The 288,358-nt window shown below is 38.9% G+C and overlaps 3 protein-coding genes across 13 annotated transcripts in view; 2 read left to right on the top strand and 1 right to left on the bottom strand.

Annotated features, from left to right (window-relative positions):
* FBXO36 (F-box protein 36) overlaps window positions 1-30,337 on the bottom strand; it is a 31,050-nt gene extending 713 nt beyond the window's left edge. Inside the window, exons 1-3 of the mRNA XM_076340957.1 lie at window positions 30,242-30,337; window positions 10,000-10,108; window positions 3,191-3,363 (exon numbers count right to left, since the gene is read on the bottom strand). Of these exons, the coding sequence (XP_076197072.1) occupies window positions 3,191-3,363; window positions 10,000-10,108; window positions 30,242-30,337 (378 nt within the window). The remainder of the gene's footprint in view (window positions 1-3,190; window positions 3,364-9,999; window positions 10,109-30,241) is intronic.
* Window positions 30,338-30,730: 393 nt separating this feature from the next.
* On the top strand, window positions 30,731-112,942 carry TRIP12 (thyroid hormone receptor interactor 12). Of its 11 annotated transcripts, none has more exons than XM_076340942.1 (43): window positions 30,850-30,912; window positions 38,573-38,671; window positions 58,030-58,176; window positions 66,937-67,062; window positions 68,035-68,834; window positions 76,751-76,856; window positions 78,158-78,294; window positions 79,261-79,344; window positions 80,719-80,823; window positions 81,804-81,952; window positions 82,288-82,323; window positions 82,411-82,506; window positions 82,922-83,014; window positions 83,150-83,311; window positions 84,976-85,044; window positions 85,151-85,316; window positions 86,040-86,157; window positions 86,299-86,455; window positions 86,760-86,913; window positions 87,451-87,679; window positions 88,424-88,542; window positions 89,289-89,496; window positions 90,290-90,390; window positions 90,517-90,691; window positions 91,098-91,239; window positions 92,220-92,411; window positions 93,072-93,223; window positions 95,060-95,232; window positions 95,683-95,756; window positions 95,863-96,062; window positions 96,879-97,006; window positions 97,306-97,457; window positions 97,920-98,062; window positions 99,406-99,562; window positions 100,755-100,853; window positions 101,391-101,505; window positions 102,210-102,364; window positions 102,893-103,057; window positions 104,301-104,465; window positions 108,085-108,198; window positions 110,033-110,127; window positions 110,335-110,438; window positions 111,565-112,942. In XM_076340942.1, the coding sequence occupies exons 3-43, from the start codon at window positions 58,079-58,081 to the stop codon at window positions 111,759-111,761; spliced, it is 6,210 nt and encodes a 2,069-aa protein (XP_076197057.1). In that variant the 5' UTR covers window positions 30,850-30,912; window positions 38,573-38,671; window positions 58,030-58,078; the 3' UTR covers window positions 111,762-112,942. The 11 variants fall into 11 exon arrangements, with proteins under 11 accessions (XP_076197058.1, XP_076197057.1, XP_076197056.1 ...); XM_076340941.1 differs by having other exon boundaries at window positions 38,573-38,711; XM_076340943.1 differs by lacking the exons at window positions 30,850-30,912; window positions 38,573-38,671 and adding an exon at window positions 30,731-30,829.
* Window positions 112,943-130,350: 17,408 nt separating this feature from the next.
* On the top strand, window positions 130,351-270,282 carry DNER (delta/notch like EGF repeat containing). Its single transcript, XM_076340939.1, has 13 exons — window positions 130,351-130,688; window positions 186,431-186,727; window positions 197,488-197,582; window positions 200,537-200,703; window positions 215,132-215,277; window positions 222,821-222,974; window positions 228,412-228,525; window positions 239,145-239,369; window positions 250,499-250,621; window positions 253,924-254,037; window positions 255,145-255,276; window positions 261,055-261,301; window positions 269,194-270,282. The coding sequence occupies exons 1-13, from the start codon at window positions 130,431-130,433 to the stop codon at window positions 269,303-269,305; spliced, it is 2,184 nt and encodes a 727-aa protein (XP_076197054.1). The 5' UTR covers window positions 130,351-130,430; the 3' UTR covers window positions 269,306-270,282.
* Window positions 270,283-288,358: the final 18,076 nt, after the last annotated feature.

The raw sequence follows: 288,358 nt of genomic DNA, 5'->3' as shown, positions 1-288,358 counted from the left end.
AAAGAACTTGTCGGGATGTAGCAGTCACATCACAAATACTAACCGGTTTTCAAGGTAAGTAAAAGCAGCAACTGCCTTTGGACCTACAACAGAAATGGAATGTTAGGGAGCTTTCAGAAGCGCTGTAGGGATTACGCCTGTTTCTCAGGAGATGCTTCCCTGTTTAAGAATGACTCCATAAACAGAATCAGGTGGAATTATTATATTTTAAACAGGAAGAAAAAAATACCTAATTTGTTAGATGACAGAACCGTCACAAAAAAAGAATTAGGAAGATGCTCTGTGTCATTGTATATTATCTGCCCGTTGTAAGTTTTACCAGAGCTTATTAACATTGATGCTTCACCCGAACGCTCCACTTTCCTAAATGTGTAATTGCAGGGACCTGAGCGGAGCTGTACTAGATCACTCCGGTGCAAGTGGCCGGTATGTCTGTCACAAGTAGTAACGGACACAGAAAAGCAAAAGCCCTTTGAATAACAGAATAACAGAATAACTGAATAACAGAATAACTTCTGTTCCATGCTGCTGGCGTAGCCGGACACCTTAAACCATTTAATTCACCGGCTACAGCAAAGCTGTAGCTCTCGCTCTTGCGTTGGGAACTTGGCTCCCTCTGGCGGGAGGAGCTTCCTTGGGCTCACAGAAAGCCGTATTTCTCTTTTTGCAGTTTAATTTTGCCCGTTTTGGCTAAATAACGACCTTGTACAAAATAAACGAATCCTACCCAGAGCGTGCTGGGGGGCATCACAATATCGAAGTTTGCTGAAAAAGTATTTGGAAAACTCATACAGTGCTCCAGCGGTGGTGTCCGCATTAGGACTTCTGTACATTGTTTCTTTTGAGATGGAGCTTCTTTTACAATACTTAAAAAGAGTACCTAGTGAAAATCTGAAATACTTTGAAACTCATATTGGAAGCATCGGAATACTCTAGAGAGCAGGACTTAGGCTGAGAACTACACAGTCAGAGAAACGCCGTGCTTTGGGTAACAAATGAAGATATCGGTATAGTTCAGCCTACGAGGATGCGTTGCACAGGATGGACGTGCGGAGCCTTTCACACTCCACTTTTCAGTCCTGAGTGCAGATACTGTTCTCTTTTTCCCTGTTTGAAAATCTGAATATGCTATTTTATAATTCCACAGAGAGCAGCATTCCAGCCTATGCATAAATTAGCCTGGAAATGAAAACTCATAGTATTGGGGCAAGTTTTTAATTCCTTAACAATACTGCTGAAATGAGAGTAAGAGAGCATGGCATTACTAGTTGTAATAGGTTATTTCATTGTGCCAAAATCTTACCTTTATTATTATGCAACTTAATTCTTTCTAGGATTTCCTTAAATTCCAGAATATCCAAGGCTTTGTGTTAAACTAATGAAAAGTTTACTGCCATCCACAGTACCTCATCCTACTCCACTCACACTCTGCAAATGACAGATGGATTCCAAAGGTACTAACAAATAATTTCCTGACCTCCCTTCTATCCATTCTCTTCCTCCCCTTTAGTTGTTTTTATTCTCTCATCCTCTACAGGTTGTTTCCCGGTCACAACATCAACTGTTTTATCTTCAAACTGAAATAAAGCCCAGAACTCAGCAAGCTTATCCACTTCCATATGCCCTTCATCTCTAAATTCACGACATGCTCTATTTTGCTATCTCGCCATTTTCTCCTGTGCTTTATACCGTCTCCTATTTCTTGTGCTCACTTGAACGCACTCTCTAAAGCATCTATAATGTCTTTGTAGCCGCACCATAGGAACAGCAGCACAGCCATGTCCTCTTGAACTGTTAGCAGTCTTCCACAGAACTTTTCTTGAAATCTTGGGCCACGTAGCCTCAAAATAATACAAATCCTGTGAGCAATCTCATCCTGATACAATTTGGACATGTACTCCGTACCAGAGACATGTCCTGTTCTCCAAACTAAAAGGTTGATCTGTCTCTGAAGTCTTTCAGAGAGTATCTAGCTGCCACATCAGACTCAAGATGACTAAACCTGTTTTTATCTTCCTCCTAGGGTCTCACCATTACTTACGTTTTCAGTAACCGTACAACCCATAACTTGACAGGCTTCATTCTAGGCTCCTACGGCACCCCTGGGGATAAGAATCAAGTTATTGTTCTCTTTAATATGCTTCTCTTCCTATTTTTCATAAGCTAAAACCCCTTTCACCCCCTACCTGAGTTACTGCAGCAGCCTTTTCTCAGGCTCTGACTGGGATAGAAAATGCAATTTTGAGGTATTCAGACCCACAAAAATAAGCTTCCTAGATCACAGCTCCAAACATACTCTCTTTCCAGCCCTCCAACTACCTGACCCTGCACAGACCAGGCAGTTGGAACAGACGACCTCTCAAAGGCCTTTCCAGCACAGCCTAAGTTACCCTATGACTGCTCTCGTTTTGCACCAACAGATTTGGCCCTCATTCTCCCGGGACTTCCAGGCTACCCTTCCCTGTTTGTTACCCCTCACTCAGCACTGAGAGGCTACCCTTAGCTCCGATCAGCCAACACTGGCAACTTCTGTTACTCACTCTTTAAAGTTTCAATTCAACATGTTCATACTATTTCCCATACTTTCCTGATAGTTGGAAAGAGCTTCCTAGCAAGCAAGCGTAATGTCATCTCTTTCTCCTCCTGTGTTTCTTACAGTTCCTTGCTGCGAGGTCTACAAAAATCTTGAAAAAAATCTCTTTCCTTGTGCTCCTGTTTTTTGTCAAAGACTTAAAATGTACGCTCTCTAGGAATGGCAATGATTTTTTGTTCGTGAATGAGTCTAGCGTAAGGGGATCCTGGTCCGCGGTTGAAGTTTCTAGACATTACAATAATACGAATCATAATGCAAAGCACAGGTTTTACATTTCAGATACTTAATCCTGCATAACGCCCAACCATGGGTTACAATGGAATTATCTGGATCATTGTGTTTATTATATGCAACAAAAGTTTGCAGGATAAGCACAGTCTAACAGCCTTTCTACGATCTAGTTTTTATTGCACCCATTCAGTTGTTTGTATACAGATGATTAATTTATCGTCTCAAACTTTAAGTAGAGCAGACAGATTGATGATTATATTAAATGAGAGATGAATCAAAACCAACATGCTGCACAGCAAAGCTAACAATTTTTAAATAATTTATAATTTATTTTTTAATTTTATTTATTTATTTATTTATTTTTACCATTTCAAATCTGCGTGAAACTTGAGAAAGCCTGGCAATGTCTTCAAGCTCCAGAAAGGAAATGATGTACAGGAGCAACGGGACAGGAAGCCGTTCCAGGAAGTCATAGTTACCTCGGCACAGATTGAGGACATGTTCCAGAACTTTGGCACCAAACACTAGAGCAATCTGAACTGTGATTAAAAAAAAAAAAAAAACACAAAAAAACCAAACCCAAGAGACGACAGATTTGTAAAGGCCTGAAATTTCTTCCCAATAATCCCACGTTATTCACATACATCTTAAAAAAAAGAAATCAGAAAAGTCAGCTCAATTTTTTTTATGTTTTCTAGAGAAAATAACATATAATATCTTATATTGAACATTAGTAATTTATAGTATTTCAATACATCTTAAGAGTTTCTAGTGACATCTAGGAAGCCTGAGCAGTAAAACAAGGCTTTAGTTAAAAACCTGTACATTGTCTAGTATACAGCAAACTCTTGTCTCAGCTGAGGAACAGTAAAACAGCAGCAAAGCTGAACTGAAACTTGTCCAGATCCATTTTGTCCACTTTCCCGCATATATATATTTATTTACATAAAGACTGTGCTGTTCACTCAGGAGGAGGTTAGTAAAACAACTGAAAAAAAGTACTTCGGTTGTATGCTTTGGGGAAAATAATGATGGCTCTGACATTAAGAGTCCCTGTAGCTCTGCTTCTTACCTTATGTAGGTACAGTTAAACCACTAAAATGAAATTGAAGACAGTTTTCTTCTACAGTGACATGACATTTTTTGACTCATTCACTTTGTGATCCAGTACAACGCCAAATTCTTTTTCTATAGATCTGCTACTTCGTGAGCTACTCCCCATCCTGCATTCATAGTTGATTATTTCTGCTTCAGTGTCCAACTTGGAACTTGGCCTTTTGAGTTTAACAGTGTTTCTTCAGATCTTTTATCTATTTTATCAAATTGCTTTAATAAAAATACTAGTTCATTATAAAACAGGATCCTGAATTCAATTTGCTATGCTTCTAATGAAAGATCAGTGGTAAATTTTGGAGCTGCATGTTGTTGCAGATCTGACGACATGAATGCAAGTCATCCAGGTTTGTAAAGGACTTTTTTTTTTTTCTTTTCATACGGGAACACAGGGATCAAAATTTAAATTTAAAGCAGAATTACTATTTTTTGTATTATGAAATTATTCTAATGCATCCAAAGTGGGTTTCGTTGTTGTTGTTTTGGGGATTTTTTGTTTTGTTTTTTTAAACCAACTAAAGTCTCTCTTCTCATGTATGTTAAAATCATAAAAAGAGAGAGAAACAGAATCATGGAAGTTGAAACTATACTGACCATAGGCAGTAAGTGCATGCAGTTTTGATGCAGCAGTTTTCCTTCCAAAATATTTTGTAAGATTAGTTACAAAACTCAAGCTTATGTGAATACATTTGAAAAAGCTTTCCAAATTACAAGATTTCACTGTTATGATGCTAAGATTTTTTTCTTCTCTTTCTGTTCCAAATATTCCTAAGGTAGTTATGTAGAAGGAAGCTGTCACCCCTTATGTTCCTTCGCGTCTTTGGGTAGATGGCCCAATACTGTTCAAGCTTTCTTTTCTGTTGCTGTATCATACTGCAAGCACAAACAGTTTGCTGTTGGATCTCATTTGCTTTTTTGCTTTCCAAGCATCTCAGTTCTATATCTCAGTTGGTAATTTTCCTCAAATTCCTTATGCAAGTACAAAAATGATCTACACAGTCAACTAAAAATTGTCTGGCTGATCTAGTTCAAGCTGAAATGTAAGAATGATCCAAGTCTTCACATACTAGGAATGACGATGATAATGTTTGTAGCGTGCATCTATTTCATGTTGAATGATTAAGCAGGCTACCACATGAATATTTGCTGCTCCTTGAGTTTTTCTTGAAAATTATTTATTTCTAGAAATAATAATGTGACCTGGTTTGGCTATTTTAAAATATAAATATAATATAAATATAAATATAATATAATATAATATAAAATATAAAATATAATAAAGCTGTATTTATCTTGCTTGATAAATGTTGCTGCAGCTAATGATGAACTAACTGTGAAAGTATATTGAACTTCAGGTTTTCTGTGAAATTTTCATCCTGTGAGTGCTGGATACTACTTGACGACTTCTACTATTTGTTCACTCATCCAAAAATGTAAATAGACCTCTCTTCTTTTGCCCTACACTATCATCAATTAATTTTCCATCTTTACAAAACCATAATGAAAATCTAGCCATATACAAAATCTTGCTCTTCCCTCTTGGCTCTATCAAGATTATGAAAAGAAACAAATGATACCTTACTTCACTGTCCGAAAAGAAAAGAAAGCATTTCAAAACACACACAGATGTTTACAGCTGTATGGTAGTTAATATAAATTTACTAGAATGTTAATGTTTATTATAATAATGTTTACTTCTTCAGTTTTCTATTGGATGCTTCAAATGCCTGTATGGGATACTGATAAAATGTCTCATTTGCAGGGGGACTATCCTTTCTATGCTGATTAGAAGTAATTTAAGCAACCCCCTTTTTTTTCTTAAACAAATTTTCTCTAAAAATCTCCAACCATGTGAAAACAGATAAAGTCTTAGGATTGAGAACTAGGAGATAACGACAGGAAATACTAATACTTAACAACAGATAAACATTTTGCTGGTAGGGGTGTACCAAATATTTAGCAGCAAACCATGGATCTGGTGAGGAGTCTTATTTGAACCCTCATTTGGCAACAAATTCAATAAGGATAACTAGAATATTATTCCAATATATATATTTGTGGAGAATTATGGAAAAAAAAAAATCTGTGAATACTTAGTAGAACAGCAGCAAAGCTCCTCTTAACAGGAGGTGAGAAGGAGGTGTAAGAACATCTGATTGTGTGGAACAGCAAGAGCTATGGACAGAAATATCAGTATAACAACAGAGCTTCTCACAAACATAGCAATTCGTATTTGTAATACTTCTATTTATGTTAGCATTTTTCTGAAAACAAAACACTTACTTCATATTAAAAGTTTACTAAAAACCAGAGGGAAAACCCCATGTATGATTTTAAAGATAATTTTAGAAGGAGGAAGAAATGACTAAACATCAGGAAAGAATGGCAACTGTGGCTTTCAATACTTCCTATGGGATAGGAAACCTCTGAACCACCACCACCAACACTTTTCAAGAAAAAGCAGGCAGATCTTATTTGTAACCTACTGAAAACACACAGGATAACAGCAGAAAACTGCATGTTAACAATAATTTAACTATTTGAATCATTGTACCCAAGTAATGTAAAACAGATGTTTTATTGCAACACTATATTAATATCAAATGCCACAGGAAAATCTTACAGTGTAAGCAATGAGGAAAAAAAACAAGCTAAAATCCTCACCAATATATATTCACATATCAAATCTACTTTTATGAGGTAAATAAAAAAAAATTAAATTTTGAACATAAAACCACTAAAACCTATCGCTAAAATTCAGCTATACATTCTATGTAATTCTTGGCAAAAAAGTTTAGAAGACTACTTCTTTGAAAGCTCAAGTTTATAAAAGTTGATACTCAATTTTGTCAAATTAAAATGTTGTGCAACTCTTTGCCTCAACTAATGGAACGATTATAAACACCTACTGCAAAAAAGCATAGCATATTTAAAGACTCCCTGCACACTAGCCAAATTCAACAGGCAGTCCATTTTCTATTGGTTCATGATACATTCACTCCCCTTCTAGTCAAAACAAGTAGTAAAGTAATAACTGGAATTAAAGATTTGTTTCGTTACGGACTGAGAGTGCTGATTGAAACCTTTTCCATGGTTTGTGCATATATCCGGTCACTTGAGCTCAGAATGTGCAGTCTTTCCATCAACGGAACACTAACAGCAGTCACGTACAGTCTCCCTACCCAACTGCTAAGGAAGTGTTATTATTTCCATCACATTCACTTGAAATTGGTCAGTTGCAAAAGTTATAATGGGGATCAGAAACACAAACCTAAACATAGAAATGCAGACCACGTAAACTCACCAGGGCTAAAAATCTCTTGATTGTGCTGTAGGAAGTGTTAGATTTTAATAAGCAAAGCATAGGAAACATGTGTTGGTCTTATTTCAGACCCTAAATGAAGATACACTCAAGTTTACTCTTGAAAACAGGTATATCCTCTTGAGGAAAGTTTTACCCTCTCCCCTACCACCTGAGATTCATACACGTCTTAGGAAAGCAGACCTCCTCTGCCTAGATGTAAATAAGATGATGTTTACCAAAGCTGTTGATAAGGAAAACAGGACTTTATTTGGAAATGCCATCTTTCAAGTTCATCATAAAGATAGAATAAATATGAAGTCACATCTGTAACTAAATTTTTTTATGTCTGTACATAATAGGAATACAAGAGCAGCTTCTTAAAAAAAAAAAAATCTCACTAATGCAAGGTGTTTGAGTGCTACCTAGTCTCTTGGGCTACAAAGCCTCAGATCTCAATCCAGTCTCTGCAGGTGCAGTTATGAAGTGCTCCATTTTCAGACCAGGTCATAGCTCAGACCTCAGCTATTCGCTGCAGGTGCTGGATTAATGTGTCTTTGGCTTAGTATTTTCAGGAGACTCTTTCCTCTGTGAGCCATGACCACCCGTATCTTGTGACATGACATCTCTTAAAACTAATCCATTACTGAGAACCAAGATTAAAGAAGTTGCAGAGCGATAACTACTTGGGAGACATAGTCCCATGGAACTTTTGGAAAAAGCATAATTATTTCAGATGTTCTCAGTGGTTAGTCTATCAGGAACAGGTTGAAAAACAGCTCTACAAATCTACATTTTGAGGTTTATTTAGTGGTGTCCCCACTGCCTTTCTTTTTCTGGCTGTATGCTCCTAAAGTCATAGTGCACTTTTATAACTTGTCTATGGGGCCGGATGGGATCCACCCAAGGGTACCGAGGGAGCTAGCAGAAGTGCTCAACAAGCCACCAGCAGTCCTGGCTAACCGGGGAGGTCCCAGTTGACTGGAGGTTAGCAAATGTGATGCCCATCTACAAGAAGGGCTGGAAGGAGGATCCAGGGAACTACAGGCCTGTCAGTTATGACCTTGATGCTGGGGAAGGTTATGGAACAGATCATCTTGAGTGACATCACGCGGCACATACAGGACACCCAGGTGATCAGGCCTAGTCAGCAGGGGTTTATGAAAGGCAGGTCCTGCTTGACTAACCTGATCGCCTTCTATGACAAGGTGACTCGCTTAGTGGGTGAGGGAAAGGCTGTGGATGTCGTCTACCTAGACTTTAGTAAAGCCTTTGACACCGTTTCCCACAGCATTCTGCTGGAGAAACTGGCTGCTCATGGCTTGGACAGGTGTACTCTTCACTGGGTAAAAGTGGAAGTTAAATCCAGTTGGGAGCCGGTCACGAGCGGTGTTCCCCAGGGCTCAGTATTGGGGCCAGTTCTGTTTAATATCTTTATCAATGATCTGGACGAGGGGATCGTGTGCACTCTCAGTAAGTTTGCAGACGACACCAAGTTGGGCGGGAGTGTTGATCTGCTCGAGGGTAGGAAGGCTCTGCAGAGGGACCTGGACAGGCTGGATCGATGGGCCCAGGCCAATTGTATGAGGTTCAACAAGGCCAAGTGCCAGGTCCTGCACATGGGTCACAACAACCCCATGCAACGCTACAAGCTTGGGGAAGAGTGGCTGGAAAGCTGCCCAGCAGAAAAGGACCTGGGGGTGTTGGACGACAGCCAGCTGAACATGAGCCGGCAGTGTGCCCAGGTGGCCAAGAAGGCCAATGGCATCCTGGCCCGTATCAGAACTAGTGTGGCCAGCAGGAGTAGGGAAGCGATCATCTCCCTGTACTCGGCACTGGTGAGGCCGCACCTCAAATACTGCGTTCAGTTTTGGGCCCCTCACTACAAGAAAGACACTGAGGTGCTGGAGCGTGTCCAGAGAAGGGCAACAAGGCTGGTGAAGGGTCTGGAGAACAAGTCTGATGAGGAGCGGCTGAGGGAACTGGGACTGTTTAGCCTGGAGAAGAGGAGGCTGAGGGGAGACCTCATCGCTCTCTACAACTCCCTGACAGGAGGTTGTAGTGAGGTGGGGGTCGGTCTCTTCTCCCAAGTAACAAGCGATAGGACGAGAGGAAATGGCCTCAGGTTGTGCCAGGGGAGGTTTAGATTGGATGTGAGGAAAAATTTCTTCACCAAAAGGGTTGTCAAGCACTGGGCCAGGCTGCCCAGGGAAGTGGTTGAGTCCCCATCCCTGGAGGTATTTAAAAGACGTGTAGATGTGGTGCTTAGGGACATGGTTTAGTGATGGACTTGGCAGTGCTAGGTTAAAGGTTGGACTTGATGATCTTAAAGGTCTTTTCCAACCTAAATGGTTCTATGATTCTAATCCCAAGTACCTGTTGCACTTGGTGTTACTTATGTTAAATCAGATTGGGAATCCAGGTGGCTCATGACATGGCCATAAAATCAAATGTGCTGGCACAGAACATAAGGACTGAGTTATTAGCAATAAAAATATTGCTTTCTGGCCTATTTTTGTTGCTAATACCTCTGTCATTGTCTTACAATGAAACTATCAATGTTGTTGGGTTTTATCCTATATTTACTGTCATGTCTTTTTGTTTTTCCAGTATTCATATATTAATTTATATTAATAAATTTATACAAAATAGCCTGTTAGTCAAAGCAATCACATCTTTCATGAAAGTTATTACAGATCAATATTGCTAGATTATTCCATTATATGCCACAGCAAATTTGTAATTATTATTGTCATCTTACTATGAAGAGATGAATCATCCAAAAAATCCTCCTGGGATTCTTTAATTTCTCCAGGTCTTGATTCACGAAATTCATTCCTAAGTGAGATTTTCCACCACCTGAAAATTACCTACAATTGTGGAAGAAGAAAAATAAAAAAGGAAGAAGAAATGACTATCAAGTACCATGAGATAAATACATTGCTAAGATTCAGGACTCTGGTTGTGTAAATATTACTGCATTCCCAAAACAAAGTTATCGTAAGATAACACGGTTACATTACCAGCAGCCATACAACATGCTTCAAAGGACAATAAACATCCCATAATGCACCTAGACAAGTGTGAAATGTTTTTACATACAAAGAAAATGTTCCCAACCCCTGCGTGCAAATTGTTCGTAGAAATTAAAACACGTTTAATGACATCTCAACTTGCAAAACTATAAACAGCCTTTTTTTGTTTTTCATTTAGTGGCAGAAACACAATTCATCAGGCATTAAATTATGTGGTTAAGTAGAAATACCCATTCAACTGCTCAGGCACTCAAAAGCGGCAGTATTAGAAGTTAAACTGTCATTTTAACATTTTGTTAAAATCAAAACTAGTAAGACAATTCAAAGCTCAGCACTTAGACTGTCTGAAAACTCTGGAAAAAGGGCTCCAGAAGTACACATTCAACTCACATTTTCAGAGTCAGAAAAAGAAAAGGAAGCCTGCATTACAAAGCATGCAACTGAGACAAAAGATGAATATGAATAGTAAATTATGTAGCTATGAAATGATGGAGAACAAGTAGCCCTGGCTATCAGTAATTTTCCCCGAGTTCTCTTAAAACATTACATATGTGCTTGAACAGTGTGTCAGCTTTTAATATTGACTTTTGTTTTGTTGCTGTCACAGCTGGGTCTACAGGAGAGGGAAGTCGTAATCATGTCTCTTCCTACACACAAGTTGTTAGCAAAGATCACACTCCAAGCCAAAAATAGGATTCAGTTGCTGTTGTAGGCAAGGGTAAAAAAAAATAATTTTGTAACCTTACTAATATTAATCTGTTTTATTTCCTTCCATTTCATTGAGAAAAGTGAGGATTTTACATTGTTATATGTACAGGTGGATTCCTGACACACTGAGTGATAAAACTCACAAATGAGAATATTAGTGAGGTGTACATTTATAAACACACACACGTATATAAAAAATACACTCCATAGAATCTTATTTTTTCCACTGGCATGTAGAAGAGGAATATTAAAAGCAAGCTTTGAGCTAACTGTCAATAAGCCACAGAAGACTACTCACATACACTGACTGAAGAACACGGAGTTAAATTTACTATTACAAATCTGAGATCTGACAACAGTGGTTTACATCTCTCAACATGAAATTTAACTTCAGATCTCTCCAGTATTTCAGTGTCAAAATGTAGATTTTAAAGTTGAGAAGAATTAAGTATTTGTAACTCCCAATGAGTTGCATTCACTGTCATCATTAATTTTCAAATTAAAGCTCAGATTCCAGACAATCTGCCAAGGCAGGCCCACACCAATCATTTCTGTATTTTTCAAGTCTTGCTTCTATCCTGTTGATCTCTCATATACAGTAACAGTAAATAAGTTTGAATAAAGACTTAACATCTACATTTGAATGTCAAATATAGCCAGCTAAAATTTATCATTTTGATGTTTATTGTGGCTGTATATCATTATGGGGGTATCGGAAATACTAAATCGTATTTCTGATAGCATACATACATAATAGCTTCAATTAACACTCAGACATATCCGCAGTACTCTGTAAAATAACCCTTATTATGTGAATAAAAGAAAAAACATCCTACTCAGTTGCATAAATTCATCCTATTTTACAATGACACAATCTTTATTCCTTTGCAGTGAAACAGTTGCCTCTTTGAAGGGAAAAAACCCCATTCATCCAATCTGCATTCTAGAATTTAATATATGAAAGATAAATTACACCACTGAAACATCTTATAATAGCAGAGTTAATATTTCTGTAATGTACATGCACAGTATAGACCACTGCGTCGCTAAAATAACACCACTTAATATACTAGTGGTAATATGAGGATTCAATGCAAAAGAGATTATAAACCACTTGTTGTTCTGTTTCAGTGATGATCTTACTACCTGGGAAGGCTTTAGAACTAGTATGTTTGTAGCCCAACACGGGGATAATAGGACAGTGAATGCTGTACTATACTGTACTTCCAAAAGCTCTTTTTATCTCTAGCAATGTAGGCAGAATCAGCATGTAAGGCTACTTCCATCCTTATTTGTGGAAAACATGAGGTGAGCATAAGGTCAGAACAAAACTGATATGCAAATGGAGAAAGAAAAGACATCTTTCTACACGTTCCTCAGCTTGCATACCCTTCAAAATGGTATGCAAGAATACAGTATATGAGAGGGAAAAAAATCATTGTTAAAGGAGAAAAGAAACCTGGTTAATATGCTTTCTCTCAGCCTTTTCATGTTACTGTTGGAAGTGACATTTCTTAAAAAAAAACAGCAAAACCCAACATTTCTTGGCACGGAAATGCCACGTGTAACTGAAAAAGAAAATAGCCACCTGCCCCCAAAACCACTTACCAAAAATTATTAACTATGACTGTTGCTTTTCAACTTTTGAACTTTAATACCTAACAACATTCTTCAGATTAATTTTCTGTATGACCTTATAGATTTAAGTACACACAAATTTAGAAGTCTAATTCTTAAAAAAGCAGAACTATGTTGTACAACAGATTACAATGTGTTGTGATCTGTTATAAAATACATTAATAAATACTTTTCAGTCTGGGATATACAGTAATTAAAGTAATTAAAAATTAAGTGTATACAGATAGCAGATGCTCACCTAAATTCTGCACTGGTGTAAGCAAGACGAACTTTTCACAGTAAGTATTCCATATATTTTTTTGTTTAGTATTTTGTGGGTATGAGTGTATTTATCTGTAATATAAGTTTATGTATACACAGGTGTACAAGAACACTAGAATGTGCATATGTGTGTATAGACTCTTGAATAAGATTTTATCTTTATACAATCCAACCAACCCTCAAACGGAACACTAAGTCAATACTCTACAAACGAAATACCTCTGTCCTATTTTTAAAGCAATTACAGTAGATGTTTTAACATAGTTATCAAAATTTACTTTCTTGTAGTATTGTTGTACAATTATAAATTCCAAAGCATTTTAATACTAACTGAAACATGCCAAAACTTAAAAAAAAAAATCACAGAAATGAATATTTCAATAATCTCTCCTCCTCTTAATCGTTATACTAGGAAGCACACTGCAACACTGCAATCTGCCAGAATGGGAAGATCAGGCCAACACGCAGAGGCACAGGAAAAGTAAAATATTCAGGTAATTATATTAAATGCCACTGTGTATTTTCTAAACATTATTCTTTGATTTACAGTGGAACAAACTGTCAATAGCACTATTCCATTTAAAAACTTCCTTATGTACAAATACCCAGGACAAACTACAGTTACCTTGGTAATTTGTTAGCACATGGTTATTTCAAAGGAAACTATTGCATAGATTTTGTAATACCTATACTTTTTGCATAGATTAAAAAGATGAAGAATGGAAAGTATTATAAGAGCATTGTGGTTACCATGGACACATTTCATTCTCGATGTTATTTGGAGGTGCAAGTGTTAAAGCAATTCACTACCACATTGCTTACTCCACTGGCATTTCTTCATGAAAAAAAGAGAGAAGAGGAAAGGACGAGCAGAATCAAATCTAAACAGCAGCAACCAGCCGAGGCTTCAGATAAAAAGTCATAGCAATTTTCTAAACAAATAAAACAACTAAAATATTTAAGTGAAAATTAGCAACAAATAAATTATTTAGGAAGTGTCTATTGTCAAAATTAATCTGGACTGTAGATTACCAGAAGCACAGTACTATTTACATTGTATGAAGAAAATAATAGTTGAAGTTTGTCATATGGTGAGCCATCTTTTAAGGATGCTGGGCTCAACCTTCCCTTAATTTAATCTATTTCAGAAGTTATAGAACCAGAGACAAGTCTCACATAACAGACTCATACTGTGTAATGAAAAACCTCTGGGGAAAGCTGAAGAAAGACGGTGTGAATTGTGAAGCCCTGTTATAAAGGCGCATATGAGAAACTGTTTCTTTCTCCAATATACATTTTTAGGACTTCAAACTTCTCCAGACTCAGCTTTCTGCTTTGCTTAAAACTAGTAACTCAAAATAGAATTTCTCACATTACAGGCTATTTGGAGATTAATTTTCCCTATTTTTCTCTTAAGTTGTTCTACTTCAAATAGTTAAACATTCATTGGAGGCGGAAGGTGACCCCAGAATCTAGAAAACAGTGCTTGCTGAGATTTAGGAGATCTAGATTCAAGTATTTCCTCTGTCCCAGGTGAATGGCCTAAATCCCCAGTCTTTCTTTTTGGCCTTGGATTTGTCACTGCAGTCCAAGCTCTCATTCCCCTGTGCAGTGAAGGAGCCATTGTGTCTTCTACTGAAAAAAGCAGTCACATTCTCAGTTAGTCTTAGTGACTTTACCTCTACTAAATCCCTTCTCCCAGACTGTTTTATCCCATATTCTATTACTTTTCCACAGATTTAAAAAAAAAAAAAAAAAAAAAAATCTCTGCTTTTGGCTGGGTTTTGTGGATTGGAGGATACTATAAAAATTTATGTTGCCTTACTATTTGATTTCAAAATTAGAATATTCAAATGCTTCTGTCCCTCATTTTATCTTGCAGAATATTTTTGCATTTTTGCTACTTTTTCAAATAAATCTATTTTTTTTAAAGCATTCCATTTTCATGCACCTCAGTACAGAAATCACCCATTTCACCCTCACATAAATCTTTACAAAATAAAAGTGGAATAAATATCAGCATTACTGAAACATCTTCAAGGAGATAACTATAAGATAGATTTTTCTAAAGCTATGATCTGTATACCTAAATATCTTTCAGTTAATTGATCGTTTGAAACCAGTATCAGCTAATCTGTTGCCTAAGAGTTTGTAAACCTAAGCGCAATTTCCAAGCCATGAAGTCAAATGCCTTCACTAGCTACATAATTTTTTTAAATTCTGAAATTAATTAGCACAGTGAAAACTACCAGCTTACCTGCTTCCTTCATCTTTCCAGTCCCTGTTAGTGTAGATGCAATTTTACTTATGAAAAAGCGCTCCTCCTGTCATAGCTTTTTCTACTCTTATGCTAACATAGCCACATCTAATTGAGAAGCTGATACTATAGGACTGTAAAGTTTTTCACGCAGTTGCAGCTACATCCACACTACAGCTTTGACTGCATAAATAATAACGGAAAATTTGAATAGGACAAGAGAAATCTTTAGGCTTAGACAGAGCTATGCTCATTTTACAAGTGAATGAAGCTTAGGCTTCTAGGTCACTTTAAAAAATGCAAAATAGGTACCTTAAAATTTTACTCACTTTTCACCAAGAAGAGGCAACCATGTATTAATATCTAAACTATGGAGCCAAGTAGCACCAACAATGCACAGGTATTTGCAAAAGAACTAAAATAAAACGTTAAATAACTTTATAAAGAGCTAGAGTGAGGCTATCCTTATGCACTGACACTGATGCAGCTAAAGCAAATGCTATTTTGATCCCTGTGGGATAAGCTGTTGAAGAATGGTAACACACATGGGCAACTGTTTCATGTAAGGCTACTAATGGCATATTGTGATTAACTTAAAAGCAAGAATGCAGATCTTGTGGAACTGAAGAATCTGTTAAGTCTCCTTTTTTCCTCCTGCCTCCAAAACCAGTTAGATTCTTGGCAACGAAAAGACATCCTTTGTTTAAATAAATATTCCCACTGTGCCTTCATACAGCATAACAAGCAACATACAGATATCTCACAAGATGTTGTGAAACAGTTAAAGAAATCGATAGTTACAGAGATAACATTTAACAAATATTACCAAATATTCATACCATAATCTTGGCGCAGTTACATAGCAACTTTTTTCCTAATAATTTCCTCACTGTCTCTACACAAAAGAAAATGGCAGTCACTCTCATGTTTAAGTTAGTTAATGATGGCTACACAAAAATCTTGCAAAAATTAAGCAGCTCTTTCATATCCATTGCTTGCAGTAAGGTTTTTTTTGTAGCAGGACCTAAGCCCTGCAATCAGAGAGGCATCTTTTGCCGGTTTTATGAAATCCCATCAGCATCTCAATCTGTGAACACTCTAGTTTCTCTTTTGTGGCCTATTACTTGATTTTTCAGAGCCTTGCTATCATGTTGTATGGAGCTTTTTGGCAAGTATGATCACCTGAGGACACTTACCTGAAAATCCAAACTTTTGCCCAACCATGCTTCTATAATATATATGGCTATAAGGTAAACGCTTAGCTGGCTATTTCAGTCCTTTGTAAATATAAGAATAGGGAGAAGAGCCAGCAAAGGATGGGTATGGATGGCCTACTGTACACCATCATTACCTCACAGTGTTTAGCTTGACCTAGAGTGTAAAAAGAAGAATTTGCAAGGAATTCACTGTCCATCAGGAAAAACAGTTATTTCCAGCTTCCTTATTCAATGTAAGAGCAAGATTCAAAAAACAAAACCCAACCAAAACTCTTAATATATGTTCTTAAGTCTGCCTTATTTGGGAGATTTTGGGTTGCTCTAATAAACATCAGAACTGAAAAGCAGCCATAATCACTCATTGCTATTGAAGATGGATATCTTCCATCTTTACCTTCCAAGCAACAACAGAAAAACAGCTTAATTTTGTAACTGGGCTTTAAGATCATAAACATGAATAGCTTAATAGAAGACAAAATGCTCCAAAATGAATACTGAAATATTTATCTAAAAACTTCAGATAAAGTGAAAAATACTGTTTGCACTAAACTATTAGCTCCACATCATACAACTTCACCAGTACTATCTTGAAAGTGATTAACGCTCATATCTGGTTAAATAATTTGTTCATTTACCAATGAAAAACAGAATAATAGAAGACTCCTTATAACACACTGTGGCTTTAGATCCATCTCCTTAACCTGATCATTCTGCTATTACAGAGTTTAAAAAATGAATTATGTTTTAGTGGACATACTGGTAAGTCTTGTAAGATGTTCAGAGAAAAAACAATACTGTATGAGACAGGTAGAAGGACACTATTAAGAAGAGTAAATCAATACAGTAATATTTCACTCTGCTTTTCCCAATGGATATTGCTGTGAAAATAGTTGTAACTGAAGGGGATACAGTTAAACAATAAGTTAAACAACCTAACCAGCAAGACCGCTCTCCCTTCTAATTACACTACATCAATAGAAAGACTTAATATGTTCACCAATTAAAGCAAGTCTCCAACTGTGCTAGGCTAGTGAGCAGGCAAGCTTTTATTGCTGCTATACAGTCACTTCTTAAATATTCTTTCACTTTCTGACTGGCTACTCAGGGACAATGTCCCACCTGTCTGCTGACTAATTAAGTACTGTTACTTGTATATATTTATGCCTCCTGCCATTTATAACAGGTTTCTATTAAAAAACAAAAAATCAGTATTCTAAAGTTTTAGATAGTGATCAATAAACACAAGTGTACATAAATATGGATGTTAATATTTGCATAAGAAAAGTAGTTCTTGTAAGTTAGCAGCAATTTAAAGAGAAGACTGATTGGATTAAATGACCATCTTCAGGGTTCAACATTATTTCTTCTTCTTGATATACTGAAATTCAAATGTAATAAAACTCTTCAGTTTATTGAAGTACATAGAATACATTTGAGTTAAAATTAGAACATTTATAATGCACTTAAAATTTAAGACCTACTTAAATTACTTTTAGAGTAAATCTCAAGGCAGTGAGGAATAGTCACATAATGCTGTTAAGGTACAACACACGTACAAACTGCAGACCTGCCTGTTTCTTTAGAAAGATCTAGAAAGTAATAATGCCTCTCTAGCCTTTATAGTTTGCACAACATTAACAAACCAACTGTGCTACTTCCATTGCAACTGTTTTCTTTAACAAACATCCAGTCGTCTTAATTACAAACTCTACAAACTATTTCATAACGATTACAATTTACAGCACATTTCCTACGGTCTTGGAGAAAGATGGATTCAGGAAGGGTTATGTGATTTGAAGTTTTTACTTCCCTCTCTCTGTATGATTACAGAATAAACCAGAGTTGATTGTTATGATTTCTTTGACTTTTTTCTTTTTTTTTTTAAATTAAATAAAGCTTTTATTTTTCTGCTTGATTTTGAACATTTGCAATTAAAGCTGTTACTTTGCTATGATTGGCCAAAGGAGATTATTTTGAGAGTTGATTTGGTTAATATGCAAGAATGTGAACAGTGTTCACGAGCAAATGCAGGCTAGCAGAATGAACTACAGTGGTTCCAAGGGGGGTGTGTGTGCGCGCGCGTGCATGCGCGTTGGGAATAATACTTGTGTACCTCAAAATTACTGGCAGGTTTTGACCTGCTCCATTGGATAAGAAGGTAAAACAGACTATCAACAGGTTGCGGTTCATGAAGCTTTCATTTATTTAGGGTTCCCAGAATTCTTTGAAGGAAAACTTTCTAGGAGTAAGAACAAAAAAATGAACATCTGGATGCAACAGTGCAAGAGTTCACCAAACTGAAATTAAACTAAACCCATACACTGATGCCATTCCACATTTCAGGCATGCACAATATGAAATCAAATAGGTACTAGCTGCTGCCTGTTATGTCTGTGAAATTGGATGCTTTTCGCTCTTCTGGCAAATTGTTACCTTTTTTCCAAATTTAGAGTAGGGCTTACAACACCCGTGCTTCATTTGACAATTGCTACAAAATTCTGTGTTTGCATTTGCTATAGTACAGGAAGTTATACAAATTACTATTTTGCCTACACTGATAGGATCACATCTGTACAGGATAGTAGTTGCCTTCTCATGTGCACTCATAAGAACAGAAAAAAAAAAATCAGGTGTCTCTGGCATTTATTAGACATAGTCCATTTTTCAATCTTTCTATGGGATGTCCAGTTCAGATATACCAAAGAGGTTCAAGTGCAAAACCTAATATGCTGTGCTAAAGAAACTGTTCTACAAGAAAAAAAAAGTTCTCTTAGACCATCAGGTTGAAATTTTGGACAATAGTGCGTACCTGAAAGTTTGTACAGATTCTTCTCAGGATCACAATAGTAATCATGCAAGCCCACATACTTCCCTCCCCTATGTCTGCTTTGGTTTTGGAGGAAAAAAAAATTACTATTAATAGCAAGAAAAGATAAAACAATTTAGTTAGCAAACAAAAATAAAACAGGGACTGCAGTAGACTACAACTGTAAAGACAATGGCATATGGAAAGAAGATGACTTCCTGGTGTCAATGCAAACTGTTTCGTGAGTTGCTATTAACAAATATTTCAAGTGCATGGAGAACAAGAGAAAAGAAATGTCACAATTCCAAAATTTCATATGTAGCAACTACGAAGCTGTTCATTTTTCCCCCACTTCACTCATACTCAGAAACATCAACCCACTTCAGCTAAGGGATTATCTCTGCGTGCGTGTGTGTGCATGACTACCAAAGGCTTCCACTTAAAGTATCTGAAAAACATATTAGTAAAACACAGAAGGAAGATGGAATAAAAAGGTTAGAAAAAAAAATTGTCTTTTCCTTTGGGGAATGCAGTAGTTACATTTGAGCAAGAAATCTGCTGCCTTGACATGGTCTCTTCCCTTCCTCTCAGTTACATACCTGGTTTATTCCTATATTAGTATCTTTCCTCATTAGTTTTCCCAGAGTTTGCAGGGGGGAAAAAAAAATACAAACAACAAGGCAAGAAAATAAGCAAAAAAAAAAAAGCTGAAGATCTTTATCACAGACGCTTATAGCACAGGTGCTTTGGAGGCTAACTTCTACCTTTATACAGACTTGTGCACACAGATCAGAGGAAACAATACAAGAGCAGAAGAGTGAGAGACAATGCAGAAGGGAGGGGGGTATGTGCTGAGGGGAAAGCGGCACTATCAGAGGGAATAAAAAATGACTCTTGAGGATCAGAGTCTTCAATTATGAGCATGATACTTGCCATTTATTAACATGATTAAACAGGCAGACCTAGATAAGACCGCCACAAAGAGATTATTCCACTATTTAACAGAACAAAGGATGCTAGCTAAGTGCAAGACATAACATTGCTTTCTAGATGGGTAAGACACTGACAGGTTTCATTTGAAACCATTTCTTTCAGTTTCATCCTCCTTACTTCAGTTTCAAGGTCTCCTTGTTACGATTTCAGGTCTAGTCTATGCTTTAAATGTCGTCTTTTTTTTTTTTTTTTCTTTCTTCACTGGAGGAAAAAACCAAACAACAGAACAGTCAGACTCCCTGCTATGTGTATAAAAGTCCCAAAGCACAGCAGTGTTACAATGGAAAGTCCTTTTCTAGGGAATCTGCATCTTCTTTAGCAGGGTATGTACATGTATCCCGCAATCCTTTTTATTACAGATGAAGTCTTAGTTCAATCATACCACTGCTCTCTTCTTGGATACTTCTCATCATCCTGATTTGTATATATCTGCAACCAGTCTAATCTAATACCTGCTGCAAACTGTTTTCCTATGTTCTTATGTGGTCAGCTCGCTTTCAGCCCTGACATCTCTTACTCTAAATTTTGAGAAACATCTATTGCGCCGGCCTCTAAAATCTCATCACACTTTTTAAGAACAGACTAATACTCTCAATGTGTTTTTCAAAGTTCCCTTGCTGTCTATTTACAGCTTTAATTCCACCTGATCAAATGACAGCAACACTAAAGAATCCATCACATTGTGCAGGCATTCTGATATACTTGATTCCTACCCGTGTCTCCAGTTTTCAGAAAAAGCTGTGGTGACAAGTATGCCCTTTTTCTCTATCAATTATCAACTCAGTACTACAGATAGCATGCTCTCTGAAAAGTTTTTTTTTTTCTTTCTGTTTCTTCAAACACTAGTTTTGTCCAGTCCAATTTTAATTACTTGTTTTACATTAAACTTAACATGTTACCTGTAGTTTTCAGTCTCATTGTAAACTGCATAGGAAGGATTCGGCTCTAGCACCAACTTAGTGAATGCTGAAATCTATCCTTTCATTATCAGCTGTCATGATAATTTGATATGCATGTATATTAGAAACGTACATTGCATTTTTTGTCACAAGAATCTGCTTGCTCTTTTGATGCTTTCCAACTACACAGCTTTTCTTGCCTGCACTCCCAATCTGTTCTCATTCCTTTCCACTCTATTGTTCACTATCATGCTATTATGTTATTTAGAACTCTAGCTTCAGACACTCTCCTAGGCTTCTGCTTCTACAATATAATTTTGCCTTTTTTGATGAATGATTTTGATCATTTTACTGTGCACTAGCATCCTTTCTTCTAGTTACTACACTTCTCCAGATAATTTGTCTAATTCAGGTTTCATCCAACAAATGACATTTACACTGGTTGCACCCAGTGCACAATTTTAATCTAATTTAGTGAAGTCCATCCAAAAGCTGCAGGCACTTTTACTTTGGTTTAATTTAGGCTTATTTCAGTTTAACACAAATTGATTTAGTTTATACCAAATCAAAATCAAGTAAATCTTTACAATAAGCAACCATACAGCAGTTTACACCAGCTTTAGCAAGTTTGTTGAAAAACAAATTTTAAATTACACTGGTGCATCTTTAGATAAGACCTTTCATAGCCTGGCACACCTTGAGATAAAAATCCTGATCTTTTTCTTGCTTTGCCTTCTACTCTTCTTTCCTTCTTCCTTCCCTTGAAGACATTACTGAGTGCATTTAATTGATTTTTGATAAAGGAACAAAGTATAAATCTATGGTACACCTAGTCAAGTAAATGTATCTGATGGTTCTTCGTGACGAATGCTGCTGTGTAAGTGGAAAATGAAATAAGGAAAATTGGTCTTGTTTAATAAAGGCAACAAAAAAGAAGAAATAATTATTTTCCTAACTTGAAGCAGGAAGAAGGGAAACAAGACAATAGACAGGAACACAAACTTACCTTTGGTAACACAAAAATAGAATTACTCCTGAGGTTTCCCAAGACAGAGAGCAACAGGGATAAAGGCTGTACTACCTAAAGTAAGGCAAGTGAAGAATATAACTCAATCTGTCTCTGGAAGCACAAGCATTGACAATAATGAACATGTAAACAACAGACACTCAGGTAGAGTAGGAAACATTTACTTAATTAAGCAGAAGACAGTGGTGATTGCTTACCTTGAGAAACTATTACACCCTCATGACCTGAAAATCATTCTTGGCAGGTAGAACTAGATTGAGCATGATACCTTTGAAGAAAGCCACAAATATTAAAGCCATGCATAAAACTTAAAATAAAATGGGAGCTTAAACATTGCAATTCAGTGTGATACTGCTGTCTGTATACTAAAGACTAGTTACAAGTGGACAAAAACCAGCCTAGACAAAAGAAAAAATTCATCTCTAGGCTACCAGTGATACAGAAAACCAGATTAATAGCAAATAATAGTAACAGAGAATTAACTAAAATTACTGTATTATCTTTAACATGCCTTAATTGAAATTGATATGACAATATTCCAATGCATCTTCAAATAAGAGCTCAACCACTATTGAAAAAGGAATTTTATAAGCCCACATGACAGTACTAAATTATCGTAGGCTCACAAACAACTGAGCTTCACAAGTAATAACTACTTAAGGAATCAGTATCAGTTATATCTCTAATGTCAAATTCATAAATGAATGTTTCACAGGGTTAAGCATTTAGTAATGTTCAGGGAAAAAAACCCAAAACAACAACCCAAAAACCAAGAGAATTGAGTCTTTTGGGAAGGAAAAAGCCACCACTTATATTGCTGTATGTGATGCCTTCTGCAGAGAAACCTTGATCCACCAATAAGGAAAGCCCTGAAATGCCAACATTGCTACTGCAACACATCACAAATTGCATTTCAGCTGTTAAAAGTCCAAGTTTTCCTATGTCAGTTGGATTTTTGTGCTGGATTACGTCTTCAATATTGCAGCATGACCAGAGAATTCCCAAGTCTTCCCCAAAACCTTATGGATAAGATCTAGCAACTCCATACATCCAGAGGTGGTGCATTATGGAAGAAGTGAGAGATACTATCAGACATCCAAACTATAGCACAACATCACAACATGGTTAAACCAACGTATTTTAGCTTTGGACAGAAATACCCAACAACAATATTCATGTTTTTTCAATACAGCATTATTTCCCCAGAGAAACTTGCCATTTTCCAAGCAGCTCTACTGTTTACTTAGATATCTGAATTAGAGACAGCAAAAAAGCAAAGGAGATTTCCCTATGTATTTTAGGCTTAACAAACATTCTCCTGATAATTATTGCTTAATACTGTGTGATACCATTACCATGAAAGTGTTCAGTTATTTCAGAAATACACTTTTTCAGCAAACCAGAGCATTTCCTGAGCTGGAACAAAATGGCTTCCTCCTCCTGAAGTCATCAAACTATGCTTGAAATTATTTTAATTTAAGAAAACAACAACAAAAAGTTGCTAGTTTTATGCAATTAAAGTCCTCTATGCAAATAGCTCATAACAAAACTATTGTCTTTTTAAACTCCCTTTAGAGCGCTCTTTTGGTTTGTTAAGAACTCAAATTCTCCGTTTGAAATGTCAAAGAAGAGACTTGAATAGAATTGGTCCAGCTAGGCAATCACTGCTATGGCATCCTTCAGGTTTCAAATGCAAATAAAATAGCATGACTTTGAAAAAGGTTCATCTCCCACAGATCTTTACTTAAAATCAGATTTATCTTGCAAAAAAATTGTTTCGTATAACATGAAATTAATTTCAGCTTAATTACTATAATAACATCTGTTATTTCCCCCCCCCCCCCAATCCATCTGGCTTAAGCACTTCAAACAGCATCTTCTGTCAATCAAATAGGTTATATATCAAGTGTCATCATTAAGACTTAAAAACAAGCCCAAGATACGAAGGCAACACTTAGTTAACTTTATAGTACCATTTTTCAAAATGGAGGAACTTGGATTTGCAGGTTTCAATAGAGCCTGAAGGTACTCACAACTGAAAAACAACCAGCCCACAACTAGTAAAAAAATCACTTACTACTGTCTCCTAAAATTGAAGTTTTATTGACAATGCAAGATTTAAGTGCTGTAGGTTCAGATTTTTTACTTACAACTAAAAAAAGCCAGAAAACAACTTTATTTTTAAAATGAAAACAATTAATTACAGGATCTTTTAAGAAAATATTGTAGTTCTTGGTACCCAAAATAATACGCTGTGCTCAGAATATATTGATTTAATCAGAAACTGATTGAAGATGTAGAAGTGAACACTGAACAATAGGAGCAATGATGGATAAAGAACAGTCATCAGAACTGTTTGCCTAGTTACTTACACTATTTGCTCATCTAAATGTCCTGTATATATTTGTTAGAGAATCTAGTTGCTGATCGCTGACCAAACATACAATTCTGCAGTTATATATTTGATAAAATTCAGTTATCCTGACTGTTATATGAGTAGATCATATATGGAATATTGCACAGAACGACATTAGTTTTGCATATATATGATGCCTGCCTTTTATGGGTAAGTAGCTAAACATTTCACTAACATGACAAAATCCTCTGATTAGTGCAGCATTCATTAAATGGTGACAGATGCTAGTATTAATTACACGTTGAGTGGATCATTTTCCCCATTACGTTTCTTTTGTTACCAGCCTCATCTTTCTGGTTATCAGCCTGTCCTATAAGCAGATTAAGCACCAGCCTTTTTTTTTGGGGGTGTGTGGGGGTGTGTCTATATTCCTTGTTTGACCAAAATGAGCGACCAACCTTTTCGACACTACCCCACCATATGGATTCCTTTCTTGTACTTTTCAAAACCTGTCCTTATCATCTGCTAGACAATTGATAAGAAATTTTATTTTGAAAGGTTATTTGTGTGGCTATCTCAAGTCATCTTATGTTTAATGTTGGAAGTCATACAATTTATTACTTGCTTCATACAAACACATATTGTCTATTGTTGTTTGTGACAAACCTTGCCAAATTATAACTGGCATATCAAATATTAATTTGGCATTTCAAGAGTGATTGAAAAACATGTACAGTGAAAGGTAGATGGAAAGGCATATGTTAAACAAGTTGTCATCCTTGATGTCAGTTTTGAGACAAAAAAGATTCCCATTCTATGTAATATTACATGCACTCACATGAAACAAAAACTATCCACTGTTCCCATGAATTCTAGCAGGATTCCTAGTACACATTTTATGGCCAAGCATGTTTTTCTATTTAGTATGTTTATCCTGACAAGTACACCAACTTCTCCTCCATAACAACTCAAAGCAATCCAGGGCGGGGGGGGGGAGAGAGAAAAGAAATTGAAAAGTACAAATGGCAAAGTCATTGATTTAGAAATAATTTCTGCCATAAACCAGAAGGTTATAAATTGAAAGTTTACAGAGGAGAAAGGCATTGGAATAATAACGATCAAAGGATGATCAAGAGTCACTAATGTGATTTTGGTAGAGAAAGTTAAATACAATCCTAAAATTTAAATCACATAGAATTTTCCAGAAGACACAAGGAAGTAACAATGCCTTTGCACATGGCACTCGTAAGACTTATTATTATTAAGAACAAAAGTTCTAATGGGAAGAAATGCAGCAAAAAGACAGTAAAGTGACCAGGAAGTAGAAAGTCTGTTTCACAAGCGGAGACTGAAAAAACAAAACAAACCCTATCAAGAGGGCATATTTATTAAATATATATAACATTTTATAGATATATACACATACACACACATGTATACACACATATATAACATTGTTACCTACACAAAAGGGCAGTATTCAAGCTAAAAGATAACCACACACAAAATAAGCTGTAAATTAGTCTGTATAACTGCATTTCTAACCATCAGAGAAGTGGTGATCTGGAGCAGTTGTTCTGTGTGAAGTAGCAAGGCAAAAAAAGCCTCACAACCTTTGAAACCCATCAAGTCCCATTTATGCTATGAAGATCTATTACGTGGCTGGATGAAACAGCAGGGACTAGGACTTGATGACCTGAAGTCATCTCTTTCAGTCTTGTATTTCTGCAGTGGGACTGGTAGATGCCCACACGGGAAATATGTGGGATATTTTCCCTGCATTTGTAAAGTTATGATTGCAGCCTTAAAATAGCTACTTGAAAAAAAATTCTTTTCACTGATGGTTCAAAAAATCTCTCCTTCTACACAATCCAACTGGTTGAACTGTATTCCATGAATACTCACTTATGTATCTGTACCTCTATACAGTCTACTTTTAGAAGAGCTATTTGCAATGAGTTACAAGGCTCTCCTCCTTATTCTTCCTCCTTGAAGTAGCTTATGCAGAAACTAGTTGGTAATCTTCCCTTCCTAACTTCTCAATGGAAGTGCATGCTCACTACTGGGTAGTCAATACCTTTGTTTATAAAGTCCTGATTAATGGCTCTAATTTTCAAATGTAATTGAAATTGAATTAGTATCTGGGATGGAAGCTGTCCCTTGCTGCAAAACGAAAGTTACCATCAGGGTCTCCTTGTCACATTTTGGACACAAATACATCCGCACAGACAAGTAGGTGTATTTCTAGCTATTTTTTTTTTTTTCAACTACTGTTGCATTTGATTGGTTAGAAGAGTTCAAAGTAGCCTCTACTTTTGTCTGCTTCCACTATCTTGTTTGCCTGCAGCAGGCCTTGCTTTCCTTTTTCCAGGTGTCCTAGTTTCTCTAGATTTGAGTTAAACACAAACAAGCATGCTGAAGTACACCTTGCTATTATTACAGTTGACAATATTGAAAGTAATAAATAAATGTTTTCAAATTTATTTTTGCAGTAATAAAATAATTCACATGCTTACAGCTGAGGATGTGTGCCCCTGTGGTATCACACCCTAGATACTCTTTTTGTCTGTCTGGTCCTCTTTATTTGACTATTGTCCTATACTTAGCTTCAGCAAACTTCTTGGTGTATGCTTAACTCTGCTCTCAGAGACGTCCTTTCTTTTAATTTACAGCAATTCCAGTTAATTTATTTTTAGTTATACAATATACAACAGTTTGGGCCTACTGTACTGATATTGAGGCAGTAGCAGACTTCAAAAATGCCTTCGGGAGAACATCCCTAACATATCAGGTTGCATGATGGAAGAAAGATGTCAATTCCCTAGAATGAGGGAGAAAGCTAAACAAAGGCACAGACATTTCACATGGCTTGTTTGAACACAAAGCCTGCTGCCGTGGACTTGCTTTTCCTCCCAGATATGGCCTCCTTGTCCGACTAAATTTTTTGCCCTACCACATTCTTAAGACCTTCTGTATTTGTACAGGATTTCTGGTTCTATGACAGTTTGACTCGATAGTCAGCTGATACCTGGAAATCCTGGCCATGACCACACACACTCTGGAGCTGTATAAGACGTGCTCAGTAAATTAATAACTTCATCCTGAAGGAGTTGAATTTACTGCTCATGTAAAGCCCAAGTAGACCATCCAAAGTACAGCAACACTCACAGAAATATGGGAGCCTTCATACAAATCCACCATGCAGCCACAAGCTCCATTTTTGTTTTTAAAGAAAAACAATGGACTGTTTTGAAACCACTGACTTCAAAGAATGGGACTATTCAAAGTAGCAAATTTCAGCATTCATGTAACTATGTGCAGGGTTGGAAGCTTAGACTGCAAGGTCTCTCAGGCAATGACTATTTATTAGGAGACTGCAAAATAGCATACTGGGAGTGTGAACTAACAACTAGGCCTCCTAGATGCTAACACAGTATGGCTAAATATATTTTACATGGTACGTAACCTGGCACATCAGTGATGCATATACCTTCAATTACTATTTTTCACACAGATCTCTTCTCAGGAGACTCCACAGCCTGCAGAAACTAGCTAGCATCCAGAAGTTTCATGTGTATAGCAGTTAAAACTGCAGAGATTACTTATGTGAAGTTAGTTGTTTTCAGCAACAGTGAATTCATATGTGATTGAATTAGGAAGTTTTGCTGGAATCAGATACGCCAGCTTCAGAGGATATAGTGATATATTCAAATACATATGTTCACTGCATCATACCATACTCAAATGATCTTACTGTCATAAAATCAAAATGAAGTTTTTCAAATAATCCAAACCAGTTCTTTTTCAATGACACTAACTTCCTGGTAATGCTTCTGTACAAAAAACATTTACAGAATAATTTTAACTTACTTCCATTGACAGTTACAAAGCTTTTGCACAGTTTACGTTAACTGACTTCGGTTTGTTTAAGAATATATTTGGGCAGCTGAAAACAAAACCAAAAATAGATATCTGAAGTGTTTGACAGGAAACCGATATGAGAACCAAAAAACTGAAGATAATAACAATAAGGAACATCTTATTTTTATTATCTGAGTGCAAAAATGAATGGTAAAAAACCCATAGCACTCGATTACATATTCTATGAACAAGCTCAGCACTGATACGATTCCCATGAGGTCAATGGCACAGGCCCATTACAAGACTTCAGCTACAGAAAAGCACGTGTTTCCCAGCTATTGTGCAGCATTGTAATTACTCTCAATTTTGGTGGAACTCAAAGCTCCCTAAGGTTGCCTTGTTAGTTCTGCCTTAAAAAAATTTTCTGAGGAGAACGAAACCAAAACCCCTTCTGAAACTGCTAAAGGCACTGGTGATTTAAAAAGAAAATCTTGGCACCAGAGAGACCAAAAGAAGGAGCATATAATATACAGAACACAGATCATTTGGAATTGCAGCTGAACTTCAGTCTGTCACCTCCCCCTCCCTCTAATTTCTCAATTACAAACCTGACAATTCCCTCATCCCTGGAGGAAAATATGTTCACAATTTTGGTTTACTTTGGGAAAACAAAACAAAAACTTCCTCCTAGTTTCAAAATATGCTGGTTTTTTGTTCCAGTGAGACATTTTAAAAACTTTCTCAGAAAAATTTTTGAAACTTCACAACTTCTAAATCAGTATGTCCAGCCTGGGACAAGCATCTATGTTCATCTCTTATACATACAAAGTCAACCCAGTCAAAAATAGGTCAAAATGAAACAAAAATTATAGAAGACTTGCATTTTTATTTCATAACCTTACAAACTCATAATCAGATTTGTGAAATCTCATTCATTTACTGTCAAATATTCCTCATCGATGATTATTATTAGATTGTTCTGAAAAATGCTCATCTAGAACATTTTGCAGCATTTTTCAGAAAAAGTTCAAAAAAGTATCTTCCAGGATATTTATCATTGCTTATTTCCCTGATTGGAAAACCAGTTACATACACAGCCATAAGGCAGGACACCTAAACATCTTCAGGTACCACATGGAAAATATACACAGTCTTCCCATTCCCAGATGGGCAGTTTAATTTTATTTTCCTGGAATGAGATGTTAGGCTATTGTTTCCCCCCACCTTAAGTCTAGTCACTGTGAGACTGCGGCTAAACTTGTCTTTCGTTAGTAGGAATACTGTGATGTTACTTAAGGATCTGTTATTTATTTACTTTAAATGTTAGTATCTCATTTATTTGTGAGGCATTGCTGAGAGTAGACTTAAGTTTGCTTTAAGGTTACAAAATCACCGATGTGTGTACTTTTTCTCAAGGCTACTAACTCGCCGTTTCGAAGGATCTTTTTTCCCCTCCCTTCCTCTGGTCCTCACCCAGAGCTCCTTCCCACAGGCTTGGGATACTCTAAGTAGAATGAATCTCCCACATGCAGAGGCTCCTCGTCCAGGCACACTTTCACCTGTGCTAGGAAATAACCCTTTTTGGTAGCAAACCCTTACCTGCTCCCCAGCTACTTGCCGACACCGCATCCCAAGGCTGCGGCAAGGCGTTCCCAGCCCTCAGGAGGCCAAACCAGCAGCACTTAACTGGTAGCGCCTCCCGGGTCGCTGCCTAGCGGCGTTAATAGGCGACCCCCGCCCTTCCCCTGCGAGCCCCTCCGTTCCTCACCAGCCCTTCCCTAAGGACGGGCCCTCACTAAAGCCGCTGCCGCCTCAGGAGCCGGGGGCAGGCCCCAGCTGCCTTCCTTGCCGGGCGGAGGAAGAAGCGGCGACCATGAGGTGAGGGGAAAAGACCTGCGGGGCGGGGCAGACGCCGCTCCCCGCCCGCGGGCAGCCCGGCACCCACCTCCCGCCGGGTGACGAGCAGCTGGCAGAAGTCCTTGCTGGGGGCCGGGGCCTGCCCGCGCGTCTCGAACACCTCTTCCCCCAGCAGCGACGCCATTTTGGGACGCTGGAAGGCGGTGTCTATGGCAACCAGGAAGAGGCGGACATCACGCGGGGTCACCGGGAGCCCAACCCCCTCTTAAAGGAGCAGGGCCGGTAGTAACGCCGTGGCCGGGCAGGGTCCTCGCCCCCGCCGCCGGCAGAGCCCCGCTCCCCCGCCGGCTCCACCCCCCTCCCGCGCCCCCCGCCCGCACCCGAGGGGAGACACTCGCGCGGACCCAGGGGTGACGACCCCGGCGGAGGGATACTGACCGCCGAACGCCGACCCCGCCGAACGGAGGGAGCGGGGCGCTCACACGGCCGCAGCGGGGGCTGCGAGGGGGGCGGCAGCCGGGGCAGGGGCCGCCCGTCCGCCCGGGGGCCGCGCAGGCCCCGGCGGAGCCCCGGCGCCGGGAGAAAGTAGTCCCCCAGCCTCCCCCTCGCGCCGCTGGAAGGGGATCGGCGGCGGAGGCGGCGGACGAGGCGCTGCTCGGTGCTGCGGCTTCAGCTGGTAATTGAAGGGAAGAGAGGCGGCTGCTGCCGGGAGGAGGGGAGGCACGGAGCGTCTGCGGAGGCCGCATCGGGACAAACTAGGTACCCGGGGCCCCTCCGCTCTTTCAGGGGGCGCCGGGGAGGCGGGCGCGGGGCGGCGTGGCGCCGAGCCCCTCGGCAGCCTCCGGGCCGGGCGGCCGGGCCTGTTGTGTCATCCCCGGCGTTAGCCGAGCTGCCCTTCCCGGTGGCCCGGGGCAGGGGGAGGGGAGCAGCGCCATCCCGGAGCATTGTTGCGGATGGGGGGGTCGCGGGGGGGGGGGGGGAGACGGGGACGACACGACGCCGCGCTGGTGAGTGTGTGTGTGTGGGGGGCCCGGAGGTGTGTAACGGGGCGAGGGGAGGGGGCCCTCGGTGAGGAGGGAAGGGGTGGAAACGGAGCCGACAAAATGGCCAGGCAGTCACCGGAGCCCGCTCTGGGGACATCCCCTCTCCCCCCGGCGCCGGGAGGGCTGCTGCCCGCCGCCTCGCCTCGCCCGGGCTGCCCGGCGTGTGGGGGGAGCGCGGCCTCCCCTCTCCGGGCCCTGTGTAGCTGCTGATACAAAAGGGCAGTGTCAGTGTTGACACTGCCGTACCGATTTGTATGCCCTTCCCCGTCTTCTCCCTCCCCCACTCCGGTTGGCCCCCTTTTCCCTCATGGCTTGCTCTTTCTTCTTTTCTTTTTTTTTTTTTTTTCTTTTTCTGAAGGTGCTATCGAATATCTTACAGGAAAAAATAGCAACTCCTCTTTCCTTCCCCCGTGCCCAGCTCGATAAAAATGCTAAATAATCGGCCGACGTCCATATTTCACAAGCTTTTGGGGGGGGGGAGGAAGAAGGTGGGAAGAGAATGGAGGCGCCTGTAGGGTCGGAGTTACAGTGCTGGCTGCCCACAAGAGGGGTTATTTTCGCAGTTAATGTTTTAGAGCTGATGTTTTTGTTGCTTTCAGTCAAGAAGCAAGTTGCCTGGTCCTCGCGTTTGCTTGCATAATGCGTCGTACTTGGAGGCTGATCAAACGCTGGGTTCTGCCTTTCCTGCCTGGCTCTTCCTCCTTCCCCTTCCCCGGCGGGCTGGGGGGGCTGGGGAGTGGGAGAAGTTTTGAGGTGCTGGTAGCACTGACGCCAACGGCCTCCTGGTTACTGCTCTGGTTATCTGGGGCTGGGAAACAAACCGATACCGGGGCTTTCGCCAGACCTGTAGGCCCGTCTTCCTGCTGTTCAACTTTTTTATTGTTCCCCCTTCCCCCCCCCCCCCCCGCCCCCTTCCTAGTGCACTGGCTTTCTCGACAGCCAGGGGTTTTCACAGAACGGGAGTCCGAAAGTCTAGACTGTGAACCGGAAAATAATAGGGGAAAGAATGGAAAGTTATGTCAAGGGCTTTGGGGGAAAAACATCGACGTATCGAACAAAGGTCCTGCCTGTATTGGAGAGAGAGGCCTGCATGTGAGGCCTGATTGTGTCGCATTTACACACGGGGAAGAAATGAGTGCTTGGTACTGGCCTAAATTTATTCTGTAAGTCTGGCATGCAACTTGGGAACATTTTTAGAGTGTGTGCAGTTTGTTTTGAGGGTGGTTTTACTCTGTGTAGCAATCCAATAATAATTTTAATTTGAAATATTTTTTCCAAAAGATTGTCTAGTGGTTTTTTTTTCTTTCTGCCTTGTTCAGCAGAAATAATATTGATCTGGAGGTTCTAACACCGTAACACAAAACTTTACTCAAACAAGATAACTTCCACAGTTTATGTATTGTATGTGTTACTAATATTGAGCTTCCTGGTGCTTTAAAGACTGTCAGAAAGAGGAGTTGAGTAGTTACCACCTGACAAATATGAAGTACATCCTTCATAGTGAGAAAGAAGAGGAATTCTAATGACTTAAAATTTAAATTAATTTTACAAACTTTTCTTAGGGGAACTGTCACTGTGGATATACTTTCTTTGTAAGACTTTAAAAGTTAGCAAGCATTGCTGTGATTACTTCTGTTTATCTCTGGTATATTCTCTTCTCTCCAGTTCTCTCTCTCTCTCTCTCCCCCCTCCCACCCCCAAGCCTAGACTTCTAATTGTACAGGGGTGTGTTTTTTGGTATTTGATTTCTGCTCAAACAGATTTGTGAGGTTTTTCATTATGCTGAAAGTTTTTAAATATATTTTATTTTTTATATATGTATAAAAATATGCATAGTGAACATGAAAGCAGTACTTGAAAAATAACTGTATACCTTTCTATTGTTTGGTAGCCTATTTAATAAATATAGGAAGGAAATATATTTATGAAAATATTAGTATTTAAGTTTTTGCAGCTAATATTTTAACAATTAATGTTATGTTTGAACTAAGATGTTTAAAAGCAGTGTTCTGGTGAGTAAATACTGTAAATAATACTTCTAGTTTTCAGAAACTTACGTGTTTTTAACTTGTAATAGTTTCTATATTTGTAAAATGTAGCTGATTGTGAATGGCTCTGTTTTGTACATACACTGTTTTTGATCTTAAAATGGAAGGGTATTTTCAGTTTTTATTGTTCGGTGTATCCTGTTGCTGTGGTAGAAATACAGGTAATCTGATTTTTTCTTTTTTTTTTTTTTTTCTCCCCCCCAACCCTAGGGTCTCTCTGAAAAAATGGGGAGTAGTAAGCTTGAACTGACAACTTTAAGTCTGAATGTTCTTCAGTCTCCAGATGGCTCCATAGGTAGGAGCCTAAAAAGGTCTTAGCTGTTAGTAGAAAAATTGTAGGTTGCCAACAGTGTGGCATTACTACTTATTAATATAGCAGATCTGCTTCAGTAGGAGTGCCGACCTGTTGAATAAGAGGCTTATGAAAATGGAGTCTTTTGATGTCGTGCAAAAGTTCTTCAGGCCAAAGTGACCATTAGGGAAACAACCTGTATCTTCCCAGTAAATGAATAATCAGAACTGTCATTCTCAATCAGGAATCATGCACAAGTTCATTTTTTATTTTCCTTTTTGTATTGCACTTTAACTGTTTGTCTTCAAACCCAGAATGCAAATATTATAGAAAAAAATTTTTAATTAAAACTTGTTCTTATAAAATCATTCCTAAATTTGAGGTCCAAAGCTATAGGCAACAAAGACACTGTAGTCCTTCTGCAGCAGTTTAGCGAAAACGTAATGCAGTTGACTTTAATGTCATGAATGAAGCCATGACGAATTTTTTTGTGGGTCTCTACATCACTGATAAGTATTTACTCAGTTATTTACTTTGAGACAATCCAGGAGGGTAACCTGACTAAATTCCTTCTGTTTTTATGCAATGAAGCTGAAGCATGAGTAGGAAGGTTATTGTTTGACTAACCTACATGTTTGTACTTAATTTGCAGCGTAAGTGAATCTCAGAACTATCTGTGTTAATCTTATGTTTATAGGCCATGCTATATTTTCTAACAAGCTAATTAGTAAGCATCATGTAGAACACTTCTGATCATGGGTCTGTCTTCTGTCACACTGAGACTAAATTATTGTGACAAAGTATAATCAAATCCCGAAGTTGTACGACATGGTGTACTGTCACATTGTCAAAAACTTAATCTGTATGTTTCTGGGATCTCCCGTTGCCCTGTTGGATGATCGTGTCCTGTTCATCACCTGTCAAATTAGTAGCACTCCCTGTAAAATACTTTGTGGACTCTATGACCTTCTTAATAGTGGAAACTTTTCACCAAGCTGTCATTGCCCCTTTCAGTACTGACTCTGAAGGTAGTAGTACATCTGAATTTTTTGGTAGGGTAACAGATTACCTTTGGGTCAGTGGGTTTATTTTTCTGAAGAAGTAATACTTACTTTGAATTTGCTCTTAATATTTTAATCTATATATAGTATCATAGCAGATTTATGGCAGTATATGAACCAACTTCTTGTTGAATGTTTTCATAGCTAAGTTTTGATTCGGGACATGAGGTTGGTAACTGCAAAAAAACCCGTCACATTAACTTTTTCTTTTTTCCTTCCTGATATTTTTTCAATTTACATGAAATAATGTGTTTCTCAAGGAGCAGAACTATTTTCAGACTTCTCGCTGGTGATCAAGTATGACAAAATGCTTGTATGTAGCTGCTTGTTTCAGGATGTCTTTTTTAACAAAATGATTGACTTTAAAACGTGAATTCAGCAATCTTCTGGAAATAGAAAATTTCTAGCTACACATGATATCAAGTGTACAGTCAGTGTGAAAGACAGCACTATGTCAACTAGCTTCTCCACTGCATGCTTTCAGATACCAGTGATGATTACTTTAGTGCGAAGGTTAGTTTTGAAGGGCAATTGTTCTCCTAATCCTGCCATGTGATAAAATTTTTCTCATCAAGTTGGTAGAATCTGACTGTGTAAATATGCAGTCATATTCTCCTTTAATTCTGTCTGGCAGCCAGGGTTCGAGCACACATAACCAATCTGTTTACTCTCACTGTCTATAATAAGGCTTGTCTTGCAATGTACTGAATGTTGCCAGTCTTACTTGACTCATGAACATGCTTGGTACAAATATGGCAAAAAATGGCCATGTATAAGAGCAATAGATAGTCAACTTTTGAAGTGAAGACTTGTATAGGAAAAACTGGAAAAGTTAGGTGTATATCAACAAAGTTAATCACAGTGATTTAATACTGGACTTCAATATTAAAGATGTGTGAGAAGTACTAGCAATGGTGTTCAAGCTATAGTTGCCTTCAGTTGCTCCAAAAAAGCCTCTCTTGCCATGATTCATAGCGTAAGCCAGTTTGGAAAGGACCTCTGGAGGTCACTTGGCTCTGTTCACCACTTGACTTTATCTACTCTTGAATAAATAGTTTTTCGTTGATCACTGTACTGATAAAATAGCTCCATCTTCTTGAGTGGTAAGAAAGGAAAAAAAAAAAACCAACAAACCTACAAAGGTACATATGGAGAGGAAACTGGAAGGATTCTATAATGTGTAGCAGTACAATGCTTGTCTCATGGAGCAGGGGGAAGTCACAGTTTCTCAGTGTCTTCTGAATGGATTGGTCTGCTTTGCAATGGTGTCCACAATAAAGTGTGCATGCTGAACTGCAAAGATTTGACCTTCTCAAAAGGTATGAAAGGGTCTGAGTCATCTCCTGGAATGTGAACCTTGAGTTGTAGGGAGCAATTTGGTATTTCAAAATGGAAGCTAAGGTCCCTGGTACTTCTTGAACAAGGCGGCTTTTTAAGATCTGAAAGGCAAAGTATATTTCATGTTTATTCTGCTTTCAGAGTAACTTGTTGCTGACAACCCTTGTTTTATTGCATAACATCCAAATAAGTAAACTTAGCATAAAGAAGGGAAACTATTTGTTGGACTTCTGTAAAGGTGGAAGTGAAAGAGTACAAATGTGTTCTTTATTTTCTGATGTACATGTGTTATTTGGGGACGAAGGTGTTAAACTTTCAGAAGGCTGTCTAGTCATGAGACGGGCATTAGACTCAATACCAGCAATGTGCATCTCCTTCAGATTTGTGGCTGACTGCTGTTGTGTGTTTAAAGCATGGTTAATATCGATTGTTATTAATGCAGAGCAGTAACTCTAATGAGGAATTTTTACTTTGATTTTTAGGGATAGTTCCTGAAGGTAGAACAATTAGGGAAAAATAGGCCTGGGACAAACCTTCGTAGGTCATCTAGTACATACTTATGCTCCAAGGTAACTAGGTCTAGTCTTACGCTATCTTTGCTTTTAGAAAGCATGCATGCTGTTTTGTTCTCCCTCATCTTTCTCCATGTCTAACTTCTGCCTTATTTGCCTTGCTATGAGCTTGTTATGGTTTGTCTTACCCACTCTGGGTGGGAGAAACGATCTTCTCTCTGTACTGTGGGCTTTTCTGTGTTTGAAGTCTGTTCTGTACCTCCTTTCTTAGTCCAAGACTGCTTAGATGTAAAAGTAGAAGTACAGGTAAATAAATGTGGAAATCAAAAATACACTTTTATGTAGTATTGTCTAAGTTGAAAACATGAATTTTTTAGGAGCAATATAAATGAGTTGGGGCAGCAAAAAAGGAAAGATGTAAACAATGTATAGTAACACTGGTGATGGTGGACTTCAACATCCCCCATGCCTGCCTCCCTCTCTCCCCCCAGTCCCCCCAGCCCAAAGAAAAGGAAAAAGAAAAAATGCACGCTCCCCCTCCCAAACAATCAAGGCACTTGCCTTAAATGTCCTTGATGCTGGTATAATGATTAGATGCTTACTTTAACTCCTGGAGTTAGTGAGGAGAAGCTGCCTTTACATCATATACCTTTGTGGAATATGAGTCTGTGGTAGATGTCTATTTTTTGACAAGATAATATTGTGAGATGTGGTTAACATCAGGGCTAGAAGATGGCATCTTATCCATGTTAATAATGTTCTGTGTCTTCTAATGTCAAACCCCTTATGTAATTAGCTTATTCGGTATAGAGAGTGTCCCTTCCTGGAAGGTGTGTGCAGTGTAACTGAACCTTCTGATCACAGGTGAGATGTGGCTATGCATTTAAAGAGAACTAATGAAGAAAGTAGCTGAAGGTGCATATTAATAGGCTGTATGCTGAATACCAACTTGGAACTCTTCCTTCCTTAGAGAGTAAATGTTCTCTTCCTCTTTATTTTGAGGGTATACTCTATTATAATCAAGCTACTGACTGGGAACTGTAACTTCTCTTTAAAACTTCACTTGTTTTGACTTTTGCAGTTGTTTCAGGTGTAATAGCTTGATGAACTCATCCATCGTAAAGGGATGAGGGGAAGGTGGGAAATAGCTGACTGGAACCAGAGCATGCAGACAGACATAGCCTGAGTGAATAGCACCTGAGAAGAAGCTGCATAGCTAGGTAGCTAGGCTTCAGATCTCTAAGTAACACCAGTAATCAAAATAAATGGATTCAAGAAATAGAAGGGGCAGGAATACCATTGGTGTACATAAAAATGCAACTTGATTTGAAGTTAACTAGAAAATTTCTGGAGAAAACACCATTTCCTCTGTATCTCATTTAAAGAAGGTGATGGAAGCTGCATAACTTAAGCCAGGATTCCAAGTGTTAAAAGCTGTGCTTTAAAGATCTGCTACAGTCTATTCCACAATGTTTTTCATGTTTATGTAATGACAGTGCATGCTGCCATATCTTACTCTGGTAGTATTCTGCCTGATTTATTTAGCAGATAGCTTTCTACAATAAAACACTGGTAATAAAATTGAAGACCTGCATTATACCATAAGATTATGCATTAAAGAAGTTAGTTTCATTCCCTTGCTCAGTTACAGTAAGCTTGGCAGAAGAACAAATATATTTCTTTGCCAAAAATAAGATACCAAATATGCTTTCTTCAGATTTCTTGTATGACAACTTTTAAGTTGATATAGTTCCGCTGCATACTCCTTATTTGTCATTTACTTACCTCAAGTATTTGTAGACTTGCAACTGAACGTAGCCATGTTTTATACTAGACTTGACAACAGGACTCCAGCTCAAAACTTTCATCAGCACTTTGTAACTCGAACTGGAAGAAGCATTGTTAGGAGAAATGCCACTGAGCACCTCAATCTGCAAATTTAAATACTCCATGGAGAAAGTGGAAACTGAGCTCTCTTCAGGTTAACTGTGAAGAGGAAAGATTAATTTTGTGGAATTTAGTATGCGAAGGAACGGTACCGCTTAAATGCCTTTCATTAATGTTTAAATACTCGAGCACTATGGTCACGGTAGTAAGGATGGGAATTTTTTTCTTTTTTTAATAGCTTAGGGGTTCTTGACATACTGCCGAAACCGAACTGGAGTTGGAACAGAATGGGCACTGAAGATTCTGACTTAACTGTGCTGTATGCAGATGAACTCAAGTAAGCTAGAACCTGAGAACTGTATATTTGGAAACTTGAGGTAAATACAAATGTAGTAATGGGTTACTTTTTAAGCGCACACTTAAAATAAATGCAGTTGCCTATGAGACTCCACTGAAGCGACAAGCAAAATAATCTCAATCTGTCACTTTCAAAATACAATGCAATGAACATACTTGTTGCTATACTTTATTGCTTCCAGAGGTTGTCTGGAGTAAAGTATATTCCCTGGGTGCGTCAGGCTTTTTCCTCTGTCACAGACTTAGCCAAAAGCTGTTAAAACTATTCTTGTAGTTTTAAATAAAGTAGATTGCTATTAGGTAACTTAATAGATAAACTTAATGTAGTTGTATCATGTATTTTTCAAAACTCTTTACTTCATGTATTTTGTTCAGATGAAGTCTGAGTTTCTGTCGGATTGAGATCTTACACTTGAATTCTAACTATGCTTCCTGCTGACATCATCTGTAGTGTCACCAGAACCACTTTGTCAACTGTTCTTAACAGTCTGACTGTTCTAAACCAGTGTTGCCTCTGTTTGTGGTATCTGTTTCATTGTTGCAGTTTCACAGCCACTTGAAATTACTGGAAACCCTGTTAGATCTCACCTGTACTATTAATGCGATTAATTTTAATCTTGTTTTAGTGGTGCTGGAGCATTTTAGAGACTTATTTGGAAGTAAGCCAAGTAGGTTGCTGTGCATCGCAAAATTGCTTAATGTGTTTTCATCTAAAAGCTGTTCACCTTCAACTAAGAAATGGTTTCTTCCTTACAGATTTTTAGATTTGCAGTGTTGTTTTCCTTCAACAAAATTATGTCAGGCTATGTGGAAAGTCAGCTCAGTAGGATGGCAAATCAAAACTAGATAGCAGGTGATATTGTTAATTGATCTAACAGAGTTAAATTAGTATTTTGACTTTCTCTGTTCTGTAACCCATTCTGAAATCTCAGTTGTCTTGAATGTTGTTAATAACTCAATTACAGAATCTCTGTTACACTTTCATAGTGTTCCTGTGTTTTTGTCTGCTAGTTCTACATGGAGCTCTTTCCAAAAAATCAAGTAGCTGGTTTGGTTTTCTGAAAGTATCAACTCTGGCATATTTCCCTCCCCCCCCACCTCACCCCCCCCCGCACACATACATTTGGGAGATATCAAATGTGAACATATGGGCACAGAGTGACACAGCAATAGAAGGATCAAGCTGGATAAACAACCTCTGCATAGAATAACCCTATCCAAAAGTGTGGTGTATGGTTTGTGGTTTTTTATTTTTAAATCCTAGAACTTGCTGCTTACTGCAGTAACTTGCTTTGTGGAGAGCAATCTTCTGCCTCCCCCCCCCTTCCCAGCAGAAGGTGTGGGGACAAGTTTTCTTTCCTTAGTCACAATAGAGTTTCAGTAGTAGGTACCATGGGACAGGACAAGAAAGCTTCACAAACTACAGGTAATACAGGTTGGCTTCCTTGCAGTGTCTTCTCTGACTTTTTACCTTCTGAGAAAGAATGGGTGCTATCATAACAAGAATGGTGTTCCAGTTACTCCCTTAGCAAAAAGATCAACATGGGGGTGCTAGCCTTTTCTAGGAACTGAGCCTTTAAGGACTTTTTGTACCTGAGCGTCTCAGTCCTGAGCAACATGAGCATCTCATCTCTTTGTTGGTTGGCCTAGTAGAGCAACAGAACTTGGTATTTGTCAGTTCTCTGTAAGGACAGTGAAGTACTACTATCTAGAAATAAGCCTAGTGAGAGACCTCATAATGTCAAAAGTGTAATCTGCTAATATTCTTGGTACATCACTTAAATCTCTAACTTGCAGCCATCTAAAAAGCAGCTAAGTGCATGCGTTGGTTTTGTTTTCATACTTGCTTTTTTAATTCTTCAGTCTCCTGGGAGATTCTTTCAGCATGTTGTTTCTTGAAATTTAAGATCATCTAATTTCCAGCCTGAAAGTTTCTCATAACTGTTTTGCCTGCTAACTGTATCAATGCTATCATCTCATTTTAAGTAATTTTCTTCTCTTGGTGTTTTACCCTTGGCACTTAACAGAAAACATTTATAACCTTCTTGTTGCCAGGCTAAATAATACAGGCTTTATTAGTCACCTCCTGTAAGAGCACTTTTCTGTTCTTTCAGTTGGAATTCATCTCTTGACCAAGGCCAACTGTGACGGGGTAGAGTATTCCAGATAAATACTTTTTTGTACAAAAGCACTGGAGAATTCTCAGTTACTCTGTAATGGTATATATATATACCTAAGCATTGGTTCTTCCTCCACCCCCACCCCCCGTTCCCCTCCAGTATCACTCTGTGAGTGATTGGAACACGTAGTCACTAATGCTTATATGTCCACTGACAAGGGCTTGGCTTATAGCAAAACTACTTGTTTTTAGTACTGAGGTATAGGATATCCATGCTGCTTGGTATTATTGTACTTCATAGCATTGTGTCTCAGTATAATTTACTGTTCCATATTTTTGATGCATACTTACTATTTTGGGGAAGAGAGGGAGAAGGGGAAAGGGAACTTGTAAGTTTTGATAGTTTTGGAAAAAATTGGAAAAAATCGGGAGTTTTGAGGGAACAGCTCTGACTTTAGATAACCATATCACCTGGGTATTTATGTTGAAATAAGCAAGGCTGTAACAATAATAAAGCTTTCATCTTATTTCATAGTTTCCTTCTATGGGTAATAGTCTGTTTATCATTACAAATACTTTCTGCTAAACTCATATGGTGATGTATTCTATTTGGATGCTACTTAGCAGCAATTGGTTGTTTAAATAGTCTTGGATTTAACAAAACAGAAATAAGATAATGAATGACCTCTCTTCTATAAGCCTGAAAATAGTAGTGAGTGTCCTGAGTTCTGCTGTCAAAAAAATTTTTCACTTCTGGAATCTACTGATGTCCTGTCACTACTGAATTAGGGTTTCAAAATTTAATTCCATCACAAGTTTAAGATTATTGCCTGCCTTCAAGTGTTACAAATATTTAAGCACCCATAGCTTACAGAAACTGTCATTTCCGACTGTTTTTCTCAACGTTGAGCCTCCGACTGCACATTCACGTAGCTGTGAATATTTTAAGTCCAGCTATGTCTAAAAGATGAAAGTACTTTAGACAAAAATACTCTTGCTGTAGTGTGTTTGCTGTAACACAGCTTTGAAACTGACAGGGGTGGAAAGCTGTAGTGTAATAGTCCTCATCAAGATCACTTGTACTCTTTTGCTACACTCTGGTTCAGTGAGAACGTCTATCTACATATGTTCATGGAGTCAACAAATACAATTTCATGGCCCTACTGACACAGTGAAGGAAGGTAGGCAGTCCTGTGAAAAGTATTTGAGAGAACCAGTCTTAAATCTTAGCTCCTCAAGAAAGGAGAGGGCCTATTCCTGGAAATACTGTCAACAATAATGGGATCTCTTTTTAAATAGTAAGGTTTTTTGTTTGTTTGTTAAAGCATCCTTAGTGTGTTTTTTGGATCACTTTTGATTGGAATACTTTAAATGCCTGACTTTTAGCCTAAAATATCTAGTTGCCACCTAAAGGCTAACAGGAGGAGAAAGAACAAAGTGCAAAAGTATGTGTAAGTGTTCAGTTCTTATACCACTGACTGTAGCTGTATTGTCATAAATGTGATAGCTATACCACGAAAGGTAGTTGCTCCCACAGGGATCTCTATGCTTAGTTCCCTTAAGGGAAGGTGTTCTAAAGATGTTAACCTGGCACGCTTAAGCTTTGAACAGCTGAGGCAAGGAATTCAAGGACCCAGAGTTTTGTGCCCATTGACTCATGAATGCTGCTCTGAGGTCACTGAGTGTGACAAGTAGAGAAGATGCAAACTACCGGATTTCATCTGATTCTCAGATAGCTTGTGTGAGACATAGCTGAGTTGGGGCTTGTAAGCCCCTATCTTTATGTGTATTATCTAACTTGTTAAAAAAGCCTACTTCAGAAGGGCTTGGTCTTTCTGTTGACAATATCAGAAGCAGAAGGTGACTAGTGGAAGTCCAGACCTGTGGCAGCTAGAAGCAGAAGCTCAACCTATAGTAGAATATAGTGATTTAAATGTCTAAGTTTAGTTAAGTCAAGGTGCATCCAAAATCAAGGTAGTTTCTTACTAGTTAATAGTATTCCAGGTTATGGCAACAAACTACAGTTGCACCTATACTTGGTGTGTGTTTGCTGTGTCATTAGGAAGGTTGGTGGCCCAGCTTTGAGGTGTGAAGAATTTTAAAATACATGTTTGTGACTGGCTATAATCTAAGCTGCTTTGTTCTTTATGCTTGCATAGACTGGAGTAGTATTTGTGGTGGGAGAATGGAGGAGAAGCTCATCTTATTTCAGGTTGCTTCAGCAGAATTTAAAAGCTTTTACTGGTGACAATTGGTGACAGTTCAGAATGTTAGGTTTTAAATTGTCTGTATAAACTTGTACAGATGCAATCATCTATATTTTTGACCATCTCCTGAAGTTTGATGTGCTGAATTCTAATATGAAAATGGCCTGCACAGGCATTAGAGTGAAACTAAGAATTGTACTCTATCCCTGTACCTTCTGAGGTATTTCTGTAAGAGAAGGGTCTTGAAATAATAACATACTCAAAGGTAGGAACTTTGGATAAATATATGTAGTAGTTGGAAACTACCTTCTACCAAGTACACAAGACTTTCACTTAGTATTTGGATTAGAAGAATTAACTTTCCTTTTCTAATTTATTTAGATGACCACACTCACTAGCATGTCTCCCAAGAAATCTAGTTGGGTTTTTAATTTCCATCAGTACTGTAGTACTCTTTGGAAGATACAGTGGAGTTCAGCTGAAAAACTGTGTAGTGCAGACTGCTAGCTCTAATGCCCTAAAGGCTGGCTTGTTTAGGTTTTCTCTCCTTAGTCTGTACTGTAACTTTAGTAGTAAGTTAAATCTTGTATGAAGAGTATAAGGAAGTGTAGTCACTGTTAAGCTTAGAGTTAATGGAGTTATGAAAAAAGGTTTGGCTCAGAATGTCTGTCATACTTGAATGTGTACAGAATGTTTATGCTGTCATTTTAATTAGAAAAGTATCCATTATAAAACACACACTGCTGTACCACATCTGAAATGTTTTTCTTGAAAATAAAAAAGCAGCCCTGAAACTTTCAGATTTTTATCATGCAGCTATTTAATGTAATAAATATTGTCATGTTAGTATATGCTAATGGCATATACTGATATTTGAAACTGCAACACCAGACTGCTGACTTGAAAATTCAATGTTAGAAGCTTTATACCCTCTGCTTTCTAATTAGTCAAAATAGACATTTGATAGGAAATAGTTGAAACTGTTTCTTAATAGATACTGCAAGTTTGGTGAGCAGTGTTTTCAAACTATTTAACTTTCAGTTCTGTGGAAGAAGTTCGTGCTGGACAGATCAGGCTGTTTTCAAATTGCAATACACAGTATCTATGTTCCAAAACTGTTCTGCCAGGGGAGCCTTTAAATACAAAGAAAACATACAAATAAAGTTTGAAAAGCATAGAAGACTGACCCAAAGTTAGTACAATTAATTCAGCATGTTTGGTAGCTAATGGGGGTTGGAGGTGCTAGGAAATAATTGATGGGAGAAAAGATTTATTTCAAAGACTTGAAGTGGGGAAGTAGAGATAGTAAAGATACTGTGATTACTAAAACGCTTCATTGCTCATTAATCATATGTGGGATGGGGAGGTGCATGTTCCTAGCTGAGTATCTTTGATTAGCAAAACAGATGTAGGATGAAGAGAGGCTGCAGCCTTTATGAAATACCTAATTTTTGCATTTGATGTGATAAGATACTGTGCAGAGGGGAGGGAAGGAAGAAACTGTGCTCACTTTTGGGCCTACAGGTATTTTCCCTCTTCCTTCACAAGCCTGTCTACTTCATATTCTTCTTTAATCTTTCCCTGAAGCCACTCCATTCCCTGTGTGTTTTTACTCAGGTGTCGTAAAGAGAGTTGTTCTATCTTGCATCGTGATGAAGCTGCTCTCTCCAGTTAAATATCCTTTTGTTTGTCTTGTCTCCCTTACTAGTGCATTCCTGAGTATTCTGATTGGGTCACAGAGCAAATTGCAAGAGCAAAGGCTTTTCAAATCAACTACTGTAATATCTAGTTCTTAAATAATAATTTTCGTCCTAAGATCAAGCTATAGAAAACCTATAGCTTTGCTTATTTTTTTATAAGTATCTCAGAGCTGTGGAGAAACTTTGTGTTCTTCTGATATGCATTCTGTATTACTGGCAGTCTGTGAATCCTTTCAGTACATCAGAGAGCAGTAGTTTAGCTGGGAGGTAACAAAAAGCATTGAACAGATTTAGGCAGCATCTGTTGGAACATCTCCTTGCCAGGAAGTAAGCAGCCTTTCTTCCAACTCTGAAGTGACTGACTATCAGCAAGGAATTCAGGCTTTGGCAGACCTGGCCATGCTATGACCCTGAGGAAAAAGACCTTATTAGTGTCAACTTGTTAATCTACTGAACTACTATAAAATATGGGCATGGTTACAGTTGTTGCTTGTGCAAGGAAAGGGTATGGGTAGCCTGGAAGAGAGGAGGTGTAAGAGTCATTGGTGAGGTAAAGCAGAAAAAAGGGCTGGTGGTACTTGCACATATGGGAAGGAAGAGAGGAATTTGTGGTAGACTTTTTCATCTGTATTAAAGTTTGTGATGGCAAGTTATTACCTAGCTTAAAATTAAGACTAAGTCAAATGCTTTTTAGCAGGATGCCAGAAAGAGCTCTAATATTTAGATTTGCTCAAGTTTGGCATCTTAACTCTCTCTGTTCAGGTTCTTGGGACACTCACTTGCCATTCCCATACTCTGCGATCCCCATGTACAATGCCTCATTCCCACAAACTCGTTTGTATTTGTCGAGTACTGAAAAGGTGCATACTCTGGCTTTTGACAACTTTTTCCATGACTGTAAAGGTTGGAACCTTCCTAAAATGCAGTTGTGGAAGCTAATATTGTATGTTCTTCTGTGTAGTTACCACGAAAGAATAGCTCTGAGCACTGTAAAGTCCTGAATCTATCAATGATAGGATCAGCTTAAAGACAGCTTAATCCTTAGTGTTTATCAGGTGTTTTTTTGGGTGTGACTTCCTTTTGTTCAGCTGTACACAGAACTTCTCTTCTGTTTCTTTATATAGATACTTGGTAGGTAGTTTGGTTCATGATTTCATACAAGGTAAATGTCTTTAATTGTGCCTATGTCAGTAATTTGGTATGTGTATTGGAGCTTGCTCTTCATTACGTCACTGCAAGGTATAATGTCAATGTATAAACTGTTTTTCTTTGGTCGAGAAGATGCGTCTGTGGCACATAATTCCAAGATGCCATTGGTTTGAGCACTACCCAGTTTAAAAAACATTAAATGTGTTTTAATCCCTTTGTTTGTTGTTGCAGTATCCTTGCGATAGCTAAAGATCCATATGCAGATCCAGCGCTGAGGAAGCCGGAAACTTAACCTGTTTTAATTGGATTTCTTCCTCAACAACTACAATTAAACCGTTTCCCAGATTGTATCATGTGGCGTAGGAATCTTGCTATACATGAGGCCTCTGACCTTTTTTGTGTAGCATTTCGGTAGAAGTCTTTGTTCAGGAGGATAGCATAACCTGCTTGAGACAGTCTAGGAAAGGAAGCCTCAATAGACATCAGCTTGAGTCAGTGCTAAATATCAGTGATTAGAAAAAGAAAAGGAAAACTCCTGAGACCCTCCTGATTTGACCAAAACTTTTCTAAATGATATTTTGAAGATGCAAAAACTTGAGACCCATTCTAGTTAGGTAGATAACAGGTGAGTACTCCCCCTCCCCTGGAAATATAGATTTATTTATTTTTTTTAATTTATTTATTAGCTTTAAAGTGTTTCTCTTTAAGATGTGCTAGTATGAGTGAACAGGCTTCTCAACTTTTGGCATTTCTGTATGTAAACTTGTTTCAAGCTGAATATTATCAAAATGAAGACCCAGTCTTCTCCCTCTTTACCTTGTTTTCAAGGTAGATCTACATAATGCCCTTAGACCTGTAATCTTGGGTTTATCTGTGGCACTTGTCTAATCTGCTTGTACATGTCAACTGTTTTTTGTGTTTCTTCTTCCAGCAGTAACTCCTGTAAGATCTACTCTCTGAATTTCTTCATTCTAGTGGCTAATTAAAGTTTTTTTGTTTCCACTCCCCCCCTAAGTTGTCTAGAAGATTGCAGAGATCATCTTATGTTAATTTAGACTTTGGGTGGCCAAACCATGTTTTACTAGCCACTGAGCTCACTAGGTCTCTGTAATTTAAGACAGCTTGGCAAAAGTTGATTAGGAACTTGGCAGGGCTCAGGCAACCTGCCGTGCTGCAGCCTGGGGCATGTATTGTCTAACAGGCTCTGCAGGTAGGACATGGGTATGTACCATATTGGTATTTGTCTTGTAGTGCTATTGCACTTGATTTTACTTAAGGGCTGTGTGTGCCAGATGCAGGTGAATGGCAGACTGTAAATAAGGCACCATCTGGTCTATGGGGTTAGAATAGAGAAGAGGCTTGGTGTTGTAGCAGTAAGTTCTGCATTCAAACTCATAACGTTGAAGTAAATGGAGCTATGCAGCTCAAAGACAGCTGGGCATTAAGCACTGGGCAGGGCAGCGTTGGAGTAAGTGATGATCTTGGGTGCTTCTTGGTTCACTTGCATGGCAATACTGAAATCAAGCTTCTAAACTGAAATTTGCACTAATTGCTCAAGTGACTTTTTTCTTCACTGATAATAAATGCCTCCTGCCCCAGCTTTGCCACACCTGCTTACTTGGTCTTAACTTGACCACCTACCTGCTAGGTTGTCTTCATTTCTGGCAGTGTCACTGATGTGTATGTACTTCATGAAGGATTCTGTGCTTTCGTTCATGTTGTCTCACAGAAGGTAAAAGCTCCTCATTCAAATTCATTCCCCTCTTCTGAAAAGAATGTTCTCCCTCAAGCTTGCCAGGCAGTGTGTTTTTTTTATAATGTTAGTGAAAGCTTAAGCCACCACACAGATAGTGAATTTTGGCTCCTACTAAACAAGGGTTTCTAGAGAAGCTGAAAATGAAGGACAGATGAGATTTTACTTCTATTGCTTGTGATGGCTTTTGTTAGGAGTGTGCTAGAAACAAAGAAGAATTCGCATCAATTCACTCTGGATACAAATAGGGTTTTGGTCAGAATCTGGCTGCTGGAAAACATGTTCTTTTCCCTTGGAGATATCAGTTGCTTTTGTTTACTTTAAAAAAGGAAAAAAAGTATTATTTCCATTGTTGCTAACAAGTTGGAACCACACTTGTATTAGCACCAGGTAGCAGAATTGCATACTGAGACTCTCATGGTGTAAACGTCTCTGTCTAGCAGCTTGTCAGTAACAGTAAGCTTAAGGTTCCTGTAGATGTGAAGTCAAGCTCTTGCTATAGGATCTGATTTGGCAGAGAAATTTTGCTCTGTGACACAAATGTACAGAAGAATAAACTTTAAACACACCCGTTCCTTGCTTTTCCCTTCTCTTTCCCATTGCTGTGCTAAAAGGGAAAAAGATCTGTCAACAAAGAGACAAAAACTGGTTCAGTATTCTGCAGCTAATGTTTGCTATGTTTATATGTGCCTGTTCTCCATGTGGTATAACAAATCTTCCATATTACTGAGATGACTTAAATATCTCTGGGCTGCTTCTGAAGCCGAGCTGTTGCTGGCTGACTTGCAGCTATCCAGATCAGACTATTCTTTTACTGAGTATAGATTGATTCAGAAGTTTCTGGGTTCTTACGCTTTTCATAATCTTTATATTTCTGAGCAGAAAAAAAATTAACTGCTGCAGAATTGACTGAATTATGCAACAGAACTTGATGTTTAGCTGGTTAAAAAAACCCAAACCAAAACAGAGCACTGAAGACCAAGAAACTACAGGTGTTATAAACATGAAAATATTTTCTTTAAGTGTTGAGTCCTGGCATTCTGCTGCTGAGAGAGCATTCCCTTCCTTCGTTAATGAATTAAAGTCAAACCATACACTGATGGACAACTTATATTGAACTAGTTTGGATGTGTTACAAATGGTGACATGGAAAGGTAACCAAACTTGGTTTATTTGGAGAAGAACAACTTAATTCTCTGAATTTTTTTACAAGGGCAGATTTTTTAGTTAAGTTGTGATCTACCCTTGTAAATAAATGTTCTAAGAGATTGTTTTTATAATAAACTCCATTGCTGATACTCTCAAAACCGAGACAAATAGTTGCTGTTGACAACACTTTTAATTTCCAAAGATACAGAATGCTAAACTACAGAGAAGCAAGAGAATAAAATGAAATGCTTTCTATTTTTCTTAACTTCTCTTTTGGATAAAGTTCTAAGATCCGAATGACACTTACGTACTTTTGTGAACGAAAATGCAGTCCAGAGAAGAGTGACACAACTTGTAATATTTCTGTCCTTGATCATAAGAGAGACAAAGCAGTGAGGTGGCAGAACTGAAGAGGGGTGCCCTCAAAACAGCGTTATATTTGTTCCATGCAACTCCTTTATTTTTTTCTCCTCAGACTGCAGCTTCTGGTCTTCCAGAGGAAAGGAGTATAGGAGATAAAGGCTTTTACAATCTTGACATGTGCTAGCCCCCTTAACCAACTAACAAGAATTTAGTTAAGCTTTAGTCCTGGTTTAATTTCTCAGTGGACTAAGATGGTGGTTCTTTCTTCAGTAATGAAACAAAGCTATGGATTCCTGTGTACCATGAGCTGGGGACACTAGTCGTACAAACCACACCTGAGACACCTGAGCTTACCTTTGTGTCCTGTACAACCATATACAGAATAGAACATGAGCAGTGGGTTTTTTTTTTCTTATTCCTTTAAGCTGTCCAGATGAACAGGAATGTTCTGCTGTCTAACTTCTGCAGGTGCATTTTTTTTTTTTAGCTAATTTGTGGCCCTCCCCACCATCTATAGGTTTCTCTTGGTTCTTGAGCTATTAAACTTCTTGAGCAGTCAGTTGTGCTGTTAACTGGTTATAAAGCCATCTGCTAGCAGTACCTGTGCTTCTCTATAATTTTGAGTAGTGCCCCATTTGCTATTTCAGTTTGACTTTCCACAGCCCAAAAGGGCTCACTAAGGTTCTGGCTGTGGTGTATAGGCCAATCCACTGTTTTCTTTCTAAACCAATGATGGGTGCCAGGTCTCAGTAGTCTTTATGGAACAAGATTTTAAGCTTTTTTCAGGTCACTGAAGGTATCTTCAGTTTGCTTTTCCGTACCAGGCCCAGCAAAAGGTCTCTGCAGTCTCAGACTTCAAATTCAACTGACCTGCTTGAAGCAGGGGAGGCTGTTCAGCTTCTGCAACTCAGAATGTCTTCCCATGGTCACAAAACTGTTCTTATTGACACTGGAGCATTGATAGGATGTATTTAGATTTTGTCTTAAACAATACTTGACCTCTGACTTCCCCAGACTATGTGTTCCCAAGCTATGGTATCTTTTACACAGATATCTTCCAGTCCTTTCACCAAACAGAGGTCGGTAGGTAAGGGTGCTACTTTGCTGGCTTGGGGTCACGGCATGTATAACCTGTTGGATCACACAGTCCTAACAACGTGGGCATTGCTGTAGTGAGCAGTGCTGTGCATCTTTTCAGAGGCATTTTGAGCATTCTTATCTCCTGTGGGAACTTGTAAATCTTCAGTCTGAGGCAATGAATGTTCTAACTGCCAATTAGCAGTATAGTTCCCCCTAATTCTGAACCATGAGATCAAAAACGAAGGTATTTTTAGCTCTTCTCCCTTCCTTTTCCATGCCAAGACTTTCTCTTCCCAATCTTTGTCTATAGGTCATTATAGACATACATGCATAGATGCAGTCTAGAGAATCTTAACCTGGTGGCTACATCCTTCCAAGTTCCTAGCCACTTGTTTTGCCGATTCTGTGAAGGTAGCCTTTTGCGTTGCCACTCTCTCAGCTAGAAGGCTAGGCAAGGTCTAAGCTCTTGAAAGACTGTGTAAGGGAAAGCTGACTTCTTCCTAATGTAGCAAGGCCCAAAGTTGGCTGGCTGTTGTAAAGTCAGTGGAATGGGGGGGTAACTCCTGCTCCTTTACTGATTTACTTTCCTCTTTTTTTTTTTTTTTGTGGAGTCTATTGCTTGAGTGTATTTATGGCCTACTGGTATTTGAGAAGTTTTCTGCAGTATCCATACCTCTTTTAATATATGGGGTATTTTTGAAATGGTTAAGAAATGCTCCCACTCTAATGATTACAAAGTAGCTGAATTAAAAAGAACTCCTCCATTGTAAATGAATCTAAGAAGAATATTGTGCTGGAGCTTTTTTTTTTGTCAGCGATTTGGAAAAACCTGTCTCTGGCTAACAGCTTATATATGGTGTAAAGTTACCCAGTGTAAAAATGGACATGTGAGCTAGTCCGAAGTCCATAATGTCTTCAGTGACTGGATTCCTTTGATATTTGTAGCTTACATGCCCATATTGCTTACTTCTTCATCTTAGTCCAGGTTACTGGATTGTGTTTTTGAGGAACTGAAGGGGAGTGAATGCTTTCTGAGCTACACTGGATTGCAGTGAGGAACAGGGCCAGAGTTGTTTCTTTTCTCAGAGAGGTTGTCCTTGGGAGTGATGGGGAATGTGTCCTTGCACACCTGTACATCTACATAGATCTGAGATCTCGGGTTACTTAAAAAGCCGTGCAATAGATGTCAGTTCATCAAATGCTTCTGCTGGAAAATACTATTTTCTGATAGTCTGTTAGTGTCTGCGTGTGTTTATATCTGGCATGATGTTTTGATATCTTATTTAATTTGGGATTTTTTCTTTCCCCTTTCTTCAGAGTGTATCTCATGATTTGCCTCTTGCCTTTCTGCTCTTGCTCAGAACTCGGAATATATTTTATCATCATGGTTGGAAATTGTCACTTCTCAGCAGAATGAGAGCGCTCTAACATAATCTAAGGTCTTACTTTCCACAGGAGGTTGGACCAGATGATCTCGAGAGGTTCTTTCCAGCCAAGGCTTTTTTAGTGAGTAGAACTTAACTCTTGTACTCCAGTTGAACCCTGCATCAAAAAGGCATCAGGTCTGAAGAGGAGTTTGCCTCTGTATGCTGTTAAACTCTTCTTGTCTTCCCATAAATATCTTCTTAATGTCTTCCAAGAGAACTGACAAAAGTGATGCAACTAATTAAGCTTGTAGAAATTCTGTGCTGGAAGAGGTGTAGAAATCTGTTTCCTCACCACCTAACATGCTCGTTTTAAGAAGAAACTTCCTTGATACCTACCTCACTGCTGGGAAGACAGACAAGTAATGTTACAGTAGTAGGAGGCTGTAGAGTCTTGTTTATCCTGAAGTTTTTTCTATATGTACTGAATTTGCTCTAGTTAGTGTATCTGTGCATGTATTTCTATGTGTGTAGTTTGTTTTTTTTCTTTGGCATTGGAGGGGGAGAATACAAAAAGAATACAGTCCAGCTTAATGTATGATTCAGTGCAATTTTGTGTGGTTTCTGCATCAAAAGAAGTTAACCTGATAAAAGTCTCCATGTGAATTTTACATCGTTAGATGCAGTGCAGCAGGTAAGCCTTAGTGTACTCTAGCATCTTTAAATCATGTAGACAGCTTATGGCTATTAATGGGGAGAAGGTAGAAATGGAAACAGATAAGAAAATAAGTGGTAACTTGCTCTTCCTATGTTGGAAGAAGAAAAGCTTGTCATTCCTTAAGGCTCAATGCTTTCATGCAGCTGAATAACCCAGGATTTGCATGAATGCAGCCGAAATCCGTCCAACTTACAGCACCTTACAGCTCATGGGACAATATCTTTTTCCCTTGTTTATGTATAGAAATTTGCTGTCAGGAAGAAGGAAGGGATGATGAGAATTTGGGAGATGTTGTGGAAAATTTTTCTAGAAAATCTTCAGTGTGTTGTTGTACCCACTCCCTAAATTATTCCATGAACTATTTCTCCAAGTAGAAGGGACAAGAGGCTGCTAAACTGAAAATACAAGCTTCTGTCTGCATGAAGCTTTGACATGAAATTTATGTTTGGAGGTGAGGACTGCAGTGGAAAAAGAACTGTGCAGAGTGGGTAACTACTGAATTTAGAGGGTATAGTAAGGAAGAGTATTGCGTCAAAATCAGCTGCACAAGACTCAGTTTAAAGCAACTAACTGGACTAAAAAGTCTTCTCAATAATGAATTTCTGAGTCAGCTGGTGAAGTAGTAGAAGTAATTGAATGAGTGTGTGCTTGCTTGCAAGGCAAGAAAATAGGTGTTGTGTGTTTGCAGGTAAATGAGGAGAGCCTTGTGAGCAGTGAGCAAAAATGAGGTGCAGCTATGAGATCAGTTTAAAATGAAGTAATGTAGGTCCAAAACAATTCAGCAGTTACTGAACCATATGCAGTAAGTTCTTCAGTTTAGTTGCAATTAAAGTGTTAACTCTTGAATGTGTTGTATGCTTGTATATTTAGAATGTTGCTTCTACCTTAACTGACTAGATTTGTCACAGACACAGCTGGTCAAGTAAATTAATGTTCTCTACGCTGAAGTGAAGGAATACAAATCTGAAGTCTTAGACTTAACATTTTCTGATAAGTACGCTGAACTCTGGGTTCTGGCTGGCAAGATGTGCAACTTACTGGAAGAAAATGTCCTGAACTTACAAGGCATATAAACATCCTCTCGTCTTTTCCTTCTTCCCCAGCTTTTGTCTAATACTGACTTCAGGGTAGTAAGTCTTTGCAAGTTTGAGAAGCTGGCTTGCTGCAGCAGCATTAAGTAAGGCACTGTTTTTTGGGCCAAGGTACAAAAGAGAAAGTATGCTGACCAGTGTACTTAACTTCAAGCAGATAACAGGCATTATAATGGAGTGTTACAGGCAGAGGTGCTAGCCATATCCTTAAATATTCGGGGAAATTGGAGTGCAAGAGCCTGAAAAATTCTTGTACTACCAAGACTCTTGCAAAGAACTTAAAAACCCCAAAAAAACAAACCAACAAAAAACCCCCAAATAAAAACAAACAAGTTCTAGAGCTCATCCAAGTAGATTAAGGAAGCCCTTTTCTTGTGAAAGCTTTCGATTCCACTTTTACAGAGGTTGTTGCCACTTTGCCTTATTTACGCTATCAGTGGCCCTAGAACCTGTTGGAGTGCTTCGGTTTACTCATTCTCTTTTCCTCTCTGTAGCCTACATCACAGTGCACAGTATCCTTCAGGGGGTGCTTTTTGGGTGTTAAGTAGAAGCCGATACAGGCTTGTAATGTAGTTGTCCGTTCCCTCTGTTTGCTTTAAGATATGGAAAAGTGTCAGTCACTTCCTGTTGGCTTTTCCATGAGAAGGAAGGCAAAGGCTTCACTGCAAGTTGACAGGTGGTTTGTGTATCTTGTGTTCCTGTGGAACCTCTCCAAGTAATGTGTTGGCTATGCATTAGCTATAATGTTTGTAATAGGTATGTTAGGTCTACAGAAATTAATTCTAGTTGCTTTCCTGTCCAGTAACAAAGGTGACTGTTAATGGTAATCAAATAGTGTTTACTAAAACTCAAGAATACTATGCAAGATAATAACAATTAGATGCCAGTGCATCTGGCAGATACGTTGTGGGTTTATTTGAAATGCTGTTTTTTAGTATTCATCCTCAACCTAAAGAGTCTGCTTATGAGGAGAGCATCTGCGGGCCAGTGCTTTGGCATCGTTACAGCTAGGAATATGGAGTTGTGAAACAGTAACCAAAATGACTTGTTTACAGAAGAGTTTATGCTAGAAGAGGACCTGAACTTAAAATTGTCAAATCCCAAAGCCTGTCAACTGAAGCACAGAGGTCTGATGTACAGTTGTAGCTTTTTCTTACTGTGGGTGTGGGGAGAACGCTTAATGCAGTTGAGGAAATAGTCTTAAAATGTGACAGGACTGCACTGGCGCATTCAGCTGATCTACTGGGTTGTGCATCTTCTTTGAATTTAGGTATCTAAAGAGGGGGAAGAATAAGCCAGGTGCTGGGAGCGAGGCTTACAGATGGAGGGATAAGTCTGAATGAGAACAGTTCAATTTTAGGAACCTCAGGGCTCTTTACTTGTCATTATGGCATGTGGAAGACGCAGTTGTGACCCACTAAAAAGATCTCTTCCCTACTGGACTAACTGGGCACATGGTATTGTGTGGCTTCAAATACTTGCGGTGAGACTTAATGTTTTGATGTTAAAGGTCAGAGCCGAATCATGAAGCAGCATTCTATTTAAAGGCAAACTGGGAGTCATATGGTAACACGCTACACAATAAGAAATGCAGTTAAGTTGAGAGGTTTCAATATAGAAGGTAACTCTGGACATCATCTTGACTTGACAGATGCCTTACAGGATAAAACAGCTGCCATTTCATTCTTCTACACAGCTGAAAATATCATGTGTATGACGACACACTGTGCTGCATAACTTCTAAGCACAGACTACTTAAAGTGGCTGGCTGAGCCAGACACATCAACATTAAACTAAAGTTTCCCTAGGCAGCACCAGGATTGCCCATGTGATGTTTTCTTCAGCTAACTCTTCTAGTGTTTTGTGGAGGAGCCCATGTACTGGCCCTAGGTGGGAAAGCATGTGGCTGACCTAGCAGAGCTCTAGAGTGAGCGCTGCACCTTGCAGAATGAAGCCTGCTGGAATGCACGTTCTTGACTATATAGTTGGTACAAGGTGATACAATAGATCTATGGCAACCATTTCATAGTATGATGGATAGTTTGACATTAGTACCCAATTTCAACCTCAGTTGACCTTTGTACAGGAGGGGACACTACTCCCTCCTTTCAGAAAATGCACAAAATGTGTCTCCTTGCTGATGCATGTGAAGAGATGTTTTTTTTCATTTGGTGTTTGAATACAAAGAAATAAAGAGAGAATGTACAACAGCATTTCATAGAATCATAGAATCATAGAATCATTGAGGTTGGAAAAGACCTCTAAGATCATCGAGTCCAACCGTCAACCCAACACCACCATGTCCACTAAACCATGTCCCTAAGTGCCTCATCTACTCGTCTTTTAAATACCTCCAGGGATGGGGACTCCACCACTTCCCTGGGCAGCCTGTTCCAATGTTTCACCACTCTTTCAGTAAATTTGACAGTGCCTGTGATCGACTTCAGCTAGACCCCCTAGGTAGTGCTGGAACCTTGGTCAGCTTTCAGCCTGGTTGATGCTAGGCTTGTTGTCTTGCATCTGCGGTGTACTCTGCAGAGAGTGCTACCACTTACGCTCTCCTCAACCTGACTAATCTGGCTGCACCAGCAAGCTGGCATAATTTCCAGCTATAGCAGTTTTTCTCCGTTCCATTGTAAGTCTTTTTGTGCTCCAAAGTGTAAATTGTAGACTGGAGGTGTCACGTATTACTTAAAAGCTTTAAACCTTTCTGTTAGTGGGAATATTTACTATGTTTAAGGAGTTAGGATAAGAGAAATAATCATGAAGAAGGAAAGCTCAGCTTCTGAAGAGTAGGGTTTACAGCTTTCTCCACTTCCCAGTCATCAAGACTTACAGCTATGAGGTTCATTGAACAACTGTGTTTTGTGGGATTGCGTATTTTGTACTCTACTTACATTCTTTCAAGTTCTGAAGCGTAAGGTAAAAAAACAAGGTAAAGACAATGATTTGCTAATTAATCGTACTTTCTGCTTTTGCTGTCTGCTGCTGTGTTGGACCTCTTAGTGGAAAGAACACAAAGAACTTTCAAAAGATGCTTTGACTCCTGTGATGTGGGGATTAGGATGGGGAGCAATTCTTCTGCCTAACTTGTATTCTTATTTGATTCCTGGAGCTTATTTAAAATATTTCTGGCATGCTAACCAGGGGCTTTTAGTACTAGGCTGTATCATTACAGTGTAACAAGACTGAATCTGAGCTAGCGGAATCCTGATCACTAATTTCTTGTGCTGTGCAGGTGTCTTGATCATATGCATGTTCCTTTTGGCATTGTACTAGGTATGTGACGTAATGGTTTGCATAATACCAATTTATGTGCCTGCTTTCTTATGGCCTGCAGTAAAACGGAATAATTTAGGATTTTTTTTCCTACTAATTTTTGTTCACCTCTGTAGGTTCTTCCACAGGAATAGACAAATTATAGTCAAGTATTATCTGGCTTTACTGACAATACCAGGTCTTGAGAGTTACTTTATTGGAGGCATTCAAACTTGAACTGAGCCTTGGTTATCTGCAGCTGAAATGTTTTAAACTTTTTCCTGGCAGACTTCTTGCTTACTGTGCTATGGATATAATAGATACTGAATCAGCATATAGACTATTGTGTTCTTAAACTTCGGCTATTTTTCTTCTTGTGGCTTTTTTCACCTGCAAATACCTTTTTTACCAGATTCTACACAATTAGAAACAGTAAAACTGGATTTGCTGGTTGTGGTCCTGTTGCTATGCTCTCGGTATAGAAATACCAATTTAGCACAGGATACAAAAGTTACCTCTCTTCACTGAGGAGCTAAGTGAGGCTTGACCTTGAAATACCTCTGAGGACTGCAACTGGGTGTTATGGTAGTCTTCCATAAATAACTACCAAAATAGTATCTGTAGACCTCTAGCAGTCACAAAGCAATTCCAAAAGTAGTAATACAAAGCCATTATATTGATTATTTTTTTTAAATAATTGTGTACACTCATTAATTCTTCTGTCTCAAATACCTTTTCCCGCTAATTAACCTCTCATGAGCAAGAACTTCTTGCTTGTATAGCTAGATCTCTTTTCCTGAATTACTATGTATCTTTCTTTATGCAAATGGCAGTTGCATAAATCTGACTAGAGAAAGAAGCTGTTTTAGAAGCGCAGTGGTTGAGTTACTTCTGTAATCTTGTGGATACTGCTGCTTATTGCCGAAACTGGCATTGTCATCTCCCACAATGAGAGTTAAAATACTTATATACTAGTGTTCTCTATCAAGCATTGAGTTTTACTAGTTAGCGTGTTTCCTTATGTTAACGTACAGGTTCTCCTAAATTGCGTTTGTCTTGTCGTCTTAAAATAATTATAGAAGCCTGCCAGAAAAGAAGCGTGTCATCATGGAATCATAGAATAGTTTGGGTTGGAAGGGAGCTTTAAAGGTCATCTAGTCCAATAGGTCATTTGTATGCTATATATACTGAAAACTGGTTGCTCTATTTTAAGGATCTAAATGCTCTTGAGAAGAATCTTGGTTCGTGTGCCTTTTAACTAAAAATTGTTTAAAGGTTTTTTTCTTAAGTTTTTGCTTAAACAATAGCATTTTACATTTGTCTCTTGAGGCATGGCTGTGAGTCTTCATGCCACGTGTCTTATGACTATATCTCTCTTGTCTTTCAGTGAATGATAGTGTCTAGAAAGGGTATGTCCCTTCAGGAGAGAGGTGCCAATGTCCAACCGGCCTAATAACAATCCAGGGGGGTCACTGCGACGTTCACAGAGGAACACTGCTGGGGCCCAGCCACAAGACGACGCAGTAGGAGGAAGGTATGTTATCTCTGAATGTGTTTTAATGTATAAAAGCAAAATTGATGTTGTTTAATTAGAGAATGAAGTTTTCCATCCTGCAATCCAAGTACTGAAACTTGCATAAAATCTTTGCCCCTGAAGTGCTATCTGTACTGTTATTGTATGGAATGAAAACATGGATAACTTGCTATCACGCATGTTCAGCTAGAATAGCAATAGTAGATCTATGGGGAAAAGTGTAACTGAGCTGTATTCCACAAATCACAGGTAGTAACAAATTCCTTCCCCCTCTTCCTTCCCCGATAACAAAAATACGTCGGGGGGACGGGACAGGGAAACTCCGGTGTGTGAAATCTGGGAAAATCTGTATCTCTGTTAGAGAAGACTGAATAACTGGCACTTCTCTGTTCCCTTGCACTGCATGTTAATCCTGTGCAGCTTTTGAATAATTCCAGAACAAAAGGTTTGCCATCCTTTAATATACTTGTACTAGTGAGCAAGTGGACCAGGTTGTATTTGTTCTGTAAGTGGTTGCCTCTACAATGCAGAACGAAGAAGATCCTTGAAACTTTTCTGTGGATGCTGACTGTATAATTATTGCCATGTCCTTTAAGGAATTAAGAGTCTTCATCTGAGTGAGTGAGATAAGTCTTCCTTTAATTTTGTTAAAATATTAGTCTAATGAAGAAAGGTTATAGTATCACGGTAGGCAGCATCTATCTGTACTCTAATTCCTCAGAGGTGTTACTGGTGCAGTTGTTTGAATATGTGTATCTTGGGCTTGGGTTTTTTTTGTATAAGAGTATTAAAATATTGCAGGTCAGTGGCACAAAATAAAAAGTTTTTTACTATGAAGGAATTGAGCTATAACGTATAATGATGAGGTGTCTTTCTTACTAGTATAAAGTCTAACTGAGAACAAGGTCACTATTGAGTGGATGAAGGAGGCTAGCTGTTCTTCTAAGGAACCTTGGGGGGAATAATTCAATCTGCAAAATGTGGCTTCGCTTTTTCTAAACCAGTCTCTACTGTACAAATGGAAAAGCAGATGATAAACACAAGGCTTCTGTCCTGGGCTTCTGTAGCATAAGGAGGGGGAAGTTGCTGCCTTATGTAGCTGATTATTTTGCAAGCTAGAATTGTTTTTGGAGAATACTCCTTCTTTAACTGAGGCATGGTGAACCCTTCATTCCATTCTGTCCATTCTGTGTGGATGTCTGTTGGATATTGCCATACCAACTCTTTCCTTTTTCACCGAACTTGACCTGGGTGAATAACCCTCTCCCTAGAATAAAGAACTAGAGGCAAGTTATTTGGGCATGGGGTGGGGGATTCTTCTTCAGATATCTACTCTTTATTCAGATTTTATAGCAGAATGCCAGGGAGAAGCTCTACAGTGAGTCAGACAAATTGAAGAATTTTAGGGGTAGCACTATTTTCTTATAAGAAAGTTACTCATCCGGTGTTTTGATGCATTGTGATCTGTTACTTGTGCTGTCACACAATGATTCAAGATACAACTTGTCTTAAATGACTGGACCTTTTACACCCCTCACCAAATCTGTGTCAGTCAAACTTCCATGAGCAGAGCGTATTGCACTCCTGAACTATGTTAGACCTTTATCAGAACCAAAGCTCTTTGCTTAAGCAAAGAGGATGGAAGCTTACAATACTCTTTGAAAATGCAGGCTCTTTAGAACAGGACCTCCCCTGCCTTTCCATCTCTGAACAAGCATTTTCGGCTGGCAAAGCACGTAAAAAGGCCTGGATAAAGCATGCTGGTTAATATAAACTTTATAATGAATTCAGTTTCTCTTACTGTCTTCTGTATCTCCTCTTTAGTAAGCTGTTGGGCAGAAATGGCTATTGTACAAGGAACAATGTAAGACAGATCTATCATGTCCTTGAAAAATCTGTAGATGAAGTGGAAAGAGACAGGCTCTTGGATAACAGTCACTTTTTCTCTGGTTGCCTGTCTTTAGACACAAACCTCAGGACTCATCCTTCCATGCATCTAGGATGCAGTGGGATGGTATGTTCTAGTTCTGCTGCTGAACAGTACATAGGAGGGTCTAGAGTTCACAGTTTGATGTACCTTCTTCATTATGCCTTGCTGTACTCTGGTGATACATGCTGCTTTGGCTGCTATATTTAAAACAAACAAACCCAACAACAAAAGCAAAAAACGTCTACAACCAAACACACCTGTTCTTACATTAGTTTTTTTTTTGGGGCACTCAAGACACTAACTTATTTCCAGTCTCTTTCTCGCATTTGTCGTCCGTAAAGTGAAACTCTTCAATTTCAGCTGTAAAATCATTTAAATGAAGTGAGCAAACTGTGGAAAGACCAGTTTCAATAATACGCTCATATTGTGAAAATAACTGTGAGCTTAGGATGCATCTATGTTAGTATTTTAGTTGGAGTTGGGAATGTTCTTTTGAAGCAAATCTGTCATCCTCACCTGCTGTGCTTTGGCTAACGTCATGGAATGGTCTTGGAGTACTTGAATTGGAATCTTTTTGGATGAAACTAAACTGGAAGCTGTGCTCTAGGAGAGCAGTTCATGCATCCTGGGCACTTGTGGCTGTAATCTAGTCTGCTTTGAAGTAGAAATCATTGAAATGCATAGATGGTGGACATTGGTCCTTAACGGCAAGTATCTTGCTTTACAACTTTTCTGTTGATCTGTGCTACTTGTTGATGTAGTTGTACAGATAGCATGAGATTTTATTCAGCCACTTTATTAGATCCATGTGTCTCTTAACAAAACAAAACCAATACACAAACACCACCACCCCTGCCCCCAAACCCCACACAAAACAAAACTACTATTGTAGAGGGGAATTAAGCAGTAATGTGAGTCTGTAGGGGGTTGTTGCTTCATGCCTAAAATTAGCCACAAAGTTTATAAGCAAACTTAAGGGCCACACCTTCTAAAGTGTTGGAGAAGGTTACTTCAGTTTGGTCATAATATGCAATCATAACGCTTCGAGCAAGGACAAGTTTCGATAGCGTCTGAACTTGTGTAATGGATTGCATTTCTGCTTTGTATAAATAGCTTTCTAAATGCTGGAAATGCAACAGCTTTTTTCTTAAAGCTTTCTTGTGGCTAAGGTGCACACATTTTCAAAATACAAATTAAGTGACAAAAACTTGGAGAGTTTGTGGAGTTTGTCACTCGTACTGTAATTTCAGACTTTGGTGTGAAGTCCGCTAATCTAATGTAAGCGAGCAGTCGTATAGCTGTTGGTAGAATAGCCAAATGGCTTTGTAATAGCCTTAACTTTGCCTCTGTCTCTTGTGCTCTGACTGGAGTGAACACTACGATAGACTTCAGTTGAGGAAGGTGTTAAAAAGGAGAGAGGCTGGAGAATGATATCACTTCCAAGCTGAAATGCTAATGTATGTCTTTCTATAGTCCTTGACCTTTTTACAGCTTAAAGGTCTTTTGTTAAAACTTTATCAATTCAACTTGCTGAGCAGCTACTTTTCACTTGCATGAAGACTTTGGAAATTCCAAACTCCTTTCTGGTCTAGTATGTAAAACATAAATGCAGAATCTTCCTCTTGTGACATCTAAGACTGGCAGATTTGGCTTAACCTGGAAGCAACAACGCAAACCCATTTTCCTCTAGATTGGGCTTATTTGATGTAACCTAATAACATCAATACTTGCAGTCAAAATGTAGCGGGGGAAGCCTGTGATGTGTCTTCTGCTGGAGTTTTACTAGCCATTTCACACTCAACACGGTTACTTGATATGAGCTTTGAGTGTTTGATTTTTACAGTTGCATTTGTTTAAAAAACAAAAACCAGACAATGACGCTAGGCTCACAGACTGTAGAAAGATTGCTGCAGCACAAATTGGAAGTAAACTTAGCATCCATGATGTGTGCTTTTCTCTAAAAGAAGCAAGGGGTGTGTGTTTGAAAACAGATGTACAAACTGGTGAACTGTTTTCCTCCCCATGTATGCACATAAGCAAACTGGCCTTGGTGAAGTTGGACTAATGTGATTCTTCACCTTCTGTTCTCAGTAGTGATGTTGAAATAACTCTGTGCTTTGGATGACTTCCTGCTCTTGTGGATATTATAGTTCTTACTGGCTTTACTACCAGATTGAAAAGTATTCAGTGTTACCCTCCTAATTTAGAATTACTGTTACGATGGCACCTTCCTAATTGTACAGCATGAACCCTTGTCTGAACTATATCTTCCAGCACTTTCCATTGAAGGATGACTCTTTGCAGGTTTGTAAGGAAGCGATAATGATACTAAAGCTTCCATTTGCAGCAGTAAACCAAAGAGGAGTGGGAAGCAGATGCATTAATGAGAGCATTCTTTTCATGCGGGCAGGAGGAGGGGGTGGAAGGTACTTACTGTCACTTTCTTAACTCTGTATCTACATTGTCACCATGTGTGTTGAAGAATTGTGCCCTTGTGGCTTAAGTTCCCAGTGGTGCCATAGTATTTACTCTGAATGGGAGCAATTTGGAAGTGATATTGTGAGGCACACAATAAGATCTTTTCTGAAAGTGGTGCAGTTGACTGTTCCTTTCAGTCGTGAGCAATGTTTCAGTATATTGGTATGGAGTAATGGAAGTGGTCCTATGTGCTAAACTATTTACTAGTGCTACAAAAATTTATTTTTTTAGTGGCATGAAATGACAGTGGTGTTTATCTTTTAATCTGCATATTGTCAGTCTTCTGAAATCTTTAGGAACAGCGGTATTTAAGTAGGATATCAACTTGACATAAATCACTGTTATGCTGTTGCAGTTGTATATGAAAGTATGATACTTTAACAGATTTTTATGTTTTTGGAATATACTATATACATGTTCTTGTGCATTTGGGATTGAAGGCTAAATGAGAAATAAGAGATCCTTGTGAGCTGCATAGAGGCCATTGGTATAAGCAGAATCTGGAAAACTCTTTGGGCTGACCTTTTTCAAATACTAAAGCAAGAAGAATGCTTTTGTCAGTTATACTACTTTTGTTCTGAACAGGATTTGGTTTTGGACCAGTCTTGATAATATGTTAACTGTTAACATCTTACCTGAGACTTGTGTAAAAACTAGATTTAATGTTTGAATCGGTGGGGAAGACAGGTGGAGTATTTCTGAGGAGAGGAAGTAGGGTTTTTTTTACACAGCTTATTTCATCTGTGCTATTGCTTTTTTTTATTTCACTTTTGACAGAAGTAAAAGGGTGTTTAGTTTTGTAGACTTCATATTTGGAAGCATTTAATACCTTACTCCCAGCTGCTGAGGAACATGACTTAGATGAAACACTTTGTTTATTAACTAACTTCAAAAGGTGTATGTTTTTTTTTTTTTAATATGCACAGAGTAACTTTTTGAGGACAGGTTCTAGTTGGTTCTTTATTATGGTTTTTCTAAGGAAAGCTAAGGGCTGGCAGTTTCCACGGGATTGTTTATATAAACACTGCAAACTAAATGGTGGGTCACTTGTCAACTTCTGTATGTGTGTTACTCTAAACTGAGTGTCTGCCTGTGCATTAAGATGTGTATCAGCAGACCGCTTTGCCCAGTTGAGTGAAGCCTTGGAGTGGGTTACGAAACTGTTGGGGGGGGGGACACACCCCAAAATAACACTTGAAGGTGCAGCAAGTGCTCAATCTTCCTGGACCTGCCCCTGCAAATGGAAATGGACGAACACAAGCTCATAAATACTTACTGTATCATTTTTCATCACTAATGAGGAACTTAGCCTCTCAAAATATTTGTTGCTAGAGTATTTGTTTAAATGAAGCTTCTGAATGAATGAAAAGTTAATGGAAAAGACCAAAGAGCTTGTAACTAGGTAAGTTAAGAGTTAAAAGCCTTGAATTATGGGCAAAAGTACAGGTAGCTTACAGCCTTTAACAAGAATCAATCTTCCAGCTGCCCATGTACCTTTCATAGCACTTAGTTCTCCAACCCTTACTCTTTTTGTTTCTAGTTCATCAGACTATTCTACCTACCTTTGTATGTAAGTTAACTTTTAACGAGACCTTAAGCAAGCTGTCACAACCTTACTATAAATTGGGACAATGGCACTTGTTAGTTGGTATATGGTTAAAGTTCTTTTAACTTAATCCTGCAGTGTCTCCAAATTGTCAGTCTGCCATCATATAAATCTTAGAGGAGTTAATATCATGCTCCTCTTAACTGACATGCTACTGCACGTACAGTTGCTATTGTCTAGTGTACCTTCTCTTTTCAACACATGCAAGGTGAATGATTAACTCAAAGAATGAGAAGTGAGAGTACAGTAGGTCTTTAAAAATAAAATTTTTAAAAAAATCCTCATCAGTTTTGCCTCCCCACTTGTTACGTTTCTAGTGTAACCTTTCTGCTCTGGCTATGAGTGTTAGTTCTACTGATAGTTTGATGGATAAAGAAAATAAAGCAAATGCAAATAGTCTGCATGATACAGTGTTCATGATCCCCAGGTTATGGTTGTAGCTTTATTGGTCTACATAATCTCATGCTAATGTCCAATTTATGTTTGTAAAACTTGTAAGAACCTGAAGGGTCTAAAGGTGGAAGGGGGGAAGCCTGGAACAAGTGGAAACTCTTCAGTGCATGATTTAATAAGTACTTGATGTTTTGATATATTGCTTTAGCCATATTTTAGTTGAAAAGATCTTCAATTATTTGTGTTCTGTGAATACTTAAAGCACTAAGTTGAATCCAGTTCTAATTAAAGCAAAACAAAAATCTTTAAGGGAGAATAACCTTTTAAAATATACTTCAGAGTAAGTGAACCCTGATCAGTTAGCTTACATAAAAAGAGATTCCTGCCAAGTGTAAATTATGTAATAACTTCTGTTACTCCCATAATAAAAACATTTCAAGGGCAAAATTAAATTTCACGCCTTAATCTTTTGTTGGGAAAAGGAAAATCCAAACACTCAGGATTAGGTGAAACATTCCCAAGTTTACCTTGATGGAGTTTGCTATTGTGAGCTAAAGATCTAACTGTTTTATTTCACTTGTTTTTGATAGTAAAAATGATTTATTCTAGTATCAGAAATAAAAACAAATCACTGGAGTATGGAGAAGATGCTGTTAATTTAATCTTTTCAGACTGTTATGCTCTTAGAAAGATGAGCCACAGAAAATGTTTTGAATTATGTGCTGTCTAGGTGCATTCATCTGTTTGAGTAACTGACTAAATGAAAATACTTTGGAAGAAAACAGAGGAAGGAAAGTTATCAAGGAAAACAGTCACATTACTGAAGTTTTACCATTTCGACTCTGTAAGCAAATTATCATGTGGTTATCACTTAGGTGATTAGACTTGGTACTTTTTTCCTATTAAGGTTTATGTTAAAGTTTGTGTTGAAATCCTTAAGAGGATGGTGAAACTTTCTGGTCAACAGCAGGTTTAGCTCTGCCTTTGCTACTAGATTTCTGGCATTTGGTTGGAAGAAGCTATTTGAAAGCTTGTGGAACTCTTCTACCTCTTCCACTTACTCTTTTGGCCTAAACTTTTTGATGTTTGGGGTCATGGGTTGGAGCAGGACACTTAAATCTGAAGTCTACATTTTTTTCCCCTTCCCCCATATGATTCAAAGATGTTTGCATAGCTCAACTCAAAGGACTAGATAGCCTAGGTTAATAGCATATAAGTATATAATCAGCAGTTCTTTAACTCTGAAACGTTGCTTCTTACAGCATTAATACTAGGCTAGTTTGAAGTTTTGTAAAGGTTAGCGGTGCTTGGGGTTTCTGTAAAGGTAGGATATGAGCAGTAGAGTTTTCCTGGTGACAGCCGAGTCAAAAGTGTGTTTTATCCAGGGAATTACAAGTGAGATGTCTCTTGCCTTAGCAATTATTTATACTATGCTGTTTTAAATGCTGATGAGCTGCTGATGAGCTGTCTTTTCTGAGTCTTGCAGATGGTAATTCTCATTGGTTTTCAAAATAGACATGGAATATGTGAAGATGTAACTTAAGTCTTAAATTTTATCTATGGTATAGTATGATCTTTGTCCTCCAGCCAGAGCTCATACAATAAACGATTTTTTGCATGCAGCTGAAAGCTGCTTGGAAGACCTCTTGTAGCTTATCTATGTGAAACTCATGCCTTTCTCTGACATCACAGGTTTCCTGTCTCATCTGACTACCTTCATTGGTAGCGTGCATTTCTTCATTCCTCTTACCTCAGCTATTACCAAACAGCTCTCAATCCTTTGAATTGGTGGATCTGCAGCCAGAAAATAACTGGCAGGGTTGAGCTTTCCTACCAAGTGGAACTGGTTGCATTCCCATTCCGAGCATTTGATTTTCTTAAACTGAAGAGCAAAGAGACAAACGTGTAAATGCTCGTAACTGGATGAAGTCTTAATGCATGGAATCTTGAGGTTGATGAGTATGTATCTATTTCTGAGAAGAGGTCTTTGACAGGTGTTCTAGTCTTGTGCCTTACTGTGCTAGCTTAATGCTGAAGTGAACAATTCGGTAGCCTTGCACACCAGAAAAATTTGAGTTTATCTGCACAGCTCAGGTGTAAGAAGATGTTTTATTCATTTAAAATGACTAAATAATTGTGTGCTTTACAAAACAGTTACACCGGTAGTGATTTGTAACTGCACCAGGTGATTCTTTTGAAATATTGCTTTAATGTTAGGGGTTGATATGGAAAGGTTTGAAGCTGTAAACTAATATTTGTAAATGGTCCAAAAAATAAATAATAATTCCACCTACAGGTTTGCATCTGTATCTTGGAATCCTGATAGCTTTCTGTTTTGACTTTCTGCTGACAGGTCACATTTAGGGCAGGCAAAACATAAGGCACATAGCCCTCCTGAGAGTAGAAAATCTATTTCAAAGACACCCAAAGTGCAGTCTAACACTACTTCTGAGCAGTCCAAGGGACACTTTTCTAAAAGGTAATTGCGCTTCATATTCATATGTTAATCAGTGCTATCTGCGCTTCATAACTGTGTATAATATATCTAGTTATACAGAGTTCTTGTAAAATGTATGACTAATAGATTCTAATTAATCTAGGTATTGAATTCAGTGGATATATTTCAGTGTTGCACATTGTGTTTTGTTTTTCTAATTCACCAACTAAGAGCATTCCATCAGTGATGGGGAGGACATGATTTCTGCATAACTAGTCCTGGAATACTTGCAAGGTCTTTCTCCCCTTTTCCCAGTTCATGTTGGGGGAAGATTGCCCAAGGAGTTCTGAGCAACGTCCAATATTTATTGAAACATGTAATAATCTAAAGTATGCCTGTGTTCAGGGTAATCATCTTGGTCATGCTTTGTCTGGTCTTCATACACTTCTGCTAGATACACTGGAATAGTTTTCTATGATGTAGAAGAGAATTTTCCCATTTTTGTGTGTGATTCATTACCTCAATTTCAAGATTGATGAGAAACTATCCTTTCATTAAGAGCCTGCCTTGAACTAGAATCCAGTTATGACTAGTTATGCATTACTGAACACTCCTTACTCTCTTTTGGAACTTACATTCTCAAACATTCAGATAATAGCTTCATGGCTTGAATTTTTTTCTTTTTAATCAGTTCGACATATCTATTAAAAAAAAAAAATCAGATAGTAAAATATATCCAAGTTACCTCATATCTTCCTCTTTTAAAAAAAGCACTGTACTGTGCTTTTATTTTGCAATTTATTTTAGTTTTCATGCTAGCAAAGACTTGCAATATGACTGTTCTCATACAAGCATGGTTTTTTTCTTGTTTCAATGTAAACTTAATAATCAACAATGTTTCTTACGTGCGGTTTTCTTTATTATTAGAGAATGCTGACACTTATCTTGCAAAACTGTTGCAACTGTGAGGTTTCTTGAATTCAACACTAACACTGTTCCTGCTTACTTCTACAGAGGCTGTAGTTCATCTGCTGTTTTAATACCGCAACAAGAAGATCCAGAGAGAGTCAATACTTCAGAAAAGCAAAAAACGGGGCAAGTGCCTAAGAAAGACAATTCTCGAGGAGTTAAACGCAGTGCTAGTCCAGATTACAGGAGGACCAATTCTCCTAGCTCTGCTAAAAAACCCAAAGCACTTCAACACACTGAAACTTCCTTGGAAACTAACAAGCCACATACTAAATCTAAGAGAAGACACTTAGACCAAGAACAGCCGAAGTCTACACAATTGCCATCAACAAGCAAGGCTCACACCAGAAAGGGTGGAGCTGCTGGTAGCTCCCGAAGTCAGAAGAGGAAAAGGACAGAGAATCTGTCTTGTATAAAGAGTGGTTCAGCAGTTGAATCAACTGGCGCTGAAGAAAAGTCAGCAAAACTCTCCAAGCTGGCTTCAAAATCGGTGACCTCAGCCAAAGCTGGGTGTAGCACCATCACTGATTCTTCTTCTTCAGCTTCCACATCCTCCTCCTCTTCTGCTGTTGCCTCTGCTTCTTCTACTGTTCCTCAGGGTGCCAGAGTGAAACAGGGAAAGGACCAGAATAAGGCTAGACGTTCCCGTTCTGCATCCAGCCCCAGTCCAAGAAGGAGTAGCAGGGACAAAGAACCGAGTAAAACAGGTGGCTCTTCAAAGTTTGACTGGGCTGCTCGATTCAGCCCAAAAGTCAGTCTCCCTAAAACAAAACTGTCTCTACCAGGCTCTTCCAAGTCGGAGACATCAAAACCTGGACCTTCAGGACTACAGGCTAAGCTAGCAAGTAAGTTGTTCTTTTGTGGAAGAATAAGCATATATGACTTTAAAATCAAGTCTCCTAAACAAATACTTTCATTGTTTTCAGGCTTCTTGGGATCTTCTTAGAGAAATTAATTTTTAGTGTGTTCTGCTGAGCTTTTAAGTAAAGCTGTGACTGAAGCTATTTATAGCTAAAGCAAATGATTTAAGTACAGTCAGTGTTCTGTAAGTTTAAGTTGCTTCTCTGTCTTGCAAATCAATTTTTAAAAATAAAATATATGCAAAATAGTTGGATGTTGTGATGGGGACATATATGTTATAAAACTCTCTTGACTATATTCCTCCTGTCAGACTTTTTCTTTTCTCATTTTCTTAAGTCTTCTGTCCCGAAGTGGGAATGATGAATGCTGGAAAACAAGTAGATAATATGTGGCTTGTTGTTTCAAGCCCACTTTCCTAATTTTTCCTTACTGTGAGAATCTCTGATGTTACTTTAAGAACAGTAGTCTTCTAAACCTAGTGTACCTAGTGCCTAGGACGTTAGTCACTTTATCTTTTCAATTTTTCCTACAAAATATGTCCTCTCTCCGGTGCGGAATTTGAATAGCAGGTACTGTTCTTGGACTTTGTCACTAAAAAATATAGGCTGTCTCCAAGCAGAGCACCTGCTTGCTAGTGTGCAGATATGCTTGTAGCTCCGTGCCTTGAACAAAATTTTTTTGAAATGCACTATGCTGCTTTTGTGTACTGTATGATTTACTTACAGTATGTATTCTCTAAAACTTGACTTAAGAAGTTGGATTCCTAAGCTTGCTTACTGTTTTTCGTTTACCTAGACATGATGACAAGTAGCCTGTCCCAACTGGGGCATGTCTATAGCTAATACTAATGCAGGAAATATGTGAAATAAACAAGAGCAACTGGATGTCTTCCTGTATAATCAAAATAGATTTAATTGACCAAACGGGCTTGTTTTGGATAACTTGCATGACCGGAGTATTGATTCTGGAATGACCTAACCTAATCGAGGAAGAATGGCATTGGGGAAGGGGAGAGGAGTTACTTTCTTTATGGCAAGGTTTTATCTACCTGCTCCATGATTCAAGACTTAACTGGATGATGAATTCCAGAGTAAAAACTCTGAATTTCCACAGGGTGGAGAGAGGGGGAAGTGGGTAGCAATCGGGCAAGAATGGGACTGACCAACAAGTTCTTAGCTAAGCCTGTCCTTGTTACAGGCAACTTTTTAGCAATGAAGAAAAGCAACAGGGAGGAGAAAGAATTTACCTCCAACAAGTGAACAACGAGAAGGTGAAGGCAGAGAGTAATTTATGTGACAAATTACAAAACTTCAGCAAGGAGTGAGAAGGGGAAGGGTGGGATAGCACAATGTAAGGGGAGTATGTGTTGAGTAGCTTGAAAAACAGCATTGAGAATATGAGCCTGAACTGTCTTCGCAAAGAATGTACTGAGAAAGCCAGCTTGACTAGCTTTAGCTCTTCCATGACCTGAAAGTCATCTTTTGCAAAAAGATAAACTTAAGTTGAACTAAGACATTCAAGTATATATCACAAGACCAAGTTGGTATGGACTGTAGCTATATGTGTGTATGTATAAAAAGTCACTGGTAAGGGGCACAAAGCATGGTGAGAGACATTTCTACTCAATAGAGGTGAAAGTTACTTTCTCTAGGTGGCGTCCCAATTTGAGGAGGGGGAAGTACTAACAGGTGATACTAAGTAGTCTAAAATGTCTAATGCCTCTTTATTTTTACTGTAGCTTACAGCAAAACTTACTCCAATGGTTATTATGTTGAATATCATGGATCAGAGTAAGTGATTATACTGAATATCACTAGGAGTAAGAACTCAATCTAGAATAGAAGAAAAGTGTTAAACTTTATGGTATTTTCAAATAGTCTCACCCTTTCAAATAGTGCATTAGAGCTCTTTAACAACAGATTGAAGTGATCTTGGAAGCAACAGTAACTATTGTTAGCTTAGCCCCTTTTTTAAAAAAAGAGGAAATAACTTGTCTGTCATACAGCTTCACTAACTCAAAAATATTGGGACAAATTTGAGATATTTTAACAAAATATGCATTTTGGATAATGCTGAGAAGTGTCAAGAAATATTAAGAAAATAAACCCCCAGGGCAGGTTTTTAAGGAAGAATGGATAAATTTAAATTTATTTTCTGTAGCAAGCCTAGTACCCTTAGAGGATAAGGGAGCAGAAGTAGGTGATTTTTCACACAAATATTAACACCCCTAAAGCTTTCTAAAGCAGTAAGGCAAACATCTAGATTTAATTATTGAGGTGTACACCCCTCTGCTTGGAAACGTGTCCTTAGAAGTCACAGTAATCCTGTGTAGAAAGTGAAAGCTACAACTCAGTAGGCTTGTATAGGGGTATAATATAAAACGGATGTATGAAGTTTGAAATAGGGCTTACAGAACGAGTGGGAGAGAAACAAAAAACAAACATGCAAACATAACTCTGTAAGGAGCTGCAAAAACTTCGGGGAAAAATGATGGGGGGGAGTGGTTCTAGGAAGAAAAATGGGAGGAGAGGGGAGATTATTCTGGCTAACATATGGTCAGTCATGTCTATATAAATGCAATGCTGTTCACTTCTGGGTATTGCAGTTCAGGAAGTACAAAAAGAATTATCAGTAGTTGTGATCTTTGAAGGAAAAACTAGAAGAGCTGAGCTGGCTTAGTCTACTGAAGAAAAGAATGAGGAGAGACATGGTTGCCATCTTTGCAGAAGCTTTTCACGTATTGGAGGGGAGTACCTTGAAGTGTCTTGTCCAGTCCCCACTGGATAATTGGTGTTAAATGCAGCCAAGGTGACTCTCAGAGTCTTCAGCTACACAGCAGTCTGTGTAACTGAGCAGTGACATCACAGAACAACAGCTGTAGAATTTGTTGGAAGAATAAAAACAGGCTAGACTGAAGTTTTTCACCGCCATTTTTGTAGCTATATATTTCTTGATGGGGGTGGCTTGGAAGGCAAGTTTCTTGTTTTGCTCTCTTGCTTTGACTATTTTCACATCCCCTTCAAGCCCTGTATTTTGTAGGGGCTTTTTAAATGTTGTGAATTGGGTCATCTTGCTGCTATGTAACAATATAAAACCAAGCTTAATTATGTCTCCATTATTAGGGAGGTCTCTACTGCCCTTTGTAGTGTCTTGTGGCCCTTAAGTAGGAAGAAGCTGGCAATGATGGCTGGGACAGTGCTGAAAGCAGGGTAACTTAGGGTAGCTGTCCCTGACTGAGAAGCCCCTACCTAATGCTTCAAGATTTGGGGGGCTAGAGGGATTATTGGGATAATAAAAAGCCACGTGAAGTGAACACGGGAGTGTGAATGGTGTATAACTCCTGGCTTCAAGGGATTTGGCAGAGGTGAGGGAGAAAAGAATCTGAAACTAGCTCTGAATTAGTTTATTTGGGATTGTGGGTGACAGTGCTATTGCGTGATGGTCATTAGAGTCTTAGAGTTGTGGACTTGGGATTGAGAAAATAAGATGACTAGCTTGGAGATACTTGCTTTAATTGCTGTGATGGGCTGTAATCAAGAGCTGGGGATGTCTGGGTTGGTACTGAGGGATGGGAATAGTGGAGTATTAGAATGACAGGAGGTTGTCTTGCCTTCCCCTGCCACAGCTATTTTCACCCTATCTTTATTGCGTGAGGAGGAGAGCAGCCCAACACAGGAGCCAATCTGAAGTCTAAACTTCCAGTCCTAACAAGTAAATCTCTACTGATTGTCTTTCTGAACTGCAAATAAAGGGCTTTCCAGGTTATGGACTGTGAAAGTTTGACTAACTTTGTTCTGGCTTGGGTAATACACTCAGACTTAAAATAAGTGAATGCAGTTACAGCTGCATTCAGAACTTGTTTCTTTCACACAACAAAAAATGTCTTTAAAAAAAAAAAAAATGCTGACCAGTAAACACACTTAAATGTGAAGATGTTCTTAAGATTTTTTTTTTTCTTTTTATTTCTGTTAGGCTGTGCTGTTTCAGGTTTAGCCTGTTTGGGTCTATTTTCCTTCAGAGTCATTAACATGAGTGTTTGGCATGCAGATAGGATGATGTCAGGGCATAAGCAATATATCTGTTTGCCATAAGGAAACCTATGCCTCTGCTTTAATTCTGAAGTTTACATCTAAAGTTTTTGCAGTTGCTGAATATGAACTGCTTAAACCTAATTTTCTTTTTGTTTATTGAAAGTCCATCTCTGTTCATAACTTTTACTAGCTCTTTGAAACAGATCTCTTGACGATAGCTCTGTATATTACAGAAATAGTGCTGAATAAACAACTTCTGGAGATGAACATCAAACCAATTCCCCTGAAATCCCTTGCTGTCTTTTCCTTCGTGAGGCAGTCACAGGGCATCTCTAATCCCATCTCTCTGAATGCTGGTTGTGTCCTATTTACCAGGGAAGGCTTGGGGCTGTTAGCCTCCTGCAACTCCTATAGATACAGGACTAACGCTCAGTTGGGAGAGCACACTGGCAGCAGTGTGTTAAGGGGGAGATCAAATTTTGATGACAATGCGAGTGAAAGGAAGAAGGTTCAGTCCTATGCTGAAGAAATTGGCAGTCCTGAGCTTATAGTATTGGGAAGACTCAAAGGATTTGCAAAAGATGCAGGTGGTAAGATTGACTTAAGGAGCCTTCTTCAACAATGAACTTTAAGGGCAGAGAGTGGCATTGAACAGCAGGAAGGGAACAAGCTCTGAGAAGTCTTTTGTCGCTTCCTTTTTAGCTTTTGAAATTAATAGAGGGAGGTGGAAGCTCATATGTGCCCTGGTAGGTACATCAGAGGTGGAGAAATAAAGACTTGAGAAAAGAGAAACATGCAAAAAGATCTGACAAGTAGAACATTCTTCCTGAGCAGCAGGAGAAAATGAGCTCAACTCTTCTGGGTGCTCAGGCTGTGATACATTCTGCAGCTCATCCACCAAGCGGTAACTGGGTAACTCCTTTACATTCTCTAAAACCCTCTTACTGAGGTAATTCAGTTTAAAGAGATGGCTCAGCTAATTCAATGCAAATAATTTAATACTTTTTCTCTTATGGAGAAGGACAGCCCATTTCACAGCTTCATAGCCCTACTGCTTCATGGTGTCTGTGTTCATCTGACCCATGTTAAGCAAACTCAGCTCACCAACCTGGCAGAATACTAATGGAGCAAGAAAGTCTATCAGGTGTGCACTTTGTGTGTATTGGGATTGCTTTGGGGACAATAAGACATGAGTGTACCGTACTGCTAAACAACAACAAGCTGTTAAGCTAGCTCTGCTGTTTTGTGAAACCTTTGCCCTTAGCAGAAATCCTATTTTGATCCAAGTTAAGTCAGTCTTATTTCACTTACAGTGGATGTGTGATAGCCTATTACTAAGCTGATATGAAGTTACTTAATATTTAGGTCTCACTGCTTGCAAATGAGCACCCACAGATTTGAAGTAGTAAGTGGCGTGCTGACATAAAGAATTAAAATGTATCTGTATATTTTTCCAGTGAACTCTACTGTAACAGGGTGATTAACTTATTCTTCTAAATGTAAAGCAAAAGTACATCTCACTAGAATTTCACCATACTGTTACAGGTACCGAGTAGCCTACTTTTCCATATATGTAATATGAACTCAGAGTGGTAAACACATTTTATCTGTGGAGTAATACAGTGCTATGCTAGTGCCAGTTAAAGCATGCGTTTTCTATTGTAAAATACAACCAGCCATGAGGGGAGCTTTGTTGTGTACTTCTAGTACTTGAGAAGCTTAGATAGCTATGGCATGGGATCCTGCTACAACTGTTTCAAACTGTTTTTGTCTTGTATCTCTACTTTATGACGCACTCCTCTTCCTTTCCCCCCGGCCTGTGAGTGTCTTACTGTACGTAAATAGGGTTGGAGTCATCATGTATTTCTGTTGTAGCAACTTCAACTTAAATTTTTTGTTTGAAAGCATACGTAGTAAAAATGCTACTGCTTTTTTGAATATTTGAAAGAGTTACATACTTTGTTCTGTACGTACAGACCATCTGAAAATTCAAGTGGCTGGCCTGCTTTAATTCAGTGCTTGGTGGCTGTTAAATACAGAACCTTGTTGTTTTCTTAAGGTTGCCAAATTTCTTGAGTCAGTAAGCCAGGTGTGTGGTAAATACATGAATACAGCTACCTGAAAGGAGGTTGTAGCGAGGTGGGGGTCGGTCTCTTCTCCCAAGTAACAAGCGATGGGACAAGAGGAAATGGCCTCAGGTTGTGCCAGGGGAGGTTTAGATTGGATGTGAGGAAAAATTTCTTCACCAAAAGGGTTGTCAAGCATTGGAACAGGCTGCCCAGGGAAGTGGTTGAGGCACCATCCCTGGAGCTATTTAAAAGGCGTGTAGATGTGGTGCTTAGGGACATGGCTTAGCGGTAGACTTGGCAGTGCTAGGTTAATGGTTGGACTTGATGATCTTAAAGATCTTTTCCGACCTAAATGATTCTGTGATCAGGTTAACCTTTGTCTGCATGGAACTTAACTGCACTCAACAGTGTGTTCCTGGGTCAAATATAGTACAATGTTTGAAAGGACAGACTATTGACCAGGTCAATAATAGCTTTTCAGATCACTTTCCCTTTCCTGTTAACTATCCAGTCAGAAACTGCATAGTTATCGTTTCATCCCTCAGTACCACAACTCAGCATTCCTGGAATGTTTTAGGATTAAGGAAATAAACAGGAGCCAGTTTGATAGGTACTGTGCTCAAAAACATTGCACATTTAAATATGTTTTATTTTTGCTTTGTTGCCAGAAGAGGGAGCAGTGATCTAACTTTCTCACTTTTTGAAAACCATTTACATCTGTTCTAGTAATAGTATGTCTAAATCGAATGTTATGGGGTTCTTCTTTTTTATTTTTTTTATCTATTTATTGTAGAGGTGGGGGGGACTGAAATGTAAAGTTGGGCCTGATAAGGATTTTTGATTTTTTTAACACTTCAATTATCAGCCTTCTGGTCTGGAAGCTATTATGAGATATTTCAGCCTGATAGTAAGCTTGCTCATCATCTGAGAATGTTGTGTTGCATGGGGGTTTTGTGTGTCTAAGATTTACCTGGTTCTGCAGTGGGGTGTGTCATGAAGCCATTGTTCTGATAACCTAGAACAAATTTATATCAGTTGGGTCAGTCTTCAACAGTGCAAATACTTCTAAATTAAAAACTTGAACTCCTTTTCCAAAGCTGTGAAGATACGCTTGGTTATTTGCCTCAAGGAAGATCTTATGACAGTGATAGGGGTTGAAGGGATGTGGTTGAAATGGGAACACAAATAATACACGACAGATCTCAACACTGGCAGTGCTTGACTCCTGGAGGGGAGCATGGTTTTCATTTAAGGCAGTTATTCTTAAGCCATACTAATGTGAAGAAAACTGACTAAAAATGATGATTCAGCTAGTGAAAAAGGTTAAGTTTATGCTGTACAGATTTACTCAGAGGTGAGGGAAAACAGATGCAACCACCACTGCCCCCCCCCAGTGTAATTTCTTTTTCTCTCTTTGTCTAAAGCTAAAGCATCTTCTTTTAAGTGTTTTGAACATCAACATGTGGAAATAATAAACTTGTATCTCATATCTGTTTTAGCATGAGAAAGTTATAGAAGAGCTTCTAAGTCTGTAGTGTGTAGGTTAGGAAAAGGTGTCTAGGTAACAACTTTGAGTTTAGTATTGCTTAACTCAAAATAATGAGTAAAAGTATCTGAACCTTTCTTTTACTGGTATAGCAGTTCAGTGTAAGGTGACTAAAAGCTGATGTGGGCTTATTGTGGTTCTTAAGTAAAGCTGTTCTTCTACACAGAAGTTTTGTGTACACTGAAGTTTTATTTCTTTGTAAAACTGCTGTGTATTTAAAGACTGATTTACTCAATTCTTTACATATTACATAGGTCTAAGAAAGTCTACAAAGAAGCGCAGTGAATCACCACCTGCTGAGCTCCCCAGTTTGCGGCGGAGCACACGGCAAAAGACCACGGGCTCCTGTGCTAGCACCAGGTAAAACTTAAGATAATGAAACATGATCACTGCAGTGGGTTGATATTAATGTCATTTTCATGCATGAAAACTGGCCTTGTCTATCTTACTTTGCTATTGTAGAAGTAGCTGTAGCTTTTCAGGCCTGCTGGGTTACTCTCTACACCAGTGTCATGGATAGTGCATAGAATTTGTCACCATCAGACCTTCAGTAATTCCCTCAGCTGTGAGGGTGGAGGAAAAGAAACACCCAAAGCCAATATTACAAATTTAAGTAATCCATTCCTTAGGAAGGTGGTGTTTAAAAAGATACTAAGCACTGAGAGAGAGAGTGCTGAACTACTGTCCATCATGAATAATAAAATAGATGACTATTTTGAAAACTCCACCCAGGAGTCTGTTTTAATAGTGTACATTGTTGAGCTGACTCAGCTTGTCAGCAGCTGCATCTGAACTATACGACAAATATCTAAGTACTTAATATACCTTCTGATGCGGGGGAAAATTAGTCATAGAATCATAGAATAGTTTGGGTTGGAGGGGACCTTTAAAGGTCACTAATAATTTTAAACAGCTGGTAGATTAAATGGCAGGGGAGAGTAAATGTGTCCTGTGATGCAAAAAAATTTTGTAGTTGCATATATTCTGAAGCTAGACTTACGAAGCCTTAACAAGCTTTATTTTTTTTTTCCTTATGCCTAAACTACGTTTAGTTGTTCCAGCACAACTTCTTTTCCCTCTTCCATGCCATAAAAAAAAGCTTCTGACGCTTGATTCTGTTGTCAAGTGTACATTTGAATTTGACTGTTTACTTTGTAGGCATATATATTTGTAGTGGTGATGACAGTAGTGTTTGAAAAAGCAAATTTAAAAAGGCTCATGCCCTCATACTTGATCTGGCACTGAAAACAAAGTTGAACATCAGAGTTCTCTTTGTGCTTTCAGTAGTTCAGAACTTCCTTTAAAGATAGTTACTCTGTCATCAAACTTCTCAAATGTGTATGTGATTTGTAACTAACAGTCACTTTAATCTTGCTCATATTGACTATTATATTTTAGTAGACTGCCTTGTCTTGAAGGATGTAATGTAAGGACCTAGCTGTAATGCGTTAGTATAAACAAATCGTCGCCATGGTGTGGGGCAAGGAGGGTAAAGAAGAGTTGGATAATCTTGTGAAGACTGATTCTTACACAGTTCTGTTAGTTTGCGCAACTTTGTGGTAGTGATCTACGTAAATGTTATCTGGTTTTGAGTAGTCTCACGTTAATAAATCTTTGTCTTAGTTCATAAGGTCCAAAACTTCTGTTTTTTGAATCTTTAGTCGGCGAGGCTCTGGCCTGGGCAAAAGAGGAGCAGCTGAAGCTCGCCGACAGGAGAAGATGGCTGATCCTGACAACAACCAGGATGGAGTTAACTCTTCAGCTGCGCGTACAGATGAGGCTCCCCAGGGAGCTGCAGGTAAGAAGAAATTCCAACTGAAGCATTTTTAGTATAGTTGCTGATATAAACTACTTTGCATTTAAAAATAATTAAATGGATTAAGTTCTGGGGAGAAATTATTATTTAAGCTGGTACAGCTGGTAAATAAATCTGCAAGGTTTTTGAGTGAGAGGGACCTTTATTTTTGAATCTGATCTCTTGGATATCTGGTACATGTTTCAGTCATGCTTTTTTGTAGTCTCCAAACTATGTCCAATAAAGCAGACTTTAGTTTTCAGGCGTCTACCTCTTTTTCTTTTTTTTTTTAAAGTAACTTCAGCTGATGCTGTATAAATTACTGTACTGCCAACTGAAGAGACACCAAACTGTTCAGAATACAGAAGGCATGCATTTACCTGTAAAAGCTCTTTTGTAACTACTTATAAATATTCTACAAGTTTTCTGTTGAAATGGCCGAGTGTGTCTGTACTGGAGAAATTTGTAACCAAGTTAAATCTTCTTACTTGCACAGTCCTATTAAATAGTACTTAATTTTATCATCTGGTCCTAATCAGTAGTGAGTTCAAAGGACCTTTCCTGTAATTATGCTGGATTGTAGAAAATCTCAAATGTTCTCTGCTTAAAGCTAGCTACATCAGTACAAAAAGTCTAAATTAACAGAAACTAGGTGCAGCATAACACATAAGAAAAGCATAAATTTACTAAGGATACAGGAAAATCTGTCTGAAAGGTAATTTGCTGACCTAGCTTTTTTTTTAATTCATTATCTTGTGTTGATACAGCCTCTCTCTTCAGCTTTTGGAAAATGTTAGACCTGTAGACGGCTTTATGTAAAACGACAATTGTACAGAAGTATGATGGTGGCAATGTTAAATGCAGAGCACTCTTCTGATGGTGGACACTTTTCTTGATGATGGAATTGATGCGAATTTTGTAGCTTTAAAGGCACTTTAACTTGCATTAATCTCTATTTTATTTCTTTAGCTTCTAGTTCTGTTGCTGGGGCTGTAGGTATGACAACCTCTGGAGAAAGTGAGTCAGATGATTCTGAGATGGGAAGACTACAAGGTATAAGAGTTGTTATTAATTTACCCTTTTTATTTCATTTGCAGCCTATAAATAGCCATACCTACCCAAATTCTCTATTAAATGTAGTGGGAAGGCTGTATTTTGTTTCTCTGTCTGTGAATGTGTTGCTTTGCTTACTGTAGTTCTAAAGTACGGAGTTACAAGCTTTAATTCACTAAAGATGCAAGAATTTGGAAGTAATGTCTAGAGGGGGTGGCACAGTGTCCTTGCTTATTTGCATGGTGCATAATACACTACTTCTGATGATTTTTCAGGAGGAAGTGGGGGGAGAGAATTGATAACTCAGTCCTATTAAGTGTGTAAGCTCAAATACGAAAATAAGTCTTTGCAAGAATGTTTTCAGTTGACAGGCCAGGTTAGGCCTGCTGTTACTCTGCCTGCTTGTGGATAACACTTTTTTTTTGCTTGTCATTGATACCCATGTTGCTGTAAGCTTGGACCAAACAAAATCTGAAAGTTCTTAAAATGCTTGCTTTTGTGCTTGGGCTAAAGGATTCAGGTCTCAAAACCTGAGAGCACAGACAGGTGGAAACTCAGTTTGCATGTCCTGCAACTGTTTTAATGATTTTGCCACTACATTGCAAGGAGTTCCGAGATCATGATCTCCCTTGCAAATGACAAGTTTTGGTTAATCTGGATATTTAATGTGGAAGTGAGCGCTGTGTCACTACCAGTTCACTTGCTTATAGTCCTCAGTAAGCATAGGTATGCATTAGGAGCATTGAGCTAAATTGGTTTTTACTATCAATTGTTATTGTATTGATCAGCAGTAGTCATGCTTGCTGCAATAAAAATCAGAATCACCCACTTAGTCTAGCTGTAGTAAGACTACTGAAAAGTGTTCAAAAGCAAAACAAAAAAACCCCTAATATCTAGCAGAGTTCTTCCCTCTCCTGCTCATCAACAAATAAAGCTTTGAACCTTTTTTCAGTGTCACTTTTTCAGATTAACAGTGCTGCTCAGTTCCTGAAAATGTGAAGATAAGTTTAGCCTATTTTATGTAGTTTGAGTTCAGATTTGAAATTACAGTCTGGTTTATCTGCTATTCTAGATCTAGACTTAGAACAATTCAGTAGACCAGATTTCTTTGTGAAATATATAACTGGAAACTCAGTGGGTGACTTCTTAAAGGGCTTTAATGCTCTGATGCATACAAAAATGAGTTATTTGTTCCCTAAAGGTAATCTTTTTGGTGTTTTTTGGAAACTGAGGTAGCTGCAGTCATCTAATCCTAACTCTTCTTTCTTAAAGTATCAAAATTCTAGTAGTCTTAAATTATAGCATCGTGGAATTTAAGCTTTTAAAAATATGTAGAAGCTTTGACAATGGCTGTTATCCTCTGTTTGCTTTTAGCTCTATTAGAGGCTAGGGGTCTTCCTCCTCACCTGTTTGGCCCTCTTGGTCCTCGGATGTCGCAGCTCTTCCACAGGACAATTGGAAGTGGAGCTAGTAAGCAAAGTTTGTCTAACTTGACTTAATCCTTTCCACTTCCAGACTAGTAGAATTCAGCCACTAGTAAATTCTAATATTTGTATTAGCTTCATAGTTTAATGTAATATTTTACTTGTTGGAGATTTGTATGTCATGATAGTGCTAGACCGTGGTCAACAATATTAATTTGCTTGCCTTCCTATAAGGAAGAGAAATTTGCTTTAGCCATATTTCTTTTCTTTTCCTTTTTGGGGCATCTTTAATGTTCCCTTCTAGGTGGGGAAGGGAGGGTTCTTGCCTTTTCACCCCTTCCTTATCTTTTTCTTTTGCATGATGGGCTGCTTAACAAAAGACCTCTCCAACCCGCTTGGGTTTTTTGCTAGCTTTAAACAAGTGCTTAAGCTAGCTTTAAAACTATTAGTAGATGTCAGTTCTAGGGTATGTTGTTTATAGTTTCAAAAGCGTCTTAGGTTTCAGACAGAAACCGCTTCCTTCAGACAGTGTGTCAGTGAGAACATGGGTCCTTAGTCTTGTTCCACCATGTCTGCATTATGCAGCTGGATAAGATGCGTACCTTCTAGTCCAAGTCTGTTTGGCTTCCCAGGAGAGCCAAAGGCAGCCTGTTACACTGCCTGCCAAGAAGAGGATGGGGTCTCATGGATACTCCATGTGCTGTATTATCCAGGGGGTGTGTTGAAAAGTCCTTTGCTTTATAAAGGTGTGGGTTCTGGCACCCGCTGTAGGTTGGCAAGATGGCGGTGGTGAGCAGTGTGGTGGACTCCCTGTGCTGACCAGTCTGGACTGGAAAGACAGCCAAGAGTGAGATTTTTGCCTCCCTTTCCTATCCCCCCGTTCTATGACAGGGAAAGGAAGTGAAACTACAAATACAAAGGAAAACAAACTATCTCTGGTCTTCCACTCTGGCAGAAGTATAGCATAACAGTTCCCTTGAACACTTACGTCTTCTAATACCTTCTTTCCTAATCTTTTTTTTTCTGGATATCTAGGTTCTAAAGCCCAACAGCTTTTGCAAGGTCTCCAAGCCACTGATGAAAGCCAGCAACTACAGGCAGTGATTGAGATGTGCCAGCTGTTGGTCATGGGAAATGAAGAAACGTTAGGAGGATTTCCAGTCAAGAGTGTTGTACCAGCTTTGGTAAAGATTAAATCTCGTATTTCTATTGGAGGATATAATATTTCACTCAATAGCTTGCTTAAATAGTCTTAATTTATATTATATATTCTTAATTTTATATATGTATGTGAATCTATCTAGATATGTCATTATTTGGTTTTGAGAGCATGTTTTGCTAAATTTTGCTAGTCCTATTAATTCTGTAATAGCTCAAGAATAGGTAGTGGCTCTTTTGAAACTTTTAGCAAAATTCAAAGTCCTAAGTGAAAAGCTACAATACTGATTTCTGCCCTTTATTTGTGTCGATATCTAGATACTTTTTACTAAACTAACAAGACTTTTTTTTTAAAAAACAGATAACACTGCTGCAGATGGAGCACAACTTTGACATTGTAAGTGATTTGTAATATTTAAGAAATATTTTGGAATAGAAAAATGTATCATCTGAACTTAAAAACAAATATCTATATATTTAATAGATGAACCATGCATGTCGGGCCTTAACATATATGATGGAAGCACTTCCCAGATCATCTGCTGTAGTGGTAGATGCAATTCCTGTCTTCTTGGAAAAGGTAAAATGAAATCAAAACAGCATTAAACTAATCTGAGGGGATTTTATCTTTTAACTTTAGGATATACCATTAAGATAACGGCCTCTTTTCGTAGCTTACAAGATAATACATAATGCATGAGAAGCTTTTAAAAACAGGTTTACTCTTTGTTCACGCCCTTACTGAAAAGCACTATCTGATTCGCTGAGAACTTTTTGTCTGATTGGTGTTGCAAAGGTATTGTGTAATTATACAAACTGGTAACTCTTGGAGTAGCTATATAGCTGATCTAGCCTTAAATTGGCTAGCTTGATTACAGCTAGCAGTGCAGCTGCATTAGTATATGTGTCTCAGTACAGGCCAAGTGTTAATGAAGATTATTATTTTTACAAACTGGTTTAGAAATTAATCTACAAGCTTTCTTGTTTTCTCATAGCTGCAAGTTATTCAGTGCATTGATGTGGCAGAGCAGGCGCTTACAGCCCTGGAGATGTTATCACGCAGGCATAGTAAAGCCATTTTGCAGGCAGTAAGTAAAAAAGAAAGCACTCTTACCTCTACCGGTTCTACATCTTGATGATCTTCTGTGAAGATGAAATAAGAAAACAAGTTTCTGTGACTTTAGCAGTACTGAGAGTGAAAGTGTTTGTTTATTTTATTATAGGGTGGGTTGGCAGACTGTTTGCTGTATCTGGAATTCTTCAGTATAAATGCACAGAGGAATGCACTAGCTATTGCTGCCAACTGCTGCCAGAGTATAACACCTGATGAGTTTCACTTCGTGGCAGACTCTTTGCCACTGCTTACACAAAGGTTAACCCATCAGGTAAGAAGCTATTATAAAATGGAAAGTTTTAATTTTGACCTGAAAGTAGTATAAAGTTGCCTCCAGATATTTAGTTCTTTACTGTGTATTATTTGCCTTTGCAATGTGGTAATTGCTTTAAAGTTTCTATACTGTCAAGTTGTGATATTCTAACATGCGTATGGACCTTTTGTTTTTTGTAAACATGCTGTAAGGATTCATGACACCCCTATTAATTTTGTAAAATTAGATAAATAAGGTTCTTTAACTTGGAGCATGAATAATAGTGGGTTTGTAGTCCTTACTTCTTGCTCATCAGCAAGAGGAAATCCAGTAGCATTACTGTTCTTTTTTCTTAACAAATGAGTTGCAAGGTTCCTTCCTGCTTCAAACTCAGAAAAGCTTCAGTTTCAATTTTTGTGGTGTTTTCCTGATTTGACTTTTTGGGAGGGCCTGTGACTTTTTAAAAAGAAAGTTCCTACTCTTGCACGATAGTTTGAAGTGATGAATCCTAAATCATGGGGCTCCTAAGATCTGCCTATCCTGCAGTGCTGCTGTGTTCATAAATGAGCACTCACAGTGACTATTGCACCAAAAGAGGTTTGGACATACTGCTTGGTTGGCAGATACCTGTGAAAAAGGAGAAGTTATTTTGTTCCTTAACAAACGCAACTAAATGGGAGCTTCCAGGTGATGTTTTTGTGTATTCTTGTGCTATTCTTAATTTTGACAACGTCTTCTTGCTGAGATACTACTTGAATCATTGAGACAGCTTCACAGAAGTCAAATGTCAGCTTTAGATGGTGCTTTGGAAACAAGAAGCACTGTTCTCAGCAGTAGTAGGGACAAGTACTGACTCCTGCTCTCTGAAGAGAAGCTACAGCCCACAAAAGTAAGATTTCAAGAAATTTTGAAGTGGAATTTTTCTGGCAAAAAAAAATAATCTTGAGTTAGCTCTTAACAGAATAGTTGAGGTTGGAAGGGACCTCTCAATTACCTAGTCCTAATCCCCTGCTTAAGCAAGGTCAACTAGAGCAGATTGCCCAGGACCATGTCAAGCTGTCTTTTTTTTGTTGTTTGTTTGTTTGTTTATTTTTAAAAATAAACCAAACTCCAAGGATGGAGACTTAGCCTCTCCAGGCAACCTCTTCCGGTGTTCAACCGCCCTTACAGTAAAAGTGTTTTATTATGTTCAGATGAACTTTTTTGAGTGTTTCAATGAACTTTTAAATAGAGCTGGTTTTAGAACAATCTTTACTATCTTGGTGTCTTTGGATTTGCTGTCTTGGCTGGACTGCATGATATAAAAATCAGGCTTCGTGTAGTCTGTAGTCTTCACTCCTGCTTATTATCTATATCTCCTTGCTTTGGCTTTGTAGCTCTATTCCCTTTTGTTTCCTCCGTGTAGAATCCAAAAAGGATATTATAGACACATTTATTCATCTTTAAAGGTCCCTAAAGGTATTTGTGTTACAAGTGTGAGGTGTTTCCCAGGGAATATGCCATATCAGGAGGTCGGTTTAGACTGTATCAAAGAATTTAAAATTCAGAGCTGTAATATTCTGTAAAATGTGATTTGACTGGCCTTTTTGGAGAAATTTTATGAATGTCTCAAAATGACAGGATAATCCAATGCAAGTTAAAATATTTTAATTCAAACGAATACTTAACTTTTTTTATAATAGGACAAAAAGTCTGTTGAAAGCACTTGTCTCTGTTTTGCACGGCTAGTGGACAACTTTCAGCATGAGGAGGTAAGGGTGTGGTTTTTTGTTTCCCTCTTCCCTCCCTCAGTTTCTCCGAAGGACTTACCTTTCAAAGTCAGACTAACGTTTTTAATTTTGCTGTTCCCTCCTGAAGAACTTGCTCCAGCAGGTTGCTTCCAAGGACTTGTTAACAAATATCCAGCAACTCTTGGTAGTGACGCCTCCTATCCTGAGCTCAGGAATGTTCATCATGGTGGTGCGCATGTTTTCCTTAATGTGCTCCAATTGTCCTACACTTGCAGTCCAACTTATGAAGCAAAGTGAGTACTTGCTCTTTCATACTCTGGGGGACCTATTTAAGTTAATGCCTACAGTCAATATGGAACTCAGTGCACTTGATTATACAAATATTGTGTTCTCTTATTTTTCTCTCTCTTACTATGCTTCCCCTGGGATACAAAGTTTAGTTAATCTTGTTGAAAGCTTTTTGGTTTTTTTCCTGAGGGTTTTTTCTCCCCTTTCCTGTCTCTAGCTGTTGTCACTGGAGTGCTCGCCTAATTTTGAGTCTGTATTAGCTGCACAAGTTACTCATTTCAACACAAGTTGAATAATTCTTTTCGTAGTCTTTACCAGGTGGGGAAAACATGCGATTTAAGGGCTTTTTTTTCTAAGGGAAAACATTAAGAAAAGTAACCACTGTGTAGCTGTCTTAGTTCTCACTTGTTTTCTTCTTTTCATCTTGTAAATTTTGACTTGTCACTTCAACTGCCCTGTATGTTCCCCTGTTTTCTTCTGTGCCGTGTATATTGAGTGATATATCCCCCCAGATGTCCTTTAAAGGAAAAAAACCCAACCCCAAAAAACCCCACAAACCCTGGACCTGAGAAAAAATGCATTTCTTACAATGTTCGAAGAGATGGCTTTTGTCTTTCTGCCTACTGTCTGTTTGCTTAGGGCAGTGACTAACTCTTCTGCGCAGTGTCTAACACAAAATGGAGTCCGTATTCTGATATAGGCAATCTCATAAATAATAATTTTTATAGATATTGCAGAAACACTTCACTTCCTCCTTTGTGGAGCCTCAAATGGGAGTTGTCAAGAACAAATTGACCTTGTTCCACGAAGTCCTCAAGAACTTTATGAGCTTACTTCTCTTATCTGGTAAGTTATGCAGCCCTAGGTTTTGGGTCTGGTTGGTATGTTAAAATCCGTAACTTCTCTAAAATGAAGGCAAACAGTTTTCAGCTTAGATGGACCTTACTGTATACTTCTAGTAAAATACTGTTTTAATGTTCTTTGCAGTGAACTGATGCCTTGCCTGCCAAAAGAGGGAATCTTTGCTGTTGATACTATGCTAAAGAAAGGAAATGCGCAAAATACAGATGGTGCAATATGGCAGTGGCGAGATGACAGGGGTCTCTGGCATCCCTATAACAGGATTGATAGTCGAATAATAGAGGTAGTAATTCCACACATTTGTGTGGTGATGTTTTTTAAATATGCATGTGGTTGTATAGGGAATTGAGTGCTTTCTTTATAGTTTTGAAAATACAAGCCTTGTTCTTTCTGAGTAAGAAACGCATGAGTTTCCTCAAACTTCCTTGCACTATTTTGGTATTCAGTAATGGGTGAACTGCTTAATCGCTGTTCTCATTGTATTTCTGTCAGTCATTGTTTTTCCTGCTGTGTTGCCCCTCATAGCTTTTCATGTAGCTTCCTATTTGTTAGGGATTTCTTAACTTTAAACTCATCCTTGTTTTTAGGCAGCTCATCAGGTTGGTGAGGATGAGATAAGCCTGTCTACGCTTGGGCGTGTCTATACTATTGATTTTAACTCTATGCAGCAAATAAACGAGGATACTGGAACAGCACGTGCCATTCAGCGAAAACCAAACCCTTTAGCCAATACAAACACTAGTAAGTACAGCTAAGGAGACACCTGGTGTCTCTAGCTATGGCTAACTTATGCTGGGTTATACAACAGTCTACTACTTGGCTAATATATTTCTTGTGGTTTCTGTGGAACATCAAACTATTCTGATTTACGTGAATGAAGACAGCTTTACAACAAAACTCAAACTGATGATACGTATTCTTAACAAATAAACTCTCTTTCTGGGAACTGAAAATGCATTAAACTGGAGGGGAGCTGGGGGTGTTCCTGGCTTGGGATTTTCTGAAACAGCTTTGTTCATACAACTCTTATTTAACGAAGACTTTGTGAGGACTTCTTACTGTCGTACAGAAATAAATAAGAAAACTGAAGAAAAAAGATTTGACTCCTTGAAAGAGGAGGATTTGTACCTACATTCTTGCCATCAGTTTGACTTCTGGTTCTTAGTTTAGCTCTTGAATTGAAAAGATATAATTTAATTCAGCTTTAAAAAAAGAAAGTAATCGTCAGAGCAGAGATTCAAAGAACTATGCAGTGATTTGTTGCACAATTTCTCACAGGTGGACATTCAGAATTGAAGAAGGATGATGCTCGAGCACAACTAATGAAAGAGGACCCAGAACTGGCAAAATCCTTTATCAAAACATTGTTTGGTGTTCTTTATGAAGTATATAGTTCTTCAGCTGGACCTGCTGTTAGACACAAGTGCCTTAGAGCAATTCTTAGGATAATTTATTTTGCTGATGCTGAACTTCTGAAGGATGTGCTGAAAAACCATGCTGTTTCAAGGTGGGTTCATTAACTATTGTGAATGAAACTGATTTTGAGCTTACAACTCAAACTTGTGATTACTTTTTTGAATCATATTTTTCAGGGGAAAATTGTACTTTTAAATTCTTACGTATTTATTTTCCAAAAGCTGAGGCTGCCAGCTCTTCAGGATTTTTTTGCATCTTAGATTTTGCAGTAGGAGCCAACGCTAGGAGTTCTTATTGGAAACTTGGATTACCTATATGGCTGTGTGTACTGATAATGTCTATTATCACCACTTATTGTTTTCCTGATTTCTAAAACTTGCCTATAAACTTTTCTGAGGGCAAGATGACTTTTGAGGTAATACAATGTGAACAGTAACAGACACTCATGGCATTCAACTGGTAAGTTCTATTCATGAAACCTCTCCTACGTGATATACCATAAAGTTAGGGGTCTAGGTAAAAGGATGCAATTAGAAAATAAACTGACTAGTTTTTCAAAGGCAGTACAGAGATCCACAACACCATATTCTTTAAAGGAAGAAAACTCTCTCTTTTCCTTTATGCCACGTGTTAAAACTTAATAAAAGTGATTTAGGTGGAAGAGGACTTTTTCAGTCCGTTTATTTATAGCTTTTACAAAACCACAATGAAATGTGTTTGCTTTCAGTTTCCAGTACTATGTATGCAAGATGAACTGGCTTCATTTTATTTTATTTTTTTTAAAACAACAGAAAAGGAAAAGACAAACCTAATTCTAATAAATTATCTGTTTTAGTCATATTGCCTCCATGCTGTCGAGTCAAGACCTTAAAATAGTAGTTGGAGCCCTGCAGATGGCAGAGATTTTAATGCAAAAATTACCTGACATTTTTAGTGTTTACTTCAGAAGAGAAGGTAAATCTTGCTTGCTTTTTTTTTTCTTTCTCCTCTTCACCTCCTTATTTAGTATTTTAAAAGCATGTGTGTGTGGAGAATCCATGTTCTTTACCCCCAGCTCCATCCCTCCCAAGCTGTGAAAAGTTAACATTGTTCTTTAATAAAGGCAAATCCATGCAAGCTATTGTCATATGACTGGGGAGGAGCTGACCAAGACTCTGGAGGAGACAAGCTTGTTTCTTCTGAATCTGAAACAAGTTTGTACAGGCTTACTAAATGCTAGTGAACTTATATTTAGGCTGAAGATGGCTTGCTGAAATTACATGAGTAGTCTTACTGGACAAAACTGATGAATCTTTGGCAGGAACTCTTTGTTGTAATATACTGGGGATTATTGGGTTTCTTTAGCTACTGTTAAAGACTACTTTAACTTTTTTAAGTAACTAAAACTACTTTAGTTACTGTTCGTGCTGCTGTCATTATTATTTTTATTTTAAACTATGTAGGTTAACTTTTTCAAGAAAGGGTTGAACTGCTTTTAAAACTTAGTATTGGTGGGTGGAGTGAGCCAATGCTGCCATAGTCAAAACAGGTTCTAATAACAGACTTCTACCTTTTCAAACACCTTTTGTTGTCTGTCTGTGATCTGTCCTCCCCCTCCCCCCCCCCCCCCCCAAAAAAAAAAAAACAAACCCCAAAAAACAAACAAACCAACCCCCACAACCAAACCAACCCACCAAACAAAGATTTCTTCTTTTGCAAAGGGGTGATGCACCAAGTGAAAAACTTAGCGGAGTCTGAGGCTTTGCTAACAAGCCCACCAAAAGTATGCACTAATGGATCAGGAACGCTGGGTACCACTACAACAATAAGTACTGGAACAGCCACTGCTGCCAGTAATGCAGCTGCCGATTTGGGCTCTCCCAGCTTACAACACAGCCGGGAGGATTCTTTGGATCTGAGCCCACAGGGGTAAGTGCACTATTTGTTGTGAACAAACAACATGTAACTCTTGAGGACAGAATGATTCTTTCAGACAAATGACAGCTATGGTGCATGGTTCCTTTCTGCTGGAGACTGGAGGAAAAAGAAGTCATCCTTAAGTTATTTTGTTGGAATGCAACCATTTTGAACACTTGTAGAATTAATATCTCTTGTAGGAATAAATTATTTTAGCATTACACAGTTTGCCCTTATTTTAAAGGTGAAATGTTTGTCTTAATGTATTGGCATAATAAGGAGACTCAGCTTAAACCAGAATAGAAATATGTGAACTTGGGAAGTGTAGGGCTTGGTGAGTAGAAACTCCATACATTGCTGAAAAAGTGCTTTCTGGGTTTTAATAGGGGAGGCAGGTCAAATACACAGTGTCTTTTGGTGTTTATTCAGTAGAGATTTGTGGAATTTTTTTGTTTGTTTGTTTCTTTTTAAGTGTATTCAAATAGATGAATAACCAAATGGTTACACAAATAAAAATATGAAAATGATGAGAAACCTTTATTCAGTGGCACTTCTGGCTGTATTTGGCTGCCCATAGTAGAAAGGTGACAGCAAGCAAAACCCCCTCTTTCTGGATGGAGTAGTCGCTTTGTCCTTCCAATTAAAATAGAGTTGAGGCCCCTTCTCCCAGAGCTCGTTCTTCCCTTGTGTCCTCCTTGTTATGGGGTGGAGGAAAAAGCTGGCAAATGCATCTTAAACTGAGGCATGGGTATGCGTATGAATATGGTGGATGGAATCATGTTACTTTATTTTTAAATTTGGACAGACGACTGAGCGATGTTCTAAAGAGAAAAAGACTGCCAAAACGAGGGCCAAGGAGACCAAAATACTCTCCTCCAAGAGATGATGATAAAGTAGACAATCAAGGTAAATCATTCTTAAAACATGATACTCTTATCTCCTTTTAAATTTAAAAGTAAGCTTATAGGCTGTCAAGAGTGCTAGCTGTAATAAACCTGTTGATTCTCTTAATTTTGTCTTTGCTTCCTCCAGCTAAAAGCCCTACAACTACTCAATCTCCTAAATCTTCCTTCTTGGCAAGTTTAAATCCTAAAACATGGGGAAGATTAAGCACACAGTCCAACAGTAATAACATTGAACCAGCGCGAACAGCAGGAGTAAGTGGTCTTGCAAGGGCTGCTTCCAAGGATACCATTTCTAATAACAGGTACACACACAAAAAATCAAAATACTTCTAATATGGTGTTGACTTTGAGGTGCAGCTGCTTTCTTATGATAAGCCATCAGGTGATTAAGTAGCACCTATCAAAGAAGTTTGAGCTTAACCACTGTTAAAATAACTCTGGAAGAAGAATCAAGAAATTAAGGTAGAGAAAATAACCTTTTAATAGTTTAAAGTAGCATGCTGGGGAAAAATTAGAGAATAGGGAAAAACAGTGCAAGAAGTAATCTGTAGAGACTAGACCTTTACTGCGTTTGAGTAAGAGGGAAGGGTTTTTGTCTGTGACTGCTGTTAAACATGGGGAAAATGATACTCTGGCTGTGTTCACTTGTAATATTGGAGCGTGAAAATGCTAAGTATGGCCGAATGCCTTCTGTGTGCTTCTTTACAGAGAAAAAATTAAGGGCTGGATTAAGGAGCAAGCCCATAAATTTGTAGAACGTTATTTTAGTTCTGAAAACATGGATGGAAGCAATCCTGCACTAAACGTATTACAGAGACTTTGCACTGCAACTGAACAACTCAACCTCCAGGTTAGAAATGGCAAACTTAGTTGGAGTGGGGGTGGGAATGGAAGCAGTAGAAGTATTTAGGAGGAAGCTAGAGGAAAGCCGACTGTTTTAGACACCATGGCCAATATTTTAAGCATAGCTTTTGTTATCTTAAATGATGATACAGTGTTTCTTAACTTGCAATGGTTTGCTTGGGATTTTTGTTAGAATTGTATATAAGTTCTGATACATCATATATGATAAATGACTAGTATCAACAAAGGTATTCTTGGTTCCTAGCAATGTGTCACTTAGTGTTTTATTTCAAATTTAAGAATTTAGTTAAGTGTGAGGGATTGACTTTATACCTGGAGAAGAACACAGTTTGTAACAAACTTTGGGGGTTGCGGGAGGACAAGAGAGGGAGGTAGCATTTTGTTGAAAGGATAGAAGAAATACAGATTGGGCTAAATCTACTAGCATCTCAAGAACTTGAGCCTTGCTTCTCAGACAGTTGTGATCCTTGATAGATAGTCTAAACCTGTAACTTCTAAAGTAGCTAAACAGCTGAGTTTTACATTCTGTGCTTTGATCTAAGCAATCATTAAAATATGAAACTTTCCCTTCTCCTTTCTCGCACACAGATGTCATGTAAAATTATATACCAATCTGAGGGTTTTTTAAAAAAAAAAAAAAAAACCAAACAAAACCCCAAAACTTTCTGTTTGGAGCTCATCTTTACGTTGCATGAGACAGAAATGGGACCTTGCATTTCTCTTAAAACAGGGAAAATGTAGATGTTGCCTGTAATGTCTCCCCTTGAATAGAGAAATTACTTATCCTCAGATTATTTGCCCTGTCATTGCTTGTATTGAGTACTATACACTCCAGACTTCCCCCCCCCCCCCCCTTTTTTTTTTTTCCTTTCCCTTTAGAGCTGTTCCGTGCAATAGGAGGAAAAACAGTATTTCTTAAGCCCTTATAATACCTGGGTAGTAAAATACTACTTTCATATTCTTCAGGTGGATGGTGGAACAGAGTGCCTTGTAGAAATCCGTAGCATTGTCTCGGAGTCTGACGTTTCCTCCTTTGAAATCCAGCATAGTGGGTTTGTTAAACAACTGCTGCTTTATTTGACATCTAAAAGTGAGAAAGATGCTGTAAGCAGAGATATCAGATTGAAAAGATTTCTTCATGTATTTTTTTCTTCTCCAGTAAGTTTTCTTGTTTATTGTTTTGTCATTCTTAGTTGTCTTTCTCTCAAATTGTACTTATCTGACCATCTGAGAAGGTTCAGCAATGACCTTGACTTAAAGATGAGTACGGAAGGAATGTTTTGTTTATGCCTAAGCTGTATAACACTACAACTTTCACATGGTTCTATGTATTTACAGGTCATAAACTTTTTAGAATACCCTGTAATTATAGAAAATTCCCCACAACAGTGGAAAGTGATTCCAAAATGGCCAATTGTCTGAGTCTTGAACAACTTAAAAGTTGTTCCTGACTTTTAAGAAGTTGATATAGAAAGAATTTGGATAGTAATCTTATCACTTGCTCTCTTTAGTCCTAAAGACTGCAAGAAACTAGATTGTCCTGTTTTTAAAGGAAGATATTTAAAGTGGAAGAGAGGAAAGTAGATAACTACAGCTTCTGTGAAGCTTACTGCTCATGGTTAAGGGTGAATGCCTAAAGTCTGTAGGGCTATTCAGTTGAAACCAGGAGAGAAAAGTGCGTTCTTTGAAACAGGTCTTTCATAAACTTGTTATGTGTCATCTAGTTGAGTTTTTTCTTTTTTTCAAACAACTTGTGGTATAAATTGTTTAAGATGGATTAATTCAAGCACATAATTAAAAGACCAGAATATATTTCAGCTTCCTGGAGAAGAACCCCTTGGAAGATTAGAGCCATTAGAAAATGCACCTTTGTTGGCGTTAGTCCATAAAATGAACAATTGCCTCAGTCAGATGGAACAGTTTCCTGTCAAAGTGCATGACTTCCCTAGTGGAAATGGAACAGGGAGCAGGTAAGGATTAATGCTCAGGTAACAGTTTTGTTGGAAGCTTTTGTTTTCCAAAACTTTTTTCAATGCTAAAAGTTCCAAGAGGTAATGGAAACTTCTGACCCTATTAAAGACAAAAGCAATTACACAGTTGGCTTTTTTATTCAGTGGAAGATTGAATATTTAACCAAATGTTTGCTTACCATCTTGAAACTTCTCTCACTTAGATTGGGGATGGATGTGTAATTTTAAATGCCATCTCTAAATTTAAGCTTTAAAAATTCAAATGTCTTCCTTGTCCCCATGTAACAAACACTGGAAAGAAATCATCTATTTATTCATGAGACACTGGTATTTTTTAGTGAATTAAACTGCTGAGAGTTTGTATTACAGCGCTAAACTTTGTTATTCAGATAGGTTCTGCTCTCTAGGATGATAATGGGTTGGGTGATAACAGTTGGCTGTCAACATAATTTAAAATAACTGTAGACCTGGCCTGTGTCTTAAGATAGATTAAATTTGGAATCCAACTTGTTATTTGCATTTTAAATAACAAATTTGAGTGACTGAAGGCCTATTTCTACAATTTCTTTTCTGTACTTTTCTTTAATAATCAACACTTTTTCATTTGGTGTATAGCAGTTAGTAAGTCTTATTTCAGTATAAGTTACTTTCAAAACTTATGCATTTTGTGGTGCTGTCTAAAAGCTCAATTTGATTACAGACATATTCTTGTGACTATGTAGAAATTAGGACGGAAGGAGCATTGAAAATGAATTTTTGAAAACTATTCTTTAAAGTTTGAAATGCCAAAATCTTCTGTCTCTTGGGTAGTAAGATAGTGTGGATTTTTTTGTCACGAATTGTGACAAAATGTCAACATCCATTATAGTAGATGTATTAGAGCCTCACGCTATAGCGTGAATCTAACTTACATTAAAATTCAGTACTTGGTTTTGTGAAACTGTTAAAATCCATGGGAATGAATGCAATACACAGATTTCTAATACTTGAAGGAATTAATTGTCTTGATACTGGCTTTTGCAAATAGTATGTGCTCTGTAATCTTACAACGCTTCCTAATATGCACTACTTCTGTAAAAAGTGGGATAACTACAAAAGATATAAAGCTGCTAATCATAGAAGCAAAATTCTGCTATTCTTTTTGATAGAAAATTAAACATGGGAAGTCAGACTACTGCAGCATTGTTTAACTGCTAGTCTTACTGTGGATTATGTCAATGAGGATTTTGAGGCATTAAGATTTGGCAGTCTTTCACTAGCACCTGGAAGTAGAAGCAGCCCAAGATAAGAGGTTTGCGTGTAAGAACAGCTAGCTTGAGTATTGATAGTTTGGCGAGATGGAACATGTATATTAACTATACTTGGTAAGGAAAAACAGAGGAGCTTTCAGGTTGTCTCTTTAGGTCCTTATTAAAAAACATATGAATGGATACTTGCATTTTCCACCCCCAATTCTGATCCTTATTGCACTGCAGGTAAACACAGCTCTAAATCTCATGTGGCATCAGCTGACCACTGAACAACTTCAGACCTCAAAGATGGTCAGTATAGGCCATATTGTAATCAGATCTCAGACTGGACTTTCTCTTAATCCACGTAGCTTCCATTGGAAATCAGATTTTGTCCAACTTTGGATTCTGGTATTCTTGTAGAATAAAATTTTTAATCTGTTTATCCAAATCTTAATAGCTTATTTTTAGAGAAATAGGCTGAGAAATAATACTCTGAACAAGTGAATTTGTAAATGCATGTATAAGCCTATTTTAATGCATTTTTTAATGCAATTATGGTTATTAGATTCTTTGTGTAGCAACTTTTTTCACAAATTATTTTGAGTTTTTCTCTTAACAGAGGATCCCAAGCTTTAAAATTCTTCAATACACATCAATTAAAATGCCAACTGCAAAGACATCCAGACTGTGCTAATGTGAAACAGTGGAAAGGTGGACCTGTGAAGATTGATCCTCTGGCTTTGGTACAAGCCATTGAAAGATACCTTGTAGTTAGAGGTATATATATATATATATTACACAGTCACATGTGTCTTGCTTCTTGGGATAGTCATTACTGTCAGTAGTGTGGAGTCTGTAAAAACCTGTGAGGATTATACTGGAGACAGATGGGAGGGTACCTATAAGTGTATCTTGCTCACAGGGGAGGAGACTAAGGCTGCAGAGAATCTCCTCTTTTCTGGGACAAACTTCTTCCTGTTGTAAACAGTTCAGTCTAAATACTAACAGAAGTATAATCTAGTTGACTGTCAGATTGGCTGTAACTTGGCATTTTTGATGCCAGATGTTGATACTGAAATTTATTCTAACATGTCTGAACCTCACTTCTTTAACTGATGTATTTTGGAACCGTTTTAAACGGTGGAGTTTATAAAAGTCAGAGTACAAAAGCATTGCTACATTTTGTGTAAAAACAAACGAGGATGTCTTTCTCCTCTCTTTCCTCAGGCTATGGAAGAGTTAGAGAAGATGATGAGGATAGTGATGATGATGGGTCAGATGAAGAAATAGATGAATCTTTGGTAAGCTTTTGCTCTGGGGGTAAGGGGAGTGAACAGGGTGGGGAGAGGCTTAAAGAAAAGCTAGCAACAAGTTTCCTAACTTGTGTGGCTTTTTTGTTTTGTTCAGGCTGCTCAATTCTTAAATTCAGGGAATGTGAGACACAGACTGCAATTTTACATTGGAGATCACTTGCTGCCATACAATATGACGGTATATCAAGCAGTGAGGCAGTACAGTTTGCAAGCTGAGGAGGAGAGGGAGTCTACAGATGATGAAAGCAACCCATTAGGAAGAGCTGGGATTTGGACAAAAACGCATACCATTTGGTAAGTCGGCTAGAGAAATCAGGGGACAACTTCTTCAGTTTCTTAGATGTATATACATAAAAAAAATTGGAATATAGCTGTCTCCCCCCGCCCCCCCTGGCCGCCCCAAACTGTAAAGCTTCGTTTTTCCTGATGTGCTTGAAATACTTAAATCTTAGTAAGAATTCATTGTCAGCTACTAATGTTCTTTCTAGCTCATGAGTGAAGCTGATGAACAAGAAATGGGAAATCTTAAATGACACCTGCTAGATGGAGGGAAATCATTCTTAGTGTTGGGTAACTAACCACAAACAATAGCGAATGTGTCTGCGGTCTACAAATAATGCTCAACTTCATACCGGTTTTTATAGTTGATTGCTGTGCAGGTATATGTATTCTCTGGCCATACTTCACAAGGAGCAGTATTGACCTATGACTGTGCCAAACATTCTAACGTTCAGCAGTGTCTTTTTCTTTCTAATATTTAAATGTATTATGCAAAAGCAAAAAAAAAAAAAAAACCACCCCAAAAAACCCAACAAAAACCAAACAAACCCAAAACCACTTTGGTTTTTTTGTCTATACCTTCTGCTTCTCTTCTTCCAGTTCATGGAGCCGGAGGGTCCCCTTTTTTTCTCCCCCATGACATACATTGCTTCTGAGGGCCTAGCTTCAAAGGCTGGATCATATCCAAATGCATTGTTCTTGTCTTTCTGCTTTTAACTGTTATTCAAGTAAAATCCTGGTAATCAAAGAACTAACGCTTTTATAACTGCTTTTGTTTCCATGTAAGTTAGTATTTCACAAACACGTTTTTAACTTTTAATTACTTTTTAGGTACAAACCCGTGCGAGAGGATGAAGATGGTAATAAGGACTGTGTTGGCGGTAAAAGAGGAAGAGCCCAAACTGCTCCCACAAAAACCTCCCCTAGAAATTCTAAAAAGCATGATGAATTGTGGCACGGTGAGTGTGTTGCCTTGCTAATAAGTTAGATTTGTGAAATTTCTGAAAGGATGGGGAGGAAGAGTGTTTAGAGACACCGTAGTGTTTCTTTTAAAGCAAGCATAGTATAAGAAAAGTAAGCATATGTTAATGTGTGTATTAAAACTAAAAATAAGATACTTACTGAATTGTCTAACTAAACTGTTGTAGTTAAGTGAATGCCGTGACTAATACTACCTAGGCTCCTTGGGAGCCTACAGTTAAATCTTTAAGACTTCTAATTGATTTGTTTTGATAACATACTCTTTTTTTCCTGCTAGATGGTGTATGCCCTTCGGTATTAAATCCTCTAGAAGTTTACCTCATATCTATTCCACCTGAAAACATAACATTTGAAGATCCCTCATTAGATGTTATTCTTCTTTTGAGAGTTTTACATGCTATCAGTCGATACTGGTATTACTTGTATGATGTGAGTAGAGCACTTTTTAAATCATTTTAAACTTGATAGAGACAACTCTGTGCTGAAACACTTTAAAATAGCCTTCTTCCCCCCATCTGCCACCCCCCACCAAGACAAAATAATGCAAATACTATCATCTTCCCCTACCTATTTCTCTAACTTCTGTTAAGATGAAGGCTATAAATTCTTAAAGTCAATCGTACTTCCACTATAGTGTGTTAAACACATTTCCATGCTTTTTCCTTCCTTAAGTTCAATGAGCAATGTTATTCCTGAAAAGAAAATGAATAGTAAAAATCTACTCAGTCTTTCTTTCATGGCTTAGACTCTGTATGGCCAAAGTGACAATGAAAGTTTTTTTTTTTCTTGTGATGATAAGCAAATCAAAGCATAAAAAAAACTTTTAACAAAGGCTTGGTATTTCTTCCAGCATTTCTTTAACTAGAAGTACGTTGTTTTTATTTAACACAGAATGCAATCTGCAAGGAGATAATTCCAACCTCAGAGTTTATCAACAGTAAACTGACAGCAAAAGCAAACAGGCAGCTTCAGGATCCTTTGGTAATTATGACAGGAAACATACCAACTTGGCTGACAGAACTTGGAAAAACATGGTATGAATGACTTACCATATAGTATTTCTAATTTGAGTTCAGTATTTCTAATTTGAGTTCAGTAGGCCTCTTGGCTGGGCAGTGCAGGTGCATCGTATCTTACAAGGCTTTTGAAAATGCTGGGGGAGAGTAAAATGTAGTCAGAGAAGTCTTGCTAAGTTACATAGTGACACTTGAATGAATGTTTACACCTATATTGCATAGTTTAAACCAAATATGGAGGGATAGTCTAGGTGCAAAGTTTGGACCACTTCGTACAGGAGTTTCTAAGCAATTTGAAGCTTCCTCGTTGAAATAATAGTACTTGATTATTCAGAGCATTTTTTTTTTCCTCCTGTTAAACTGCTTAACGGCATTTTTGTCATACCACTACATTTATCTTAGCGTATTCAATATGGTACAAAGGAAAATATTTCTATAATTACTGATAAAATACTATAAATAACTTTTATAAAGCTATATTCGTAGTACTTTGTAGTATCTTCATACAGAGCGTAAGGTGTAAAACTTGCACTTGAAAGAATGAGAAATCAGAATTGACATTCTTGGAGTTTTCAAGCATGTTAATTGAAGCAACATTGGTGACAATTGACTGGAAATACATGCTCTAGAGAAACTATTTGGTTTTTTATTTTTGAAATAAAATCTCTAAATTTCTTCATAAACATTCCAGACAACAAATGATGAGTATGAATGTTTATTCTTATACAGACATCTGTAGCAGCATTTGTTCCGTAAAAGTGCCTTTTCACTTAAATGTCAGTGGAGGACTACACTGTTAATGTACACATGCCTTCAAGAATAGTAGAACTGATAAATTAAAATAAAAAGTCTCTCTGGTAGTCTTTCACAGATTGTTTAAAGTGTTTTTTTAAAATGGTGGAAGGCAGAATGCTGGTGCTGCTGTAGGCACATTCCCATTCTTCTCCCCCCTCCCCCCCCCAATATGGGAGCTTGAGCCACCTTCTTAAAATCTTTGATCTAAGTTAGACTTACTAATTATAAAACAGGTGTGAACAAGTAAAAGAATACTTATTTTCTGATATAGGCTTTGCATAGCCAAGGCATTCAAGGATTTTGAGTTATTTTTCTGGAAGAGTAAGTTGTTTCTGGAACTTCTTGTGGTTCCTTCTTATGTTAAATTGCATCTCTAGACTCTTGCTTGTAATCATTGTAACTAAAACTAAAGTGTGTTCTGAAAGGCTTCCTTTGGAGGCTGCTTTCACTACAGTGTTTAATAAAGCACTAATTTCAGGCATACTACACTTCCATTGTGTTTTAAACTAAACTATAGTCACAGATGCTAGTTGGAACCCAACTAACTAATCCAATGCTCTTTACAGCCCATTTTTCTTTCCATTTGATACCCGTCAAATGCTGTTTTATGTAACTGCTTTTGATCGTGATCGAGCCATGCAAAGACTACTGGATACTAATCCAGAAATCAATCAATCAGATTCTCAGGATAGCAGAGTGGCACCGCGACTGGACAGGAAAAAAGTAGGTATATCTTGTTTAAAAATGGAAGGAATGATCTGTTTATTTTTATATTGTCTTTAAGAATATCATTGTGAGCAAGATTTATTTGTAAAACTTCAGGTTTTGGTAGTATACCGATGAAGGGGAGGGTTGTTTTTAATTCGTTTAAAAGCCCCCCGAGTAGAAAGCACAATGTCTTCTAGGTGTCTGCCACTAGGTGGCAGAAGGGGCTCGAGTATGCTACATTGCTTTCACATCCTGCTTAATTGTGAATTGGAGTCTTCATGTAATTTCTGAAACGATACTCCAAGAATGAACTTTGAGTTTTAGGTTACGTTAGTGATATTTCCATATATTAGCTTGTAAACCTCTGTTTTTCTTTATGTAGAATTTCAGAATAATTCAAGCAATAGGATTTAGACCCTTAAGTGTTACCTGAATAAACAAAAACATTGTCCTTGTATTCTGGGAGGGTATTAAACCTCCTGTCAAAACATAAGAAGACTAAGCTGTGACTGTTTTAAATTGAGGGAGTCTTGGGTGTCTGCCTTGAGTCTGGAGAGATGTTATCTTAATTTAAGATTTGCTGTATAGTGTAGATCTGCTATATGATTTTGAATACCGTTGGGGAAAAAAGACAAGAGATACGAGAATCTAGTTCAACTAGAGTATAGCTTCCAACATGTAGGAAACCCAGTGCTGTTGTGTTGGTTTTTGGTTTGTTTTTTTTCCTTGGTGTTTGTTTTGTTTTTTGAAACCTGCCACTTTCCCTACTTAGAGGTGGGATGGTACTTAACCTACTGCAAGGGCAGGGTATAAGGTTATTCCTTTAGGTTGCTGGATTTTGGCATCTTTATTCTGTGTTTTCTTCTCCACATATTAGTTCGAGGTATGTAACATCACATGACAACACTTCTCTGCTATGTTACAGTCCTACTGCCAGATTCTTGGCAAGAGTAGTACCTATTAGTTATACTGATACAAATGTAAGGCATTGATTTTTCATTTTATATCGAACACTTTAATTCTAGTCAGTTTTGATATAGAAGAAGGAATTATTTTGTCAAAGTATAAGCTTACAAATTGTTGAACTGTGGAACTATTAGCATGGGGTGGAAAAACTTGCATAACTAATTTTTTTCCTGTTGTAACTGCCTTGGGAGCTGGGACTTACAGACATAATTTCACTACTTAAAACTTCTCTAATGTGTAGCGCACTGTGAACAGAGATGAGCTGTTGAAACAGGCAGAATCTGTGATGCAGGATCTAGGCAGTTCAAGAGCCATGTTGGAAATCCAGTATGAGAATGAAGTAAGTAATATCAATGCAGTCTAATTTAACCCCTTTTTACTGAAGATTAATACAAAAAAGCTACAACTTTCATAGAATGACTTGGTCAGACTTGTGGTCCTTCCCATTGCTGGTGCCACAAAATTTTATCTATTAATTATCCCTGATCTACTTGGTTGTGATTTTTTTTTTAGTTGCTAGGAGAAACTTTCTGATCTACTGAATTTCATAATCAGTCTTATTCTGCAGAGCGCTTTTTTCTAACTCTAAGCAAACAGCTGTGTGCGTTTCTTCTATAATATGATCATTAGGTGGTTAATACTTTTAGTCCACTATTATTCCCTCTGATATGTGGTCTTTCCAAGCTGTCTCAGTCCTATTGTAACTGTTGACATAGTTAGGTTCTCTAGATGCCTTTTGCAATGCAGTCTTCTTTATAGCCAATAATGTACTATATTTCTCAGTCTAAGTAAAGATTTTGGTGTTCAAACTGACCTAATGGACTCATTTATTTATCTCATTCTCCCTCCTCTCCCCGCACCCTCCCTCCCCCTTAAGGTTGGCACAGGCCTAGGCCCCACGCTAGAGTTCTATGCACTTGTATCTCAGGAACTACAGAGAGCAGACTTAGGCCTTTGGAGGGGAGAAGAAGTGACTTTAGCCAATCCAAAAGGTAAACGTTTTACTACCTAAACTATCAATATTGATCTAATATTGAATTGATTCTAAGTTGACTTTAATTACGTGAATGGCTTTGATTGAAAGAGCACCTCAGTTTGTGGTCAGATAATATGCCTCACGATAGTGTGTGGTTATCTTTGTGGGTTTTTTCTTAATTTTATAAGAAACTTTAGGTTATGGTGAGGGGTCTGGAGAACAAGTCTTATGAGGAGTGGCTGAGGGAACTGGGGTTGTTTAGCCTGGAGAAAAGGAGGCTGAGGGGAGACCTCATCGCTCTCTACAACTCCCTGAAAGGAGGTTGTAGCGAGGTGGGGGTCGGTCTCTTCTCCCAAGTAACTACTGACAGGACGAAAGGAAATGGCCTCAAGTTGCACCAGGGGAGGTTTAGATTGGATGTAAGGAAAAATTTCTTTACTGAAAGAGCGGTGAAACATTGGACCAGGCTGCCCAGGGAAGTGGTGGAGTCCCCATCCCTGGAAGTATTTAAAAGACGTGTAGATGAGGCGCTTAGGGACATGGTTTAGTGGACATGGTGGTGTTGGGTCGACGGTTGGACTCGATGATCTTAGAGGTCTTTTCCAACCTCAATGATTCTATGATTCTATGGTTATCTGATAGCTGCTTTCACACTTGCATCTGGAATGAAACTAGCAGTGTGTGTGTTGAACTTTTTTTTTTTTCTTTCTTTGTCAACAGGAAGCCAGGAAGGTACCAAGTACATCCATAACCTTCAGGGCCTTTTTGCGCTTCCTTTTGGTAGAACAGCCAAGCCAGCTCACATAGCAAAGGTTAAAATGAAGTTCCGCTTTCTGGGAAAACTAATGGCCAAGGCAATCATGGATTTTAGACTGGTGAGAATAAAATGGAAAATGTGATTCTGAAGGGTTAAATGAAAATTCTAGTTCTGACTGTGTTGGGGAAAAAATAGCACTAAGAGTTGCATGGAATTATTTTCAGCTCTAGCAGTTTGGGTGGGGTGGGGAGAGATGCAGCTGAGCTTTTGAGGGGGAAAGGGTAGTGTATATTGAAGATCTTTACAGGGGCTTTTGAGACCGTAGTGAAAAAAGCCAAAAGCCATTGCCTGCCATGTGTTGCAGTCTCTCTCCAGTCTTCTTTAAAGATCATTTGGGGCTTATTATTATTCCAGCTGCTAGCTTGCCGATTGCTCTAATGTGCATGCACTAGGCAGTCAGTTGTGTTTTCTCAACTGTAAATTTCTCAGGTAAAAATGCTCAGACATGGTGTCTTGGTGTGCGCCAGAGCTATGAATTAGTAAATGGTATTCTAGATCTAGTCAAGAGAGAAAATGCAAAAGATATAGTTTTGGAAGACAGTTCAAAACAAAGACAGACTTTTCAAAACAAAGCTTTGATTTCCAGGTGGACCTTCCTCTTGGACTTCCTTTTTATAAATGGATGTTACGACAGGAAACTTCCTTGACATCACATGACTTGTTCAGTATTGATCCAGTAGTAGCCAAATCAATATATCACCTTGAAGATATTGTAAGACAAAAGAAAAGACTTGAACAGGACAAAACACAGGTGGGAAAGTAACCCTAAGAATGGAAGAGTGCATCTGCACAAACGTTTAGATTTTATGAAGTAGCCGTAATTGAGAGTGTATGATAGTGCTTAATACTGATGGTAATAGTGATAATGACTTCATTCTAATAAAAGGAGTAGTTTTAATGTTATTAAATCATTGGCTAGTAATTATAACGCAGTCTTTTTGTAATGTAGACTCTAACATTAGAAATTTATTATGGGATTCTTCTGTGTGATTAAATGCAGGCTAGAAATGGCTAAAACTGCAAGATGTTTGCCTAAGGTAACTCCTCTTTTTGGTTCACTTTGAAAAGACCAACCGACTTTAATATCAGAGGAAAAAAAAATCTATCTTTGATTTTTAAACATTCAAAAGGCTTGGGGTTTTTTTATTAGTTGGTTTAGTAAAATTTTCAGGTTTCCGTAGGGGAGTGCCTCTTGTGGTTTTTTCCTCCCCCACTGAAAGCTGTATGCAGAGTTGGTGTAAACTGGCTTCATGTGTGAGCCATATAAAAGCCACAGGTTCTTTTATAGATACAGAAGAGTCTTAATTTTTCAAGGTTATCAGCTCTTAGCTAAAACTAGTACCATTCACTGTTGCGGAGTAGTGGTAAAAGGTCTTTGGCATGCATGCTCGCTTTCTAGCATCCAATGTTAATAGATGGTAGGTGGTAATAACCTAATTCATACTCTTTAAATACATCTGCTTTGTTACTAGTGAAGTTATTGCAAGCTTGTGGGCCTTTGTTCCTCTTCACCTCACTGTCTCTCTCTCCTTGATCACCACTTTTAATTTCCCAACAAGAGTTTGAAAAACCTGAAACCTGGTGGATGAAAGCTGAAAAATGTCAGTATGCATGCCAAATATGAATGCCATTAACTATTCTAAGGAAAAAACGTAGCCTAAGAGCCTTAGCATATTACTCATCTCCTTCTCTTGCAATAGTATTTTCTAAATAAATAATACGCAAGAAGTTAAAGTAATTCCAAAATTGCTAGGGGAAAGAAGTGTACTGTTACAATCTTTCAAGTTTATCCATTAAGATAGCTTATTTGGTTTGTCTTGGTTTACTGTTATGTATGAAAAATACAGAAGGAAAGCAAGGAGTACTGTAACGGTATTAATAGTAATATTCTTATAGAAATGTTTACTTAGTCAAAACTGCTTTAGAAGTCGTAACTTTTGGATAAGTTAATGTGAATGAATTGTTCTCACTGGTTTTCACTTCTAATTTTTTAGACCAAAGAAAGTCTACAGTATGCATTGGAGGCTCTGACTATGAATGGCTGCTCAGTGGAAGATCTAGGGCTGGACTTCACACTTCCTGGGTTCCCTAATATAGAACTGAAAAAAGGGGGAAAAGATATACCGGTCACCATCCACAATTTAGAGGAGTATCTCAGAGTACGTAAAAGCAAAGCTAGGACTAAAACTTTCTTTATTCTTTCTCACCTTGCTCCCAAGTAGTTTGTTTCCATATATATCTCTGTTCATTCTCGTGAAGCGGGGCACAGCAATAATTTTCCTACTGATTGTTTCTGTTCTGTACTAGTTTATTACTACAGAAAACTGTTTGAATCCTAGTCAATGCACCTGACTTGAAAATTTTATAGTACAAAAAAGTCTGGTTTATACATCATGAAGTCGTCAGAAGTATGGGTTTTTTTGGATAAAAAGTGTTGTAGTAAGTGGCGTAGTTTGAGCTGTGGACTTTCAGAATCTTTTAACATGTTCCCACATTTGCGTATGATAGTGAATTTTTTTGCAATAGTGATTTAGCACCCATGCCTCAGTGGCATTTGAACTGCTATAATAATAGTGAAATTTTTTTGGAGTAGGACTTAAGAAAACATCAGCTCAGTTGCAAGTCAAAACCCAAAAAACCACAAAAACAAACATATACCACCACCACCCCCCCCAACCCATAAAAAACAGGTAAGGAACAGAGAATGAAACAGTACCATAAGTTGACAGTACACCTGCATATTGATTTACTCCTTTGTCAGAGGGGACATAAAACCTAGAAAAACAAAAGGGTGGTACTGCTGAACAAAGGTAGGAAACTGTTTCTGCATAAGAAAGCGTTAAAGGGAATAGGTTAAAAACAGCCTGGAAAAGAGATGAGGGAAGGAGGGAAGAATGCAATATTATCACATGAAGTCATGAGTGGGATGGAGGTAAGAATGATTGATTGCATCATGAAAAAGACATTATTCCAGTTCCTAAATAATGCATTTTCTGACCAGGTTAGTCTGCTGCCAATTTCACTCTGAGTGCTGTTAAGATTTTCAAGCACTGATAAGAAACATAGCTGCTGATGTGGTAGAAATGATTCAGTAAGGGGCATATAAGCTCCTGGATACCAACTGAGAAATTTGCAAAGTTATTCCATAATCCTTACAACTGAATATTGAGCTGTTGCCGTTCATCTTCCAGATTCAAGCTGTTATGCACATATCCAGTTCTGATATCTTTCTTTGTTGAAAGCAAATTCTGCTAGTCAAGAATTACTTATAAAATTAAACATATTTGGATATAAAGCTGTTTGCAGACTTACAGATGGGCAATGCCAACAACCATAGTTTGTTAGAAACAGCATTTGCAGTTTCTATTTACTAAGGAAAGCTGAGCAAGGTTGCTTTCAAGTCTGATTTTTGTACAGTTTGCAGTCAGATTTTTTCTTCTAGGTAATGCTTATCAGGTATCTGATATGCTGAGAAAGGCTTGCGGACATCTTGGATGTCCTGTAGTTGTCCTATTGCAGGCCTCTGGCATTATAAAGGAAAAGCAGATCACTACAGAAGGCTTGCTTTCTGCTTCTTTCTAAACAACTTTTGAGACTATTTTCTTTAAAGGACACCTGTGCAGTTTTTCTATCCTTGTCTTTATATTCCTGCCATATAGAGGAGACTTTAAACTAGGTCCCAGTGATTAGCATTACAGACTTGATGTCAAGGAAACGGAAAAGATTTCAGGGAGAAAATTAGCATCCTCTGTATCACAAGTATGATGAATTGCAATTTAAAATGGTATATTTAATTTATCAGCTAGCCTGTACAGCTCCCTGTGGGTCAGCTGCCCTGCTCTTGAAAATGTAATTTTCCTTAAAATCTTGTGTGTGGATTAGCATTAAAAGTAGTTTATAAAGCTAGAATATCCTACTGTTACTCTCCATGCCTCTCCTGCAGTCATGTCATTCCACCCTCCACCTCCCTTTTTTTCCCTAAGGACGGTTCCCACAGGAGCTACCTTTATCAGAAAGTAGAACTACTTCAGCTACCAGTATAGTGAAAGACTTTATTCTTTCTTCCTTGTGCCTCGCCCCCTTCTCCCCTGTACTACAAAGAAAGAGGCCAACTTGCTTGTTCTAAATTTGTGGACAAGAAGTTTCCGGAGTACAGTTTTTTTTTTTTCCCGACAACTTAATCTCCTCTTTGAATCCACAAGAATACAGTGCAGCTTAATTTTGCCACACACTCCTGGTCATAAAAAGTAATCACAATTCTAAGTCAGCAACTCTGCTACTAGAATAGCCACAGAATATTCTACATTACAGAACACAATAGAACAGCTTTCTGTGCTGCTGGTGCTTACCAGCTTGCTCTTCAGTATTACAACCTGACGTGTGAAAGTAGGGGTATGTATCGTACCTGAAATTCAATGCCTGACTCTTCTTTTAGGAAAGCTTATCAACAGATCCTAATAGGCTTTCATATCTGACAGCTTTTTGGAACAGGTAACTCTTCAATTATTGGGACAGGGTTAAATACTTGCTTCAGGAGTCCAGCAGTATCAGTGAGGCTTTTAATCATATTCAGATGCATCCTTAGATATCTTTCAAAGATTTTCTCAGCATTCCAGGTCAGAGCATTTAACACATTTAAAAACTAGTAGCTGTGTGTTGACAACACATTTTTTACAACCAGCCTTCATTTCCTGCTAGAGTTGAGGGTAGCCAAGGCAAGTGTAATCGTCAGTAGCACTAACTGACAAACGAATCTGAACTTGGCATGCAATCTACCATGTGTAATGTATTTTTTAATTTTGTGGAGAAATACGAGCTGCAGGAGATTCAAAAGAAATTTGGTCTTGTTTGTGTCATGTCCCCTTCCCTCCTCCCTGGTGATTATTGTTTCAGTATGTGCTGTCCACTTTGGAAGGTGAATTTAATCCCGAGAGGGTAACTGCAGATACAAAAGCAAAACAAAAAAACACACACAAAAAGCCTAGACTACTGTCTTACTGTCTTTTGCCTTATGATTCTTACCAAATCCCAGTAACATGAAATGAAGTTAATTTCTTTTTTTTTCACATGTATTCTTATAATATTAAGCTACTTAATATAACAAAAAGTTTAAAGTTACTTTTTCTAACTATATATTAGAAAAGGGACCCATATGTTTCCATGGGGGAAACTAATGTAATACTGCCAATGATGCCCTGCGGATTTCTGTTTCAGTTGCTGAATTTTAAATGGATATCAGTGTACAGAGAGAACATCTAGATTAGGCTTCTAAAAATATCTAATAAATGTTTAGATTTGTTTTAAAATATTTTGTTAAATAGGATCAGTTTAACCAGCTATTCTGAATTCCATGTATTAATCTTGTTTTGTCAAAAATAAAGGCAAATAAGTTGTTTAAACTCTGCATGAGTTGCATGCTGAGGGTATTCTAAATATGGGGGCGTTAGAACTCCAAATGACTCTTGCTAATTTGCAATGACAGACCACATGAGAAAGTTGTAAAGAAAAAACCCAACAAATTCTGTCTGCATTGCAGCAGCACTGCACTCGCACACATGCAGCAGTATGAGCTTATGAATTAAGGCAGAATGAGGCAATGCTGTAGAGCGGCTCCATGAATCAAAGTTCAAACTCTGCCACAGCTACAGTGAGCATATGGCTAGGCTTCTGTAGGGTTTTTTTCTGCAGCTGTAGTCTTTTGTACAGTACTGATCTTTCCATGCTTCCTTTTATTCAAATGACTTTTCTTTTTTTTTTTTTTTTTTTCCCCCCCTGCAGTTGGTTATATTCTGGGCGCTAAATGAAGGTGTTGCCAGACAGTTTGACTCATTCAGAGATGGATTTGAATCAGTCTTCCCCCTCAGTCATCTTCAGTACTTCTATCCTGAGGAGGTTGGTAAACCTGTTTTTACTGATGCCTCTATAACCTTACATCTATATGCATGGACAGTCTGAACCTAGGTATGCACTGGATGCAGTGCAGTTGTGACAGAGTCTGATTACATTACATTTCTGATGCGTATTACTAAAACTTGGTGTCCTTTAAATTGCATACTTAAGTGTTAAAAGTTTTCTACGTTTGGTGGTCATTTATTTGATGCTTTTATTATGAACAGCTCCATTTTCTTTAAAATTGAGTGTATCCAGCTTTTCTGAGGAAAAAGCGCTTAAACTTATATATGCAGGCTCTCTATTTTGGTATGGATACTTTAATTAATTCCAGTACCTCTTAATAGCTATAGATGTGGATGCTACCTGGATGCTCAATTAAAAAAAGGTAGTCAGCTCTTTAACAAAGCTTTAGACATTAAGAGGAGGTTCAGATGAAGGGGTAGAGAATAAGGATAGTTGGTCTTGTCTTGTTCTCACCACCCACCATATCGGTTTCCTTGTAAAATTCTTGCACTCTTAAGTGGACTGAATTGAGACACAATTATGGTTGTCTGGACTAGAAGAGAGAATGTTTTACTACTCTGCCTTTAGGGAGTTTATTTGAAGACTGTACTTCAAAAGATTTGTTTACCTTCATAAACTTACACCCTTGACTTCATGAAGAAATGTTAAGCATGCTCTGAAGCAGTGTGTTAGCCAAGCCTTTGTGTTACTCTTTTGTTCTTGGTGCTTCGCAATGTAAGAGTCTCTTAAAGCTGAGATCTGTAACTGCTCATAGTGATTCTTCTTCATGCCTCTCTGTTGGTACTACTTCCAAAGAGTACCACAACCTTTTTTTCTGCAACAAATTTTAAGGCTAGTAAAAATGACAGATGAGTCTAGTTTCTCCAGTGTTTTACCCAGACTTCTCCGTTTTGTAGTGTATGTGATGCTGTTCTTCTGTCTTGTCGTTGTTTGGCATGGTTTGATGCTTGCTTCTGCTTGGAGACTTTGAAATACGGACAGTAGTCTATTGCTAATCTACTAATACCGTTGATCAAAACTGAGCCATAGGAGTAGTGTGAGATATAATATATCCTTTCCTTAATAGGATATACATGTGTGATCTCGTGTTCTCTTGCTGATAGCTATCCAGCCATTTGAACCTTTTTACAAACCATTCCTAAACTATTTATAAAGAACGTGTAAAATTCTTGTGTTCATGAACAGAACAGCTAGGTGTGTCAAACCTCTGGTTTTATTGGGATCGGGGCCTAACGACTCTTCGTGTGTCCTAGAAGGACATCTGTAGAAGCTTTTAATGTTTTGGCTGTAGCCTGTCATCTCTGCTTGCCCAAGTGCATAGAAAGAATCTAAGTACAAAACGGCTATCTGACAGATCCATCTCTGTCTAATGGTTGATTTTTTTTTTTTTTGTCTTTCAAAGAGGAGCTCAGTTCTAAAAAGCAAGTGTAAACACTCTATGCTTCCCGTTCCCCTAGATTTCTTTAAAAATTGTGAGATTTCCAAAAAGTTAAGGCATTTTTGTTTCTCCAGTGTAAATTGCTTATTAGGACTGTCTCTGTTCTAAGAGAACAGAGATTCTAAGAGACAGATTCAGCATCTTACGTGATAGTGGATTGTATGCAAAGGCAGTTTCAGCAAATGAGGCTGTCACTGGGATGAAGCTATTGCATTCAAAGAATTTGGGAGGATTGCTTGGGGTGACTGCGGTTGTTTTGCAGCAAGCCATTCCAGAAAGTAGAATGCTGTAATAGTAGTCAGAACGGACAGTACTCGTTCTACCTCAAGTTCTAACGGGGAAAATTTCCTTCCTTGTTTTTTAATTTTATAGCTGGAGCAGCTCTTGTGCGGCAGTAAAACGGACACTTGGGATGCAAAGACTTTAATGGAATGTTGCAGGCCAGATCACGGTTATACGCATGACAGGTAATATGGTGTTGGTCTTGTTAAAAAATAAATAAATATTGGCGCTAGAAAAATATGTATTTAAATAATCTACATATACTGTTATTCAAGCTAAAAGAATTATATGAAATTTATTTGAAAATACTCACACTGCACTGAATATGACTCTGACGCAATTATTTTAACTATAAATAAAATAATAATAGCTTGCTCTTTTCCCCTCCTTAGTCGAGCAGTGAAGTATCTCTTTGAAATTCTCAGTAGCTTTGATAGCGAGCAGCAAAGACTGTTTCTTCAGTTTGTGACGGGTAGCCCCAGACTGCCTGTAGGAGGTAGGTTTTGTTTATTACATACTGCTGTATATGAAATCAGTATTAATGCATTTCAGAATAAGTGGATTATTTCAGTGTAGAAAGAAATTACTTACCTGTGTGTTTTAGAGGTTCATACTTGTTTGACATTTCTAGTTTCAGAAGTGGCTGGGTAGACTTCAGGTAGAATTCTCAAACTTTGTGTTAATCTCATGACATTTAATTCAGTTGACTCTCTCCAGGTTTATGTTACCAGATAATCTACCGGAGGGCAAAAAATAGTTCAAAACTTAAACAAAACTGAAAACCCTTATTACTGCATTCCTCGGCTAGAGATGCATTAAGTTATGACAACAACAAAATGATGCATTGCTACCTGGAAACAATAATCTCTTTTTTTTTTTTTTTTTTTTTTCCTAGAAAGGAGACAATACTAGCATGGTGATAAACTTTAATTTCTCCCCCTTTTGAATTTCAGAATTTAGATGAGAGGCAGTGAGGAAAACTGAGGAATTTGCTGTCTTTGCTAGGGACCATTATAGAGTACACATTTTACCGTATTCTCAGCTGAACGCTTTGCAAGTAAAAACAGAATTTATGCATCTGTTCCATTACTTATGTTGTTTGGGGTTTGGGTTTTTTTTTTTCCTAGTTAAAGAATTGACATTATAAGAGAGAGTTGATTCTTTTTTAAAAAAAAAAAAAATATTTTTAGAGCTTTTTTGGGCAGAGGTGGTGCAGACAGGACTGAGGGTTAGGAGTATAAAAACGTTAGCTGGAGTGAAAAATAAGGTACAACAGTCATAGATAATTTCTGAGAATATTGGAAGATGTGTATGAAACCAACAAACTCTTAAAAATATTGTGATTGGAGTAGGTTTTTTACACATACAGAACACAATTAAAAGCAGATGTGTCTAGCTTATTTTTTTTTTTAATTCATCTTGGAAAACTAATCTACAGAAAGGATTTTAGGTATTTTTTTAGCTTGCTATATGGCCTTATAAAGCCATATTCTAAAGTTTTAAAAACAGATTAAGAAGTCAGTTATGAGATGCGTGTGTCTGTCAGTGTTAGATGTCTACAGTGTTAACTGTGGGTTTTCAAGAGGAACAACCTTATTCTGAATGTCTTTTCTCATTAATAGGCTTTCGAAGTTTGAATCCTCCGTTGACAATTGTACGCAAGACATTTGAGTCTACAGAGAATCCAGATGATTTCTTGCCCTCAGTAATGACTTGTGTGAACTATCTCAAATTGCCGGACTATTCAACTATCGAGATAATGCGTGAAAAACTCTTGATAGCTGCAAGAGAAGGGCAGCAGTCATTCCATCTTTCCTGATCACAATGAAAAATGCAATGTCTGCCTGTTACAGCAAAAGAGAAACTCATGATTCTTTTCTAAATATATCACCTGAGTCAAGGAAACGTGTTACGCCTTCTTGTTGTAGAAAAACGGCTTGCAGATATAAACAAAGACACTTGGTTGATATTCATTAAAGGCCCCTATGGACTTAAAGTGATCAGGCCCTAAAAGTTGTTGTGACAAGGTTTCTTTAGCAAGTTCTTGTTTAAATTATCATTTATTTGATGAGTGAAGTTTTTAACTTGCTTTGCTGTGTGAAATTTAAAAAGGGATGTTTTTCCAGGCTGGAACAATAAATGTCGCTGTGCAGTTTAATACTGGGCTGTGTGTATCCATCTAGTTAAGTCTGAAGTTTTTCCTCCAAAGACAACTTTTGTACATAAGTACAGAAATGAAAATACACCATGTATTTGACGAATCTAGTTTAGTAGACTAGTTCTGTGTACCCTCACCTGCCTCTAATTTTACCCATCCTCATGTATTGTCTGATGTGCAATTCACTTGGTTCTTTTTGTGTGCAACATTCAACAATTGTTATGTTTTGGTTAGCATGGGCATTTAACTGCTCCATGCCTCTTTCTCTGATTAAGATAATTTAAATTTTACTGAAATCAAATATATATTGTCAATATAATTCAGCCTTTGTAATTAGGTAGAACCTTTCTTATAGCATAGTTTTACTGTAGTGGTAGGATATAATGGCAACAGCCTTTACCAGTCGACGCTCTAGAGCTGTTTACACAGTGATTCAGGCAGCAAAAGCCTCTTACTAGAGGCGAGGAAGAATAATTTCTTTCATGTAGTTGAAGTCCAACAGCTTGGGCTGGCCAGTGTGTATTGTGGTAAGGCCAGAGCATTTCGAATTGATGTAAAGTTTTTTAAAAGACGAATTAGTTGTTTCATTCCCTGTTTGAGTAAACAGTTTTCTTGTTCTTGATCTAAGTTCCTGGTTACTTTTGTAGTTTTTTCTTTCTCCCCCCCACCCCCCCCAGCGCTAGCTTGGAACAAACAGTTCAGCCTTTGTCTTTTGACACAGATAAAGCACCTGTAAGCAATGCTCTGTCCAACTGTTTTATGTGCTGATTTCTCAAATCTGCAATAATTTACTTCATCAGGTTAATGTTTTTACCTGAATATAAATAAAAAAGTTTGCTTCACCTTTTTGTTCATAGTTTTGTACTGTATGCATAAAGTTCAATTGTGTAAATTACTGTAATGCAAGTAAATCATCCTAAAATCTACTTGGCTAACAGCCTGCAACTTGCGGATGATTTACTACTAAAACAAGACCTTTTAAGACCTCCAACTTAGAGGGAAATTTTTTCTTTCTGTGGGTTCAAAAAAAAAGGGCGATTACAAATATTCCTGAGATGTACCTGCTATATAGTTCATCTCTATGAAAATGTGATAGTTACTTACTTTTATTCAACTTTGAGAAATCAAAATTCATTTCAGTGCTTAGAAATTGTTAAATTCTGGCTAATCAGGCTAGTATTTCCCCTAAACTAACAATAACAAGTTTTCTTTTATCTAGCTGAAGAACTTGTACTTCCAGAATATGTATTTCAGTACATGTAATGGACATTCTTCCAGTGAACATTCACAGAATTACATGTGGTTGCTCATACCAGTGCCACTGAAATGTAATGCGAATCTGTCACGAGCATGAGTAGAATGTGAAATCCTTGCACAAAGAACCTGATAACTGAACAGTTTCTACTACCGTATTAAAACTGAAAGAAGGTGCTTCACACTGTACATATAATAATGGTAGTGCACAGTGCGGCATAGTTTTCATAAAACTTCAAGGCAGTGTTTAAACTATGGACTGGTGTTTAAATTGTTCTGATAACTTGATCAAACTGAGCACAAAAAAGTGTTTATAGTGTGTGGATAGCAATTTGTTCACTTTTTAAGGTTCTATATTTTAAAAAAACCTGACTTGTGTAAAAAAAAAAAAAAAAAAAAGAAAAAAGCTAATATTTTGTATTAAAATATCATGTGTATTGATATTTTTTTACCCATGTTGTCTCCCTCTAGAATCTGGCTTTCATCGACTTTGAAATTTTGAGGAGTTTTCAAATTTGATATATAGCCGTTGTATAACTCTGTTTCAGTGGGAAAATAAGTTGTTGGTTGCCTGTTTAAAAAGGAAGGAAAAAGCCGAGTACCTGTGGTGACAATTGATTTTTGTTGTGCTGGCTGCCATTTTCAGCACGGACCAAGGATGCAGTTGGCCTGAAAAGTGAATGAAACCCTTTTGGGTGACGCTTTTTTTTCCTACCGAGGGCAGCTTTTAGCGTATTAAAAGAGCAGTCTGGCTTAAAAGGTAAAGATAGTAAATTTAAGAATAAACTGAAGAGTCGCAGTTTGCACGACTGCAATACTTGCCTACAAACAGAACGGTAGTATCTGAGAGTACCTGAGAACAAGTGGAGGGGTGGGGCAAGATCTTAGGGATTCCTCCTTTTCAGGAACTTTGGATTAAGGGAAAAACTCCCTAAAATCAGTCGTAGGTGTGTGCAGGTGCCTGTTGGGGACTGTGTAGCCCTCAGGAGAACATGTAGTCGTCTTAGTACTGAACTGCTTTGTATATCTTTATAAGGTATAATAAAAGGTACAATAAGAAGTCTTATTTTTTGCAAATGGAGGCTTTTTTTAACATGGTAAGTTCAACTGGTTTTAGAGAAGACCAGCCATCAGTTACTATTTTGGATGAGTTTCATGTCCTAAATTAATAAGAGCAGCAAAAAAAATCATGCATGGAAAGAAGTGCCATCCAGGCACTGATAGCTGCTACTGAACTTGTGCAGTGATTTCTTTTTTTTTTTTTTGTTAGATGTTTGCTTTATACAGAAATCTTTTGCGTAGGGAACATTTAAGTAGTATCGCATCTGACATGAATTAGTAAGTTGTAGTGCTTCTTTACTTCACATTTTGTAGGAAGATGTGCAAGAATTAATTCTGAGTATGTGTAAAATCCTCATGCCCATTGCCAAACTCGATCAGATCTTGACGTTTTCATATTCAGACTGCTCGCATAATTTAATTGCCTAGATTCTTCCTTCTTTCCCCTCAACCATATGTGTTTTGTTTTTGTTTTCCCTGTCTCCTTTCCCTTACTGAGCTCTCCTCTGCCGAGAAGGTGGGTGCCTAAGGGCAGGGAGTGATGAAGTTCCAAGTGCCTGCATCACTTGTGCCCTCTTTTCTGGCCACCGCTGGAGGTAGGTCTGTCATCTGTAGAGTTTCTGGGCCCTGTCCCACCTGTTTTCAGCAACGTGTCTTCAAATGAGTACCACCAGTTCCCATCACCTGAGAAGCCTGTACCTCCGCAGAGGGCTTTCTGACGGGAAATGGAAGTCTACCTGACTTCAGGGATGATGCCGTGTTTTTAACGTGAACGTGCCTCCCCCAACTCTCAAAATGCTTTTCTGTAGCTAAAGCTGTTAGCAGAATGGGGAAAAATAAAAAGCTTTGCTGAGATTACAATAAAAAGTTTGGAAGGGGTGGGGAAACTTTACTGGTAGTTGAGCCTGTTTGGGGCTCTTTGTGTCTCTTCCTCCTCCTTTACTTTCCTAGTCTCTCGATAGCTTGAACTGGAAAACCTCTGTGCCACGTGATCTCTTTCTGTCATCTTGCAGGAATTTCACGGCTGTGTGCTCTCAACTTGCTGTATCTCTCCCAATGCTTTGTGTTTTTAATAGCTTTTTCTCAGATGAGTGTAGTCGGTTGCCCCAAGAGTAGCAGTAGTCACCCCACCCCAGTGCCCTCGGCACAACAGCCGAAGCTGCAGTCACAGGTATTCTAACAGAGCGTTAATGCATGGTTCTACAGCAGATTGGAAACAGATTTCGTAGCTCTTCTGCCTGTGACTAACAGTGAATAGCTCAAGGAATAACTGCTTCAGTGGACGGGGGTAGAAGATGCCTTTAGAGGAACTCTGCGCCCGTGTCTCCTGGTACTGAACTGCGCATGTATTGATCGGACATCGAGCTGCTTTGGGGGTGGAGGAGCAACAGGTCTTGGGCGTCTCTTCCTTTGCTGTGGGCAGCTGGGGACTCATGAAATCTTGAACCATGAACAGGAGAACTAAGCGGAGGGGAAACGGTGAAGGTACATCCGATATTTTCAAGGCACTAGGTTAAAGTTCCTGATAGCTCTACATCTAGTTTGGCAGCAACGTCTGCAAGCCTGGTTCAAAGAGGAAAAAACCAACAAAACCCAAACCAACAAACATTCTAAAAGGAGTAACAGGAGAGATGAAAGTGTGTGCTGCCCCCCCCTTCCCCCCCCCCCCCCCAAAAAAAAAAGGGGGGTTCTGTGACATCTTCCTGTAGTTAAGAAGGAAACTGTCTGGTTGAAGCTGTAAGCAGCACGTTGGGGTAAAGCAACAAGTGGGGTTTGGGGGTTTGTGGTTTTTGTTGTTTTTTTTTTTTTTGTCCTGTCTGTCTTCATCCCCCCACCCCTGTAATATTAGGCTGTGGCTATCGCTAAGACCCAATTAAAGACAGAGGTGGATAAGCCTGAGGGAAAATGTGAGACAGCAACTGCCCTGCCCCGTTGCCTGAGAACGGGAAGAGGTAGAAGGAGGAGGTTTCCCTTTGTAAAGGTAAACTTAAAAGCAATATATACTGAAAAGCAAGGCAGGTTGATGCTATGGAGATACTTAAAAATACTGCAGTTATCCCATCTCAACAGCTCTTTCCCAAATTATTTCCCAAATATACAACTGAGAGAAAGGTCGAGAGAAAAGATCATGAGATTTCATGAGCTGTCTATAGAGCACTCCTAGCTGCTACCTGCTTTTAACTGTCCTGGATGGTGGGATCCTACAGGAAGGGAAAAGAGGGAATTTTTAGGCTTTTGCCCTAGTATGGAAAGGTACTACAATAAATTAGTATCAGAATTTGTGGTAAATAGCTATTGAACAATATTTTTTGTGGCATTTAACTCTCGGGAGCTGCACATTATGGACTCCTGCTTCGTTCCCCCCTCTTCCCATGGTCTCTTGCGGCTGTTTGGTATGGTGGATGAGGTTAAATACTGAGAGCGTTTAGTGTAATGGTTTCTGGCAGCATCAGGGTACGTTCAATAGATCTTTGGTAAAGTAAAGCCTATGCTTCCAGGGAAGACAGCAACCTTAACTGATGCTTTGTAGTGAGTTAGTGAAATGGGTCATAGGAGTAAAACCAGAATTTAGTTAAGCTTAGTCTGTTTTAGGAGGCCTCTGAGCTACAAGTGATGGGAAACAGGACATTGAGGGCAAACATGTATGTGGCTTTACCCTTCCTTTAGCCGCTACCCAAGGTATTCTAGGCTAAATATAGGCCTGTTCTGACTGCAGCTCTCCTGTTCTTAGGACTTCTTGTATTCAGAAGCCTCTGGCAGGCGGGCGATGCAAGCAGTGATCCAGAAGTAGTTAGCCAGTCTAGGAGGTGGCACTTATTTCCCAGCCTCCTCTTCCAACCTTTTTTCACAGATTACTTCTATGTATTGAAACTGTCAAGATATTGGCTAAAAAAAATGGAAGTTTCCTACCTGATTATTTCTTTCCTGAAGCCAGTGTTTCCCGCAATCCTATTATCTGTGCTGTGCTTCTCAAACAAATGGCGGTATTTAATTTTTGTGTCTTCACTTGGTAGCTTAATTTACTGAAAGTATTGAGGTTACTAATCGTTCAGAAAGGTTTCCCACGGTTTTGTTATTTCTTTGGTATGGAAAGGAGCAAGCCTTATTCTGGGACACTAGAAGTATAAATGCTATTCAAAAAGAAGAAAAAAAGTCGCTTTAAAATGGTTATCAAACAGCAAAATTCCCCCACCTTTAGTAACACTGAATTCTAAGACGGGTGGCTTCCAATTTATGGCCAGCAGTATCAGCTGCTTCTGCTAGACTAGAAATCAGAGGTAAAGGGAGAAACTGGCCGGAGAGCAGCTCTGCTGAAAAGGGCTGAACGCAGGTCAGCAGCGTGCCCTGCAGCTGCAGCGAAGGAAGGCAGCAGCATCCCACGCTGCGTTAACAGGAGCGCAGCTGGTAGATGGAGGGAAGGGGTTATTCCCCTGGGCTTTGTATCCCCAGAAGAGAGGTGGTGCAGTCTCCCTGGGTTTTTCAAGACCCAACTGGATAAATCTGTTTGTTTTACTACAACGTGTCGCAATTCTAAAATTTAGCTATCTTTACAATTTAAAATGAAGACTGCATGCGGGCATTTACTAATGACTAAGAATAAAAAAAAAAGTTGATATGCACCTTAAATAGTCTTGCGCTGTTTTGCGCTACATCAGTCCTATCAATTTAACTAAGTTCAATGGGAGAACTTTATACGCAGACAGAAAGGTTTTCTAAATTTTCCAATAAAATGAATGGAAACGACAAGGGTCTTCATTGCAGCTGCAGATTATGAGTAATCTCCACTTCAGAGGACTCTGCTCCAACTGACTGAAAATTACAGGCCTTAATTACTTCTGCTTTCTTAAAAGGGTTTCAACTTACAAAAGTTTTTCTGGCATCTTATTTCTGTTCTTAACGTTGAGTGAAGCGGCATTTACCTGTGTTTAGAAGCTGCTGTGTCTCTGTGTTTATCTCTGTCCCAGCAGGTCATCTCCAAGTTCTTCCAGAATAAGTAGTTAACGTGATTTGACAGCAATTATGGACAGATGCCATAATTCCATATACGAGATTTTCTAGAAAGAGCAGTTCTCACAGGTATTAACCAAAAATAACACCCTGAAAACTGCCTAAAAATTGAAAGATTAGGTAGAACTAGGAACGTGAAATGCAAAAGGCAGGAAAAAGTTCTACTCCCATCCCATACATGCAATTTGAAAAATGAGTATTGATAGGTGAGTGACCAAAACAGTGCTGTGTATGTCCACGGTGATGCTCAGGATGTTTCTGATCATGTTATATAACTGACCTTCTGCTTTACTGTGTTCTTGCTAATTTTTAGTAATACGTACCTGCAAAATACATTTTCTACCAAGAGCTCGCTGTGCAGCTTACAGATTAATTTAGCCTTGATCCTATGAAATGTGTCGGCAAAGGGACAGAGAATAAGATGCCATTTGATATCAGATGCACATTTTTCTGAGACCATTGTAAATTCCAGCTGTCAATAACATTTGATATTGTTTTTAGCTGTGGGATGCCTGATTTTGAGTTGATACAGGTCCTGCACGTCCATAAGACTGTAAACAGAAAAAAGCGTGGCAAGAAGCTACCAATTAGCTGAGATCAAGTAGGATTTCACTTTTGTGTATCAATTATTTGGTTAGAGGTATTTCTAGATTCAGCAAGCAATCTTTAATGCAGTTTCACAGAAAAACATTTGTCTTGGGAATGACAGTGAAAACACAATGATGGGAGTTAAAGCTAGAAAGACAGCATGTTATAGGAGGAACATCCATGCTTCATGACCTAACAAAGTTGACGCTTGCAGATAGCTACTGCCCGAGTTCAGTCTCTTCTCTAGCAGCACTGACCTCGGATACGATTTTTACTTCTTTCAAAAGTAAGAGTATCAGTGGTGTACAAGAGAAGTTGCATTAGGTAGGCAGAGCGGACAGCTTTACAGCAAATCCTTCAGCTTGAATGTGGAAGCAGTGTTAGTAATAAAATAGGGGGAGACTGTACAGAACCAACGTGATATAGCTATACGTTACTTTCATCTTCTGTTATCCTTGTTGTTGTTGCTATGTACATTATATGTTACAATTACTGTCCCCATTCTTGGTTTCCTATTTTTCTCCTTTCACAACTTATTTTTCAGTAGTCTTGCACTCAAACACGTTCAGCTGCTACCTTCATACTACTGATGTTCAGGTTTTATCCTTCCGTGCTGGAGCAGACTATTCCTGAACAAATTCCAGTCTTGATGTAACACCACTGATGTTCAGATGTTTAATATTTGTAAGTTCAAAATAAGGCTTTTAATCATTCTTCCACGAGCTTTACCTTTTTTCTTTTTTTTTTTTATTTTTTTTTTTTCCAATACAAGCATCCTTCCTGTCAGTCTGGCCTCAAAAACAGATTCTTGCATCCATACTGGATCTGAATGTGCTGATGCCTTCTGCTTAACAGGTCCTCTCCTATCCACATACATCTTTCGACACATATATCGTATCCACTGCGTAACTGGCACTTTTGTTTAGGTTTTCATTTTTTTACTAGTAAAGACAACTTTGCTTTGCTTATTCCCGTTCAAGGGACAGATACGCAGACCGCTTTTAGTCTATCGCTTTGCTTGTGTCAACCATCTCTTCTCTCCATGTGTGTATCTCAGCTCCCTTTTCTCCACCACGTTAAATGTAAAGTTCCTGTCTTTCGATGCTCCAAAAAAGAACCTTTGTTCCCTCTCCTGTTCTTCATCTCACACCTGTACGTATTCTTAGGTTACCTCAGCCACATTAAAATTAATCTTTAAAAACCATCTTTGCCATACTGTTTACCCCAAAAACGATCATGATAAATGACAATTGCCATCTACGCTTACGGCTTGTTGTGATGTGATGGTCGATATTGTCTCATTGTGTCCTTCGTGCTGTGTTGTTTTTCTGCCATGCCTGGCTTTGCCCTCTCTTGTGCTTTAATGGGGAGCTTTTTACAGTGGGGAGCTTTTGTCCCTTCTATGTACAGCATCAAACAGAACATGGTTGCAAGTAGATTATCTCAGAACTGTTACCCAATCCGGAAATAGGAGCAAAAAATTACCAGCTGCCAGGGATTTTCTTTTTAATCTTTTGTGAGAAAAGAAAAAAAAAAAAAATCTAACTATTAAACTTTGTTATCTAAGGGAAATAAATTCATTTAATAGCAATAATTCTAGCTTTTTAAGAACTCTCAAATGGAATGAGGCAATGCCAGTTAGTTAGTTGTCGATATAAATACTTTTATCAAAGATATGATGGCTCTTTCTGTTATTTCTTTTAGGAGGCCTACCTATTTGATTGATTCTTAATTGTGAAAATGCATCTGTTTACACCTGAATCAATGTGAAGATCAGAATAATATATAATACTATGTAATAACATGAAATGTAAAAGACAGTATGTTTATATGGTTTTAAAAGGTGTTAAGAAATCTAGACTGTATTTGCTTTGTATTACACAATATCAGCAAAGCAGCTTTCCAAAGGGCAAATCTGCACCTTTCGTTCAGTTTTTACGGTAAAATTACTCTCAGGGCCACGTCTTCTACTTGGTCAAGGCCATTTGTGAAATGTACTGGCAAATTCAAGTTAAGCACTCATCTATGGAGCTTGCCCCACTTTTCGTTTATTGGAGCTTCGTTTAAGTGTATGGCTTTCCCCTCCAGAGCAACAAGGATTAGATATTTTCCATTTGCTGCTAGGCGGTACGCAGCGCGGATACGCACTGTGCTGCTGCTTTTCTAAACAATGTGTTGTCTGCCGGAGGAACCGAGCTGCAACATCTATGCACATAGCTGAAGCTGTCAAATGGATGACACAGATTATTTCTGCCATACGCTTTTTTTGTAATAAGTACTTAATATCTTGCCTTTTTGACTATGGAGAGTAGAAAAAAATTCATGTGACAGTGGAAAACCAGACACCGTGAGATTTATCCCTTGCTCTATATGCAATCGATGATAGCACTTTGGTTTTCAAGCTCACACTTTATGTATCTTTTTAAAAAAATTTTCAGTAAACTTGCTAATATCAGTAACTCTGTTCCTCTGGTTTTTCATAATTATGCCAATTTGTTTGCAGAATTTATAATCGCTGAGGGAAAGAACAGTTTGCTTTAACGCCCTGACACACTGTCTTCTGCAAAACCAACCAGCCGTCCTCCCAGAAGCAAAAGCTTCATTTGCAGAGGTACCACCTAATGCAAAAGTGCCTGCCGGGCTGATAAAGGTCACTTGTAACACTGTAGCACGCGCTGAAAGTGTATGCACTAGATGTTGAGATAACTAGATATATGTCTTCGAGATAGCATGCAAAGTTTTTATTACCTAGATTTCTCATTACTTGAACAAAAACCTATAGGCTTAGGGACTTCAGTATGTGTCTCTCTACTCTGCAGAATCCTGTAAGCATACTTGCTTTCCTTGTAGTTAATAGACACACAAACACTTTAAATCAAAAAAGAAGAAAGAGGTAAAGCTGAACGTTGAATATAAATGAATGATTCTGCTTTTCCTATTGTGCTGGTTGTGGCTGGGACAGAGTCAATTTTCTTCACAGTAGCTGCTATGGGGCTGTGTTTTGGATTTGTGCTGGAAACAGTGCTGATAACACAGGGATGTTTTCGTTACTGCTGAGCAGTGCTGACACACAGTCAAGGCCTCTTCTGCCTCTCACCCCACCCCACCAGCGAGCAGGCTGGGGGGGCACAAGGAGTTGGGAGGGGGCACAGCCGGGACAGCTGACCCCAACTGACCCAAGGGATATCCCACACCATATGACGTCATGCTCAGCATGTAAAGCTGGGGGAAGAAGGAGGAAGGGGGGGACGTTCGGAGTGATGGCGTTTGTCTTCCCAAGTCACCGTTAGGCGTGATGGAGCCCTGCTTTCCTGGGGATGGCTGCACACCTGCCTGCCGATGGCAAGCAGTGAATGAATTCCTTGTTTTGCTTTGCTTGTGTGCGCGGCTTTTGCTTTACCTATTAAACTGTCTTTATCTCAACCCACGAGTTTTCTCACTTTTACTCTTCCGATTCTCTCCCCCATCCCACCGGGGCAGGGTGTGAGCGAGCGGCTGGGTGGGGCTGAGTTGCTGGCTGGGGTTAAACCATGACACCTATTTTGAATTATTGACTCGTTAAACCATGTAAGAGCATGAACTTTATAGCTGCTTACGGAGCTAAGCAAGAAGACGTTAAGAAAAAAATAAACAATTTGCTGTTGCTCTGTTTTTATACTAGTCAGTAGGATAGTATGAATAGTTGTCACTGCTGTATTAATACAAAAACGTCTGGTGTGTAGCCATAAAGATGAAAGTAAGCCGTTTAATGTTTTTAGTACTGTAGATGTCTATAATTTTTGTAGTAATTTCAGAAACATAAAATATTAATACATAATTTATTCACCCAGAACTAAAAGTAAAGGGAGTAATTCCACCCACTGGTGTGTTATATAGGATCTGCCAGCCTGACAAAAGCCGGGTTGGCATATTCAAGTCACTCCCTAAGAGTTTTGAGTTGAGGTATGATATATCCCAAATTACTTTGTCTGATGATCTCAAAGACTGAATCATTCTAGTACTAAGGCACAGATTAAGGATGTCTGTGTCTGTGTTCCCCAAGTCCCAAAAGACGTACAGGGCTCAAGTGATACAGCCATGTTTGCATAATACTGCAGCTGACCTAGCGAAGACTTACCAGACAGTACCTATCCTGCTACCGTTACTGAAGGAAATTGAGAATCTTTCTTTATATTTGCATTAGTAATACATTTCACATCAGGTATTATATTTATTTGTTTATTGTAATTTATGTGCATGTGACATTTACACACTCTAGCATTTATTTCTGAAGATTTTTATGGTATAAGGAAAAGCCCATGTAATTTTTGGCCTATTCCCTATGCAGTTTTTACAGGCCCACAGTAAGCTAAACATACTGCCTGTTTCCCTCAGAAACCAATAATTGTTAATAGGAGATAACTGCATGAAGAAAATGTATTTGCAATGATTATACAAGGAGAAATAGTGAGTATTCAACTTTTATTGCCATGAAATGTCCATGTGAGCTACAGCACATTAGTCTTAATAAATACAGTGACCAAAAGACATTCAGTTTATCAAAAGCATGTTAACAAATGGCTCGATCTTAGTGTAGAATCGCCTACAGAAGTAAAAATGCTACGTAAATGACTCTGATAGCATGTAGCTCCTTAGAAAAAAGTAAAACTAGATCCAATGGGTGACTGATGAAACTAGATTAATTCACATTAAAATTATGATTCAAGTTCTTGAGAAAAATATACCTAGAGTCTTCATCGCTGCGGTCTTCACATAAAGACTGGATACTGTAATTAATGCATATTTCTAGTCTTGACATAAAATAAATGAGAGGTTCTTTACGCGGGAGGCCCAATGAAAATTGTCCCAGAACTGTCTTAAAATACTACGTTTTTGTTTTCAAAAGGCTTTAAGAAACAGTGGATACGATATATAGCAGGCTGTCATTAACTCTGGCCATGGACTACGTGGAACGCCAGTACACATCCACTCCCTCTGCAAATGGCACCGGTACCTTGAATCTGTCGAGTCTCCTTTTCCCTAACTTCCAACTGACGTTAACACCACATGTGTTGCACAGTGCCCCCTTTTTCAGTATAAGTGCTTGTCGTACTGGCTTCATTGTTTTCCCATAAATAGTGCATATATGACATTTATTCTTAATTTTTACAGAATTTAGAGCCTGATTGTTTCCTATAGCGAGCTTTATCATTGTGTAAGTCTGTAGTTCAGAGCTATAGGATGAGTTTTCTACTTACCACTGGCTTCTTGTAGGACAGTAGGCAAGAATCCAACTCGTCGGTTAGGTGTCTAAATAGTTTAGGATCTGGGCTGGAGCCTGAGCTGTAAAATTGGGATGATATCAATTCCCCACCTCAGTGGAGGGCAGTGAGGAGGTGGCGAGTCATGATCAGCACTGAGTAAGTTAAATGGGAGCCTGAAGATTCAACCTATGAAGGAGTCAAGGTATTTTGCAGATCCATTTTTACTAAAATACATGTATACGTGTCTTATTTGAAAGAAAAGCTTTGGGAGAGAATGAAATTGAAAACACAAGCTTGGACTAAGCCATAATCTACTACTTAGAAATAACATGTAAAGAACACAGATAGAAAAAAGGTGACGTTTATCTGTGAATTTCAAATCTAGTGAGGGTGATGTTACCGAGCGATAATAAATTGACAACCTGAAAAAGAAGGCTTGAAAGAATAATGGCATAAAAGGAAAAAAAAACCCCAAAAAACTAACCCACATAAACTCAGTTTTGTATTTGCTGTGAAAGTTTGTGTTGAAATTAAAACAATAAAAGCAGTTCTTTATTTAGGATATTTTTACTGCTGGCTGCTGCCTTGAAAATCACAGGTGCTGGCCCTTTTGTGACCACAAACCAAACAAAAGCATCACCTTTTTGTTTACTGCTCAGGAAGAATAACAGAGAGAAACATGAAGCCTTAAAACCTCTCACTAGATTACCTTATGACTTGCTTTTTTTTTTTTTTTTACTTCAGGTAAAATGTCTATTGCTATTTTATTTATCCTTCTCTTCTCCTCCGTGCAGCTTCTGATGTGTAAGGTTTTCCAGTCAACCAGAATATAGACATCGTGTCCTCTGCCATATGCACCCTGAAGTTCACAGAAATAAAAAGTCACTTAGTTACTGGATATAAAAATAGCTGCTCTTCAGATATAATACTTCCTTCAAGTTCTCATGGTCGAACGTTTGCTCTGATAGCTGTCGTATTAAGCACATCATTTGAATCAGTGAAACATCTACGTAAATTCTAAGATAAAGATTTAAGATAATACTGGCATAATATTTAAGATTCTATGCTTTGCGCTTGCTCTGTTTCTTTGACTAAAAATTACTGTCTGTATGAACGATACATTATGAATTATATTTCTATCTCTACTGAAATTGTACTCACATCAGGTCATTATCTGAAAGCCTAAGTCATGGCTTAAGAATAGAGCGGAAGACTGTAAATGGCAAAACCTATACAATCTTTCTTAATTATTTTATCGTATCTATGTCATAGGATTTAAACACCTTACGCTCCAGCTGTGATAGTTTCAACATTTGTTTTGTGGGGTTAATTTCTGAGAGACTTTTCAAACAAGCTCCTCAGAAGTTGATTCAAACTTGGTATAAATATGCAGGATTTTACTCGGTGTGGTTTTATTTGCTTAAAGGTGGGTCCAGATCAGTCTTTCTGTAAGATGAATTTCTCATTTCATGAAGTACAGTAATACTTGCTGTAGTGTCACACAGCATGGTGATAAAAAAACATTGTAAGAGTATAAAAAGCACGTCTTTGCTGCAAAAGTGGCTATTTTCAAATTACGTGTACAGCTCTTTGGCGAAAGGTGGGGTAGCTATTGAGAATTTTTCTGGCAACTTTTAGAGAAAGATCTTTCTTAAATAGCTGACAGTCATTTTGTTTGTGAAACATCTGTACTGTGTAGAGGTATGGATTAATTTTAGTCCATTGTTCTAAAAAATATATAAAAAAAAATACAGTGGATGATAAAAGTTCCCATGAGCCAAACAAATAGGTGAAGATGGGGGAAATACTGCCACTCCTGAATTGTCTGTCACCCGCTGATAAAACCAGCATCGTGGATTTTCACAGCACAGTGTTTTCATGCTCCCCAGTGTAAGAGTTTTTCTGCTCTATGGATTTTGTCTTAGAACATGATTTATGATTCCCAAGACTTTATGATTCCCGCAATGAAGAATGTCTCTGTGCCCGGGCTGGCAGCTCTCTCCTGATACCAGTTGTATCAACACCTCTCTACTTGTACTGCAGATCCCCTGCACAGCAGACGTTAAATAACGACGTATACTTTCGCTGTCGACAGTGGTAAACAAATCAGTGTGATTATCACCAGCTTCCTCTATCAAAGTTAGCAAACAAAAAGAAGAAAACATGCAACTTCAAACAGCTTCATACAGTGGAGAAAAATAAAATAAATACAAATGCAAGAGCCAGGGAGGAAAGCGGATAAAACCATGCACGTTCTCAGGGATGCCAGTCTGCATCAAGACAAAAGAAAAATAGCAATTATTCAGGTGCATATGAAAACAAAGCAACATTTCCCTCTCGCCCACCTATAGCAGTGAACTATATGTTTTTTAAAACTTTATCTCTGTTCAGAGCCTTAAATTAACCTTCGCCTGTAGCCAAAAACTGCCCTCACAAACCCCTGAAAGTCAACCAAAGTAAGTTCCAATGTGAAGCAGCTGAGTACGCAACTTCCGAGGCGAGTACTCTTACCGAGTTCTGTGGGCCGCTTTACATGGTTAAATGTCTACTTCAATATTTTGATAAATTGAGGTACGGATCCCTCAAACAGTTATAGTTAGAAAATTTGCTGGAATAAAAATTACGTGCTTGGAAAAAAAAATTAAACACATGTAGAAAACATTTTGAATAAATGCATTTTAAGCCTTACGAAACCCAATGTCAAACAGTAATAGTTTCAGTCATTGCGGCAATGACTTTCAAAAGGATTTAGCTTTAATTTTGGCAGCTCTTGGATATGGGATTGGGAACACGATGGGCAATTTTGGAAATCTGACTCCAGTTGCATGAGTTGGACCCTTTTGAAATTTCTCACATGAAATAAAAACCCCAGTGCTTTTGGTAGATTGGAAGTGAAACTCCCGAGATGCTTTAAAGCAGGCACAAGCTGAGGGAGAGATGAGGAAAATGTCAGTTCTGCACTCTGCAAACCAGCATCATAAAGACATGATTGCAGCCTGACCCAAACCATGAAACAGAAAAGAATCACAGTCCAGACGCTGTTCAGCAAAGGCTCAACACAGTAACCGTCTCATCTAACCTAGCTCCTGTGCTAGTAAAAAACAATGCAACTAATAGTAGGTGCTTTTAAAAGAATTCATCAGTAGTTAGAAAAAAAGATCATTGTTGTTATGGGGGACATTTAAAGCATGTAACTTCCTCTTAGGAAATCAGAGAGATTTTTATTCCTCACTAAATATTTAATGAGAAAAGATAAAAAAAATCTCTGCAAAATCTCCTTCAAGCCACTAGAGGATGAGTACTTCTCCATCAAAATAAATAGTTAAGCTGTAATGTAGCTTATCTAAGCCACGCTAATAAGCTATTAGACTGGTAATACAAGTCAAATTCTAGCAAGTGTAAATGAGGCAGACAGCTCGAATCCTTATTGAATACTAAGATTAGTATTTTGTTTATGGAAAGCTGACTATAAAATTATTTAAACTATGCATATTGGAACACTTAAATGCATAAAAAGAGACAGCGTTTTGGAAAATCACTAGCTAATTAGGTAAGCATAATATTTTCTGTTGTACAGTTAAATATTTTGTTATGAAAACGGCAATTACAATGCAAACATTGCTTATATATTCTGTAAAATGCTAAGGAAACTCATGTGATATAGTTACGTCCAACCTGACTCAGAACACCATGTTACGTGCTGCTCCGTTGGTTGTGTTGGTTGACTAGCTTATTTTTAAAGTTGTTCTCTTCTGCAAATACCATGCCACTACATCAACGGAATTCATTATCTGATCTGGCTGTCAGTCTTGACACCATCTTTTCCAATACTTATCTATATTGTCTTACTACTAATAAGCCTCAGCCACAGACCAGAATTCCACCAGAATTACTGAACCCTTCGGGGGTACCAAGAACAATTAAAAAATAGGGGCACCAGTCTATTCAGGCATCCTGTTTGTTACGAAGGCCGGTCAGCTGGTTAACGCAATTAGCGTCAGCCAGGAGAAGAGCTTGAGCAAAAAGAAAGATGGGTCAGGTTAGAGAGTAGAACATCTTTTCAGATTGTCTGGTTCTGGTGATTTGTTCTGTAAGATGTTCAGAGGACTGGCCGAAGCTTTGACAACCTGTGTGGAAGGGTGAGGTCCTAGGAGATTAGGAAAGGACAAACGTTTTTCTATTGAGAAGGAGGACAGAGAGAATTACAGCCCAGCTGCTTTAACGCCAAATGTCGCAGCAACCTGGGGTATATGTATACAAGTTATTTCAGAACACTCTGAAGATAACAAGGAGACAAGTAGCAGCCTCTGTGGACTTACCAAGACCAAATCATGTCAAACCAAATTATTTTTTTGTAAGACGAGGCAACAGATCTTGTGAATGGACTATAACGGACAGTTGTTATAACTTGACATGGGCAAGGCCTTTGGCATCGCTTTCCACGACATTCTTATGAATAAGCTTAGCAAATTAGTAAGAATATGTTTCTTACGGTTGCAAAATTGGTTGGAAAAAACCATACTTAAAGAACAGTAAGTAGTATTTTGGTTTCAGATTGTAACAGTGTCTTCCAGGTTCCTGGATTTCACCGAGCTACAGCATTTGATAATGATCAGTAAAGAAAAGATAATGATGAATTGGTCTGGCAAGTACAGCAGGGTTTTTTTTTTGTCTCAACATGTGAAGGCCTCCGATGAACAAACACGGGTAGAAAAAGTAACCTTAAGGAGATGATAGTCATAAAACAAAGAAACAACTTAATTCAAATATATGTAACTAAGATTGTTTTTTTCACTTGTACTACCGCACTGCCTGTAGGCTGTAGTAAACACGGGAAGGCACCCTCGTCTGGGGCCGGGGGGAGGTAAATCAGCTCAGTTAGAACGAAGGGGGCGTTGCGGGGCTCGGGGCAGCAGCGGGAGCCGGGGCGGCACCGAGCAGACCCCGGGGAGGGAGGGGAGGGGAACCGGGACTCCCGGGGCGAGGGGGGAGCAGCGACAGTTCGCCTCAGCCCGGACGCGGGGATCTAGGATCACGTTCAGGCTGCCAGAAACCCTGATGAATTTTCAGCTCAATGAGCATCGCCGGTTATTTCTGCCCGTCGTGCGGGTTCCAGCCGTACGTGAAGTGCAAAGGTTTATAAAAAAGCGCAGCACGCTGCTGCCATCGATCCTCCTGTAACCCTGTGACAGAGACGTGAGAAGTCGTTAGATCCGAGTACTTCACTTTTGCAGAAGCAAATGAGCAGGAGGTCGGAGAACGTGGATTATCTTCTTGCTGTCTGTTAACTGATGTACAGACCGTGTATCTTCGTTCTAATCGGAGGCAGTAAAAAATCCCCCAAAGACTAGCAAAATATAAATCGACTTTTAAAAATCAGCCGTAGATAACCTCAGCTGAGAAAACACACAGCTTTTTTGCAATATGAGAAACGACAGGATTAGTTTTTACGCTTTTCATCCGTCTCTACTTCCGTCTTAATAGAACTTCAAAGTAATTACCAGCAGATCGCACTTGTGAAACAGTAAATAAGAAGCAAACGGTGCGTTCTCCCGAACAAGGAGTTTCTCTTCCAGGGTGTCTGTCCGCCCCAGGGCAGCGCTCGCTCCCGGCGCGAGCTCTATCGCCTTGGCTATCGCTATCGCTACACCCGCCACGCCAACCGGAGGCACCGACGCATCAGGAATGCCTGTCGGGCGGCTTGTTAACGCACGGCTCCCGTTTTAAACCCGCGTGCTCGGCGCCCGGCGCCTGTCCCCGCGCCCGGGGGAGACGAGGGGCGGGCGCAGCCCCGTCCGCTCCCACCTGAGCTCAGCCTCGGCTCTAGGGACGGGATAACGCCGGCCTCGCCGCCCTCCGGAACCCGTCCCCCCATCCCGCCGCGCACCTCGGCTGCCTGCCCCGCGGCGCGGCCGCCCACGCCGGCCGCCGCCTCCCCGCCCGGGGTCGGGGCCGGGGCCGGGGCCGGGGCCGGGGCGCGCTGCGGGAGGGCGGACGGCTGCCCCCTGCCGGGCGCGCTGCGGCGCGGCGGCCGGCTCCTCCCCGCCCAGTCCCCGCCCGCACGTTGCCCGGGGAACGGGGGTCGGGAGCAACCGGGCGGCCGCTGCCTCCATCCTCTCCTTCCCTCCCCGCCGGTGCCCGCAGCGGAGCGGCACCCGCACCCGGACGCCCCGCCGCCATGCCCCGAGCCGCCCCGCTCCTCCTGCTGCTGCTGCTCGCCCTGGCCCAGCCCCGCGCCTGCCTGCCCGGGCCGGCCACCGCCGCGCCCCCCGGCCGGGACCCCTGCCTCAGCCAGCCCTGCCGCAACAACGGCACCTGCTCGCCGCTGCCGGCCCGGGGCCCCGCCGCGCCCCGCCGCCTCCAGCTGCTCCCGCCCCAGCCTCCGGCCGCCTACAGCTGCGCCTGCCCCGCGGGGGTCACCGGCACCTCCTGCCAGGTAAGGGGCGCGCCGAGAGCGCCCTGCGCGCCCCCCTCGGCCCCTCCCGGGGCGCCCCCGCCTCAGCGTCTCCCTCCCGCCCCGCGTCCTTGTGCCCGTCCCTGCCCTTGGGTGTCCCCGCTCGGTCTGCGGCTGCCTCCCTCCCGTCCTCGGTCCGCCTCACCCCGCCCCGCCTGCGGGCGTCTCTGCCCGCCCTGCCTCGCTCCGCACCGAGCCATTCCGGTGCCCGTTTGCCGCCCCGTCCGCCCCGGGAGGCGCGCGGTGCCCGTTCCCCTGGCGGGCGGCGGTCCCCGCCCCCCCCTCCCGCCGCGCGCGGCCGCTCCCTCCCGCCGGCTCCTCGCGCGGCGGCCGTTGGTGCCGTTAACGGCCGCCGCGGGCACCCGGGGCTGCGGGCGGCCTCGGCTCTCCCCCGGGGCTTTCCGAGGGGCTGGCAGCGCTTCGTGGCGCCGGGCGCGTAAAGCGGGTGCCGGTACTGCGAGCGACGGGCCGGGAGCCAGCCCAAGGCACGGCTCCCGGCCCGAGGGGAGAGCCGTTACCCCCCGGGCGTGAAACGGACCGGCGGCGTGTAAGGGGCTCGGTTAGAGGTGAAGGAGGATGGGGCTGAGCTCAGCCACCCCCCCCCCCCCCCCCCCCCCCCCGCCGTCCAGTTCCCGCAGTTTATTTAGCATTGACTTATTTTAAGGTGAAAAGGGTGGTCCTTGGAACTGGATGCTGTCTTGCATTGAGTACTAATCGCTAAACCCTGTCTCCAGCGGTCGTTTTCATGGGTTAGGTGTGCTTGCTCCCACGTTTCGGGTGCTTCCTGGATTGGTTTTGAATTCTGAAAGGTCGGAACGCTCAGAGCAGGGATAATGATCTGAAGTACGGGGAGGCGGTCAGCAGTGTCTTTCTAACGTGCTTGGTCACATTGGGATTTAATGTAATAAAACATTCTAACTGTTGTCACGTGAAGATTGTAGATTTTTTCTTTTTTTTTTTTTTTTTTTTTTTTTTGTCTCTAGCGTTAAGGATGAAAATCTCTTGTTATCATGTTCAGAAATTCACAAAAACTTAATCTCCCGTATCTTCAGATAAGGGAAAGCGGGCGCGGGGACAAAGGGGCTCGGTTCCCGCGCCTGTGTATGCGGGATGCTACGGGTTGCTTTCTGTGGCAGCGGCGTACAGAAGGCTGTATGGATCGGCTACCGTTTCTTCGGATAATGCTCTCCGTTTTAAGTGGATTTGACACAGAAGCAAATGCATTAAAATAAATTCAGTCTGCTTTTTAGTTTTTCTTTTTTTTTTTTTTTTTAATTGTTCCTTGGTCATGTAGTACCTGAACTGTACTGTTGAATAGACAAAAGGGATAATACATTTACTAAAGACTTAATGTGTAGATCAGTATAAAAGTGATTGTGAAGCAGGAGCTCTACGCGCAGAGTTCTGCGCTTGCCTTGAAACGTCTCAGTTGATTCAGTGTAACAGCGAAAGTGAAAACATTTACGCTAATGAGATTCTGTAAAATCAGAGAGATGAAAGTGGATTAAATAGATCTCTGGGTAATTTTAGCTGTTGTCCTCTTAAGAGTTTACTATGTTTCTGTCACTACAAAGAGAGAAAGAGAGCGCAGCGTGTTTGCTTCTGCTGGTTGCTGTTAGACCTAAGTGTCTGAGATCCATGACTGAAAGATTAATGACCCTTCTAAAGACTTAGTAAAATGTAACGCTTGCTGGCATCGTACCTCCTGTGAAGTATTGTGCCCGGGGAACTGTAACGCTTGCTGGCATCGTACCTCCTGTGAAGTATTGTGCCCGGGGAACTGGATTTAGTTGTTTTCCCAATAAAAGAGGCAATATTTTCATAGCGCTTAGGCTTTTTATTAACTAATAAGAGGAGGCTTACAGTGTCATACATTTTGTTTCTTTTTATAAAATACCGAGCAATGACCCTTGCAAGGGAAACTGATAAGCAAATGAATGCCACTTCTAGCTTATCATGTCAGCAGCTGAAGTATGGGTGCCAGTTAGCTCTGGAAAGTTAATATGGTTTTGAAATGTAACTTCAATTAACTAGACAGCGAGCAGGTTATTTAAAGGGGTAATATAAACACAATATACCCGTAGTTGGGGTTTTGCTCATTTTATTGAAATCGGAAATAAATAAATGTTGTACAAATGCATTAATTCTTGTGTTGCTCTGTCGTTCAGATGCCTAATGGCTTAAACTTCTACAAAGAAAGGTAAAAACAATAATGTTTCCCAGTTCAATGACAATAAATAACTGTAAGGATTTTAAAATAACTATAAGGATTTTTTTTCTCATATCCCTTAAGGATTTTGAGGAAAGTATGGACTAAATCAGGGGATCATTAGGATATATCTGGACGGGGGGTTTTCGACTTACTGCTGAGGTTGTTATTGAACAGTTGGACTTGCAGAAGGGAATACCAAGAGGTGAAAAAAAAGAACAGGAATTGTTATGCTTAAATACCCTGACCATGGAGGGTAAATTTGCATTTTTTGGAATTTGTGATGGAGCTGGAGATTTTCGGGAACCCTACTTCCCTAAAAATACAGATTTACTTTCATGTTACTTCTTGTGGTGAAGGCAACATTTCGCCGATTCCGCTCAGATGCATTGAGACGTAGAACGAAAGAAAAATGTCCTAAATGTGCCTACAAGTCAGCTGGGCACAGTGAAGTCGATAATGTAGAAGGATTGCTAACAGTCAAAGTTGGAGATTGCCCACAAATTTTGTTACTGAAGTTTTTACTGTACCTGGTTTTGATGCACTTGACGATGCCGGTGCTGGCGTGGGAGAAGCGGCAAAGAATAAAACTGACATCACATACACGTGAGCTACTTCTAAAAGCCCAGAGCTTTCCTATCACCGAGTGAGGTATTTAACTTGGACTTAAGCCAGTTCCATGATCTTATAATTGCTTTAGGAACTCATTATTTATTTAACAACAGAAATTACGGGTCCTCTTAGTATATCCATCCCATGAATTATGCACGTGTAAGTGTCTCGCATTACTTACGGCTTGAATACACTCTGTTTTGCAAACTTCAGGTTTGTTTTGCTATGGATTGTTTGGTTTCACACTGCGGGACATTGCTCTAATTTAACTCCATTTCTGTTCATGGTTGTGAATTTTTTCCCCCACTTTACCATATTTGGAGTCTGTGTAAAGAAGAAATAGAATTAATCTGTTGAAGTATCTTAAACTTTAGTCTGAGCAAAGAAATCGCATGTATTCCCAAGGAAATTGTACAAAAATTATAGTGAATTCAGCTGTCCTTCTGCAGGAATTTGAAATTGGACAATTCTCAGCTTTACACTGAGAGAACTTGATGAAAGAAATTGAAATGAACTGACAGATATTAAAGTTCCCTAAACTTTATATTCCCTAAACTTTTACTTATATTTTACTTTGAAAAGCAAACTTTAGCCTTTATTTCTAATGACTAGTCTCATGACGACTGCGTTATTTCTAATGACGTGTATAATCCAATACAATTGTTTTTCTTGATCAGGAAAATTTTATGTAAAAATTGATTTGTGTTAGTGCCTTATGAAATAATTTGAGAGATATAAGGTACTAAATAGGAAATGAAAAATTTCATGATAGACTTGGTCATTTGCTTAAAAATACAGAATGTGAACTTAGTTAATTGCATTAAATTGCATGATGTTCATTTAGTGCCGTGCTAGTGCTAATTGCATTAAAAGACTATCATGTGAAGAAAGATTCATTTATTAGTGTATTTTTGAATACTATCATACACGCTTCATTTGTTTTAGTTGCTTCTCTTGCTTTTGTTTGTGTTTTGTTTTTTATTTTTTTCTTCTCTCCTTTGGTTGACATTTTTCTCTCATTCTTTTACTTTGGTGCTTTTAAATATGCTTTTAGTTATTTTATAGATTGTGTCAGTAATCAAAACTAGAAAATAAATAGTGTCCAAGCATACTGAACCAGCATTCTGACTTTGCAGCGGTTCTCTTCCATATAGTCTGATTTGTGGTGACTGGACGTTCCACTTACTTCTGAGAGTGACGTGGTAGCCACTAATGTCATAGCATTTTTGAGTTAGTATTGAAATTATTATTTTAGCAGCAAAATGATCTTTTTGGTCGTGGGGAGGATTTGTTGTGTTCACTCTAATGGCTATCTTTCCACACCTATAGTGGAAAATATTTTTCAGATGTAATTGCGGATAGCTTATTTAAAATGGAATTTTAGAAAGGTGTAATGTGAGTTTAAAAAAGTCAGGGAAGGAACTGATATTATAGAAACTAACACAGATGGACAGTAGTTTATCTTTTAAATTTTGTTCTTAGAATCATTCCCCCCCCGCCCCGAATTTCTGCCTGATTATGTTTTTCTTCATTCTCTCCTTTTTTGTACTTTTGAATGCCAGGTGAATTTATTCTTGTCTCTGATCATGGTATTTCACCATTTGTAGACTGTAATGCAGTGATTCAGTTTTTCGTTCTGTGCCCCCTGCTTCTATTTTTTAATCCTATGTTGGTTTTTTTTGTTTTTCTTTGAATTTATTTCTGTTCTCAGTAGATTTCTGATAATGTGCTGTTTAATGCTGAATGCAGAAATCCAGGGTTAGCAAACTGCTACACAAAGAAGGATTATTGTTTCTTGACTCAATGGTCTAATACTTCAGAGTAAGTGGTACACAATTTCATTGGCCAGGTTATTTCAGGTTGCACTGGACGGTGCTGTATAAAAGGACATCCTTTAATCTAACTGCTAAATCAACTTCATGTGAGTATCCTGATTAATTCTTCACGAGATCCTGTTTTCTATTAAGTGCTGACGTCCCTTCTGAAAGGTCTCTAAATAATCCTTGAATTCACAATGAGTTCTCCAGCATATTTAAAATGCTATTTTTTTTCCATTCTGTACTCATTAATGAAGGCTATATGCTTAGATTATGTGGTTATTGTGATGCAAGTGTTTTGTTATGTGACCGTTCTGTTTGCTCTTTTATCTTTCATAAGAGTAAATTGTATAGTTAGCAGATGATCTGGAGTTTTCTTGTTTTATTTGGACGTAGCTGAGTTCTGAGGTACCATCTCATTTCCCGCTGACTAACTCCGCGAACTCTCGCAGTGCTTTAAAGTCGCAGAATTTAAATATTTGCATTGATGCATACACTGTGTGTGAGAAGAGGCTGCGAGAGCTCCGTTTGTTTTTCTTGGAGAAGAGGAGGCTAAGGGGGAACTAAGTGCCGTCCTCAACTACCTAATGGGTGGTCACAGAGAAGATGGAGCAAGACTTTTCTCAGACGTGGTCAGTGAAAGGACGAGAAGTGACACGTGTTATAGTAGGAGAAGTTCCAGTTAAATCTAAGGAAAAAATTCCTCACAATGATGGTGGTCAAACACTGGAACAGGCACTTAGAACAGTTGTGGGATCTCCATCCTTGGAGGTTCGGGGCTTGAGTGGCCACGACCCCAAACACCCTGGCCTAGCTTTAGCCTTGGCCTGAGCAGGGGTTGGACCAGAGAACTCCCTCAGGTCCCTTCCAGCCTAAACCATTCTATGATTCTGTTCTGTGATTCGGTATATACACACACCTATATATATATATTTTTTTTTCCCCCTAGATTTTGCATTTGCCTATTACTCTTGTCCTGTTCCTGCCTCCCCTTTGTTGGATATTCTGCTAAATTATTTCCATGTTATTATACATATATGTTTTACATCAAGCCTAGACTGTATCTGGAAGCTGACAAACTTGTGCGCAGTGCAAGCAGGAGTTCCAAGATGGCAATATTACTATTAGATAAGATATCTGAAAAATCTTCAGTATTAATTTCAAGCCACTTTGTTTACAGCTCCTTTAGTCACAAATTAGTATACTCACATCTCATAGTCATTGTTAAGTATTTTCCTTCAAGTAGCAATTGTGTGTCCCACAGGACTGATGGATATGATCTGTTTTCTGGGAGTTTTTGTGATCTGTAAGTGAAGTGTTGTTCAGGTACCCCATGAACTTTGATCCCCCTGGTTGCAGTGGAAGTGATGAAGTTCTTCAGTACGGCGATGTGAGGTATCAAATATGGGGAATGTTAGCACAGAATAAATGAATGTGAAAAACAGTTTCTTCACCCAATTTGTTTTAGCTATTATAACATCTGTTTTCTCTAAGTGTAGTAGAAATATATCTCCAGTCAGAAATTTAAGCTTTTCAAATTAGCATCTTGCCTTGAAGCATATCATGTGAAAATTTGTGAGCGAGAGAACTATAATTCAGCAATTTCCAAAGCAGTCAATAAAGAATTGTGATGTGATTCTTGCCATGGGATCTAAACAAATTATTCTACATTTCTGTAGAATAAAACTGGAATAATGTAATCACTCAAACTGTCTCAATTATATAAGTGGTTATTATTTGGGTATCATCTGCATACTGACCTTTGTGAATCTTTGTATTCTCTCTTTCAATGCCTTGAAATACTCCCTTTAAATCTGTTCAAAACAGGTCTTTTTAAATGCTACCCAGGTCATTACATAGTGCAAATTATTTGGTTCTGAAAAATTCCATTATATAAGGGAAAGTTTTAAGTGTTGGTTTTACTTATTTTTTGTGATTTAAGATTGCAGAGGGAGAGATCAGGTGTACAGTAACTGAGTGATAGTAGAAGATATGCTATACTAAGATGCTTCAGCTTTTTCATATGTCATGTTCTCTGATCTGAGAGAATTACTTTGCAATGCTACCTGTTTAAAAACTAGCGTTGTTTTACTTCCCTTTGAAATACCTAACTCGATGTTGTCATTTGTATACACGTAGCTCTGGAAATCCTCTTTAGTGGAGCAGGTTCCCAATGTACTAGGAGAATACCTTATCTTGAATACAAGATAAGAAACAACAGAATATGGATGGGAAAACAAAGAAACAAAAATATTGCTTAAAATACTGGAATTATATGACGATTCAGTATTACAGAAGGTAGAAATGCTCCCCTGTTTTTGCGGGCTCTCATGGAATCTTCTACATACTGCCCTTCTGAGAAGTACCTGCTTTAGATCAATAATTTCAGAGGGGGCATTCAGCAGGATTTCAGCTTGATCATCATGGGATCACGAGACCAGAAATCTTAGAAGATGATGTAAGAAATTCCATTTTAATAGGCAGACATGAGTTGAGTCTGCTGAAAATAGTGTCCACTTAACCCTAAATATAGGTTGGTGGTTGGGTGGGGTTTGTTTTTTTTTTTTTTGACACTTGCTCTCATAGCTCACTCTGTTCTTGTTAAATCAAGTCCTTTGTTTATTCCTAGTAACTCTTTTTGGCTGTGATACATTTGTGTTCCAATGAATCCCACAGATTAATTGCATGAAAAACATAACTTTATTAGTTTTTTGTTTTCTGTCTTTCAATTTAATTGAATTTCCCTGTTGTACTTTTTTCCCTTTTAAAAGTGAGTTATTCCACTCTTCCCTCCCTGTGCATGTAGTGAATATTGTTTTTCTTTTCTGCAATGTCCTGTCTGAGCTGAACAGATTGAGCTAATAACAATATTCCTGTTGGTTGCTGGTTAATCTAAATATAGACTGTTTTGTATGATGCTAAATCCCACTTTTTATGTATGCTGAGAGGTTACCTGTTCTTTTGACAACCGCATTAGCAGGAAGGCTTCAATAATATTGACGATTTTTTTTTCTTTTTTAACGTTTGGTTGATATAGGTGAACTGAGCTCAGTAACCTACCTAGAGGTGTCTGATTATGGTGCGGTGATCCCAAAATGAAAGCATCCATATTTAAAGTACATCCATGTCAACTGCAAGCACTGTGTTTGGCAAGGGTAGGGTTAATTTCATGAAAAACTTCTTAGTGGCATTTAGGTCAAAATCTGAAGGTAAAAGCAGTTTAGTGTGTGCATTTGACATTGTAAAGCATAATTTATTAAGAGTCTAATTAGTTCTCTGTTTCTTAAGCAAAAAAATAGTTCAACTTTTTGTTTCTGTATGGTTTTGTCAATTTATATTTTACAGGAATAATGTGCTGGTTGTGGCTGGGATAGAGTTAATTTTCTTCACAGTAGCTGCTATGGGGCTGTGTTTTGGATTTGTGCTGGAAACAGTGCTGATAACACAGGGATGTTTTCGTTACTGCTGAGCAGTGCTGACACGCAGTTGGGGCCTTTTCTGCCTCTCACCCCACCCCACCAGCGAGCAGGCTGGGGGGGCACAAGAAGCTGGGAGGGGACACAGCCGGGACAGCTGACCCCAACTGACCCAAGGGATATTCCACACCATATGACGTCATGCTCAGCATGTAAAGCTGGGGGAAGAAGAAGGAAGGGGGGGACGTTCAGAGTGATGGTGTTTGTCTTCCCAAGTCACCGTTACGTGTGACGGAGCCCTGCTTTCCTGGGGATGGCTGCACACCTGCCTGCCCATGGGAAGCAGTGAATGGATTCCTTGTTTTGCTTTGTTTGTGCATGCGGCTTTTGCTTTACCTATTAAACTGTCTTTATCTCAACCCACGAGTTTTCTCACTTTTACCCTTCCGATTCTCTCCCCCATTCCACCAGGGCAGGGAGTGAGCGAGCGGCTGCATGGGGCTGAGTTGCCGACTGGGGTTAAGCCACGACAAATGTAAACACTGAAATAAGTGTCCTCTGGAGAGAAACTTGTCACTCATCAATATGAGCTACACAAAACAAAAATTATGATTGTATTATTAGGAAAAAGTTCTTAAACTGCAATACAATTGTTGCAGTTTTCCAACAGTTTTGTAACAGTGGAAATGCACATCAAGATATACATTGAGAAAAGTAATGTTTGCTTGATAAGAAAACTCTTTAGTTTGCTCTGTCGGTTAAATGTCATCACTTACAAAGAAGCACTCTTGCATTCAAAAGCTGATTTGTATGCCACATGTAACCTGTTTGAGTTCAGCAATACATATCACTGCCCTGTATTATTTTTCAAGTTTGCCTTGGTTTGTTTTACAATTATACAGGCCATAGTAAGTGTAACAATTGTGCTGTATTATTTAGTATTATATTCTGCTGTAAACCTGAAAAAATAGCTGTAAACTCTGTAGAGAAAGGTCTGAAAGTGATACATCGTGGCTAGGAATGGGAATATCGGGGCCTGGTGCTTGGAATTCTCATTGCCTTGCTGAGTCACGCTGGGCAAAACTCTTACCACCTTCTTGCTCGGATTTCTCCTCTATAAATGCAGATAATTCTGGGTGTTCAAAAGGTTAATTTGTGAATGTGTATGAAGGCTTTAAGAATGTTGAGTGAAAAGTACTTTATAAGGAAGCATCATATTGAAATGCCAGATTCTGAATTACATGTCAGTGGCCTATCAGAATATATTTAAATTATAAGGAAAAAAGCCTTCTTATTTAAAAAAAAAACAACCAACCCAACCATTTAGACTACTTCTTTGTCTGACAACTATTCAGGCTAGCAGTCTACAGATTAATTTAGTTTCGTAATGTTCTTTCCCACTGGAAGCAGGGGCAATAGATCAATGATCGGTATTTCAAAGACTTCTGTAGCAAAGGTGTTTGTGAACAAGGTGCTCTTGGATAAGGTAAGAACAGGATTCAATCTGACTGTGAAAGTAGGGTGGTTATACTGAGATGAGGTCACTGAATGTTAATGATTTTGGGAACTTTGTTATGCTTCATGTATTAGTTACAACAGCAACCGTATTGTCAGTTTGAGAAGACTTTGGGGTATCTTCAGGAGCAGTAGCTGTAACAAGAGTAACAAGATATGATTCCTTTTGTTTACAACAAGCCTCACTTTCAGTCTAGGTTGCCCTTCTGTGGTCCTTTGTACCGGACCTAATAAAGCTGAAGCTTGTTGTTGACAAATGGACAAGAGAAGGAATAATTTCAGCTAACCATGCATATTCTAAATAAACTGTGATTATCTGGGAGGAAGACCCGTATGTTCTCGTGGTGGTATGTTGAATAATCCTCGATGAGCCTGAGTGCTCGAAATGCAAATAATTTAAAGATGTGCAGATAAAGTCACAAGAGAAGCTGTTTTAGAATGCTGTTCCCTTCTATGAATGAATGAATAGTACTTAATCCCCTGAAATCAAGTTCAGGTAACTTTAGTTACAAGATAGAGAGGGCAGAAATAGGTATGACCCAGAGAAAGGGCAGCAGAAGTCATTAGTACATGTGGAAAGATTTGAATAACCTGGGAGAAACAACTTGTTCACTCTTATACACAGACAAACAAGAAGAGTCTGAATAAAAGGTAATTTTGTGACAAGGACAATGCTTTAAAAAAAAAACAACCAGGAATGAGACAGTTCAATTCTTCTGGGCATCAGCTAGTCATCAACTACTGTGGCTAAGGAAAACATATGGACAATTTTCTGTCATTTTCCAGACCTGCTACGTTACTGTGATCGCCCTTTGGAGTTTTTGGTAGTGGCGTTTGTCAATAAGGGCAGTAACTATCACTGTGAGCTACATGGTGATTCTTATGTTTCTTATTCAGCCCTAATGATTTGTGCTTTAAATTCAGCAAATCTTAAAAATTCATGCACATTTTATTTGTATTTTTGTTTTAAGGGCTTTAACAGATGTATGGTTTCTTCTGCTGAAGAAATTAGGCAAATTTTTAAAAACTTTTTGTCAAAATCAAATTAATGAATGAATCTCAGTAATGGCAAACTACAAAATATGGCTTAGGTTTCATACAGACTTAGTCTATTAATAACTTATGATTGTCCATATACATGTACGTCTATTGTAACCTAATTTTCAGGCAAATATAACGGAACATTATTAAACAGAAGGAGGTAAAGATGGCCATGTAGAAGTCTAATAACTTATGAACTAAGCGCCTTTTGTGTTGAGAGTCTTAATTCTGCTGTCTGGTTGCAAGAGAGTTGTTTTCTGGCATTTATTGTCACCATGGAACACCAAGGTTGTGTTCTTGTATGTAGGGATCTGAGAAACTTTCTCATTTGAGTGTGCCTTTGAATTTCAGTGAGTTGAGTTACATGAGGTTTACTGACATAGGTAGGGTCTGTAAGACCAGATACCTGATTAATTCTTTTTAAGGCTACAGCGTACTGTGTGATGATGGCATATGTGACAACTGAAGAAAATGGTGTTGAGTCCCCTGGGAAATTAACATGTTTAATTGAAGGAAAGACAAATTGACTTGATTTGCATAACTGTATTAGGACTCTAATGTTAAAATTTGGCTAACTCTTGCCTCTTAAAAGTAATGGAAAGGTACTGGGTTGATGCTGTAGAAATTCTTGATAATCTTTCTGAGGGTGCAGGGGGATCTGGCTTGTATAGAGCATGCTAAATATGTGGAGCATCTTCTTTAAAGGGCTGCTTGAGACTCCACTATGACATCTCTTAAAGGTGAAGTAAGCTCATGGTCATTTCTTTGTCTATAAAAATAATAAATATAAGTTTAGAACTAGTTACTTCAGTAACCATTTGAGCTTGGGTTTCTTGGTGCTCCCGAAATGTAGCAAAGACATTCTCTAAGGTGAATGAATGCAGGAGCAAGGTCAGCTGTGCCCCTTGCTTCCAAAACACCTTTCTCTCCAACTAAACAGCTTCCCTTGCAACACCAAATTTTAACTCTTTCTGCATATGAGTGAGAAAGGACCGATTAATCGTTACAGTGATTCTGCCTTTTCACAAAGGCCTGCTTAAGAACAGCGTGACAGATTCATCAGTTACAGGTATGCCTCCGGATTATCAAGTCCTGCTGGCAGTAGCATGTAGCAACCCGGGGTATGGGCCAAAACCTCACTACATTTGATTTAGGCATAGGGATGATCTTCTGTTAGCATTACATATTAGCGAGTGAGTGATTTAACCATATTTTATGTTTATGTGAGATAATCGGTTGAAGGATACTCTGGAATGCTAGCTGTGCTGGCAAACCTTACCGTGTAACTGACGTACAGCAAACACAAGTGCAGCATCTTAGTTGATTTCTGCATGATGTATATGCTTTTCACTTTGCAATCAGTACTGCAGCAGCTTCCAGCTTGGGATTTCTAGTTCTGAGGACGACATTTTTCTTTTTCAAAATATACTCACATCCAGTTCTATTCTGTATACTCAGATTTTCTAAGCTCCTTGCCTAGGGCGTGAAAGTAGACCCCGTTTGGAGGCGGGCCCTTTATTGCAAGCAGCTATTGAGAGCTGCTGGCCGGTAGAAGCTCTTCCAAGCTCCTTGACACTAAGCAGGGCAGTTCTGTGAAGCTGAGAAGTCTTGAAAGCTTCAAGTTACCCTGGCAGTCGTACGGCTTTTAAATTCTCTTCTGCGACTTTGAGAGGAGGGCTGCGGCTCAGGGCTTCAAGGTGCTGTGTTCCCAGACCTTCGAGCAGAGCATTAGTGCTGCAGTAGGGAGGGTAGCTTCACCAGAAAGCTTCCATCAGAAACAGATCCGTGACTTGGCCTCCTCGGATCAGAGGTGCCAGCACAAAACCCTTCGTATCCAATCAACTGGCATTTTCTGATAAATGCTATGTTCAGGCAGAAGTTTCTACGAACTGTAAGAAGTGTCGTATAGTGGCGTCTAGTGGGAAAAGTTCCCTTGTATTTAATTGTGTATTGATTTAGATGTTAACATTGCCATTATCTAATCTAGTTTTGGAGATAATTGTAAAACTTTAGAGTATCAGTGGTTGAGTTGATCTGCACAGTTTATTTTTCCTCTGTCTTTCTAAAATAACACAGATGAGGTTCTCTTTTTCAAGGGAATTGTAAAGGTGTTAGGTTGATTGTGGAAAACTAATATATGGATGCATAAAAGCAAGACTGCAAAGATCTGGGTGTAAGTTTGCTACCTGTGTTGTTATGTTCATGCCATTAATGCTATTAGAGTTAATGCTACACTAAATAAAGTTGGATTGAGATGGTTTGTGTATGTTTACTGTGTGGCACAACTATGTAAGTATGTGCACATGGGTAGGTGTCTTAAAGTAGCTGATGCTCTGCAAGCTCATCTCCTGTTTTATCCTGTACTAATTTGCTTATATGCCTGTATGTTTATGGAAATAAACATCAGTTAAACTAATTCCTAAGACCTAAAAATGCTGCCATTTGGAAGTGGGATGAACAACAAGTCATCTTTTTGACAGAGCTGAGATGATGTAGGTTTTGTGTATTTCTGATGTCAGAATCTGTGGTTTACTTCGTTTAATAAAATATTTAGTTACTCTTTCCATACTCTATATCCAAAGCATCTTCCTTTTTCATTGCAGCAAATTTGTCCTATAAATCTCAAGCTACCTTATAATCCAGCTGGTTTTCAGTTGCTGACCTCTGTTCTCTTCTCTCGCTCTTTTTTTTTTTTTTTTTTTTTGTCTTCCCAGTGTATTAACAAAAAATGTTCACATGGGAAAGTTGCTGATGGAGCTTATATCCCTCATTTTAGGAGAATTTACTTTCTTTCTTTCTAAAGACAATAGTTTCAAACCCAGAGGAAGAAAAAGTTGACATAGGGATGTTTCAGTGCAGAAACTGATTTGGTTGCAGTCATTGAATTGTGGGATGAGTAGAATAATAAGTCATTCATAGACCCTTTGGACCTCATGAAATAAGTGGGATGAAGAAGAGTACAGAATATGATGCTGTGTGTTTGCATTTCTTTATTTAAGACATGAAATACAGGCAGCGTCAGGAAAAAAAGGACAAAAGTTGAGCTTTATGGGTTGAATATTAAGCTTGTATAATAGATAAGCTGAAATATTTGCTATAGATATAATATGGAATGAGGAAATCAATACATTGAGGCTTAATCACAGAGCACTTGTGGCTGCGTTCTGGGATTTGGCAGTTATAGAAGCTTTGATTTAACGTACAAAATAGACTCTGAGCAAGGGAAGTGGGCGTTGCTGCGTGTGCTAGTTTGGAAAGGAAGAACTGGGCTGGGGTCCGAGCCTGTCATCCACATCTACAGCAGTGCTGCTCCTCAACCGCCAAGCTGCCCTTGCCTTTGACCTTCGCAGCGTTTGGAATAATTTTGAGGTTACTAGCTAGATGAGTAAATAGAGACAACGAGCGACCATTAGAAGGCAATCTATTTGAAATAATTTCTACGTATGTTTTCCTGGTTTTGTTCTACCTTTATAAGAATAACATCTGTTCAATTCCCAGTTTGTTCGATGCTTAGGCATCTGTTCAGTGCCTAAGATTTTTTTTCACTGTAGTTGCAGAAATGTAATTTCTGTAGCTTCTGTTGATATCTTTTAACTCTGAGTTGCATAAATAAAGTTAACTTCTAAAAATAATATTTATTTTATTTTTAGACAAAAAGGATTCAGATGCTGAAAAAGCCCGATAGCTTCTTTTCTTGCTTGAATTGCATTTCAGTGGCATTGTGGGATTTTCATTTCAGTACTGACAGTTCTTTAGGTATAAGTAAAACGATAGTTGGTTTGAATTTTCTATGTCTCAGCTAGGTGAATTCACATAATGTATCTCAGAGAATTTGACTGTTGGCCTTTCCGTCAGCACCTGCCTGTATTCCAGGTCCGAATAAATGCATTAATGATGCTGCATAGTGTTCCAGGTGTCTTTCTCACTCTCATGGGTATGAAAGGATTATGAATTTCTGTATGCCTATTATGTTATATACCATTGTTCAAGTGGATTCAGCAACCCAAATTATTTTTACAGTCGTCTGTATGGATTTCTAAATTTTACTTCCTCTTAAAACAGCATTGTTCTATAATACAGAAGCAGACATAGTTAGACATCTGCCATAGGCTTTCACAGGAATAGAAATAGTAAGAACTAATTTTTGGCATCGAGGTATGAATTGGAATATACAAGAAGCAGATAGTTTAGAGAAAAAATAGTTCATTTTCACTGCTGATGGCTTTCCAAATATAATAATGGTATTTTAGTCTCCTTTCCTTTTTTCTGTAGCAAATGTGATTTGCATTTCCATAGTGAATGCTAGAGAACTAACTAGAGTGATCCAGTTAGTTTTCATTTACTCCTATTAGAAAAATTATGGACTTTTTCATAGGTAAAACGTTATTGCTCAGCAGTAGTAATTACAGCAGTGACTTAACACTGTTAGGAATATTTTCCAACTTTTCAGTTCTGAAGGATTTAGTAAAACTTCCTAAGCACTTGATAAATTTAGTAGATTTCCCTACCTTTGACTAACTTCTTAACCCTGTCCAATTTTAAGTAATGCTGTTATTTCAGAATGGTTTTTAGATCTTTGTATTTTTTTAGACCTTATTTCCACTTTGGCCAATAACTAATGTAGAAGTTGCATAGCTTTTTGGTAAGGTCATAGTGCGTAGTCATCTGCATCAATTTGGAAGTGGGAGCAGATTGCATCTGTTCTTATTCCAGATCAAATGAGAGGATTCTTCTAGAAAAGAAGTTGTTTCTCTAAAATTCCTTTCTGTGAAATATGCTGGGGCTCAGTCTTTATCATTCTTCACTGCCAATAACTTTTGGTTTTATCGATCAGATTGAGTTTCTGAGGGACTAAGGCCTTTAATGAGTTTTTTCCAGATGTGGTTGCAGCTTGGTAATTGTTCTACTGTTTCTGTTTTCTTCTGGAAAGGTATTTCTGGAGCAAGTAGATGGCTCCTATCACCGAGTTAGCTGAGGAAGATGGCTCATGCAGGAGAGCGGGAATTGCACCTGCAATTCCTATGAAGCACAGAGGCATCATTGTGAACAAATTTGTTCACGATATTTTACTGTTAAAGTAAAAATGCTTTGTGGAAAATCAGATGACAAATGCACTGTACATTTCTTACTAGCATCGCAGTCCAGCTCCTTGCTCTGTTTTAACTAACTAGACCGTATAGCAACTTCCTTCTCTTTCTATACCTGAGATAACTCAGTGCGCCTTGGTAGTGTAAGTAAAACCTGAGATTCAATTTTTGTATGGTTTTTGGAATAGATTTTGAATAATTGTTGAAGGTTTGTAACAGTAGCTTCTTCCTAGCAACGTTTTAAATAATTATCTGCAATGATACATTTGAGCTTAACGATTGCACTAGACTCCCATCATTAATGTGTATGTATAAATACACTAAAAACGGTGAGCCAACGGCGGTTTAATTTTTTGACAGTGGGTAGTGGTGCTGCTGACATTCCTAAAGAAGGCTATTTCTCATTAACAATCTGTTATGCCCAGATTGTCCAGGTGCTCCGGAATGACTCGATTTCAGCCGTGCAGCTCAGAGGCCTTGCTCCGAAACCTTGAGTCATTTGCTGTGCTGTGCTGTATAGATGTGGTAAGCACAGTTTGTCCTAGCTACCCTCGTCTTTTTATGCTTTCACTGTGCATTGCTATAGGGTGAGTTCTATGACTGATTCCATGTGAAGATAGAAGATTTGATATGACTCAGGATGAGATGAATGAAGGAAGAAAGAAACGAGAGTCTGTTTTGTGGGCATATTTAAATTCATAATTAAAGACTTTGCTTTTTCCATCGCTTTCAGCTGATTGTGGATTGGAGCAATAGTCTGCAATAGTGATCAATATCTGCAAGATCACATTATTGGTCAATTCATATAGAATAGTTCTGGCTACAAATAATTAATAGATGTAGGAAAAAATCCTGCCCCCACCCTGCTTTGTCTTCCTTGCCTCCTGCCTGATCTGTTAATGTTGTCTTTTTGATTTGGTTTGGAAACGTGGTATTGCAAGGCTTGGCTTATAATCTGCCCCTAGAAAGTTTCTTAAAATTTTCTTCAACATCAAAAGTTTCTGTATCTCTGTAATGTTGGAAAAAAAAAATATGTTCACATTTGCTTTGCAAATCTCCTGATATTATGAGAAAAATGTATATCTTCAGACCACAAAATGGGCTCTGTAATTTTCATTTCAAATATAGTACAAACTTTCTTGTACAATCTAACAATATGGTGACCTTTTAGAGCTCATAGAGGTGCTCTTCAGAGCTGATAAGTACTGTAGTTTTTCCCCTGCTGATACTAATTTACTTTCATTATAGTCCATTTCAGACTTATTCTAGAAGTTTTTTAGTATATGATCTAGCAATCTGGTGGGTTTTGGTCCTGTATTTAGTTGTGGCAAGGTCTTAATTTGGTCCCCCTTTTATTTTTATTTTTCCCACTTTACCTTGTCACAGGATGTTATTCTAGTGAATTGTTTATCTAGTTTGTCTTAATTTCTGCGGAGTCGTTCTGTGTCCCTGGAAATGTTCCCTTGTGCAGACTATAAACTTCTGGAATGCTCAGTAATGGTTAAAACTCTTCTCATTATACTGAAACATTTTCCCTCTGTAGTAACAAGAACACCAAATGCACATTTTATTTTTTATTTTATTGCGGGTTTTTATTTGTGCACCTGTGACAACGCAAAGGGTCTGCTTTCTTCTACTGGTTAATTTGTTTGACCTCCTCCTCCTTTCCTTGTATGTGTTTTGGGGGAAGGGAAGTGTGTACAGAAGGGCTGAAACTGGAGCGGGACATCTTTGGACAAAATCTTTCTTCTGCTGGTAGTCACTTTCCATTATCTTTATTATTGGGGAAATAGCGTACTGCACATGGAAGAAAACTCCAGGGTGCTGATGAGGATCATGTGGAGTCACCTACATTTGTCTATGTAGAGCTGAGCTTTATTTAGAACGGCTAATGCTGATCAGGAGCGAAGAAAGCTCCTGACTCCCTGCCAGCTCCATGCACAATTACTCTGGTCCCTGGAGTGTGGTGCTGAGGCACTAGAGCTGACTAGTAATGCAGCATCACGCCGGAATTAACCCTGCTGAGCCAGCTCCAATGTTTTCCCCATCTGTAGTCTGCTTATTTTCCACCCTGAAAAATCTGCTAACAACTGAAAGTTGAATGTAGTCATCAAATTGTCCACGTGAAATTCCTCTTATTTTGTATGAACGTGAACCACTTCTAATTTTGTGTCCTAGGAGATTTCACAGAATGCTCTTTACTAATCACAGTAACCTACAGATGCAGAAATCTTTTCCTGTTTGTTGTTCCCTGGCTGCCAGGCCAGCTCACTGTAAAGTTTGATGCACATCCAGCTTTCTCCCAGCTGATTGCCTACAAATTACGAAAGTTAATAGTTGAATGTCAGCAAATCACCTTTTCTGGACTTGGTTGAAGTCAAGAAATTTTTCTTGGGAGTTGGGTTTTGCAAATACTAAATGGAATTTTTGGAAATAAGAATCCATATTTGTGTGTGTTCCTCCTTGCCCCTGTGGACCTCAGGCCATCATTGACTTCTGTAACTTGGTCTGCTGCACAGAATGAGCCTTCTCCGGGAGAATGTCCTTACAGATCATGTGTGCGTCATCTGAAAAGAAGTCAATCTTGGTGAGCGACTGCTCTAACAGCTTCACTGTTTATGGAGAAGGTAGATCTTGTTCAATTCTCCATTATTCTGCAACTAAACTTACTGCAGGTATCTGGATTGTTGAAGCGTTTTGGAACAAGACTTTTGAATGAGCTGTGAAAGCTATCATGTGGATTCACAAAGTGTATCTTACAATTTGTTTATTAATAAACAAATTAGAAATGCCTCACAACTTTTAAATAAAACATGCAAAATTTAGGAATCAGAATATGTATATGTAAGATGTAACTAATTAGGCAAACAACTTTGTGTAGGTATAATGGGTCTGCCTTGATAACAAAAGGTTTTGACCTTGATGTAATAGCTGTAATGGTAAGAAAAATTATCCTTAATGGTTATCAGCCACTGAATGTCATCTCTTCTTTACGACAATGTATTAAAACTATAAGTTAAAAATACAATTCGGCGCATTTTTAAAATCATGGTTTCATAATTGTAGAGTTTTGTAACTGATGTCTTTTGATTTAGAATATCTATACATCAGTCACTGTCATGGCAATGTGTCTTGGTCTACTTTGAGAGGACTTCCTACTTCGCCTACTATGTCAGTTTGGTCCCTTGTCCAACTGGTAAGACCACTAAACGTGGCCATTAATATCAGTTTTGAGGCTGGTGCCCTGATAGACTTTTAGGTGTCTATCTGGCAAAATTACCCTTGCATTTCAATAACTTTAAGTGTCTATGAGATGCTAAAGTATGTCCTACTCATTAAATGTCTCTGTCTCCTTAAAATTAAGCTAAAAAATCCAGGATTCATTCTGAGTATGGGTAGCTAATTATTTACAAGGACTTCTGTTTATTTGGCTTCTAAAATTTCAATGATAGTATTAAATAAAACTGTTATTGCATTACAGTGAAAAGCACTGAATTAAAAGCATTGTTCAGTTTATCTTGAATCATAATTAAACTCTGTTCCTTAGAAATTCAGAATAATCTTATTCCTGTAATAAACATACTATTTTATCCATTTTTTCCATTTTCTGCATATATGTAATTCTGAAAACCAAAGTATTTCTTTTGCTGTTGGAAATAGATCCATATGGTGATGAAAAGTGACAAAACCAATTGGATTTCTCCAAAGAAATCCTTCTGCACTGAACAAATAAATAATGTCTTACACCAATTTTCTTTGGGGAAATTATTGGTACTGTCTCAACTGAATGGTTGAACGCTTAGTTCAACTTTCTCAGTTGTAATTCATCATTTGGGAGAATTGCTTATAAACACTCTGGTTACATAGCCATCCATAAAGTAACTGTTCTTTCAGTCTTCAAATATGCTTAGAGAAAGCATTAATTTCATATTGATAGTCTGAAAGTATAAATGTGATGCCTTGTCTGTAGGTGTATTTTAAACCCTCTGATCACAGGAGTGTTGAAAAGTAAGTTTTACGTGCTTTCTTTATTTCAGAAGATAGGCTGCATGATTTCAAACTGCACGAGTCCAGTTGAGAATCATTGCTTTGTTTCAGATTTTCCTGGGTTCTGAAAGAATGGAAACTAATCAGCACCTCTGGGTCTTAATTTGAATCACGCATGCATTAACCGGTGTACATGCAAAGCAATTAAATGCTATCAGTGTGAAGTCTGTTTATACAGCTTTGTTGTAAGATCCGGAGAAGAACCTGAAATAGTAAAGTCTAATAATAGCGAACCTGTAATAGAAAGACTTAATAATGTGGAACAATTCTTTACGAAGAGGGATTCCCAAGCTGCACACAGATCTTCTGGTATTGCATAAGATAACTGCTAAATACTAATATTGAACGGGCTCCCGTCACTTTTTGTAGACTCGCCTTTATTCAAAACTTAGGCTATGGTCCTTGATGCTCCTCAGGTATGGCAGGAGCACCAGTCCTGCCTAAGCTCCCTGAAGTAAAACTGTTACCAGCCTGGTTAGCAGCGGACCTTCAGTTGATTCAACAGCAAATTAATTTCCATGGTTGAACCTGTCACCTATCGGCAAAGAGGATCCGTGACAAAAATCCCACTGACAATGGTTGGAAAATGAACTCTTCCCATCAGGAGGAGAGAATTACGGCGTTGAGAGCACTATCAATTCCGCATCTATCGTGCCTGCGAGCGCCGGCCGGGCTTGCCCGGTCCTGGGTCCTGGTCCTGTTCCCGCTGTCCTTCAGCCTAGGCAAGGCTGCTCGTTGCTAAGCGACTGCGGGTGAAGTCCTCTAACCTTGGCCTGCTGCTGCACAGCTACTGTCCCGGGGGAGCCGGAGAGTCGGCGGGGATAAAAATACCTCGCTGATTGTAGTAATTCTATGATTATCAAAAGATCTCAGCCTAGGAAATATTTTCATCAGTAGACACAAATTCTCATCATACTGATTCGATGCCATCTGCGCACTTTCTTTCCAGTCTCCTGAAATATCCTCACCGCGTTGTTTGCATTTTACAGCTGTTTGAGATGTGCACAATTAGTAAAGCAAATTCAGTGTGACCTCTTATGTGTTAATAAAATGGAAAAAGGTTTATAAAATTGGGAAATTTGGAGTTAGACCTGAAGGTTTCCTAATTTGTCTGTGAGTAGAGGAGGAGGCAAGTGTTATTTGCCAAGTTTCTTTAATTGTAAAACCAGTAACAATAGGTCATTCTGACATTGCCGCACGCAGGGAAAGAAAAATATTATTTTCCTTTTACAAATGGGTGAATGATTGAGATTTCAAATGTTTAACCATTTAATCTTCGCTCTGCCGATTTCAGCAACGACAGAAGTTTTTGGCATGTGCTTGATTCTGCACAGGGATAGTTGTATTTCAATCTTCCGTTCATCTGATGATCTCCTGCAGCAAAGAAAGGAAGGTGAAATGAAAAAAGGAGAAAGAGAGGGGGAAGTTCTCTTACAGAAAGGGCTTCCGTTACTTACCGTGGTGTTACTGCAATGGATGACAGCAGTCAGGTTAGACAAGGAAGAAACGTTAGTTTAAGAAGTTATATTGACAGCTAAAACTCAAACCATTGATTAATTTCTGCAGCAGTAGCTTGCGTGTGTCTCTGCATCCGTGTTCAGAAAGGGTAAAAGCTGTTTACGGCTTTATATTCAGACTTGCCTTTATGAAATGAAATAAACAATTGTGGCAAACGGGCGCTGGAGTCTGCCTTGGGCTGGAACGCTAGGTTAGCTGTCCAGCTGCATTGTCACACTACCGGAATTCTGCGCTGCCACCAAGTGCGAGAGATTTTGCCGGATTGCACAATTTCAGGTAATAGTGGTGGTTTCTGTTGAAAACCATCAACCATGCCAGATTATAGCGTCCATTATCAGGAAAATAAGTTTTCTAGCCTGCACTTCTCTCATGAATGCTTAGTCTTGCCCACATGCAGGTATGTCAGTGAACTGGTTCATTGATGTTGTAATAAACCAAGCATGTGTTTCCTGGACGCTTCTAAAAATATGAAATCTTTGAAGTTTTGTAAGTAAAAATTCGGAGTTGCTTTTGGCCTGAAAGCTGCAGTGCTTAATGACTTATGTGCTTGAAATTATGTGAAGTTTTGTATGGTAAAAAAACTAATAAATTGTCAGCAGCATACGCAGTGACACAATTTCTATTCCGTTGCATTTCACGTGAGACAGGTTTATATGTAAGGAATTAAATCTGAAGGGTTTACATCTATTGGGAACAGGATTATGTTTTTAAAAGCAAACAGGCTTCCCCCCCCCCCCCCCCCAAATTACAGGAAAGCCGATCTTTCTGATTTTGAAACCTAGTGTTAAAGTTTTTCTAATTCTGAAATCTGCTCTTCTATCTTGATGTCTAATTAAGGATTTCAACCTTGGCTTAGTTGGCAAATCGTAGCTTACTTTTTAACCGCTGCCAAAAGTGTATGTACTACTGCACTCTACATTATCTTTCTTAAATTGAAACGATTTATGTCTTTATTTACAACGTTAATTCTGCGGCCTGTTCTCGTTTGCCCATCTGACAGATATGTAATTTTTGGTCTCCTTAGCTTGTGACTGGAGGGCTGAGCTGTAATTGTTTTGAACTCTAGTCACTGAACATGGATGAGGCATTCTGAAGTGATATGACACACAGTTCAGACGAAGTTATTAATAAATAATATTACCAGTTAAGAAATAACATAAAAATATTGAGGGGGAGGGAAGGAGCTGCGTTACTTTTACTTACAGTTTCAAGATGTTATAGTCAAAGTGTATTATGACTGTGTCTCTTCTTTTGTGCCAGTGTGGTGGCGCAGTGTAGTGTCACTTCTGGTACCTCCTACCTTGAATGATTTTTGAGGTTGTGTTTGTTCCATATCTAAGGTGGTGTTTGGTGGTAATTCCTCACCAGTCTCAGTTTATTTCTGGATTTTCTTATCTACTTTAATAATACTTCTCAATCTTGCTCCATATTATACAGAAATAAAAAATGCTAAGAAACATTCCTTGCTTAGTATTATAGTAATGATGATACTTCTAATAATGCCAGAAGTATGTTCTTTTACTCATCTCTTTCTGCCCCCACAAATATTTGACTCTCCTTTTTGTAGTACAATGTTATTGAGGTAGTAAAATTAGGGATCCCCCCCCCCCCCCCCAGTTCTGGATGACTATCACTGTCTTGATTGTTTCAGGCTTTTAGTAATAATGTGGTGTTCTTCCATTTCTCTCTTTGCTTTCTGCTTTTTAATAGGTAGGCATAGGATTAAATTTTAACATTCTTTCATAGACAAGTTTGACAAGCATGGAAGTTAATGAGATAGTAACAAATGTTTTTCATAACTTTTTAACAAGGTATTTACCTGTGATTTGAGATCTTGCCAGTTACATTAGACCTGATTTTAATATCATGTTTGTAATTAAAAATGGAAGTTTAATGAAGGTATGTTTCTAAGCTAGGGAACTTTTTCTGCTGTGGTGTTTTGTTTTGGTTTCATTAAAAAGTAGATAGTCCTACACATAAGATTCAATAGATAATGAATTCTCAATTATGGGTTGTAATTTGAATAGAAATGGGGAAGTCTGGCATTATGCATCATGGAGAAATTGAATCTAAATGTATGTCAGTCATGGCTAGCCTGTACTCTGTTCAGTAAAATGTAAGTAGTTACCCATAATTATTTGTAGATAAAGAAAAGAAAAAAAAAAAGTCCCTGCTTTTTCACACCAATCTGCTTGAGAGCTCATTACTGAAAAGAAACTTTGTGCTGACCAAAATACTGCCTGTTAGGTGATTTTTGCTTCTTACATAATATTTTAGTACCAGTGAGCATTATTTCACATTGAAATCTGGATAATTTCAATGGCATACTTTTTTTTTCCATGCTTTTAAAAAAACCAATGAACGTTCACTTTGCATAAAATAACAGCAGCTGGATAGACAAAGTTGTATGCTATAGTGAAAAGAGAAATAATTTTATTGTCAGAATGCAAATGAGAAAATTTAGATTCATTTTTTGTTCCTTGATTTGACCATCATCATACGGATGACATACGGGTTTACGTTTATGGGAGAATTTGAGTTTAAGTCTATTGGAGAATCCATAATAAATGATGTATAACATAATTTTTATCATTTTTTTGACTCTTGTGTTGGGCCTTTTTATTTCTAGGAGAAACTGATGGGATGCTAATTTTAATACAGGATTTAAAAAGGCAACCTTCTAAGTTGCTTTGTTTACTAGAAGATCTGTGCTTGACAGAGGGTGAAAACAAGTACATATAGAAAGATATTTCTCAAACATTTTTATTCTCTAAGTCATACTCTCCCAACAAGAAACTAAAACCACTTTCACCCAGTGATTTTTATGTTGTTGTTACTGCTTTTTGCCCATAGATCCACAACTGCTAAAACAACTTTTAAAGTCAAACAGTTTTGCTACTGTCCTTTTATGCAACCTTTTTTTTTGGTAGGAACATTAAATAGTGTCCTGATCCCAACTCAAACAAGTGGCACTGAAAAGACTTCTTGCGTTTAACGGATAAACTGTATAAAACACCAAAGAGCTTACAAATAATGTACTAATATTGGGCTGGTGAAAATTTAATTTAGAAAATTAATCTAATCAGCATGGTGGTGATTAACAATGTTGAATTTTTGGATAGGGGTCCAACATAGTATTGATATTGCAGAAGGTAATGTGGGACAGGACGGAAGAAGTTGCCAGAAATTGTAAGAAAAATCTTCAGAAGAAATTGTTTTCCAAAATCTTGTTATATGCTGTCATAACAAATTCATTTTTTTATGTTTTCAGGAGGTGTATGCACATCTTAATTTTTTTGAAATTGAATAAAGTAGCATCTTGTACCATAGCATATTTCCTGAAAAACTAAGTTCTACCGGAGGGAAAAAGTTAACGAGAAGTTTCTGACGCTGGTAAGCTCATGACTGGAGGCTGTTAAATGCAGTGTTGGCTTGTTCTTGCGCACAGAGCATGCAGGTTCTCTTAGGAAAAGTGTGTCTTCAGTTACCCCTTCTATCGGACTATCAGGATTTGATTTCTCCTACATGTATGGGTACATATATCCGGATCAACTAATTAACTGAATGGTCTAATAATGGAAACCCAAGCCCGCAAAGCAATATTCACCAACCTTGGCTAACGTTGGCTAGAGTTGCGGTTGTTACCGCATATTAGTTGAAACGTAGTAAAAGGAGGGGTTATTTTGTGAACTTTCAGACCTCAAAAAGGGGAAATATAAGTTTTTATATATAAGAACTAAATGTGACAGCAAAACTCTTGGACAGTTTTTTCCCCAACGTGCATTAATATTCATCTCTATCTTTGTCTCTTTCTGTCAGCTGGCGGTTCATTCTGGATATCCATTTAAGAGTGAAACACTGTTAAATGTAAATAGAGAAATAATTTTAATTAGGTGAACTATTGGCTGTAACAAAGCGTGCTTTTAACTGCTTGGTTACTTCTGCATTTCACGTAGGCAGCAGGAATATTTGATTTCAAAATAGGATTTAATGTTATTTTGCCTCCTAAGCCACTGACTTTTTTTCCCTCTGCAGATTTTTCATAGGTTACCTGAGGTAATTCTTGAGACATTTAAGCTCCACATATAGAATGGCCACAATAGAATTCCAAATGAAAGCTTTGAGTGTGTTCCTACATGTTTTATTTAACAGCTTCTCAGTTTAGGGTCACATGTTTTGGATTCCAGCTAGTTAAATTTTTAGCAGTCTTTAAGAATGTAATATAACATACAAAGCTCTTGCATTTAGGTTTTCTTATGTTAGATATTCTCAGGTATAATAGTTGAAAAGCAACATGTATTTTTTGCTAAGCTACCTTCAGACAGAACTTTTGAGTTATTAAACTGTTTCTCTTGGATGTAGGCTCCCTTCCAGATAACAATAATCAGCAAAGTATATCCTTCTTGGGCCAGATAGCTTTAGAGCGTATTTTATACTGTCTGCCTAAAACTCTTATGCTCACATTGAGAACTGTTCAAGCTGATTTATCTTGTGAAGGGGTGGAGTTTGCATAGCCTGAAAATTTGGGTCATTTAAGCTCACTGCAATAACCTCCCAAATAAGATTCTAAACTTGCAGCCATGGTATCAGCCAAGACCATCATTTGCTAGTAATCTTGCTTGTAATATTTCATATACGTCGTTGTAGCATCTAGAAAATAAGCCATGAATGAGGATCCTGCTGTACTTGTATAAACACAGAAGGAAAGAATGATTCCTGTGTGAAAGAGATTCCAGTTTGTCACAAAAGAAAATGGATGGTGTGACGTGGGGACCTAGCAGTGTTTGCTCCATGGCTGGTTTATCATGACAGTTGTTGTGGTTTAACCCAGCAGGCAGCTAAACACCACAGAGCCGTTTGCTCACTCTGCCCCCCCTCAGTGGGATGGGGGAGAGAATTGGAAAAAAAAAAGTAAAATTCGTGGGTTGAGATAAAGACAGTTTAATAGGACAGCAAAGGAAGGGAAAATACTACTACTACTACTAACAATAATGATAAAAGAATATACCAAATAAGTGATGCACAATGCAGTTGCTCACCACCCGCCGACCGATGCCCAGCCAGTCCCCGAGCAGCGGTCACCGACCCCTGGCCAACTCCCCCCAGTTTCTGTACTGAGCATGACGTCCCATGGTATGGAATGTCCCTCTGGCCAGTTGGGGTCAGCTGTCCTGGCTGTGCCCCCTCCCGGCTTCTCGCTGGCAGGGCATGAGAAGCTGAAAAGTCCTTGGCTAGTGCAAGCACTGCTTAGCAACAACTAAAACATCGGTGTGTTATCAACATTGTTCTCATCCTAAATCCAAAACACAGCACTGTACCAGCTGCTAGGAAGGAAATTAACTCTATCCCGGGTGAAACCAGGACACAGTGCAGAAAAAAATACAGTTAAAAGCTTGGTTAATATGACATGAACATGAAATATTTTGGGCTGTCTTCCAAAGTTACTGGGAAAGCTGCCTGTCTCCAGTCTAATAATCCTCTTGCCCTATCTCCCTATCTTGCCCTATCTCCCTGTCTTCCCCCAGCAATAAAAGCATAGGATTTTGAAGGCAAAAGTTCTCTTTAGTAGGATTACATAAAATTCTCGTACCATGAGAATGGCATAACTTTACAGACACAATTTAAGTTGAAATAACTATTTGAAAACCTATTATAGAAGAGTCCTTGCACAAGGAATGTATTGGTTTAACAAAACCTATTTCAGTTAACCTGGCGTCACTTCAGAGTATGGCCAGTAACCAGATTCCGTGGGAACTGCATGCATTCTGCTAACCCTGTGTCGGGGATTCATTCACGGTTGCTGTCTAAACACTGTTTTCTGGTTAGTGTATTTTTACGTCTCAAGTTCTCAGGTTGAAGTTTTTGGTTTTGGTCTGGCTAAACACTGAGGCTTATGTTTATTCCTTTCTGACTGTTTGACATGTCCTCACATAGATGTGTGCAGTAGCCCTTTGCAGGTGCTTTCTCTGTCTCTTTACCCTTTTACTGAAGTGAAATAAAGACTTGGTTGCTAGATTTATTCCACATCTTAATTCAGGCAAGTGTGACTCTTTATTTCCCCAGTGTCTGCTCTTTATTGTCTTATCTGACCTTATCTGACCTACAACTACCTCTCTATAACTACCTGCAAGGAGGTTGTAGTGAGGTGGGTGTCAGTCTCTTCTCCCAGGTGACAGGACGAAAGGAAATGGCCTCAAGTTGTGCCAGGAGAGGTTTAGATTGGATATTAGGAAAAATTTCTTCACCAAAAGGGTTGTCAAGCATTGGAACAGGCTGCCCAGGGACGTGGTTGAGGCACCATCCCTGGGGGTATTTAAAAGACGTGTAGATGTGGTGCTTAGGGACATGGTTTAGTGGTGGACTCGGCAGTGCTAGGTTAACGGTTGGACTCGATGATCTCAAGGGCCTTTTTCAACCTGAATGCTTCTATGATTCTATATTTTTCCAGATATATAGTACTTGATATGTTCCAGGTTTTGTTTGGACTCTAGCATTTATCGTAAGGAAGAATCAAAGGATGCAGTGTCCCAAGCTGCCTGTTTACTCTGCGCTCTTCCGAAGAACAACAGTCTGGTTTGTGGTTTATTACTACAACGCAAGAGTGAATGCGGGATTGTGTGTTAAGAAAGCATGGGGCGAGGGAGGCTTTCCACTGTCAGTCAGCACTATTTTCTACTTGTTTTCCTTGTTGGAGAGGTTTTTGGTCCATACTTTACATGCACGATGCAATATGTTAGATTAGCTATTTTAATAACTGAGTTATTAAAACTATAATTATTAATTACTAAACACTAACAGGTTAGTTTTTTATATTTCAGATGTTATATAAATTCATCTACAGTATATTGCTCCAACTATATGCAATTCCAACTTACAATCCCACTTTGTACGTTGATGATGTGAAGACTGATCCAAGTTTGCGAAGGGAAAAACCTGTTGCTACCCAGGGAGAAAAAGATAGAAAAGTTTGCTTTTAACTGTCAAGAAAGCGTTTTTCAGGGCGTTGTGTGTATACTGTCCCCAGAGTCATGGGATCCTGGGCTTCAGGAAGAGTGCAGTCTCTTACTCTGAATACTTACTACTTCAGCCAGTAACGTCTGTATGATGCAGAGATATCTTATTTGTAGCCCTGAACTGGTTGCAGAAACACAACTTGCACTGAACGCAATTCTTTAATTAAAATATTGGAGGCAACATATGGGAGAAAAAGGACTTTTTATAGGTAGAACAACCTTTTTATTGATAAGGTTAATCCAAGCTGGTATGGACTGCCAAACAAATTCTGAGTAAACACTTCTCTTGAGTTTCACAAAATGAAGGAGAGTTTTATTTCTTCTTGTTTGGTACTTCTTCATTTTGTAGCTCCCTTGATTTGCTTTCTTTTAAAGAATTTTAAAGTGCAACAACATCAAAAGCTGTCTACATTAAATATTTTACGTAAGTGCATTTATTTGCATTATTGTCCACGTTTTGACTTGCAAAATTGTCCACTTTGACAGCAAAGTAGCTGGTCCATCCTTACTCACCTCATTGTTGCCTTCAGTATGTATCCTCAAGCGAAATCTTTTGAAAGTATCTGATTAAAAACTTCAGTTAAAATACCTGTTTTATTTAAAAATACCCATATGCTTTTTCTTCTCCACTTTTACAAAGTGTAGAGGTGTGACTGCTTTGGTTAGTTATGGCAATTCAGAGATATGTAAAGTCTTACGGGGACATGAAATAAGGAGCCAAATTACACAGCCTTGAAATGTGACAAGGCAGACTTATTTCTACTGTAGTAAGGTAAATTTTAAAAATAAAAAACCAGAATCCATTCATTTTTTTCTTATATAACAGATGATATTATTAACTTGGTAAATTTCCTTAAACTTTTCAGTAAAAATTTAGGGAAATAATTTTTAAACAGCCTAAGCTTTCATATATTACTGAAGATAAGCTACTTGCTAAAGAGGGCAGCTGTAGTTTGTGAGACTTTTTTCATATTGCCCACTTTTTTTAAACTCAAGTGCTTTTATTTTGTCTTTCTTACTCACACACACCTTTGGTGAAAATCATCCCTATTTTTGGATCGTGATCGCGTCTTTGTTTTGGCCACTGTTCTTGAGCTGATGCATGTCTTTTCTGGGAGGTGCAGCACTCTTGGCACACTGCTCTCCCAATGTGAAACATACTTTTGCTGCTTTGGAGACGAGACACAGTTCAATAAAGATTACTAATGATTTTTCTTCCGTTACTACGTGAGAGTATGTTGAGACAAGAGATCTCCAAAATGTGCCATGAACGCAAGGAAATGGGAGAAAAAAGAAAAATATTAAAATTCCTGAAATATGGTAGAGAAAAATAAACCCTTTATTCAAATCCAAATACAACTAGAGGAATAGGACTCATAGAGTAGCAATCAATCTGCATGCTGTCGGTAAGGTTGGGAGACAATGCATGGTTGCTAGTAATGAACTGAACTTACAGCATCTGTCGTCTTATATCCATTTCCCGCTGTCAGTTAAAAGATGAGAGGCCCTAAAAGAACTAATTTACAACCACCGTTTTTAATTTTGAGCTGTTGTTTCCCGCTTTCCACATGGGAACCTAATGAACTGCATGCAAACTGCAGTATTGCTCATTAAATTTTAGGAATGTTCATTTCTTATGATAAGTATATGTATTTATAATAAGTAGTTCCTGTTTATAATACAAGACAGCGTCACCCTCAATATAATATTATAAGGCAACATGGAAATGAGCAGTTCATATCCTGAAAACATAAAAATATGTTTGAGTGTCTTCTAAGGATATGACAATTTCTGTTGGAGTATGGTTTAGGCCTTGTTAGGAAAAATAGTCAGGAATATATTTGCTGTTGAAGTCAGTGGAATTGGAGCGCATACCAAAAAAGGTATGCGCATTTTTTCCTGAATTAGGGCTTTGAGGTTTGTTGCTAAACAGGCCATTTTTAATTAAAAAAAAAAAAAAAAAAAAAAAAAAAAAGGGTGGTGGTGCATGCTCCAGTCCTGGAAAAAGTTCTTTCTGCGTTACATTTAAGTATTATACTTTTATGTCTGCAGATGAATTTGGAGACATTGGTGTATAAATATATTGGTAAGTATCTTTCTTTCAGAAGGGATGTATTTCTGAGAATTATATGTGCAGAGGCAGGAGCGTTACAGCTGTAACTACATTTATTTATAAAATATATGTACTGTGTCTTATAATTATTTTTGTAAGTGTATGGATACGCTTGTTCTAAGGAACAAGGAAAGATTCTTCCCACGTGGGGTTTTTTTTAAATTTTTTTATTTTTAGAAACTTACTAGAGTTATGAAGGGTGCTTTAGTTGTGATTGCAGCAAAAGTAAGGAACAGATTTCTGGATCAAGTTAATGAATTAGCCGAGGTTAATTGCTGCAATCTAAGATGCTGACCATGTGGATTCTAGTAGGGTTTTTAAAAATATTTATAGCAATTAGAAATTTCAGTGTGAGATGCAGAAATACCATCCTCTTGTTTAAGCCTTCTTTTCTTACTCTGGAACTACTGAGTCATTGTAGTCCAAATTTTTTGAAGGGTTTTATACTTCTAAGAACACTATTAGGGAAAAAATAACTTCTTGGTCAGAGAGTAAAATTTGTATTATTTTATTAAAGTGAAATTTTTGAAAGGTCATTTTTCTGGACCAAATTTTTATACGTGTCAGTTAGAAGTAGTAGGTATATCTAGAACAATTCTTCTAGGATTTTTTTCTAAAAAAAAAAAAAAACAAACTATAGAGCATGTTATGAAACCTTTGCTTCCACATGACATGCAATTGAAACTGAATCACATTTGTTGTAGGCCAGCTTAAAAATATTTTATAAGCAAAACAGCTTTTAAGTGGGAAAATATAGATAAAATTAATCTAGTTTGATATATTTTTTGAGGCACAAAAGCTTAGTTTTCAATGTTTTATGACAGCACGCACAGCAGCAAACTTTTTAGCAGGGCCTGTTGCGACAGGACAAGGGGGAATGGCTTTAAACTAAAGGGGGGTAGATTTAGACTAGATCTAAGGAAGAAATGTTTTACGCTGAGGGTGGTGAAACACTGGCACAGGTTGCCCAGAGAGGTGGTGGATGCCCCATCCCTGGAAACATTCCAGGTCAGGTTGGACGGGGCTCTGAGCAGCCTGATCTAGTTGAAGATGTCCCTGCCCACGGCAGGGGGGTTGGACTAGATGACCTTTAGAGGTCCCTTCCAGCCCAAACTATTCTATGATTCTGTGATTTGTATTATATGGTATAAGGTTGTGAAGCAAAATATGTGTCATGTGTGTGTTTTGGCTGAAGTCTGATGTTTTTAGGTTGTTGCTGTCACTACTGTTTTGTTCTGAAACAGCAAACAAATTAAAATATCCTTCAAGTAATTTTTTTTTCTTTTAACCCCAGTTATTTTCTTAGATACTATTTAGAAAGAAGAGATACGAAATACACATTTCATATGCTTGTATAAGCTGTAGATGTGGTCCTTAAGTATAGACGGGGCTAACGTCTCCTAAGTCAATGTTAGATAACAAAGATCCTGCTATTTTACTTTGCTTACTGATAACCCCAAGTGTTTTGACATGGATGAGCTTTGTGATGGCTTCTGGATGGAAATGCGTGTAGTTGGAGATTTTGTTGTCAGGTGTAGTCAATTCATATTGATGCATGAATAAAAAGGCTCATGTATGTAGACACTTAAAATATTGGTGGGTAATCTAAGAAATTCTGACAAAATGGTCACTGCTGCAGCTCAGCAAAGCCCTGGAGGTCCATTAGAATTGCCAGTACTGGGAGTACGTAGACTTTGAAACTGCAAAAGTCGATTCGAAGAGATAATGAACAAACCTCTTAAAGCTGTGATACCTGTTTCTGTGGTAAAGTTGTGTTACTGCTCTCCTCTTAACACGAAAGTACCAGGAAGTGTGTGTGGAGAACATTGTCAGAGCTGTCAGAGAAGTGCAATTTTTGGTGTATTTTACACAAAAGTATAAAGCTCAGCCTAGGACTGTAAATTTGAAGAGAAATTAACAAGTAAAGCTAAGTATTCCTAAAACCAAGGTAGGGCTAAAACAAAAAACTGGAAATAAGGATAGGAAGACATGTATCGATCCTTTTCTCTTTACCTCAGGTATGCTTAGAAATGAGAAGTTTGGAGAGGTTTCATCAGAAGTTCCTAAGTTTCCTTCACTGAATTACACATGGAGGAAAATTATCTTTGGGGTGGCCTATTGTAGAACTCTTCACGTTGAAGTTCTGTCAGGATGGAGAGAAAATGTAGGCACCAAGGCTGGGTGGTTGTGGTATCATAAACACTTGAAGATCAGTGTGTTAGATACTTCCAAGAAAGTAGTTTATGCACAAGGCAGGTCCCAAGAGTACTCCAGATTTCAAGAGAATGAGGGAGGATGACTGAACTGTTGTCCTCCCGCTTTTCATTCCGTTAATAAGATGAAAGGAACGCTCACAGCTTTCAGTCTTGCTGAAATTTTCTGTCCTCTCAGACTGAAAATTTTTTGTGTTGTGCTTTCCTTGTTCTGCTGATCAGTGTTGAGCCACTGGAATATAACATCTTCTTAGAGGATATATGGAGTAGTAATCTAAGATCATTAGTTAGCTATTTTTTGGATGATGTCTCTGTATATCCTTTCTAGAGTGCCAGGGATCCCACTGATTTTCCATGAGTGGACTTACTCATTAATTTTGTATATGGTGTATGAAGTATCCCCTCCTGTATTCACAGTCAATGTCAATAGAACGTTGACGTTGTTCTTCGTCCCCTGCTTTGGCAGCACGTGAAATCTGTGAAGAATGGTGCTCCTGAATTTAAGTGCCTGGACTTTAAGTGATTCTTCCACGTTTATATGGGCAGAAGAGGTTAGGAGGATAAAAGTATCAATTTGAGATTTTTTTTTTTTTCCTAAATCCTCCTTATTTCTGTATAGCAGAACTTCACATTTTTACCAACCCCTGTTTTCAAAGCCCTGGTGAGCACAGCCCATTTCTGTCTTATTTCAAAGGAACGCTTTCCTGCTTGGCTTTAAAACTACAGGCTCTTGCTACAGCTGTGGCTTCAGTTCATCAGTTACAGCCAGTTCTGGGTGCTGCAGAATTCTGATAATGAGAGTTTGTCATTTTATATAGGTCGTCACAAGGACCCAAGAACAGAAATCAGGTAACAGGAAGCAACTGGAAAGAAAATGTGAAAATCCAGTAACTATATCTTTTAACAGGGAGCTAATTGGGTAAAACTTCTATTCCAGAGGTTTGATTAGCAAAGCCTCAATTATAATTTATGACATTATAGTCTATGGCCTTCCATTTCTGGATGGAAGATGTTTTGTGAGGTTCATAGATTGAAGCACTTTCATCAGAGGGATACGAGTCCTTTAAAATGCAGAGAGGTTCACTGTACACGCCAGGTTTTGTTCATATAATCCAGGTGAAAAAAAATGTTAGTGAATATTTAACATTTTTGCAGGGCTAATCACCATGCAGAAGACTGCATATTGGAAAGGTTCTCCCCTCATGCCCCTGATTTTAGGCATCTTCTGGTTGACTTAGAAATGTAGTATTTGGCAGCCAAGGGCATCCTGCAGTGTATGAAATCTCTCTGGAGAAACAAGGGTTTTTTGCGTAGCAAGTGGATTAGTATGATTCATTTGTAGAGTTTTCTTTGATCTTTGAGAAATTCCAAAATTATGATGATCCACTTAACAGAGGATCCAAATATAATTCAGCAGATCATTAGTAAAATAAGTATTGGCGGTAGCACTAAAAGGCCAAGTCAGGCTTGGATTCAACTATGACTTAGCGTTATACGACTACAAAAAGAGATTTAGAACGTGGTTCAGAAACTTACTCTAGTGTAAATTATAATCAGCTGATACACCAACAATAAGAAGGGAATTCTGAGAAGTGCATGCCTGTGTGAATAAAACTTACACTTAAATGTTTGTGTTTGTTCATTGAAGAATGAAATCACAAACCGATCTGAAGAAAATACAAGATTTCAACAAGAAAAAGAATGGGGATGTGTGCCTATGAATATCAAGGTTTGGATATAAATGTTGGATGCAGGGGCCCACCATCAAGTCCTCGCTTTGCTTTGTTTACACCTGTAATTTAAGAATGTATGGTAACCTACAAAGCTATGTATGACTGTCCCCTTTCTGTAGGAACATTTCTAGTGCAATAAAAATTAAATATTCTGCTGGAGAAACTGAGACTGAAGAACTCCATACCTCAATAGGAAAGGCACTTGCCTGGGTTTTGGTAAACTTAGTTTAAGTGCCTACTCTAATAGATACGTAATTACCTGTCTGAAATAAAATGGTGTTAACGGGTGAAGCAGAGACCTACTCCAGAATACCCGTTATGCTGAAAAGCCAGGGCATTAATGTAGGGTACGTGGGTGGGATTCAAGTCTTCAGTCTCAGACCTTACCAACACAGTAGATAATGAGAAGATTTTCTTCTTTGAAATCTCCTAGTTATTCTGGCTCATCCTTCAAAAACTTACTGTATCTTCACAGTAAGTGGAGAAAAATGTAAATCCATTTTTATTTGTAAAGAAGTAAATATGAAAAATCTTCTATACTTTCCTGTGCCTTGAAAGATGAAAGGGCTCTGAGTTAAAAAAAAAAAAAGTTAAGTTGAAAGTATTTTAAAATAGAATACATTTTGGGAACAGATAAACAAAAAAGTATAACTGAACATTTTTTCGCTTTATGTGCAAAGTTCTTTTAGCCAGTGTAGAATTTACTACTGTTCTATCTTATCTCTAAGAAAATGCTTAGAAAATTTAGGCTGCATTTTCTTTAAAAGAAAAGTGATGAATGCAAGCTTTACATTTCACGGATTAATATGATGAAGTAAAATTGTGCCTAAATGTTGTTATACTCAATCAAAATTTGTCAATATTTAGTTGTGGAGTTATAGCAAGTGTGTAGAAAGGTACGTATTTTTGCTAAGACATACATTAACAATTTAGCTTTGGGTGGTAGTGGAGGAGGAGAGTGGGGAGTTTTTGTCTTTGGCTAAAATAGGACCAAAGTTGTAGAGTGCGCCGCAGTGGAAGCTGTCTGAAATGAAGATTTCTGAACTCAGGAATGAGTTGCAGAAGCCTTTGCTTGAGCGTGACATGTTCCCTAATTACCAAGACCCACTATAATGTATTCTGTTGATATCAAAGGATTGTGAATGGAGTAAATTCCGATTTAGTTAAACAAGCACTGGAGTGAAATGTGACATTCTCCCGCTTGCTCAAGGTGGGAAGGGAGGGTGAATGCAACAAGGGAAGAAAGATGCTGAAACAATGAACGGAGCAGACGCAGTAAAAGGCTATCTCTAAGACAGAGGCATCTCATCCTGAAGATAAGTCTCAGCTACTCCTGACCCTGGACCAGCAGAGAGAGCACATCTGGCATTTATGTGACTTTTATTCCACCCCCAGCCCCCCCTTGCATAAAGATACAGCCACATTTCTAAAACAGTTAAGCAGATTTCCACTCTTAAGGGTATGAGAGCCTTTACAGGATGGACCTATGCTCTAAATCATAGAAATGCGGCCCATTTCCAAGAGCCTCAGGCTGAGGGCATCTTTTTTGAATGCCATGTGTATAAAAAGAAGGTTGTTTTTTTTTTTTTGTGTGTTATGTAGAAGTAGAGGGTCTATTGCACCATGGGTCAAATATAGGCTATTTTTCTCTAATTTAAAAAAACCCCAAACTTGCTATCTAATGTGTGTTATTATTTTGGAAATTATTGGAATGGTGGTTCTGAGACTCTAAAATACGTTGCTGTAAGAAGTAACAAAAAGGTGTATAAAAAACCAGGGAAGTTTCTGATGCATTTCTGAAAATGCTTACAATTTTTAAGGCAGGTGACAGTAATAAACACTGAACAAAGTGATCTATGGAACACTTTATTCAGTAGAAAGTGCAATCTTAGTTTGAACTAGGCTATTCACGTATTTAGTATTTATACAAATCATGTATAAATGACTGTTTCTCTTTCAAATTTTGCTTTTCCTCTCAAATATTTTTTGAAAACAACCATAATAATTATCTTTCAGTTTGTTTACTCCTAACACTTCCATCCCTAATGCAATTTCATGATGCCCTTGCACACTATCTGGTGCTTGGCTGTTGGCCTGTGGGTAAATATCGATTGTTAAGAAAAATTAAGGATGATGTCTTGTTCAGTTTTTCACTGCAGGGATCAGCAAATCTGTAGTATTAGCTAAGTAGTGTGCAAACTGATACATTCCAAATGAAAATTCCTGTGATTCTGTGATTTACCAGGTGTTTTGACTTTTTCATATCAATTTTGGGAGACTGTTACTGTATTTAAAGAACGTGAAATGTATTTACTAGGATGTTTTTCCTCAGCCTTGGGGGAGTTGCTTGCATTGTTAGATCATACCTGTACTGCTAGCTGCTATGGGGTGTAACTTGTCGTATTATTGATGCTTCTGAAACACTGTTGTTCATTTCTGAGTGTGTACTAATGCTGTGTAATGTAATGTACTAATATCTGTGTCAGAAGAGTTTAGACTGCCATATTAAAAATAATAAAACTGAGAACAAGAGCTAGACAATCTAACAAAATATGCTGTTTGAACGTTCATGCGTGTGCATGTATGAATTAATTTGAAGTAATTAATTAAACAGTTTTTAAAGTTTTCATCTGAAATTTATTAGTCTATTAAAAAAATTGTGGAGAAAAGACTTCCGATGCTGAATCAAGAGAATTTCTGTCATCTAGTTATGCAGACGCTTGCATATTAAGAATGTAGGTGTCATGCATTGCTTTGGTTGAAGGGTGTCAATATTTCCTAAAGAATATAAACTCTGCTGTCTTGTCACATCATGAGGTATCTTACTACTTGCTTTGTTAATGAATAGCTTATTCTGTTTCAGGGCTTGATTGTTTTTTATAGTTCTTAAGCAGCAAGTTTAGTTCCGTTTTCCTTCAATATAAAAATACTTGATACTAGTTGGGTTTGTAAATAAAACTAACGCATTTTGCTAGGTGGATTGATATAGTTGGAAAATCCAGACAAGCCAATAAGTGCATCTAATAGTAATCACTGAGAGAATAAATCGTATAGTTCATTTATATGTTATATGGAGTAATATGCATTTTTTTCCTTCATCACAACTTGGCAAGAGATCTTTATGATAAATAAAAATTACAAGAAGAAAAGTTTGCAGTCTTCTTTGTGAGTGGAACAGGGAGTTATAAGATTAGTGTAAAAAAGTGGTCAGTGCACTGGATTTGCTGATCTGGGGTAACGTAGCTTGGCCGTAGGAAGACTGATGAAGACACAGAATGTGTCTACTGGGATGGAGATAAAAAGATAATTCTATTTTTGGAAATATTTCTGTAATAAGCAGAGCAGGCTAAATAGGTGGAACAGATTTGGCAATGTGTGGTGGTTTTTATTTTAAAAAAAAAAAAGGGGGAGAAAAAACCAAATCCAACCCAAGTATGATAGTCGGGGCTTTGTTTTGCAAGGTCATTGCAATTTGAAATGTAATAAGAATTGGTGGTGAAAAGCAATAATAAAGCAGCAGGCAGAATTTTCTACATCAAATAAAAGAACAAGTACAGTTGCAGTAGGGTATATCCTAAATTGTGAATATAATTCTAATTTCAGCACTCTAGAATGCATTTTTAGTTCCAAGCTGATTGTATCATGGGATAAGAAAATATGGGTAGTTACCAACATATGGAAAGTTATTCTAAAGGAAACAGTAATTATTTTAGGCATTTTACCAGATGGTTTGTCATCTAAAAACTGCTTTGCTTTGCTTTTATTTTTCTGACTTTGCAATCAAAGTGTGGACAGAAGGAACGTATCCTAAAGAAATTTAGGATGGGATAGTGCCATGCTTCAATCTGCTTGTAATACTGGTGGTGTCCAAATATTTACCTGGCAGATCTCTGTACGCGTTTGTGGTGGGATATGGCTTTCTTTTTCATGTGGTAGATGCCACAGCAAGGAGCCATAGGCACACCTACAGCACTACTCGCTGTAATTCTACTGGCTTATGAGGGAGGAGGTTTCTGTGGTTAGTTGTTCAGTTAAGATAGCCAAATGTTGTTTTTTTAATTGCGTTTCAGACATAAATAACATTGGCTGTGTTCCGCGTAAGACTGAAATAATTACTTTGCATGATGTGTTTCTGTGGGGTTAGGAAAAATGTAAATATTTCAGTTCTTTTTTTACAAATCACAATGCGAGGAAGTCATAATTCAGGCAGTCTAAAGGTTGTTCCTTTCCTTTTTATGTTTTCAGGAGAAGGATTCCATGCTTTATTAAGATCCAAATCCTCTTGGAGATGATAAATTAAAATGAAATTGCTAATTATTTTGTCCTTACTTGGCATTTTTGTGTGCACGAAATTATTCCTGAATGTCTTAATAAAATATGCAGTCTGTTCCAGTAAAGGCTAATAGAAAAGCAACAGAAGTGTGACAAATCAAGCTGGAAATATATTGGCAAAGCGATGTGACAAAGCTTGTGCAAGAGCCACCTGCTTTTTTCTTACTTTTCTGTCTCTCACTTTTTCCAAATTCAACACTAATCTACAAGCCCAGGAAGACAAAGATCCCTTAAAATTTCTCTGGCTTGCAGCTTGCAGGCTTCTCTTTACTCTCTGAATCTATTGAGGGCCAGTGTCACTAGCCAGAACTGAACGGACATTTAACCTGACTGTACATAGCCACTAAATTCCAGTAAAACTGTCCTGGGCAGGAGTTCATTCCTGGTAAGCTGTTTTTTTGAAATTAAAATAATTAAATAAAAGTGAAACTGTTGGAGAAATGACAGCTTTGGGTAGAGTTAAGTATTTTATTTTGTGTATAGCTGTGTTTCTAAATACATTTGTTGTGGCTAATTATTTATGCAGATGTTGACACTTTGATTTGAAACAGTACATTTTACTGCATGCGTTGTGTTAGGCTTTCTAGTGATCCGTCCCTTTGTTCCATTTGATGTGGCAAAAGCAGATAGTGAAGCAGAATTCAATCTTGCTGAAAACAGTAATGAGCAAAACGGTTTATCTGATTTAAATGGGAATTTAATGTTTCATTTACTCTCTTTTGTTGTTGCTGTCACAGAAAGTCAGTGATTCGGCGGAGGAGGCCGTAAGAATAAAAGTAACTTTTTATGTTCTCCTGTATCTTTCCATCCCTGGGGCTTTTAAACATCATTTCAGTACCATTTCACAAATCCAGCACTATTTCCTTTAAGGACAAAGACCGTGAAGATTTAATATATGTCTGGTTGTGGTAGTCTTTTTCTTTTGATTTTTAAGACCATAAATGGTATTTTGCTTCTGTCTTCCCCCCACCCCCCCTTATTATTAATTTTTTTTAACCTGTATTTGGTCCTGGAATTCCAGGAGGTATTGACAGAGGATGCATGTGAGGAACAATTAACAAAAATTGACCGGAGTTTCTTCTAATCAAATGCAGGAACGTTAGGATAACGAATCGGTTACTGCCAAGAGATATTGATCCTTCCAGATGAGCTCATAATTAAGCAGCAGATCATTTGAGCAGGGAGAGAAAATTGTATGGATCTGGTAAACTAGCAAAGCAGACTGTAAGGTTGTAAAGGAGGGATGCTTTTTCTTCAGCCATTTTTGGAGAGGAGAGTGGATTTTACAAGCGTAAATACAGTAAGAAAGCTTCAGGAGTGACTTGTAACCCAGGTGTCCTAGTGTAGCCCGCACAACGGAAGAGGGATTTTGTTCGCATGCTGTTGTTTTTACACCAACTGTACTTCTTTTCTTTCATTTTCACTTAGTAAAGTGGGTGCACGTATGAAATCTCAGTGTCTGAGTGTTAATTGACTCCATTGTCATTTCATTGTCAGAGGTAAACGATGAGCCAAAGAAGTCCACAGTGAAATCACCTTTGAGGACAGATGAGAGAGTTTCTCCTGAAACAAGTGCGTGGACATTTGGACGATGGTGTCCTCCAAATAAGAGATTAAAGAGATGTTGGGCGTGCATTTGAATGTGTGCTTAAGGATTTGGACCCAGGGAGACAATATTAAAATTGGACCCGGTAAATCGAATGCTACTGAAACCCAGGCTTCGTTATGAAGTTCAGCATGTCTGTGAATATCCATCAGAACTGTATGGAAGATATCAGAGTTGTTGACAGATTAATTCCTAATACCTATTAGGCAGGGTAACAGTATTTTCTAGGATATTTATTTATTCTCTGATTCTGAGTCTTATTTTGATTTTGCAACTGACACCCCTTTACTCAAGGAAGCAAATATACATAAATGCCCATTGCTCATGAGTGGCTCAGTTCCAATGTATGTTAGATCCTTAACTGGATAAAAAAAGATAAAAATAGGAGGGTCTAAAAATCTGTAGTCTTTAAGGATGTAATTAGAATAGATGTCCCATGATGGTACTGCAATTATAATATATTTTATAATTTATAGAGAACTTACATAAAATATGCACAAGAAGCAGTAGTGGTGTGCTGGAGAGTTTCACGAGAAAGCTTTTCGGAAGGTGAGCAACAGCTGATTTTTCCAGAACAGGAGAGAGGCGGGACTAGATCGTTATCGGATTGTTTCTGTTCCAAACCGTAGGTCTCAATAGTTGTAAAAATTCTTTCTGCTGTGTGCCCTGCAATAGATGGATTTTTGTATTCCTCCTACATATTTATCTTGTAAGTAAAAGTAATAATGGAAAGCTTATATGGTATACGTGCATAAATAACATTTTTGGCTTTAACAGTTTAGAATTTAACTTTTTTTCTTCTTTGTCTCTTTGGACTAACCTTTCAGAAAGTAGTACTTGTGCTGCTTTGCTTTTGTTTTGATGTGAACAATTGATATTCTATGAGTATTTTGCAGCTGAATGCTTCAAGAACGTGTCTGTAGGTGGAGATTTCAGGTTAAAGGTACAGTACCAAGTCTAGCAAGTATTTAGTGCTGACTCATTTTGAAAATGTTTGCATATTCTTATGTAAAATACTTGTATTCTTCTGTCCTTGCAATACGAATCCATTTCCTTGGGCTAAAAACTGCAGCACTAGCCATATCTCTCCCTCTATTTCATCTGTAACTCAGGGTCTTGCAATAGAGAAAAGAATCCTGAACCTAATATTGATGATTCATCATCTTTAATATTAGAAAATCAGACTGATTCTGTGACTAGATGTTTTGGTTAATTAATACTTCTTTCTCTTTTATTGTGAAAATATGTTTTTGTCTCTCCTGGTCAACTTGTCTTAGCTTCTTTTGTTCTTGCTCTAGACTCTCTCTCCCAGTATTTATTTCCTCTCCCATTTGAGATGTCCCCCTTCTACATTAAATAAGAAATTACTTGACAAAAGAACTTTTTATTTAGATTAAAAAAAAAAATCTTATTTCTCAGAAGAATATTTTAATTGTGTCTTTAATTCAAAAAGAATTTCTGTAAGGCAAAAGGCAAGTATATTAATGGGAAGAGGTTTGCCAGGATTATTGGTTAATCACATCATGGTTTTCAAATTTTTTTGACTTTCAGTGGAATCTTTAAGGAACACTGTAAATCTGAAAGGTTTCCTGGGCATGAGGAAGCAAACCAGAAGCACAGCAAATGAAGAGAAAATTATTTTCATGATTTTTCTTTTTCTTGTCCATATTTTTGTTATCCTTTTAACTACTTATCGTCATTAAAACAATTTTTGAACCCCCTAACAGTGAGGGAACAGGGACTAATGACAAAATTTGTACCACAATGAGGTTATGTTGTGTTTTACCGTTTTGCAAATACAGCATTAAGAAACTTATCCTACTCCATTGCACTTTCTATCCTCAGAGGGAACGGCAGTTGTGTAGTGTCTTAAAATATCATGTAACCTGACACAATAAGATACGTAGAATATGGCACAGCAGGGATTTAATGAGCCATTTTTTTGTTCATCACCAGAAGTTTCCTGCAAGGCATGCCCATAGCAGTGGCTTAAAATGGTTACATTTCTTTTCCTATTTTTCCTATCCTTAAACTTTGAGTATAAAGATATTTGCTGAAGGTCAAGGACAAAATACTGATGCAAGATGTGTATGTGTAGTTTTCAATAATTTTAAAAAATATTTGACATTTGTCAAAGGATGCTATCTCATCCTGTGAGGTAAATAGACGTATGTACAAATTGAATTTTATGTCGAGTTAGATGGGCCCCCAGAGATATACTATGGTGCAAAGTGTACTATACTGTTTTGCTATTTGTAGACTCAGTGTTTGGCTGGCTGTTCAAATGTTTCCTAAATTAACTGTATTGAAAGATGGTACAATAGGAAAAGTTGCGTTTTTAATGTCGTGACTAACACTTATAGCAGAGCTAAGCATTATGAGCGACGGTTTGCAAGTGCCTCACTGATGCATCTGACTTGGAAGCAATATGCTGGGTGATAACCCCAGAAATAACCTAGAATTCTTTTATAGTAGTAGGAAATATTCCCTTGAATTCTTGTAGCTGTTTCAAGAGGAGCTAAGTGCTTCAGCCCTTAAAAACCTGATAAACTGGAGGAGAAGAATATCCATAAACACTTCTTCCCTCTGGAGTGCTATCAGACACTCTTGTGTGTCTTGCTACCCATTATATCATAAATCAGTATGAGAGAGTACCTTTCAAACGCCCCGATGTTTGCCACCAAAAATGACTGTTTTGTTGTAAGAGTTAACGGAATCTTGAAAAAAAAAAAAACCAAATCACAGAAAACTATTAAAAATGCAAGCATGCATACAGGACTTTAATTAATAAAAGGCTGCCAGACCTATCTGCAGGAAATAGAATTCTGCTGCTATTGTCTTTATATTCAATACAAAGCTTCCCAGCACGATTGTGATCAGATCTGCAAATCCTTACCCTCCTGATTTGTGTGAGTAATCGCCATCGTGTATCGTACGTCTGTGCAGGAGAATGGTGATGTACAGAACCTCAGAGGGTCTGCGTCTAAACCAGTAAAGGCAATCAATTTTGTCCTTGAATAGAGTGAGTAGAAAAAGAGTTATGTGTCATATAGATAGGAAATGACATATAGTGGCAAAATAAATGAGGATCATTGTGCGAGTTGGTTTTAATATTTTGATTACTATGATGACAGGACCAGAGAAAAAAGCAGGTAATATCCCTATACCAGTGTATAAATCCAAGGTCTACCCACGCCTCTGGTACTCTCTCCCCACCTCAGAAAGGGACAGTGGATGATAACAAGGTTATATGAAACAATCTCTGAATATCTAGGACTTTTCTTGTTCACCTCTTTTCCGAACACAGTTGTGACAGAAGCCTCTCAAGTCATGAGTGATGTGAAGAAGAGAGCAACATACTTGCTAAATATCACAGGATAAGGAGTAGGGACATGTAATAAAATTACCAAACAGAAAATTTACATCAGATGAAAGGAATATTTTCTCATTCAGCACAGTAGTTCTACAGTTTAGTTATTGCCATAGAATTTTTTTAGATGCCATGAAGTATTGCTGAGTTCAGAAAGTGATAAATCTAATTCATAGCAGCAAAACATTAAGGGCCTGGGCGAATAGACATAAATTAGTATTGGGATTATTAGCTAAGGCAGCAGATTTGAAGTCATTCAAAGAGAGTAATAAAGGATTTGGAGAAGTAAAAAAAATATGGGGAATGACCCATGACATAAGTTTCAACTTATCTGGGTACAGACTAATTCATGAGGGTAAACCATCAAAGGAGAAATTTGTATGAGTCAGAGAAATTGTAGAATGGTATTGCTTAAAAAAATACTCTTGTTTCTCGAGTTTATAGTGGATGGCAAAATGACAGCGTGCACACAGTGTAGTTTGATGACAGATGTAAGGTCATTTGATATATGACCTCATGAACCAAATTCATAGGAGAGCTTATTTAGGTCACAGCCCTGCTTTCTACAGTGCTAGAAAAATGGGCTGTAAAGTATTATATCTGATTTTGTAGATGCCAGTGTTTAGACCAACTGAAAGAGAGACTTAAGCAAAAAAACCCTATAATAATTTATGCCCTAAAGGGACAGGGCCCCTTCGTTTGTGCCCTTTCGTCTAGAGGGGGCACAAATCCTGTCATTTCTTTCAGGAACTGTTCATTAACATTGTAATGCATTTGGTAACGGCTATGAACTTTAGGGCAGATTTAAAATGATAGATGATGAGTTTATCGCTGGGCACTAGTTTACTGAAACTCAACTCATTTTACCGTTTCTGCATGTATCTTTCATCGTGTTGAACAATGAGTATGCACGGCATGCTGGAGACACCAGTAAGAAGATCTTACAACAAACAACTTTCTGGTTCTTATCCCTGACGTGACAGAGAGGAAAAAAAAACCCCAGTAAACACACTGAGGAGTAATTGTCCTGTTTGTAATGACAGGCTCCCTGTGACTTGCTGCAGGAGACCTGAGTTTGCATACCACTGTCCCAGAGGTGGGCTAAACACCAAATTTCTATTTCCCCAGACCTAGAGATTTTAGAGGTAGTTTCCTGTTTGAATTGTCCTAGCAGGAAGGCACGTTCCTCTGCACTAGAGAAATGAAAAGTCTGTGTATATAACTAGAAGTCGCAAAAGTGATTGAGGAGCTGAAATGACAAGAAAATAATCAAAACCTGGCATTAGAAAAATTGTATTGGCATAGGCTAGAAAGATAAAACCCTGAACAATGGTTACTGTATATGTCATGGGGAAAATGATCATCCAGTTTATTTTAATACAAATTTTAGAAGGTCTTTTGGACTACAACATAAATTTGGCTTTAAAAAATAGCCCCCAAAAGGTTGTTCTACTGACTGGGCAAAACAGCTATTTCAGGTGAGGTTAAAAGAAGCACTGCCTCTAACCACTGAATATAAAGACCTATTTTATGCGTCTGAAAATTGGCTTATTCTCAAGGTTCAGGCATATGCTGCTGTTGTCATACCTTAACAAGTTACTATGTGTTAGCTGCCATGAAGTAACTCTTAGCCTGTCATAAAATGTGAGATAAAACGTTGTAGTTTAAACTGCTTTCACAGAGCAAAAAATCACAGGGACAGAGAGTGTGACGATGGGAATGAGTGTCAGCGTGAGTGAGTGATGGTGTTGAAGCAAGGAGGAGCAGAGAAATTTTGGGCTTTAATCTCTGTTCCCAACATTGTTCAAATATTTAATCCAATTACTTCTTGCAGTAAAATAAGTTCTTCAGGGTTTAGGAACTGGATGTTGATTTGAAACGTTTTGGGCGTTGCTCTTTGTGTGCAGGCAGGTGCTTTGTTATGAGATAAAGATGCTGACTTTTCTATACCGCCTCCGACCCTTTCTTAAAAGAAAAAATCACTTGTGACCAGAAAACTGTTTAGGTTCCTAATCAAGAAGGAAGGCTGTGAGTCCTTGCCTGCTGTAACAACCAGAGAACTGAAGGCAGCTACTTCACGCTGGCATCCCTTTTCACTGATGCTCTTTAGATGTCAGTTCTGCTCAGTGTGTTGATTATATTAAGTACTCGATGTGTAACCCCCAATAACGATATTAAAAATGTAGCTGGGTCTTGGAATTCTAATCCTGAGCCCGAATGATTAAAATCAAGTATATGTTAATGTACAGAGGATAGAGTTTTTAAAATAGCGATCATGGGGAGTAATTTAATCCAACACGGCAAATACAGAGAATGCATACTGAGAGAATGCATTCACGTGTTCGCAATTTTTTTAATCTTCCTTTCAGTATTTCTCCAACTAGACAATATTTTAACTTTTGATCTGGCAGGATGTTTAAGTATGAGAAGTAAGAAAAAAATCAGGAGACCACATACCCGTGATTTACTGTGTTGTCGGTAGTACTGGATGGAGTCCAGTCATGTTGGTTGTAATGCAGGTTGTTTGAAAGCGCTGGAGGACCTATATAATGCTCATCTATTTGACCAGATGCATAAGCGTTTTCTGTTTTATTGGTTGCCAAATGTCTCAGCTGGCAAAATGTCTCCTTTCTGACATATTGTGGCTTGAAATTGTAACAACTACTTCTTTTCAAACTCCCCAAATTTTAATCGTTTTTTCATACTTGATTTGGAAAATGTGGCATCAGTGGACTGCTGATTATATCACATCTCCTAGATACCTTATGGATGTGTTTATTATCTTTTCCTGTTTTCACAGCCTCTTGTGGGCAAAAAGCTCTGAGAGCAGCCTCATCTGCTGAGTTTTGAAGGATTTCAAGCGGTGTTGATGGTTCAGCTGCATAGCTTTACGGCACAACTCACTGTGCTATTCAGTCCTTCTCTTGTTCTTACAAGAACTGTGTGCCTGTTTTGCTGTATCTCATCTAGAAAACGTCCGAAGCCTCAGACTTCTAAATCAAGAAGTGCCACGAGTACTTGAACTAATGAAGTCTTGTTTTATATGAATTTGTGTCTTAGGTTGATTGATGTTGATGCTAAAGAAAATGAGAATGCTGTTGTTGAACTTTGTAAGGGTGCTCTGTCTTGTAGCTAAACTTGCTGTATAATAAAGCGTGAGCTTATGCTGAGGTCTTTTTGCCAGTTAGAGCACTTACACAGGCTTGGTCCTCTCTATCTGGTTGCTTGTTCATGCAATGGAAGTAAAAGGAGTTTAATAGTGTTCTAGAGATCTCAAAATAATCAAATCTGGTTTGTTCACTGGGGTCACAATTTGTAAGGGTGGACAGACACATAGATTGTGTAAAACTTGGCATACCTGAATAGAGGCTATGGTGTGCCGTTGTTTTTAAAGCAGCTAAAAATTTAGGAATTCAAGAGCTTACTTTCAGTAGGATAAGAAATGTCTTTGGTCAGTTTTGAAAATCCCTGTAGCAGATTGTTTGGGATTTTTTGTTTCATAAAGATATTTGAACTGTATTCTTCCCTGGGCTAGCCCTGATCTCATCATAACTCAGAATATTCATTGCAGAACTTAAAGATTTTGAAGTAATGTTATTAGCCTTGGATTAGACTGTGACCCATATGCTTAACTTCAAACTTACATTCATTAGAATTGATTAATCTTTTGTTTAAAGGATCTTTTAAAATCTTTTGCATGTAAGTTGGAACACTTGCTTGTTTGTTTTGTGTAGAATACCATGTGTCATTTTTTAGGTCAATTAATGACTTCTAGAATAATATAAGGGAGTATATTTACTTAATTTCAGCTTCTCACAAGTGAATAACGTATTTGAAACTAGCAGGAAGTTCATTCCAGAAATAAAAATGTTATGAATTTTCATATCATTACATATCTTAATGTCCTATCATAAAAATATTTTGTGCACCCTACTGTTGCTCAAGAAAAAATACTTCTAAAAAGGGAAAACAATATTAAGAATAAAGACACTATTGATAATTCTTTCACTGTGTGATGTTTTCATAATGAAATAATAGCATAAGATCTAAACAAACAAATGTATTGAGTTACTGTAACAAATTTAATGCTTTGTCTTCAGAATTACCCCCTAGTTTCACCACCGGCAACGAGTGCGCCATTGGGGTCCCATTTAACAATTATACTGTAGGTTGCCAACCCTTACTGAGAGTAAAATGAGATGACGCTGCAGTAAAAAACCTCAATGCTAATCTTCACAGGTCTATTGGTACTTCTTAGATCCTTTCTGATAAGTAGTTGACCTATCTTCAGGATGGATACTCTGATTTCATTTTGTTTTTTAAAAGCATCTTTGCTAAGTATGGGCGTTGCTGTAGAACACAGTAAGTTGGCTTAGCTTGTCCACTTGAAATGTAATATTCAATCCACTATATCTAGAAAAATATCAAACAATTTGAATGGCCTTCCCCAACAGGATAAAGGAAAAAAAAAATATAAAAAAAGTATTAAAAATAATCTGATGGGAAAAGCTGAGAAAAACTATAAGGTGCTTCTCGGTAATTATTTATGTACATGCTCACATCCAGCAGTACTCTGTGGTTAGTGCGAAGTAGATATTTTCCTTTTGTTGTGGGAGAGGGAAAGCGATCTCAATTTATTTTGTAGCTATTTCAGTATGCCTCGAGGTGAGAATGTGCCTGAGGATAGGTAGAGCAAAGCAGTTGATATATGGTAAGTTATTATGCAAGGGTAACTTAGCCATTTGCCAGAGCTCTGTTTTTAACATTTATCATGCTGTTTAAAATTTGCCTTGTTATGTTTGCTGGTTTTTCAAATAGATTTGGGCAGCCATGCTTTGGTTCTCAATTAAACAGACAATTTCTTCAGGCATTTTTTTGCTGCTTCACTGAAGTAAAGAAAATGTTTTATATCCATTTATTACATTCACTGGCAGTTTCATTACTCTGAGTATTCAAAACTCATAGGATGAGAATGGCAGCTTAGAAGCAATCCAAAACGCTCATGGTTAACGGTGTTTCAAAGAATCATATTCTGAATTAGCTGATAAAGGTTGCACTTCTTTATTAGATTTATTGATGTCTTTCCTGATGGGTTGGGGCGTTGAGTGGAATTGCTAAAGGAAAACAGTAAATGTTTACTTCTAGAAAGAAGTTGCTTATATTGTAGTTTCAGTATGATACAGTTCTTGGCGTTAGCCTTCTAAATCTTGATTAATTCCAATTCTGTGTTGCAGCTCGTAGTTAGTTTCTAATAACTGAAACTTATGTAGCTGCCGTATTAGTGTTTTATGTAATATATAAGGGGTTTGTCCTGCTTACGTTGTTGTCGTGGTTTAACCTCAGCCGGCAACTCAGCCCCACCCAGCCGCTCGCTCACTCCCCCCCGGTGGGATGGGGGAGAGAATCGGAAGGGTAAAAGTGAGAAAACTCGTGGGTTGAGATAAAGACAGTTTAAGAGGTAAAGCAAAAGCCGCGCACAAGCAAAGCCAAACAAGGAATCCATTCACTGCTTCCCATCGGCAGGCAGGTGTTCAGCCATCTCCAGGAAAGCAGGGCTCCATCACGCCTAATGGTTACTTGGGAAGACAAACGCCATCACTCCAAACGTCCCCCCCTTCCTCCTTCTTCCCCCAGCTTTACATGCTGAGCATGACGTCATATGGTGTGGAATGTTCCTTTGGCCAGTTTGGCTGTGCCCCCTCCTAGCTTCTTGTGCACCTCCAGCCTTCTCAGTCGGTAGAGCATGGAAGCTGAAAAGCCCTTGACTAGTGTAAGCACTGCTCAGCAGCAACTAAAACATCGGTGCGTTATCAACATTGTTCTCAACCTAAATCCAAAACACAGCACTGTACCAGCTCCTGGGAAGGAAATTAACTCTATCCCAGCCGAAACCAGGACAATTGTTTTGAGGGATGGGAAAGCAAGCCCTGATTTGCTCTGGTTTCCAGGACCTCTGTATAAAGCACTTTCTATTACTTTGTGGCCTGCCCATTCTTTAAAGTCCCTGACACCCAGGGCTCAAACTGATGTAGTGCATAGCACATGGGTACTTTTTAGTATGAAATAGCACCATACTGGCACTTTTTTTATTTATTTTTTTTTCCTTCTGACAAACTGTGACATTCCCATTCCTGTATGGACTGGCTGGTGTCTGGTCAAGGTGCAGGTGGTCACTGCACCCTGCGAGGCAGTGTTCCGCTGTCACATAGCACTAGTTCTCCACGTGTGAGAGAAGAATTACTTTCCAAGAGCGTCCTTAAACGCATAAGCAACAGTAATTGCAGGCAGCTTTTCAGTAACAGCCATCTGAGGTGGAGATACCTATGCGCACCACGGTGCTGATACTGGTTAATTTTTACATTCTCATGAGACAAAAATCTCTCAGTCATCCTAACCCTCATAATCACAGCGTGTTAGCCGCTCTTTTTATTTCTGTTATGTTTGGTCACAGTTGGGAAATTAATGTGTTCTTCAACCTACTTGTTTTCAAGCAGATCTTGTTTTGATGAAGAGTCTAAACATGCAATATCAATATGATTTTGCTGTCTTTTATGGGTTAATTAAAAAAGAATATAATTTAGGGTTTTTTCCTAACTTTAAAGAATCTTTGCTGGATATTTCTCTGAACACTTCTGTTTATCTGAGCAAAGAAGTGTTCTGAAGAAACCTGAATAGCCACGGAAAGAGACAAAAGAGAAAGAGAGAAAGAAAGAATAAGAAAGAAACAATCCTGAATAGCCACAGGTTACAGATTTAGCCTTGCTGCACAGAGATTTATTTCTTTATTATACTTATTTGTATTTCACTGCTGCTTGAGAGTTCCTATCTACATCTGGCTCTGTGCTTCCCATCCTGAAAAAAAATTGCTTTCTAACCAGACAACACAGGCAGTGTGAGAAAGGAAGTGTAATCTCCATTTTACGGTTAGGAAAGAGGCAGAGATAGAGTCTGACTGTTCTCAGGTCACACAGGATGTCTCTGGGAGAGCCAGAAATTGAACCCACATATGTTGCTTGAGTCCCACTGAGTCACAAGACAGTCTTTTCTCAAAATAGAAGAAAACGCATTTGTTCGATATACTCATCTCAATGCTTTTTCTGTGGACATTTTTTGGAGCATCTGTTTTTTTTTTCCTATTTCAATTCATCCTGTTTTCTTGTCTTTTGTTTCCTAGTTTGCACTGATACTTAATGTATGATAGAACGGGATTTAAAACTTCACGGTGTGAAGGATTGAATGAGGCTGAGATTAAATAATAGTTTGAACATAATTAAACCATTCTTTCAAAGAGATTACATTTCTAGATAATCTTTATTGCCATTGCTAGGTAAAAGATTTAAATCTGTTTCCATCTCTCTTTCATAAATTAATGCATATGCAAAGATATGATGATATTTCAGATGTGCTTATAAGAAAAAACTTAATTTTTTTTCCCTACTTACTGTATTAAAAAACCCTGATAATAGCTTAGACTGTAGGTTTTAATTATTTTCTCTCTAAAGGATCCAGAAGTTGATAATTTTTGATGTACTGTGCTTGAAATTGGTGTGTCTGATCCCTTTTCTCTGCTGGTGATATGTGGTGGATCTTCCCATCACCTCCTCCTGGAGAACAGTTGTCTGCTTTCGTATTGGGGAATTTCTTCAGCAATGTAGGTACAAAGCCAGTTCTACTTTTACTGCTTTAAATTCTCCTAAGATCTGTTTTTACCAGAACACATGAAGAAACTACCTGCCTAAATCCCAACCAGCTAAAGTCACTTTGCATATTTGAAAGCCGCAACATTTTATCCCGTAACTGGAAAAATTATGTCAGGGAGCCATTGAAGAGTTGGGAACTTTTGGACTATGTCGGCTTTTAATATCTAAAGACTGTTTCGGAGGTTGTGAGCGCTGCTGGACACATATGTAAAATATCAGCCTTTGACACTGTTGTGGCAGCTTGGCTTTGCTAACAGGCTGACATTCGCTATGTAGAATGGATTTAATCAATCCGCTGAATTCCTAATATGAGGACTGGGTTTACTCTGTTTTTTTTCCACATTTTACTGAAGTTGCAAGCTGGTATAACGTTGTCTGTGGTTGTAGGCAACAGCAATAAAAACTGAGCCAAACGTTAGTTTTGTACTAACACATCTAAGAGGAGAGTCGCAGGTGGAAGACAGGTTTTGCACAGTGTTTAGGAGCTCACCTGTAGCCTTCTCTTTAGGCTTACCGTTCTGCTTTTGAAGCTCTCTGGAGGATCTACCTGGACTGTCTCCAGGTAGAACAAGTAGAACCGCTCTGAAGAGATGCTGAACGAGCATTAAATGACAAATTGGTGTCACCACAAGGGGTACCGGCAGGAAGATCTTGCAGATTTACATCTTACAGTGTTTTATCTTAAACCGAAACCTTAGGAAACAATTGGACTGGCTGACAAACAATCCATGTTTGTGAGTGTGATTCTTAAACAAGCCTAGTGTTTATACCATATTCAGTCTGCCTTTGGAAAATTCACTGCAATATGAAGGGCACCTTGGTATGCATCTATCTTAGGATTCTATTGGAAAAATACTCCAAAGATTACAACTGTCCAGGCATATGGAATAGTAATTGCGTGCAAATACATTTTATGATTTTTAGCTCAGCTTTGTCAGCTGCAACTGCTGACTGTGCCTATTTAGTTAATGAACGTGTTATGAAAACAGACAGACTATTAAATGGTGAAACGGGGATGAGAACAAGAGAACCAGATACTAAATATACTTTCTTAATCAAGATTACTGAAATTCTACACCTAAAGAAAAATCTGGAATTTTTTAGTAGTGATTCTATTGTGTTCTTATTTAATCACGGGCTATATGGATACATATTACTTGCTTCCTCCTTTTCTCTGTGCAACAGTATTTTAAAATACTGTGAACTTCACAAGGAATGGCCGAAAAAGGGCTCTTTTAATTGTGTACTCACAGTATACTTACGTTCAGCTCTCAGTTATGAGACCAAGGATGTTTACTTTTTTTCTGTGAGCTGCAAGTTTGTTGAAGGTTAAGCCTTGAAATTTTGCTACCTTTTAATTCTGATGTAGCCATGCTGTTCGCTGTGTCAAGATGTTTCTCAGAGTCCTTGCTAACCATCGCTGCCACCTTGGAGAGGACTAGAGGAACCACAGAAACACAACCAACACAAATTAATCAGTTTTATTTCCTCATCTCTTTTTAGCTGCTAATTAAAATGAACTTTCTTTAGTTTAACAGGAAACTTATGTGCACAAAGGGCATTGATTTGTTTTGATAGGCTTGTTGAAAGAAAAATGAGCTTTAGAATTCATAGTAACTAAGAAAAGGGAGTGGTAAGTTAAAATCCGGTGAAGTACTTCATAAAACTCAATTATGAGAAAGTGCCTGGCTGAAGGTCTACATCTACACTCATCTTTTTTTATTCTTTATCTAAACCGAACAGTCTTAACTATTTTTCACTTCCACTGTGTGTGGAAGGTTAGTGGCGATTCATAAGGCGCAAGGTGTTCTTCAGTGCATGGCATGGGCAGCAGTAAGCAGTGCTTGTCATTAAGCACATCTGTTTCCAGTCAAACAAGCTCAAAACAGTTTACAGCAAATAAGATGTATCGCAGAGCACTTCTTATTATTTTGCTTGTGAAGTGAATGGATGTACTCACTAAGGGGAAAAAGTGCCCTTTGTGATTGTTTGAAGATGGTATTTTTTCTTTCTTGTTACTAGGTTGGCAAATAATAACATTTTAGGTGTGACGAGAACGATTACATTTCCTCAGAACAGAATAAATGCTGATTTATTAATCAAAAATGGGTTAATGGGAATTTGGATTAATTGTGAAAGAATGAGTAAAGAGCTTATCGAACAATAGGATAGCTGCATGTCTTTGAAACTCAGATCTAGTCTGAGCAACTAGAACGTGAAAAAACTGTTGCAAACGACTTTTGAACTGGGCTTTGTTCACGTGTCAACACTCTTTGTCTTCAACACTCTTAAAGGAAAACAAAACTTCTGTGAAAATCTCTGCTGCTTGGCAGTGGGAGCAAGCTTAAAATGTAATTGAGAAACCATAGAACAGAACTAGGTTTTGTTCCTTCCTTCCTGGAAATTGTTCTGTTCTTTTCTGTCACTTAAGTATTATTTTGCGGAGAAGTGATCTAGAAATTGTTCTTTGAGAACTTACCTATTCTGTTGATTTGCAGGAGAAAGAGACTTTAAGGAGATAAACCCATCTGATCATAAAAATCCGTACTTCCTTGATACTTGATGTATTGAGTATATATAAACTCGCTATATAGTTGAGTTTTAAAAATGAAGAGTCAGAGCTTGACCCTGATGTCTAATGTATCACCTGATATGTATGAGAGATGTGTCCCCCTGCAAAGTAAATAACATTCAGAGCTGTAACCGAACCACAAGATAAATGAGTAGACCGTGTATTTTGGACTGTCTTCCATGGCCTCTAACTCTTCCGCATCAGTCAGTACGAAACCAGACGTTCATCATTAACTGTCTCCAAAGTTAATTTTCATAATAATGTTTCTTCTGTTTTCTGTCCAAAAATGTTGCAGAGGCTGGGGTATACAAAAATTCCTGCCAAAGAAAGATGTCTGGCTGAGGTCAGTAATAGTACTGTTTTATATAAGAAAGTGCAATATTAGGATTTGGTGTCCCTGACACCGGCCCCTTGAAGTGATGGAAAGGCAAAATTCCTAGTGTAGACCCAATACTTGTTTTTATGACATTAATGATATATAAAGCTTATGTAATTCTTACGATAATTGAAAAAAATGTTTAATAATAAATAACTGTGGTGCTTTACTGAGAAATATAAGAAGCAGCATTGCTTATGCAGGGAAGGACTGGAATATCCTACAGGGAAGGACTGGGTAACCTTTAGGACTGGAGCACTTGGGTGAAGTTTGCATTTAAAGACTGAGAAAATGTCTGTTTCCAGTGATGGGTTATCACTCGGATGTGAAGACAAATCGAGGGAACTACCTGGCTGTCTTAGCTGGTCAAACGATGACGGTGAGTCAGCAGTGTGACTTAGCTCTGACTAAGGCAAACGTGTCTTAAGTAATATCAAGGAAGCTATTTCCAGGACAAACAAAAGTATTGATGCATTTGCCAAAAGGCAGTGCTAAACTTTGGAGTCTGGGGTGCAAAAATGAGCACGTGCATGGAGGGCTTGTCCTCCACAAGGAGACTGAGCGAGCATGGCTTATTTAGTCTATGAGATGGAACTTGAGAAGAGTTTGTAGATGTGTTCTATAAATACATTATGGATGTAAACATCAGCATAGAAGAGGAAAAAGACATTTAACCTGAAAGTCGATGATGATATAAGAAACTGAGTACAAACTAGCTGTAGGTAAATTTAAGCTAGAAATTAGAAGAAGGCAGGCAAGCCTAGGACAGGACTTTTCCTACGTCGCTGAGCTCAGTCTTGTCCTATACTATTACAAACGCTGTTTTAAAAATAAGCACATTTTTGCCCCAACTTTCTAACTCCCGTTAGAAAGTTTTCAGCACCAGAATGAATCAGATTCTGAAACTGCTGTCCACTAGACGAAGTGTGGGTAAAAGGCCCAGCCGTTTTAAAATGGAACTTGCGTCCACGAATAGGATTGTGTGATGTGGTGAACTCTGATAACACAGAGCTGCTTCGTGACCTTGTGATCTGTGCGAGTTCTGTGCCCCATTCCTATTTCTGTTACCGCATTAAATTTCTAGATGTTTGTTGTTTTCCCTTGATAGGTTCCTCTTTTAAGACTGTTTTTGAAAAATCCTGGTTGTGAACAGTGGCCATGTTCCTACTCCGTGTTTATCACTTTGCTTGAATGTGTCAACAGTGAATTAGCATTAAACGGTCTGAGAAAAGTGGTTAATATAGGTTAATCTATATTCTTCTTTAATCCTTTGAATTTACTGCCTTGAAGAGACATCAAAGATGAGCTTGGTTCATAAATAAGTTTAGAAGATAAATACAGGAAGGGAAAAGAATCCTGTTTTATGGTCTTTGTAAAGCTCAGAAATAAATCCTTTATATGCAGTAATTGACCTATATGATATGTTTTTCCCAGTTTGTTTCAGATCCTTGTGCCAGCAACCCCTGTCACCATGGTAACTGCAGCACTAGCGGGGATGGCTACCTCTGTCTCTGTAGCGAAGGCTACGAGGGAACAAACTGCGAACACTCATTTCACAGCCTTCCGGTCTCTGAACGGACAGCGTCGACGTCACCAAGGCAGAACAGACCGGTCTCATCCACCTTGGAACCTGACATCGTTCTTCCTCGTTCAAGAGCAACCGTGACGTTACCTACGTGGCAGCCAAAAGCCGGACAGAAAGTTATAGATCTGAAATGGGATGAAACAGAGGTGAGAATATTCTGTCTAAATGAAGGTGCACAGCAAAGAACTTTTAAGTCTTATCACTGTTGGGTTGTCATTTGTGCATGATTTCATGGATGTCTACATGAGAAGACCGAAGATATGATCTCTGCCCTGAGTTAATACGCTAGTAAAAGTAAACGCAAAAAAAATTTGATACTTGTTAAAAGTAATGGGCTTAAGTTGGCCAACGTGTTGTATCGGGTATTTCTTTGGAATGGGATAATATTGTTTCTTCCAGTCATTTGTATGACACCATATCTCCAAACATCAAATAAATTTAGGAAAATCAAAAGGTTAAAGTAATACCTTTAATATATTTTTTGCTATTTGCAGTTATAATCGCATGTTGTTTTGAAACATACGTGTCCCTGCAGTGTTAAGAAAACATAGCTCTTTGAGGATTAAAAGTGGTAGTCAATAGATTACACGGTGCACGACTCTAGAGATGCAATGATGGTGGAAGAAACTTTTTTAAACATTTGTTGTATCTCTTAGTAAAATGACAAACTTAATATCTGGCAAAACTACAACTGGAAAGCACACGACATATGACCCTTAAGAAATGTGATCTTTGCTTTCGGCTGTTTTGTGCACTGTTTTATTAGTAATTCTTAGATGTCTTGCATAGACTCTAGTATCTGCGAAAATAAAAAGTATCGAACTCTTAACCTAGTTACCGTTGAATACTGATCTTTACATGTGAAAACCAAGTATAGATAGAAAGTATGTTTGCTCACAAGCAAAGAAGAATTGATTATTTATCTCTTGATAACTTTTTCATGTATGAAGTTCATTCTGTCACATGATCATCCTCCTCCCTTCTTCTTCGAAGTCCATCACTGCAAGGGTGACTTGTAGTTCTCTTCGTTGTTGTTCTCTTACCTGGGGGTGCGAGACCACTACTTCTGCATATGTTATTCCCACAGCAGTTGGTGCTGGAAGTCTGCAACCTGATCCAGAGATCACCCACCTATAATAATAATAATAATAATAATAATAATAATAATAATAATAATACTGCGTATGTGCAAAATGCATTCCAAAGAACATTCTGCCATAGAAGCGAGCATCTGTTTTGGGAGTAATGGTAGTGCCTTTTTTTTTGGTTTTGTTTGGATCAACTTAGTACCGAGCACTAGGGGTAGTGAAGCTTGTTGGTGAAGAAATATTATAATTCTAATAGGCAAAGAATTAAAATCTTTGTGACATCTTTTTCTTAATGAAAAATGCATTGAAAAGTCATTTCATTTGAGTTTATTCAGGAATAAATAGGTAAAATGTCAGCTGTATCTGTTTTTGAAGTGTTTCAAGGAGTGTGATTCTTCTGAGGTGTTTTCACATACTACATAATCAGAAAGTGAACGGGCATGAGTTTAATCCTGGAAAAAGTATATTTTTCATCATTCCTTGCTAGCCCAAACAAATTTGTTCATGTTTTTACTGTAACATTTATTTAAATCAAATTTTGAAAGTAAAATTAACCTATGTAAAATATATGTTTGATGTGTTTTGGCTCTCAGATTATATTTGAGGTACAAGTAGGTATAGGGCAGTATCCCATTTCAGTGGGAGTTCTGGTGGGCAATGTCTGGAGAACAGAGCTTTATTTCCTGGAATTCCATCTCCCCATACCTATTATTTTACAGTAGAACATATGTCAGGCACCAAGTATGGAGTTTGGAGAAAGCACTGAAGCAGAAACAAACAATGCCCTGCTTTTATTACTTAGTTTAAATGCAGTGTCATCTCTGCATGGGTGCTCCATATGTCCTGATCAATTAAGGGCACGCACTTCTCTGTACCAGATTTCCCTCGTGTGTCTTCCTTAATCTGTGGTCTGGTATTGTATAAGTAACGTTGCTGCCTGGTTTGCATTTTAAGTCGATTCACTAAGCATTTCGGCCAAACAGATCATTCACAAGCGGGTATAGCTGAAATTCACCCTTCCGCGTGTCTTCTCTTACCTGAGAAATACAGATAGGTTATCAATTGCGATTGCATTATTAGCACTGACATGGAAATTACTTGTTAACCTATTATGAAATTACTTGTGTTGATATGTTTTTAATATATTGTGATGGGTCTTGTATTTTTCACAGTCTTTCTAGTGTAGCATAATGACCTGCTGTTCTTTGGAATTCACAGTGAGAGAGATGCTTATCCGAAAGAAAGAGATTTCAGTTGCTGATTCCAGACATCGTCTCTGATCTATATTAAACAAAAGAGAGTTGATTTGCCTGATCTCTGTTCCAAAGCCTCTTTGGCGGAGGCTTCAAGAGTAAAGAGTTAAGTGTTAAGCAGGAAAATACTACCTTTCCGCATAGCTTTAAAAGCTTTGCAAAGCTCCATCCTTTTTTGCCCTCTTAAAAGGAAAAAAATGAAGTAGCTGTAGGTTTTGTATTGCAAAAATCTACTGTTTTGATCTTCCTTGAGATTCAGAGGCAACAAAGGCTGCTATTATTATGTTGTTGGGGTTGTGGTGGGTTTGTTTTTTTTTTTTTTAATCTTCCAGATCAGCCTGTTTGTCACATTATTCTATACTGATACTGCAAGTGAACTAATGTTCTTCATACTCTTTTGTCTGTCTGCTCAGAGAGAAATTTTGCCAGAATCTCTCCAAATGAAGGCTCTTACTGTCTTGCAAGGATGAAGTTTCCATGGAAGCTTTTTCAGGAAGTTTTGGGAACTGAAAAAATGAACACCTGAGAGAAGTAAACTGCCTGAGAGACACGATGTATAGTTACAGTTGGACATTTTTTCTGAATTCCTTAGATACTAGGGATGTACTTGGCAGTGCTTGCTTGACTGAACCTTCTCGGTAGTGTCTGCACCAGTAGACAACATACAGATGTCTTTGGATACAGTTTCATTTCTTAGAGAGCTCTTGCTATAAGATATTAGTCTTTTCCTGATATGCGGATTAAGAGCTACAAACACAGATCACTGAGAGAAAAAATATTCCTGTCTGTTGGTTTCTTTAGTATAATAGGAATTTATCTTTGTGCTCAGCTGTTGAAAGAGAACTTTTTTTCCCTACTTTGGGCAACTAACTTGTTCCACTTGCAAGAGAGATACAACTAGCAATCCACATTTCCCCAGTTCAATGATCTTTTGTGTTACAGTGTAGAAAAGATATATATTATCCAATAACAGAAGAAAAAAGAAGCCATCTCATTAGTCCTACTCAACTAACAGATCCAACAAAGGTTTCTGTGTACAAAATCAACTGTAAGAATAGCAGTACCATACTCTTATATCTTACTTTTCCTTAATAGCTCTCAAATTTTTTTCAAAGGAAATCAGCGGCGTTATTCACGTTTTACAGATGGAGACACTGAAGCACAGAGTAGTAGAGTGATTTGCCAGGTGCGCAGCCAGGAATTAGAATGCTACGCATGTGAGTCTTAGTCTAACCTTGTATTTATACTGCCATACCACTGCTCAGATTCAAGGTTCTGGAACTAGTGATTAGAGGCTACAATAAACTTGTAATTCCCCTTGCAATGGGAACAGCATTTGTTTTACGTGCGTTCTTAGTGAACTATAAGCCTTTAAAAGGAGTATGGCTGGGTCAGGTGGAAAATCCTGAAAGAGAGTGCTCCTGCTCTGCAGCAATGGAATATGCTTAAGGAATAATTCTGCTTGAAACAGAGACCTTTGAATCTTTGACTGCTTTATGTGTTGCTAAATGTTCATGCATTTTTTGCCAAAGTATGCTATGGGTGCGGGAGGAGGCTGAACAGAATCATGGAGGAGAGATCCGTTTGAGGTTGCTAAATACATAGAAACTCCATCCTGAGAAATGACAGCTTAGGAAAATCTTTGACATGGAAATGGGTGGAGGCTGGAGGAAATGTGCTGGCCCTTTTCTTATCCTATTTTCTTGCCATTCCCTCTTATGATTGCTGTTGAAGTTAAAGTACTGGACTATGTATACTTTTGGTTTGATTTAGGATGGCTCTTCTTATACCTGTACATAAGTTAGTTTTGGAAGCCTTTATTATTTTTCTTTTGCTTTTAGAAAAAGATATCATACAAACAAATGAAGGAAACATAGAATTTGCTGGAATAATCTTAACTTTCTTCTAGGAAAAATCTGTAACTTCACTAAATCTCTCCTCTACAATATTTGTGTATGGAACTTTCTGTACAAACACCATTCTGATAGACAGCTTGGTGTAGAAGTATCTATGGCTGACTTGACAGACTTTGGTTGAAGTTTACATCCTAGCTTGGTCTCCAGTGGCCTGAGCTCATACACTGCATGTGACGATTTGAATGTTTCCACAGTGTTTACCTTTATTATTCAGAACAGCTCTGTACACTCTGGAATAAGAAATGACCATTATTTGTTCAAGGAAGTAATATTTGTTGAATTACTGTGTCATGGTTTAACCAGGGGGTAGGCAGCTCAGCCCCACGCAGCTGCTTGCTTACTCCCCCACCCAGTGGGATGGGGGAGAGAATTGGAAGGGTAGAAGTGCGAAAACTCGTGGGTTGAGATAAAGAGAGTTTAATAATTAAAAAAAGGGAGAAAAAGAAAAAACCCAAACAAAACAAAGAAAAACAAGTGATGCAAAAAACCCCAATGGCTCACCACCAACTGACTGATGCCCAGCCAGTCTCTGAGCAGCAGCAGCCCTGGCCAGCTTCCACCCCCCCTAGATTTATTGCTGAGCATGACGTCATATGGTATGGGATGTCCCTTTGATCAGTTGGGGTCAGCTGTCCCACTGTGTCCCCCCAAACTTGTTGTGCGCCCCCAGCCTACTTGCTGGCAGGGCAGTCTGAGAAGCAGAAAAGGCCTTGACTGTGTGTCAGCACTGCTCAGCAATAACTAAAACATCCCTGTGTTACCAACACTGTTTTCATCACAAATCTGAAACAGAGCCCCATGCAAGCTACTGTGAAGAAAATTAACTCTATCCCAGCCAAAACCAGTACAGACTGATTGTCAGATTTAATGAAGTTGACATTGATTTTGGTGGCCAGCTTGAGACAAGAAAGCATCTGGCTAATGTGATTACCCAGGTAATGTATCGGAGAAAGTGTCATTGTGTAAGATAACCTACTGTGCCTGCTGAAGCATCTACCCCTCGCTGTAATGTTGGCACTGTTTAACCCGTGACAGAAATGCAAAGTTTTAATAGTGTTATCTAGAGGATTGCCATGCATCAGAGTGCACTGGATCCTCTCGGCAGTGCGATGGCTGACTCCACAAAGTGGCTTTTGCTCAGATGAGCAAAGAAACACAAACCGCCAGTGACAGAATTCGCTGGGTGGATACGCAGCCTTCCTTACATCACGTGTCAGTGCTACAATAACTGGCAAGCCTTCTTCATTTGATACTGTTTTTGGATGCAGTCTGTCAGTCTTCCATTGGCGCTCTTCAGAGAGGCACTACTCCTACTCTAAACACTTTTGCTTTTCTCTCCCACTGGTGAGATTTGTTAGAAGTAAGCCTTTATTTTCGTTCTGTTCTGGTTTTCTTTCAAGGATTGTCCCATATGAAACTCTGGAGGGTAGAAACAAAAACACTCATGTGGAGGTTAAGCTCTGTGACACTAGATTTTCAGAAGCAGTAGTTCCATGCTACAGGGCAAGGGAACTGCTTTTCTTCTATAATTTTATTCTGTCTGAATGGGATTTCTGTGCCAGAAATGATCCTGGTTTATTGCTTAGCATCTTGACTACAAGAAGATAGTAATTGATCCTCCTCTTACAGTTCTATTATATTGCTTTTTATGTTCCTACTTCTCTTTTCCCTTTTTAATTCTTTGCAGACTGCTGTACAAGATCTTATAGTCAGGATCTAACCTATTTCATTTCTCTTGCATATTATTTTTCCCTTGCATAAGGAAGGCTGACAAACATGTTATATTTCTTAGAAAATAAGAGATACCTCTTGCCACCCTTAGAGGGTTGGAAAAGAAGAAATCCTGCAGGCCTTATCCTGATGGAAAAGTAGTTATATGTTCAGAAAAGGCAAAACTGCATGTTATGAAACTTGCTTTATTGAATTGAAAGTTAATACGTAATCCCTTGGAAGAAGATTTGAAAGAGTTAGCATTTGCAAGAGCATTCCTCATAAAGCATTCATCGTGACAGCTTCTGTCCTACTTGAAGAAATGAAAGGTTATCTTTCTTAATGACCATGTCGGTTTTCATGGGAGACCACCCCAGAACATAGCCTTGTTTTTCTCAATGAACTCGTTTTCATACTCTTGCCATTAACATAATGTCTTTTCAAATATGTTTAAATTTTTAAGCGTAGAGCTTTTTTCTTTTAAACACCGATCTTTTCTGTAAGATGAGTTTGTATTTTTCTTTTGTTTAGTTCAGGAATGATGTGTGCGTTCGTGTATTCTGTTTAATTCCAGACTAATTTGCCCCACTTTGCTTTGGCTGCAAGACCGTGCAGATTTCTCTGTTGCCCCATTAGGAGGTAAAAACAGGAGAATGGCTTTTTGAAATGGGAAGGCGAGAGATTAACCAAAGAGAACCTTTACAGCTAGCACAGGAGGAAGGCGTCAATTAAAAATACACAGGTGTCTGTGCGCGCGTGAGTGTGCACGCACATGCGCACATACTTAGTTGTGTAACCTTTGGGGATATTTTCAAAATGAAGCACTCTTATTGTAGGTTGGAGTGGGGTTTTGTGAAAGCCGTGATATCACTGAAGATACAATGGCAATTTACAGGAAAGACTCAGTAGGCAACTGGTTCATGGGGTGAATTTTTACTCACAGAATCACAGTGTAGGTGAGGTTGGAAGGGACCTCTGGAGATTGTCTAGTCCAACCCCCTTGCTCAAAGCAGGGTCAACTAAAGCGGGTTGCTCAGAACTGCATTCACTTGACTCTTAAATACCTCCAAGGATGGAGAGTCCACAAGATACCCGGGCAGCCTCTTCCAGTGTTTGGAAGTATCTGTTAGTTTTCAGAAATACTCATTAATGTCTTTTTAATAGGGTAGTGAGGAATTGCTAAGACTAATGTGAATTTGGTCATTCCACGTACAGACCACTTTTAAGTTTGAGGAAAGCGTGGCATGTTTTGCAAGAAGTAAAAGCCTTCTGCAATTCTTTAAACTCAGGGGGTTGAGATACAAAAGAAATGCAAACGTATCACGGCAGCAGAATGGCTGTATTTTGCACTGCTCAGGATTAGTCTGCCCGTGTTGATAAGGCCTTGTAGAATTAGAAATGTCTGGTCAGCTTTCCAAGAAACATACTATGAAATTTCATATACAACAAATATCTTCAGAGAACTACTTTCTAGTAGTGAGAGGCTGCGTATATGCATCCTAGCATAAATGTAGACTTGGAGTCTGTATGTTATTTTTTCTTAGCCTCATTGAATTAAAGGCTAGTACACTTAATTTATCAAAGTAATAAAGTCGCTCATGTAAAAATATTACCTTGGGATTTACGTGTGTATTTCAGCACTTGATGAATTAAGTGTATATCTCATTATTCTGGTTGGTGTGTAAGGCAGGAGAGTATCTGTACAATTCACACCATTTAATTTTTTCAGAGAAGTTGTGATATGGAAGAACAGTCTGTTGCTCTCTTCTCAGGTACCACACCTGATCTCCTTTGCAATCTCATCTGTACTACCGCTATGGCCTGGTAAGGTAATCTTCTAGCCAAGTCATTGCTGTCTTGTTAAGGTCCAGGTAGAGATTGTAGGAATAGGTACTCTTCTGGAGATGTCACTCTTGCTTTCTCAAATGATGCTCTTCCTTTACCCATGTACAGACTTAGAACGTTAGCGCTGTTAAAACATTTGAAGCAGAAATGTAGTTTTTATATGTTACGTTCTCTTTTGAAAAACAAGAACGTGACTTAGATGCAAACCTATGGAACACGTATGTAAAGAGGAATTCTGTATTTCCTGTCAGCAACTTGATATTTAAGCATTTTAAACTCAAAGTAATACATTGAAGTGCTGATGTAGGAGCTTATCTTTGTAAGCAGCTCCTAAACATGCTTTAGGCTCTGGCTGGTACATGAAGATTTTGTTTTCTTTGGTGACTGTTTTTAAAGTAGCTGCATCATTTGTGTTGTATCTGTAAGTCTGTCCCCCAAGAAGCTTCCTTGCTGGCTTAAAGGTTCTGTGCCATTGAATGCTTCAGGGGAATTTTGGAAGAGTTTGATGTCATTGCATCATATGTAATGTTAATCATAAGTAAACATATGTAATTTTTTTTAAGATTGTCTTTAAATGACTTTAGATGGTCTGTTTGTATTTTTTACTTTAGCCATCTCACTTTTTAAATTTTAAAGAGGAATTAGGATAGGAATGCTCTTTATTTTACCTTCTGAAAATCATTTAGGTATATTTTCCAGTGGGTTCTGGAAATCTCCTACCAGTTCTAGCAGCCTTTTTTTTTTTTTTTTTTTTTGAGAGTGAGACTTACAGATTATTTTCCTCTTCTGAGTGTCCTTTCTTAGTGTAATGTATTGGTCTTCTTTGTCCTCATTCTTCAATCTTCCAGTTTTGCAGAGAGCTCTGTTAAGACAGGAAAGAGACATACTTAAAAATCTTTATACAAATTTCCCACAGCTGTGGAAAAACTGTGTAATTTGTTTCCTAATTCAGGTGTCAAAGCTGTTATTTTGGTCTCCATGGTATTTGTCTGAAATAGGACACTGCTGGAACCATTTTTTGCTTCTTATGAGAGCTGCTGCTTCTTCCTGTGTTTTTTGTCTGATCCAAGTACCAGGTTTTTTAATATTTAAAAAAAAAAAAAAATCAAATTTCAGCTTTTGTAAAATCCCATTTTTAGTGTCCTACTGGTTTAGACGATTGTTTGATCAGATTCATAGAGCACGAAGTCAGGGCCAATTCCAAATGGAGTTCCTAGATAGAGAAAGACATCAAACATTACAGATCTCTTAACAGAAGAGTCAAAATCCTACATTTTGCATTTTGCTCTTCTGATTACCATTGAAATATTTCCTATGTGTGCTTTTCATGCTGAGTAATCCTTAATTCTGGTGCATTTGCAAACCAAAGTCTTTTTGGTTTGTTTTTTTTTTCTATTTTCACAAGGTTAAATCTCAGCTTTTGTTATGCAGCCACTTTGTTCAGCTCTTGCTTCTTTAATTTTTTGTCTTTTTTTTATTTGAGTTTCAAAGAAATCAATACCCTTTACTTCACAAACTTCTAATATTGAATAGTAAGGTAAATGAAATACTTAAATTATATTTCCCCCCCCTTGTGTTCCAAGATAATAGATGCATGAAATTGTAAAACTATATAAATACTTTAAAAGTGAGTGTATTTTTGGATGTAGTGTAAGACTGTGTGAGAAAAGAGATGTTGATTTCATTTTTTTTTCCTTTGTTCCAGTAGGCGCATAGATTCTCAAAGAAAATGCAAGTCTAACTGTTGGCAAATAGAAAAAGAAGAGTGTTAGCCAAACTAATTTTGGATTCATTGTGCTTTGAACGTTAGCTCCATAATTTTCACTTCCAAGATTGAAAAATTGTAATGGATATATTATCTTTTTTCAAAATTTATTTGAACAAATACAATAAAATTGCATCTCACTTTATTTTCATAAACTACATGTATTCATATTATATGTGCCAGAGAATTCAACAACGAATCGAGTAATCTAGACATTTTTGGGACATGTGAATACTGAGTATCTGTCTTGCCTGAGTCAAAATCAACTCTGAGTCTCCTAAAAATTATTACTTGCATCATATGCTGGACTTCTGTTGTTCACGTTTTCACAGGTGTTTCACAGTAATGTTTAAGATATGAATTTGAATTTTACTTAAATTTAGAAATTCGATTCTGGCTTTTTCTTTGATGGATGATTAATTCACAGAAGTGTGTCAGGTTGCATTTTCACTTTGCCAGTAAGGTTGACGTAAAAAGATGAAGATACCTGAGAACTACTTAGTTAAAACTGCTGATGATGTTAATGTAGGCAATAGAAAGACTCAATTATGCCACATAAAATATTACTTATTTGAAATAAAGGTATCATTGGAAACGCTAATGGTTTTCAAACTGCCTTTATGAAATTACTGCTTTACAAGATATGAATAATTAAGGAGTCCATCTGTGATTCCTCTGTGTTGTATGGCATCCTGTATGGTGTCTTGATCTAGTTAATACAGTAACTGATTTCTGTGCCTACGAGGCATCACAGATTTGGCAAATACATCCTTTCGCTCTCAACTCTGCACATAATATTTTTCCATCTGAAAGCACTGTTTGTCCAAGCAACTTTTACTTGGAAAGAATAGTAACGGGCAAGTGGGAGAGTATTATTTTAAAGTAATCTGTGTTTGGAAAAAAACATATTTTAATGTTTAGTAGAAAGACAATATCAGTGTTTGCTATTATAAATCCTCCAAGATCACCTAAATTAATGATGCAGTATTTCTTGGATGTGGCAAACGTTAGAGCTTTATTTATTATTTTAAAAGACCAGAAGTCTATTCACCTTTTTCTAAACATGATCACTTTTAAAGGAAGATGCCTTTAGAAGTTCACACTTAAGTGCAGGAAGTTTTTCTTAAAACAAAAACCTAAAAGGATGGTTATGTCAATTTTCAGAACATTTGTCGATAGCATAAATGTTTTGGTGAATGTTTTAGTCCATCCTGATGAGTTTTAAAAGATGACTGCTGGACTATTAGTGTTATTTTTAAAAAAGTCTTTCATGTTTTTTTTGGTCAGATTTTCTGGTTTAGAGTTAAATAAAACTATTTTTATTTTCAGATAACCCCAGATGTGGCTTGTGGAAATGCCAGTTCCAATACCTCTGCTGGAGGCCGGCTTATCTCCTTTGAAGTTCCACAGAATACATCAATAAAGTAAGAATATTTGTCATAAGTGATGAAATAGAAAAATGCTTTTATTTTAATTTGTCTGGATATTTTAGACAACAGTTTTTCAGATAGGCAGATTCGTCAAATGGCTAAAAGTATATGAAAGAACTTCAGACAGGCTTCAGACATCTAGCAGTGCCATGACAGCTCATTGCTTGATATAATTTTTCCCACATATTTAACGTTTTAGGAGAGGTAAGCATGTAAACTATCTCTGGGCTATCAGAATGTATTAGAAATTAGGGCAGACGTGTTGAAGATGTCAGTTTGGAGAAGATACGACATTTGCTTTCTCCTTCATGCAGTGAACGCTTTTTTTCCCCCTTTAATCTCAAGATGCACTTGCTGGTAGAAAGTGTTATCGTTGACTACATAAATGCATGTATTTTGTGCATTCGTATTTGGTTTCTGGATTATTGCTTTGGGTGTCATCATTAGCTGTGAAATCTTTGTGTATGTCCTACAAACGACATTTCTCAAAAATTTGAATTTATTCTGTGTTACTCACTTTTCCAACTCATGCTTTTGCAATCAAATTGAAAAAAACAAAAGTTTTATTATTTTTAATTAACAGAACCTGACTTCCTAGAAAGATCTGGTTCTGTCAGCTGGGATGAGGCATTTTCTTATTGGAAATTTTATTTCAAATAAAAATCTGCCAACGTAGTTCTCTGGCTCACAGCTTTACTGCAATTTTAGACTTCGATTTTCCCAAAATAGCCTACTTTTCTCATACTGTCATCTTATCTTTCAGAATCCCAGCTTTCAGTTAAAAAAGGCCATGCTCGCAGGAGAAAACAAACTGATGCAAGCAGACAAGCTGCAGACAGTTTGGAGCAGTAACTGTTAAACGTGGGAGCTGTCCTACTCTTCCCACGGGACTTTGAATCGTGCTCATTCATGAGCGTTAAGCCTAAGTCAGGAAGAGATCTGTGAGTGTGGATGCTCTGGCTGGCTGGAATCTGTAAGCAAACAAGTGTCTTTTCTTGAAGTCAGGAATAGGCTGGCGTTTGTGGGTTCTACAGCTGTATTTAAGACCCTTCATGGAGGGACCCCGTTTTAAAGGAGGTTGCAGAGTACACAGTCATTTTTGGCCATTTTTTACACTGTATATCTTTAGAAGTGTTTTATATCTGGGTAGATTAATGCAGGTCAATATCGATCTTTATTTTATTGTATTTCCTGTGTTAAAGGCCCAAGTAACATCTCTGGTTCAATGGCTATCTATGAAAGGAAAAGAATTTCAGTTTAATAATTCTATTTTGTTTTGATCGTCAAGTGTGACCTAAACCGTGAAACTAGTTGCTATCCTGTTCTAAAAGTGAGATGGTCAGCTTTGGGGGTAGCGATGGGGGTTGTTCTTAAAGAGGACCCAAAATACTGTCAAAAATTTGCTTCTTATGATGTCTAGTTGCAGCATTTTTCCAACTTGTGTCAAACATGATCACAAAACTTTGCATTTCTTCTTTTGAACTCAAGTAAGAAGTGACAAGGGAGAAACTGCCTTGTGTTTTTAGCAGGATTGAAACAATTTCAGTACAGGAAATTGTGGAACAGAACTTCATCTCTGGGTATTTGGAGGCCTGTTTTCAGCAGGAGAGAATTATCAGTTCTCAGCAGTTGGATGCAGTTGTGTTTGAATTTTTGGAGGATTGTTCAAACTCATTTGGGATTCCTTCAGAGGAAATTAATGCAAATATTTGGGAACTTGCCAGAAACATGGCAGGTTTTTATTTTTTCTTTGTGGAGGTGAGTAGGGAAAAAAGTATCCTGAGAGGAAAGAAACACTGACATAGATACAGTGCTCCCTAGTGGAGCCGACAGTATATATAGAATCATAGAATCATAGAATCATTGAGGTTGGAAAAGACCTCTAAGATCATCGAGTCCAACCGTCGACCCAACACCACCACCCACTAAACCATGTCCCTAAGTGCCTCATCTACTCGTCTTTTAAATACCTCCAGGGATGGGGACTCAACCCCTTCCCTGGGCAGCCTGTCCCAATGTTTCACCACTCTTTCAGTAAAGACATTTTTCCTCACGTCCAATCTAAACCTCCCCTGGCGCAACTTGAGGCCGTTTCCTCTCGTCCTATTGCTTGTTACTTGGGAGAAGAGACCGACCCCCACCTCGCTACAACCTCCTTTCAGGGAGTTGTAGAGAGCGATGAGGTCTCCCCTCAGCCTCCTCTTCTCCAGGCTAAACAACCCCAGTTCCCTCAGCCGCTCCTCATAAGACTTGTTCTCCAGAGCCTTCACCAGCTTTGTTGCCCTTCTTCTGGACACGCTCCAGCACCTCGACGTCCTTCTTGTAGTGAGGGGCCCAAATATGCAGTTGTAGATACTACTTTACCCAATCTGTCAATATTCAGGAAGGCACCGTGGACTCAGTGACCTTGGGAGCATTACATGACTCATTTGATTTACAAGAATAAACTGTTCTGAACCTTTGATCTGGTATGTCAAACAAATGAGGATTTCTACCAGGATCCGTCTCCCTGTATTGAACGAACATTGAATGTTCTTCGGTAAAAGAGGGCTGGATGTACTTCAGCTGCAGAAAATGATGGCGTTGTAGATGTGGAACAGAGGTACCATTCAAAAAGGCATAAAGAGAAGGACTGAATAAGGATGCTTTACTATTATGCAATGTTTATGCTAAACTCTTCTTGGACACTAAGATGGTGTCCATTCAAGTATTAGAAAATGAAGCTCTATGATTAAATCTGCTATTACACATGCTATTATGCAAATCTTACTATTGAAGCATTTTTTATTTTTGTGGACATGCTGAAAACCTTCAGGCCTTTTCCTGATTCCATACTTGCTACATTTAAGTTTTCCTTCTTTGTTGATAAGCTTTTGTTCTGCAGTGATGTACTTCCTAATAACACCAATTTCCCTCAGTGTAAATATTCTTATCATTTCTTGTCTTAGAATAAGGCAAGATGCTACTGCTTCTCTTATCCTGCTATGGAAGGTCACAACCACTGGATTTAAACAGTGTTCACTTATTGATGGCAGAAGCGTCACTCTTCTCCAGGCACTGGGTGGACTTGTTCTTTCTGAAGAAATGCTTGCGTTAGGAAACAACTACTTCATTGGTGAGTAACATGCTGACTTTGTGTATCACCTCTAGGTGACAGCCGATGGTTTACCCAACATTTAGAGAAACAAAGAGGTAATTCCCTTAATTTAAGTGCTGCTGAAAGATCCAGATGTGATATTTGGACCATGTTTTAGACGTTGGTTCATTCAAAGCAGACAAGAGGTACACTGAATTCTTACAAAGGTGGCCCCATTCACTTTAAAATCTAGATGATGATCTTTGCCCGATACCTTTAGGTGATGCAAGGTTATTTTATATGTTCTATTTTTAGTCAACTGTAAAGCTTTTGGTAAATGCTACAGTAAATAACTCTGAATGTTTGAGGCGTTTCTTTGTTAGATATTGTATCATGGGGTACTTTGTAAAGAAGCTTGAGCCTGTGCACAGTAAACTTGAAAAAATATATTAAAATATAATAGGAAATCTGATCTTCTAACAGTTTACTTGCACTACTTTTTCTCTTCTAGTTTCGTCTCTGTGAATATGAAACCTTAGAAATATACTATATGTTTCATTGGGCAATTAAATGTTAAGCATCTTTGTGGAAGGGGTGTAATGAAAGTAGGCTGATATGTTATTTTTAAGTGTATGGGAAATAATACTGATTTAATGCAGTATTTATGCATAGACACAATAGACTTAATTAAATTGAGCTTTCTGGGCAGATGGTTTATTATACCAATGACATGAAACCAAAGTCATTGTAATAACAGCATTTATTGTAATCTGCTTGAAATGCTGTATATCTTATAATGAAGTATAAGCTGCCACAAATTGTTATTTGGCAACTTATCATGCTAATAAATGTAAAGTTAAAAGCATTCTGATGCAGAAACATTGGGCCAAATTCTAAGTATGTAGCTAATACAGACCCCCTCCCCGAATGCAGAAGTAGTGCCACGTTCTCTCCTGTTTGAGCTCTCACTTAGCAAAGATACTGCTTGAAGGTTTAGTATAAGCATTTAATTACCGCCAGCAGTGGTTTCTTCTAGTGATACTTATTTTCTTCAAATAATTTTCCAGTTCCTTACATTTTCTTTATTATTTACTTCCAAGATACTTAGTTTTACCTTTTTTTCTCTTTTAATCTAGTTTTGCATTTAATTTATCAGAGTTAAAACTCTCCTCGTGTGTCTTCCTCAGGAATAAATTTTTGCATTTGCCTTGTGGTAGTTACCGTACAATAAAAGTAAGTAAAAACTTGCTGAAGACAGGATAATTTGTAACTTTTATGCATTCATGAAAGTACCTAAAGGCATACCTTGGTCTATAAGCTCCCAAATAGAGGGCCTGAGTTGCTCTGTGAAGGCTCCACTTGACTGTACATGCCGTACAGCACAGGCTATTAATTTAGATAACTAAAACGAATATTGTCGTACCCTTTCATAGTTTGTCTTGTCGCACTTGTCTCTCTGTAGCTGTCTTTCTGTCACTGGGATTTTTACTTTGAATTGTTTACTGTGTGCTAGGTAATGAGGTGAAAATACACCGTTTCCTTGATGAACATAAACCAAGGTTTAGGGCATAAAAATTGTATTAATGATCTTGCTTATTTCATGCAGTGCAAGTTTTCTGACACCTCTTATTTTACTTCCATCTGTTTTTTTGATACTTTCTTTGGTCTTTCTTCTTAGTTTCCTGATAGCAAAATTCTTTGTTGAATTTTCCAGTTGTTGTAGTGTAATTTGATTTATGTAAAGAACATGAATCGTAAATGCGTATGCATGGAGCAGCAGGGAGACTCCAATAATACAGTGATACATTCATGAATAGGAGCATCTGAGTGCTTAGTAAAGATGAGTGCAGATATAGTGCATTTGAATTTTTAGAAATCCTATTTATTTTAGCAAATGGATGGATTACCTGTAGCGCTTTTGATAGAAAATGAATATGAAACATTCCCTCTGCATATCTTTTAGTCCTGAGGCGTTGCAACTCTATACTATGATATAATCAAGTAATGAGAACTCAACCGTTTTCTGGAGTAAATTATTTTATGTGGCCTTAATTTAGTTATAGCTTTTCCCAGAATAATTTCCATTTTTCAAAACACTTGAGCAGAAAAAGGGTGAAATACTAAAGGAACAGGGAAACTGAAACATGAATTTGTTAGTTTAAGTGTGTGTGTGACCTATCAACATTTATTGCAAGAAAGAGAAAACAGAGTAGCCTCTGGATTTTCTTCTCAATTGTATGGAAATATTGTGCTTGCTTTCCCTCATCAGTTCTCGTCCAATACAGTGTAAGTCTTGGGTGTAAAACTTAAAAACGAACTCAGTCATTTGGCGTGAAAAATGCTGAATTTTATCTGAACCCAACTGAAATCCATAATGCAGCTAAGGTCTATATAAAAATAATTAAATCTTTACTTCAGATTTGATCCAGATGTATGGAAATGGTCTGTGAATCTGCCACACCTCACTTAAGTTTTTAGTTTTCAATAGTTTAGTTTTCAATAGGATCAGATGAATAAAGTTTTTCTTATAGACAACTTTCCATGTTTCTTGATATACATGACAACCTTATTCTAAGGTACAATAAATTAAAATGGATGATTTTATATAAAAAAGCAATAATGTATCATGTGCTTTTATTGATGATATTTAAGCTAGAACAATCATGAGGACACAAGATACTGTAGGATGACGTAAGCATAGAATCACACGGTAAGGCTGTGGACCATGCCAGCTGATATATTTACTTTGTATAACTTCCCCCTTCTTCCCCCACTCTTTTTCTGTTTATTCAAATGAGTGTTTAAAGGATTCTTCTCTTAATTGGTCAATTCTGTACAATGCAATTTTTTTGACCTTTTAAAAAATTTCTAATTAGACCTGTAAAAGAAAAATGGGGAAGATCTGAGTGGGTTTTTGGTGGTGGTTTTTTTTTTTTTTGTGTGTGTCTTTTGATCTACATCTCATTTGAGTCACTTCTCACTGCGTTGCCTCCAAGTTTTGTTACTCAGCAAGGTACTTCAATTACCTCTTGCAAATCTTTCTGAATAAGATGGTTATGTCAAAGAAAAAAACATTTAGGGAAATATTATTTGTCTTGTGTTACCTCGTGGCGACACAAGTTCAAAGTTGATTAGACAAGATTGAAAAGACTCAAAAGTCGGCAGTAACGTACTGATTTGCTGACCACGTGGTTCAGGGCACAATGTCTAGAGGTTGGAAAGAATGCTGTCTCCGAGATCTAAAAATAGACACCCCGATCATAGTGCTGTTTACCCCAGAGACGGCGCCTGCACTGTGTGGGGATGCAGGGTTTGAGGGAGGGAGAAGAGCGTAACACAACTCAACAAAAAAAGAGCAGTCTGTTTTCTATAATGTGATTTATAAAATGGCTGCTGCATCTGCAAACAGTCTTTTGCCGTGCAGGAAAAGAGTTATCATGCTGTGATTATGCAGCATGATTATATTGTTAAATTATAGCATTTACCCCATTAAAATAAGCCCCAGTAGATGGGAAAGAGTACTGACTCGAGGACTGGCCTGTAGCTTCTGTGACACATTCTTACCACGACGGCTTTGCTTAGAGTATTTTTAACGAGGTCGTCTGTGAGATTTGATACTACACGTGTGCCAGTCTTCTAAAATAATTTATTATGTTTTATTAGAAAGTATACTTATTAGCCAATGGGAAAAAAGACCGATATGGTTCAGGTTTTGAAGTGAAAAAGCCCCTGAAAGTACTGATTCGCTCAGTAGGTTAGGTGGGTTCGGTGTAGGATGAAGCGCACAGCATATCCCAAGGTGCTGGTGGCTTTTAATGCCAAGTTACTACTAGACAAAGGTAATCACTAGATGGCTGATCTGTAGTACAAGCCAGCTGAACTGTTGATCTCTGCTCACTGTTTGCAACAAAAATGCTTCATTTGATGCCAAGAGAATTTCAAAAGTTTTGTGCCCAAATTCAGGACTTTAAAAAAAAAAAAACAAACCAAAACACCCCCAACCAAACAAAAAAAAAACCTTTATTGAGGGCATTTCTGAATAGCAAATGTTTTTAATATCTATTCTGTGGAGTGCTATGGGTGGATATTGAGATTTGCCAAAGAGATAGATGAGAAGTGAAGGAGGAGGGAATTAATCATATTTTTTAAATAAGACATGGCAGTAAAGGGATCGACATTTAAAACATATTAATTCATTGAAAGTCTGCCTTTTACTTCAATAGATTTATAGCTTCATACTATTTGTCCCAATGTTCGTTGAAGTTAATGAGTGATTCTTGTATAAACTATAAAATGTCTCATCTGTGTTTGTTTTAATTCAGGATCTTCATATCTTCATGCTAGCAATAATGGTACTAGAATACGTGAAAATGAGGAACTGCAAACCTTTACCTTGTTACAGTCACACACCTATTCTTCATTGCAATATATCTTGAAAAACTGAAATCAGATGAAATGCATTTTAGAAGTCTGAAAAAAGGAGATAAGAGTACCCTGATGCACCGTCGGTTTGTGCGTGAGTCTTTCAGACTCAAGCTCTCGTGAATGTTAACAGGTTACAGCTAAGGATCTCTGTGGTGAGCTGCAAGTGCTGCTTGTTACGTGTTTTGGGGGGAATCTAATGCACCCAACATTGTGCACTTCTCTCAGGGAATAATATACCGGATTTGGGAACGTGTACAGGAACGTGTATATTTTTTTTCTATACAAGTTTGTTGCAAGTGCATAAGATTTACTATATTGATTAAATAATATCTCTCTTGAGAAAATAATGCATTAACATTTTCCTTTAGAAAATAAAAAAGAACTTGCTGAAGGACTCTGAAGGACATTTTCAGCTTGCATGGCAACTCTCTCAAAAATCTTCTGTGATTTGTTGCATGCATCTTTTTTATCCAAACGTGCAGTCACACTCTGATTGAAAGCTGGAACATTTATTCTGAAAACACAGTCTGCTATCGAAATAGTGGAAAAAAAAACCCCAAACCAACACATAATAAAAGCATTAAAATCTTTATTTTCTTAATACTCACATTTTAGAAGTTTTACAGTGACTATATACCATCTGTTTCTTCATGAGTCAGTTAATTTACTGTGGTGCTAAATTAATATACCTGTTCACTGAGGCAAGAATTCTGTGCTTCATGACTCAAAAGATACACCTGTGGATGTGAGACTTACAGTCAGTTGTAATTTCGTACAGTTTCCAGTCTGCTTGGTAAACTAGTATAGGTATTCCTATACTGGTATACAGTTAACAAATTATATTTAACAGTCCAATTCTGCTAGTAATCAAAACCATCATAGGAGTGTTTTTTGTTGGATGAATTCGGAAATTAGGTAATAAAACTGCATATTGAATGATTATCGCTTCAGTTTTACAAAGCGTTTAGTTTGAGGTTTGGGGCATAATGTAGAGCATGGAGTTGGCAGTGCTGACTCTGTGTGTGCAACCTATTGCCTTCCTTTCTCCCAACAACATAAAAAAAATGCAATTATGTTTTCAGGTCTTTATCGTGGTTATTGGGGTATTAACTCTGTTGACAAAACCTGCTTCTCATCAGCTTCCATGATGAAATGTTGGAAAAATTGCTCTTCTGCCTTGGTGGGCCCACTGCTGAAGCTGCAGTGATGGGACCTGTTTCAGAAAAATAGTAAAACAGACAGTTGGGCGTTAGTATTTTGCCTCCATTTCCCCATAGGTAAATGATAGAAAAGTTTGTATAGCTGTAGTTGTTAAAAATGCTTGTAAATAGCTTGAAATTACTTGCTTTTTGACTTTGTGCTTTATTTAGCACTTTTGTGATGCAGCTTAAAAAGCAGCTTTCATGAGATATTGCTACGGTAGTTTTATAGTTTATTGCCTGCTTACAAAATAAGAGGAAGAAATTTATAAGCAAAATTGCTATTTCTCAGGTAAGACCTTACAGATAATAAAGCAGAAGGTTTAACATTTAATATGAATGAATATTTTTATCTGAATAGAAAATAAATCCTCCAGCACAATCTTTAAATTATAATGCTTATTTTCATCGCAGCAAGAAAAACGGATGTAAGGTGTGTAATCTGGTTTTCTGCAAGATGCCCGGCCTTTTAGATCAATGCAATTTAACTAACTGGTTTGAACTATAATTATAAAGTATTTCAAAAGTATTTCCTTAAGTAAAATTGATAGCTGTACAAACTCACTTGACAATGGATGCTATAGCACCTTGATGGTGAGATGAAGAATACTGATGCTATTCAAATGCCAGCACCTATAAGGCAGCTTGCTTGAATTCCACGAAACTTTCTGCTTAAAGTTCTTTAACTTTAAGTTAGAGTTTAAGAACTTAAGTTCTGCTTAAAAAGGAAAATTAATGCTTGGCTCCTCAAGCACTGTTGCATTTTAAAAAGTGTGTGAACCATATGTATCTATGTACAGAAAAGATAATGTTTTCCTATCCAAAATGCTGTCCTGCCTTTCTGATGCAACACAGTATTTTCTTTAGTATTTACTCTGCCCTGAGCAGTTATTTGCTCTCTTGATGCTCTTTGGGTTACTTAATGAATCTCCTTGCAACATCTCATCATACGTTAACGAGTGGTCACCGCTAATGTGACTGCAGGTATATCGAATAGGCAAAACGAAGCTTAGTGTACAAAATACTATATTAAAAATAAATAATCTAGAAGGGTATTTTGAAACAAGTCAGTCTGATTTTCTAGCTCTCTTTATCTGGCTACAGAATTTCAGATTAGGAGGCAAGTTGTAGCTGTGTCTTTTGGATGACGTGTTTTGTGTTGTTACATGTCTTTAAAACACGCACGTATTTCCATCCAAAAAAAGCAGTTTGCTGCATGTTGAAATCGTTTTTACTTCAGCAACAATGAAATAGGGCAATTTTATTTCATAATAGGAGACGTGTGAATTGAATTCCCTGAAAGCCACGTAATCAGGTTACTCTAGCTTTAACACGTTACCGTGTGTCAGCTGAGCATCTGTGTGAGCTCCTAGCCCATGGCATATGTGCAGTCATTTGACTTACCCCTCTTTCACTCTGGACTAAATTAAATCACGTTGCCTTGCACATGCCGCAGTTGGAGTGTTCACGCAGTTCTGCTCAGCCGACCTGCCGTGACGTACGTGTGTGTGTGTGACTATTTAGTTACTTTTGTGCAAGTCAGCCTTGCTGGGGGGCGGGAATTTGGTGACAAACTGCCCCAGTTAATGGGGTTTTCATTTTTATGTGTGCAAATTGCCTGGAAGGGCCCTATTGTAGACAGTATTGAGCTTTGTGCTCAACTGTGAACGTTTCCCTGGGGTTCTGGGCATAAGAGCTAACCTTGCAGAAAATGGCCTTTTGATAAACAATAGCAGCAGCAGAAGTGCGAACAGCATAAAAAGTTCAATGAAGTGTTAATTTCAGTGACTTTTTAAAAGAGATGGCCGTATAAGGCAAGAAGTTAAGCATTCAGCTGAAATCCAAACCATTCTGAAGAATGCCGTTAGGCTATGTAAGAAAGGGTATCTTTATAAATATGATAAAAATCAATACCCTGCCCTGCCCTTCATGATCAAGTTACGTGTACCTCGTCTCACGTATAAGTAGGTGTAAACATTAGACTATTTACTTTTTTTTTATATGTTGTATTATGTTTTAAGCTAGCGTCTAAATAATTTTTACTCTTTAGAGTCGTCGTTAATCAGTAAATGATTCAAAATTAATTTTTATTCACTGCTACTTTAGCAAGTAACAGTGGGTAATTATTTTTCTGGTCTATCTTTGGAGGTTCATCTGCTCAAATTTGTAATGCTTCGCGAAATACCTTTTGTTCGTTTGTTTATTTTTAAGATTTCTCCTTCTTCAAATATGACTTCTGTGACCAATTCACAGTCAAGATATTTACATTCGCTTGGTCACATGGTTGTTTGCACTGAGAGATCTTGGACAGACTGCTTAACCTGATCTGTAAAATAAGGATACTAATGCATAATTTAAAGGAAAATGTGAGGCGCATTTTAATAACGCTTGTGAAATGCTTCGAGATCTTCAGCTAGTAGTGTAACATACCGTACAGTGTATTTAAAAGTCGGTAGCCACCCAAAAGTCTTTAAGTTGAACCAGTCACTATAGATAAATCCCAGATAACCTTTCCATCCAATCTACTGCAGCTCCCCATTATCACAGTCCCAGTTATGTCATTTGTATTCCACCACGCTTAACGGCTTTTGTGAAGTGTGGTATCGGAGATTCTGGTGGTCTACATTTGTGCCCAAAATAGTTCACTGCCAGCTTGGTAGCACTGTGGAGATGCTGATAAAGAAGCACATAACGGGGAAATTGTGGTACAGGAAATCTATTAGAAGATTAGTCTTGTCACCCTTTGCGAGGCTTTCACCGTTAATTTGGACAGTAAGCAGAGTCCTTGAAGCCACGACAGAAGGTCACAATCTAAGCTACTGTCACATCTCCCTAATAAGCTGTACGCAAGTGGTTTCATAAGTGTAAGTGTACTCTTGCTAGCTGTTTCATAATCCTATCGTGGGTTTTGGTCCAGTCAAGCTATTACATTGGGATAATTGTTTAGCAACAGTGAAATTCAGAAATTGCCATTTGTTATAGAGGAAATGTAATGGAACATGTGTTTGGGGATTTTTGTACGCAAAGTGAATCCAACTGGTTTGCTCAGGTCATAAATGTATTTTAACTGTCAGTCCTACCAAACTGAGCTCCGGCTTGAAAGGCAAGCTGTGTGCTGTTTTTTCCCCAAGTTTTGGTAATAATTTTCTGACACCCAAATTTTGCTTTCTGTTATACCTGTGTAACCCTATCATTGTCAATCTGCCTCTGATAGCGTTGCAGAAATGTTACCGAGAATATAACTTGACCAGCAGCACATTTATCTCTATCACTGTAATGGTGATTATGTCTGAGAAGAAAGTATATATTTGATTTTCAGAGCCCAGGATGGGTTTTCAGTGTTGGTAGTGAAGGAAGAAAGCATATCTATTTTTAAACTGACTATGATATCAATTTGGAGAAGAAAAAAAATGCAATGAGAAGTTTTAAAGTCACTTATCAACAACAAAAAAATTTTCTTTAAATTGCTGTTTCATGTGAGTTTTTGAAAAATAAAGTATTTGAAACAGTTCTTGAACTGATTCTCATTAAAATCTATACATACTTTCAAAAGCAGGATCTGACCAAAGCTTCTGTGACAAAGCACAGTAAGCATGCTGATCTATATAGAATTTGGGAGAGTTGTACCACTTATAAATAGTGCTATTTGTGGGCAAAATAGCAGTTTTGTTATTGCAGCTGTATTTTTGTATCCCCAGATGCTATGTTGCCTAGCAGTATCATTAGCGAATGATCTCAGATGTTCCGTGCAAGCATCCTATGGTACTGATGTCACAGAAGTACTGCATCAAAGATTGCGAATGTCACTGACTACCTGTTTCTCACTTCTTTTTTTCTGCTTATGTATGATAATCATCCTAAGGCAAACTGGGAAAGGATTCCTGACCCATTTTTTCAAATTCAGTAGAACAGTATTAGTGTCAGGGCCCTGAGGGTACTGATAGGCGTTAATGACCCTGACCATTAGGGTCATGGAAAAGGCGATAAATGATTGTCTATTTGCAAACCAAAAGCACGCCTCTACTATTTCCACACGTTAAAGGTAAATTTTCACAATCAAGTGTATCATGAGAACATCTTGTTATGCTTTTTCATTTGTTAGGTCTCCAAAATGAGTTGAGCATGACTTCCATGAATGAGTGGAAGGCTTGAGTTCTCTTAGATTTGCTAGATGAATAACCACTATTTGAGATTGTAATATACAGTGCCATAAGAGAGGGAAATCGGTTTGTATAGTTAAACTGAATTTAGTACTTTATGCTTAGATCCAAAAAGGCACTTAAGCACGGTGGTGATTAGTATAGACCCCTGTGGTGGTCTTCATAGTCTTGAATGTTAGCTATACCATATGATACATGGACAGTGTGAATGCTATGGACATGAAATAATCTTTGGATAAAATTTGGACATATAAAGGTTTAGGAGAAAGGACTAGAATTCAAGTCTTCCTTTGTCTTTTTTTCTGGTGAGTACTGTAATCAAAACTTAGTTCTCTTTTTTTCCTAGCTTCCTTTCTTTAAATTATTCTTATCTCTGCAAAGTTCAATGGCCACAAAAGAAAAGGTTGAGCATATTGAGCACTCCTGTTTAGCTTGCTGGATAACGTTTTCTCCTGTGATGTGAGAGATGTGGTTAAATAGAAAATTCCTCTTGGAACTTCTACACTTTAGGTTAATTCTATAACTTTCCATTATCTGTGGATGAACTAGCAGACATACTTAGGTAGCTTCTGTCCTGGACCACTAAGGCTTATAAACTATGGTTTAATATGCTCTGATAGCATCCATATTGTTTCTGGAAGCGGAAATCAGGTCTAGAAGTATTATAGCTTCGTTGTGTTACTACATGACATGAACTGAAGGTTTGGTGCAGGCACACCCCATACCGCTGCTTTGCTCCTGAAGGACTGATATTATCTGGTTTTCTTCCATTTGTATATATCCCAGTTTCCCATTTTCCAAATAATGAATAACTGACTGTACTGTACGCCAGGAATGGGGCAGAGAAATGACATCACCTTATTCTGGGGCCCTTTTTTGGTTTCCTAAATGGAATGGTAGGAAATGCCCTTAGTGCTGGGGCTATATACTGTGCAGGGAAGCTGTAGGCACTTAGCATCTTTGAGAACTCCACTGCTTTGCAAAATGTTAAGTTGGCTGCTGACCCCAAAAGCTTTTGGTGTGGGAAAGTGTTGAGAGAGAAAAAGAGAACAGATGGAAACTGATAGACATCCCACTGCTGTCTCATTTCCTTGGGAAACCAGGCTAAAAATAAGTTGAAAACTTGGGGGCTGATGCTTCGTTGCCTGCCGAGGGGTTTGGGCACTCACTTACATTCTCTCTCAACCAAGAAATGTTTAGGTGGACTCAAAGACCTATACTTTTGTGAATTGGAACTTTAATGTAGGGAGCTATTACTGTATTTCTGCTGTAAAATGGTAATCTGTTGTTTCAGCCATAGGTGAATATATGTTGGAATACATATATTCACTGTGTGGAATACGGAGAAATACATTTGAGCCAGTTGCAATAGGCAAAAGTGTTTGTGCGTGTAATAGCATTGAGTGCACACCAAGAGCTAGTTACCATTTGTAGTTCAGTCTTATGCCTTCCACTAGCATAACGTGCGATAGCATAATGTTTTGAGTTGGTGGCCTCTTAGCTTCAGTCTTCCTTGTTTTGGCAGTCCACTATGGACCAGCTTGCTGACCTCAGTCTGCCGTGCACAGAAGGAAGGTTCAGAAATGGGGCTTGCGAAGGAAGCAAATCAGTTTGTGTAGTCTAGGAAATCTACAGTCAATTAATGTTTGAGTAGTGGTAATCTGAATGGCGTGATATGATCTTGCTGAAAGCACCTGGACACAATGGTGACACCTGGCATCTTTTATTTTGACTTTATTCCTCATTTTTCATTCTTAGCTCTCTTGATGTGAGAGAAACAGGAGCGTACGTACTTTGTGCTCCTAGGCGTAAGTAGGTGAAGCTTCCGGGGTGGAATGAGCTGTAGTGTATTTTACCACACATACTGCCAATGAAATCATGCAGGCATTTCTCAGACTATCAAACGTGTGTGCACAAAGCTTGAAAATGCCTCCTCTGCCATCTAAATGACTACTCACATCATATTGTGATTTATTAGGCTTTAAAATTGTTTCTGTAATACTATTGTAAATAGCTCAACCCTGAATTCTTCAACTTAAAATGCTCTGATGTCATTATGTTTTAACTAGCTTTAGAAAACCAGCAAGGTTAAACTGAACAAAACTACCTTTTGATATAAACAGCGGAAATGTTTTTCTCCAGACCTTAGATGAAGGGAGCTGTAAACATGCTTCTGAAATTATTCTCCTACCTAGAAGTTAAGAATAGAACTTAAAACTCACTCTAGTTCAGTTGCTGTTATGGGAATTGGAGAAGGAATTAATTGAAGTGCTATGACCTGAGTTAAGCAGAGTCATATTTAGATGATCAGACAAGCTGCTTCTAGCCTTAAAACCTACAGATCTCGGAAAGTTGTATGCAACTTCTATAGAGTGAAAATAAATAGCCGTGTTTTCATTCTTCTAGTCTTTGGAAATTAGATGAGATAATTAGAAATGACAGGAAAATGTGTGGCATTCCAGTGAGAATAATGATTTTTTTTCAGTGGTTTGCCTAAGGGCTTTTGATACCGAAATAGTAACAAGATTGAAAGTACAAAGAAGTTTGATTTAATATTCCTTTAGTGAACTGTCCTGAAGAATATGTAACAATCGGCTTCAGACAAGCAAATGTGAACCCAAAGACATTTTCTAAATACCACATTCTTCCAAGCATTCACGTATAATTGCATGACTGCCAGTGACAATCGCATTCAGTTGGTAAAGGAAATAATTCTGGCTGCATCTTTGAACAGGTGGGTAAAAATGGGATGTGTATTAAGGGCAGAATAAATTGGCTTGCTTTGAAGAGGTCAGCAGATTACAATAATCTTCACTAGCCAAAACAGATCATTAGACATTTGGAACTATACTCAATACTTTTTTTTAATCTGATCTTTTAGAATATTTAGCTAACTTGCAGAGGCTATATTCAAGCTGATGACATCTGTATTGGACATGAGATTTTCCTGCTTTGAAGTTATGGTTCAGGGATCATTGTTTCTAGCATAAACAAGTAATTGTTCCAAGGATGCAGCATTTTAAAAAGTGAAATTGAAAAATGAAGAACAAAGGATGGAAATTTTCCACATGATTTTCTGTGGCATTTGTAGAATTAGTCATGCTTGGCACTTTCATATGCAGAATGTAAGTAATGTTTAGCAGCTGTTCTGGAAAGAGAATTTACTTGAAGTTCAGAGTGCTTCATGAAACTTTGGTTTATTACTGCTCATTATAAATATTATCTTGTACTAATTCTTTTCTACTTGACTAAATATTGTGCTATCTCCAGGCTATAATGCAAGAAGCTAGACTGCATCTTTGAAGTACCTTTGAGGTTTAGGCTGTAAATGGATTCTAGGATATTAGAAAAAACATTCTATGTCATATACTTCCCGCATCCATTTACAGCCATTCTTTTTAACATTAAGGATATTTAGATTTAAAAAAGCATCCATTTTTACTTAAATTCTCTCTCTATTAATGTCTAAAGAAAAGTATAATCCTGCAATGGTTCTGTGTCTGTAACTTTCCATACTGATACTACAGTCTTAGACCCTTAGGAGTCTACCTACGTTAAGGATAGTGAAGTCAAATTTAAGTTTGACAATTTATCAAGGACCTTTGGGGTTTTTTTATGCATATATTCTGCATACAGTGTATACACTATACCAGACCCAGGCCTTTTATGTCACTGCACATTTATTCTGCCACAAGCTCCCAGAACGGAGCACCTAACTGATGCCACACACGGAAGGGCTGTAACCCAGGAGTCTAATCGCCGTGGTGGAACAATGCAGTTCGAGCACAAGTGAAGGATAGGAGCAGGCTATATGTATTTTGACATGAACTCTGACTTAATTGTGTACGTCATGGGCTGTGTATGTGCCTCATTTTATCTTTCCTGCTGTCCTTTATTTTATTTTCCAGGTGTATCTGTTAGAAATATGGGTGATAGGGATGTCGTTATGCTCCAGTGTGCTTTAATAGCTTCCAACCAACTATTTTTTTAATTCCATGCAATTACAGGTGCTAGCCAGAGATTCATGAATTTTCGTCTTCCCTGTCAAATGTTCCCATTTTCATGTTTTGTTCGTCTGTACCTGGTATGTCACCTTATAGAGTGATCAGATCGGACGCTTAATAATACTTGTATTGTAAATATACAAAGAGATGCTGTCAAGCTGTGTATGTCTGTTCTTGCAAACTTCATAAAAAATGCAGCCAAAGGGATTGTCCATCTGTTACCAGCGTATTGCAGTTTATGATCTGTATGCTTTTTGGCTCTGAAGTAACTTTGAGAAATTCATTTAAACATTTTTCTCCACTGAATTTGATTTTAATATTCCTTGTCATTAAAAAACTTAAGGAAATATTTTTTTTACCTTATCAAAAAGGTAGCAGGCAAAAGCATTTGATTATTAGAGACCTGAAAAATGATAGCAGATTAGAGCTCTGGAGGTAGAGCTGTTTCACCAGCCTGCCTGCCTTTTGTTGATCAATATAATGAGTGGTTGTTTCCAAACTATATTCTAATTTGTATTTACATGCATTAAATTTAGATAGGCGTGTATGAAATATGAGCAATGATGTTCTTAGTTCACAGTTTCTTTCAATTTAGTTGTATTTATTTGTCTAGCAGTAGAGCGTTAATATGTATTAGTGTATTTTCTTATGTAGTAAGAATAATTTTTTTTTTTTTAAGGTTTTTTGAATGATTCAGTTACTAAATGCATTGTGGCTCTACGCTTGACTGTGATAGTGAAAGTCAGTACCTGCATGCCTGTGGGAAGCCATTCAGATAACTTCCAGTGTTCGGGGAAAGGAAAATGTATCACCAAACCAGATGAGGTAAGGTGAACTTATCAAGACCTTCCTGTAGTGTGGAAATTCCATGTTAATATAAACGCAGTGTAAATTGTACTTGGTCCTCTGAGCGTGTGCCTACCTTGCTGCTGTGTAATAGGCTTCAAAAGCTCACAGATGTTACTAAATAATAGTGTATTTATTTGCTATTCCTAAAAATCAAGCACTTAAAAGCAAGAAAATGACTGATACAAGATGCAAAGGTTCATACCCTACCCCGGCAGTAAAAACAATTACTCAAATTAAGTATAAGGTAATGCGTACTGCATCTCACTGTCATTATACAAGGCTATTTCTCTGCGCGATGAGAAGCACGTGGTGGGCACGTGGGATCCCCAGTCTACAGACCAGCATGTTCCAGCTTGTTACAGTCTTCAACGTTCTTTTGGGTTTAGGTCTGATTTAATCTAGTACTTATCTCTCCACATCTCAATAATTGCTTGCTCAGAAATCACTGATCAGGGCAATGGAATTGTCTGAGCGTAATTATGAGAAGAAAGAGGATGGAGTAATTTGGTAACGTTTGGAAGTTTTCCTGTACGGCTTCCTCCTGTGCGTAATACTACACTGAGAGATTACAAGGGCGCCAGCAATTCCACTGGCCACTGTGAATTTTTTGTGCGATCTAGTAACGTGAGAAAGTAAGAACCAAATGTGTTAAATTTGCAGTCTGTATACTGCTTTTACAGAAATAGACTGGCCTTCTGTGAATGAGATCCTGTACTCTGTTACCTTCCATACGTGTTGATTTTATTTCATGGATTAAAAGTCATTTACAGCACAAATATGCGCAATTAATCTTTGGTTTTATTAATATTCATTTGGAAGATAAAAGCAATAGTAACTGTTGAGTAAATATTAACAGCTGTGAGCCTGCTGTGAGCTCAGAAAATTTGGCATATTTAGGGAATTCACTGTTAGTTCATCTGCTACCATTTTCCGATTTAAATTCTCAATAAGCATGTTTGATAGAAAAATGACGTTTTGAATTGTAACAACAATAATTAAATTGCTACAGTAATCTATATATGCATTGCAGTGCTAACATCTGGAAGAATTAAGCATCTACTTTATTTCTCAAAAATGAAATTTTAAAATGCTTGAGGTAATGTGTGAACACAATTATTGCAAGACGCTTTTAGAAGCAACTGCTACTCTACCATACCAGCTGGCTGGTATCCAAATAAATTATTCATTCAGATACAGTGTCCTATTTTGTAGTCCAGTTTAGTTTCTCTGCTTTACTATATTTAACATTTTTACTTTATAAATTCAGCATCCTGAATTTTTACTTTATAAATTCAACATCTTGAATTTCATTTATGTAAATAATATGTTCAAATTTACTATATATAACAGCGTATCAAAATGTCTTCTTTTTCCATTTTTTGTCAAGTTGAGAGTTAAAGCCTTTGATAAATAGTCTTATTTTCTATTTTTTCATGTTGTTTGTCCATTTTTATGACTCTAATTTCTTTCTCTTATTGCATGTCCTATGTCACAAAATAAAAATAAATTCCTGTATCTATGCGGAAGCATTAATGCTTTTCTGTATTAAGGAAAAAGCATATATGGCCTTTAATAATTACCATGTTTTATAAATCTTTGAGACGTGGCAAGTAAAATAAAATAATCTTTAAAAAGAAAGACAAATTGGGTTCATGGCAAGAAAGAGGAGCTATTATGTCACTCAAAAAAAGAGAAATCAGTACCTGTGTGTCCCCACCTGTAATCTTGACACTGAAAGTTTTATATGTTAAAACTAGAAGGGTTAGTGATAAATGACCCCCTCTCATACCCACGTAGTGTGTTGCTTTCCCTGGAAAATGAATAGAAAAATTTAGGATTGTTCATATCTTTCCACCTATTCTTTCTTTGAACCTAAAAGTAATAACAGGAAAATTTATTAGGGTAGTGTTTTTGATGTAACATGCACCAGGCTGTAGTTGACTGACATCCCTGTGGCTGAAGCTGTGGGACATAGAAATCATGTTGAAGTCCATTTCTGAAGAGGCGTCTATCAATCCGTGGTAGTCAGAGAACTAGAATTAGCAGGATTCTCGATATCTCTTTTCTTCCAATAAAATTTTAACTTCAGAAATGTAATTGCTTTTATTTTCACTGTCACGAAGCGCTCCTGCATTTTCTAGAACTTGAACAAATGAGAAATGTCCCCAGTAATCCTCTCAAGTGCCGTCAAACCTATGCCAGGTAGCCTGCTGGGCTGGGGTAACTCGCTAAAACCTCAGGTACAGTGTTTCCAAATGTAGATGATTTATGTCCAGCTTCCTACTCCAGGGAGAATAAACATGTCATGATGTCTGTTTGTCCATAGCATTTTTTTAAAATTGTCAGTTTTCCTTACGCTTTAGCCTATTAGTTGCATTGTACCACTTCAGCCAGGAACCTGATTCAGGCCCAGCATCAGCAACATAGGTAAAAATAGAAGGTGCATATTTCATTAAGCAGGGTTGTTTTGCTATTGTTTAACTCATCTTAGGTGAGATAAGCCCTAAAAGGTCTTGGTGATTTCCCTAATGATGGAGCAAATGACTACCAAAATTACGTGCTTGACACGTACCAACCGTTGTGTCCGTTTCCCACAGGATGCATCTTCTGTGCTTCTTTTTGCAGAACTGAAACTTTAATTTTCTTTAGGTTTACAACATGCCCTTTGTGATTTGCTGTTTGTTTTTGTCTGTAAGTCATTCTGTGTTGCACAATCTAGTCTTGCAGGATGCAAAGCAACTTCTTAGAAGAAAGCTTCTTCACGGTACTAGGCCTTTTATGCAGAGAGCTCTGCTGGCTGTAGTCATTGCTTCCAGTGCCAAGAAGATTAATGATTGTCTTTGCGTTTTGATGTACTTCATAGTTTTATTCTAAATCCAGTTTAATGTAAAAGAATGTAGTAGCACATCTGCTTAATGGGAAAGTTAAATGTAATTAACAATCTGCAGTGTATAAGTGCAGTGGCATACTATTATCTATGGAGTGCATAAAACCGAAAACAAATGAATTCTGGTCTAACCTGGAAGTCTCGGCCAGCTTTTACTCATTCCTTACTGATACATAACTTAGCTTCTACTCAGCTAGATGCTTTTTATAGAGCGTGGATATGACATGGAAAGCTTTTAATGGCAGAGTTTCTTTTTCACTTATTGTTGCTTTTGAAAGGAACACAAAATTCACCACTTTGAACAAAGTTCTGTGAAGTGAGGTGATGCTGAGTCAAAGTGATGCCTTCTCCTTCCTTTGTATGAGCTTTGTAGCCCTGCTTTGCTGCCATGCTGGCCTTGCCGTTCTTCCGCGATGGAAGCGGGAATGTGTCAGGAGGATAATACTGGTCTTGGCATTATCACAATGTAAATACCACTTTCACATTTATATACTCAGTTTTACACTAGAATAAGTTGTCCACAAACCAGTTAGCTGTGCATGGAAGAGAAAAATCTTGGTATTAACCCAAAGAGAGAGATTTGTTTGGTGTGAATTTCTGATTCCGCGTAGGATTTTAAAGTGAACTTTGGCCATCCGTTGGGTTTGAGAGCCACAATTTTGCTTACATACGGGGATAAAATGATTTCCTTCACAGATTGCACTGTTCCGCAACTTTGGCTCCCCCATGTAAAATATGGAAGAGCTGACTGTGTAAATATGAAATTTTATTGCTAGAATTGGAACCCTTGAGATTTACACAAAAATAACTGGCCTCTGCCTGCACCGAGAAATAACGTATTGAACTGAATAGCAATGATTTCCATGTCTTCTACATGGGCTAGAAGCTTTGAGGTAGATCCACTTGATTATATTTGTAGAAAGGCTAATTATGAAAAAGCCTCGTGTATACCTAAAGGCATGCTTTTCTGCATATGGACTTAGTTTCCTAAGTAAAATATACTCCTAAATACAAAAGATGCAATTATCATACACCAATGTTTTGCTCAAATATTATAGCAACTCACTGTGAGTTGTAATAAATACTGAAAGTCTTTCTCAGCAAGAGAAAGAGTAGATACTCGTTTTGTTCTGGTCATCTTAACAGCTTCTTTATTATAGTTAAAAAAAAAAAAGCAAAAAGGCAACCTTTTATGGTCTCTCTAGTCTGAAATTTAGAATCTGATGAGCACGTTATTACTCTGCTTACTTAAAATAGGAAAAAAAGTACTATATTCCAACTCTATTTATAATATGATACTTACAGACAGTTGGATTGGGTAATAGCAAATTATTTTAAAGAATTTATTTTATCGCTATCCAAATTGATATATGATAGATTTGCACTTCCATAATCAAGTAAAATACACAGACGAACTGCCTATTGATAGTAGATTGTTTTGGAATTCCTAGATAGTGACTTTAACACTAGCATTATGGCAGCGTGTAGTTTCTTCTTCACTTAGCTTTCCCCAAATATGCTAGTACATGTCATCTATTGAGGAAAAAAATTAATAGTATCGTTTGGGAAAAGTGAAGATGACATGCCTAATAAAAATGATGACACCTAATCTTCTCTATAGAATGACTTGTCTGCATCTCAGAACTGTTATCTGTCATTAGACATTTCAGTTTGAAGTGTTACAATGCTTTTCTGCTTTCAAAACCCATTTTGTTAACTACACGTTATGGTAAATTGATCCCTGTATCATACTCCTAGAGAGATATCAATATTATCTGAGCTTTTCTTGGCTTCCTATTTCGTTAGTATTGTTGAGGCAACGGCTGATTGTTGCACTGTTTAAATACATTAATACTTACATTATAATAATCAGCTTCCATTGCTTCAAAATGAGGTTTTAGCGCGGGCGGAGCCACGCTGCTTGTGTCTGCGTGGGCAGTACAGACGTTCCCTTCCTCTCCGATGACTGGTTCAGGTAGCGATGAACTTTGCATCTTACTCTCAGATCTAGCACAAAACAGCCGTGAACCTGAGCCTACCTAACAAACGTGGTACCTCTCTGTTCTGGCAGAGTTAACTTTGATGGGATGGTGTACTTCTTGGCTTTCTTGCTTAGGGATGTCTTTAGCATCAGATAGACGCAGATAAGCCTGTTCTCATTTTCAGTGCATACGCAAGGACCAGAAACACATTTAAATGAGATCGAGACTCTGATCTCTTCAAACAGGGTACAGAATCTAGGTACAGTGCCTATATCTTTCCCCGTGCTCTATTCAAGTCTATTTTAAGAAAAAAAAGCAATTTTTTTTCATAGTATGGTATCTCACTTTGTTCATCTAGAACAGGTGAGTTATTGCGCCAGGCAGCAACCTTGATTTTGTATTAAGTCTAAACTCAACACTCCATTCCAGGAATGATGAAAACCACTTTAAGTCAATAACGTAATTTAGTATCAGTAAGAATCAGAACGGCTGTGAAGGATGCTGCAGGCAACATGTTTATGTGCACTCTTTACCTGCGTCCCGATCCTATATATGCGTGACCCAGATGGTATGAGACGTTGAGGACAACACTAACTTTGAACCACTGATCACTGTTGTCTTTAGGGACCAAAGCGATCCCTGTGCTGACGTGTTTTCCACCAATGCTGTGTGGAAATACTTACTGTGTATTTAGTTAATTGTTTAGTTCTTAAATAAAGGTGATTATTTGTTTCACTCTGTTAGCCGCTTCACTGTGTAGCTCATGTGAGTTATCTTCAAAGTAAGCTACTGTGCTACCTGATTACAATAATTTTTGACTGTGTTTTGCTTCCTGTCTTTCCTTTCTGTTGAACTCTACAGCCTTGTAGTTCAACAACCTGTCATTGCTGATGGGCGAGATATTCAGAGCTGTTTTGTGAAGAGGCTTGGGCAAATATCAGAATGTGTATAGACCGTACACTTAGCAGGGACTTCTGGCACTCCAGATAAATAACATACTGTTGTGGTTTAACCTCAGCCGGCAACTGAGCACCATGCAGCTGCTCGCTCACTCTCCGCCCCCCCCCCCCCCCCCCCCCCCCCCCCCGGTGGGATGGGGGAGAGAATTGGAAGAGCACAAGTGAGAAAAACTTGTGGGCTGAGATAAAAACAGTTTAATAATTGAAATAAAATAATAATAATAATAATAATATGATAATAATAATATGATAATAATAATATGATAATAATAATACACAAAGCAAGTGATGCACAATGCAATTGCTCACCACCCGCCGACCGATGCCCAGCCAGTCCCCGAGCAGCGGCCCCCCCGGCCAGCTTCCCCCAGTTTATGTACTGAGCATGACGTCCCATGGTATGGAATGTCCCTTTGGCCAGTTTGGCTGTGCCCCCTCCCAGCTTCTTGTGCACCTCCAGCCTTCTCAGTCGGTAGAGCATGGAAAGCTGAAAAGTCCTTGACTAGTGTAAGCACTGCTCAGCAACAACTAAAACATCGGTGCGTTATCAACTTTGTTCTCATCCTAAATCCAAAACACAGCCCTGTACCAGCTACTGGGAAGGAAATTAACTCTATCCCTGCCGAAACCAGGACATACCCATCATTTTGAGTTTTGGAGATGTATAGTACTAATCCTTGTTTAAACTCTACCAGTGTAATATTTTTAAGGAAGAAGGAAATCTGGGTTTTACTGGGTAAAGTTTTTTATTTGTATGAAGATGATTATTTTCCTTTCTACTTAGGCCACAGCTGTTTATTCATATGAAGCAAACACAAGTGAAAAAGAGAAGATAAAATACTAACCCCATCTCTTTGTTTCCAGTTCCATGCACATTCTGTACTTTGCATTACAATGTTTGTGCACGGGACAGCTGCATTCCAGCCCTCATCATCCGGCTTTGAAATGTATGAGAGTGAGTGATGTTGCCATCTAGTGTTTAATGAACAAAGAAAGTAGGATATTTAATCTAAATGTATACTACAGATGAGAGAGCTTTCCTTGCTTCCATTCTTTGAGACTTCCTTGGCAATGTTAGTGGCCTAAACATTTTTTTAAATCTAACCTTAATTATTTTATTACTAACAAAAATGTGCCAAGTCATACCTACTGTAGGTATTTAAGATCTTTAACAGGTGTAGCGTTCTTGATCTTTTATTAAGCAGCAAGGTTTGGAGAAAGTAACAAATACATGCAGAAGGAGACCTATTTTAACAGAATTGAAGGGGTGTGTCACTACTGAAGCACCACTGAAGTGAGCCTCTGGGACCCCGGCCCTGCCCCTCACACGAAGGGTGCATCTTTGTAGTAGGATTTTGTTGCGGTAAATCTGCACGTGACTTATTCTGACGATTATTCCAGTCTGTAAATGTAATTTCTGGAATGGAAGAACAAAATTTATAGTGATTGAGACGTTATGGATCTGATCCCAGCCTCCTCATCTAGATGAAATTCCCTGACATCGTTAAAAATTTTAGCTGAAGAATTGGTGCAGGTTTAGTATTTCAAAGAGTAACTTTATGCAGTTGATGTATTTATGGCAGCTGCTGCTGTTATGAACAGGAAAACAGCAAAAACCTCTTTGTTCAGTGTTCAATGCAAACATGATCTTTGCAAATCCATTGTGAAGTGCATGTCCTGTTTGTTTTCAGGCAACTTTTTTCTGCGACTGTGAGGATGAGTATCGGGGTTCCCTGTGTGAAGAATTTGATGCGTGTCAGAGCCAGCCCTGTCAGAACAACGCGACCTGCACCGACGTAGCACAGAAACACGAGGGGAACAATTTCACCTGCAGCTGTCGGGCTGGTAGGTTTTGTATTACGCTTCGAGTAATGCATTTTTGTTTTAACATTCGGTGCATAACTTTTGCAGAGCAGTGAACTGCGCAACCTCAGATGCTAGGAAAGGAGGAAAATACAAAAACAACCTAAGGGCAGTTTTTAAAAGGCTCTGGAAGATTCTTCACTTGTGAACAACGCCGTTGAAAGCACACGTCCGAACCATAACCTAATGAGTGAATTATTCATAACTAATAGAACTTTACGTACTAAGAAAAGATGACCAAAATTTAGTTTACATCAGCTTTTTCTTAATCCGTTTTTTTCTTTTTAATATAGATTTTAAGTATGCATTATAACGAACCTTTCAATAAACATGCTTTCCTTGTAAGTAGGGAACTCTTTTCTTTAGTTCCCCTAATCAAATGGAAGAAAATTCTCTCCACACTATGCGGTTGTTGGATTGTTCCTCAGAATCAACTTAAATTTTGAAAACTTTTTAAAAATGCACAAACTAATCTGAGTAATTTGTGGGTTTGATTAATGAACAAGTGTCTGAGTTCTCTGAAGTTATTTTAAGAACATTTGCTTTCAAAATTTGATCAAATGAATATAGATGTCTTAATTGAAATAAAAATTAAACTAATTACAATGGTCATATGCCGGAGGGTAAATTAAACATACACGCTGATGGAAGAACCTTACCAAATGGCTGTTATAGAACACTCTGCTATCTGAACCTTACATTTTAAAGACAAAGTCAATTGTCATAATAGAACGGTTACTTCAATGTGTATTTTCTGAAATGATTTAAAAATAAAAGTTGGCTAAGATTAAGATCAGTAGGAGGTAATTTATTTTGCTTTCTACAAACATTTTACTGCACGTTTTCATTTCTGTAATGTATTGGCCGATAAATTATGAGATCATTTACTGGTCAGTTGATATTAGAGGTAGAGAGAAAGGGGACTTATCTGAAGGAAAAAAAGAAAAGAAAAAGGAAGATGCATCCAGAATAGGCCCTAAGATCTGAAGAATATAAAAGCTATATCGTAAAAAGCAGATGGAGAAATGAATGATTTGGTCAGGTTTCTAGTGGTTGTGTCTAAATGGTTACTGAATGGCTTTAATGCTGGGTGGGTATTTGTGTGCCTTAAATGTATTTAAAAGGCACAGGTAGCAATACTTCCTTTATTCTGCCCCAAAGCGGGGTCATGGAGTGGGTGTTCTTATATTCCCTTAAAGATGGGAATATTCTTATTCTTTGCCCTACGCGTGTCAGCACAGACTAGAGAAACTTCTGGCTGCTCTAGATTACGTGGAAGTACCAGCCTGAAAAGTGACTGAGCCAGAAGCAGGTGGATGCAAGTGATGCTTTGATGTGGCTGCCATGTACTACCCTCTGCACTGTTTCGTGAACGTCGCGGTTCAGAAAATCAGCAATGGCAAATTATTACGGCCCCTTCATTCTCTCCCAAGGCCAAGACGTTTCTTTTTAATTATACTTTTTCTGCCTCTAGGACTTCTTCTTTTTCTCTCTTTGCTGAAAGTCACTATAGCAAATGTGCAGCAAGAAAGGGATTTATGTTTGGATTTTTAGATAATGACCTGGTTTTATACTGCTCTGAAAGTACGATGTAATGTTATTATCCATGTGTACTCTATTCTATTTCATAAATCTGCCAAAGGATCTACTGTCACTTTAACAAGATATGTAAATACAGTGGAATAATGATTTAAATTTGAGAAGAGAAAGATCAGAGTGGAACAAACTTCAAATGTTTGAACGATCCCTACCGTTACTGTCGTGTTGAATATGGTTGATTCAGAATTCTTTTGGATTTTGACAAGTAGTTTCTAATTAGAAAAGAAAAAATGTATTTGTTATGTTTGTCATTTTTTTACTTTTATCGACTTAGGTATCTTGGAAAATGTTCTACATCAAGTTCTATTAGGCTAAATTTCTTTTTTCAAATTCCCTACCTCAGAAGAAAGACAGGAATGATTCTAAAAAAATTCCTGCCGAATTTCATGAAAACAGAATTTTTATCAGCATATAATTTGAAGAAAAAATATTTTTCACATACTTCAGAATTCTTGGGTTTAGTTGTGTGAAAAAGCTTTAGGGGGAATATTTATGATAATTCTGATGTGCTTATTGTAAAGCCTAAGAGTGTTTCCGCTAGGAAAACTTAGTATTTTGAAGCTGTACAGCTAAGTTTTGCAGAGTAACATAAATATTCTTCCTACTTACGTACAAGACTCCAAAGGTGAGCATTACTGCCGTTGTTACACTCGGATCAAGTCTGTGGTATTTCCTCCTTCTACTGTGGAGTTACAAATTATAGTGCCTTGATAAAGCAAACGTTCTTTTATTTGCGTAATAATATAGAATCCTAAGGGTTTTTTTGGTTTCTATGATCCCAGATATCTGCATCAAGTGCTTACTTATTTTTTTTTTTTAAATTTGGCCTCTCCATTTTCTTTAAAAGCTCCCTATGAGTTAAACAAGTAGTCGCTATTAGGGACAGGCATTTCAATTGCCTGCTTCAGAAAGTGTTAACACGATTGTAGAAAAATTGATACCATGAGATGCCAGGAAACAATGACTAAGATAATGACAATTTCTTGAACAAAATGTATTTCTCTTACATATTTTGGAAATATAACATATTTCCATTGATGTCTTTATTGTCTTTTAACTTTGGATTTTATCCTCTCCCTTTAAAAACTATTTCTCTAAAATACAATTTATGCCTTGTTATTTTCATAATTGTTTCTTCTCCTTGTCTCTAGAACAATTGTTAGCTCCTATTGGAGGGGGGGAAAAAAAAAAGGTCAAAATTCTAAATATTTCCTTCTACAAAACTCCTCCTGCTTCTCATGGTATAAAACAAAGCTTACAATAGATGGAATGAAGTTATTTGGTTTCCGTATGTGAAGGCTTCCCTTCTGAATGACAGCGTGATCAAGTCCCTCTGTAAATCCTCAGTAAGCCAAATATAGTTAACTTCATTTATTACATTCTGGAACTTGCAAGGTGTACTTTATGGCCTCAACACTCATGTTTAGGTTTAGCTTTTAAGTTTTTTATAATAATTTTCCTTATTTTTTTTAATAGCAAATGTCTAATGTTCAGATGGCTTAATCATTGTTAACTTAAGTGGCTTCTGTTTCTACGCATAATTTTTTTTCCCCAAAAATTTGTGCCCACACATCAAAAAATAGTCAGGAAAACTAGCTGTTTTCATATAATTATGAATTTCTAAAAAATATTCATCGCATATGGAAAAATATTAAAGAAAATGGTAAAGAAGAGTTTAATTATCGTAAATGTCTCCATATGCAAGTTTCAGAAACATTTGTACGTGAACAGGATCATGTTTCCCAAATCTTGATAGAAGGAAATGTTATGGAAATAAGTATCAGCACAAAACGAACGCGTGTAATGATTCTTAAAGTGTATCTCACCAGCAAACTGCTTCCCCCCCGCCATGGTGATTGCTTAGCACCTCTTCATTTGTAGCGCTTGCGACATATTTGCTATGAAATTCCTGAATCATATTCTCTTTCAGATGGACAAAGCATTCCCTATGGATAATAATAAGATGGGACATATTTATTTTCATAAAGCCGACAACAAATATTATCTCTGAATTTTCCCCCAAGCTATGATGACAATTGCAGGAAGGTCAGATTCTTGTAGCAAGCTTCAGAGCAGCACAATCGTTTCTGCCTTTCAATGCCAACATTCTTTTGGATACACGTTGAATTCCAGTGTAATTTTTAGCTTTCGCAAACTTGGTAACAGTTTGAAGATGGAAAAATGTTTAAATGAGTTAAGCATATTCAATACTGTATTATGATTCATAAAAATAATCAGCTGAATGTGAGGACTTGAAAAAATATGAAGCCTATAGATGAAAAAAATCAGTTGATGTAGTCTTCTATAATACTTCATTGCTGTTTTTGTAAATTTTATGTTAATTTGAGACCAATTACAATTACAGAAAATCACTAGTTATCCAGAGCGAGGCTGACATCCCTCCAAGTGCCTCAATCCGGTCCAGAGGAGCTACCTCACGAGAGCACAGTTCTGGTTTTCAACCTCGTTATTTTTCTCCAGTTTAGGTGATTTATGGGCATTAATCCAGATACAGCATACAACAAAGTTTCTTTTTCCAGGTTTTGCGTTGCAGAAGATGGGATCATAGTTTAGCTCTCTGCAGCATATAAAAGCAGTAAGGTACACAGAGACGAAAGTCTTACACATCCTCTTCTATAGCAGTGCTCTAGCAACTCCAAATATAACAATCTATGTTGAGAGCTGTTTTATGGTGACATCAATAGATTTGAACAGGTGTAAGTATTAGCCTGCCCAAAAGACTTATAAATGTTAATTTTGATTGCATTAAAAAGAATTATTTAATCAAAATAAGAATATTTTTTTCTTTTCCTTTCTTTTTCCTTTTTCTCCCCTAGATAAGCAAAATCCTAGTCCAGGCATGTCCTCTATCTCACCTCGGGGTCTTTGTCTTAGATACCTGTCGATAGCAGTGTATTAACAGTGTCACCTAGTCATAGCTTACTGGTCTTTAACACCAGCCGTTGCGTTAAGCATGCTTGTTATGGAAGATATTTACAATTTTATGTAGGGCTCCTTTTAAAAAATAAAATGCTGCTGTGTGTAGTGTGTAGTTTCTTCTTCAGTCATGCATCCAAGATAGTTTCTTGGAGGTAAATAAAAATTAGAAAGGGGAATGTGTGGTATTTGTTAAGGAATTTAAGTTTGGAGTCTTTCGTCATTTAGATTGTATTTTGTAAGTTTGTTCATTTTTTGGGGATGTGTTATAGACATCAGACATATGGAACAAAGCAAACTTATGGTCAAATAGTACAGTACACACAATCTGTAGCTTGTGAACTTATAGGAGCTTATTTGGAAGAGTTCGCAACTGTGCTGAGCAGTTCTTCACAGCTCCCACTTAAAACAAACACTCCTTTTGAAGCCCAGAAGTAGGAGCAAATGACAGTCATTCAGCAGATGCACAAATAATTCATAATGTCAAGTCTTGTTTAAAGCCTTGCTAAAGATTATTGACTTGAGATTCAAGATGCGTTTGAAAACCGTTCAAAAATGACTTCTTTTTTGGTTATATGGGTGCTGATGAGGACCCAGCACCAACGTCCATTATACCAGTGCTGTCAGAATATTGCTGCTGGTAAAATACAATTGATATAGTCTCTGGATTTCCACTACTTATTTATGTTTCTCCAGTGAAGTATAAGTTCTAATTAAAAATCCCATTTTATAAGTAATTAGAAGACTGTCCTGGATTCTATTTCTTACTTCGGTTAATTTTGTTCACGAAAACTAATGGTACTCTTTGAATGCCCTAGTAATACATTTAGTGATAACACCTCATTTTCGCTATATTTTCTGACTGTTGTGTGCTGGTTTGTAGGTTACACCGGAGAGCTATGCCAGTCAGAGATTGATCATTGTGTCCAGCAGCCATGCCAAAACGGAGGTACCTGCTCATCCAACATCAGTGGATTCAGCTGTCAGTGCCCAGAAGGTAAACAGCAAAGACCTATCTAAGTATCGCATACAAATTTTGCGGGGGTGTACTTAGTCTAAATTTTCAGTTTGTATTTATATGTATATCTAAATATTTTTTTAAATTGTGCCTTAGGCCGTGATTGTAAGCAGAAAAAAGAATCCAGATGAGAAATCTTTGTATAATCAGCAATAGTATATGAAGCATGGTAGGAGCTTAGTGTTTCAGCGTATATGTGGCGCAGAAATGTTCTCTCATTCTCTGGCACCTCTACGGTAGAAATGGGGCTCCAGCACCGTGAGAAAGGTGAATCTGAGGAGACTGAGGGTGTGGCCTGATTTCTGTGCTGTCCAGTAAATGTGTGAGAAAAAGATGCCTTCCTTGTAGTATTTGCATATTTCTGCATGTGGGTCAGCTGGCTAAACTGCGTGTAAGAGCAATAATTCAAAACGAAAGGAATGATTTCAATCCCCCAAAGTTTTAATTCATTCTCCTTTCTATTTGGACTTATTCCTTTCTCTACGTGAAAGCCTTTCGGTGATTCTCATTGGTAAACGCTGTAAATGTAACTACGTGAAACGAGGACACCACAGTGCTAAAGTGTATGCTTTCGTAAGCATTTGCTGACTGGAATGGCAGATGCCTAAATTGCTCATAAAAAAATTATCAGGAGTGAAAGCTCTCAATTATGAAGCCATCTATTAGTTATTTATAATTAAGATTAGAACCTTGAACTAATTATATTTCTGTTCTTGATCTGTGGATGTTGTTATTCTGCCAGCACGTTATGTTTGCTCTAAGGGTACAAGTCTTCGATAACTGCTCCGGTAATATATACTTGCTTAATAATGAAGATTATTTGGAATTTCTGTAGACTGATTCCTTGCTTTTCTAGAGTGTTATGCTTTAATGAGTGAGCCACTTAGTGTGTGTTTCAACACAGATATTGACATTTTGACAGCAGTGCAGATCTTGCATTTGGAAGAATTTTGAAAATTGTTTGCTTTATAACTAGTAGCAAAAGTCAGTGAGAAAATTGTTAAGATGTTAGACTTGGTTAATAATTTACTTGCATTTTTCTTAGGAAAACTGTTCAAGGATCTTTAAGGATGCTTTGCAGGAAATGATCTGTCCAATAATAGATGGTTGGAAAAATAGCTACTGGGATTTTTGGCTGGTTTAGAACTGCCATATTTGTTTCTGTGTGTGGCACACCTTAATCGCTTGCTCCTGATGACCTATTACTGAATATGCTGACCGTCTCTCAACTTCTCTCCTACCGCCATTTGAGACGCTGGCCATGGGACAGGGTCGCTGGTGGGCTGAGGTCCCTAGACGGCCACACCGCCCATCCCCTGCTGCGGGTGTGCTGTGGTGCTGCGGCTGGGATAGGGCGCTGGTAGCGTAGCTCTTCAGCGCCCTGCTAAAAGGCATTTATGCCTTGGTTGCTGCGCGGGGTTGCGGCTGCTCTCCTGCCCAGGTAGCTCATGCCAGCGGCTATTAGCCTGTGAATGGGAGCGGGGCAGGCTGCCAGCTCCGCCTGGCCGGCGGACCCTGGCACAGCCGCGGGCAGCAACGCTGCTCTCGCAAGTGCACCCGGCTGGCTGCGCCGAGGGCCCGGCGCCATTCCCCTGTGCCCTGTGGGAGACCTGGAGCCACAGGAGAGGAAAACCTTCCCTTCGTCTCCCTCCAGAGCTGTTCTCCCCAAAGGGAGTGATGGAGAGGTTAGGTGATGTGCCACTGCTTGGTGTGCGGCACTGTTATCGATGGCAGCTTTTCTGCTGCAGGAGAACCAAGTTACTAGCGCTTCTCTTTTCTCAGTTTTACTCGTATTTGGCTATCTCTGTGTTATCCCACTTGGTCCTACAGTCTTGTTGCCTGCTTCTTGATTATTTATCTTCTGCTCCTTTCTTTGCCACTGATCCATATTTGTGTTTGACAAGTTTCCAATTGTTTCTGTTGCGTGCTCTGCTTTAAGTAGGCTTATTTTGGCATTGCCATTGTACTGTCTTAGTATTTAGGCTGTATGCTTTGCTCTTTTTCCTTCTGGCCACTTTGGTACCATTTTCTCAGTATTCCGGTATTTTTGTTTGCTGGCACTTCTGTTCTTATAATAACACATTATTATGTGTTGCAAACAAACGTGCATTCTTATAATAACACATTATTATGTGTTACAAACCTGTGCTCCTTTTCTGCTTGGAGTCTTGCGTGTTTCTATGGTTTCCGGACTTTCCTTAAAGATGCAATGTGCTTTTTGACCCTTCCAGAGGAAAGAAAAAAAATTACAATTACTTAGCAACTTCAAGAAGTACCTCTCTGTTCATAGACTTTGTCGATAGGCAAACATGCTTTTTGGGTCACCTGTCTGAAACTTTCAGTGCAGAGTTACCAGTTCTAGTCTCCCAGTATCATTTCCATGTTTCCAAGAACAGCAGTGTTATGGAGCGAGGATAGAACTGGGGAAAGAGCCGTTACTCTGATTGCTTATTTATATGTCTAACATGCTCACATGGTATAAATGTTTTCAAAAAGCACTGGGGCAACACAAGAAAATAACTTCACTGAAATACATTTACAACTCTTGTTAAAATCAGTTTTTGTCCGTTGACCTGTATTATTTCCAATGTAGAAAAAGCCTTTGGAGGGGATAGAAAGTTTCAGGAATCACTTTCTGGACTGCCCAGGGTTATTTCCCTTAGAAAGAATAGTTTTGTATGCGCCGTGTCTGATTCTCAGTCCCTTGGACACGGGAAAATCATTCTGAGGTTTGCAGGAACAAATGCCACCTTGTGTGCACGGTCGCTCTCCTTGAGCGAGCCTGTGATAACTCAACAGCAGCCCCAAAGGTTCTCCCTGACTCCCTAATAACGACCGTTGTTTCAAAGAGCGAATGCTTCCCATGAAGTTACGTAGCTGTGCTTCCTACCTATGCCCTCGCCGGAAAGAGGGGAGAGCGTTGGTGCAGAAGTGACGCGGTCTGTCTGCGAGGGCCAGTGCTATTGCTCCGGAGGAGCCTAATGGGCGTATTCGGTAAGAAAGTGTTGCTTTTCCGTCTTGTTCTGGAAGATCTACTAACGCCAGCGAGCTCAGGAGTTCAGATGTTTTGTGGAGGGAAAGCAAGGGTTGATTTAACAAAATCTATTGTCTGAATTTACCAATGACTGCCTTTCCCATGAGTCTTCTTTCTTCTTTTGAGGTATTATCCTCTCACAGAGGCGCATTTTGGGAGCTTTTGTTTGGGTTTTGAAGAGATTTGGTTATTTTTGTAAATACAACAAAGGATAGTTAATTGAAAATTGCAGATGCAATAACTTGCGGATTTGGTATTTTTAGCATGTCCTCAAATTTTCCATTTTAAAAAACCCTACCAAAAACCCATGATAGGTTTCTAATTTAAGTGAGGTCTCTTGCTCTGCTGCTATTCTCCTGCTGTGCTTAACAGTAATTGCTTGTTGAGAAGAGGCCTTTCTTTCTGTAGTGCTAATTCAGCACAGTGGGGGAAAGGTAGCCAAGGAGCTTATATATGTGTAAAAACTCAAAGACTGGAGATATAATGTGGTTAGGCAGAAAAGGATAAGAGAAGATGGCAAGTATCACAAAGGGAAAAGAAAAAGATGGCAGAAAAAGGAATGAGATGGAAACAACGAGGAATGATTTTGAGGTTGTGCATTTCTTCTACAAATGAGATCTGTGGTTCGTGAAAGCAGCATGTCATAACTTACAGAAGGTGAGATCTGAGGCGCTGAAAAAGCATCCTAGATCAGATATGAACATTTCATGAGTATTGTTTAGACAATTTTACTGTCTTAAGAGTCCTTTAATAAAGAAAATTTCTTTATGCTCGCAGATTCCGTTTTCTGTGTGATGCATTGTAGATTTTAATGTCCAAAATATGTCGGAAAATAAATGGCTATCTGAAAGTGTTGAGTCACCTCTACTAAAAAGGAAATTGGATTTCATACTCAAATTTGTAGTGAAGAAGCTTAAGCAATACTAAAAAGTGAAGAATTTGTTCAAAATTTTGACTCTATTATTGTGAAAAGGATGTTTGGGATGTTGTACTTACTTACAATGGGTAGGGATCTTTGATCAGCTTCTTTAAAGTTTCATGATAATAAACATACGTTTAGGAAATATTACCTTCAAATGATCATGCAAAGAAATTTCTAGACATTCTAAAACCCTACACATAGTAAATATCTGCCAACCTGAATATGGATATTTGAAATTTATATTCAAAATTATTCCATAAATACCCATATCACTCTTAAATATCTCCTCCGATTTTCTTCCAATTATTGTAATGTATAACATACTACTGTATTGACAGTAATATTAATTCATTTTATTTGAGTCGAATGGGGTACTGCTCATCAATTTATAAATTTGGTTACTTAATTTTCTTTAAGTCACTGAGAAGTTATGTAAATTCCCAAAGCACCCTGAAGGGGAATTCAATATACAAATAATAATTAGAAACATAAGAAAAGCTGGCTGGAGTAAGCAAATGTAATTACAATAAATGTTTCAGCGATAGAGAAGCTAGTTATCCTTACTTATGTAGTTATTAAATTCATTGAAATCTTTGTCAAAAGTTAAAAAAAAAAAAAAAAGGTGTATGGAAATTGTCTGATCGTGTGGTGAGGAAATACAAGTGTCACTAATCTGTTCCTTACACGTGCAGATTTTGTAAAGTTGATAGAAGCAAAGACTTGGTACTTGTGTGTATATATATATTTTACATATTTTAAACATTTGGAGAGCCTGTGTTAATTTTGCTCTTAAGATAATATTAAAATAAATTAGTAGTGGAATATGGTTTTGAACAAAGCTAGATAATAATGAGCAAAGCGCAGATCAGTTGTTATAACAAAGAAATAAACTTCTGTTGCGAGGTGTTTCTGAAGTTCTGTTACATGCGATTTTAATGTCCCGATGATGTGTACAGATGAACTGCATGCAGTGTTACAGTGTCGTGGTTTAACCTCAGCCGGCAACTGAGCACCACGCAGCCGCTCGCTCACTCCTCCCCCCCCGGTGGGATGGGGGAGAGAATTGGAAGAGCACAAGTGAGAAAAAACTCGCGGGTTGAGATAAAAACAGTTTAATAATTGAAATAAAATGATAATAATAATATGATAATAATACTACACAAAGCAAGTGATGCACAGTACAATTGCTCACCACCCGCCGACCGATGCCCAGCCAGTCCCCGAGCAGCGGCCCCCCCGGCCAGCTTTTCCCAGTTTCTGTACTGAGCATGACGTCCCATGGTATGGAATGTCCCTCTGGCCAGTTTGGCTGTGCCCCCTCCCAGCTTCTGGTGCACCTCCAGCCTTCTCAGTCGGCAGAGCACGGGAAGCTGAAAAGCCCTTGGCTAGTGTAAGCACTGCTCAGCAACAACTAAAACATCGGTGCGTTATCAACTTTGTTCTCACCCTAAATCCAAAACACAGCACTGTACCAGCTACTGGGAAGGAAATTAACTCTATCCCTGCCGAAACCAGGACACAGTGTTATAGGAAAACATTAATCTTTGATAAAAATAGCAAGTATTCAGCTGGCCAACCACATGAAACTGGCTTGGGTTCTTGGGATTTTGCTACTTTCTCTATGCGGAGGTCACCTGCTCTGACAGAAGTGGCAGAAATCTTTTAATTCAGATTAATACATTTTTGAAAAATGTAGCAATAATGGATTTCATAGCCATCCTGTAGAAGGAGATAGAGAGAAAACAATATCATGATTCGGAGTTTAACATATAGATTACTTGAAATTCACGTTTCAGGACTGATATTATTTTACTGTTGACAATTTGATTTGACTAGCTGCAGGTAACTACAGCTAGGCAACGCACTGAGCAACAGTGCCCTGAAATACCTGCAGGTATTTCTGGAAATACTGAAAAGCAGCAAATTTATGAATGCTCTTATTGTGGTTTCTGTGGTTTAAAAAAAATAAAGAGTTTGACAGCTACAGAAGATGCTAAGTTGTGATTCATACGTGTTGATTTGCAATAGCAGCTAGGAAATGTACCTTGTCACCATGAATTTTAATTGACTGGCAGAACAGAATTTATTTGCCTAGATTAAGAATAGTTTAAGTGTCCAGGTCTTCACTTTTTCTGGGCTTCATTGTTCACGTAAAAGCCTTTTTCTATATTATACTTGCAGATGTGATTCTAACTTCTTTAGGTTTATGTACAATGTACAATAAACCTATTTATTATCTTGATTCCAGGAAACTAGGCCACACAGCTGTTGCATATGGAAGATTTCCCAAGGTTACTGGTGATTAGAGAATGCAGAATTCTTCATATTACCATAAGAGAGCTTAATTTACCTGGAGAACGTTTTGTTGTTAATTAAAATTTTTTATGGCTGTTTAGTTTCTGTTTCTTTCTGCTAATCTCATGTTTTTACCCGGCATCTTCCCAAATTGCTCCTATTTTTAATAGACTTCTCCTTAATGCTTTAACAGGTTTAGCCTCTGTTCATCTTTCTCTGTTAAGACTTAGCTAGGGTGAATCTTAATAAAAATCTTACAACTACATTTTAACGATTTCTTTTTTCCTTATGATGAGTATCTTTTTACCCTTTACAGAATTCTGGTGAACTTCCGTCAGGCATCTTGTATTTCCTCATAAAACAGTTTTCTATAGGGAAAACAATAAATTGCTTGTATTTCTTTTAATATTTATCCCTGTATTTCAAATCTAAAGATTTTGTAATCCCTAGTCCTAGCAATTCACCGACTTAATTTTTCACATTTGTGTAATTCTTGGAATTAGGTCTAACAATAACGTTCAGGCAAGTTGGTTGTTCCGCAGACTGTATAAAAAGCAGTTGTACAGTATCTTCAGACAATGTTTAACTTCCTTGATTTGTACATGGCTCTTTTGCTTTCAATAGCCAAGTAATTAAAATCCCACCATGATGAGAAATCTGGCTTTTATCCAGAGCTTTTCTATCTCTGAAAACATTTTCTGATCCAGTTTCTATCATTGCCCTGGAGGACTATAGCAATATATGAAGTATATCACCTGATTTACTACTTTTTTTCTTCTTGACAACTAGCCAAATGGTCTGATCCGTATTATTGTATTATTGTATTATAATACAATAATATTGTATTGTGTTTTTTAGCAGTATAAATCTTTTCTAATATTGCTTTTCCCCTTTACCTTCCGTGTTATTCCTTCGGAAAATTTTGCATTCAGATCTTTCAAATCACCAATAGTCTTTACGTTTCACTCATGTCCCTGTTACACCAATAATGACCTAGATGGAGGGTTGGGGTTGTGTTAGCTGGCTGAAAAGCAGTTCAGGGGACATTTATCCGCAGATAAATAATCCTAATTTTTTTTTTCCTACAGCATTTTATTCTGCTTTGAATCAGTGCACCTCTAAATTTGATTTTTAAATTTATTATTTGCGTTATTTGTTTTCAAGAATTTTATTGATATGGACTTAAATTTACATTTAGAAATGCCAGAATAGCAATTTAGATGTGTAGCTACTGCTGCTTTGAGTATTTTCGGATATTTCACTCATACATAAGATTTAAACTTCCAGAATCAACCAAACACATTTCACAGCGCAGGCAAAGATAGCGCGAGGGCAACATGTTTTGGTGTATTTTAAACCTGCGTATGTTCGTGAAGTGCTTTGTCACTTGAAACATTAGCCATCTGCCAGTAAGCTTCTCTTTGTAGGGAAGATTATTGCAAAGGTTGTAGTGAAGCAGCATTAGTGTCATTGTGTGACCTCAGATCTCCTTGATCTTTTTCAATCCGGTTTCAGAGTTAGTGTAGAGATTTCACCGGACTCATTGGCGGATCTCCTCCTGGTCATGGTTAAAAGTCCTTGCAGATTCTTTTAAATCTGCCCAGGATTTTAAGATAACAGTACAGGCTTTTTGAATTTGTCAGCAAACCCTTGCTGGAATTAGATTCTTGATTTTACAGTTTCCGTTCTTTTCAGTTTCTGATGGTTATGCAGTTATCATCTACAGGAGGGACCTGTAATATAGTATTCCACAATATCTGTTTTTAAGCTCTCCCTCTTCAACACTGGTGTGCAGGTGGTCCTGATAAAGCCCACGAAGCAATCTGGGCCGTAGGATAGAAAAATGGAGAGGGCAGAAGGCTCTTGCCTCTGTTCTTTGCCTGTGCCCTGCCAGACTTGCTTTTCTTTCCTGGTCTGTTGCTGAGTTACTTATGACTAAACCGTTAAAAGTTCAATCTGTAGGTTGTTTCCTTTTTTTATTACCTTTTTTTTAAAAAAAAAAACAAAAAACCTGGATTATTTTTTCTTTGTTTTTCATTCTATGGGTCTGGCATAAGATTTATGAACATATGAAGGCAACGTGGCTTTTTAAGTCATTTGTCCAAGACCTAATATTATGAGATTGCTACTAAAATCCTGCTGCTAACAGTGCCCAAGAATATCCTAGTTTTGTCTGGAACTCACGGGGCAGTTGTGGCCTTTCTATCTTTTTCTTAGTTACAATAATCTAAGTCCGCTCTGTGTGGGTTACTCACCTTTGTTTAATATCCATTTCCCCCTCTTTCTGATGCAGTTCACTGAGCTTTTGTGGATCTATAAAACTTGGAGTGTGTCTCCTTGAGGAAGCCCTCAGGATATTAATTTTTTTTTTTTTTAAATTTTATTTTTGGTGTGTGCTGGAAACTTTAACATCTTTAGGCTGATTATCTCAGCCCTCACTCACTCTTCAAGTCTTGGAGCTCAGTCAAGTTGACAGACTATGCTCGGTTCACTCGATCTTTCTGGCCCAGGTTTCCAACAAATCTAATTGATCAAGAACAAACTGTAGAATTTGAACCTTTTAGTAAATGTTTGGGGTTTTTTGTTATGCTTTAAAATGTAAATTAATCTATTTCTTATGCGCTTGTTTTCAGAAATGCCAACTCCTGACTTGCTACCCATGATCACAGCGCTAGAACTACAGTTAAACAAAGTTACAGTTTAACTCACCTGAATGTGAATCATGAATAATTAGAAAAGAAAGAAAATCAAAATGCCCTGAAAGTAACACATCTGTCAAAATTAACTGAAACCTATTTCCTGATGAATTGTACCTTGCTTGAAATGTGGAATGACATTGTTTATTACAAAAACATTTAATGAGTCAGTAAAACATAATAAGATGCTGTAAAGTATGTATTGAATGTGGGTTTTGGTCTCAATTTTGGTATTCATCATAAGCTTTATACAATATAGGGGTTCAGTTCTCATACATCAACTGCTTTTAAGCCAGCAGCGAGACTTTATAGATACCAAAACTATAGAAGTAAGGTCAAAAATCTGCTTCATTCCATCAGGGATAAGATTTCAATATTGACTGTTAATCCAGAGTGTCACCTGTCATTATTTGGTTTCGTGCTCCGAGTCGTTGGCAGGCTGCTATACAACAGAGACATCTCCTCCATCTTGATCCTTTCTCTCACCATCAGGCACGTTTTGTGGTTTGCTTTTCTTTTTTTTGGTAAATTTGTTTTTCTTTCTTTCTGATTAAATATTTTTCAAATCCTAGAATAGTTTTTCGTGCGTTTACCTATTTTCTTTGGTGCCTGAAACGTTGCTAGTGTCTCCTGGGTAGCAGTGGCAATGTGGTCTGCTTTTGTCTTTTAGACTGGCACAACTGCAGTGGTTTACGCTTTCTGTTAGAGTAGATTGCTAAAGCTGGCTTGACGGGTTTTGAGTGGAGGCTGGCCTGATTTGCTCCTAATTTCTCATTCCGGGTGATTAGTGTATTGTAATTTTAAAAGCTGTTCTACAAGGTAAGATATTCCGGGGAATTTCGAGCCTGAAAAGTGGTGGTCTGTACGAATGGACCAAATACTCATCAAAAAATATTAGAGTTGAGTGGAAAGGAGTTTGCTCTTTTATTTGGAGGGGTGCTAGAATTTAAGTATTCTTTTCTGACTTGCTTTCAGGTACAATAACCACGCTTCACATTGCTATGTATGTGATATATGTGTATGTGATTAAAAACTATAGTTAGTATACTGCGATTTGTTCAAATGTTATTATTTTCTACATCTGATGAAAACAACTCCCTTGCGAGGATATCCTTTTCTTTATGTCTAATTTTTACATGGTGTTGCTTCAAGAAATCACTGTCTCTCCTGCTAATAAGAAGTATGTTCTTGTAAAAGGTAATCTTTTAAATTATTGACGCTCAGGTGAACTCATGTGCTGCTTTAGAGGTTGTTATGCTTAACAAACACATTAACAGAAATGAAAAAAAGATCAGTTTTGGCTTTTCTTTTTTTCCAGGCTAGTCTGTTCCTGCTCTTTAGAAAATGTCTTCTGCTTTTCTAGCCAGATACACTTCGTAAAGTGGATAAGCACTGTCAGATTCAACAAATATTTTTGCACTTTACTGCCTTAATCATATGATAGTGTGATTCTACCTGAAACATCTTACATCGTACCATGTTAATGGGTAAAATTAGAGTTTAATATATATAGGAAGCCTGTATTTTTGTAATTTTCATAGAATAAAAAAATGGTATAGATATGTCAATGGCTTACTTTTAACTTGCTTTAGTTATTAAAATTGTATGCGTACCAGAATGTTTACTTATCAAAACCATTTATTTCTTTTAGGGTTTTTAGGAACCTCTTGTGAAGAAAAAATAGACCCTTGTGCGTCGTCTCCCTGCCAGAACAATGGAACCTGTTATGCAGACAGACTTGCCTTCTCCTGCAGTTGTAGTCCTGGATTTACAGGACCTACATGTGCTCAGCTGATTGACTTCTGCGCTCTGAATCCTTGTGCCCATGGCATTTGTCGCAGTGTTGGAACCAGCTACAAATGCCTCTGTATCCCTGGTTTGTACCAGTTACATGTTTTGTAAATCTTCTAATGTTTTTATATGTAGATTCCAATATATAGTTTAAAATCCACTTCCTTTTTTCTTTTCAGTACATAAAACATTGAGCAGATGTTCTATCTGTTTAGAATAACGATAGGAATCTACACATTACATTTGGAAAATCAAAAATTGCAGAGTGAGCACTGAAAATACCCACTGAGATCCATATGGCTTGGTTGGTATCTACAGCTGTATTATAAACCGTAGTCTGCAGGATAAATCTTTTTAAGGTGAGGTATCAGTGTCATTGAAATGACAAAATTTGGTAGAGAGAATGGAAAACGTGACACTGATGATTTGGGAAGGAGTGGAAACGAACAAGGTAGCTGAACAAAGGTAGAGAAGGAAAAAGGAATTGGTTACCCCAAAGGGTTTAGTTCTACTATCCATGTTTACATAAATTATCTCTTTTCAGAAGTTCCAGTGATACTGCTTTAGGTGAGTATAGCTAGTAGACTCAGCTGGTAACTGTTTAATAATATAGCCTAACAATGCAATGGTGTCTGGGTTGCATTTGCTTAGCTCTAGATTTTTTTGCTTCATTGTACCAATGTAACGGGTTTTGCTTAGCTCTAGATTTTTTTGCTTCATTGTACCAATGTAACACAATATTGGAGTGCTTATAGCTCCCTTTATACGTTTTAGCAATCCTAATTAATAGGTGAAGTAGCAGTTAAAATGACTGATACCATGTGCTGCACACCCACTACCAATAATCTTTGTTTTCATTTGAATAATTTTGGCACTTTTTTTTTTTTAAAAAGTCTGTTCCTATAAAGCTATAAACTGGAAAACTGCAGAAGTTAAGGGGGAAATAAATCCCCAGTGTACAAGGGATAAGCTAAGGAGTGATCTTGGATAGTTAGTAGCTCTGCATATACATAGTGCTGTGACACGCACGCTGTTCTCCAAAGTTCCTTTCAGAGGAATACCTTCTCTCTGCTGCACTGCCTTGCCTCGTGGGAAACCAGTCGCAATTCTCCAGCTCTCTTTCCTTCCTTCTCAGTTAGCGGGATGTGGAGGTGTCCTACCAATCGCAAAGATTTTGCCTGAAGTAGGCAAGCACTCCTATGGGTGGTGAGTCTGAACATTAGTACGTGCCACATCCAGATGTTTTCTTTTTAGCCTGTGCATAGAAAGAAGTCAGCTTCTTTCTCTTCCAAAAAGAAGTTTCTCCTTTTTTTTTTCCCAAGACAGAAGCCCACAATCCGTTCCTAGAACACTTCAGGTTAGGATAGCGAGGCTTAGGACAAAAAGTAAGTAAAGTAACTGTTTAATTTGACTTTCATGTATTATTGGCATTTTGAGGAAGAAAGATGTCGCTGCTTGCTGCTTCTGCTTCTTATGGCTTTAGAGCAAGGTGAAACATAGAGAACTCTCCTATTTTCCTTGTAGAGTGAGCTTTTATCTAAGGTTCTGTAGCCCATAAAACTGGTATCTCATCTGAAGAGCGATCCCTGAAGACACAAGAATTACCAGCTAATGTCTTTGTCTTGGACGGTATATTGAGCGCACACTTCAAAGTGTGCATCAGTTTCAGTAACTGATGCATGCGATCTTCAAGGAAATTCCAGATGTTGAGAGTGAAGTTTGAAGCTGCTTAAGGATGAAAGCTTTCATCCCTTCGTAGGAATAATGGATTGATTTTTGAAAATAAGCCACCACTCCTTAAATCAATAAATGTGGTAAGAACAGGGTTCAGCGTTATGAATACCTCAGTATAAGGCATCGTGTCGTGTAGCAAGGTTCTCACTGATGTATGCTATCCTGAGAGGGAGGCCACCACGTGGTTGTGTTGCTTCACAGTTTTATTGCTGAAATTTTCTTCTTGCAGTGTGTTTTGATTTTTTGGAATGAAGATACTTTTAGTAATAGGCTAGACAACTGGCTATATAGTACTTAATGCAGTTACCAAGTTTGTGCATATATAATACAATTGTCCTGATCCAGAGCGTGATGTAACAGCGAAGTCTGTTTTGACTAAATTTTATAAAGCCTATTGAAAAAAGGTAGTTTTTGGAACTCGGCTCAATGAGCAGTCCTACCTTTTCTAGACTGTCTAGTTTTCTTACGTTGATTCCGATAGGTCTGAATTTAACTGGTATAGAAAACACTAACCTTCTGTGCATTTTGTGTTGAGTTGTTTCTCCACCAGAATGGATTAGTTTTATTAGTGGATATGGGGAGTTTGCAATGAAATCTACTAACGCAGCATTTTTAGAAGGTGTGAGGATTAATCGCTGCTATTTAGAGACAAGGAAAGGACCATCAGAAGTTGGTTTTTGGAGAGGTACTCACAAATGAACAGAAGCTGGTGGAAATTTGTAGTTTGGATTTGACGGATTTATAACCAAAAGTACATACCTCTTTATTAAGGAGAAAAATATGAAAGTGAAATGCAGACAATACCATAGTAGTGTTATCTCATAATTCATTTGTTGTCCAGCAGACGTGAGTTTATACATGCAGGATTATAAGAATCTCATGTAAGAGCTTTAACCATTGAGACGTATTAACTTATTTAACAAAAAAACCCAGAAGCCTCCGTTTTATGGACAGTTTTTCAGGAAGCATCCTCAATTCTTCTGCTTGCAACTTTTCAGAAACCAGAGGGCGGGTAGATTTTTGTGGCAAGATAGGTCCAGATGTTTACGTGACCTCAAATGTTTTCAGCTCAGATGTTTCCGTGAATGGTGTGGGCAGTTTTCATCTGAGCAGAAGAATGGCGTTATGTAATGCAGGAGAGTATTTCCTAACGTGTGGTTTGTTTTTATATATCTCAGGAGGTGAAGATGATAATTCTTTCATTACAAATTTTCAGTCTTCCTTTTTGAAGTGTTTAATTGCTTTTCTGTTCATTTGCATAATAGAGGAATCCTTAGAGAAAAGAATTGGGTATTGAGATGAAGAGCAACAGGCCTAATCACATTTAAATAGAGCTAGCATATCCTGTCTTATCGAGAGCACAAACTACAATTCATGTCAGTTGATAACTAGTTCCATGTCTGACAAAATCTCTTTTTGATTGCAGGTAGTTGAAATTGCTAGGTGCTGTTTTCATAAATTCATTTTTAGACCTGAGAATTTAATAGTTTAATATTTAGCCCTTCATTTTGGATAGTATTCTCCTCACCCGGCCCCCAGAAGGACTAAATAGCAGAGGGAGTGCACAGGAAAAAAAGGTTTGAAGTTAAAAAAATCTGGAAAGACAGGAAAAAAAGTGCTCAGCAGGTAGGAATACGAGAGTGACTTGGTAGTATCAACTATTCCTTGATTGGCTAGCGAGTGTTTTGTTAACGTGTTCGGATTCGTAACAGAAAGCTGCTGTTTTTCCAGCTATTGAACGGTACAAGCAGTTAGGGCATGGTCAAGAAAAATCTCTGCAGAGGATGGAGAAGCTATTGAGAGGAGGAGCTGCCTAACGCTGGGCAACAAGGAAAGTGATCAAAATATATCAATATGTTTTGGGCTTTAAGTGTTTTTTAATGTATGACTGAAAAATGTAAAAAAATTTTCTGCTAAATTTCTGGTGTAAAAAGGGATGTGATTTCCAAACTGGAGTATCGGGAGCTGTCCAGCATGAGTGACCTTCCCGGAGTCGTCTGTGGTAGGAAAAACTAGGCATTTCTTCTTCCAGGGAAACGGGGGAAGTTTTAATCTTCTTCAGAATGTTCTTTGCCTGTGGTTCAAACAACAGAAAGCTAGTTAGATATTCTTGGACTGATAAAAGCTTTTTTTTCTGCAATTTGTCACCTAAACCTGATGAGAAGTTGTTGGTTAGGTTTGTTCAAATTGTGTGTCACACAGGACTTAAAAGTAGTCTGACACGTCTCATGTTATGCAAAATTATTTTTATTTAAATAATATTTGTGCATTTAAAAGTTAGCCAGATGAGAAGCCATAGCAGCTGCGTCCAAGACCATATATAGTACTTCTTTAATTGAACTCTTTTGTGTTGCTCCATGTGTGAAATTTAATGGGAAGTATTTAAAAAAACAGTTTCTTTTTTTCCAAAAATTTTGTAGACTGCTGTAAACTTCACTTTTAAAAATGACAACTTGTTTTAGAGGGACTTCCCTCTACAAATAATATTACTTGCTTCATATCAAGGTGGAACTAAAGGCCAAATTATGAGAGTTTGTCATTAATCTGTCAATAATTTAAAATCTTGGATAACTTATTTCAAAAGATCATTAAAGAACTGCACCTAAGCGGTAGCAAGGTAGGAATAGTCAGGATTGTTTGTTTTCTTCTGCTATGCCTTTTCATTGTTATGAATGTACCATCATGGGGTTTTTAATTTTTTTCTTTTTAATCTTACTAGTAGCATTTGAACCAATTACCTTCGGAGATTTTTCCTCATGAGTTAAAGGCACTGTAGGTAAAGGGGAGTCAACTTCTTTGTAGATCAGCATTTGGAAGGCATCATAATACACACTTTGCCAGTGGTTTGAGTAATTACGGAGTGTAAGGCAGATGAGCAATTAAACTTGAGGATTCCTATGTTCCAATTCCTAAAAAAACCCCCTAAAGTAGTGACTATAGAGCACGGCCTAACACATTTTTTGTATCTTCATCAAAAAGCAGTTTGATAGAGTGGATGAGTTACCTCGCTGGTATATTAAAAAGCTGAATTCTATTTACAATTTTGCCTGCAGGGACTTCGACGGTCTCTGTCACAATTACTTGTAAAGTGGATGAATAAAATTTGTGTGCAGCTTAGTAGCATTATCAAGGGTTAATAATAAACATACTGAACTACATAAAGGTATTGCCGTACATTAATAGGAAAGAAATGATCTCTGCCTCTTGGCCCTGAGCCTTTCTGGCTTGCAGGCTCTCAGTATCAGTGTGCCAGCTCCTAGACTACTGACTTCTTTGTACAAGAGTCTTTCACTTTCAGACATGTCCCTGAATTCATATACATTATTTTTTTTAGATATATTAATGGTAAAGTTTATTAAATGACATTTTAGAGCACTCTTCTATATTGGTTATATGGTATATCTGAAACATACTGTTCCAAAAACTTCAGAACCTGCCCCTTACTTCTTTGTGTTCAGTTCTAGGTGCCACGTTCTTTTTTTTGAGGTATTTGACAGAGGATATAATTACTTATTACAGAAGCAAAGCGCTGCAGAGTTTTGCTTTTATGTGTGACCGGAATGCCATCCTTCCTTTATGCGCTGTTTCTACTAGCAGGCATAGTGTCAGCTGGATTTTCATCTGTGTTACTTCTGCCTCAAAAATTAAACAAGAGAGGAATTTTAAACAGTTCCAATTAGCCCAAGGTCTGTGAAAGTCTCCTTGCTTGGTAGGCAGTTTGGTTTCCATGCTTTTTTGGCCAGCGTACAGATTTGAAGAATGACAAAGGATAGTTATTACACTTGCGTATCCGCACAATTTGCGGAACACACACAACCAGGCATTTACTACCAATTTTTTTGTGTGTTGGCTTTCATTGTGCGCGTTGTTATGTATAACCTACAACATCTAATGGCTTGTACAGAAAAGCTAATTTGTGTAAGTTAACTTGGAACGCAGTCTAATAGTTTTGAATGTTCCCATTTCCAGAATGGAGAGGAAAAAAACGTGTAAGTTATTTCTAAGTTGAATATACTTGTTTTTCAAATGTCTGCTGAGAGGGCTCTGTGGAATTCAGAAGTCTATGCAACAATACCTACTTTGTATTATATGTGTGACTTTTCAATTGCCCATGAAACTTTACCTTTAAATCTTTAATTATATGCTTACACACCCACATTATTAATACTTATCACCTGTCCCTTTACAGGTCACAAAGAAACACCCAGTGTTTGGACATTAGATCCATAGTTTGTGTTGTGTTTTCATGCTTAGCCCATGTTAAAGAACTAATCTTGATAAAAATTCTTGTGCTCGTTTGTCGGATTTCTCATCTAGAGCCTGGTTCATGAAACCAGTGGGATCCCATTGTGTCTGTTCGGAGAACGTTTATTTAGTCCCTGAATCCCAAAGCAGTTTCTTTCTCCTCTTTAAACCTTTTCCCCTCTTTACGCTCCATTATTTTAATAGAGCTGCTGTTACCAATTTCAAATGCAAATATTTAATATATTCTTTTTAATTTTGTCTGGCCCAAAGCGAAGAAATCTATCTAGAAATTGAATAACTTAATATCGCAGCAAAGTTTTGCATTTGGCTTTCTTAAAGACATGGGGGTATGGAGTTTAAAACTGCAAAGCTCGTATAACAGACCTTAACACCTGTCCTCTACTTTATAAATATGTATGATATAGCACATATAGAACTTTTTTGGGGAAAAAAAAAAGAGTGTCGGAAAAAATTCCACAGGGTACGAAGAGTGGTGGCAACTTCAGAAGTAGTACCATGGAGTATGTTTCCTCTGCACTTGATTTTTTGCTCATGTAGCTTAATAGATGGTCATAGGAGAGTAGGTTTATCTCAGTGCCTTTGCAGAGGCAAGTGCAACATTTGTCTGTAGCCGTACCAATTTTTCTTTTCTCTGTCTTTTCCCTTCCCACGTTTTGGAACTGGGCGGGAAATGCAAGCTCTGGCAGAAGTGACTTTAGGTTAATGCCAGTTCCAGACTGTCTGAGAGCCCTTTATTGCCTCTGTTTCCTCATCTTGTTTCCACTTCTACGTTCAGACAACCCTCCACGCAATCTGGCCGTGGCTGGCAAGCATGCCTTCCTACCGTCCTGCCATCTGGAGCGGCTCTTCTCTCTTTCTCTTATTTAATTGCGATATAAGCTCAGGCTTTAACTGAACACATGCAACTGTGTTGGTGAGCGGCCATATATGAACTGATGCTATCCCCTGCAAAATAGAGCGCTCTCGCATTGTATCCCCTTAGGCCTTCCCATAAAGATGGGATTTTTGTCCTGCTGCCTCGATTTGCTGAAGTGTTAAGTGTGGATAAGCCCAGGGAATCGCTGTTGAGGAGCTAGTGTCTAAGAAAGCCTCAAAAGCTTTCAACTTTGTTTTTTATTGATTTGTAAAGGGAATAGTAAGCTTTTCCCTCTCTCTTTTGTTCACCTGATAGTGCAGATATTCTCCAGACGCTGACAAGCACGGCTGTATCTTTCGCTGTGCTGTGCTTGTCAAAGCTCTCGAAGGCTTTGACAAAACCCGTGGCTTCTCCTCATCAGCCTGCGGGACACAGGTTGTGTGTTCCCTTTCACGTTTTGTGCCCCTTTGCGGTTTTTAACATAGCCACGTGCAAAGAGAGTGCACCTCGGCATGTAGCTGTCTGAAGACCATGCCAGAGAGCATCAGGCAAATATCCTGGCCTCTTCAAGGCAGCCTCCCTGTTGCTTAAGAAAGAGAAAGAAAGATTTGGGAATCCAGAGGAGAGTGGCAACAGATCTGTTCCTGCCTTTGTAAAGACCAGTAGCAGGACAGTCGTGTAGAGGGAGAAGAGGTAACGTAAGGACATCTTTATTTTAGGGTTTTTTTTAGGTTCCCTGTCCGTTCCCCAGCCTCTGAAGAGAGCACATCAGAATGGGACCATCATTGGCCAGTTCTGCTTGAGTTCATGAAGGTGCTGTTATTGAAGGCGTATCCAGTTTCTACTGACCTGGAAAAAAGTTGTTTAATAATATTAGTTGCACTTTTTGAAGCTGCAGTGCCCAGTGTGTTTTTTTTCCCTGCTCAGGACACAGCAGCTGGAGAAGTGTTGTTAATGTAGGTATTGTTTCTTTCTTTCTGAATATGTCCACAGAAATGTTATACACCACAAAAGATGCAAATAGCCGTATTTGGCATTGCTTGTGAACATAAAAGCAGCAGAATCGTAATGTTACTAGAAAGAGAGGAAGCAACTATCCTAGAGTCTGTTATTCTGAAGTTACCTATGAAAAAAATTACTGTTTCCATCGGAATTCTTTAATGAAAATATAGAAATTATCTCTAGTCTTGAGGATATATGTATGAATTCAGTATAATACATGGTTTATATATCAGTATAATTTAAAAGCAGTAATACGGAGGGAAACGCTTGTTATAAATGATATGGGGCCTCTTAGCTCCATGAGAAGAAACACGCCGTTCCCTCGGGTGCCTGGTCCCACAGCAGAACTTTCTCCACTCACATCAGTTAACAGCAGAAGGAAGCTGCTGGCACCAAGGTGAGGATGATGAGGGTGAAATCGTGTGTGGGCGATATCTGCCCTCTCGTGGAGAGAGAAAACATCTTTCCCTCACTGCGTGCAGCGTCTGACAGCATGGGCTGTCTTAATCCTAAGGAGGCGATACGATAGTTCATGTTGATTTTGGAAACCAGACAACTATTCAGTCACAAATTTCCCTCTGCTGCCTTTGAAAGGTGAGAAGCGTGCAACACGCGGAAAACAAATTTTATTTCTTTTTCAAAATATCTAGTTACGTCTGTGTTCAACACAGGGAATTCCCATATGTTTTTCTTTTAAGTTTTCTGATTTTGGTGGTTTGTATGTTGGCTACAGGTGTCACGACATAAGGATATTTCCCTTTATCATAAGCTAGATAAACTTCATCATAGGCTAATAAAAACCCCATAACATTTAGCATAATTAATTCTGTATTGCCTGGCTAACAGTTCGGAAATGTTTCTTAATAACCTACTGGTCCAACTAACTGTTTACTATGAAAAGACTATTCTGTGCAAAATCAAATGGGTAATATTGCGTATACATCTTGTGTGGTACTAACATCTGTTGTATCTTCATACGGTTTTATTTTTAATTATCCGTAAGAGGGAGGGGGGATGGAAATGGTGTCTGGAGGTGCCATTTGTCGTGTTTTCTATGGTTCTGTGAGAATTTGGGGGAAAACTTAGACCAATTTAGACCTTTTATAGCTATATGTGATAAGTAAATCAAGATTTTAAAAAGCATATAAACACTGTTCCAATGCATGGTATTGTCTTATAGATTACAAGTACATATTCGTGGTATTATATCACACTAATAGGAGGTCGAGGGGAGTATCGGCTATGATGAGTCAAGAAGGTTAAATATTTAACTGATTTAACCCAAATTAATCCACGGTAGGGGTGTGGGAAGAGTGTCCTTATGTACTGTTAACATACCATGACGTATCTTCTCTGTATGACTGTTCTTTGTGAACCAATGTTTTTAATATGAAAGCGTATTTGAAACTGCTTTTTAAAATGTGTAATATAGACCTTCATCAGAACGAAATTTCAAGAACATTGAGCAAAGTTGACGAACAGAGGCAAGATTTTGTTTAAAACAAATAAAAAATTTCCCAGCCTACGTTGTTTTCGGTACCAGGCAAATATTACAAAATAACGAGCGTGCGGTAACCACTGCGCACAAAGCGTCTCTGGGATTGCGCTGTGGACGATAGCATGGGCTAGAATGTCTATCCTCACCTTTTCACGGATGGGTAAGGAAGAGATGGTGCCGTGGTGTCATGAAGCCAAACCATTTACTGAAACATCGGAAAGCAGTAATTTGTGTTAATTATGCAGTCAGTTCAGTTGAAGTTAAGTGCGTGGTCTGTGGTTTGCTTGCGAGGAAGGTAGGCTGTGCGGTGCCTCGAGCCAGGTGCTGTGACTTGCAGTTATTGGCAGCACGTAACCAGCGGTTGAAGAGATGCAGAAAATGCAAAAGTCTGGTCACACAATTATTTGCTGTAATTTCCAGGAAAGGGGGTAGGCGTTATGAAAGATGCACGTTTTAGTAGAAATATTTGTACTATTTGTATTTGTACTTTCAAAAAGGTAAGAACATATTTTGCTTAATATATGAAATTCTGAACCTTCCCCTAAAGGTAATTTGGCTAATTACGAAGCACTCCCTGTGCCCCCAAAGGAGGGGGAAACTGTTTAGAAAGACTTGAGCAAATTGCCCCGTACTTTTTTCATTGGTCAAACACACTAGCAGTTTTACAATTCTTCTGAGCTAATGCTTGTCTATCAGGGAGAAAGCAGTGCTTGTGGCGCATTTAAATGCGTTATTTGTACTTACTTAAGCATTATGACCAATCTGTTTTCTTTTTTCTCTTGTTGATGTATTAATTGCCTATAAATCTAGACATTGTTTCTGGAGTTGGAAAGCCCCTACCTTGAGAAAGAAAAAGGAAAAAGAAAAAAAGAAAAGAAAAAAAAGAAAGTAAAAAGAAAGAAGAAAGGAAGCTTTTCATTAACAAAACTATAACCTGGGGCTATTGAAAAGGAATTAAATAAGCTTCTTGGTATCAAATATAATAGTCTTCAAAATGACCAGGCTTATGATTCTTCATATTTAATACTAAGTAACCAATATAATCAGGCAAATGTATTTTAGCATTACAGCTAGTTTTTCTGCTGTTACACTATACTAATTTATGCTGTTACTTAATACGAGTAGGTTCTACTTGGACCTGATACGCTATATCTAGAAAGTCATTTCAACTACTGTTAAGACTGATGATCGTATGAGACACTAAATAATGAGGAAAAGTGCTATTTCAAGTGGATTAACTCCTTATTTCTTACCTCATGATACAAATGACTCGGTGGCCATCAGCAGGTCTCATAGCTTTTCTGTGCTCCTGCCTTCTTTGTCTGCATAATCAGACCATAATACCTGCCTACGGCTTGGGAAGGCTGTAAAAATTAAGTATCCTACTGCTTCTACAGTGTTTTGACGTTGTACAGCATTAAAGTTAAAACACGCGATCGTGTAACTACCGTTATACAATTATCACCACTTTGATGAAAGGTGACTTTGATGCAAGGATCCGAGAAAGCTAGGAGATAACGTCGATATTAGTTTATTCCTTTTTTACGATCGGAGCGTGGTTATTCGCATTGTCCATCGTGGGCTTGGTCACCCAAGGTGTTTACGGCCTCGCTGTGGTTTATCGCAGGGGCAGCGGCTGGGGCTTCTCTCAGAACATTGTGCTTCCAGGATTATTATTTTTTTTTTTGTAATTTCACCTGGGGAGGAGATGTCCTTGAAAGCATTGTCTTAACGTGTATCTCTCTGCACAGTGTATTTCAATTAGCAAGCATCTGCCCAGAATCTATAGTTGCTTAGCTGTTAGTTTTTACTGGGAGGTGTTTCACAGCTTGTTTTATTTGCTCTTTGTGCGATGTAGGTTACCATGGCCTTTACTGTGAAGAGGAATATAACGAATGCCTGTCTGCGCCCTGCCAGAACGGAGCCACCTGCAGGGACCTCGTCAATGGCTATGAGTGCGTGTGCCTCGCTGAGTATGAAGGTAGGACGGGGTTTGCCTCTCGTTTTTGAATTGTTCTATGTATTTTTTGATGGTAGGTTCTGTTGCGAACAGAGATATACAATACCCTCCGCTGAGCCGAAATAAATCCCACATCTAAAATTAGCGGAAACAAACTTCTTAAGTGTAGATCCTGATCCCGTAATCTTTATTCAAACGAGGAGTTCAGATTTAGCTGGTCTGTGAGAAATGTATGTCCTTGTCTGGGGAGAAACGGCTTCTCTCTGTTCTTCTTAGGTGTACTTTTTTCTGCTCTTTTTAAGATACGTTAGAAAGTGATGGGTTTTTAAAAGAAAACACAACTGTTAAATAAAATTTTTCATCAGTTGTTGTTAGGAGCCATTACATGGAGGGCTTTCCAAATTATTTTATTTATTTTCTCCAGTGAAGTGAGTTAAAAACATAGTAACAAAAGATTAGTATTTGAAACAGATTAGCACAAAGGAGTAGAAATGAAAGTTTTATGTTGAATGTTCATTTAGAAGACCATAAAGCCCAGAGACAGTAGTAGGTTCATGACTGCTTTCCCATGTTAACTGCAGCTATTCCTAGGTATGTTCGAATGGAATCAGTCTTCAGCATTTCTTAAGTAATTTATAAAATAGAGCAGAAAAGTATGTGTATTGCTAGACAAAAATCGTTTACCTTGCAGTGGATTTCAGCTTTACACAGAGCAGCACGTATCAGCTGTCTGTGACATGTCCCTCTGTGGAGGGCTAAAATGATACTTTTTTTGTCTATTCTGTTTCGAATCACGCTGTGAGAACATTTTGAATGCAATTTTATATGTTGTTAGTATTAAAATATATATATATTTTACATAGAATGACTATGTTTTAAGGAACATTACCCCAGCATTTTCTCATTAAGCATATCAATCCTTATCTGTGTTGATAAGTAATGCTCACTTAACAGCTGCTTGAGGCTAAATATGTATTTCATGCTGGTTATTGCACCGCTTTTTGACAACAGATACAGAATTCATCATTTTAGAGGCTTAGTGAGGAAATGACCCTCAGCTTCTCATGACAGTTTAAAGGGCACTTAACCATAATGTTATGACTTCATGTTCTGTTCTCATCCGGACCTGTACATGCAGCTGAAAGCACTGCGTGCGCGGCACATTTTGCTTTAAATGAACGCAGGGGACCTGGTCCTGTAAGCAGTTTTTGCTGATTACTGAGCTTTCTTCAGTGACGCTAACGAATAGAGCTGAGGTACCCAGCTGAAGATACTATGTGGGCCATTAGAAGCCCCAGTTTTACCCCCACCAACCCAGACCCCCAGTCTGCAGTCCCCTCTTCTGCCTCCATACCCCCCCTGGCTGGCAAACGGACGAGAGCTGCTGTCGCTGGTCTGGACCGAAGTATCTGCCAGCGCGTACCTGTGGGCTTCTGGCTCCGCTGGCCGCTGCTGCTTAGCTGCAGGATGCTCAAACTAGAGTGCTCTGCCTTTTTTTGCTGCTGACAGACTGACCAAATGATTTCAGCAGGTCTGTAGAGAGCGAGTACAGACCTGTACTCACATGTGTGAGAGTGTGTGTGTATGTATATATTAAAAAAAAATATATTTTTTTTTTTATTACCACTATTAACTTGAGATGTTTATTTTTATATCTCATGTAAGCTTGCATTGCTGTACATAACTGCAGTGTTGAACACTAGAGAACTAAGTTCATTCCTTTTAATCGTTCACTCATTAAATAAATGTGCTTGTATACATACATCTGATATATTATGTGTCCAATTTCTTCCTTTTTTTGTATTGATTTTTCTTTCTCATATTCTTTTCTCTAAAAACTCTTATTTTCTCACTAATTTTACCTCTGTATAGCTCTACACCTTGAACTCTCCAAATTCAAATTCACAAACTGCCCAATTCCAGTGCAACACAATTGATAGTCAAGAAAGAGGCTGGGAAGGAGTAAGGCAGGATCAGCTGCATGTCCACTTTTCACATGTATTTGTCTAACCTCTTCTAGTCCTCCATCATTGTAGGTTCTGTAATCTCCACAAGCAACATAATTCCTTCACTGTCGTTCGCTACCTCATGATTAGAAACATTTTCCTGATGCCAAAGCTGTGTTGCGGTTTTTATACATAATAAACAATATGAGTTTGTGCTTCTATTGACAACGCCTCTTTGCAGTTTGCAGGACAGTAAGGATTTAGAAACATGAACCACCTTAAAAAGTGCAAAATGTATTTGTAATTTGTAAGCGTTATCACATGGAAGCATTCAGAATCCTGTCTTGCTCTTCAGTTTGTTGAAATTCTTGTAAAAAGTATAAGAATGGGAAAACTTGAAGATAACTTAGGATTTTAGCTAAGTGGTCACTTTGGATTCATTCCCAAGCAAAGAATGGTGATAAGACTTAGATTTAGACTTAAAACTTACATTAATGGATAAATTTAAGCAGGTCTTTTAAATGCAAGCTAATTTCACGGTAGTAGATACATTATAAATGAAGTCCCACCAATCATTCATTACTCACATACGCACATTTATTTTTTTTCGTGTTTCAGTGCCATTCATGCACTGATTAGATCATTCATGTATTGATTTTTCTAGTTTTATCTGAAAAGTAGATCCAGAGAAAATGAAGCTTGTAGCAGTGGCAGCAGAGCCTCTCTCCCCATCCCCAGGTGGGAATCTGCTGGGCTTTGTGTTCTGTATGCCAGATACGGCTTGCACTGTCTTCTGCAAGGCAAAGCTGCTGAATTCACATAGCCTACACCTGAGAATGAAAGAGCGAAGGTAGTGGCATGAAGCTGAGCACCCCAATTATTTACTTTTAGCTATGCATTCGAATAAATTAATTTATCCTTTTATTGCTTTAGTTATACTCCTCAGTTTCCTGCAAAGGTCAATGAGAGGCATCAGAATGCTTATCTATACTATTAAAGAAGTTATTACGTAAAATTCTTACTGAAGGCAATTATTGTTCACATTTTATTGAAGAATATTAGATAGGTGATCAGATTATGCTTTGTTATACCATTGGTTTTTCATAGACACTCCAGCAGGTCTTGTTAGCAGAAATTGCCCTAACACTCTTATCCCAAAGCCTCAGCGGGTGGGAAGAGCAGAGAGGAGGCATGTATGTAAAAACTTTAGTCACCATAAAATATATGGCTTTAGTCTTATGGCATTAGCCTAATAGGACAGGTTTGGAGGTTGCACGTCATTGTGCTCATCCAGGTGAAGTTGGGTTATCACGTGTACCGATTTCATGCTGTCAGTATAGGTCATGTTAATGGCAATTACTGATTTTACCTTTCCAGGAAGGCACTGTGAATTGTACAAAGATCCTTGTGTTAACATCAACTGTCAGAACGGTGGCACTTGTGACAGCGAAGGTCTAAATGCTACGTGTATTTGTGCACCTGGATATACAGGTGAGTAATTTGTACGTTACACAGAACGTCTAGTTGTCAGCGTTCACTGTGTCCAAAAGAAGACAAATACCAAGTAAGACTCTGTCTCTTCAAGGAAACAAATTCATTTGGACTTTGCTGAATTGTAATCAGTCTAGTGAGAATGAAAAGTTCTTGGTATTACTTGCAACTGCTTTGAACTGTAAAAATTTTGCAGCAAAAAAAGCCCGTTACTAAAGAGAATTCACTAAGCTAACAGCTATTTAACATGCCTTATGGCCTTACTGCTTGAGACTGGATTGCAGTTTAAAAACAACATTTTGAAGACTTCCAGGTAAGCCAATATACTAATTGGACACTGTTGAAACTGGAAAATGTTTTAACATTGACCTTAGTTACTGCGAGCTGAAGAAACATCTTATTCTGTTACCTTAATATGCAATTGCTAAAAGCCCTGAAGTGCTCGTTATGGATCAATTTACACTTTCAGAGTAATGGTAAGCAGCCCTTTTAATCCTTTGGCCTTGTATTTAAACTGACATGTTTGGTGTAATCCAAATGTCTGCTGTCAAGACAATTTACAACCTGATGCTCTGCTAGTCCTGTCAGGTAATATCCAATGTGATGGTAATAGATAAACCCACTCATAGCTGTTTTGTAGATCAAATCGTGCTTTTTCATCTGTGCTAATTAAAGGGCATTTTTTTTTTTAAAAGTATTAGCTTTCCGTTGTACAGTGGCTGTTTCTCAGAGGCACTGATTATCTACATTATTGTATAGCACTTCAGAATACACATGATAAATTGTTATACCACATTTTCTTGGGATGGAACTTATGTTTAGAGAAATGAGATACACATAATCTGGGTGAGGTTAGTCAAGTCACGTAGCCCTCAGACTTTGTTTTCACCTGGTTGAATGAGGATAATATTTCCTCCTTGGAGGCTACGTGAGACTTATTTCTTTAAACAGTTATAGAATACTTTTGATGTTCTGAGAATAAAGATGCTATTGAGCTATAAGGTGTTTTGCAGCTAGAGAAAAATTAAATGACTGATGATATACCTGCTACGTGAGGTACCTGCTATATAGAAGTTTGTTTTTTGTTGTTTTTTTTTCTGATATAAGGCGAAGAATGTGAAATTGATGTAAATGACTGTGACAGCAACCCATGTCACCATGCTGGAACTTGCATAGATCAGCCTGGTGGTTACACCTGCCATTGTCCACATGGATGGGTCGGTGCAAACTGTGAAATACGTAAGTTTTGTAGTTTTCTAAAAATTTCTAAAAATGATACATTATAATAAAGAAATTTATATTTGTCTCTCAATACCTATCTGCACAAATACTCTGAATCATCTGTAAATTATCAAAATTCTGTTAAATGCATTTTATTTTAGGCCATAACATTTCAAAAGTGGCTATGAAAGTTAGAAACATCTGTTTCTGGGCACCCTGCTTTGAGATGTGTTGGACTGGATTGTCAGAGATGCTGTCTCACAGCTGGGCACTAAGCAGTTTGCCTTTTAATTGCACTTACGCTTCAGAGCTTACTTCCACACTTACCTTGGGCAAAGTGTACTTCTGTAGTGCTATAAGCATGGTCCGAACGGACTTTTGTTGACTTCTGAGCACCTGCAGTTCTAGTGATGTTTCAGCAAAACCATTTTGAACTTGCTTACCTAAGGAAACAAGTCCTGTGTAACTGTGCGGTGACTTGCGTGTGCGTGCATTTACCAACTTTTTCAGGAATAACTTTTCCAAGCATAGGCCGATTTCCACCAAATTTGTTAGAAAGGTAAAGGTCTCCAAAACAAAATATTTCCGAAGCATTTAGTAAGACTTAGAGAGGTTCCATTGGTGGGTCTTCCGAGGGAAGAGCTTCGGTGTGATCTTGCTTCTTAGTATAGAGAAAAGCTTCAGCGTAAGTGCATCCTTATAGAGCAGAAGAGAGTCCATGAGAGGAAGGAAGTATGAAGCCCAACTGTGGAAGAGTTAAAATGGAAATTAGGCTTCAGTAGTTCTGCTGCTCATGGAGCTGCTTTGTATTTCCCTGATGTCTTGTTCTTGGGCTACAGATGTTGTCTTTACTAGGGAGTTTAGCCGTGTATTTAGCTGCTTGAATGCTCAGGTACTGTGGTCATAGATCCCTTCAAGTCATTATACAGCTACACAAGTTTGTGTGAGGGCATTTATGCCTCTTAGCACAGCTCATGTTGCAGGGATAGGTGATAGATTAAAAAATAAACAGAAGGGACTCAGAAAGCTCCTATCGTACATTCATGAGAAAATACCTACACGAAGGCTGGAATAAAAAATGGTTTCTGTATCTCATTCTGTAAATCATCTCTGATTTCTGTTCTTGACGTTAGTCCTTACTTCAACCCAGAAGACAACTCTGTTCACACCTGGACTGACACAAAAATTTTATCTTGACAGGCTTATGACCTTCTCTCCCTGTAATTACTGGTTGTGAATTCAGTTTCAGTGCTTTCTGTCGAAAGCAAAGACTGCAGAAGAGCATTGCTAGCTGGTCCAGAGGTGGTGACAGCACTGCCTTTTTGTTGTCTCAGTGAATGGCGCACACGCTTCCCTGTGTGGTACGGAACCATCGTGACGTTGGGAGCACAATGTTGTGTGCTACCTGGATGCCATATTGCTCACGCTAAAAGATGCTCAGATGAGCTTTTACTGACACGGCGGCTGTTAGCGATACCTGAAACATGCATGTCCCAAGTTGATCAGCAAGGCAGTGTAATTCTGCCTGCCTTAGCTAATAAGTAGCGGGCTGACAGACAGATGAGTTTAGTTCTCGGAGAAAGCAATAATCATCCTGGAAACGTACTTCCTGGGGTACCTCAGTGTAGTAACAATTACATTTCTGTTACGTTAGGGAATGAATAGATGCCAAAGGGAAACAGATGGGCTTGCGTGCTTTCTGAGCCCTGCAGATGTGCTATAGGAAATCAGTGATGCTTGTTCTGGAGTCCTCCTTTGGCTGTCATGCTCTAGTCGCTAAGAGTTTGGCTGTTTGCACCACAGATACATATTGAGGTGCATATAAACACATGGGAAAATGAGAGAAGCAGAACAGAGGGTGGAGGGAGCCTTTTCTACTGTCCAGCTACTCAATTATTCCTGCTTCCCCCTGTGAGGGACGCGTGCCCCCAGGCGCTATATATGACAGGTAGGTTCAAGCTTACATCCGTGGTTGGTCAACATTAACTCCTTTCTGACCGCGTTTGTAAGTGTACGAGAGAGAGACAGGGGATAAAACTCTGCTTAAACTTTGTTCTCTTGAGCCGAGGGGGTTGTCTCTGCTTAGTGCATGTTTCTCTACAGGTAGCGTCTGTTTATAGTTGAACTGCAGTGGCCTTGCCTGCTGCTCAAGAACTTGGATTTTCTGCTTGTATTACACACTTGCAAACTGTGTAAGTTAAAATGATGGGAAGAAGCAACAGCACTTTGCTGTTGCTGTTTTAAGCCTTTTACTGCCTTTTATCTTGTGACTGCTATGACAGGAGGCAGGGAATTATCTGAGAGTTAACTGGCATTGATAACACCGCAAGGCCGATTCTCAACCAGAAATATTAGACCTTTTCTTTCCATCTCGATATTTAGAGAGAATAATCATATAGTATTGTTCATGGCAATTGTTCTCAATTGAAGAGGTTGAAATTACGGTGTTTTTTATCCAAGAAATCAGGATAGCTAATAGAGTGTATATACGTAATAATAATAGTAATATAGGAGATACAAAAAAAAATGCAATCTAGAACATTCTGGTTTGGGTTGGTCTTAAAGGAATGAAAACAGGAAAAAAAAAAATCTTTGCATAGTCACATAAAGATACGTTTTGAAGAACAATTAATTTTAAAATTTGAGGGTTACCCACAGTTTCTTCAATAAGCTTAACATCAACAAATGTCTGATGTTCCCTTGCTATTAAAGTCACTTTGACACAGCATCAAAGTAAAATGATGTGTTGTTATGGGACTCCATGGTACTTCACAATAGTCAGATATAAGTAAGGACATGCAGCCTCTCTAACCAACGCAGCGGCTTATGTACAAAGCTGTGGAAGCTTTCCTAAAGCGCTTGGATTTTAACAGGTATATAAAGGATTATGCAAATAGAGAGGGATTGAGTTTTGAAGAAATCACTTTACAGAAAGGATTTAAAAGCATTTTGATCTGCAGATTTGTTCTACAGAACTGTGTATCCATGGGAAGATCTTTGCGCTCACTGTCTTTCCCTGAGCTACGAGTTGACCAGCTGACGGGAACCCAATTCTAATCATATCTAGAAAGGCCACGTCCAGCTCTTTTATAAACAGGTGCGGCGCTTCTGATCTCACTGGAGCTGAGTCAGTGGTGCAGTGGATTTCTGTTCAGCTCTAAAGATTGAACCTATCAGTAAATCTGTTTCAGTTCATCTTTCCGTATCTCCTTGTCATATTTATCATATTGTTTCAGCAATTTGTACGTAGTGGTTAAAAATGTATTGGAAATTAAATTTAAACACTGCACACTGACTTCCTTTGTATTGGACCATCCCTCCGAATGCTAGAAAAAGGGATGATGAGGCCAGGCTTCAGGCTTCTCAAGGCGGGGACTGGTGCTCAGGAGCCGTTTGACTAAATAGATCACGTTATCTTTTGTGATTATCTGTTACTAGCCATGGAGGAGGCTGTTGGTATTTAATCTTTGTTGGAGAACAACTCTCTATTTACTATTAATAGTTCCCCATTTTTTCACCAGCTCTTTTATCTGCTTGAAGTGACTACCCTAACAGGATTTCAGGGTTATCTTCTTGTCAAACCGTACTCTTTAATTTTCAAGTGCTGTATATACAGCGAACTTGACAAGATGTGTGTTGCCTGGATGAACTGTGAAGTTTATTATATCATCTTATGGTCCTTACCAGTGTTAGCAATTCCAATTAAACAGGATTAAATCGGTCTTAATTATAAAGAGGATATTTTTCCTTTCAAAATGAAATGTATTTGCCTAAAAAGTTAATGGAGCATTCACTGTACAAATGCTTACAAAATGTCTCATATGAATTCTCTAATGTCTGCTGTTTTTTTGTTAATATCATTGCCTTTGCCACTTTTGTAATTATTAATGTAGTTACCAAGGTAAGCCAAACCATGTGGTTACTTGAAAACTAACATTATGAACAATTTCTAGTACAGACTGTGCGGTGCGCATTGAAATCTAATTCTTAATTAATTTTATGAACATTACTATGACAACTAAGAATACTGTGATTTTGAGCTGTCTTGTGTTTTTTCTAATCTTTGGAATATAAGCTGTTAATCTTCATCTTTCTATCTGGTGGGGAAGAAAGGAAGAAATTTCTCTCGTCCTTATCATCCAGGGATGGAAGACATGGAATCTAAATCAGAACTGTCTTGCCATATATCTGCGCACATTAGATCCGAATTTGGCCTAGTCTGACAACCTGACAGAAACCACCGTGTGTGACGAATGTGCCGCAGAACAGAAATAGAAACCCATCCCAAAGTGCACAGAGCACAGCTGTATTCTCCCCCTCATATCCCGGCTGGGCAAACTGCAGTAACAGCACTTTAGAAACGTTAAATCACTGAATGATGCAGGCTGATCAAAACTTTACTGATCTCTGAAGAAGATAACACAAACAAGCAGTCAGTCCTGTAAAATCGGCTCACATTTGTGGACCAAATGCCTAAGCAAGCCCCAGCTCAGAGGTGCTCTGGGACAACCTTTACTATTGTAAACGAAGAGCAACCATTTCTTCAAACTCTGCCCAGGTGAATCCCACAGGTTACAGCTTCGGGCTTTCTCCCTACCTTCCTCTAAAATGGATTTTTTTTTTTTCCCCTGTACTTATACATTCCCCTGTATTTCTACCATAGGTGGAGGTTATATCCACAGACGCCACTAAATTTGTGAATTCAGCTCAGGTGGTTGAATCAGTTATCTGCCGTCATCAGCATCCTCGAGAGGTGGCTTCTAAGAGCATCTTAACATTCCCAAAGCATATGCTTGATAGCCCTGTTCCCAGACTGTTTGTCTGGGAAAGCAATGCAGAAGTCCGTTTGAAAAAGGAACAGTCACTTGCTAGAAATAACTTTTGCAGAGTGTCAGATTTCTGTAGTCGGAATGATTCAAGTCTGTTCCTGGTTTGAAATAATTTATGAGACCATAGGCTTTTTAAGACTGCCAAAAATGAACCCTAGAGGCAAGTACAGGTTAATTAGAAATACTCTGACCCATGCTAGAGAAAAACAGATCTGAGGACATAGGCAATTGAGAGACAATCTGTTTGGCATTGATAGACAACAGTTTGGGCGTCAAGAATATTTATAAAGAAGGTCTGGAATACATAAATACAAGAAGCCTCTTCCAGATTGGCTTTACTTTAAGGTCTGCTTTGAGACCTCTCGGGGAAGTTATGCTTGAGAGAAGACTCTAGTGGGCTCAGTACTGTAGCACCTTATGAGATGCCCTTTTTGTCCTTGAAATGCTGAAGTCTCTGCAGTCTGGTGGAGATAGGCATAACAAAAGCCTGTGTTTCAAATTAAAACCCAAGCATGTTTAATACATATTAAGTCACACACTTTAGTGGAAGGGTTCACTAACTGTTAGAACAAACTGCGCAGAGAACTGGTGCATTACTAGAAGCTTTTACATAAAACCTGCCTTCCTTTAGAGACCCTATGGTATATTATAACATAATGCAAGAATAACTAGACGACTGTCTATGACTTGGCTTATACAGGAGATCAAACTAGATAAGTGTTCCTATATGACCTTAAAAATCTACAAAAAAGGTGGGTGAAGGATCAAGGTAGTGCTATTCAAATTTGTTGCATGTTAGGCATGGCGACGCATCCATAACAGAGCCTGGGAAGGTTCAAATTACATACCCCCCTAGCTTCAAAAGTCTCCACAGAAATATCAAACGTGAATATCATAAAAGAATTCGATTCAGCAGGAAGGATATAAATTACTAATTAATAATAACCTTTTATTTTTTTATCAACAGATCTGCAGTGGAAGTCCGGGCATATGGCAGAGAGTCTAACCAATATGCCTCGTCACTCCCTCTACATCATAATTGGGGCTCTCTGCGTAGCGTTTGTCCTGATGCTGATCATTCTGATTGTGGGAATATGTCGCATCAGCCGCATCGAATATCAAGGCTCTTCCAGGCCAGCCTATGAAGAATTTTACAACTGTAGAAGCATTGACAGTGAATTCAGTAGTGCAATTGCTTCTATCCGACATGCCAGGTTTGTTCTGGGGATGGTAATTTAAAAGAAGTCTGTTACGATATGTAATTTCAGTCCACGCGTAGTGCATCTAACTGCTGTTGGCAGAGAATGGGCTGCTTCGCTGTGAAAAGACAGGATCACCGGCATTGCTCGTTGTTTTTTTGATCCCTATTCTGTTCTCATCTGAAGTGTGATAATCCAGCACAACTCCTGGAAAACAGAGAGAGTTTAATTCTGAATTTCTTTGGTATAACTGGTGAAGAGGGACAGATGCAGAGTTCTTCGCCTGTAAGATCTTCTGTTTGGGATGTAAATACTGTAACTGATACACACACGCAATTTGATTAGATAGCAAAGGCACGTTGATTTTTGTGACTAATTTACCAGATTATTTAGTGAGACTCACCTCAGTAAGTTTGCAGACGACACCAAGTTGGGCGGGAGTGTTGATCTGCTCGAGGGTAGGAAGGCTCTGCAGAGGGACCTGGACAGGCTGGATCGATGGGCTGAGGCCAACTGTATGAGGTTCAACAAGGCCAAGTGCCGGGTCCTGCACTTCGGCCACAACAACCCCATGCAGTGCTACAGGCTGGGGGAAGAGCAGCTGGAAAGCTGCCTCTCGGAAAAGGACCTGGGGGTGTTGGTCAACAGCCGGCTGAACGTGAGCCGGCAGTGTGCCCAGGTGGCCAAGAAGGCCAGTGGCATCCTGGCCTGTATCAGAAATAGTGTGGCCAGCAGGAGTAGGGAAGTGATCGTGCCCCTGTACTCGGCACTGGTGAGGCCGCACCTCGAATACTGTGTTCAGTTTTGGGCCCCTCACTACAAGAAGGACGTTGAGGTGCTGGAGCGTGTCCAGAGAAGGGCAATGAGGCTGGTGAGGGGTCTGGAGAACAAGTCTGATGAGGAGCGGCTGAGGGAACTGGGGTTGTTTAGCCTGGAGAAAAGGAGGCTGAGGGGAGACCTCATCGCTCTCTACAACTCCCTGAAAGGAGGTTGTAGCGAGGTGGGGGTCGTTCTCTTCTCCCAAGTAACAAGCGATAGGACGAGAGGAAATGGCCTCAAGTTGCGCCAGGGGAGGTTTAGATTGGACGTGAGGAAAAATGTCTTTACTGAAAGAGTGGTGAAACACTGGAACCTGCCAACCAACCGGGATGGTTGAGTCCCCATCCCTGGACGTATTTAAAAGACGTGTAGATGAGGCACTTAGGGACATGGTTTAGTGGGCATGGTGGTGTTGGGTTGACGGTTGGACTCGATGATCTTAGAGGTCTTTTCCAACCTCAATGATTCTATGATTCTACTCTCTTCAAATCACTCATTTTTGTGCTCCTGTTTGCCCCGAAATTAGGATCTTTCTTACTTGCTTTCCTAGAGATAGTAATTTTTTGACTTTTAATTTTAATGGAGCACTTGCAAGCCAGAGCATTGGGTGTCAGAATAATACAAAAGTAGGACTGGAAGGGATTCAAGAGCTCAAGTGTAAACCATTGCACTGATATAGCATTAGTTATACCTAGCTCCCTGCCAACAATCGTGTTTAAAAACCTCCAAAGGAGTTCAGTAGGGTTAGAAAGGGCTTTCCTAAAATCCAGCTTAGATTTTCTTTGATGTGAATTAGGCTGCTCCTTGCTTACTGCTCTTCAGGTTGTCATGAAGAATAATTTATCACTGTTCCCTTTACAGTAATCATGTACATCAGGTGTTGTGTCCCCCCCCTCTTTTTTATAATAAAAGCAAACAAAGCAAAACAACCTCTTTCTTCCCTGTACTAAACTAACCCATTCTTCCAGTGTTTCCTCCTGGATCATGTCAGCTTCTTTATTGTCTTGCTGGGACACGCTCCAGATTGTCTTTCTCTTTTTTTGAAGGGTGGTCCCTAAAGCTGGAAATAGTTCTCCAGCTGAAGCTTTACCTGTACCAAATGAACTGAGTAATCACCTCCTGCATCATATTTATGGCATTGCTGTTCATACATCTGAAAATGAAACCTGCTTGCTTTTTTTTTAAAAATTTACATTACACTAGCGACTAATGATTTAATTTTGTGACCTGCTAGATCTTTTCCTCACCCCAAGTTCCTCTGTGCCATTTTGCTTCCTAGCCAGTATTGTCTCTTCTGTATTTGACATCTGTCTTAATAGGGTAGAACTTTCATTTTTGTTGTTTCTTTTTCCCATTTCTTCGATTTGTCAAGATCACTTCAAATTCCAACAAGTGTTCATGTGTGTTACCATTAAAATGCTTTTAAAAGAATGGAGGGAGACGTGTTCCTGTGCATTGACATGGAGAAATGCGTGCATATTGGTTGGTGATTGCTGGGAATTCATTTTCCGAATACTCCAGTTCTGTTTCAGTGCAAGTTAAATAGGTTAATTTGTACCACCGCTGAAGTCGTTGAAGTTATCTCAAATGGATGAGGAGTTCCCACAGACTCAGTTAATCACATCGCAGCTTTGGGCAGCAGCTCTTTAAGCTGTTCCAACTAGATTTACAATAAAACATTTGTTCATTGTCAAAATATATTAGTCAGTAAATATTTTAAAAAGAAAGATGTGTATAGTTGATTTAACATAGCAATAAAATCAGCATTCTTTTAAGTCTTCCCTCGAAGTCTCCTTTGCCACTTAGCCTTATCTCTTCTAGTAGGAGCTCAGCATCTCCACACGATATACACCCCGAGAACTCCTTTTTCCTTTAGTAGTGTGTTGGGAGAGGAGGGAGCTGCTTTATGGCCCATAAAAAGCTTTGTAGTTTTTTATTATTTGGCCTTCTGAATGTCTACTGTTACGTACTACGCATCTCCAAGGGTGGAGAGCAAGGTGCAAAATGATACTGTTAATCTTTCAAATTAAACACCTCCCTCCTACTACTGCAGCAGTGATGAATGTGTCAATCCTGTTCAGTTACTACCCGCTGAAGTGGTACTTTGCAATTCCTCAAGGACTGGAATTGGTCTCCTGAGGAACAGTGTGAAACACCTGGGTTTTCTTACTTATTTCTTTAAGCAAATTTGGCAGCTTTCTATCTAAGGGTACCAAGGAAAGGTGTACCAGCAAGGCAGGATCTTTTTAATCTGAATTTTCCCCGCCTTTTACAGTTTCACCGGCAGGCAATGGAAATGGTAAAAGATTTCCTGTATGAAACCTTTCAAATCTTGGAAGCTGGGCTAGTTCAGGTCTTTATCGCTACTCTCTGGATTACTTTGAATGAATCTATGTTTATTACTGAAAGCAGAAGTTTAGAAAAACAAGTTTTCATCAGGGTTGAATAACTGCCAAAGAAGTTCTTAGGCTGGGATATATTCATGATGATTTTTCAGATCCATATTATGCGGTTAAAAATTACATTATTGGAACCTGTCAATAAAGGGTTTCCCTATCTTGGGAAAGGTGTTTCTACTTAATGCAAATGAAAATAAATGTTTTCATTCCAAATAATTCTCTGTGCCTCTCAGAGAATGGATGCCTTATAAAACTCCAAGCTAGAGCTGCCAAGTCAGGTAATTCACAGAGGTTTAGTGTGAAGATTATTGTGTTTATTTTGGTTTCAGGAAGATATAAAACACGGCTTGGGTCATTTCAATCCAGGAAAAAGCAACAACTTTTATAGTTATTTTTGCATAAACTCTAAAATCTGCATATTAAAAATACCAAGGACTGAATTTTCAGAATTGCTGTATCTGAGAGATCTGCTTCAAGTAATAGATTCTCAGCATTTTCTGAAAATCATTCTCTTTCCCAGTTAGGTACCCAAACTTATTAGTAATTTTGGAAAACGGAGGCCTAAGGAAAAGTGAGCACATTATTTTCTTTACATGTAAGGTTTCTGTTAAAGTCAGTAGGTGTCCAGGGAGCATGGATGCCTGTTGCATATTCAGTAAATGATTTTAAAATTACTTGTTCATGTTTCTCAGCAGGTCTTTTTCTTGATCATTTTTAATAATTTGGTCTTTACTAATCAAAGTACCTGCTGTAAGAGAAAACAAATGTGCTGAAGGATCATGACTAATAAATGTCTACTTCTAGTGAGTGCTCTTAGGATTAGCAGATCAGAGCTAGATAGTTTTCTAACCAGGTGAAGCACAGCTCTCTTTAGTATTCATTATGCAGACAGTAAATAAATACTCCTTTTATGTTAAAGCCTATACATTTTAAAGCCAGCAGAGAACACTGTAATGAAATGGTTGACCACTGGCTACTGCAGCCATAAGACTTCATTGAATTGGAACCAGGATCTGTTGTTGAAACTGGATCGTCCACTTTAGAAAAGCATCCACGCTGAGTTCACAGACTTACAGTTACAGAGACTGTACTACTGTAAGCTTTTTGTGTGTCTAGATATCATTAGCATTAGACTTCATGCCCTACTTACAGTGTAGTTTCTTTAATTTTTACTTTCACGTGCTGACTCTTGTTCTGTCTATGTGTGGGTTGAAGAGTCTGCTTCAGCAGACTCTGATGAAGTCATCTTGTCACAGCAGGGTAAGCTTCTCTCCACTGCACATTCTCCACGTTCCTGTGTTTGAGCTGGCTGCGTTAGACTGCAACGTCCTAAGCTTCCTGAATCTGATGAGCTTCAGCACATGCTCGTTTCTCACGATTTCCTGACGTAGGTTTCAGTGATGAGTTTCAGTCAGCTACCTCTCTGTGAAAGTATGATCACGTGCACAAGTACTCTGGTCTCCACAGCACGCGCCAATTGCTCGTGTACGTCCTCTGCCAGTCTCAACTTTGTGGGAACTCTAGGATTATAGTTCAATTATACTAAGGAATGCAAAATATCACTTGTGCACATGGCCTTTTCTCTGAATAATGCCGAGGAAATTAATCTTCTCATTCTCCTCCTGTGGAGGCAAAAATAATCCCTTCCTCCTGTGGCATGCTTTTTTTTTTTTTTTTTTTTTTTTTAAATTCTGGTCTCTCTCTTTTCCTTCTCTTGTTTAAACTTTATTTGTGGGCTTCTTATACCAGTTGCTGGTTTTGAACAGAGTAGCAACACGTGTTTTTTTTCTTCTGCTTCTGGGGAAACTCTGAACTCCAGCCTATCCCACAGAAGTTGGAGGATACCATTTCCTCGGGGTTCAGCCGTCCAGTGTTCTCAAAAGTCTTCTACTTGAATGGAATTGTTGAGGTTAATGACTCTCTGTGGTTAGCCATCTTTTGAAATGTCCTTCTAAGGAAGTGGAGGGGCAACCCCATTCCGTACGTGAAGTAGAATTTGCGGTCTCTGTCACATACACACATATACACACACGCATGCGTGGAGCTGCCTGTGCCAAGAAGAATTCCTACATTTGAATATATACTGTCCCCAAAATCATCACAGAACCCTCCGTCTCTCTTTGTCAAGTTACACAGGTCGCTCTTGTCCAATGTTTCATTGCAAAATATATTTTCTAATTCTCATGTCATTTACTTGACTTTGTGATGATCCCTATACTGGTAAGTATCTCTGATACACACATCGGAACACTCATCACTCATGAACAGACACGTCAATGCTAAATGTAGAGGCCATAGAACTTCCCTAGTCCTACTGATACACTCCTTTCACAGATCTAAGCACATAATTGTTCATCAGACACAGTATGGCATTAAAGCGAATGTTAAACTGATTATCCACCGTGTCCCTCCAGTCTTTTTCCAGACTCAGTGCTTCCCAGGATTGAGATTTCCCTACACGGTGTATACTCTTTGTTAGATGAATAATCTTGCATTTGGTTGAATTGGAAGAAATCTTTATTCATTTGTCTGTATGTGCTTTCGTTGTAAGCAGCCTATTAATTGATCTGCCGCTCTGTAGCAGGGACCTGCATCTTTTCACTATTTATTACCCCTTGAATCGTTGTCTCTTGCAGATTGTGTTGGTAATTGTTTTACGCTTTCTTTCATGTCATCAGTTAAACGATGAAATAGCATCCTTGTGCAATCCTACCAGATACACGCCCATTGAACTGAGACTTCCCGCTTAACAATTCGGTTCTGAGACCTCTGAGGTTTGTGTTAACTCTGTTTACTGTTACGGGCAGGGACTGGCTTCTGAACCGCCTGATCAAAGCAATGTGGTCTACCAGCTAGATGGCTCAGCCAGGCCACAAACGACAAGCACATGTGCTGTGGTCTTTTCTCAGCGTTTTCTAATTAGGGGCACATGTCAACCCTGACCTACACAAGAGAACAGATTTTGTACCGCTTCACCGTGTGCAACAAGCCACGTGTTCTCTACCTGTCAGAAAGGGCAAAATTTGACTTAAATCACTGGAGAACGTTCATCATCATTTCTGTCTAGGCAAAGCTCTATTTCCTTTAAACCCTTGAGAGTGATGGAGAAAAAGGGTGATTCGGAATTCATTGCTGCCTCTGATTTAGTAAGACGCCACGACTTGATTCCTTCATTCAATTCTTGGATTGTTATCTCATTTACAGAAAATCAGGTTTATCCACCATGATGCTGATGAGTGAACGTGGCCTGTCTGTATTTATTAAAGTAAACTACAGAATTAAAGTAAACTACTACTGTATTTATTAAAGTAAACTAAACTAAAGCAGACATTCATGCATGGAAATGTATCTAGTGTGGCCTTATTGACAGCTGAAGTACTTTGAAGAATGAAATTTCCACCATATAGATCATAATGCTTCCAGCCATTTTAGTTCTGTCAACAATTTTAGATGTCTGAAAACAGCCAAGAATTAAATTGGAACAGTCAGGAACTTGCATAAAAATCTTAGAAGAAAATCAAGTTAATTTTAGTTTGGTCCAAATATTATCCTCAAAATCTGAATTTTCTGAATCTCACCTTCCAGCGTGCACAACTTTAATTAATATAGACTTAATATGGTACATAAGAAGGGGTTGAAAAGAATCCTTAGTGTGGATCATTACAGAAGTAAGTCTTGCGGTTTCTGTGTTAATATTTTCTCTGCATCAGGTCCATAAGGAAAACAGACTTGACCGTGTTTTGCCTCATTTTCCTGTGATCCTTTTTGTTATTTAAAGCTCCTGTAATTGTAGTCAGAACACTTTAGTCGTTTTCCCGCTTTCAAGTTGCATTTTTAGCACTGTTTTTGTATCTTAATAAATGATCAGAAGGGTGATAGACTGTCCATGCAGTGCAAAGGCACCCAAAGGAGCTCTGGATACGCCAGCACCGGGGCCACAATGACACAGCCGCAGCGGCTCTCTGCACGGGCGGATACAGCCTGGCTCTTAGCGGTGGTGGTTGCCCAGGAGGAGGACGCTGCTGATGTGATTCTGTTGCTTGTGAACCTTTGCTAGATTAGTATCTTTACGTGGCATTGCAATATCCTAACTGCCATTAATTTTGCCGGTGTAGCAAATAGCGTGCAGCACGTTGATAATTTAAACGTGCCTCTCGAGTGGATGTCAGGCGAGCAAAGACTTCAAGTTCATTTTCTAAATGCTTTGTCTATAGCTTATAACTCAATTCAGTGCACAACTATTGAATTTCCAAATGCAAATGTCACACAGTTGTCGATTATTTACTTTTCGTACATATATATGACCTGACCTTAATATTGGTTGTTAGAGCAGGCTCTAAAATAAAATTCTGGCCTCGCTGGAACTGTATCAGTTTCACTCTCGCCTTCCACAGTCTTCCCGTATTCCGATACTGCTGAATTCCACAGCAGAATCCCTGTAGCCTTTGCTATGGAATCTGTTTCTTGTTTGCAAGAAGATTTTTTTGGTTTTATTTTATTTGATACATATATTTCAAAAGTCAGAGTTCAGATATTTAAGCTTCTGTACTTCTGGCAGATTGCAATACAATTTAGAATTTATCTAGGCTCTCTGGGTGTGTTTCTGACCGCATACCGTAACTCAGTGGGTTGTTGCCATTAACTCATTCATACTTCTGTTTGTCACCAGAAGCTTTCTTTTGTTTCCAGGTTTGGCAAGAAATCCCGGCCTGCAATGTATGATGCAACCCCCATTGCTTATGAAGATTACAGCCCAGACGACAAACCTTTGGTTACACTGATTAAGACAAAAGATTTGTAATCTAGTGTATCTTTTTTTGGATTATTTTTCAAAAGGATGGGCTACTAACCTAATTTAAATATTTTTAAGAAGAAAGCATAAGTAATTTAAACCATTAAATGCTTCAGAATTTTCTGTAGAATATTTAAGAACCAATTTTCTGCAGCTTTTAGTTTGGAAAAATATTTTAAAACAGAATTTGTGAACTTCATGAATTACATTTTACTGTACCTTGAGCTCTATAAACTATAAGCTTATGATAGTGTGTGCTTTTTTTCTTGGTAGACACTATTACTAAACCCAGATGAGTTTCTTGTGGTTGTTACAGAACAGAAAACAATAATTAATGAGGAGTTCTTTATGACATGTCAGTGCCAGCTTTCTCAGTAGAGGTAGGAAAAATGTGAAGCATAATATGATATATAATATATCCATTAATTAAAAAAGTCTAAAATGTTTGTGTTGTGAAAAAGAAACTAGTAAAAATTATTATTCCTAATCTGAATGAATTAGCTTTTGCCTTTTTCCATGCATGGGTAGATAACCTATTTCTCCATTATTTCCTGAAAGTTGCTGAAACATACTCTTGAGTTGATGTTTGACATTTTTGTAATAGTATTCCGGCTAGGCCTTGTATAATAATTAAAGTGCCTCTTGAGGCAAAGTTAAGGGCGTGATCCTTTAAACACTGAAATCAATGAGAGAACGTCCATTGACTTCAGTGGGCACGGGATTGGATCCTACAATTGGACTGAATCTATATTTTTCTTTAAAAGTTGAAGTTTTTTATATTGTGAGTAAACTAAGCATATGGTTTGGGTTGGTTGTTTCCTAAAGGTTGTTGATGTACAGTATCGTTTCATGAAATATTGTGTATTTCTCATAGTGCTTCTTATTTAGGATCAGTATGGGGTTTTTGTGGCTGTATTTGATTGCTTATGGGCTTCCTAAAATTCTTGCTTATTTCAGAAAATATTGAATAAATGTTATCAAGTGAAGATTGCAGCTGTTTCTTTGTTTTTCTTCATTTGAAAGTGCAGTGTTGTCTATAAATTTGAAAGGACACGAGCGTGTAATGTGCTATAAATAATGCCAAAAGAAGATATTCCAGCTGTTAATTAGAAAAGGAAAAAATGGGCTTTATTGTCAAGGTAATCTCTCAGAAGTGAGACAAATACAGCACCGGAGTAAAGATGCAGTCCTGCAGTCCAGGCCACATGCACCACAGCCCGTTCCTGAGTGGATCTGACTGCAAATCTGGGCTCGAAGTTATAGCAAGAGCCAGGTTTTGTCACAGAACAACCTGTTTACGTGAGTAGGCTTGAGCTGACTTTGTGTTTCAAAGAGGCCCGTTCCCGGGGAAGCCAAGACTGCACGGTATAGAGGCAAATTGCTGTGGCTACCTACAGATCCTGCTGCGTGGTGCTGTGCTACGTCCAGCCAGTGCCGTTGCACTACGGGCCGCTAAACGCCGAAGGGCTAAGCTCCGGTTGACCTCTTAATGTCGGGGAATCTTGGAGTGCCTCCAAAATCTTCATCTTTCACATAAATAACATTTCCAGACGGAAAAAAAAGATGTCACCGGGAACTTTGATCATCTCTGTGTGAGGACAGCCGTTGTCTCAGGCAGTCCTTCCCTTTCCTTGCAACCGCTGACATCCCCAGACCTCAGATCGGCCACTAAAGACAAACGCAATTAAGAATTGTGAAGACAAAAAAAGCTGCCACCGGTTTTACTGTCTTGTTTAGGTGGGCAGAGTGCATCTGGTATGTTACTTTTAATTTTGAATTTTGTTACTATTACGGTTTCTGGTTACAGTCATAGCAATGAAATTATTTTCCACATCTTGCACAATTAGTGCTGACAAGAGGTAGACAAATTATTGCAAATCAAGCTATTAGAGTTGCTAAAATGTAATTTTTATTGTGAGGTTACATTCTAGTTCACCACCAAAAAAAAAAAAAAAAAAAAAGAAAAAGAAAAAAGAGCAGCGTTAAATGCAGCAGATACGGGCCAAATTTGAAATGTTGGAAAGGAAAGCAAATGAAAACATATTTTAGTAGAACTGTTAACTGTTAAAGGGAAGCACTGCTCAAAGGATTCTCTTACTGTTTGGGGTGGCTGGATGGTGAATATACAGGTTAGTAACACCATGCTGTGTTTGAATTATGGAAATGCCAAATGCTTCTCAGAAATCCAGATGTCCTGTATCTGCTACCATGGGCTTTCAATGATGTTGGCCCAAGACAATAATTACTACTAAGAGACGTAAAGAAACTAGATTCAAGCCTCCCTTTAATTCTTCAGGCAGAGTTTTCTATGACAAAGGTTGAGCATTTACAGCCGGTGGCTGTCAGACTAGCTTTTTTCATTGGTACAGTTAATTCTTTATTCTGCTGCTTTATTCTAGGTGTGGAAGCTTTTGTTTATGGTGACTTCTAGGAACGTTTTAAGAACCCCTTAGAAGGGTCAAGGACAAGCTATACCCTGTGCCATTTTTTTGTAACTTGTGTGGAACAGGGGCCAAATACATTGTTGTTCTAATTGATTTGTTAATCAGATAGAAAGGAAATACTCATTCTTCAGAGTTTTTGGCCTTTTCAGTCGTAAAATATTGGTTTATCTTTGAAGAACTGCAAATCTATACAAAGTAGGGAAACAAGCAACTCTTGTTCTAGGGAACACACATATTCATAGTCCATATTTTACGAGAGACGTTGCAATGAGCAGCAGCCCTTCTGCATGCAAATCACACCTTGGTAGTGATTCTTGACCATCCTATATTTCTCTCAAGTGACTGACCTGAAAGATAAGTAATTTGTGAGGAGCTATTTTCCTGTCAGCTTGCAGCCTCTCGCTTCTGTAAATCATCCTGTGCTTCCTGTGAATTGTGCTTTGAAAATTACTTTTGCTCCTTCCAATTTATTTTATTGAACTCTGATGGCATGTTATGCATGCACTATGCCTGAATCCGTGCACTTCTGAGATATTTGTGAGGCATGGCACTGCCTGCCAGATGGAGCAGCCCTCAGACCTGGAGGGAACAAACCCATCCTGAGTTTTTATCCCAGCTCGGAAGCTGCTAGAACAGGTTTGTTACTGTCTTTATAAGCCAGATCATGTCTTTGTGAAGATATACACGAATGCGGACAAAGGACACTGGTTATTCCATATCCTTTTCCCAAACCAGAGAAGGTTTATTCTGTACAGGGAGCAAATATAGACGTATAGCAAATACCACCTGCTGTTAATATACTACACATGGGTTTTTTTGCTGTAAATCATCCAGATGCAGAAAGGGGTGATTGTATGTGCTCCTCCCCCGGCAATGGGCTAACAGCCAGCTCCTCCTGCAGATGGGGACACGTCCCTGGGCTTGTCATTAACCTCCAGTACTTGTGCGCTCCCCAGGTTTGGCTCTTTTTTCTTCCTCTTCCCTCTGGAAATAGAAGAACATCCCTGAGTCTTGTTCCCCCAGCAGCATGGACATCTATTCTTGCGTGCTTCTTGGGGTGGTGTGAAACTTGCAGTTACAGCTCAGAGTTGTGATACATGTGCTAGCAGGAAAATGTCATGATTTACATGGATTCTGGATGGAGTCAGTCCAAAATGATGAAGACAGTGACCCTATCCATGTGGTTGGGCAGTACGATACAAATACAAGGCCCAAGGGAACAGTTGAGCACAACAGCTAGAAAACACGTCGACTAAAACCATACAGATTATCCCCATTAAAACCTACAGATGTAACCCGAACTTTAGCTGAGAAAAATCAGACCATCGCCACAGCTTCAGCCTCTCTTTGCATCGTCTCTAGGAGGTGCTTTGGGAATTTGCATGCCACCTGTGTGGGCTCCAGAGGTGACATGTAGCCAAATCCTTGGGTGAGAAGCCTTGGTCCCCCACCAGGACCAGTTTTCAGTAGCAGAGCTTGTACTTGGGAAGAAGTTGGCTGTCGAGCCTCCCTAACTTGAACACACTTCATCTTCTTCCAAATACATGGTGAAAAACGATGTTGTTGAGGGGTGCAGGTAGCTTGTGAAGGCAGGCAGGGTTTCCCTGCCAGCGAGGAAGGCTCTGTCCCCGTCATGGGGGCTCGTTGCAGCGTGCTGTGTTGCGGTGTGCTGCTCCTTGGGTGAGAGGGCCTGGCCTTTCTGCGGCCGGAGAAGGCTGCTGAGCGCAGAGCCATCCGTCAGCTTTGGAGATCCATTTTAAAAACCCCTGGTGTGTCCCTGTGCCGGGCGTGCAGTGATGCCCGGGCTGGGCAGGCGGCAGCAGAGGTGCTGCCGTGAGCCCACCCTGGGAGCAGGAGGTGACACTGCCATTCCCCGTGTCGCGGCCGTCAAGCCCCTTGGCTCTCGCCCGCCTGCTATTCGGGTGAAGGAGACAGAGGACGAAAGGCCTGGGGATGTGGTCCTGACCCGGCTGGGCCCCGGGCAAGCGGCCGGTGCAAGCCTGCGGGAACTCTATTTGTTCTCAGCTTACCCTGTTTCTGTTAGCAGATTAATCAAACGGTGGGCTCGGAGGAAGCCTAATGGCCAGGGACACGGGGAGAGCTCAGGGGAGGCACGGGTGGTCTATGAGTAGTTGCAAGGAGACCTGAGGCACCCCCTGCCATGAGTAACCCTGTGCGTTGTCAATCCAGGCTGGGTAACATCCTGCACCAAAACCACCAGTCTGATTTTGCTGTTACTCCCTCCACTGCAAACGTAGCCAACTGCTGCCCTGGCGCGAGGGAAATGAGAACTGAGAAGAGATTTCAGCTCAGTAAAGTGCATCTTCAAATGGCAAAAGTCTCTACGTGGTTAATCCCTTTGAAAACAATGGGAGTTTGAAGATGATGTTTGTGACGTTTTGGGGAAAACTGGTTTGGTCTCTCTCTGCATCTAAAAAGACAAAAAATCTGACCATAGATTTATAGCACTAGAGTAAACATTGCTTGCTTCAGTGAAGTCTCACGCGGTGAAACTTCAATCACAGCATTGATGTTTTCATCCTATCTCAGTTTCATTTCTGGAAGTGGCTTGGCTATTCTCCAGCAGGGCTTTGTTGAGAAATGTCTGAGCAGATATGACATTCCTGAAGATGTATAGTTTCTCTTTTGATAGCGATAGACACCTCATGAGGAGTAAATTCAACACCTCTGAATATTATTCTCCGTGTGGATGGCTGAGAGGAATTAAACAGCCCCTCCTCACTTGTGTTGCCAGAGTTATGCCTACAGGGAACTCCTTTGCCCCTTCATGTGGCTAAATCCTTCTGTGTCCAAAATTTCTCTGAGATTCCCTTCTCATTTTACCCACAGCCTCTCAGCTTTTGCAGAGCAGACTGGCACGCTGCATCAGACCGAGCCGTGCCTCATCCTTACAGCTGAGCAAATCCAGCCCATCCTCCCTTTGGGTGCCTCCAGCCCAGTTTCTGTGTGAGCTCTTTGCTGCATGACCAGCTTTGGGAACCTCTTTTTCTTTCCCTACTGCCGTGTTTCCAAGGTTCATGTGCTGCTCAGTGCTGGGTGGGCTGAAATTGCTATTTGTGTGTTACTCTGCTCCCCTATTCCTGACCTCAGAGGGGGTGCAGAAGTACGGGCCTCCCATCGACCTCTTCTTCCTGCTTGAACATGGAAGGCAGATGAAAACCAGTTTAATTCGGAGAAGGGCTTAGTCTCTCAGGCCATTCCCTCCTATGAATAGTTAAAATAATGAGTGTATTATCAAGAGCTAATGAGTTCAGACATGGCCCTAACATTAGAAATGGGAGCGTCAGGGCAGTCCGGCGTGTGCCCAAACCCTCTCTTCAAACCTGTTGGCTACTTGAGAGTGAGCTGCACCGCGTTACGGCTTTCAGGCACCTTTTATTTTATAACAAAAAAGTGAGTCTGAGGGATTGTTTGTTTGTTTGTTTGTTTGTTTAAAATACGTTTTACCTCTCGGAGTCTATTACCTCGAGAGTATAGACTCTGAAATGCTCTGCACAAGCAGGTGAGCAGTGAGAGAAGGGCAAAGCACTTAGCCAGTGCCAAGTGAGAGACATGGAGCCGATCTGCTTTATCTCCTCTTTGCAAGTTTGTCCTCCATTCCCTGAGACTTTGGCTGAGCATCCGCCAAAACACGGTAGTTGTGTGGGGTCAGGAGGGATGGCATAAGGCAAATTTGACTCTGAGCCACCTTTATGTCCGTCTTAAACGTCTCACCAGGGAGATGGGACCGGCCCGAGTCTGACATCAGAGCAGTCAGAATACTGCTGCTACCTGAACTAGCTGGAGATTGTTACAAAGATGGGCAGAGTGCAGTGTGCTCTCGGCTCCCACCAGATCCTCCTCAGTCTGACGTGCTGGTCACTGGAGAGGCATTGCTCAGGAGTCGTCTTTGTACTTCTTGACTCTTTTCTCTCTGCTTGCACTAGAGGTGATCCCTCTTGTGCAAATTCTGTGCTGCAGAGCACCCTCTGTGGGGCCCAGCATCTGAATCCTGTATATCCTTTTTCCCCCTCGTGTTTTGGAAGAGCTCCAATTAGGTGAAGGTGATTCCTTCTGATGGGAAGTGGGTCACCCAGTGAAAACAAACAAAACTTCAAAGTGGTTATGCCACATCCAGCCTCATCTGGGCTCTGTTGGCTTCATTTCTTCTACAGTGCAAAATAGATAACAAAAATGACCTCTCTGGAAAAGTCAGAGTTCTCTGTTATTATGAATTCCAGTTCCAAATCCTCCTTTTAAGAAGTTTATGATAAGATGATTATTGTAAATAAGCTTCCCCTTTAGCAAAGAATAAATCATCAAATAGGCTTTGTTTGGTGAGATCTTTGGCAGAGGAATGTAAATAAATAAGCTAACTGAATCAACTTCTTTATCTGATGTGCTGAGCAGAAAAGGCAGCAAAGTTAATCATTTAGGAAAATAAGCTGGTCTGCTGTGCTTTTTTCAATAACAGACCAGGAAGAGTCTAAGGGAAACAATCTGCTCTATCTCGCTGACCCTGGACTTTTTGCTAGAGTCCCGCAGACCAGGAGAGATCATGTTTATCACTCTGGAAGCAACGCTATCTCCTCAAGGAGATGCCCTTCAGTCTAGATTTTTGATTTGTTTCTTTTCCTGTGGACTGGTCTACTTCCCTTCAGAGGTAGCTCCTTGCAACAGAACAGAGATCTCTTATGAAGCCAGCTGTGACTTCTCTTCCACCTCCTGGGAGTAGTACACACATGGACAATAATCTGAATTTGTAGTGCCTTAAACTTTGGGCTCCATTCATGTTTCCGTATGAGCAAGTTCTTGTGCGTATGCATGTGATCGTACATGGATGTCAGTCCACCACTGCTCAAAGAAATCAGAGTGCGGCTGTTCTGATCTTCACCACAGTTTTTTACTGACTTACGTGAATTTGAACTAATCTGAAGTAAATCTGCCTGGAATCTGAGCCCATAAGCCAGATACAAGTTGCACAAGTTAACAAAAATGTGCGTAGCTGCTGTGGAAAGAGAAAATAGCCTAATGCAATTTAGATGATTTTGGCACGTAGCAGCTGCAATTACGATTAGTTTGTCCGCAGAAGACTTAGTTCTCACCCCCAATCGTAATCGTTTGCGGGATGATCGTTGCTGAAATGTATCTCATCATCCTTTGCTTTCTCCCTTTGCTTGTGCTGTATCTTCCACCTTGCCACTCTAGGGCATTAGCATTGTATGAAGAAATTTAACCGTTGGCACCATAGATGAAGACAAGCAAGAAAAACAGATGAAAGTTGGTCAATGGAGAGTTCTCGGCTGTGAATCTCTTTGGCAAGCCAGACCAGGATGAACTTATGACACTCTCTTGACTCATCTATCTCTGTAAGTCTTTGAACCGTTAAATCTCTTCTTCCTTCCTTCCCATAAATCCTTTGGGTGATGAAAGACTGCATCTGGTATTGCATCAGGACAGTAATATCTCAGCTTGACATAGCTCAACCAGGACTGTAGTGTTTAGCATCTAAAGGATGCGTTAATGGAGGCGGTGGTCTGTAGCCTATGTGAATGCCCTTGTTTGTCCCCAAGCTGTGGCTTCCTATTGTTTCCTTGTTTCAAAGTCTCAGAATTTGGGATAGTTGCATTTTTGCCCCTTTTGGGGTGTTTGACATACGAATATAAAGTCAAGATTGCTTGGAATTCTTCCTGGGGGAAAGTATCTACAACTTCCAATAATAACAAAGACAGGACACGTTTATGTCAAAATATCAGCACAAGATGCTTCCGATGACAGTCAGGCCACACGGATTTGACCTGTGTGAATGTATCCACAAGAAAACAAGCTTAGCCTTGCTCCTCAGGCTGGTGGCTTGGGACACTTCCAAGGTTTGAGTAAAAGCCTTTGCAAATGTAGCAGTGGCACTGCGAGCCCTGTCCTACAGCCGTAGCTGGAGGAGACCACAAGAGATTCACGGGTTCTCACCATGAATCTCCCGCTGACTCTCAGGAGAGCCTTTAAATTCACAGGGTAGCGATTTATTCTAAATTCAAATAATTGCATGTAATTAAATTTGCCTCCTTTGCACTAGAGAGCTAATGAATGTCTCTGAAATGTTCTGAGATCTTTTCATGAAAGGCTTTTTTATGTTCATGATTCTAAAAAAAAAGTTTCCCAAAACTTCCCATTTAGCTAATGACTTACACTGTGTTTTAGTACATGTGAAATTTATGAATCTGTATAAAATCTAACAAATAAAGTCTCAGCCAGGTTGAAAGATATGACCAATACCTTGTTGAATGTGGAAACAATATTTATGACAGACCTTCACTGCCAACTTTTGTATACTCTTTGCCTAGTGTATCTGCCTTTGGGCAACCAGCCATTTGTGAAAATACCATCAGGAAGGCTGCTTAAAAATAGCTGTCCCATCTGATCGCTTAGCATACATTCTTGTATTAAAAGAATTGAAATATAATAATGTATTTACTAGCAATATCTTTCTGGGAATTACGTCTTATGCCCTCAAGCTTATGAGACCAAGACATAGAACCTCAGTTCTTACTCCCTTTCATCTGCACTTCTGACCACTACAAGCTTCAAGAAAACTCTTTGGTAATGAGTATGAGGGCCATGAGGGCAATTTCATGCACGATAAAGCTTCATTTACCCCAGCCACCTTCCAGAAGGTTGGCTTTAGCTTCTTTTTTGAAAAGAAAAGTGGCTCAAGTGTGCAGTTTCTTTGGTCTCCTAGAAGTCAGCTTATTTCCTATACTGTATTGAAACAGAGAGAGCACATACAACAGGTTCCAGTTCCGATTCTTTCTCCAAGAGGACAGTGCAACACATGGATAGGTTACAGAGAGCTGAAATCGGTATTAACTTGCTGAAAACTTTGTGTTTGTAGATGCCATTGTATGGCATTGATATTTATTCTGCAGAGCAGCCTGTGGTTGTTCGACTCACTATATTGCATCTGTCATGTGAAGAAGGCAACCAGGCAATAACTGTCATGATGCAGACTAATTTCTTTCAAGGATTTTGTACCTAAGCTGTGCTGTCCATAATGTCTTATTTGCGGTCTGTACGTGACACCAGTACCTCCTATTAATTTAATTTGAAGATATATTTCAGTTGTTTTCCCCTTGTATGGCATTTGCTAGAATGGTCTGTCAAAACAAAACTGGCAAAACGTCATGTAAATAAGAAAGGCTCTGCTTTCGCATGTGCCTATTATGCCATTCCACTTTCACCTTGCCATGAATTTGAAATTGAGATTGTTCTACATATAAAAGATGATGACCAGTTATTTTTATCTCCAGTACTCAGCACGCCGCTTCCCCTCTCCCCGTGCCCTGTGTTGTCCTGCGTGCGATAAGGACGAAGCCTGGAGGAGGTTTTTAGAGCGCTGAATTAGGTGCGGAGTTTATCAGTTTTCCTCTGTCTTTCACCCATTTCATTTCCACAGAGAGAATATTTTACAATTCCATGGAGATGCCTTAATTCCTGACAGCTTTGAAGAGTTATTATATTTTAATACATGCAAGATTTAAAATAGGGTAGTAAGCTAGCAGTATTGACAGACAGGTTTAAACCAAAATGTCTCACAGCTGTGATTTACTTAGTGATATATGTTGCTGAATTTTGAAAGATTTCATTTGGAATAGATTATTGAATGGTAAATATGGTGATGCTTTGATGACATTTTAAAGTTTCACGCAATACACTACACAATTTCTGTACAAATTGGTTAATATTATCTAATTTTGCCCCACTTTAGGGGACTCCTGTATGCAGAGAAAACCGAAATCTCTCAACAAAACCACTACCCTACCCTGGCAGTAGGGCTGGCACTACTCATGGTTTTCCAACTGTTTTTCAGGAAGCCCTGATTTTGCATAAGCAATACAGTCGTCTTCTCTTTTTCCATCTGGCAGTACCTCTCAAGAAGGGCAGAACTTGCGGGCAGAGAAATAATATCAGACTTCAAATTAACAGTTAAATGTGCTCTTCATTCAAAAGCAACTCAGCCTTGAGATTTCTGGGAGAGAATCCATTGTCTCTCTCTCGCTTTTTTGTTTACGTGACGTCTCTGATTTACATCCCTCTTCTTCAAACTTCAGTGTCGGGGTGATTTACGACTGCAATTTTCTGTGTAATATTCTGCAGCAATAGTTGGGAAATCCCTTCCCGCAGCATGGGGATGTGGTGTTCTTTGTTATGCACCAAAGAGGCATACAACCCTTAAATTTCTTTAAAAAGACAATGCCTAATAAGCTTTTTGAAAGGAAAAATGCAAATCCCATCTCATAATAATCCATCTCATAATTACACATAGATATGTTGTACAAAACCTGCTCTGGCTACGTGGCATTGGCATTTTACATGATAGATCCATCGAGAGCCCCTCTGACTGCCACGGGTCGGTCTATTTAACCGATCTCTTGCTTTTAGCTTGAAACAAGTTCCCAGATGGCGCTAAGCAAAGCACGTGAGTCCAGCTGCATTGCTGTACTGGGGGCTGCTCATGCCGAAATTTAAGCATGAGCTTGATGAAGGACTTCTGAGGTTTGTTAATTTTCTGTTATGTATTTTTGCCTCTTCTGGGGTTGAAGACATTTTACATGTTTACAGAGTTCTTCTCTGAGTTGCAAAACTTAGTAAAATCTCGTGTGAAATGTTGATGGCATCAGCCTTATACCTTCAGTGAGGGCTCTCCATTCACTCTGGTTCCCAAAAACTTAGAAGGGACTTGAGTCCCACTAAATTACTGTACACAAGCGGGTGATTCTTGGGCTTCTCCGGATGATTTGTAAATCGATATTTAAAACCTCTGCAGGTATTTGCCAGCAAATCAGTTCACATCCACCCAGCAGCACATGTGTTAGAAATCTTCCCAATAATCAGTGCAGTGCCCAGGTTATGGACCAAGAAGGGGGCCCTCCACAGTCCACTTACCGATCTATCTTTTCTTAAGTAGGACTTGGGCGGGCTGGAGCATGGTTTCGTCCTTGAACTCTGCCCTGTTTCCTTTTTTTGCACATTTCATAGTCTAGAACTGCTGCAGAGCAGGGAATACGTGTGCCCCTTGTCCTACAACACTTTTGGTTTTCTGCCCCTTTATGTGCTTTGACATAGTCAGACATTAGTATTTTGTCAGTACCAGTTGCTGATGGCGGCGATCAGAGAGGTTGCATTAAACAAATGACGCTTACCGTTACGCGTCCTCTTACACTCTCTGCCATAAACATCTAAGCAGTGTAATGTGAAAATTACCTGGTTTTAGCTGTGAAAGAACCTTTGTATGCACAGACATTTCCAGGAGAATTTGGGTTGTTGTAACAATGGCTCTTTACATCCCCGGGCTGAAGTCGGGGAAGGAGAAACATCTCCCGGATTACCACATTGTTGACCAGTGTCCTTATGCCTATGAATAACTAGTGGGTACATGTCACTGAAATAGGAAGTGTGACTTCTAGTAAACTTCCTATTTTCACAGATAAACTTGAGTAGTTGGAAATTGTGAAATCTAGATGACAGATTGCCAAACCTTTTTCTTGCTATAGTGATGCTCTGCAAACAAAAATTTTGATTGTAGATTGTCAAAAGTCTCTTTTCTTGGTAAATTTTCTTATTCTGAGGGAATATCCAGTGCATATAAAATTGCCTGAATATTTATCACCGATGAGTCTTCATTCCTTTTTATAATTCCATTGTCTTCACTGCTCTCTCTAAAAACAGCTTATCTATGTAGACGATTCTCCTCTCGCTTATGTTTTTAAAGATCAGAAGAAATTTAAATTAAGTTCACGGAGTCTCATCTGTGCAACTCAGAAAAGAGTCATGGACAGGAGCTATGAAGAAGCCATGGGTTTAGCTTGGTGTAAAACTCATGTGGGATGGTTGTGATCTCTCTACAGATTTGTGGAGGTGCATATTTCTCTTTATCACAGACAAGTAAGTATTTAATAATCATCAGGGGTAATTCACAAATAAAAACAATACAGTCAAAGGTGCAGAGAGCTGACAGGGGTCTTAACAGGTCTTGTTTCAAGTTTGTCTGGACCTAGGAGAGAATGAAGTACCTGGCACGTGTCAACTGGAAGATTTTGTGCCAGTCATTTTCTGCTGCTTACAAGATTAATTGGTGCATTAAGAGCCGGACTTGAGCTTCTTTGGGTATGTTAACGCAAGATTTGCTGCTAGAGGCTGTCTGAGAAATGTCACCGTCCCTGCAAGAAGGTGTCTGGCCACCAGCTGTGTCACTGGCGCTGCGGTGGGAGCACTCCCTGGGGAGGTGAGGACTCCTCCTCCCGTCCCGTCTCCCTGGTCTTTCCTCTGCCCCCCGCACGTCATCACCACCCCCAAACCCCTCTGTCCTTTGGCTTCCTCAGGCTCTGAACCTCGGGTTTTTCCCCTTTCTCATCCTTGCTGCCTCCCTCCTCCCAGTCCCGCTTCCTCTGAGGGGATCCCTGGGGACACGTGCCGCGCTTGGCCCCCCTGCGCCCTGGGTAGCTCAGCCTTTCCTAGCACCGCAGCTGGAGGCTGGTGACTGCCAAAAGCACTCCCCGCGCCTGCCCTGCCTTTCCCCCCCCCGTCCCCAGGCCCGCGTGCCTCCCGCAGAGGGGCTGGTGCCCGGCCCTCATCCTCTGAGCCGCGCCCGCCGCCTCCCGCTTTCTCCAGGCGCTTTTCTCGCCGCCTCCGTGGCCCAGATTCGGATGCCCTGAATTCCCCGCGGCCTGGTGCTTCCCGCCGGCTGGCGGGAGGCCGCCGGGGCGCGGAGCCAGGAGGCCGCCTTCGCCCGGGGAGCTTCTGCAGCCGCAGCCCCCGAACCCGAGCCCTCCCCCCGCAGCCCGGCCGCTGCCAAAATCCACAGAGTCGTCCTTTCTTTCCTCATGCTGGTTAGGAAAAAAGGGGCATGGTCGGTACTGATTTGAGGGGGTTGGCAGCTCCAAAAGATCGACTTTGTGTTTGCTGGGAGGCTTCGCTCGCTCACTGGGGGCTCCCGCCGGCTGCGGCGGAGGTGCTGCCCGGCAGAGGTGACAGGAATACTAAGAATAAAACTTGCTTGGCCCTTTATTATCACATATTTTGTCCTGCGCAGAACTGATGTGGCCTTTTAAATCCATGCAAGACCTTTGCAGCAACCTCCCTTCTGCACTTATTGACCTACCGTGGCTTTGGTGGTTTATTTTCAGTGCTGCTGTGAGTAGGACCGGTACGGTGCCAACGTGAAGGAGAAGTGAGACCAAATATCTGCCTTTCTAAAGATGAGGCCAAAAGGTGAGGAGAAAAAAGGGATACCACATAAATACAGCCAAATAGGTCACTACCTGTGCATTGCATGCATTTATTTAGTCCAGGCACCTTCAAAATCATCCTCAAAGTTATTTTTGGTAGAAGAAGAGAAGTAGCTATCCTGGCACTCGGGAAGGCAGCGGGGTAGTTACAGCTGAAGAGGTAATCAGAAATGCAACCTCTTTTGGCACCAACACAGGTCATTAAAGATACCTGGTTGCTATGGGAACCCCAGCAAGAGCTTCTCAGACAAATTGGAAATCGGGACTTCATTACACCCGGCAAGCCCAGCCTGGGATGGGTGGGAGAACATGGCGTATCCGAACCTGAATTATCTCCTTCCCCGGGATACTCACTGCTGTCTCAATTTCACAAATCATTAACACCGCATTGCTTCAGGTTTATAGCATCTCCCGATGCCATTTTAAAATACTTGCAAAGGGGATAACGAGCCAGATGCACTGCGAGCAGAAGCAGCCTTGGCTGAACCACCTTTGGTGGAGCTGCACTCCCGTGTCTGCGCAATCATCCCAACGCACCTACATAATCAGAATAAAACCGACTACCTAAATAACAGTACTGCACCGTTGGGATTATATGGTAAGCAAGTATGTAAATAAATTTCCCTTTCAATTTACCAAAACACAATACTGAAAGGAAATCAAGGACCTTTGGAGAGATGTGGTCTGCATTTTGCCAGTATTTGAATGAGACATCTTTGCTGTTGAATTGCTGCTACTTTAACAGCAACCATGCTTTAGGCAGCTCCTGGGTAAGGAATGCAGAGCCAGATCTTCAGATGCCGCTGTACCTGTCAAAGGGCGTATATCTGCCATTTAGATGTCACCGTAATTTAAGTTGCTTCTCAATAGCCCCTGAACCCTGCAGATGATTGCGTCCCCTCAAAATCCAGGTTTCTGTTGTCAGCGTTTGCAAACTGCCAATGCTCTGACGCTGTCCCCAGCTACTGCTTGCCTGCATCCCACGGCCGGACGCGGCGCTGGAGGCCCAGCCTGGCCGTGTCCTCCCCGAGCAATGCCCGCGCCGCAGCTCTCCCGCGCCGAGTCTCCAAAGTACGCACCCTGCCACGGGAGCTGGAAATCTCTAACTTGGGTATTTACTCTGTTGTATTCATACGAAGTTGAGATCATGCCATCCTATCTAGCTTTGCCACCTGCGAGAGATGAAGTTCTACCTAAAAACATATTTCTTGTTAACTTGAATGTTAAAATATGATCGTTGTCAAAGAAAACAGTTTGAATTACGTGGATACTGTGTTTTGGGTTGCTTAGGCACAAAACATTTTTGCAGAAAGCGATCGGAAAATTCATACAATGTGCCTGGTGTCCTTTATCTATGCAAGGATGCTGCATTTGCTTGGAGCGAGCTGACAACGTGTTTAAGAGTAACAAGTGTATTTAGATTTTGGAAGTATGTTATTAATTACAGCACTTTACACAACATTAAATTTGCTAATTAGGCAAACTCGTACCCTGCAAAAGCAAAACCAAGGTAAACTGAATTCTTAAGGGAAAAAAAAGATGTGTTTAATGACTCGTGTACACTTTGTAAACTTGCGCAATCAAAAAGAGGATCTTGGAAATAGGACTTGCGAAGTCTGCACAATATTTGGGGAAGCAGCGTTTAAATAACTGAATGACTCTTCTAGTGATATTTCAGTGAGAAGTAATAGTGCTCCTAAAGCTAAATGGAGCTTGTGAAGTCCAATAATTCATCGGGATCAGCAATTAGACAATTTTAGTTAATTAATAAGGCAATGTCTACAGTAAAAAAAAAAAAAGTGAGTTTATTTTTGGTTTCAAATGCAGACGAGCCATGTTGCTATAAACACCTTACATTGGGGTATGAGACGGTGCAAAAGGAAGACAAACTAAGTAACTAGGAGCCATTAAAAGAGAGAAAATATCCTGGATTTACCGGAAACGCTTCAACTTTACCGTGTGAATAGAAGTGAAATTGGTCCTATTGCATCAAATACTCCCCTTTGAAATGAGAGAACTCCCCTGGCTCCAGTATTTCTGTCCTGTGGGCACAGAAGTGAAGGAGACTGAGAGAAGCGGGACCAACCTGCGTAATGTATTGCAGTCTTCGGAAAGAACTGTCTCAATGTTAACTTATTACAAGAAGAGAAACTCCACAATTTGGCACAGTAAAAGGAAAATCAATAGAAAAAATATCTGTATCTTCTTACAGGCACATTCTGGAACACGGTACATCCTGGAAATACGAATTCACACTATTTATTTAAGCAAACGCAAAAGATTTCTGACTGGCTGGGAGCAGAACTTACCTAATGCAGAACAGCTTAGATACCAAATAAAAAATGATGCTTGGATTAAAATATTAGAAAGTGTAGGTAAAAATGACCTCATCTTAGTGAGATTGTGACACGAAGTCACCCGAGTCTAATTGATCGTTTCCTGAGCTGGGCTCTGGCTGGTGCCCTGGCCACCCCGGCAGCGCCTACTCCAGCCGAAAAGCGAGTTTCCCGCAGAGGAGTTGCGGGGCAGGTCCGAAAGGGCAAAAGCAGGGCTGACTTTCCTGACATGGCCGTAACCCATGTGATGCTCGAGTACTCCTGGAGACTAAACAAACCCAAGCAGGGTGGCTCCGTAGCCGTCTTGTCCCCGCGGCGCTGCTCGCTGTCTCAGCTCACAGGTTGCTTTTTAATCAACCAGTTTGATTTCAGAAATTTGCAATCAAGCTGCTCCTCTCTACCTGTAAGCATAGAATCATAGAATCATAGAATCATTGAGGTTGGAAAAGACCTCCAAGATCATCGAGTCCAACCAGCAACCCAACACCACCAGGCCCACTAAACCATGTCCCCAAGCGCCTCATCTACACGTCTTTTAAATACCTCCAGGGATGGGGACTCAACCACTTCCCTGGGCAGCCTGTTCCAATGTTTCACCACTCTTTCAGTACAGAAATTTTTCCTCACATCCAATCTAAACCTCTCCTGGCACAACTTGAGGCCATTTCCTCTGGTCCTATCGCTTGTTACTTGGGAGAAGAGACCGACCCCCACCTCGCTACAACCTCCTTTCAGGTGGTTGTAGAGAGCGATGAGGTCTCCCCTCAGCCTCCTCTTCTCCAGGCTAAACAACCCCAGTTCCCTCAGCTGCTCCTCCTAAGACTTGTTCTCCAGACCCCTCACCAGCCTCGTTGCCCTTCTCTGGACACGAGCATGTTCCTACCTTCCTCTCCTACAACCTCAGCCTGAAGCCTACAGCATTCATTTTCTCCGTTTTCACATCCTTTTGGAAATTGAGTAAGCGACTGTTTCTGCTTGTTTGTTCTAATAGCCTGCCACCCATTTCGCAGTAAACAGATTCCCCCCCCCGTTGTTTTAGTTTGTACAAAAGTCATGTAAACGAAGAGAGAAGCAGCCTCCAGCCGTAGGGTTGGTCTCCTTCTGCTGATCACAGGTCCTGAACTTCCTTTGTGCTCCGCTGCTGACGACAGCCCGGGTTGTGCCTGCTCCCAGCTGGTTCAGGCAGCGATGGCGGGTGGATTTACCCGTATGGGAAGGATCGATGAAACTGCTCCAGAGTTCAGCTGAGGAAGAGCGAGGCTTTTAGAAAATGCCTCCCTTGCGCAGGAGTGTAAGCATCGGTCAGAAGAAACAAGAGGGCGACAGGGACACAGCGTTTGCTCGGCAAGTGGGAAGGGGAGAGCTCTGGTGGGTGCCTCGCTCAGGAGCTGGTGCAGGGTTAGCGCTTCCCTTCCTGGAGAGAGGACGGTGACGCATCAGTAAATGTAGCTGCAAGACCTGAATCGCTTTAATTAGGCCGTCACTGCTAAGGGAGGTACCGATGAAGCGTTTTCAGAAACAATTTAAAAATTCATATTCATTGAGGCCTCGCTCTGACCAGATGCAGCCTCGCCCGGATCCTGCAACGTGACTCAGGGTGTTGTCCCCGAGATGCCACAGCGGCCGTGCGGCCCCGCAAGGGACAGCGTTTCTTCGCAGGTGAACCTGATGCCATCGCAAACCCTGGCTTTTTGGGAAGATGCCCTTAAATATTTCTTTGCTTTGCTATTTAAAGCACCGACACTGAAATGATATCCCCGTTGCCCCTCGGGCTTGCACACCCGCAGCGGGTTTGGGAGCCTGGCTTGCAGGCTGCGGGGTGTGGTGGTTAGTGCTCGGGACAAGCATGACACATGCTCCTTTGGTTTTATACCAAATCCTCCCGGCACCCGAGCGTGAGGCGCTGGCTGGGCGGCCCCGGGTCGGCAGGGAGGGCCGGGGGCGGCTTTTGTGCCTGGAAAAATGTCCTTTGGTGCAGTTCAGGAGCCTGCAGAGACTTTCCCTTTTCTGTGGCATTTCTGATCTCCACTGGGAAGAGCGATGCCTGCATGTCCCTGCACAAGCCAGGGGAAGAGCGTGCACGTGCCCTTGCGAGTGCTGGGCCAGAGCCATGGGAGAGCTCCCACCCCGCTGCCCCCACTGCTTCCCTCGGGGCTGGATCGGGGCAGCCCCGGCCCAGCGGCTGCACCGCGCTCCTGGCACTGCTCCCTCCATTGTGCGTGGCAGCCAGGATGTGGCTCTGCCATGTCTTAAAATGTGGCCCAAGCACCAAAGCCATTTAGGTACTTCTGGAGGTTTTGCCTTTAACCTCCTGGATAGCAAAAGAGGGCTCAGGTCTGGTTTTTTGCTTTTTACTGCATAAAGGGACGTCCTGTGCCTGGTTAGGGTGCTTTTAGCCAACAGCTCTCTTGGGGCCAGCAGCAGCAGCATTGGCCCCCCGGCCCGGCAGGTGCCACAGAGCGGATCTGTCTAAGGAGACGGAAACATCCAGTCAGATATTTGTGAGGGTGACGTGAACGTTGCGATTCATACGTTACTTTAATAACATTGACAACAATTTTCCTTATACGCCCATGTGGCAGCTGGAGCCGTGACTGGTGCTGCCGCCGTGGTGTGGCTCGGGTAAGCCGCAGTGTGGGTGTAACCCAGCAGGTCTGGGGGGGAGGTGGGTGGGTGGGTGCTGTGGGTACAGCCGGGACTGGGGACGGGAGGAGAGGAGGTTTTTTCACCTCAGTGTTTGGAAACAAATCCGTTGGCTGCAAGCGCTATGCCTTAAGCTGCTGCTCCCTACTCCGCAAGGCTTAGGGGGTGGAAATGGTCGTATTTCCGTCGCTCCCACGGCTCAGGCCTTGGCGCAGGGCAGGGGGCAGGAGGAGCCAGAAGCACAGCCGGGGCCTGGGCTGGGCTGGGCTGGGAGGCGAGGGCGAGTGCAGCTTCGGCAGTGTTGGGGCAGCTCCCCACGCCCCCACTCCTCTGTCCGCATCCCAAATGTAGCACCAG

Source organism: Aptenodytes patagonicus, chromosome 6 (assembly GCF_965638725.1).
Source record: "Aptenodytes patagonicus chromosome 6, bAptPat1.pri.cur, whole genome shotgun sequence".
NCBI classification, from domain to species: domain Eukaryota; kingdom Metazoa; phylum Chordata; class Aves; order Sphenisciformes; family Spheniscidae; genus Aptenodytes; species Aptenodytes patagonicus.
Note: the sequence above shows the minus strand (reverse complement) of the source record. Positions and strands in the feature narration are given on the sequence as shown.

Coding starts and splice junctions, on each gene's coding strand:
- TRIP12 (XM_076340943.1), top strand. CDS start 58,079: ATGTCCAACCGGCCTAATAACAATCCAGGGGGGTCACTGCGACGTTCA. Junction 86,914..87,450: donor TTTAGCCAATACAAACACTA/GTAAGTACAGCT, acceptor AATTTCTCACAG/GTGGACATTCAGAATTGAAG. Junction 92,412..93,071: donor ATGTATTTTTTTCTTCTCCA/GTAAGTTTTCTT, acceptor AATATATTTCAG/CTTCCTGGAGAAGAACCCCT.
- DNER (XM_076340939.1), top strand. CDS start 130,431: ATGCCCCGAGCCGCCCCGCTCCTCCTGCTGCTGCTGCTCGCCCTGGCC. Junction 186,728..197,487: donor TGAAATGGGATGAAACAGAG/GTGAGAATATTC, acceptor TTTTATTTTCAG/ATAACCCCAGATGTGGCTTG. Junction 228,526..239,144: donor CAGCTGTCAGTGCCCAGAAG/GTAAACAGCAAA, acceptor TATTTCTTTTAG/GGTTTTTAGGAACCTCTTGT.